The sequence below is a fragment of the Culex quinquefasciatus genome, chromosome 3, assembly GCF_015732765.1.
Source record: "Culex quinquefasciatus strain JHB chromosome 3, VPISU_Cqui_1.0_pri_paternal, whole genome shotgun sequence".
Lineage (NCBI taxonomy): Eukaryota > Metazoa > Arthropoda > Insecta > Diptera > Culicidae > Culex > Culex quinquefasciatus.
The window spans coordinates 26,675,487-26,926,043 of record NC_051863.1 but is presented as its reverse complement, the minus strand read 5'-3'; the positions used below and the strand labels follow the sequence as shown (position 1 = coordinate 26,926,043).

The window sequence follows — 250,557 nt, the reverse complement described above, 5'->3', positions numbered from 1 at the left end:
ACATCTACAAAGTATGAGGCTGTTCAAGCACAAGCCTGACTTTTTTCTTAATGGCAAATGAGCTGTTTTATAATCAGTAATATGTGTTTTATTTTGTCTAGTTTTTGACATTTTTTTTTTTGGAAGATTGTCGCGTTTCGATCGGTTAGAAGAGATTTTTCTTTTTTACGGGTGACGGAGAATTCCGGCGAGGGTGTCATTCTGCGATGACGCAGATAAATTCCCTGCCTGATTTTGGAATCCTGCAACTCTTCCTGGTCCAGCGGAAAAACATTGCTAATCCTAGTGAAGCTGATCCAACATTCAGAGAAGATTTTCACTAAACCAGGTTTTCAAACGGAATCAAACAACCGCATCAACTCCATAAAAAACTTCCATTCATAATTATAAAAAAAATGACGATCTAACCTGCACTTTCTTAAGATTTCTTGGCTTCAACTCTAGGTCCTCAAAAGCCACACATTTTTTCATTCTTGTAAAATAAATTGAAAAATTAATGATCAATAACAATACTCTCTACTTTTTGGCGAACAGTAAATTGGTTTCACTTTGACAGATCAAAATTGAGGCCGTTTTGCGAACCACTATTCAGCTCCCAGGTTATAATATGCTAACATCAGTTTAGACATGAAATCATTACTCTTAAAAAAAACAACGTTTGTATAAGGTATCAAATTTATTCTCATTCATTTTTTTCTTGGTACGATACAATTTGTAAAGACAATACAAATATATTCACTCTAAACCTACTTGCATAACCTGGAATATCTGTTTGATTGTGATTTTGCGTACATTTTTGTATTCCTTTGAAAGCTCTGCACCAAAAAGGCACAAAGATATTTTTAAAGGAAGTGGCTTCCCTGGTCCAACTACTACTGGTCGTGTGTGAGGTGGGTATTTGTTCTTTGTTTTGTTCTGGCACTTGGTTCTCGATTGATGTTTCCACTGCAGGAGCTTAGACGTTAGACTAACACTTAACAGGAAACGAGACTAAACGAGGAGAGTACATACAGAAAGTAACAAGGGACTGCTGATTTGAAGCTGCTTCTTAAACTTAAATCATTTCATTTGAGGAATCTAGGTTAGTCCCTGTAGTATTTTAATTTTAACTCGCTTTTTTTTAAGAATGTTTGCAATCAATTTCGCTTCGGCTCGGACTTGACACAGCTTAAAAAATGATTATGTTTCTGCTTCTTTGTTTAAAATAAACATTTCACAAAAACTGCACAGCTTAAAATCTACACGAACTTAGAGAACTTGGTGATGCGTGTGGGTGTATGTGTGGAACCTTCCACCGCTCAACGCAACGCGGATCAAGGCAAGTCTTTTTCTTTCTGGTAGCGGACAACTTCCGGTTATCACGATTTGGTGTTGTCACTGTCCGCTAGCCGGACCATTTTGCACTCGATCAACGGGTGCGCCTCGGCAATCGTCTTGCCCAGTTTGGGGTCCTTTTCCGGGGCGGACGCTACGAGGATGGCCGCCGTGAGGTTCTGCTGGAGCAGGGTCTTTTCCTGGTGGCCGGTGCCGGCGTTGTCCTTGACGGCGTCACGTCGCTTCTGGGCGAGTAATCGGCTGATGGGCGTCCAAGCGATCAGGATGGCGCCGACGATGAGCATTGCGATACCGCAGATGCGGGCCGTCGTCGGAATGCTCAGCGCTTGGGCGATCTCGCCGGAGAACTCCGGGGTCATTGTGACGTGCTGCTCGAACCAGAGCACTGGGAGGAACGTCCGCGGGACGTCTTCGTAGAGGCTGGAATGAGGGGTAACGTCAGCTGTTTAATTTCGAAAAGGCCATTTTGTAATACTCACGCAATATTGGGGTGTGATTCGAGCATAATGTTCAACTGGAACCGTGCGGCCACATCCAGTGGAATCCCCATAGTCTAAAAATAAAGCATAGAGAATAAACACTTCAATGCTGAAACCTCCAACCAAACTCCACTTACCGGTTCCATTGTCATGTACAGCTGATGCTTGCTCTTGTCCGGGTTGAGTCCCTCCACCTGGTTCAGGTAGTACTCATCGGCGCCGTAGAAATGCGGAAACGACATAAACACCGGCGTCCCGAAGCGGCACGACGAGATGTTCAGCACTCCCGACGGTACAATCTCCCCCGCGCTAAAGCAAGCCGTCTCCGGGAACTGCGTCCCATTGTCCACGGTCCGCGGACCTCCGGCGTACTTGTAGCCCCGGATGCCGGCCACCTCCTCCTCCTGCTCAAAGTCCAGCGGCAAGCTGCGGCACATGTCCGGCGTAAACAGCTGAATCGGCACGTCCTTGGTCAGCCCCGGTGGGTAAAACTCCCCCGCGGAACCGTTCAACATGCCACAGTGACCGGCGAAAAAGTCCGTCCGCGGTTTGTAGTTCCACTCGGCCATCGAGCCGATCTTGAAGATATCGTCGACGCCGGTGTGCACGTTGTAGTGCCCGATGAGGTCCGCTGAATTGTTGCGCTGTAATTTAATAAATACAGTTTTAGAACACAAAAATCATAATTTCCAAAAAAAAATCAAACCCACCGTGTAGAACCAGCCGACGCGGTCGAACGGCACCTCGCTGGCGTCGAACAGCTGCTTGCCCATCAGGACCATGTTGTCCTCGTACCCGTCGAACAGCAGCTCGCCCGCCGTTTTGACCACGTACACGTCCTGGTCGTACAGGCCCAGCCCCATCGAGACGCCCTTCTGCTTGACGTAGTTCCAGCTGCGGGCCCGGTTCGCCGCGGACTGTAACGAGAAAAAAAGACAATTAGTACTGTAACAGTACTTTATGCAACAAGTTGCAAAAAGAAAAACTTTTCTGCACCCACCCAAATTGTTTGTCAAAAACATCAAAATTGTCAAAATTGTCAAAATTGTCAAAATTGTCAAAATTGTCAAAATTGTCAAAATTGTCAAAATTGTCAAAATTGTCAAAATTGTCAAAATTGTCAAAATTGTCAAAATTGTCAAAATTGTCAAAATTGTCAAAATTGACAAAATTGACAAAATTGACAAAATTGACAAAATTGACAAAATTGACAAAATTGACAAAATTGACAAAATTGACAAAATTGTCAAAATTGTCAAAATTGTCAAAATTGTCAAAATTGTCAAAATTGTCAAAATTGTCAAAATTGTCAAAATTGTCAAAATTGTCAAAATTGTCAAAATTGACAAAATTGACAAAATTGACAAAATTGACAAAATTGACAAAATTGACAAAATTGACAAAATTGTCAAAATTGTCAAAATTGTCAAAATTGTCAAAATTGTCAAAATTGTCAAAATTGTCAAAATTGTCAAAATTGTCAAAATTGTCAAAATTGTCAAAATTGTCAAAATTGTCAAAATTGTCAAAATTGTCAAAATTGTCAAAATTGTCAAAATTGTCAAAATTGTCAAAATTGTCAAAATTGTCAAAATTGTCAAAATTGTCAAAATTGTCAAAATTGTCAAAATTGTTAAAATTGTCAAAATTGTCAAAATTGTCAAAATTGTCAAAATTGTCAAAATTGTCAAAATTGTCAAAATTGTCAAAATTGTCAAAATTGTCAAAATTGTCAAAATTGTCAAAATTGTCAAAATTGTCAAAATTGTCAAAATTGTCAAAATTGTCAAAATTGTCAAAATTGTCAAAATTGTCAAAATTGTCAAAATTGTAAAAATTGTAAAAATTGTAAAAATTGTAAAAATTGTAAAAATTGTAAAAATTGTAAAAATTGTAAAAATTGTCAAAATTGTCAAAATTGTCAAAATTGTCAAAATTGTAAAATTGTAAAATTGTAAAATTGTAAAAATTGTAAAATTGTAAAAATTGTAAAATTGTCAAAATTGTCAAAATTGTCAAAATTGTCAAAATTGTCAAAATTGTCAAAATTGTCAAAATTGTCAAAATTGTCAAAATTGTCAAAATTGTCAAAATTGTCAAAATTGTCAAAATTTTCAAAATTGTCAAAATTGTCAAAATTGTCAAAATTGTCAAAATTGTCAAAATTGTCAAAATTGTCAAAATTGTCAAAATTGTCAAAATTGTCAAAATTGTCAAAATTGTCAAAATTGTAAAAATTGTCAAAATTGTAAAAATTGTAAAAATAGTAAAAATTGTAAAAATTGTAAAAATTGTAAAAATTGTAAAAATTGTCAAAATTGTCAAAATTGTCAAAATTGTCAAAATTGTCAAAATTGTCAAAATTGTCAAAATTGTCAAAATTGTCAAAATTGTCAAAATTGTCAAAATTGTCAAAATTGTCAAAATTGTAAAAATTGTCAAAATTGTAAAAATTGTAAAAATAGTAAAAATTGTAAAAATTGTAAAAATTGTAAAAATTGTAAAAATTGTCAAAATTGTCAAAATTGTCAAAATTGTCAAAATTGTCAAAATTGTCAAAATTGTCAAAATTGTCAAAATTGTCAAAATTGTCAAAATTGTCAAAATTGTCAAAATTGTCAAAATTGTCAAAATTGTAAAATTGTAAAATTGTAAAATTGTAAAATTGTAAAATTGTAAAAATTGTAAAAAATTGTCAAAATTGTCAAAATTGTCAAAATTGTCAAAATTGTCAAAATTGTCAAAATTGTCAAAATTGTCAAAATTGTCAAAATTGTCAAAATTGTCAAAATTGTCAAAATTGTCAAAATTGTCAAAATTGTCAAAATTGTCAAAATTGTCAAAATTGTCAAAATTGTCAAAATTGTCAAAATTGTCAAAATTGTCAAAATTGACAAAATTGACAAAATTGACAAAATTGACAAAATTGACAAAATTGACAAAATTGACAAAATTGACAAAATTGACAAAATTGTCAAAATTGTCAAAATTGTCAAAATTGTCAAAATTGTCAAAATTGTCAAAATTGTCAAAATTGTCAAAATTGTCAAAATTGTCAAAATTGACAAAATTGACAAAATTGACAAAATTGACAAAATTGACAAAATTGACAAAATTGTCAAAATTGTCAAAATTGTCAAAATTGTCAAAATTGTCAAAATTGTCAAAATTGTCAAAATTGTCAAAATTGTCAAAATTGTCAAAATTGTCAAAATTGTCAAAATTGTCAAAATTGTCAAAATTGTCAAAATTGTCAAAATTGTCAAAATTGTCAAAATTGTCAAAATTGTCAAAATTGTCAAAATTGTCAAAATTGTCAAAATTGTCAAAATTGTTAAAATTGTCAAAATTGTCAAAATTGTCAAAATTGTCAAAATTGTCAAAATTGTCAAAATTGTCAAAATTGTCAAAATTGTCAAAATTGTCAAAATTGTCAAAATTGTCAAAATTGTCAAAATTGTCAAAATTGTCAAAATTGTCAAAATTGTCAAAATTGTCAAAATTGTCAAAATTGTCAAAATTGTCAAAATTGTCAAAATTGTCAAAATTGTAAAAATTGTAAAAATTGTAAAAATTGTAAAAATTGTAAAAATTGTAAAAATTGTCAAAATTGTCAAAATTGTCAAAATTGTCAAAATTGTCAAAATTGTAAAAATTGTAAAAATTGTAAAAATTGTAAAAATTGTAAAAATTGTAAAAATTGTAAAAATTGTCAAAATTGTCAAAATTGTCAAAATTGTCAAAATTGTCAAAATTGTCAAAATTGTCAAAATTGTCAAAATTGTCAAAATTGTCAAAATTGTCAAAATTGTCAAAATTGTCAAAATTGTCAAAATTTTCAAAATTGTCAAAATTGTCAAAATTGTCAAAAATGTCAAAATTGTCAAAATTGTCAAAATTGTCAAAATTGTCAAAATTGTCAAAATTGTCAAAATTGTCAAAATTGTCAAAATTGTCAAAATTGTAAAAATTGTCAAAATTGTAAAAATTGTAAAAATAGTAAAAATAGTAAAAATTGTAAAAATTGTAAAAATTGTAAAAATTGTCAAAATTGTCAAAATTGTCAAAATTGTCAAAATTGTCAAAATTGTCAAAATTGTCAAAATTGTCAAAATTGTCAAAATTGTCAAAATTGTCAAAATTGTAAAAATTGTCAAAATTGTAAAAATTGTAAAAATAGTAAAAATTGTAAAAATTGTAAAAATTGTAAAAATTGTAAAAATTGTCAAAATTGTCAAAATTGTCAAAATTGTCAAAATTGTCAAAATTGTCAAAATTGTCAAAATTGTCAAAATTGTCAAAATTGTCAAAATTGTCAAAATTGTCAAAATTGTCAAAATTGTAAAAATTGTAAAAATTGTAAAAATTGTAAAAATTGTAAAAATTGTAAAAATTGTCAAAATTGTCAAAATTGTCAAAATTGTCAAAATTGTCAAAATTGTCAAAATTGTCAAAATTGTCAAAATTGTCAAAATTGTCAAAATTGTCAAAATTGTAAAAATTGTAAAAATTGTAAAAATTGTAAAAATTGTAAAAATTGTAAAAATTGTCAAAATTGTCAAAATTGTCAAAATTGTCAAAATTGTCAAAATTGTCAAAATTGTCAAAATTGTAAAAATTGTCAAAATTGTAAAAATTGTAAAAATAGTAAAAATTGTAAAAATTGTAAAAATTGTAAAAATTGTAAAAATTGTAAAAATTGAAAAATTGTAAAAATTGTAAAAATTGTAAAAATTGTAAAAATTGTAAAAATTGTAAAAATTGTAAAAATTGTAAAAATTGTAAAAATTGTAAAAATTGTAAAAATTGTCAAAATTGTCAAAATTGTCAAAATTGTCAAAATTGTCAAAATTGTCAAAATTGTCAAAATTGTCAAAATTGTCAAAATTGTCAAAATTGTCAAAATTGTAAAAATTGTAAAAATTGTAAAAATTGTAAAAATTGTAAAAATTGTAAAAATTGTCAAAATTGTCAAAATTGTCAAAATTGTCAAAATTGTAAAAATTGTAAAAATTGTAAAAATTGTAAAAATTGTCAAAATTGTCAAAATTGTCAAAATTGTCAAAATTGTCAAAATTGTCAAAATTGTCAAAATTGTCAAAATTGTCAAAATTGTCAAAATTGTCAAAATTGTCAAAATTGTCAAAATTGTCAAAATTGTCAAAATTGTCAAAATTGTCAAAATTGTCAAAATTGTCAAAATTGTCAAAATTGTCAAAATTGTCAAAATTTTCAAAATTGTCAAAATTGTCAAAATTGTCAAAATTGTCAAAATTGTCAAAATTGTCAAAATTGTCAAAATTGTCAAAATTGTCAAAATTGTCAAAATTGTCAAAATTGTCAAAATTGTCAAAATTGTCAAAATTGTCAAAATTGTCAAAATTGTCAAAATTGTCAAAATTGTCAAAATTGTCAAAATTGTCAGAATTGTGAAAATTGACAAAATTGACAAAATTGACAAAATTGTCAAAATTGACAAAATTGACAAAATTGACAAAATTGACAAAATTGTCAAAATTGACAAAATTGACAAAATTTGTCAAAATTGTCAAAATTGTCAAAATTGTCAAAATTGTCAAAATTGTCAAAATTGTCAAAATAGTCAAAATAGTCAAAAGTGTCAAAATTGTCAAAATTGTAAAAATTGTAAAAATTGTAAAAATTGTAAAAATTGTCAAAATTGTCAAAATTGTCAAAATTGTCAAAATTGTCAAAATTGTCAAAATTGTCAAAATTGTCAAAATTGTCAAGATTGTCAAGATTGTCAAAATTGTCAAAATTTTCAAAATTGTCAAAATTGACAAAATTGTCAAAATTGTCAAAATTGTCAAAATTGTCAAAATTGTCAAAATTGTCAAAATTGTCAAAATTGTCAAAATTGTCAAAATTGTCAAAATTGTCAAAATTGTCAAAATTGTCAAAATTGTCAAAATTGTCAAAATTGTCAAAATTGTCAAAATTGTCAAAATTGTCAAAATTGTCAAAATTGTCAAAATTGTCAAAATTGTCAAAATTGTCAAAATTGTCAAAATTGTAAAATTGTAAAATTGTAAAATTGTAAAATTGTCAAAATTGTCAAAATTGTCAAAATTGTCAAAATTGTCAAAATTGTCAAAATTGCCAAAATTGTCAAAATTGTCAAAATTGTCAAAATTGTCAAGATTGTCAAGATTGTCAAAATTGTCAAGATTGTCAAGATTGTCAAAATTGTCAAAATTTTCAAAATTGTCAAAATTGTCTAAATTGTCAAAATTGTCAAAATTGTCAAAATTGTCAAAATTGTCAAAATTGTCAAAATTGTCAAAATTGTCAAAATTGTCAAAATTGTCAAAATTGTCAAAATTGTCAAAATTGTCAAAATTGTCAAAATTGTCAAAATTGTCAAAATTGTCAAAATTGTCAAAATTGTCAAAATTGTCAAAAGTGTCAAAATTGTCAAAATTGTCAAAATTGTCAAAATTGTCAAAATTGTCAAAATTGTCAAAATTGTCAAAATTGTCAAAATTGTCAAAATTGTCAAAATTGTCAAAATTGTCAAAATTGTCAAAATTGTCAAAATTGTCAAAATTGTCAAAATTGTCAAAATTGTCAAAATTGTCAAAATTGTCAAAATTGTCAAAATTGTCAAAATTGTCAAAATTGTCAAAATTGTCAAAATTGTAAAATTGTCAAAATTGTAAAAATTGTAAAAATTGTAAAATTGAAAAATTGTAAAATTGTAAAATTGTCAAAATTGTAAAATTGTAAAAATGTAAAAATTGTAAAAATTGTAAAATTGTAAAATTGTCAAAATTGTCAAAATTGTCAAAATTGTCAAAATTGTCAAATTGTCAAAATTGTCAAAATTGTCAAAATTGTCAAAATTGTCAAAATTGTCAAAATTGTCAAAATTGTCAAAATTGTCAAAATTGTCAAAATTGTCAAAATTGTCAAAATTGTCAAAATTGTCAAAATTGTCAAAATTGTCAAAATTGTCAAAATTGTCAAAATTGTCAAAATTGTAAAAATTGTAAAAATTGTAAAAATTGTAAAAATTGTCAAAATTGTCAAAATTGTCAAAATTGTCAAAATTGTCAAAATTGTCAAAATTGTCAAAATTGTCAAAATTGCCAAAATTGCCAAAATTGTCAAAATTGTCAAAATTGTCAAAATTGTCAAAATTGTCAAGATTGTCAAGATTGTCAAAATTGTCAAAATTTTCAAAATTGTCAAAATTGTCAAAATTGTCAAAATTGTCAAAATATTCAAAATTGTCAAAATTGTCAAAATTGTCAAAATTGTCAAAATTGTCAAAATTGTCAAAATTGTCAAAATTGTCAAAATTGTCAAAATTGTCAAAATTGTCAAAATTGTCAAAATTGTAAAAATTGTAAAAATTGTCAAAATTGTCAAAATTGTCAAAATTGTCAAAATTGCCAAAATTGCCAAAATTGTCAAAATTGTAAAAATTGTCAAAATTGTCAAAATTGTCAAAATTGTCAAGATTGTCAAGATTGTCAAGATTGTCAAAATTGTCAAAATTTTCAAAATTGTCAAAATTGTCAAAATTGTCAAAATTGTCAAAATTGTCAAAATTGTCAAAATTGTCAAAATTGTCAAAATTGTCAAAATTGTCAAAATTGTCAAAATTGTCAAAATTGTCAAAATTGTCAGAATTGTGAAAATTGACAAAATTGACAAAATTGACAAAATTGACAAAATTGTCAAAATTGACAAAATTGACAAAATTGACAAAATTGACAAAATTGTCAAAATTGACAAAATTGACAAAATTGTCAAAATTGTCAAAATTGTCAAAATTGTCAAAATTGTCAAAATTGTCAAAATTGTCAAAATTGTCAAAATAGTCAAAATAGTCAAAAGTGTCAAAATTGTCAAAATTGTCAAAATTGTCAAAATTGTAAAATTGTCAAAATTGTCAAAATTGTCAAAATTGTCAAATTGTCAAAATTGTCAAAAAATTGTCAAAATTGTCAAAATTGTCAAAATTGTCAAAATTGTCAAAATTGTCAAAATTGTCAAAATTGTCAAAATTGTCAAAATTGTCAAAATTGTCAAAATTGTCAAAATTGTCAAAATTGTCAAAATTGTCAAAATTGTCAAAATTGTCAAAATTGTCAAAATTGTCAAAATTGTCAAAATTGTCAAAATTGTCAAAATTGTCAAAATTGTCAAAATTGTCAAAATTGTCAAATTGTCAAAATTGTCAAATTGTCAAAATTGTCAAAATTGTCAAAATTGTCAAAATTGTCAAAATTGTCAAATTGTCAAAATTGTCAAAATTGTCAAAATTGTCAAAATTGTCAAAATTGTCAAAATTGTCAAAATTGTCAAAATTGTCAAAATTGTCAAAATTGTCAAAATTGTCAAAATTGTCAAAATTGTCAAAATTGTCAAAATTGTCAAAATTGTCAAAATTGTCAAAATTGTCAAAATTGTCAAAATTGTCAAAATTGTCAAATTGTCAAAATTGTCAAAATTGTCAAAATTGTCAAAATTGTCAAAATTGTCAAAATTGTCAAAATTGTCAAAATTGTCAAAATTGTCAAAATTGTCAAAATTGTGTAAATTGTCAAAATTGTCAAAATTGTCAAAATTGTCAAAATTGTCAAAATTGTCAAAATTGTCAAAATTGTCAAAATTGTCAAATTGTCAAATTGTCAAAATTGTCAAAATTGTCAAAATTGTCAAAATTCAAAATTGTCAAAATTGTCAAAATTGTCAAAATTGTCAAATTGTCAAAATTCAAAATTGTCAAAATTGTCAAAATTGTCAAATTGTCAAAATTGTCAAAATTGTCAAAATTGTCAAAATTGTCAAAATTGTCAAAATTGTCAAAATTGTCAAAATTGTCAAAATTGTCAAAATTGTCAAAATTGTCAAAATTGTCAAAATTGTCAAAATTGTCAAAATTGTCAAATTGTCAAAATTGTCAAAATTGTCAAAATTGTCAAAATTGTCAAAATTGTCAAAATTGTCAAAATTGTCAAAATTGTCAAAATTGTCAAAATTGTCAAAATTGTCAAAATTGTCAAAATTGTCAAAATTGTCAAAATTGTCAAATTGTCAAAATTGTCAAAATTGTCAAATTGTCAAAATTGTCAAAATTGTCAAAATTGTCAAAATTGTCAAAATTGTCAAAATTGTCAAAATTGTCAAAATTGTCAAAATTGTCAAAAAATTGTCAAAATTGTCAAAATTGTCAAAATTGTCAAAATTGTCAAAATTGTCAAAATTGTCAAATTGTCAAAATTGTCAAAATTGTCAAAATTGTCAAAATTGTCAAAATTGTCAAAATTGTCAAAATTGTCAAATTGTCAAAATTGTCAAAATTGTCAAAATTGTCAAAATTGTCAAAATTGTCAAAATTGTCAAAATTGTCAAAATTGTCAAAATTGTCAAAATTGTCAAATTGTCAAAATTGTCAAAATTGTCAAAATTGTCAAATTGTCAAAATTGTCAAAATTGTCAAAATTGTCAAAATTGTCAAAATTGTCAAAATTGTCAAAATTGTCAAAATTGTCAAAATTGTCAAAATTGTCAAAATTGTCAAAATTGTCAAAATTGTCAAAATTGTCAAAATTGTCAAGATTGTCAAAATTGTCAAAATTATCAAATTGTCAAAATTGTCAAAATTGACAAAATTGTCAAAATTGTAAAAATTGTAAAATTGTAAAATTGTAAAATTGTAAAATTGTAAAATTGTCAAAATTGTCAAAATTGTCAAAATTGTCAAAATTGTCAAAATTGTCAAAATTGTCAAAATTGTCAAAATTGTCAAAATTGTCAAAATTGTCAAAATTGTCAAAATTGTCAAAATTGTCAAAATTGTCAAAATTGTCAAAATTGTCAAAATTGTCAAATTGTCAAAATTGTCAAAATTGTCAAAATTGTCAAAATTGTCAAAATTGTCAAAATTGTCAAAATTGTCAAAATTGTAAAAATTGTAAAAATTGTAAAATTGTCAAAATTGTCAAAATTGTCAAAATTGTCAAAATTGTCAAAATTGTCAAAATTGTCAAAATTGTCAAAATTGTCAAAATTGTCAAAATTGTCAAAATTGTCAAAATTGTCAAAATTGTCAAAATTGTCAAGATTGTCAAGATTGTCAAAATTGTCAAAATTTTCAAAATTGTCAAAATTGTCAAAATTGTCAAAATTGTCAAAATATTCAAAATTGTCAAAATTGTCAAAATTGTCAAAATTGTCAAAATTGTCAAAATTGTCAAAATTGTCAAAATTGTCAAAATTGTCAAAATTGTCAAAATTGTAAAAATTGTAAAAATTGTCAAAATTGTCAAAATTGTCAAAATTGTCAAAATTGCCAAAATTGCCAAAATTGTCAAAATTGTAAAAATTGTCAAAATTGTCAAAATTGTCAAAATTGTCAAGATTGTCAAGATTGTCAAGATTGTCAAAATTGTCAAAATTTTCAAAATTGTCAAAATTGTCAAAATTGTCAAAATTGTCAAAATTGTCAAAATTGTCAAAATTGTCAAAATTGTCAAAATTGTCAAAATTGTCAAAATTGTCAAAATTGTCAAAATTGTCAAAATTGTCAGAATTGTGAAAATTGACAAAATTGACAAAATTGACAAAATTGACAAAATTGTCAAAATTGACAAAATTGACAAAATTGACAAAATTGACAAAATTGTCAAAATTGACAAAATTGACAAAATTGTCAAAATTGTCAAAATTGTCAAAATTGTCAAAATTGTCAAAATTGTCAAAATTGTCAAAATTGTCAAAATAGTCAAAATAGTCAAAAGTGTCAAAATAGTCAAAATAGTCAAAAGTGTCAAAATTGTAAAAATTGTAAAAATTGTAAAAATTGTAAAAATTGTCAAAATTGTCAAAATTGTCAAAATTGTCAAAATTGTCAAAATTGTCAAAATTGCCAAAATTGCCAAAATTGTCAAAATTGTCAAAATTGTCAAAATTGTCAAGATTGTCAAGATTGTCAAAATTGTCAAAATTGTCAAAATTGTCAAAATTGTCAAAATTGTCAAAATTGTCAAAATTGTCAAAATTGTCAAAATTGTCAAAATTGTCAAAATTGTCAAAATTGTCAAAATTGTCAAAATTGTCAAAATTGTCAAAATTGTCAAAATTGTCAAAATTGTCAAAATTGTCAAAATTGTCAAAATTGTCAAAATTGTCAAAATTGTCAAAATTGTCAAAATTGTCAAAATTGTCAAAATTGTCAAAATTGTCAAAATTGTCAAAATTGTCAAAATTGTCAAAATTGTCAAAATTGTCAAAATTGTCAAAATTGTCAAAATTGTCAAAATTGCCAAAATTGCCAAAATTGTCAAAATTGTCAAAATTGTCAAGATTGTCAAGATTGTCAAAATTATCAAGATTGTCAAGATTGTCAAAATTGTCAAAATTGTCAAAATTGTCAAAATTGTCAAAATTGTCAAAATTGTCAAAATTGTCAAAATTGTCAAAATTGTCAAAATTGTCAAAATTGTAAAAATTGTAAAAATTGTCAAAATTGTCAAAATTGTCAAAATTGTCAAAATTGCCAAAATTGCCAAAATTGTCAAAATTGTAAAAATTGTCAAAATTGTCAAAATTGTCAAAATTGTCAAGATTGTCAAGATTGTCAAGATTGTCAAAATTGTCAAAATTTTCAAAATTGTCAAAAAATTGTCAAAATTGTCAAAATTGTCAAATTGTCAAAATTGTCAAAATTGTCAAAATTGTCAAAATTGTCAAAATTGTCAAAATTGTCAAAATTGTCAAAATTGTCAAAATTGTCAGAATTGTGAAAATTGACAAAATTGACAAAATTGACAAAATTGACAAAATTGTCAAAATTGACAAAATTGACAAAATTGACAAAATTGACAAAATTGTCAAAATTGACAAAATTGACAAAATTGTCAAAATTGTCAAAATTGTCAAAATTGTCAAAATTGTCAAAATTGTCAAAATTGTCAAAATTGTCAAAATAGTCAAAATAGTCAAAAGTGTCAAAATAGTCAAAATAGTCAAAAGTGTCAAAATTGTAAAAATTGTAAAAATTGTAAAAATTGTAAAAATTGTCAAAATTGTCAAAATTGTCAAAATTGTCAAAATTGTCAAAATTGTCAAAATTGCCAAAATTGCCAAAATTGTCAAAATTGTCAAAATTGTCAAAATTGTCAAGATTGTCAAGATTGTCAAAATTGTCAAAATTGTCAAAATTGTCAAAATTGTCAAAATTGTCAAAATTGTCAAAATTGTCAAAATTGTCAAAATTGTCAAAATTGTCAAAATTGTCAAAATTGTCAAAATTGTCAAAATTGTCAAAATTGTCAAAATTGTCAAATTGTCAAAATTGTCAAAATTGTCAAAATTGTCAAAATTGTCAAAATTGTGTCAAAATTGTCAAAATTGTCAAAATTGTCAAATTGTCAAAATTGTCAAAATTGTCAAAATTGTCAAAATTGTCAAAATTGTCAAAATTGTCAAAATTGTCAAAATTGTCAAAATTGTCAAAATTGTCAAAATTGTCAAAATTGTCAAAATTGTCAAAATTGTCAAAATTGTCAAAATTGTCAAAATTGTCAAAATTGCCAAAATTGCCAAAATTGTCAAAATTGTCAAAATTGTCAAAATTGTCAAAATTGTCAACATTGTCAAGATTGTCAAAATTGTCAAGATTGTCAAGATTGTCAAAATTATCAAGATTGTCAAGATTGTCAAAATTGTCAAAATTGACAAAATTGACAAAATTGTCAAAATTGTCAAAATTGTCAAAATTGTCAAAATTGTCAAAATTGTCAAAATTGTCAAAATTGTCAAAATTGTCAAAATTGTCAAAATTGTCAAAATTGTCAAAATTGTCAAAATTGTCAAAATTGTCAAAATTGTCAAAATTGTCAAAATTGTCAAAATTGTCAAAATTGTCAAAATTGACAAAATTGTCAAAATTGTCAAAATTGTCAAAATTGTCAAAATTGTCAAAATTGTCAAAATTGTCAAAATTGTCAAAATTGTCAAAATTGTCAAAATTGTCAAAAGTGTCAAAATTGTCAAAATTGTCAAAATTGTCAAAATTGTCACAATTGTCACAATTGTCACAATTGTCAAAATTGTCAAAATTGTCAAAATTGTCAAAATTGTCAAAATTGTCAAAATTGTCAAAATTTTCAAAATTGTCAAAATTGACAAAATTGACAAAATTGACAAAATTGACAAAATTGACAAAATTGACAAAATTGACAAAATTGACAAAATTGACAAAATTGTCAAAATTGTCAAAATTGACAAAATTGACAAAATTGACAAGATTGTCAAGATTGTCAAAATTGTCAAGATTGTCAAGATTGTCAAAATTGTCAAAATTTTCAAAATTGTCAAAATTGTCAAAATTGTCAAAATTGTCAAAATTGTCAAAATTGTCAAAATTGTCAAAATTGTCAAAATTGTCAAAATTGTCAAAATTGTCAAAATTGTCAAAATTGTCAAAATTGTCAAAATTGTCAAAATTGTCAAAATTGTCAAAATTGTCAAAATTGTCAAAATTGTAAAAATTGTAAAAATTGTAAAAATTGTAAAAATTGTAAAAATTGTAAAAATTGTAAAAATTGTAAAATTGTCAAAATTGTCAAAATTGTCAAAATTGTCAAAATTGTCAAAATTGTCAAAATTGTCAAAATTGTCAAAATTGTCAAAATTGTCAAAATTGTCAAAATTGTCAAAATTGTCAAAATTGTCAAAATTGTCAAGATTGTCAAAATTGTCAAAATTTTCAAAATTGGCTAGTTTTTTGTTTTTAGTTTTTAGTTTTTAGTTTTTAGTTTTTAGTTTTTAGTTTTTAGTTTTTAGTTTTTAGTTTTTAGTTTTTAGTTTTTAGTTTTTAGTTTTTAGTTTTTAGTTTTTAGTTTTTAGTTTTTAGTTTTTAGTTTTTAGTTTTTAGTTTTAGTTTTTAGTTTTTAGTTTTTAGTTTTTAGTTTTTAGTTTTTAGTTTTTAGTTTTAGTTTTTAGTTTTTAGTTTTAGTTTTTAGTTTTTAGTTTTTAGTTTTAGTTTTTAGTTTTAGTTTTTAGTTTTTAGTTTTAGTTTTTAGTTTTTAGTGTTTAGTTTTTAGTTTTTAGTTTTTAGTTTTTAGTTTTTAGTTTTTAGTTTTTAGTTTTTAGTTTTAGTTTTAGTTTTAGTTTTTAGTTTTTAGTTTTTAGTTTTTAGTTTTTAGTTTTTAGTTTTTAGTTTTTAGTTTTAGTTTTTAGTTTTTAGTTTTTAGTTTTAGTTTTTAGTTTTTAGTTTTAGTTTTAGTTTTTAGTTTTTAGTTTTTAGTTTTTAGTTTTTAGTTTTTAGTTTTTAGTTTTAGTTTTTAGTTTTTAGTTTTTAGTTTTTAGTTTTTAGTTTTTAGTTTTAGTTTTTAGTTTTAGTTTTTAGTTTTTAGTTTTTAGTTTTAGTTTTTAGTTTTTAGTTTTTAGTTTTTAGTTTTAGTTTTTAGTTTTAGTTTTTAATTTTTAGTTTTTAGTTTTTAGTTTTTAGTTTTTAGTTTTTAGTTTTAGTTTTTAGTTTTAGTTTTTAGTTTTTAGTTTTTAGTTTTTAGTTTTTAGTTTTAGTTTTAGTTTTAGTTTTAGTTTTTAGTTTTTAGTTTTAGTTTTTAGTTTTAGTTTTAGTTTTTAGTTTTTAGTTTTAGTTTTTAGTTTTAGTTTTTAGTTTTTAGTTTTTAGTTTTAGTTTAGTTTTAGTTTTTAGTTTTTAGTTTTTAGTTTAGTTTTTAGTTTTAGTTTTTAGTTTTTAGTTTTAGTTTTAGTTTTTAGTTTTAGTTTTTAGTTTTTAGTTTTTAGTTTTTAGTTTTTAGTTTTTAGTTTTAGTTTTAGTTTTAGTTTTTAGTTTTTAGTTTTTAGTTTTTAGTTTTTAGTTTTTAGTTTTTAGTTTTAGTTTTTAGTTTTAGTTTTTAGTTTTTAGTTTTTAGTTTTTAGTTTTAGTTTTTAGTTTTTAGTTTTTAGTTTTAGTTTTAGTTTTAAGTTTTAAGTTTAAGTTTTTAGTTTTTAGATTTTAGTTTTTAGTTTTTAGTTTTAGTTTTTAGTTTTTAGTTTTAGTTTTTAGTTTTTAGTTTTTAGTTTTTAGTTTTTAGTTTTTAGTTTTTAGTTTTTAGTCTTTAGTTTTTAGTTTTTAGTTTTTAGTTTTAGTTTTTAGTTTTAGTTTTAGTTTTTAGTTTTAGTTTTTAGTTTTTAGTTTTAGTTTTTAGTTTTTAGTTTTTAGTTTTTAGTTTTAGTTTTTAGTTTTTAGTTTTTAGTTTTTAGTTTTAGTTTTTAGTTTTAGTTTTTAGTTTTTAGTTTTAGTTTTTAGTTTTTAGTTTTTAGTTTTTAGTTTTAGTTTTTAGTTTTTAGTTTTTAGTTTTTAGTTTTTAGTTTTTAGTTTTTAGTTTTTAGTTTTAGTTTTTAGTTTTTAGTTTTAGTTTTTAGTTTTTAGTTTTTAGTTTAGTTTTTAGTTTTTAGTTTTTAGTTTTTAGTTTTTAGTTTTAGTTTTTAGTTTTAGTTTTTAGTTTTTAGTTTTTAGTTTTTAGTTTTTAGTTTTTAGTTTTTAGTTTTTAGTTTTTAGTTTTTAGTTTTTAGTTTTTAGTTTTTAGTTTTTAGTTTTTAGTTTTTAATTTTTAGTTTTTAGTTTTTAGTTTTTAGTTTTTAGTTTTTAGTTTTTAGTTTTGGACGGGTAATGAAACTTGAGGGAAGACTACATTATATTTAAATATGTCTATGCCTCTTTGGATAAAAAAAACATTTGTGAACAGTTGGCTATTTAATAAAGTTTATGTAAAATTAAAACGTTTCATAAACTTTACATTTTTTTATTACACAAATTTATGTGAAACAAAAAAAATGTTTTTGGAAGAGCTTTGTTAGATAATTATTTAACTCGTTTGAAGAAAAATCATTACTTTTATTGCTGAAAGATTTTTTTAAATTTTGATATGAATTGAAAAATATTTACAAAATTTATTGAATTGGTATCAATAATACTCTTGTTGACGGTATTGATGAATAAAAAATAACTATAAAATAGATTCGACTTGTGGAACGCATCTGAAAATCCCAGATGATAAAAATGTAAATCAGCTATAAATTGAATAATCGCAGTGGTTCAAACACATTGGCATTTTTGAGTCCCACAAATAAAATGCCATTTGGTTTGATCTGACTGTGATCTTGAAATTATTTGTTAACATTGAAAATAAACTAATATTTAATCAGAGAAACTGAAAAAAAAAAAGATTTTTATTAACAAATCCAGTCCAGTCGATTATTTGAAAACATTTGAAAAATCTACTTCCAATATTCAAATCAAGAAAAGGAAAATAATATTATTTTGATTTGATTGATATTGAGAAAATGCAATTGGAAAAAAACTGTTCTAGGTAAAACACGATTAAAAGCAGAGAGCTATGCCAAGTAACAACAGATATTTGATATTTATTTAAAAAGAATCCCCCTGACGATGATTCTTGCAGAAAATCAATCTCAACCTTGAATTCTCAACCGCCCCAAATGATAAGACAAATTTATTTATTGCATAACACTGAAAGCGGAAGTATCTCCCAAGGGGAAGGAGGGGTTCGGCACAATCACGCCGATAAAACCACTCGATTATATCGCGTGACGTGGGGCATGAGTAACGCCAAACCGAAAAAAAACACATCAAAGAATGACAAAAAAAGTGAAGACTCGTGTTTAATCCAGAACCGTCGGTTGGTTTGCCGGTCATCATCACTGTTGACGACCTGTTGACGACGAAGAGGAACGGAAAAAACATAAGCGACAAACAAAAGTCACCGTTGAAAACATGGGTTTATGCCACTGTATGGGATAATGAAATTTTACACGAAGAGAGTGCAAGTTAAGTATTTACATGTTTATTCTTTTTAATGTTTTCCACTTGTAATCATTTAAAAGAAAATATCATCATTATGTTAGAAGGATAAATAATTTATTGCATTAGTTTTTTTTTCAAAAGCAAATAAAATAAACCCAGGATTAGATTCGGCCTACGTCAAGTAGATGTAAAAGATATTTGTGTTGTTATTAACAAACGATACCGTGAACAAGTTTAACGAGCGTTGCAAACAGGAACTCGTCAAAAATGTACCAGTCATGAATCCATCTACTGGGTTTTCCCAAACTAAAATTGTGTGATTCAGATTTTTTTGATTGTCTCCATTGGGTTGGGTGATTTTGAAATGTCGCTTTTATTTGAAAAATTATGACTTTATTTTCATAAAAAGTAGTTAAACACAATAGTTTACAATATAAGCAAAAAAACATAAAAAATAAAAATTCGAATGAAATAAGATTCGCTCAACAAAATTAGGTCAGTTAGTCTTTCCAAATGTTTATTTTATAACTTTGATCTGTTAATACTTTCAGTGCTGTTTGAATAAACAACACATTTAAATTGTCAATTTTTTCACGACAGCTTACATTTTTGTGCGGTTTTCAATTTGCATTTTTCGAAATAAAACTTTGTCAAAAGAAAATTCAGTCTAGACTCGATTATCCGAAGGATTGTATGGGACTTCGGATAATCGAATCATGAAGAAAAATTTTTTTTCGCGTTTTTTTTACTTTTTTACTTTTTACATCAAGCTCGAGTTCTGCAAACCCATTTTAGTCAAATTTGAACAGTTGATTGCCTATTAAATAAAAAAAATGGTTTTTAAAAATATTTCATCACCGCCATTTGTGATTCGATTATCCGAAGTTTTGATTATCCGAAGCAGCGATGGAATAATCATCATCAAAAGAAAATCATTGGATGTTCATCGAGAGAAAAAATCCGAAGGGAGCATGCTCTCCTCTCTCGCGCACGAAAGATCGCTAAAAAGAATCTAAAAAATCATCATCTTGATTATTCGGCGGAACATCTTTATCACTACTACACTTGCAAGTGTAACGTTACACGTCGAAAATTGATCTGTCACATTTTTGTAGATGGGCAATGTGTGTAAACAAAGTGAAATAAATAATTTTAAGTGGTGCTAACAAGGAAACTCCTAAAAAATCATCAGCAGATTGATTTTCTGGGAGAATTTCGCGAGCGATTTTCTTTTGCTTGATTTGCCTCCTCTCTCTTTCGAGGGTGAAAAAAGTTCGCAAGCGAAATTGATTGTTTAGCGATTATTCCATTCCTGATCCGAAGCGAAATTTTGCCAAGGTCTTCGGATAATCGAGTCTGTACTGTATTTTACATAATGTGTTATTTTTTTTTCAAACAAGTCTCCATACAATTTTTCGAGCTGGTGCCTTGGTCAGGATTTTTATGATCTCCTTTCTAAATTGGATGAACGCCCAAAATAAATATTTTAAAAATACCATATTTTTCATAAGTCTTGGAAGAGTGAAAATGTATCTTTTGTGTTAGATTTAAGGATGGTACAAAATTTGGTACCAAAGGTATGATTTTTTTAACTGTGATTTTTGGGAAAAATCTGGAATATAGGCAAAAAATGACTTTCGAAAAAAATGTTCTCACATTTTTTTTAAATATTGAAAATTATTTCCGAGATTTTCAAAGCAATTCATTTTTTCATATTGCAAAAAACTGAACAATTTTCGAAAGCTTCTCCTCAAAATGCCTAAAATGTTTTGAAAACGGTGCACTGTATCATAAAATGTATAAAGTCAATTTTGATTGTAAATTTGATTGTGCATCAAATTAAATATTTTTAAAATTTGGTTAACATTTGTTTTTTTTTTTTTCAAAGGTCACCAAATTTCGAAAATTTTATATTTGTATTTTGGGAATTCAACTTTTGAATAAAAGTTAATTTAAAACTGGTTTTCGCAGCGACAAATTGGGTACAATTATTTGGGTTTTGGCGAGCAGTCAAATCGAAAAAAAAAACATAATTTTTGCTGCTTTTACGGACGTTTCGGACTTCTTTTGCAGATTACCAACAAAGATGTAAGCTTTTTCAATGTGTGTGTCAAAGGTGTGTTTATGATTTTCTCACCAAAACTGTGTAATTATTTTTATTACAAAAGTCCTAAGGGCGGGTCCCCACCTTAAAAATCAATCCAAAAAATCAGGGGGTTATAAGTCTGTTTGTTTGGTTTTTTTATGTTATCAAAAAACTTTAAAATTACAATGAAAATTCAAGTGCAACCGACTGAAATCAATCGAAATTGAATTCCTCTGCTTTCTGGATCATTTTAGCATGTTTGGGTTTGTGCAAAGATCTTTAAAGTGTTGAAAATTTACTATGTACAGTACAACAAAAATATTTTTTTGCTAACATTTTTATTTTCGTCAAATCTAACATTTTTTTGCGAACTAATAATTGCAAAACAACTGAACTAGTGTAAAATGCAACACTTTTTCCATAAAAATGTTGAGACTTTGGTTTGTTTTTCAATTTTCATAAATATTATGAAATGTATTTTTGTAGTCTACGATCGATTCTACAAGTCATTTACAAGTTATTTCAATTCATAATTCACCTTTAAAATATTGCAGAAGAGCAGTTCTCTCAGATTTCGGTCATTCGATTTTTTTTGTATTTTTAATCCGACTGAAACTTTTTTGGTGCCTTCGGTATGCCCAAAGAAGCCATTTTGCATCATTAGTTTGTCCATATAATTTTCCATACAAAAAAAAAAAAAAATGATGTATGAAAATTCAAAAATCGGTATCCTTTGAAGAAATTTTTTGATCGATTTGGTGTCTTCGGCAAAGTTGTAGGTATGGATATGGACTACACTGGAAAAAATGATACACGGAAAAAATTGTGATTTTTTATTTAACTTTTTGTCACTAAAACTTGATTTGCAAAAAAAAAAAAAACACTATTTTTATTTTTTTAATTTTGATTTGTTTTAGAGGACATCAAATTCCAACTTTTCAGAAATTTCCAGGTTGTGCAAAAAATCTTTGAGCGAGTTATGAATTTTTGAATCAATACTGATTTTTTCAAAAAATCGAAAAATAGGTCGCAAAAATTTTTCAACTTCATTTTGTAAAATCAAATTTGCAATCAAAAAGTACTTTAGTGAAATTTTGATAAAGTGCACCGTTTTCAAGTGAAATCCATTTTTATGTGACTTTTTTGAAAATAGTCGCAGTTTTTATTTTTATTAAATTAGTGCACATGTTTGCCACTTTTGAAAAAAATTTTTTTTTTGAAAAGCTGAGAAAATTCTCTATATTTTGCACTTTTGAACTTTGTTGATACGACCCTTAGTTGCTGAGATATTGCCATGCAAAGGTTTAAAAACAGGAAAATTGATGTTTTCTAAGTCTCACCCAAACATCACACCATTTTGTAAAGTCGATATCTCAGCAACTAATGGTCCGATTTTCAATGTTAAAATATGAAACATTCGTGAAATTTTCCAATCTTTTCGAAAAAAATATTTTCAATTTTTTTAAACCAAGACTAACATTTCAAAAGGGCCAAACTTTCAATATTACGCCCTTTTAAAATGTTAGTCTTGGTTTAAAAATTTTGAAAACAGTTTTAGTTAAAACTGAACTGGCAAAAAGTTAAATAAAAAATTACCAAATTTTTTTTACCGTGTATCATTTTTTTCAGTGTAGTCCATAGTCATACCTACAACTTTGCCGATGACACCAAATCGATCAAAAAAATCCTTCAAAAGATACCGATTTTTGAATTTTCATTCATCATTTTTGTATGGCCAGCTGCCAAATTTGTATGGAAATTAAATGGACAAACTAATGATGCAAAATGGCTTCTTTGGGTATACCGAAGGCACCAAAAAAGTTTCAGTCGGATTAAAAAATACAAACATTAAAATTTAAGAAAAAAGACCGATTTCGTAGAGAACTGCTCAGAATACAACGCTTGGTTGCTTATATGCACACAAAAAGTGAATGGTTTGAAAACTTGCATAATCTGATGCCATTAAACGACCATTCCAGTTTCGCTGAAACATTTCAAATGGCGTCGCTCACTCACTATTTCGCAACATTCTGAAACTTAAAATTCTTACGCAGAACAAAACAAGACACAAAGAAGGGGGTTTGATTCGACAGCAAAAAAAACAGATCTTAATTGAAGGAAAAACCCACCGAGCGGCGTGGATCAGGTGTCCTCACGAAATGCAATAAATTAGATGCCGGTTACAATAGCGTACTCAAAAAATAAGGTGCCAACCGGTTTAGTCCAAAACAAATAGCTTCTCGGCTTCATTGAAAAATTCACTCAATGGTAAGTAAAAAAAAAGAGCAGCGATAAACTTTTCAAGGTCCGCATGCTGAAAGCACACGAGAATATGCTCGTTTTGATACAGTAGGTGTGGGATAGTTTGACAGTGAGTGAGTTACAATTTAGTTCGTCGGGATTGAATAGTTTGTTTTTCAAGTTACAGACAGCTTGATACTTTAAGAATTAATTATTTCAATTCGACAACCAATTTTGCTAATTGTCAAACCACCGTGCACTCACCAGCGCGACCACGTTGATGCTGCTGATGACGTCGTCCAGCGTCCCGTTGCTGCCCTCTTCGTCGAAGAAGTACACGCTCTTCTTCCGATAGCTGACGGTGTGGTTGTGGTTGTGCCACACAATGTCCACCTTTTCGGGCCGCTCGGTGAACCGATACGGCCCAAGCTCCTCCAGGATGGGCTTTGTGCTGGCGTTCTTCAGGTCTTCCGGGTTGGTCCAGTTGAAGAAGTACACGTCCATCGACAGCGGGAAGGGCGGAGTGACCCACGCGTCATGGCCGCGCGACGTCGGACGGAGTTTGAGTTCCTGAGAAGCGAGGGGTAAACATTAGTTAAAACTGCCGCGTAAGCACTTGATTAATTTCGGCACGTGGCGTGGAGCGAATCTCATCCCAACTCACCTCGTACAAAATGTCCCGAAATACGGCGTGGAAGCAAAAGGTGAGGAAGACTCCGAACGCCACCAGGATGAGCCCGCTGGAGGTCAGGATGCAGCGCCGGTTGCACACTTCTTTGAAATGCATTTTTGACGTGGTTTTGATTTTAATCTAAGGCTATGATGAACTGCTATCACACGTTCAGGGTTTTTTTTACCCCGACTTGAGGGTGGGGGAAGTGGAGATCGCACACTGGATGGTGATGGTGACGGATGAGATCTGGAAGGACAATTGCGAGTGAAATTAGTATTATTTTGGCTCATTTTGACGTCATAATGCAAATCATCGACTAATCTGTTAAGGAACACGGGTTGAAATAAAACAATACTCAATAACTGATACAGTTAACAGATGCAGATTAAGTAACGATTTACTCAATTACTGATAACGGTGTTTTGAAATTTGTTCTACATTTCACAAAGAGTACTGTGCACGAATTTCAAGTTCTGGTGTGATTGGATGCAAAAGGGCTTGATGCTGAAAAAATATTCCTAGAAGGTTTGGTCAAATACCAATGTCTCAGACAATACTTGAAAGGGACAATTCCGGTCGGTTGTTTTTCTGCCATGTTTGTTTCAGAAATTCATTTTAACCCTTTTAACCAGGGATCTGACACGCATGCAGTTTCCTGAAGTCTCTGCCGGAGGCGCTGTAAATATTGTTTACGTGTGGTTTCTGAAAAGGTCGTATGAAATAAATACATAAATTTTGTTCCCAGATTATTATTTTTTGCCAAAAAAATAAATAACTATCTTTTGCATATATATGCGAGAAAATTACAATTATTGCGTAAATTTTTCCACATTTTACATTAATTAGATCGATAAAACAAAGTTCTACTTTACGATACAATGCAACTAAACTCACTAAACTAAACTAAAAATCTTAATAGCTTCAGTTACATTGAAATAAAATTAAATTAGTTTGATTCTTCCTGACCGTTGATTTAAAATAAATTAATACTTATTAAATTTCAGTCAAAACAGCTTTAAACTAGCTATCACTGAACACCACAGTGCTGATATGCCAATATTAGGTGCTTGACGGAATTAAATGCTGTTCCCCTAGTTGTTTTCTGAGATTAAATGTAAAAAAGAAAAAAAAACATAAAAAAGTTTTTATTTTTGTTATTTATGTTCGATACGCATACGACATTTTCAAAAGCCACGCGCCAAAAACTTGGTTCGATTTTGACTTCACTCGCTTTATAAGTGGATGACAGTCGTGACGTAGCCGTGATTTTAACATGTTTTTACAATGGAGCACTCGCAGTCGAGCAGTTTTTGACAGTTCGCTCCATAAGAAATACATTGTAGAAAAAAGAAAAAAACTGCTCGAATTAGGTTTTACGCCGACTCGGTTTTTAGGTTAGAAATTTGACAGCTTGGCTGCACTGTTTACATTTTATGCACGTGTGTCTCAGTAAAAATGTGTGTGCGTGTGCGCTCGTGACGTCACGCTGTAAAACCTAATGGAAGTGCTCCATTCTACATGTTGTTTGTAGAAGAAGAGGCTGTCAGTGAACGCTCACGAAGTTGAAACGAATGAATGCCGAGCTCGACACTCAAGCAGCCGTGCGATTCAAAAGCACATGCTCTTTCTCTAGTTTCTTTTTTCACTCTTTCTAGCTTGTGCGGTGCTGCGTCATGACAACAATCATTTGAATGCAGCCGTGCGGAAGGCGATTGGAACATCGATATACTCTATAGAGCTTTACGCGAATGAGAGAGGTCAAATGACTATATGATTGACTTCGCTCATTCGTTCGTGTGTGAACGGACGAAAGTAGATGTCATTGTGAGAGCATTATCAACAGCATGCATGAAGTCACTGGCTCACTGGCCACAAACGGCGCCCACCATGTCAGTTTGTAGTTCTCGAGTTAAAGGGACAGGACTGTTAGTTAGCGCAGGTTGCTACTAGGGCAGCTGGTTTATCCAGTGCTTATACTCCACAAGCGATGGGAACCTGAAAAGTTGTTAGTAGGGTAGGGTATTTGGTTGATGTGATGTGACCCAAAAAACCGTCAGCGGAAAATAATTTAGTTAATGTTGAAAAAAATCTGCCATACGAACTCTTGTACACGACACAAAAGTACAATTAAAAATCTCCTACATTTAAATGTTACTAACCACAACATTAACGAAGCGTTACCACGCATAACATTTATTGTAATTGAAAGGAGATGTCATAGTAAGGCTGACAAGGTGAGCCATTTTGCATCATAACTTCCTTCATTCAAGTCTCCATACAAATTTGGCGGTGGGGGTGTACGTAATAGGGTGCTATGAAAACATTGAAAATCTGTACCTCAAGAAGCTGTCATCCTTCGACGAAGCTCACACACAAACTTGCATTTTTTTAAACTTTGTATCTCGATTTTGCCAAACTTTACACTGTCCGTGTGTCGGTATGTCTATTTTTGGAAAAATAGTGTTTTTTGGAAAATAATCAAAAATGCACACAACAAAACAAATAATTTTTGATATAACATTGAGTTATAAATGGAAAAATACTTTTGTAAAATTTGATGAACCAAAATCCGATGAAAATGTGGCCGGAAGACAGGCCACGGAAAGATCCGAATTTTGATATGTAATTTTCATTAGAATTATTCAAGCGTGTTCTTTAATTAGGAGTCCTCACTCTACAACTCGTCAAAACCGGATCCACCGACCTCCGGTGGCCACTTTTACGTAGATGGTGTCATTCACTCTTGGGGCAATTACTGTCAATTATGGTTCTGAATTCAGGATCCAAAAATAAAGCGATGAGGAACCCCTGGGGAGAATTTGGCCATTCTAAATATAAAATAAAAAAGTATTAAAATTTAAATTACGAGCCATGGTTTCAACATATTAATGGAAAAAGTGTTTTAAAATGCCTTATACACCTGTCCAGTAGTTTTGCCATCTTTAGTTTCCAAATTATTTAAGTTCTGTCGATTTTTTTTTTTTTGCGAAAAATATTTTTTTTTGCGGTGCTGTACATTGGAATTTTATAAAAATTCAAAACATTTTTAAACAAGCCCGAACGTGCTAAATATGATTTTAAATGCGGAAAAATGATTTTTAGATGGATTTCAGTTGATTAGACTTCTATTTTCATTGAAATTTTGAAGTTTTTTGGAAAACATTTTTTTTGACCGATTTTGAAGGGGCGACATAAACTTTGAAAAATATTTTCAACGGCCTAATTGGAAATTGAAAAAAAATATCAAATTTTATTCAAGATTTGAATTCTTCACATTTTTTAGAGTAATCTGTCTTCTGCCGCAGATAATTATAAATTTTATTTAATATTTGTACATATTTTATAATTGTTTTTTTATTGTAATTTAAACGAAAAGAAGCCTAGAAAGGTGGCTTTTCTTGTTCAAGAAAAATTAATTAAATAAACAAACAATCAATCAATATCAAACCTGAGTTTTTTTAAGTAAGTTTTTTTTTAAATTAAAATAAAACGTTTTTAAATACCTACTATAGTTTATTGCGTAATTTACACTTAAATTTGGCATGAAAATTGTAATCTTTTTGCAAACCTAAAAAAAAATAATTATTTTGACATTGATATCAGTAAATTAAAAATAAGGGGGAATAATGTTCTTGCAAATCAGTCAAGGGGAGAATGGATCGCAAAAGGTTGAGAAACACTGTCTTAGAATTATAAAAAAGATTATCCAAATATATTCCCAATTGTGACCATTGGAAAACTTAAGAAGTGATCCTGGGGGCAAAATTTTTCGTCTGGAATACTTCTATTTCAAAATCACGAGGCCATTTGACCAATATTTTTTTCTTAACAATTTTGTAATTTTTGGAAGAATTTGCCAAATTGAATGCTTCTAGAAAAAAATGCAAAAAGTTCAGATTTGTCAGTTGAGGAAAAAATGTGGTCCATTTTTAACCGAAGATCCGGATTCTGTTTCCACTTTTGATTGAACTGGTTCCAATCGGAAACGGTTCACCGAACTAATGCCGATTGGTGGCCAATTGTCATTTATTGATGCAGGATGATGTATTAGGATAATTATTCCATTCCACAAGGAGACACTTTGATTTCTCTTCAATAAACTATTCAAAATCTATGGAAATCTTCAGAAACGATAATTGAAACTGATGGTTAGCACATTCATTGAGTTTAAACTTCATTTAACAAAAGATATAAAGTTATTTGGTATAAATCTAAGGATTATATAAAATTTCAATACTGAATAGTAAAACTTTTATAATTCAAGTTTCAAGTTGCAAATTTGCTTTTAAATGTTTACCGCAAGTCACCTCCAATGAAACATTAACCCTCTACTGGCCAAATTTTTTTTTTCGAAATTTTTTAATTTTCCAGTGTTCAAGAGATCATTTTGAACAACTTTTGTTTAACGAAAAGCTTCACTTCTTCTTGTTTAATTTTAAGTATTTTAATTTGCATTTATCTTATTTTGTTTATGTCTATTTTTGGTAGTTTTTGACCTATTCTACCACCCGTTATCATTACATTTTGCTTATCATATTTTTTTTTATTTTTTTGCATGTTTTTCAGATTTTCTGTTATAAAATGGCACCATTATCATTTAAGTTGTAAAAAATTAGTAGAGGTATGAAGAGTATGAAGAGGTTTAAAAATTGAGGTAGAGGTCAGAAAATTGAGGTAGAGGTACAAGAAAAATTACTGCATACTTCTTTTTACCTAAAATGTAGGAAATGTTTGTAAAAACACAGCCAAAATTGACCCCTAAAAAAAGTACATTTTTTTAAATCAATGACAAAGTCACATAAAACAAGTAAAACTTCCAACCCATAAATTTTCTCAAATTTCAAGAGTTCTTCTTTCTATTGCTTTTTAAAGATCAAAAATTGGTAGAAAAATGGATTTTTGACGGTTTTTTAAATCGAAGCCCGTCTAAAGGCGGGGTTGGGTTGTAGAGCAGGGGTGCTCAATGCTTTTGAATGGCGGGCCAAGCTCACGTGAGCTTGCGGGCCATATGAGAAAAAAATGATTTTTCTTTAATTTAAATCTGTAAAACGAAAAACAAAATATTAGAAAGCAAAAAAAAAATAAACAGTTTTGTACAAAAAAGCCTCCAATCAATTGGTTTTTTTTTGCTTTTTTTTATTGTTAAAATCGTGATTTCACAAATGTAATGAAAATTTTAAAGTTTTATTTAAATTGATTTTTTATTTTTTAAATATATTTTAGAAGGGGTGACACAAACTTTGTAAAAGTGTGTAATTTAGTTTTTAAATTTTGTAAAATCTAAATTATAAATATTTGCTTAAGAATTTTTTGAAAATTATTCCTCCAATTGTAATAAAATTTCCATAAATATTTGATGAAAACAAATTTATTTTTTTACCTTTTTAGCCACATTTAAACCTATTATGAAACGTGGCATAAACTTAACCTTAATTTCCAGGAATTATAAAATCACTTAATGTGAAGACTTTCATCATTGCCATGATTTTTCGTTCAAATATATAAATTTTGCGTCCCTATTAATATTTTGACACAATTCCTTCTACAAGTTGTTTAGAGTAGTGCACATGCTGATTCCTTTTAGTAACGATTATCCTTGCAAAGTTATGGAAATCGTCGTCCTTCAGTGGCTTCAAGAAGGCAACCACCGGCACATGTTGATTCATTTTGGTGCAGAAATTCGTAAAATTTAATTCAATACAGAGCATTTTAGAGTGATGATCAATTTTCTTTGAAAATGATCAACGGCTTCACCTTAAAGATGCGTCAAAGGGCCATTTTACATCATCCAAAATGGGTTCGCGGGCCACAAAAAAATGACCTCGCGGGTCACGTTTGGCCCGCGGGCCTTACTTTGGTCACCCCTGTTGTAGAGGGTAAAAAAAAACATAATATTTTACTGGAAAATTGATTTTCGTAGAGTAAGTTTAGTTAGTTAGTTAGTTTTACTCTGGTTGTTGAGGTCGTTTCGATCTCATGTTTCGGTCAATGTTAAAGAAAATACAACAAAAAGTTCATAAAAAATGCCGTTTAATTTAATCGTTTAATGTGGACAGCAAAAGTGCCTCATTGATGATTACTCTACCCTACATGAGTTATTTACATTTCCGTGTTATATGAGGATTATAGATATTGATTCAGGAGTAAAATTAATGTTTCATGTAATTCCAAAAAAATCTTTAAAAATATTTTAAAAAATATGATTTGTCAACAGTCTACCTAACCCTACACATTCTCCTCCAGTCAAAAGCATCTACCGGCCAAAGCCAACCAACCCGCTAGTGGTGCGGCCTGAATTGAATTAGAACATTTATATCAATTGGTCAATTAACACTGAATATTACCATTTGCACGATCCACTCAATCAGCGAGACATGTACATCTGCTCTACAAAGAGACGACTCTACAGAGGTCTATATCCTCAGACTCTTTCTTCCTTCTTTCTTTTCTCGGCCAGACACAGTCTGTAGCAAATCAAACTGAGCAAAACCACTGCGAAAAATATTCTCACAACAATATTCTCGTTTAAATACACTTTTCAAACCGTTTTCCCCCGACAAAAGATGACGAATCAAACACATTCGACAGTCGAGCGACACAATAGAGCTGACCACGAGTGTCGCAAATTGGCGGCAATCATCACTTGAGCACACACACTGAACGGTACTACTGGATGTGTCCGAGATTCCGAGATCACACACCGGTTTGGTAATAAGCCAATTGAACTTTACACTGCGCCGCCACTAACCCAATTACTCTGCCAGAAGTGCAGCACAGTAAAAAGTGCATTTGTTGCAGATCCACACCGAACGCCGGTCTCCCACCAACTAACCGCGCACGGTTGATCGAATAGGGTTGACGGGGTTGAGTCAGGATTTTTTTGTCGCCGCTTATCTTATCACCTACCAACTCGACAGTCTTTCACTGATGTGTTTTTTTTTCTATCGCTTTGGTGGTTGAGAAAAAAAGCAGTGCGATAAGCACTCCCGAATTAATATAGACATCATGGGCAAAAAAATAGTTCGATAGGGTGACCCACCAATCTCCGGGACAATTTTGAACAAATTATACCATCCAGTAACACTAACCTCAAACGAGACAAATCGACCCGAGAGATAAGCCGCTAATCACTTTCCCTGATTTCCACGCCGGGCGAACCGGCGACAAGTTGCATCGACGCTGTCAACCTCCATGGCACGGCTTATCGGGTAAAACTTTTTTCCCGGCGAGGAAATTATAGGGAGCCCTTATCGGCAGGGGTCTTTATAGGAATGCCACACATTGAACGATAAGACACAGGATGAACGAGAGGGTTGGGACAGTTGACGATTTCGATGTCTGAAGAGGACAGATTACTGGGTGATTTCTTTGTGTTTACTTACTGAGAACGATTAAGTTGCGTTACTTGGATGCAGTCATTAATCAAGAAAGCTTAATCAATAGAAAAATATGAAAACAATTTTGAAAAAAGCATTTCTAAAGAAAACTCTGTCAGAGCAATATAATTTTTAATAGAAAAAAAAATAATTCAAAAACATTCCTTAACATCTAAATTCCCAAGCTTGCAAAATGTCACCGATTTTTCACGAGCTTGTATAATTGCCAAAAAAAAAATCATTTTATGTAGTATCAAGTACATAAAAATTAGCAATTATCTACAAAATCGCCCAATTTCGACCATTTTTTAGGTCCGCGGAAAAAAAATTGTCAATTTTTTAATTAGCTTTTTGCCTTCCTCACCTTACTGAGGAAAGGCTATAAAATCACTCGAAAAGTGAACTTTTTAATTTGACCTCGTAGACCCACCTTCACGTATACATATCGACACAGAATCATGTTCTGAGCAAATGTCTGTGCAGATGTGTGTCACTCGATTGTCTCCGGACTAAAAGAACGGATTTTGACCGTATTAGTCTCATTCGATCCGTCTTGGGGTCCCATAGGTCTCTATTTAAAATCAGCAAGTTTAGTTGAGTACTTCAAAAGTTATGCTAAAAAAATGATTTTTGCTCATGTCCGGAAGATTGTGAAAAGGGTGGCTTTTGCAAGCAAACCTATCATGTTATACATTTTAAGAAAGGTCCTTTCCAATGAGCCCAAAACATTGAAGATCTGACAACCCTATCAAAAGTTATTAGAACTTAAGTGATATTTATAAACATTTTGGAGGCCGGATTTTAGATATTGTGATAGAAATATTGTCTGAATCTTCCATGCGAACTATCGTTGGATAGGTTTTTTATCAGACCTTGCCGATGAGCCAGAAATATTGAAGGTCGGCGAACCCTATCAAAAGAAATGAGTAATAAAGTTGATTTGTTAAACATGTTAAGGGGGAATGTTGAAAATTTTACTGAATGTATTGACTTTATGAATGTGAGGAAGCCACCAACCACCTAAAGATGGATTAAGTAACTTTTTTTACAAAATTCAATTTCCAAAAATCCGTATTTTTGATTTTTCAGATTTTTAGATATGTTTCAGGGGACAAAAACTCACAACTTTTGAGCCAAAGATAAGTATGGTCACAAATTCTGCCGCTGAGTTATAATTTTTTGAAAAAATGTGATTTTTGAAATAAATTAAAATTTCATACATATTTTTTTACCCTTTTTTATGTTAAATTGAATTTTCAATTGGATAATACTTTACAGATTTGAAAAAGGGCCCCGTTTTCAGTATATAGCCACCAAAAGTTTGATTTCAGCTAAATATTTGCAGTTTTTCAAGTGACCATCTCTGAAAATATTTTTTGTCTAAGAGGCATTGAAGATTGAACCTCTGGTTGCTGTGATACAGCGCACAGTGGGAAAAAAGGGCCCAAAAAATTACCGCGACATGGTTTTGCGCACTCCGGCCACCAGTCCATGCAGTGCGAGTTTACATCGGGTTATTGTTCCTGGTGCAAAAATGAAACTTTTGATGTATAAACGTCGATGGTTTGCGCGAAACTATGTCGCGGTATTTTTTTTGGGCCCCTTTTCCCACTGTGCAGCAGCTCGAAGCAAAAGAAATATGAAAATTAAAGTATTCTAAGTCTAACCCAAACATCTCTCTACAGTCCAGAATCGATTTCCCGAAGCCTCGATTATCCCAAGTTTCGATTAACCGAAGTTCGATTAACCGAAGGATTGTATGGGAGTTCGGATAATCAAATCACGACAAAAAATAATGTTTTCCTCTTTTTTTAATTTCTTCACAGAAAAAAATCATGGTAATATTACATCTGGAAAGGGTACATCATATGAGTCAGAAAAAATGTGTAATTTTACCTCTGAAAATGTGTAATTTTACCACTTTTCTGTTGCAATGTCGCTTTTTCAGTCTAAATTGAGGTAAAATTGCATCATTAAAGACCTTTGAAAATTACACCTTCCAAATTTACACATTTTTTTACTGTGTTTCTTTTAATATCAAATTCGAATTCCTCAAAACCATTTATTTCAAATTTGAAACGCTGCCTTAAAAACTAATAAATGTATTTGTTTTTTTTTTATATTTCATTACCGCCATTTTAGCCGCAATCTTGGATTTTAAATCCTAAATCACTTTAAGGTAGTTTATGGTTCATACTTTGCTCAAAAATCAAAATAGGAAAAAAAATCTTCAGTAGAAAGGCCGAAAATAAATCGTTCCAAAAATGTATGGGTATTTCCGATAGATGTCAAATTTGTTTCAAATGCTTACTCATGGTCTGGACTATGAATGTAGAAAGACATTTCGGAAAAAATGGAAACGAAAAATGTTGGCGAAGGTCACCAGGTGGGCTTTTACCTTTTATTAGGGATTTTTTTCTTGTGGTAGGTTAATCATACGGCTCTAACTCCAGATCCAAATTATGAAGCCTGATGAAAATTTGGGAGGTTATACAGCTCGGAAAATAAATAAAAGATTTGAAAATGTCAAATTTCGACCTTATTTTCATTTAAAAACTCTGTAATTAGTTGAAAAGTCTTGCCACATCCGAAAACAGATATTTCTAAACTCGACCTCAAAAAGGGTCGGGTCCAGCACACCAGCTTTCAATTTCATTTGGAATAATCAAAGTCGAAAATAGGGGAGCCGAGGACTTCGCGACACAAAATTTTGCACACGGGCATCACTCGTACTCCACGGATTTTTTTTTTCTCAAAATTCGTGGGACGAGTTCTGTCTTTATGAATCGATTGCGCGTCAAAAATCGATACAGTGTGATTTTTGAGCGATGTTTCCGAAAAAAAAAATTATGATGAATTGTAATATTTACAAAGATGGAAATGACGTCCAGCAATAAATTAAAACTTAAACCTTTCTTTAGTAAGAAAGGCAAAAGTTGATTTCTGGAGTTTTTTTAAAAGGTCCAACAAACCAAATTTTCAGTTTTGCTTTTGGGTGTCTCAAGGCGATTTTAAAAACACCCAAAAAGCAAAAACTGGAAATTTGGTTTATTGCACCTTTTCAAAAAAAACTCCAGATTTTTTCGCGTTTTCGTCATTTTTCCGTTTTTGCTCGCGGTGTGTGAAAAAACACAGTTTTTATTTCCAAAAAAATCATAACTCGGAAAATTGAAAACGCAACATAACTATTTTTTATATATTATGTAAAATTTTCCGAGGAATCTGATAAACATATTTTCAGACATAGGCTTTTTGATCCCAAGACCTTCAAAACAGCATCCTAAGTTTCGACGAAAATGGCAATTTTTTGGACCACCCTAACACGGCGTTGGTCACCCTAACAGCCAAACAAAAAAAAAACGGGTATTATTATTCCGGCTAAGGAACCCAAAGGACAATCATGCTGTTTTCGTGAGAACTTGCTGTTTATAGAATTCATCAGGAATATGTTTTGTGGTTATTTTGAAAAGATTACACAGCTTAACATCGCATTTTTTTTTCGAAATACTATTTTTAATAGAACCAATGCATCTTTCAAATTTTATGTTCTTAGACTCTGGCCAAAAACAAGGGAAAATAGAATGCACTGCAATCATTAGTTTTCAAAAAATCTGACTTTGACGAAAAATATTTTTTTCGAAAAAGAAACTTTTTGACGTGCTGAACATTGACATTTTGATTTTTCTCAACATTTCTATTTCCATAGATATTTTGGATATTAAAGAAATGGTTTTTACGGCTTTATTTTAATAAATATATACAGCAATTCCATTTGAAAAGAGCCTAAACCAAAAAAAAAGTTCTCCGATCGGGCTCAAAATTTTTCTGGGGGTTCCTTGGCCAAAATAATTAGACCCGTATTTTTTTGTTTGGCCATTAGGGTGGCCTACATCGTGCTAGGGTGGTTCAAAAAATGACAATTTTCGTCATTTTCGCAAAAACCACTTTTTCTAAAATCATATCTCGCGCCATTTCATCCGATTTTAGCTGTCTTAGACGCAAAGAAAGGTGATGAGTTTGGCTATTTGGGAAAAATAGTAAAGTTCCAAAAATCTAGCTTAACTATTGAAAAGTCGTATGAAAACTTAAAATGGCGTTTTGACCGTGTCTGGACCAAAGAGCCTATGTCTGAAAATATTTTATCGGATTCCTCGGAAAATTTCACATAACATATCAAAATTGGCGATGTCGAGCCGTACGTTTCGAGATATGATTTTGAAAAAAACTGCGTTTTTCGACGCGCCACGCCCAAAAACGGGAAAATGACGAAATCGGCAAAAAATCAACTTTTTCCACTAAAACTGCGATAACTTTAAAATTTCAGCGATGACCTATAGATGTTATGGTACCAAAAGTTGCGTCTCTCAATTACGAAAATTTTGGTATCCAGACATGTATAGGTCATCGCTGAAATTTTAAAGTTATCGCAGTTTTAGTGAAAAAGTTGATTTTTGCCGATTTCGTCATTTTCCCGTTTTTGCGCGTGGCGCGTCGAAAACGCAGTTTTATTTTCAAAAATCGTATCTCCAAAACGTACGGTTCGACATCGCCAATTTTTGATATGTTATGTGAAATTTTCCGAGGAATCCGATAAAAATATTTTCAGACATAGGCTCTTTGGTCCAGACACGGTCAAAACGCCATTTTAGGTTTTCATACGACTTTTCAATAGTTAAGCTAGATTTTGGAACTTTTACTATTTTTCCCAAATAGCCAAACTCATCACCTTTCTTTGCGTCTAAGACAGCTAAAATCGGATGAAATGGCGCGGAGATATGATTTTTAGAAAAAGTGGTTTTTGCGAAAAATGACGAAAATTGCCATTTTTTGAACCACCCTAGCACGATGTAGGCCACCCTAATGGCCAAACAAAAAAATACGGGTCTAATTATTTTGGCCAAGGAACCCCCAGAAAAATTTTGAGCCCGATCGGAGAACTTTTTTTTTGGTTTAGGCTCTTTTCAAATGGAATTGCTGTATATACAGTCGACTCTCTGGCTGTCGATCTTCTCGATATCAATAATTCTCCATCTATCGATGAATTCTTCAGTCCCTTTAATCTGCATACTCCAATTCTCTTCATTCCTCGATATTTTCCCTTGCTTGAAGGATCTCTTCCTCGACGGTCCCTTGGATTCTGTTTGCTTTGAAAATCTCTTCCGGTTGTCAATAATTTCACTTTCTCATGGCTTGCATACACGCAGAAAAATAAGGCATATTTGAATCAACAAAACGTTTTGTTGAATTGAAAATCAAGATTTTTGTTGAATCAACACTAAACGTCAAAGCAACTTTTTCAAAACAACAGAAGATTTTTGTTGAATTGAGAAAATCAAGGATTGTTTCAACGCAAAATCGGCGTTGATTATATTCAACAAAAATTTTGTTGAATCAAACCTCGTACAGGCTGATTCTACAAAATATTTTTCTGCGTGTAGACATTTTTCTTGGCGAAACGAAGCTTTGAAGGGTGTTTGACATTAGATTGTTTTTGTTTGATGGACGTTGCCATGATTCTCTCCCATAGCTGGGTACCAAGAAAAACATATTTTCAATCTCTTCATTTTGCATCGTTCTGTAAACTGATGATTCTCTTCCTCGACGGTCCCTTGGATATTGACAACCAGAGAGTCGACTGAATACAAAAAAAAACATACATTTATCTTGCATTTAAAAAAAAGTATTTTATGAAAATTGGAGTATTTCACATCTAGGAAACTATTATAATATGAGAATCCATACAAAATTGCACTTCGTTTTATCTATAATGCATATTCTGTAAATTTTATTATTTGAAACTAAAATCTCTAATGCAGTAAACATCAATAGAAATTCTTCATCGTTTGATACTCATATTGCAAATTATGACAATTTGAGTATTTGAAAAATAAGTCATTTTTCTAAAATAAGACTACATAATTTACACAAAAAGTTCTTATGCACTGTCAATATCTAAATCATCAATTTTGTCATAACATTTTGGCAAACAAACTTTTGTTCATTTAATGGATTTTCGCCTCCATTTCGTCCTCCCTTTTAAACAATAAAAATGCATCGCAACGTTGTTCGAAGCTTCATGTGACCTATATTCAAATAAGTTTGATTTATGCAACATTTTTGGTATCGTTTTGAACTTTTGAAAGCAGCTTAACTCGGTTTGAGTAATTAGTTGTTGCTTCCATTTTTTTTAATTTGAACCACAGTTTAAAGTACCATCAACTGGAGCGACTCGGGATGACAGTCTTGAATTTGATTGAAAGTAGATGTATAAATTTTGTTAGTCGGAGTCTGTTCTAACCGACATCAACTTGAAAAATCATAATTGTGCTCCATCATGGTTAAAACAGCTGTCTCAAATCCCAATTCGCTCCGATTCAGATTTGATTCAGATGAAATGTTGTGGAAGGAATTTTAACGCATGCACAAACTCAAGTCACCTCAAACGTCTGCGGTATTCGAAATTGTTAGACCCTGTTAGAGTCAACAATCAAATTTAGACTTCCAGAACAATTTGCACCACAAAGCTAAAAGATTTTACTTCCTGATAAACATTGCACAATATTTGCTTAGCAGTAAATCCGTCACAATTTTACGAGCGGATCAGCATTTTTTGTTCCGTTCCCGTCAGCTATTATCAGTTTTGTAATTTGAGCGAAAAATAGTGTCGGGAGCTTTTGCAAGCAAGCAAGTATTCCACTACCGGGATAAGGTAGCTCGTGTGTAAATGCATGTGCAGCACCGTTATGGCAACACTGATAACGGGCAGCCTGATAGTGGTAGCGACTAACGTTATCAATTTTTACTCTTCTTCAAGCAAACGTATTTCAGCTGGAGATTCTTCAAGTGATTATGCAAAGATTTAAAACTCTCTTCATATGAATTAGACTATTCATACTCAAAATGCATCATTTAGGTTAGAATTCCGTTTGTTCTCGTTGAAAGTCCACACAATCATTTAGCATACGCATGATAATTTAAAAAGCAAATGTATGACAAAAGACACCTCCTACACACGAAGCGCAAACAATGACTCAAAAGGCGGGTAATCAACCTGATAAAACCACCGCATGAACACCTGACTCTTCAGCAACTTAACTTTCATGGCTTTTGCACGCCGAAAACCCCCCAAAAACAAATAATACAGATAAACATTACTGAAGTATTGCAAAAATTAAGCAACCCTTATCGTTTCTCAAAAGGAGTGTGATTTGCCTTATTGGAACATTCCAGCAAAGAGCACCATCGCCGATGCTCCCGTACGATGTTCTGGAATTACGAACTGTTGTTATCAAAATTAAAGCACACCCATTATGGCACGATATTGAGTGTGTGATAAGGCGCGAACACCTGGCCCCGGGCGAGGTTGAGAATTGTTTTTTTTTTTTGCGCGCCAATTGAGATAATGATGGTTATCTGCCCCTTTTACCCATTGATAAGTCGAGCGAAATGAGGCTCCTTTCGAGAGGGGTGGATAGCGCGGTTAAACTCGTTTAAATGGTATTATTCGAACTGTAGATTGATTCCAGATCATCCTTCATCAAATAATGAAATCCTTGAATCGAAACACAAAGATACGAAATGTTTTTCTGTATTATTTTTATCAGCTTCTTACTTACTCTGATTACTCCAGAAAAGGACTTATTTTACTAGCGAGTAATTTTTTGAATTTCGCACTTTTTGTTTTCAAGATTTTTTATTTTGATTATTAGAATTAGATGAAACTTTGTAGCTATGCTCTGTGTCAAAAGAAGCATTAACAGGATTCATTTTATTTTCCATACAAGGACATACAAAATTAGCATGTGAATATTCCAAAATTTGAGTTTTTATAAAGCTGTTTTGGAGTCTTCGGCAAAGTTGCAGGTTATGATTAGGACCTTATTTTCAAATAAAAAAACTGATTTTTGTTTGATGGCAACCTAGGGGTTGGACAGAATTAATGTTTTTATTGTTCGTTAATCTATTGACGAGGGTTTTGATATTTTATCAATAGACTGACAAATAGTTGAGCTAGCGTTCCCACCGTGTATTATAAATCTCGGTTCAATTTGACAGCTGATGAACAAAAACATGTGCTTGCCTGACCCGCGATTTTTCAGGTTTAAATACTGTAGCGGAAAATAAAGTTAAAAACGGATCTGATCCGGAATCAACGGAATCTGTGTGTCATTTTAGTCTGAGACTTCGGAGTAAAAACTTTCTTCACAAAAGACGTGGACGGGGCGGTGGCCGCCTGAAGGAGAAGATTTTTCTATCAAAAAACGAGGACGGAACCAAGAAAACTTGTGTTTATTTCGTATTTTATTTCATTCCCCCACAATATCTTCCGCTTTTCCAGCATCTCCGGTTGGACTTTTGCTGTGGCTTCTGAGGAACTGTCTTCAGAACCCCGGGCGCTCAGAACTACACTTCAATATGGCTCACAATCTGAAGAATACTACCAGGAAGAACGTATGAGAACAGGCCGTACAGGCAGACATGGCAAGTTCCTTCATCACGACTTCTGGTGTAGCTTTGGCTAATGAAATCAAGGCTATCATTATGAAAGTTGTAGTTTATTTTTCTCAAAATGTCCCATCATCGCTAGCGTTCTTGCCAAGGTGTACAAGGCCTGTTACAGGATGCACATGAAAACATACCCCTCCTCACCCCTTTTTTATTAGCTCATTAAAAAGCGAATACATTTCTTTATTTACGAAAAAACTGAAAAACTCAAAATTTAAAGCTGCCCGTATCTGTTCTTTTTCAATTTTTCGTTCTGGCTTTTTTCTTTGCCTGCTATTCGGTAGTGAACGTAGTGAACAATTTGATCGCCGCGGTCGTGATGGATGCTTCTTTGGAAAGTATCCCACTAACCGGTCGGTTTCGGTTCTGGTTGAAAAAGTGCAGCCTGAACGTTCCGTTGACACTCTGCTGCACCATCCGCGGGTCCTCCAGCAGTGCCGCCTTCTTCGAGGCCAAACTACTCGTACTCGATCAACCCCGCGACTGTCAGCGCCAGCAAAGAGGACGACGATGAGATAGTCGTCTCCGCGGACAGTTTGAGCTCTTCAATCATGAGACGTTCCTCCTCGTCGGTTGGAAGTTCTATTATTGTGATGATCATGTCGTTGATGGTTGGATTGATTAGCTTCAGTAGCAGGATTCTTCTCAATTGGTCCTGGTTGGTCACGTTGTGGTCGCACTTGCGGCACCGGAGGGATCACTTGATCGAGACCAGCTTGTGCTGCGGAGCTTGTTCATCGTGAACGGTTGCTTAGCCGGTTAAGCCAGCCTCTGCTGTCGAGTCGTAATGTTTTTCTGCTGAATCGGCTTCGTTAGCAAATCCACCGGAAGTTCATCAACGGCTTCACTCACGATGGATCGGTTGATCAGCGACGGCGTACCCTTAATCTGCTCGGTCCAACCCATCTGCCGACGGATCATCGACACCGTAAGCCCGGTTCGATCCGTCAAGCTCAGAAACTTGCTCGTTTTCTGGGTCTTCCGAGGCCACCTGCTCCTGCTTTTCTTGAAACACAACCTGGACTGCAGCAGCTGTCCAAACCGAGTCGGATACGTCCGGCTCCGGCCCCTGGTTGCCGGCCGTAGGCGGTTCCTCCTTCTTCCCCTCCTCACCAGCAGCACGTCGACATTCCACAGCACCACGGTGATTGGCCAGTTTCCGCCCACATTGCTTAGGGTGTTGAGCAGTGCCATGTACGTTCCGTCGATGGCCGGCCCGCTGATTCGCGCAAATAATGCCATAACCGCATCGGATCGGATAGAAGTAGTACGGAACGTGGTGGTCGTAGATCATGGCCGGGTGAACCAGACGACGGCCGCGGCGAGCAGCGTCAGGGCGATTTGGTAGGGGATGACTTTGACCTAAATTGCAACGCTTCAGCGCCCACTCGTCGACGGCAATGTTCTGCGTGGCGGCGAGGAAGTTCAGCGCGAAAAAGATCCCCGTCAGGATGGGAATGTTGGGCGCGATGTAGGACACCACTTCATCTCCCTCGGCCAGCGATTCACGTGCAGGCTGAGGATCAGCACAAACAACCCTATCAGGTACTGCGCCAGCTAAAGCGCGACCTGTACAGCGAGTCGACGATCGGCGCCCACAGCAGCCCACTGCTGAAGTCGGCCTGAAATGTTTAACAATTGTTATAGCGACGCGTATTGCCCGTGATGAACTCATCTCATATCAACCCCATTGAGATAAGACGCATCACCGGCCCAACCATCAAGTCACACCTGTTGTTTGTAGCTGGCGCCGCGATTCTGCAACATCATCGGGATGGCCGCCGCCGCCAGCCCGATTGGAATGCCCTGCAGCAGGTACAGAAAGAATAGGATGGCAATGTTGCCCCATTCGCAGCGCAGGTCGCTCTGATCGTGTTTGCCCTCTTCATGGACAACGCCGGCACTGGTTCGTTTGGCCACCAGAAGCTGCTCCTCCTCCGCGTGCCGCTTCCGAACACCCATCGGGTTCAGTTTCTTGTTGGTGCTGGTCCCGTTACAATCATTTGCAGGTTCGTTGATTCCCGGAATCTTCCAGCCGGCGCTGTCCGTGGCTAGGTTGAGATTGTCGAGGTGAGGTGTCCCTTAACCACTCCTACTTCGGGGCGCATCTTTGCCTAGAACACCGAGCGTAACATAACCTGAAAATGAAAGATATACATCAAATACAATTCCACCAGATCTCAGAAGACAAAATTTTAGTATCCAACTAGAAAAAAAAGCAATTCCCCTTCTTTTTATCGCAGCATTTTGCACGAAATAAAAATTGGATTGCGGTTGGTTCTGTTATGAGAATGGCAGCGATTCGCAGTGTTTTGACTGCATTTTCTTCCGGAGAGGCCGTTTCCGACGCCTACTGCTGTGAATATTATTTTTTTCCTTGCTGGCACACTTACCATTTCAGGGGATTCATCAACTAAATTTTTGAAGAAAAAAAACAACGAACACTTTTACAACCTTGTTTACAACACTTCCTTACCACCCGAGTGCAACAACAGCAATGAAAAAAATGGCGTCCCACACGCATCACACGCTCAAAGAATTAGGGTGGGAAACCAAGGCTTGTCAAAACGGTGAAAATGAAAAGGTGGGGTTGCGTCAATAAATTAACGAAATATCAATACTTTAACTATCTATTTTAATGTGTTAATGATCTATTAACCTATATGTCCACCCCCTAGATGGCAACCCTATTTCGACCAAAGCAAACTGATAACAGTCGACATTAGCACGGTTGTCAAATGAGAGCCCACAACAAAACCACTAGCTGTCAAATGGTAGCCCATAACAAATCATTGTTTGGGTTTTTGATTTTCAATTTTTTCGCAATTTAAACGATAAATTCCTGAAAAAAAACACGTGCTGATGGCAAATTCTAACATATTCTTGTAGATTCCATCCCAATATCGGCTGAAAATTCATATCGAAAAAAGTGATTTTTCTGTTTACCTTTTTTTTTTGCTTTTTTTCTTTTGGTCGACAAAACAGTGCGCCCGAACAGTGAGAATCGGCATAACACATTTTCCAGTTTGCTTTTACACATTTGCATGGGACTTTTGAGTTCAACCAGGATAACACACTTCGTGTAACCATAGTAATATGTATAATACTGATTGTCAGAGCTTGTTTTCTGAACATCCAAGATGAAAAATTAATTCCGATTTTTATCCTATCATTTAATCAAGTAAGGTATTTTTTTTAATAATCGGTTTTAAAAACATCGAAGCCCGTGTGTTCTCTTGTACAGTCATGCCACATATTCGGAACACCCACAAATTCGGAACACTTTTGTGGTAATTTGTCAATAGGATGCAAAATGCAACTTTTCTGTCGTCCCTGCTATTTTTAGGACCTTTATTTGGACATTCTCTTACTATTTCACTAGTCAAAATAGTACTTTTTGAACAAAAACCCTCATTTCAAGTCTATTTTATCCAGAGCAGCAAAATACTGCCTCCACATTGCCTGTTCCATAATTGTGGGATGTTATTGTGCCTCCCACAATTGTGGAACACCTGAATTTAATTGATATTTTCACAAAAAAAGTTATCAGACCATGTTTAAAACATCACTAAGCTTGAGTTTTATTTGTTTCAGAGTGTGAAGTCATTTTTTTTGTAAAAATATGTACTCCTGGAGAGAAAAAAAATTGTTTACATCGTAAAAAAAGTGTTCCGAATTTGTGGATTTCAAGGGTCAATGTTTTTCTTTAAAAACTTGATATAAAACGTAAAAATGTACATCAATCGAAAGATCGCAAGAAAAGCTTTCACATGAAGGAAAAAGCAAATCATTGTGTTCAATCATCGATTTTCTATGATTTGTTGAGCATTGGAAAATCTGTAAACTGTTCCGAATATGGGGGATGACTGTACTATCTACATAGGAATCCCAGCAAGCTCAGTACAAAAGCGAACACCGACATCGACTTATTAAAAGGGACTAAAAAGACATTTTTAGCACCAGAGTTTAGGATGGTGCAAAGTTTGGTGCCGAAGCTATAAATTTTGTGAAAACACGATTATTCGGACTAATTTTGTAGGGTGGAGTGGGGGGGATCTCCGACATAAGTATTGAAAAATATTTTCAACGGCCTTATTAGAGATCATCCATAAATCACGTGGACACTTTTTTGAAATCTAAATTTCAAAAAGAATGAGCACCAATTTGATATTTTTTTTTTGGTTTTTTTTCCTACAATAATTACAAAAAATATCCAGAATTTTATTTGAAAAGGTTCTATCAACATAGGGAATTCCAAGAAGCTTACAGGACCTTTGGAAAAAGATCCTTAAAAGTGCTTAACCATTTTCATTACCGTCATCTAAGGCGAATAAGGACACCTGGGGCGAATTGGGACAGCTATTTCAGCCTTGTTACTGCACAATATTTGGATATTTTTTATTGGTTTCGGATACAACAGTTACATAACATCAAAACTAGTAATTGTTCTTCAAATTGAAAACTTATAAAATTTATAAAAAAAAACTGCTGTCTCTATACAGTCATGCCTCGGTTTAGCACCGCATATGGGAAATGCAAACCCGAGGCGTGCATAACTGAATCACAGAGCTTATGGAATTTTGGCTATATGGGAGACATTGACTATAATCGTATGAAAAATGAATCTGGATAATGGCGGCTATCCATTGCAATTCCAATTAAATGAAAATTTTCTCAAAATTGCGTGTTTTTTCTGAATTTTCAAAATGCCATTTTTTTCTCTTTAAAAACCCTTAAAATAATTGTTATTTAAATATGGATATCAAATGATCAGGTTTGTCCATACATTTCGAATGTAATACAATTTTTTATTAAAAATATTCAACATACGTATTTTCAAAAAAAAAAATACCGTAAATTTCAGTTTTTTACAATAGGGGTATCAAATGATCGGGATTTTTTCTTACATTTCGAATGAAAGGCAATTTTTTGAAAATACTAAATTTTTGTACAAAACTACGTATTTTCGAAACATCTAATCTAATCTAATCTAATCAGACCCTAGCGCAGCCAATCTTTCGAAGGGATCCTGGAGAGTGCCTTAGGTTAGATGACGCCTAGCACTCTTCTTGTCATTTATTAACATTTGTAGTGCGCCATTGCATCGGAATGCATTGAAACATCACAAGCGTTAAAGCGGCCAGGCCTACTGCGTAAAGCCGTATCGCAGAGAGGACTCGTAATTGGGTTGAGTTTGAGCACGGAGTGTTCGAACAACAACACAATTCTGAATCGACAGGGGAGGAAGAAGCGTGGGGACACACCACCATACGCTCCGAGATTTTGGTTGTATTCGTTGGGAGCACCATGCTAAGAAGGTTTGGTACACCGGGACCCTCTGGGATGGGACATTGTATTTCCACGAATGCCCTGGACACTATTTGCCGTGGTTATAGCGCCACAGCTCGCTCTCTGTAACAGTATTCCTAATTCCAGTCCAAGTTCACCAAGTCGTCATGGCCTAGTGGTTAGCATTTTTGCTTACCAATTCAAAGGACGGGGGTTCGAACCCCGCCTCGAACGACTTTGATTTTTCGTTCATATTTATCATTTCTAATTTCTGTGTTCTAATCTTTCTCGTTGGGAGCAGATGGGCATCGAACCCAGAACCATTCGCTTATAAAGCGAACACCGTAACCAGTCAGCCACGGCCGCTCCTCAAAACTACGTATTTTCGAAACTTACTAAAAAAATTGCTTTTACAACAATCTTTGAAAATTCTCAATTTTTTTCACCAAACTACGTATTTTTGAAAGAAATACTCAAAAATTCAGTTTTTCACAAAATGGGTATCAAATGATTGGCATTTTTCATTCATTGCGAATGTAAAGACATTTTTTTTAATTCTAAAAAAATCACAAAACTATTTATTTTTGAAAAATACTCCAAACTTCAGTTTTTTATAATATGGGTAGTAATAACTGAAAATTTGAGTATTTTTTTCGAATTGAAAATTTTGAGTAATTTCAAAAAAAATACGTTATTGCATTCAAAATGTATGAAAAAATCCCGATCGTTTGACACTCATTAAAAAAAAAACTTATTGTTAAGGATGGTTTCGAAAAGCTTTGTAAAAATTTTGAGTATTTTCCTAAAATGTTGTTAAAACATTCGAATTGTATAAAAAAATCCCGATCATTTAATACCCATATTGTAAAAAAAACCTGAAATTTTGAGTTTTTTGTTCGAAAATAGGTAGTTTTGTGATTTTTTTCAATATTTTTAAAAAAAGAGATGCTATTACATTCAAAATGTATGAAAAAATTCTTATCGTTTGGTATCCATATTTAGGGCTAGTGATTTTACGCGGTCTCAGCAACCCGTTCCTCTTTTTGTTATGAGAGCTTGCTAGAGAGAGAAAGTTATGACAACAGAACGCCGCGTAAAATCACTAGCTCTATCCATGTTGTAAGAAATTAAATTAAATTTGACCGCTTGATATCTATATTGGAAAAAAAACAGAAATTTTGAGCATTTTTTTCGAAAATACGAAGTTTTGTGAAAATGTAGTATTTTCAACAAAGTGATTTTATTATATTCGAAATGTATGACAAAATTACAATCATTTGATACTCATATTGAAAAAAAAATCATTTTTAATTTTTTTCCAGAAACTTGGCATTTTCGTTTTTTTTTATTTTCTTACTTTAAATATCAAATTCGAGTTCCACAACCCCATTTTAGTCAAATTTGAATGTTGAATTAAAAAATGCAATTTTCAATATTTTATCACTTCCATTTTGGCCGCCATCTTGGATTTAAATTTTTTTAATCACTTTAGAGTAGTTCAGGGGTCATACTGAAGCTCAACAATCAAAAATAAGACATTGAAAAAAAATGTTTCGTGATTCCATTATCCGAAGTGATATTTTGTCAAGGCCTTTGGATAATCGAGTCTGGACTGTATTCCATTGTAAAGCTACTTTTTCAGTCTAAATTGAGGTAATATTACATCATAAAAGAAGTAATTTTTGACCTTCCAATGTTTCAATTTCCAAATTCACCAAACTTTTTACTGTTAACACATTTGGCAGCTATCCTTACGAAATTGCTATGAAATATTCAAAAAAGCAGTAACTCGAGAATGAATTTTCTGATCGATTTGGTGTCTTCGGCAAAGTTGTAGGTATAGGTTAGAACAATAAAACAAAAATGGCTAAACTTTTGAAAAAGTAACCCTTTTCAAAATAAACGATTTTTCACTAACATTTTATTTCCTAAAATTTCAATAACTACAACTTTGCCAATGAAACCAAATTGATCAGAAAATTCCTTCTAAGCTATTTCCGAATATTGACATAGAATTTGATCCAAGAAAGTTGAAGCTGCCAGAAATAAAACAATTAAAAAAATAATAACAACAACAGCTGCCAAAATTGTACGGAGACTTGTATGGGCAACCTAGTTATGCAAAATGGTTTCTCTAGTTTTGGTCTAATACCCAAAAAAAAACGAAACAAAAATGTCTTGAAATCAGCCTTTTCGTGGGGAAAAAAACACAAACTTTCCCAAGATTGGCAAACTCACCTTTCCCAGAAGCCTGCTACTGGAGGGGGCGGCAGCCGATATGACAAAAATCACGTGCGTACACCGTTACAATGACAACGCATTCTTCGATCCAGATCGGGGAGGTTTCAAATCTTCCAATCCGACAACGTCAGCCTACTTTGATGTATTGCGAGGTAATTAGAGTCACATGGACGGATATTCATTCGGAAAATTTTATACACGACAAATTGAATTCACCAATGCTAATCTCATTTTAGAACTAAAAACTAACGAACAAAAAAAGTCTTCTAAAAATTAGACAACGCAAAAACCACTGAACCATAACATTTATACGCACTTTGCTTTGTTCTGCAGTGTGTTCCCATATGTAAGAGTTACTGGATGACACGCAATTGGCAGCACTTTTGGCGTGCTGACAACTCAATTTTTGGCACTCTGCTCGGTTTACTGGTTAGATAACTGATTCACCCCGCTTTCAGACACCATCAAACACGTGTGTAGAATCGTATCACAGACAGAACTTGGACGCGTCGCGTCATCCACTATCGTTGGCTATTATCGTTTTCATTCAGTTTCGTTTAGTTTAGTCTGCAGGTCGCGTGTATCTTCATGACCATCTTGTCATCTTATAATTGCACTCTCATTACTCTTCTTTTTTTTTTAAAAAAATAAAACCCACGACAAAAAAATATCAACTCAACTAGGTTCTATTGTTAGAAGGTTCGTGAGCGTGCGCGAAATTTCTCAGCACATCTGGTCGCCGCGGTGGCCGTTCTCGTACTGGTCGAAAAGTCGTCGCGACGCACACCATTTACACGAGTGTGGTCGGGGTTCTATTAGAACTACCACCAAACGGACTGTAGCGTAACAAGGATGAGCAAGTGTATGGTTTGGACGTCGCCAAAAATCATGCAATACAAACTCAGTCTGAGACACACACACACACGTTTGACGGCAATTTTACACCAAGAATCGCGACTTGAAATCCACTTTGAGGGTTTGGTTTGGAGCAGGAATTCAAATTTGAAGGGGTTATGATTCGCGGTGTATGAGTACGAATGAGTAGGTTTTTGTTGTATTTGCTCTGCAAACTTTTGTTTTGATCGCATAAAAGCCGGCTCATGATGTACTGGGGGTGTACAAAAAATATAAAAAATTGTCTTATTTAAAAAAAAAACTGGTAAAAATGTTTTCAAATTGAATTAACTAGGCGTCATCCGTAAAGTATGTCATGCTAAAATCGGCCAAAATAAGCATATTAAATCAATTATCAAAAAGTCTGCTTCTTAAAACCTTGATCTTGTTTCATTTACAGTCATCCCACATATTCGGAACTTTTCTGTCGACCCTACTATTTTAGGACCTTTATTTGGACATTCTCTTGCTATTTCACTAGTAAAAGTAGTACTTTTCAAACAAAAATCTGCCTATTAAGTCTTTTTTATCCACAGCAGCAAAATACTGCCTCCAAATTGCCTGTTCCATGATTGTAGGATGTTATTGTGCCTCCCACAATTGTGGAACACCTAAATTCAATTGATATTTTCACAAAAAAAGTTATCAGACCATGTTTCAAACATCATTAAGCTTGAGTTTTATTGGTTTCAGAGTGTGAAGTCATTGTTTTATAAAAAATATGTACTTCTAGAGAGAAAAAAAAAGTTTGTTTACATCGTAAGAAAAAAGAGTTCCGAATTTGTGGATTTCAAGGGTCAATGTTTTTCTTTAAAAACTTGATATAAAACGTAAAAATGTACAGCCGGTCTATACATCAATCAAAAGATCGCAAGAAAAGCTTTCACATGAAGGTAAAAGCAAATCATTATGTTCAATCATCGATTTTCCATGATTTGTTGAAAAATGCCCGATCTGTAAACTGTTCCGAATATGAGGGATGATTGTATGAGTAAAGTTTATCAAACATTCAACAGTTTTAAAATATATTTTAAGACTGAATTTTCAGTATTCAAAAAATAGTCTTGCGTGACGTCACAGTCTCGCGGACCCCCCGTCCCTCCCCCTTTGTCCCATTTTGTCACGCTTGCGACAACCCCCTCCCCTAGAGTGTGGCGTACTTTATGGATGGCGCCCTATTTGATTTAAGAAAATGTGTTGCACCTTTCAAAAAGTAATTTCCAACAAAAACTAAAATTCAAGCATTGTTTTCTATTTCTCAAAACATATAAGAACAATTCTCTATAATTTCGCAAATCGACTTTTCAGTTTTTTACTTGTATGAAACCATCTGTTTGACGATGTCGTACTATCTTGTCGCATGCACTTTTGACGTTCCGAGAAAAACGCTTTTAATGGATGATCTTGAGTTAAACACAGACGCATTGTAAACAATAACAAACAAGTTTTGTTTTTTTTTTGACCATAACATGCATCGTCCGCAAGTTTGGTTCAATTTGGTTGCCGCAGTTCATAATCATAGTCAGGCATCTACGTGTGTCAAACGCGTTCTGACTTGAATCCCTTTAGCCAGTTTTCGCACTTACATCAATTTTCAGGGTGTTCTTTCAACAATGCAGGGAGTTTTTCTGGTTTTATTGAATATCTCAAAATTTATACCGAGTTTAGGGGATCTGGCGTTCTTAACTCAATTTGGCCCAAAATACACGTGTGACAAGATAGCTTGACAACGACGAGTTGCATCAATATTTCTTCATACAACTTTCTATACGAATTTGGACAGCCCCTCAGTAGGTCATGATACGGGAGCGAGCGTTCTTTTATCACGCAACGAAAAAAAATGTTTTTTGACAACTCTTGAGCTTTAGGACGTGACGGACGTTTTGTGTTTGAGCAAGTTATGATTTTTTTTTAAATATTGTTTTTATGAAAAGAATCGAAAATTCAAAACATAAGAATTTAAAAATCATTTTAAGATGTAACATTTAATTCTGAATCGAAAAGTATTTTTGTAAAATTTGGTTAAGTGCACCGTTTATGAGTTGTAGTCATTTTTGGGTAATATTACTCAACCAAATTGCCCATTTTTTATTTTTAAACTTGGTCCATCCTTGCTATCTTTGAAAAAATAAATTCGAAGAAAATTGTTAACAATTTTCACTTTGGAAATTGTTGAAATGTGAAAATTGTATAAAATTTTCTAAACGTTTTGAAATTTATTTTTTTTATTTTTTGAAATCTCCTAGTTTTTTCTTTAAGGACATTTTGCAATGATGCAAAACGCCGTGGAGGCAAAACGGAATATAAATTACCTTCATATAGTAAGTATATTTAAAATTTCGTCCGTAAATTGATCACAAGACTTTCCAGCATGCTTTCATTGCACTGGCTGCGTTTGTGTTGGATTAGATTTCGTTAAAAAAAAAACTTGAAACTTGTAAACAATAATTCTAGAGTACTTTTTTAAAACAACCAACGCACCACGGGTTTCGTACTCCCAGAACTGGGCATTGGCATACAAGAGGATAAAGAGCACGGTACGCTAGTAAAATGGTACTGTGAACGGACGGAGAGGATAAATCATGAAATTACTTATCGGTCACCATGGTTCGGTATCAAAGAGGTCATTTGTCCATGTAACCCACTCAATGGGTAAGCACTCGCGCCAAATAGTACATAGGAGATGGCGTCGCTATTTTTAAACCACGTTTTCCACTTTTTCTCCATCAAAACAGACTATTTTATCGACGTAATTTTGCTGGGCGAGATAAGACGCCGTTTTTTAGACGATGACTCAGCACTTTTCCACTCTTGCACTTTAAAAAACCAGATGGCAGCACGATGTAACGCCACGTCCCTATTCCTCTCGTTTCTTTTCCCGCTTGGTCTTCAACTTTGGGTGTAGGACCTTTTGAGAAAGTAGGTGAGAATTGAATCAAATCAAAATTATTAGGATCCACTTGAATACATCAAAAATAAAAAAAATATCTGGGTAATCATCCATGACGAAATCCAGTCTACAACCCGCTAAGAACACCATCTCCACGTGAATGCAAAAAATGGAGGGAAAAATGAAATGGTGTTTTTTTGCTGTCAAAATTGAGTAATTATATTGAATGTGTAAGCTTCAACTTTGACAGAGTCACAAAATTGATCAGAAATCCCTCAACAAAGGTTGAACCTTTCTCATCGCATTTTTATTATTAAATGTTTTTGGCTGTTACAAAATAATTAATGGCATAAATAAAAGTTAGCAAACAACTCTCCTTTGTTGATTTCTCTGAAAATTGTATTTCGTTATTGGAAAATTGGTCGGAGAATTTAGTGTGTTGAAATTATTATTATTTTTTTGTGTGTGAAACAAGTTTGGAGAAAAATCAACGATGCAAAATGGACTCGTCTACGGAGATTATTATTTTTTAGGAAAACTTATAAAAGTTGATCTAGATTTGAAGTGTGACATTGCGTGTTATAAGTATAGGGAAAGCGTGACAAAGGGGGGGAGGGGGGATAAATTTTGGCTGATTTTAGCGTGACGTACTTTATGGATGAAGCCTATGGAGAAAATCAAAAAAATTTATCCAGAAAAACATTGTTTCTGCCAGGTGGCGCGGATCTCGCCTAAAATTGTCCAAGTGTGAGATTCTTGTAGGAAATTTAATTTCCTACAACTTTGTCGAAGGGTGCTAGAAGATCCGAGTTGATCTTGATGAGTTATTAGCAAATGGGTAATTCTCTACCAACTCACACGAAATCGGGAAAAGTTGCCCCGACCCCTCTTCGATTTGCGTGAAACTTTGTCTTAAGGGGTAACTTTTGTCCCTGATCACGAATCCGAGGTCCGTTTTTTGATATCTCGTGACGGAGGGGCGGTACGACCTTCCATTTTGAACATGCGAAAAGAGGTGTTTTTCAACAATTTGCAGCCTGAAACGGTGATGAGATAGAAATTTGGTGTCAAAGGGATTTTTATGTAAAATTAGACGCCCGATTTGATGGCGTACTCAGAATTCCGAAAACGTATTTTCATCGAAAAACACTAAAAGTTTAAAAATTCTCCCATTTTCCGTTACTCGACTGTAAAAATTTTGGAACATGTCATTTTATGGGAAATTTAATGTACTTTTCGAATCTACATTGTCCCAGAAGGGTCATTTTTTCATTTAGAACAAAATTTTTCATTTTAAAATTTCGTGTTTTTTCTAACTTTGCAGGGTTATTTTTTAGAGTGTAACAATGTTCTACAAAGTTGTAGAGCAGACAATTACAAAAATTTTGATTTATAGACATAAGGGGTTTGCTTATAAACATCACGAGTTATCGCGATTTTACGAAAAAAAGTTTTGAAAAAGTTACTTTTTGCGTTTCTCTTTGTTTCGTCGTCCGTGTCTGTCGCGGGTGACCATGAATGGCCATGATCGATGACGACCAACTTTTTCAAAACTTTTTTTCGTAAAATCGCGATAACTCGTGATGTTTATAAGCAAACCCCTTATGTCTATATATCAAAATTTTTGTAATTGTCTGCTCTACAACTTTGTAGAACATTGTTACACTCTAAAAATAACCCTGCAAAGTTAGAAAAACACGAAATTTTAAAATGAAAAATTTTGTTCTAAATGAAAAATGACCCTTCTGGGACAATGTAGATTCGAAAAGTACATTAAATTTCCCATAAAATGACATGTTCCAAAAATTTTACAGTCGAGTAACGGAAAATGGGAGAATTTTAAAACTTTTTAGTGTTTTTTCGATGAAAATACGTTTATTTGAATTCTGAGTACGCCATCAAATCGGGCGTCTAATTTTACACAAAAGTCCCTTTGACACCAAATTTCTATCTCATCACCGTTTCAGGCTGCAAATTGTTGAAAAACACCTCTTTTTCACATGTTCAAAATGGAAGGGTCGTACCGCCCTCCGTCACGAGATATCAAAAAACGGACCTCGGATTCGTGATCAGGGACAAAAGTTACCCCTTAGGACATAGTTTCACGCAAATCGAAGAGGGGTCGGGGCAACTGCTGTGTGAGTTGGTAGAGAATTACCCAAATAAGGAAATATTTTAGCTAGGAATTCAATAAGTTAAACAACTACACAGCAAAAACTCTTCTGGAGACGCATGGTTTGTCAATAAATCATATGTTTCTAAATTCATTGATACTTTTTGCACATTTGTTCTTTCGCCATGCCTTCGGATAATCGATACTTGGGATAGTCGAGTCAGGACTGTAGTAGTTTTTTTTCTTAGAAATACTTTTTTGAAGATTTCCCGGTTTTGGCAACATAAAAAATAACGTCTTTTTGCCCAAAACGGGAACGCACTGTATATCAGTGGTCAAAACAAAAAAAAAATGTTTCTGAAAAAACATATTTCTTATATTCTATTTCAGTCTGAAGGACCCCTATCACTTCAAAGACAGAAATGGTACCAATATAAACTCAAAAATATGACTCACTCATCAGAAACAATTGCAAATAAAAAATCTAATTCAAACCAAACCACTCGCATTTTTGTCGCGTCTAATTATGATTGGAGTGTAGATAAATTAACGAGCTGTTCCACACTGTTATCAGACCAGAAGCTCAATAATTTAGAACGGTCCAACGTTTGACACGCTCGGCAAGTTCGATTATGACTTTTTAAATATTGTCTGATCAAAGGGTCACTCGGGAGGTTAATAACAAGGCGATTTGTCATTAGCCGTGACTAGCGCAACAGAAAGAACTTGAGGACAATTTATATGCAAAAAAAAAACGAAAAGGGTTGAGATATGTACAAATGGGAGGGGGGGGATTTCAATAGCTCTTTGTATGATTTCACATAGATTTCGCTCGTTGTTAGGGGAGAATGTGCTTCTTTTGATTTTAGAATTTGAGTACAACCTTGAAAGAACATTTAATTTTTCTGATATTAAAATTGTGTTATTCATCGGGCTACCTACGTTGGAGCCAGCCACAACACAATTTTAGTGCTCCGTTGAATTTTCGATTTTTTCACGCCGCGGGTGAAGTGTTTAATCGCGAACTTGCCGCCCGGAGATGCCCAAGCGTGGCGCTAGGCATGGCAACTCGAGTGCACCACCGGGGACCTCGCGGAACCCGTCTCCTGGCCGGATTACTAAAAACAATCTGGCCAATAGTCAAATCAAGCCTTCCACCGCGGCGACAGCGTTGGAAGGCATTGACAAAACAAAGCTGCATCCACACTATCGCAGCCCGTACCAGCTACGTGTGAAGACAGCTAAGGCAGGCCGGCAGGCCTCCGGCGTCCCTCCGTCACCCCCGTCCCCACACGCAACGAGTTCGAGCCGCTGAGTGGTGACGATGAGGACAATGAAGACGACTGCAGCACCAGCAGTAGCGACGACGACGACGACCCTGCACGCGGGTCGAAGAAAGCAGAAACCAGCAAAACTGCGGCGAAGGAAAGAAGACCTCCGCCGATATTTGTCGTCGACACACTAGCCGATCATGTGGACGAGCTACTGGAGGGTCAAACCTACTGTTTGAAGATCGGCAAGAAGAATGTGCAAGTGATCACGTTGTTAAGGGCGAATTACGATAAAGTGCTGATGGTCCTCAAAACAAACAACGTGAAATACTTCACTTTCGATCCGGCTGAAACGGTGCCGGTTAAAATAGTCCTGCAAGGGTACACGGACCGGCCAGTGGAGGACCTGGCTGGGCACCTTGCCGACGTAAACGTTCACCCCCGGGACATCAAGGTGCTCTCAAGAACGACTACGGTCACGGGTACTCACGTGCTGTACCTACTCTACTTCGATCGTGGTACCGTCAAGCTCCAGGATCTCCGACGGAAAAAAACGTTGGACGGTTTCTGGGTGACTTGGAGGTATTTCTCAAGGAATTCGACAGACGCAGCCCAATGCCACCGTTGCCAAAAATTCGGCCACGGCTCGAGAAATTACAACCTCCCGCCGCGCTGCGTCAAGTGCGGTGAAATGCATTTCACGGAGAAGTGCAAACTTCCCCAGAAAGCGAGGCTGAGTGAAAGCGACGCTCAGCAGCACCGGTCGCGTGTCAAGTGCGCGAACTGCGATGGCAACCATACAGCGAACTTCCGTGGCTGTGCCGCGCGTAAAGCATATCTCGAGGAGCAGGCTAAGAAGAAAAAGAAGCTTCCAGCGACCCAGCCGCCTCCAAGATTAAGCCCAACCGTTCCTGTAGCTGGACAAGGCGCGGCAGATCGGATTACTCCAGCGATTCCTCCCGGCTGGGGAGGTTCCTACGCAAGCGTGACCGCGGCGAGCGGTACAGTTCCGGAACAAGCAGCTGTGTCCGGAGATGACCTATTCACTCTGCCAGAGTTTTTCGCCCTCGCGGGAGAAATGTTAACTCGTTTTCGTGCCTGCCGGAACAAGGCAGAACAGTTCATGGCTCTGGGAGAGCTCATGATCAAATACGTTTACAACGGATAAGCTGCCTCGTGCAGCGCTGCTCTTCGGCGTCAACAGACACAATCATTCTGTGATCTAGCTTTAAGTTTTCCTCTAACTATCCCCTTTCTATAGCAATTTTGTAGGTTTTTTTTCTAGAACTTTTTCCTACTTGTGATTAGCCTTTAGAATAACCAATTGTGTCGAAAGACAAATTTATCAACACATAGCTGAAAGGACCTCCAAATCTCTATTAGGTTTAATTGCAAAGAAAATTGTGAAATGATTATTTACTTAATAAAAACTGAATTGAATTGAAAAAATTGTGTTATTTTAAATTTTCACCTTTTAAGAAATAAATCTTACGATCTGTATGTTTGAAGAATATACACCTAAAATGAGAACATTTGACTTCATTTTAAATATGACATATCGTGTTTTGGAAGATTTTTAACAACAAATAGAAATATCAATAAGTCATTTCTAAATCATTCTCAAGATACAACCAACTATGGTGACAATAAAGTTGCTGACAGCATCGACTTATCTAATTTGATTAAATTATTATTTGCTCTGTTCAAAGTTCTGCTCGTCACCGTCAATGGAGGGCAGCAAGTGTAGAAATGTAGGTTGCAGATTTAGCAGATTTAGCATCTTTTTTCGATTTACAGATACTAAAAACGGTTGTTTGCATGTTTGATTAGCAACAACAGTTGAAAACGTGAATTCTTTCTAATCCAGCAATCAAACCATCAGCAAACGTGATGTCATTCGACATTAAATTCAACTCTAATCGGATTTATTGACAATAATTAAACCAAATTTACAAAAATAAACACGTGACGTTCAGCATTTCCACAAGGCTTCCTTCCCAGCTTTGATTCAATGTTAATCCTGCCCACAGGCCACATCAAGCTGATGTAAATATTTGGCATGTTTTCAACACCTCAGGGAAAACACGACACGACCTTGGAAGAAAACCGTTATTTCCCGGTAAACTGTCTTATTCTTACGAGGTCCCTCCTCCGTTCCTCCCAGATGGGAGGGAAATGACCTGCTTTACATGGTGCGACGACGAAACCGGCCATGGACATTGCGTCACTCGATACGGCAACAGTCTGGGACATAAGCCGTTGCGTGCTGTCCACCGTGGTGCAATGTGCCCAAATCCTGTTAACATTCAGTACCTTTTATTTTGGGTAAGTTTAGTTGGGGTTTGGACATTTTGTTTAAATTTTGAATATGAAACAAATTGTAGATAAGTTGATTTTTTTTAATCATGTTAAAAATATACAAAAAAAAACTCTATCCACCTCAATTCCTAAAGAAAACTCACCTGTTTCACAGCAATCACCGGCAAAAAAACAATTGTCACGTGTATCTTCGACCTGTTGTCCGCAAGTCTGAGCCATGCGGAATGTCGAAAGAAATTGCCAAATCACCGGTGGCTTCTAACAGTAACACAACCCAAAAAAAACACACACACACACACTTTCCGCGAACCGAAGTCCCGCAAGTTTTCGGAAAAGTCTTCCTGACGCAACATTCCTGGGTGATGTGACGGTGTACACGAAGACACGCACTAAATCATTTGGGGACGATACTTTCAGGGCCAAAAATACGCGCCAGTTCCCTGATTTAAATGCTCACGTGAGCATAAGCCACGCAGGACTCGTGTGTCACGTGGTTGGGTGTTGGGTTGGAGTTGGAAAATTGAGGGGTTTTGGGATATTAATCGAACAAAATCGAATTAAATTCCTCCCTCTATAAAATGTTTCGACATTTTTTTTTAATTTCCCGTGATCTGTGGTCATTTTGAACAGCTGCTCTATTATATGGCTTTCCAGTCCTTATCAAATGTTTTTTGCGTCATTTTCTCATTTTTGTATTTCTTAAAATGCGTTATAACATACTTTGAGATATAAAAATAATAAGACGCTACCAGAGAGACGCTACTTTTGGTATACTTAAAAAAAAATTAAAGATCATCGTTAAAATTTTGAAGTTATCGCAGTTTCAGCGAAAACATAGCTTTTTATCTCGTTTGCGTCATATCAACAACATTTCAATGAAAAAAGTGTTTTAAAATGCATTAAAAGCAGTTCTCTCAGATTTTGGTCATTCGATTTTTTTGTATTTTATAATCCGACTGAAACTTTTTTGTTGCCTTCGGTATGCCCAAAGAAGCCATTTTGCATCATCAGTTTGTTCATGTAATTTTCCATACAAATTCGGCAGTTATCCATACAAAAATGATGTATGAAAATTCAAAAATCTGTATCTTTTGAATGATTTTTTTGACTAATTAAGAGTCTTCAGCAAAGTTGTAGGTATGGATACGGACTACACTGGAAAAAAATTGTTAAACGGTAATTTTTTTTTTTGGAAATTTTTTATTTAACATTTTGTCACTAAAACTTGATTTGCAAAAAAAAAACACTATTTTTATTTTATTTTTTTATATGTTTTAGAGGAAATCAAATGCCAACTTTCCAGAAATTTCCAGGTTGTGCAAAAAATCTTTGACCGAGTTATGAATTTTTTAATCAATGCTGATTTTTTCTTAAAATCAAAATATTAGTCGCAAAATTTTTTCAACTTCATTTTTCGATGTTAAATCAAATTTGCTATCAAAAAGTACTATTTTGAAATTTTGATAAAGTGCACCGTTTTCAAATTAAATCCATTTTTAGGTGACTTTTATGAAAATAGTCGCAGTTTTTAATTTTTTCAAATTACTGCACATGTTTGCTCACTTTTGAAAAAAATATGTTTAAAAAGCTGAGAAAATTCTCTATATTTCGCTTTTTTGAACTTTGTTGATATGACCCTAAGTTGCTGAGATATTGCCATGCAAGTGTTTAAAAACAGGAAAATTGGTGTTTTCTAAGTCTCACCCAAACAACCCACTATTTTCTAATGTCGATATGTCAGCAACTAATGGTCCGTTTTACAATGTTAAAATATGAAACATTCGTGAAATTTTCCAATCTTTTCGAAAATTTTTTTTTCAATTTTTGTAAATCAAGACTAGCATTCCAAAAGGGCCAAACATCCAATATTACGCCCTTTTAAAAAATTAGTCTTGGTTTAAAAAATTTTAAAATATTTTTTTTCGAAAAGATCTGAAAATTTTACGTTTGTTTCATATTTTAATTGCTGAGATATAACCTTTGCATGGCAATATCTCAGCAACTGAGGGTCGTATCAACAAGGTTCAAAAAAGTAAAATATAGAGAATTTTCTCAGCTTTTCAACAATATTTTTTTCAAAGGTGAGCAAACATGTGCAGTAATTTAAAAAAATGAAAAACTGCGACTATTTTCAAAAAAGTCATCCAAAAAAGGCCTTAATTTGAAAACGGTGCAGTTTATATAAATTTAACTTTAAGTACTTTTTAATTGCAAATTTGATTTTACATCTGAAAATGAAGTTGAAAAATTTTTGCGACCAATATTTCGATTTTTTGAAAAATCTGTATTGTCTAAAAAAATCATAAATCGGTCAATGATTTTTTGCACAATCTGGAAATTTCTGAAAAGTTGGCATTTGATGTCCTCTAAAACATATAAAAAAATGAAAAAAAATAAAAATAGGGTTTTTTTGCAATTCAAGTTTCAGTGACAAAAAAATAAATAAAAAATCACTAATTCTTTTTTTTACCGTGTAACATTTGTTTTCAGTGTAGTCCGTATCCATACCTACAACTTTGCCGAAGACACTGAATCGATAAAAGAATTCCTTCAAAAGATACAGATTTTTGAATTTTCATATATAATTTTTGTATCGACAGCTGCCAAATTTGTATGGAAAATTATATGGACAAACTAATGATGCAAAATGGCTTCTTTGGGCATACCGAACGCACCAAAAAAGTTTCAGACGGATTAAAAATACAAAAATTAAAATTCAACAAAAAAAGATCGATTTCGTAGAGAATTGCTCTTATACATCTAGGCGTCATCCATAAAGTACGTCACGCTCTTGGGAGGGAGGGGGGTGGTCGCAAGTGTGGGGTGGTATGTGAGACTGTGACGTCACGCTAGACTTTTTCTTTAATACTGAAAATTCATTCTTAAAATATAGATAAAAAAGTTTAATGTTCGATAAATATAGTCATAAATCAAACACGATTCAAGGCTTTAAGAAACAGAGTTTTTGATAATAGATTTCATATACTTAAAAAACTGTTATGGTGATTTCTGTCACTACAACATTGAAAAAAAATCCAAACGCAACCGGTAAAAATTAAAATCTATTTAGATTGACTTCCTAATATAAAAATAATCCTTTGTATTAATCATGCTAAAATTGTAAACAAAAAAACCAGCGGGGGTCCGACAAAACGTGACGTACTTTTCGAGGGGGGTCAGAGCCAGCGTGACAAAGTGTAACATAGGAAAGAAGGGGGTTTTTTTATGGATGACGCCCTATCCACTTGTTTTGCAATCATTAGTTTCCAGAATATCTAAGGCTGGTACAAATTTTATTTCGATTCCCATCTGCTGCAACCTTCCATCGGATGAGGAAGTAAAATGTCGGTCCCGGCCTTGGTTGTTAGGCCGTTAAGTCAAGCCAAAACATGCTAAATACGATTGCCAATACAAATAAAAAAAATTGATTACATAAACACATAAACATACATAAACTTTGAAAAATATTTGCAGTGGATTAAAATTTGGTAGCCATTCACTTATTTCACTAATATTCACTTATTTCAAAAGCACAAAAAGTTTTCACAAAACCATTTATGTTAGTAAAAAACTCAGTTTTTTACAAAGTTGTGATTTTTTCATACATTTAAATACCGTAAACCGGGGTGACTTTGATAGGATTTCAATTTGTTTTTTGAATATTTTTCCAACAGGTAAGGTTTTTATCAAGATTATTATTTTTAAAACATGTACTGGGGTAGGCCACACAAAGTCCATGCACTATTTCGGAAAAAAATGTTTGTTCAATAATGTTTAGAAAAATAGTTACGTTAAAAATTCTTGGTTTTTATTCCGGGGTGACTTTGATAGTCATAGTTTTTCTTGTTAAAATCATATTTAAGATGTTCAAACTTTATTTGTACGTTAAATGTACCATCACTAAAGTAGCTGATATAGTTTTTAAGAAAAAAAAATCAATGTTCATAATTAGTTAACTAAGTGTATAAGCTTTTTAGCAAAATACATATAAATTTTAGGTAAAATTGTTAAAAAGTCGGAATTTTGTCTGAAATTTGTTAAAACTAGTTTTGTTTATAATATTATCGATTTATATTGCATTTTATACTGAATTCAAAGCACGAATCACAAGTTTTCACATTTTGTATAAAATTTGTTCTACTGAAAATGCCTATAAATCTGAAGATTTTTTAAAATTGTTTTTCAAAAACACATATATTTGTTATTTACAAACTTATTTAACCTTCTCCTAGTGGAAAATTTTCCAAAGAATCCGAAAATGCATTCCGCTTTCCGATTCAAAATCATGTTCATTGAGAAAATTATGACACTTTTAGAAGTTTAAAATAATGACTTTCATCAACATTTTCTTAACTATAGTAAACTAACTTTTTAAACTTTTCAAAATTTTATGAAAAGTTCTTTTTGAGGTACTTTGAACATTCTCTACCACGGTCAGTATGATTCTAAACCATTCCGTACGTATTTAAATTGAACTCTTCATTTTGCGGAAAATTTGCAAACCTATCAAAGCCACCCCGGCTATCAAAGTCACCCCGTTTTACGGTAGCAAAATTTTTTTTTAAATACGTAGTTTTGTGATAGTTTTGAGTAAAAGTGTATGAAAAATTCCCGATCATTTGATTCCTCTTTTTTACATTTTTTTTAAAGATTTTGTAATTTTGTGACTCTTTTTTACTTATTTAAAAAAAAATGTCACAACTTTTGAAATGTTTGTAAAACTCCCGACCATTTGATACCCATATTATTTAAAACTAAAATTTTCGTTATTTTTCTACAATACGTTGTTTTGTGCTTATTTTTGAATTTTCAAAAATTTGTTTCATAACTGTTATTGCAATATTAACAGTTTTGATTTTTTTTCGAATGAAAAACATTGCAAAAATACGTATTTTGTGAAAATTTTGTGTAATTTTAATGGCAATGGATAGTAATCATATGCGGGGTAGTGCAAAACCGGGGCATGACTGTATCATTAGGTATGCAATAAATTAAACACAATTCTAAAGTTTTTTAACGGACCAATAAACCAAATATGAAAATTTTGCTTCTTGGGTGTTTTTAAAACCGCCTTGGGCCAAAAACACTTAAAAACCAAATAATAAAATTTGGTTTATTTATCCTTTTCAAAAAACTCAAGAATTGTTCATTGAACTACATTAGATTAAACATTATTTTAAGTACATTATTCTGATTGTATACAATAAAAGAAGCCTTGTAAATTTTTGGATTAGTTTAAACTTGGATTAAAAAAAATATTAATATGATGAATATTTTGCAACAAATTTGGCAAAATCAGCAAAGTATACATAACAGCAGCAGAAGTTTTGTGTTAAGTAAACCATACTTTACATTATGGGTTTGTGCCCTAATGAAATGTTTTGCTCGACATTTATTTGAAATTTCTCAAATTATTTTTTTTGTAAATTAAGCTATTCCATTCATTAGGTTTTCAAGAATAGAGATAAAACACTCTTGCAAGAGGATTAAAGTTTGGTATAAGTAGGTAACAAAAACAAGCATCAAAATTGTTTACCGTCAACTGGGGTGACATTGTGTCTGGGGGGTGAGATTGGGTCATACAAAAATGCTGAAATTTGTATGACCCAATCTCACCTACCAGATCCAAAGTCACCCCTGATGACGGTAGTAAAAAAATTACCAGATGTCAAAAAACTACATTTTGTATGATAGTTTTTGTTATAAAATTATTATATTATTCAACGGGTCAACTTGCAGCTCAATTTCAAAACGGTCTTGCGGGCCACAACATATCAGCCAACGAGACATTTGGCCGCAGGCCATATAATGGCCACACCTTTTTTTAAGTTTTGAGAATACATAGTTCAATGTTTAGCAACAATGTATTGTGGTGCCTTGTTTTTTCGGAAATAAGAGTTTTTTTTGTTTGATTAAGTTAACTAAGCTAATGAAAAAAAATTACATAGAAGGGGGAAATAACTGAAATCATGTAGATTGTTACAAAAAAGAAATCTAGAGTTTTTTTTTAAAAGAAAAGGTCCTATAAACTATTGTCTTCCATATGTTTATAGAATCTAGAAAATTACCGATTTTATTTATTAGGGATACATTCTCATACAAATAAAAAAGACACATTTTACTTTAAGATGTGGCTGTTCTACTGTTTTTATTTGAACTTTCAACTGCAAAATTGGTTTGCACTTGCTTACCATTTTTTTCTCGACAAGCCGCGCAAGTCTAAATACACTCGACGTTTGCCATCACGGCTTGATCCGATTGCCTCCTAACGCAAATCTACACTGCTGCTGCTGCTAATCGCACTACAAACTGGTCACAATCTTGTGTGTGTGTGTTTTTTTTTTTGTTTTGTAATAAATATGATGATTATTTTGCTTGCTGTTTTCTAAAGTTATACACTTTCAGATCGAACATTTGCTTCCGCAAGACCTGCCGCTAATACTTATTGTGCAAGTAGTGTGTGTGTTTGTTTGTGTTTTGTTCATTGTCTGACATTGTAGCATAATTAGCATGTGTAAAGCATATAAATTGGAGTAATTATTTGGCATTGAAGCAGCCTCCAACAAAGATTCTCTAGGGTTCGCTTTTTCATACCGTGTTTCGCGCTGACTTTTGTCCAAACTCGTGGAATGGCAGTGACCTATTCTAGCCAAGGATTCAACACATTACCTTGTGACGCTTTCTCTTAGTACGTTTCGATTTCGAGGACAAAATTATGAATTTTTTGTGTCATAAAAGAACAAAGCAGAGTTTAATTTAATTAAAAGCTTACGACACATTGAACAAAGTACAAAGTTCAAAAAATAAAATACATTTACATCAGTCATTGTTTTCACCACTCTGCTTTTTTCCTCAATCGCTTGTTTTCAAACGAACATTTACAATCAAAATTTCTACAATTTTCGCTCTTACTCTTCTCAAACCAGGTGAGATTCCATGCTAACACAAGGGTTTAACAAAAAAAAATCAAAACAAACTAACACTCGACTGCTTAAGCATTATAGATTGTACTCCTCCAAATGGGTCGCCGACTGGTTCGATTTCGTCTCGATCCACCACCGTGGAACTCGTTGCTCTGACTAGGGTACTGCTGGCTGTGGCCGCCACCACTTCTGGTCTGCTGGTGCAACTGCAGCTGGTCCTGGCTGGTGTGGTGGTAGTTCAGGCCCTGCTGCTGCCAGTTTTGCTGTTGCTGGTGGTGCTGCTGCTGTTGCTGTTTGCGTTTGCCCCACCTGAAAAGAAAGATAAAAAAATGAAGTTTTTTTTGATGAATTTTATATCACAAAAATAACTTACTTTATCTTCTTCTTTGGAGTGCCATTTGTGCGGGCATCAAAGTCGGAAAAGTGAACCGGAATGTTGCCACTGGCTGCTGAAAAATACGATATGATTTTGCTTACTTTCTTACTTACTTACTTTTACTATTTTAAGTCAAAATCTTGATATTTTTGAAATAGCAGTAAATTATAAATCATAAAAATTAAATGTTAGATTTTGAAGGAATTTTAATTCTTTTTAAGTCTTTTTTATGTTTTTTTATGTTTTTTTTTTGTCTTTTTTGTCTTTTTTGTCTTTTTTTGTCTTTTTTGTCTTTTTTGTCTTTTTTGCCTTTATTGTCTTTTTTGTCTTTTTTGTCTTTTTGTCTTTTTTGTCTTTTTGTCTTTTTGTTTTTTTGTCTTTTTGTCTTTTTGTCTTTTTGTCTTTTTGTCTTTTTGTCTTTTTGTCTTTTTGTCTTTTTGTCTTTTTGTCTTTTTGTCTTTTTGTCTTTTTGTCTTTTTGTCTTTTTGTCTTTTTGTCTTTTTGTCTTTTTGTCTTTTTGTCTTTTTGTCTTTTTGTCTTTTTGTCTTTTTGTCTTTTTGTCTTTTTGTCTTTTTGTCTTTTTGTCTTTTTGTCTTTTTGTCTTTTTGTCTTTTTGTCTTTTTTGTCTTTTTGTCTTTTTGTCTTTTTTGTCTTTTTTGTCTTTTTGTCTTTTTGTCTTTTTGTCTTTTTGTCTTTTTGTTTTTGTCTTTTTGTCTTTTTGTCTTTTTGTCTTTTTGTCTTTTTGTCTTTTTGTCTTTTTGTCTTTTTGTCTTTTTGTCTTTTTGTCTTTTTTGTCTTTTTTGTCTTTTTTGTCTTTTTTGTCTTTTTTGTCTTTTTTGTCTTTTTTGTCTTTTTTGTCTTTTTTGTCTTTTTTGTCTTTTTTGTCTTTTTTGTCTTTTTTGTCATTTAAAAATTAAAAGATTTTTTAATTAACCCAAACATGCTCAAAATGATTCTAAATGCAGGGGAATGCATTTTAAATTGATTTCAGCAGATTGCACTTAACCCTCTACTCCACAATTTTTTTCGAAATTATTTATTTTTCCGGTGTTGATGAGGTAATTTTGAGCATCTTTTGTTCTACAAAAAACTTTACTTCTCTTGTTTTATGTTTTTCTTGTTTCTTTTTTAGTATTTTAATTTACATTTATCTTGTCTAGTTTATGTTTGTTTTTGGTAGTATTTGGCCTACTCTACCACCTCCTATCATATAACATTTTGTTTTTCTATTTTTTCATGTTTTTACAGCCACTTTTTCCATTTTTTGTTTTTTGCTTGTTTTTTACAATTTCTGCTCTAGAATGGCAATATTAACATATAAATTGTAAAAAAATGCGTAGACGCATAGTCTGGTACACTAAAAAAATACTGCATACTTCTTTTTACCTAAATTATAGGAAATGTTTGCAAAAGCACAGCCATAGTTGAGCCAAAAAAAATGATGATTTTTTAAAACAAAGTCACTTAAAATAAGTCAAACTTTCAAACCTAATTTTTTTTTTAATTTTAAGAGTTCTTCTTTCCATTGCATTTTTAAGATCAAAAATATGTTGAAAAAATGATTTTTGGCGTTTTTTTTTTAGATCGAAGCCCGTTTAAAGGCGGGGTTGAGTGGTAGAGGGTTGAATTTTTAATGCATTCACTTGGAATATATTTTTTGAAAAATACTAAAATTTTCACAAAATACCGTATTCTTAATAATTTGAAATATGGGTATCAAACCATTCGAAATTTTGCATATATTTTAATTGTTTTAGAGTTTTTTAATGAAATACTCAAATTTTCACAAAATACCATATTTAACTCGCAATATGGGTATCAAATGATTCGAAATTTTGCATGTTTGTTAACTGTTTTAGAGATTTTTGAATTTTCACAAAATACCGTATTTTTTAAGTATTAAAATTTTCATGATTTGTAATATGGGTATCAAACAAAGTGAAATTTAACTGCTTTTTCACTGTTTTAGTGTTATTTTAATGAAATACTGATATTTTCACAAAATACCGTGGTTTTTTGAAAGTATGTACTCAAATTTCAATAATTTGCAATATGGGTATCAAACGAAGCGAAATTTTACCTGCTGGAAATGTTTTAGAGTTTTTTGAATGTAAAACTCAAATTTTCACAACAAAACCGTATTATCTCGAAAATACTCATTTTTTATTATTCGCAATATGGGTACCGTCAACTGGGGTGAATTGGGACACATGGGGCGAATTGGGACAGCAGTTTTAACCATGTTAGAGCACAATATTTTGATTTTTCTGATTGGTTTCGGATAAAACAGACTCAGACCAACATAATGTGTACATCCATTTCCAAATTTAAAACCTTTAAGTGCTCTAAACACTGCTGTCCCTATTCAGACTGTAGTCCCGATTCACCCCAGATGACGGTATTTGATTATTTTTTGGGTATTAAACCATTCAAAATTGTGCATGCATTTTTACTGTTTCAGAGTTTTCTGAATGAAAAAATAAAATTTTCACAAAATACCTTGTTTTTTTTTCAATTTCTTTATGAAAGATAAACTCCAAGGTTTCTTTGGAAATTCATTGGCATTCCAATTTTATTTTTTATCACGTCACAGTCCGTCAGCTTGTCCACGTCTCGCCCGATCCCTCCCCCCTCCACTCACCGATCGCCGGATCTCTGTGATGTTTACGCTTGCCACCGCCATTACCCCCAGCACTTCCTCCCCCGGTGGCCATCCGCCCAACGCCTCCGGCCACCACTCCTCCCGCTACGGCACCCCCAATCCCAACGGCCGGTAGCAACCCTCCAACGTTACCGGCAACGACGTCCACCGGAGCTGCCCCTGGAAGTCCTGCTCCTCCGTGGTGGTGCCTCGGCAGGGTACAACTCTTGCCGCGACAGTTCTTCATGTACTCGAGCGTTTCGTGCAGGACGACCTTTTCCTCCGCGGTGAGGGATGATTCGCGGTTCTGTGTTTCGAAGGGGTCTACAAAGAGGAAGATTGGTTGAAGTCTTTGGAATGGGGACTTTACTCAATTTTGTGATTCGTTACCGATTCTCAGATTGTAGTACGTGACCAGTCCCGTCGTAAACTCGCAGTACAAAAAGTTGTGCGTCTGGTTAATCGTCCTCAGGCACGAATAAGTATTGTTATTCGCATTCATGCAAAAGCAAAACGGCTTATCGTCCCACAGTGGTGCCGTCCGCCAGTGGTTTGCGTCGTGGCTAAAGCAGTTCATTCGCTCCGACAGGCACTCCTTCTCGAGCTTCGCCTTCCGATGTCGTTTGCGCTCTTTCTTGCGCTGCCGTTCCTCCTTCAGCCGGCGACGAGTTTCGCGCGCCAGTTCGCGTTCATCCGTGAGTGGTCTGAAAAGTGGGAGAGAGAGTGAGAGAGATTTCATTAGTGACTTCGACGAGCTGATTAGCGACGAACCCACGCTTGCTTACCCTTCGACTTCTGGCTCACAGTAGCACTCGGCGGCCGGCGGAAGTAGCGTGGCGTCGTTCTTCGCCACCGGAGGGATCTGGTTCTGGCTGATAGCGCTGAAGATTTCGTTGGCCACCGTGCTGGTTGATGGGATTGTGGTGGTGGTGGTGGTAGTGGTTGTTGAGGAACTTCCGTCCAATTTGGGCACGGCGTCTTCTTCGGGCGTTTCAGTTGAGCTAGGTTCGGGCAGCGTTGGGTCTGGAATTAATTAGTGGTGATTTTGAAATTTTAGAGCTTGATTTTGTTCAATATTTAGACTCATTAGAATCAATTTAATTGTGTACTAGAAGTTGTCCCCAACACTGGAATTTATAAATTGAGGGAATTTTTAAGTTTTATTTTGATTTTCTTTGAACATATATTATGAAAAGTATAGTTTATATATCATAAAGAGAGAAAACAAATTTTATTTCAATATATTCGTCAAGGACTTGGTAATAAATTTTAAGTTTGAAGCTATTTTATATTTCTGCAAGAGTTTTTCTAAAGTTTGTCAGTTTTCGTATCGAGGTGCTCAAATTTGGATGAAATTTTCAACATTCTAGTTTTTTTTAAAAAAAAAGGTCTTATATGCTATTGTATTTCAAAAGTTTACAGGACCTATTCAAAAGAAAACTCTAGATTTGTTTGTCAATACATTGAAATATGAATCCTCTACAAAAAATGGACATTGTAATTCGAAGTACGGAGTTAGCCGTTGCCTCGAATTTTGGGTCCTGACCATTTTTCGATGCCTCGTGTCGGTAGGGTGGTAAGACATGCATTTATTTTACTGGATATTTACAAAGCACGTATCCAATAAACCGTGAAGCGATAGAAAAAATCCACTAAAAATTCAGGAAAAATATTTTTTTTTAAATCGGTGTCATTACTCAACTATTAATAATAGAGAAACGTGCCATTTTATGAGAAAATTTTGTGTTATTTTAGAATCTGTTTTTTTTTTTTGCTTTTAAATTTTTTATTTGTAATTTACCTGTTATTTGTAACTTTAAGGAAAGTTCTGCAAGTTTTGCATAAAAATTACCCTATGAAAATAACATCAATTTAAAAATAATCGTAAAATTCAGATAACTCACTATTTTGGAAAAAATATTGAAAGGATTGACAAAACCTATAGATATTTACAAAATTTAACAAATTTTCAAGAAATTCAAAAATGTATAATTCAAATTCACTCAAAATTGCAAAGTGTGGAATGCAGACAGCTTGAATTGAATTAAATTGAAATTCCATAAGGCCGATGCAAATATTTATCAAAGGGGCCAAGGAAAGGAGGGGAGAGGGAGTTGGCAAAGCATTTCAAATAGAATTCAGCTAATTGCACTTGCATTTCCATTTATTTTTTTAGTTTTAGTTAAATATTTGTTTTGTCCCCTGATTTCGGGCTGAAGCGAGGAGGGGGGAAGAGGGGGGGGGGATAACACAAACATTAAATAAAATTTGTACCAGCCTAAACCACTGCGAAAATATTTTTTAGAGATTTTGTAAACACATCTTTGAAAACAATTCAGGTAGAAAAAATAGTATAACTTGATTATTTCATTCAAAAAATCTTACCTAACAATTTCAACCTTTTCAAAAATAAGTACCGTCATTTAGAGCGAAGCGGGACACATAGGGTGAATTGGGACAGCTGCTTTAGCCTTGTTATTGTACAATATTTGGATATTTTTTATTTGTTTCGGATAGAAAAGACTCAGAACTTCTAAAATAGTGTATCATTTTTCCAAATTTCAAGCGTGCTCTAAAAACTGCTGTCCCGATTCACCCCATTCACTGTAACTTTTTTCCGACCATTAAATAACTCTGAACTAATGATCGGAAAAAACAATCTGTGCCTTAGACATTTCGCATTTTTTTTACATTTCTATAACTTTTAAATAATGACAATGAAAATTTATTTCAAAGTTAATGTCTGACAACAAATACAAAAATACCAACAAAAAATTGTTTTCCTAGTTTTACGTCTTTATTCAGTCTGTGGTCCCAAAATTTTAAAATTTGAAAAAAATCTTAGGGTGTCTATTTGATTTAAAATATAAAAACTAACGATTAACTTCAAAATAGTAAACAATGAATTGCACGGATTTTTTCAATGAAAATTCACATTTCCAGTATATTTTTGTATTGCCCCCTTGATTTTTAAAGAAAGTAGGTAAGGGGGCGTGGACAACAAATTTAAATAAAATTTGTAATGGCAAACTAGAGTCCGGACTCGATTATCCGAAGGCCTCGGAAAAATTTCCTTTCGGATAATCGAATCTTTACAAAAAAAGATTTGTATTTGTCTTATTCTTGAAAAATATTTAGAATATTTAAATCCAAAATGGCGGTGATTACATATTGAAAAAATGTTTTTTTTTTAATTTTTTTATTTGACTTCGTCGCACTCGAATTTTTATTTTAAATCTTTTTTATTTCAAATTTGACTTATATCAGTTTGCCGTACTCGGACTTGATGTTAAGGGACCATCCACAAACCACGTGGACACTTTTTTGGAAATCTCAATCCCCCCCCCCTATCGTGGACAATTTCCATACAAATAAAATCTTTTTTGTATGGAGCATGGACAATCGCCATACCCCCACCAAGGTGTACACGTGGTTTATGAATGGTCCCTAAAAAAGAATTAAATTATACGAAAAACATGTTTTTTTTTACTCGTGATTATCCGAAGTCTCATACCAACCATCGGATAATCGAAACATCGGATAATCGAGGACTCGGATAATCTAGTCCATACTGTACAATAGAATCAATTTTATTATTTTATAAATTTAAACAACATTAGTTTATTTTTTGCTATCTGAATAAAAAAATAGTACTAAGAACATAAAATCAAAATAGCATTAAACCATCATGAAAAAAAATCCGTTTCTAAAAATAGAAAATTTAAACCACACCTGCAACGGCCTATATAAAAAACAAAAACAAATAATATTCTTTTTAATATTTTTTTTATATTCCCAATTTTTTAAGATAAGTTCATATTTTGCATTTGCTATTTTAAAATAGTTTTGCTTAACAACTTTATCAATTCTTATATTGATAGAAAAAAGTGTTTAAATTTCTTGTCTTCACAATGTAAACCTTAGTGTTAATAATTTAATAACGTAACTAACCTTGATCCAAATCGGTAGCATCCGTGTTGCTACCACTGGCCACCTCCGCAGCCGCAGACGAACTCTCCACCGGACTGTCGTACCCCAACGTAGTAGTGCTCGCAATAACCCTAAGCACTTCCTCCGTAATGTCCAGCACCGTCTGTTCCGTACTACCCACAACGATAACCTCTTCCTCACTTTCCACCTCCGTCTCCGTCGGCGCCACCGTACTCGTCGTAGTCGTCGACGTGGTGATCTCGCCCCGATTCCGACTGCGATGCTTGCCCCCGGCCGCCCACTGCCCATTGCTCCGGTGTCTACCGTGACTAGACGTTCGATTCGCGACCACCTCCGGCAGCAGCACCTCTCCCTCGGCCGCCGTATCGAAGAGGCTCATGTCGATGAGGGGGCCCTCGTCGTCCCCACCACCACCCCGGTACGGTTTCTGGCGCCGTCGGAATCCGTTGTGCTTGGGACGCTTCGAACCGACGTGGCCTGTTCGGTTGAGGTGGTCCCGCCGCGGGAGACCGTTGTCAACCAGGAAGGGAATGATTGTTGTGGTTGTTGAGGTGGTTGAGGTTGTTGACGGGGTGGAGCTGGTCATTCGTAGCTCGTAGTCTAGCTCAACGGACGCGCTTTGAGTGTCGTCGTCTTCGTCTTCCTCTTCGTCACCGTCTTCGGGGTGGAAGGTCGACGGTCGGTGCTCCTTCAGCTGCTTCTTGATCCCCTTCAGGTCGTTCAGTTTGTTCTTCAGCACCTTGATCAACATGTCGATCTGCGACCGGCTGCGCTTCCAGCTGTGTTCGTCCTCGTAGATTACGTTTGAACAGTTGACGCGGCCGATGGCCGTCACGAAGCACTTGGTACCGGCTTCTACCTCAACACCTTCCGACTGGTTCTGCCGTCGCAGCACCGCGCTCTGCTCGACGCTTTGCTCGATCTCCTTCAGCGAACTCTGCAGCTCGTGAATCACGTTCTCGATCTGACCACCTCCTCCGGAGGAGGTCTCCCGCTTGCTTCTGCTATGACTAGATTCCTCCAACTCTTCCAACTCCACGACGGATCGCGCGATCCGTATCAGCCCGGCCATATCGCGGTCGGCCTGCAGCAGCCGCTCCTCGTACGACGCCGGAACGTCCCTCCGCTGGCGGCGACTCCGGTGGTGACCGCGACCGCCGCCCAGCGCGTGATGTTTGTAGTCCCGTTTGGACTTGATCTTGGTGTAGATGAGCCCGTCCGGTGTGAAGCACGCACAGTTGCGCTTGTTTTGACTAGAAAGTTTGTTGATCTCCGCCAGGTGGTTCTGCAGCTGCAGGTGGAACTTGCACTTGTGACGCCGCCACCGGCCGTCCTCGCTGACGCAGCGCCACTTCTGGCCTGGGACGCAGTTTTGCTGCATGACCGGGTTCGAGCACTCGTTGTTCAGGCGCTCCATCTTGGACCGGTACGGGGACATGGGCAGGTGGTTGTCCAGCGGGTCGTGGTGGGCTGGAGGGATCGGAAGTCTTTTTTGTAGTCAGTTGAACTCCAGAGAAATTAACTTAATTACCTTCACTAACTCCGAAGTGTTGTGCTTCTTGGTGATCGATGACGTAGTCTTCGTGGTCCTGCCTAGCTTCCGCGTGATCTACATCGGAATCTTCCGCGTGGTGATCGTCATCTGGCAAAACAAGAGCAAACTCTACAATCAAACCCAATTCATTCTAAGAATTATCCAACTCACCATCATGCTCCCCATCGTGCTCATCGTCATCCTCGTCGTGCTCGTGCGACCCAAAGTCCATCGCCCCCTCATCTCGCTTCCCCGTGTCCCCTTCCGCCGTCACGACAGCTTCCTGCGGCAACATCACCGGTTCCACACTGAGCACCGTTGCATTCGCCGCCACCGCCATCGCATTCATCCGGGCACTGTACCGAGCTGCGGCGGCCTTCATCCGCTGTTCCTGCATCTGCTCGGGCGTTTCCCGCCGTCCGGAACTCTCAATCAGGAACGTATCGGGCCACTTGTCGACCGCGTTCCTGTGCCGGTTCAGAATCAACGGCAGAAACGATCGCCCATCCATGTGCGGCGGCGGGGCCACCCCACCAATGTCCAGGAAGGTCGGCGCCAGATCCACGTTCAGCACGATCTCGTCGACCCTAGAAAAAAATTAGACAAAAAAAAACCAAGTCAAGCATTGCGCACCACCCCCACAACTTCGCCTTTACGAACACACTGGCCGGTTCGATCCCAGGACCGCGAATCAGGAACGGCACGCGCACGTCAAACTCGAACGGGAAGCTCTTGCCCTTGATCAGTCCAAACTGGCCCAGGTGGTAGCCGTGGTCCGACGTGTAGATGATGTACGTGTTGTCCAGCTCGCCGAGCGCCTTCAGCTCCTGGTAGACCCGCTCCACCGCGACGTCCACCGACTGGAGCGTCTGCAGCCGTTTGGTCATCAGCAGATCGGTAAACTTCCGGTGGATCGGTTCCATCGGTTTGGTGACCCGCAGAATCCACTGCTTGTCCGGGTTGGGCGCGTGGTCGTACGCTGGGGTGCTGGAGGGAGGGGAGAGAGAGAGAGAGAGAGAGAGAGAGGTAGAGAAGTGTGAACCAATTCACGCTACTATTATTTGCTTATGAATAGCTAATGAGATTGTGGTTTATTGTAATGGCAATGGGGGTCATAAATCATGTCGAGCAGCGCGCAGTTATTGCGCGAGGGCACGACACAAAGGGAAATCGAGAGAAGGCAGAGCAAAGTTCTGAATGCGAGACGCAAATACAGCTTAGGACGTTAAAGGAGTTGAACGATTTAGGAATGGAATCTGATTTTGATCTCAAGTCAACAGAACGTTTGCATTGCAAGGTTTTCAAAAAGGTATTTTTTTTTATTTAGCGTGCATGATTAACTTTTTTTTAACTTTTTACCTTGGCTATGGACAAATTTTCACAATAACTTACATATAAAATTAAAAAAAAAAACCTAAAAACTGCGATGGCCGAATAAGCCATTTTCTTGTCACAATCAGACCTCAAAACCATCCCTAAAATTTACGAACAATCTGAGCCGCAAAGGATTTCAATATTGTATCGGAATTTGAATGGAAAGCACAACTCTTTTGTTTTTTTCTCAGCTAAAATGGTCTGATTGAATTGGACAGGTTTTAAAAGATTTCCTATACAAACCTAAAGCCTTCCTAATAAATATTTATTTCTCAACATTTCTAGTGACTGTGATGGCCAATTTGGGTGAACCAAATTTCAAAAAACTCCAGAAAGGTTTGTTTTTTTTTTTCATTTAGGAGGCAGACGTTTCTAACAAAACATAATAGCCACTGAAGGACTATACCTAGGGCTAGTTGTTTTTCACGGCAAAAAATCAAAATTTCACGGCATACCAATTACAAAACAACGTAAAAATGTATTTCTTTAGCAAAATTATGAACAGAAACGTTTTTAAAAAGCAAGCAGTAATTCAAGATATAAGATAAAACTTTCTGAAAGATTTTTTTTTAAATGTTCCATTGGATTGATTTTTGAACAATTTCTGTTATTTTTTATTTAGTTATTTTAATTTTATTGAGATTTTACAAATTTAACTTTCTAAAAGATCTTCAACACGAAGCTCATCCTTAACGTAATAGAATTGGGTTTATTTATTGAGCGAGATGAATATTTGAGAATTTTAATAAAGTTCAAGATTTTTTTAACTAAAAACAGTTCCTTTTTCAATTTATTGAATTCCAGAAAAATTGGGTCCTAAACTGCCGTTTTACGGTGATATGATGTATACGCCATTGAGGTGATTTTGCTGTAGACACGATTTTCTGTTTTTGTTCATTTTTTCAATTTAAAATGACTAATTCAAAGTCTGCTCTGTAGAAACTGTTAAAAAGTACCATAAAAATGTGGCCCCTACAAAATTTCTTGTTTTTTTCATTTTCATGTTTTTTATTTCAAAAGGGCATAATATTGAATTTTTGGCCCTTTTTAAATGTTAGTCTTGATTTAAAAAAAAAAAATTTCACGAATGTTTCATATTTTAACATTGAAAATCGGACCATTAGTTGCTGAGATATCAACATTAGAAAATAGTGGGCTGTTAGGGTGAGACTTAAAAAACATCAATTTTCCTGTTTTTTAAGCACTGGCATGGCTATATCTCAGCAACTAAGGGTCGTATCAACAAAGTTCAAAAAAGCAAAATATAGAGAATTTTCTTAGCTTTCCAAAAATATTTTTTTCAAATGTGAGCAAACATGTGCACTAATTTAAAAAATGAAAAACTGGGATAAATTTTAAAATGGGTCCCAGAGCAGTTTTTTGAAAAATTCTTTCGTCAGGAGGTAGCTTTTAAGATTATTTATCAGACTGTACAATAAAATTGAAATTGTCCAAAATGGCGTATACATCATATCGCCGAAAAACGGCAGAGTAGTTGTTCGGTAACTGGGCTGCTTTTTAAATAGGCGCTCGATAACTGGGCCGTAGCCCAGTTTAAAAGCAGACAAACGTCAAAAAACCAAAACAAACCAAAATGACCGAGGGGTTAATGGATGCAAAAATCATATTCAATGAAGAAAAAAACTTTTTTTGAACTTTTGTTTATTTTCAAGTTGCAATTAAAGAAATATGAAAAGTAAGCATTATAAATAAATTTGTGTAACTTTTATTTTTTAATTTCATCTGAAAAATATTGTGCATCGGTGGTCCCCTCGTAATTTTTTGTTCAGCCCAGTTACCGAACAACTACTGTACATTGCAAAATGCTTGGTCAATTTGATTTAAACATGTATCTTATTTTAAACAATTGAATAAAAAAACACATAATTTATTATCAAAATAATCAAATATTTTTTCTTACTTTCCTCACATTAAATGAAACTTGTTCATCGAAATTCTAATGTTAAGCACAAACTTTGTTGCGTTTTCATTCATTGAAATGTTGAACAATTTATCCACATGTCTGTGAAAGCCCTTGCATTTTATTTTTTTGATTTTGTTAAATAATTCTTTTTTTTGCAAATATTCCAAAGAATTTTTATTTGAAAACTGCTTGATAAAAATGCTGTGAAGTATTTGAATTATGAAATTAAAATTTAAAGGCACAGAGCAGCGAAATATCAATTCAATGTTTTAAATTGTGCGACATTTCACGGTATTTACAAAATTTTACGGCCAGAAACAATTTTTTTAGGGGAATAAAAAAGACATCTATGACAGTGCGTAATGTTAAAAAATTTGGTTTCTTATAAATGTTTGTTTCAAATCATGTTTTTTTTCGAACATAAAAAAAATTTGGATTAAAAAATATGAAATGCAATTTTTTTTAAAGCAAAATCAAATAAGCAATCGAAAAGCACTTTTCAATCGTTTTGATAAAATGTATCTTTTTAGAATAATGCTACTTTTGGGTAAAAATATTATTTTTAAAGGTTTTTTGAGATTAAAACATATTTAATAAAAAAGTAACAAAAAAATCTGAGAAATTTCCTATAATTGTCTCTCTAAATTTTGAAAAACGGACAATTAGTTGGTGAGATACAGCCTTATAAAGAATTTGAATCGATGAAAATGAGTGCTTCTAAGTAATTTTCAAACTGACGATCTCTTGGAAACTATTAGTTCTATTAGTTGTGAAATTGTCTAATTTTTCAATAAAAATAATTTCATGATTTTAAAATCAAGCTACAATTCTGAAAAGGTCTAAAAATAGATAATAATAATAGATAATAATCCTTATTTTCGATTTTTTCCATAAAAAACCCATATTTATTCAATTGCATTTCTCCTCAACCAGATTTTGCACCATTGCGCACTATGGCTCAAAATATACCTTTTTGAGTCCACCATCAAAAAAATCGAAAATAAAAAATACGTATTTTGAGAATTTTACATTCGGTCATAACAAGATAAATAAAAATGGGATTTTTTCCGTGTACCTATTTTTCTGAAAAGTCCTCAGCGTAACCTACAGCTTTGCCCAAGACACCAAATCGATAAGAAAATTCCTTCTTAAGATAAAGAATTTCATACATTTACATATTCATTTTGTATAATAAGCCCCTAAAATTGTATGGAGACTTGTATTAATTATTAATGATGCAAAATTGCTTCTTTGGACTTAGGGATTCAAATTTCATTAAATCTAGCTTAAAACTCGGTTGATTTTACAAATTTTCCAGCTGGGCAAATTCTGCCTGTTTACATACGAAAATACAGCTATGAGGTTTATAATTTAGTTTTATATCAAAACATGGAAAACATCAAACATTTGAAATATGCCTGAAAAATAAATGAAAAGAGAAAAAAAAACAAAAAAATCGCAAAAAATGATGTATTCAAAAACTAAAAATAAGACGAAGAAAAGTCTAAAGCAATAAAAAATATCTATATTTTTATGGAACAAAAAGTGCTCAAAACAACCTCAAACACGGTAAAGATAAAGATTAACGAACAGTGGATGGATGGATATGTAAATTATTTTTTAGTTGAGACAAACTATGTATTTTTGAAGTGTGTTTATTTGGTTTCTGGATCAGTCAAAATTGGTTATTTTAAAATCAACTGTACTCATAACTAATTCATGATCCCGAAACGAACCCGTAAACTATTTTTAACTTCATGTATTCGCGATTGTGGTCACTGGCCGTCCTTCGAAGTTGATACATTTGTGCTCACGTCCAATCAATGAATGGCAATCCAGCTGAATAATGAATACACAAAAGTTTGATTTCAATTTCAGCCCATCTGAATAAAATATACTCGCTGATTCCGATGCTGGTTTATTGTGGCACATCCCCAGCAAAATGTCCATCGAAATTGGACTCGTCACAAACTGTGTCCTCCAGGGTTGTCTCTATCAAACCCTTAAAGTTAAACAGACACTCTAAACAGTTTGACACATCGCGCACGTGAGAGGTTAAATCGAGAGGGCAGCAGCCGGGATTCCTCCCATTTTCGACCACCCCCCCCCCCCCGCTTTCGCCTGCCATTTGATTTGCAACGAAGAAACAATTTCCGTTGACGTCCGGTCTGGTTCCGGCTAATTAATTAATTATATCTCGGCCAGTGAGCGCGATTGCCTGCGGTGAACCGTGACCATCAGCCGGGAATGCTGGCGCTGGTGGCTGCACGGAAAATTGTTGGATTTTGAGAATTTAAATAAATTATTTTAAAAAATAAATTTAATGGGTGTAAAGAATTACACAACTCGACATTTTGAATGTTGATGACAGTAAACACTTCAGTTTTTTTTTCAAGGTATGATAGATTCAGGCTCCCTGGTTTCTCAAGTTGTTTCCATAGCGTTTATATCTAAATTTACAATTTTATTTATTGACAGAGAATTCACTAAAATTAAATTCTGTTCATTGTAACGTGTCTAGGGAACTCAAATCTATCGCACCTTGACAAAAATGAAGCGTTTACTGACATCAACTTCAAAATTGTCGAGTTTTGTTACACTTCAAAAAATAGTAGCGGCAAAAATTTTAATTAAGCGTTTTTATGTCCTTGACGTGTTCACGAAACAAAAAATGCACCCATTTTTGATGCAGGGAAAATATACCTATCTTCAGCCTATTAAGCGGCGACTCTTGATTTCTGTAAGAATTTCTCAGCAACTTTCAATTAAATTATCAAGTTTCTATGTTCATTGGAAGAGCAACTCTTCCTGAATATTTTAATATAAAAAAATATGAACTTCAGTTATTTCATATATTTTAAAAATCATTTTTAATTCACACCATCAAATTTGTATATTCAGCCTAATCAACCTATTATAATCACTCCCAGATACCTGTTCTAATCAACGCCTTTTTAAGCACCACTACCAAGAAAATCTGCATGAAAGCCATAATTTCGATTTGGAAAGGGCCTGTGAATGCTGAGACAGTTTTTAAATTGGTTTTCAAAATGACCGTTATTTTGGAAATAATAAACGCTATACTTTTTCAAAATCAAGCAGCGTAATTTAGCAGAACTGCAAACTGGGGTAAATAGGGACAAAAATTACTAGATTTCTTTGCAATTTAATACATAGTACTAAAAGGGCATGGAAATCTATTGAAAAGGTCCATATTTATGGGAGTCGAAGGAAAATACAATTGCAGCTGGTGATTTTGAATAATTTTTAAAGTGATCTTTCTAATTAAAAATAACATTTTCATGAAAAAATATATTTAAGTGTCAATGTGGAAATAATTTTCAAAAGATTAGCGTCGAAAAAAGTTGTGAAGTGTGTTAAAATTAGTGAGAAATAATGAAACCAAAATGATGTGATCCAAAAGACTATGCTTAAGCGATCAGAAGTTATTTTCAAACATGCCAATCGATGCTTTCCAGATGGATCAAAATTTGGTTTTTGCTCATTTTAGTTAAAATAGCATACTTTTGGCTCTAAAACATTTACCAGACTGAGTGCTTACTCATCTTTGATCGTTTGGTTGGTATATTACAATGAAAATCCAATTTTTGAAGCTTTAATAGAGCAACAAACTCTCCATATGCCAAAGATAGGTGTTTGATTAGAATACATAGATTTCCCCTAATCTAGCCATTTTCGATGAGCAATTTTGAAATTTTTACCGCACTACCACAAACAAACAAACAAATTCCACGGCTACGTCACGACTGTCATCCACATACCAGGCGAGTGAAATCAAAATCGAACCAAGCTCGAACCAAGTTTTTGGCGCGTAGCGTTTGAAAAGGTCGTATGCGCATCGGTCATTATTTACAAAAATTAAAACTGTTTTTAATATTTTTTTCTTTAAAAAGATTTACATTTAATCTCGGACTGGAACTTGGGGATCAGCATTTAATTCCATCGTTCAAACACTGGGGTGGAAGGTTCCTTGGAGTAAAAAGAGGTTTGGGTGCTCTCCCCATTCAAGCCTTTGGACTCCTAGGTTCGAGCAGAAACTTGCAATAGAGACCACAAAAGACCCGGGGGTCGTTAATGTGGATGGTTTGATTTTGATGAAGTGAAAAATCTGGCTAAACCTGTCAAAATCTGGCACTGAGAAGGATGATTCTTTAATCTGGCTGACACTTGAAAAATCTGGCATTCCCAGATTAATCTGGCAACCTGACAACCCTGATTATAATTGTTAAATGTGAAGAAATTTAAGTAATATTGGTAATTATCTCAAATATTTACGCAAAAGATAGTGAAAACTTACAAAAAAATAATTTGGAAAAATAATTATGTATGTTTTCATACGACCTTTTCAAAAACCACACGTAAACAATATTGACAGCGCCTCTGGCGGTGACTTCAGAATACTGCATTCGTGTCAGATCCTTGATAAATTCCAGGGGGGCGACATCTATATCTCACTACAGGCAGCTCGCCCGCAGCCAACACAAGTTGTCAACTTCGGCACCAGAACAAAAGGGAAATGTCAACTTCGGCTTCAGCACAAAAGAACAGCTGTTCGTTACGGAACCAAAACAAAGCAACTGCGCACTGTAAAAAAAAAGTACAAAAACTGCAGGCATAAAATAGAAATAAAGTAATTATTGTTTCTATGTAAAATTTTACCGCAATGTACGTTTAAGAGTTAGTGTATGTTTGTGAAGTGATTTTTATCATTTTTTTTTTGCAAAATAAACTACTAAAGTTGGGATTATAAAGCACACATCGGGCTGATGACCTCATTTAAAGTTGTACTTTTATCATATGAAACGTTTAACTTAACTACTGTGTAATTTGACTTTTACTAAAGTAATTCTTATAACAAAAATTGAATTATTAAAAAAAGAAATATTTTTGTTTTCACTGTGCGCAGTTTTCGCGCGTTATCAATCTCAATCACCCAAGATGGCTGCCGTTAGCATCCCCCCCAAATTCGCACTGCTTGACAGTTTGCCAAACTCGCAACCTTGTTTGCAGGTTGACGTTTGTACAAACAAATCCAGGCCATCTAGCAAACTGTCAAAAAGTGCGACAAAACCTATGTTTTCATTTTTTTTTTTGTCCAACACTTGACTTTCCGTTCGTCGAAAATCGTTCCACAAAACCGGTGGCACGTGTAAATTGCCCTGCCCTGTCCCACATCTGTCCAGTTTCGCTCTCTGCCAGCATATACCATTCACAAGTTTTGCACCTCTCCTCCACCTCCATCAGTAAATGTGTACACAGTCAGCAGAGGTGGAGTGATTAATTTTGAATAAACTAATTAGTAACGGCTGCCCTTCTGGCATCGGCTTCGGCGGGGAAAGGGACTTCCGTTCCGTTCATGACCCACGTGTTGGCTTAATTTCAATTGCATGCTCTCTTGCTTACAGTTTGCAGACAGGAGGGGGAGGGAGGTCGGTCGAAAAGGGGAGTTGAGAGTTCAATCAGGACATCTCACTTGGGACCGATGTTTGCTTAATGTATTCATAGCATTTGAAACCACTCCACACTCTGTGATTCTGCTGTTGTATCTTCCAGGAAGGGTTAAAATTTAGAAGTGCCGGTTAAATTTACACTTCCAGGAATCGCTCGAGTGGTCCGGAAATGAACGACGCTCCAACGACCTGCATCCAATTTGGACACTTTTGAAACAAAATGCATAATAAATTGTATCCTCCTGGTGGGAGAGATATTCGCTGCGCAGATTGGAATTAATCACCTCCGGAAAACCCCTTGGAATCCCCCTCCTCAGTAAATCATCGATTTTGAATTAAACTTTGGTGTTCGCGTCCGGCGGTGGATGGCGCCCGGTTTTATCTATGTCCGGTCTATGGATTTTTTTTTGTGTGAATAATTCCGTTGCACCAACGATCGACTCGCCGGATGGGAGCGGCCTGATCGACCCAGTTGGCCATTATGGCCATCACAACATAATCTATGGCGGTCTCATTTGTAGAGGGTGAAAAAAAAACGGAACGGATAGAGATATCATCGATGAGGTACAAATTGATGTAGATTAATACTTGGAAGTTTCATTAGTTCATCAGTAAGTAAAAAAACTAAATTCCAGATTACATGACCGATTTTCGAAATTTTGAATCAGAAAGATTCATAAAATGTTTTATACATCATTACAGTTATTCTATTATCAAAAATTTGCATAATATCAATAAATTTACGAAAATATTTTTTCCCCTGAAATTGAACGTTCAAAGATAAGCGTTTGACTTTGTATTCGCATTAGTTTACAACCATTTTTACAAATGTTTTCAATGAAAAATTGGTTTGGCATTTTGACATAAAACTTGCAATAGCCTAATTGAAAAATCTTGTAAATTTTTTTAAACAGGAACTTTCCAGATAAAACAAAATGTTTTTTTTTTTTGCGAAACAAAAAACAAAATTTTCATTAAATTGTTATGATTTCAGCAACTTGTTTAAATAATTTTCATTTTTTTCTGTGAATCAAGAAATTATTTCTTGAATCATTTGACCCTTTAACTACTTTTTTACCAAACATTTTCAATATAAAAAGCAGTCAAGCAAATTATATTAAAAAAGTGAGCTGAAATGTATATTTAAAAGTATTAAAACAATAGCTTTTCAAAAGTAATTTAACGGAAAGAAGTTTTTTAGAGAATATAGAATTTCAATTTTTAGTTCTCTTTAACCTAATTAAATGTTTTGGCATTTCAAACATATGTTTGAACATTTGCGAACTTTTGAAATATGCCTATGCTTTTAGTCCAATTATTACATTTTTGATAGTCAAAGTAAATAACAATTGCCAATTTTTTCTTGTTTTATTTGATGGGATCGGTTCTCAGAGAACTAGTGAACAAGGCTTGAAAAGGGATCTGTCACTGAATGGGACTGCACGATATTTCAATGAACTTTCTGTCAGCGAACATTTCCGAAAACGAAATTCGATCGCTCATACAGCGACGGTCGGTGAACGTAAACACAAAGACGAAACGAACGAAAAATGAACGAACGAGGCAACGTAATCTTTCTCTTTCTCTCGTTTTTCGTCTCTCTCTGCCTTGTGTTTGCTGCGTGGTGAAAAAATCATTTGAATTGCGATCACGGGAGAGATGATCGGAAACTCGGTACAATGTCAAACAGCTGTTCTCCGAGCGAATGTATTTCTAGAGGGAGATCAATGACTGAGTGAGTGACTTTTTGTAGCACTCATTCGTTTGTGTGTGAAACGAAAAAAAAGCAGAATGTCAAAATCAAGTTATCGTGGTGAAGACGATTGGAGTGTTCTGTTTTTCAATTAAAACTTACATAAAAACGACTTCCAAAAATATTTGTCCAATCTTTTGTGAAGGTTATGTTCACTGCTCATTTGGGAACCAATTCCATTAAATAAACCATGAAAAAATGGGCAATTGTTATTTTGACGCTCAAAAAATGTTAAATTGGGCCTTAAAGGTTGGGCAGGCCTGGTTTTACCCTTGAATATTTTTTTTTAAATCAGGATTTTTTTCGGATTTTTAATATTTTTGCAGTAAAAATTGTGTCTAAACTACTCAACAAATCTAGATTATTTTTTGAGGAGTTCCTATAAACATATAAAATACAATAGCTTATAGGATCTTTTCAAAAACAACTTAAGATATCTTCATTTGAAAACTACAATTTACATAGGACAGCTTTTAGAGAAACAAATGTTTCCTAGATTAAATTCTTGTAAATACCTTATTTTCAAGAACCAAAAGAACCATCCATAAACCACGTGGACACTTTTTTGGAAATTTCAACCCGCCTCCTCTCGTGGACATTTTTCACATGAACTTTTATTTGCTTAAAATTATAAATAAAAGCACCATAAAAAATGTTTCATTTCAATAGAATACTTTCAACCTAAAATTGCACACCGACCGATGCACTCTCAAGCTCCAAGCTCAAATTCCTGTAACACTTAAATTTTAATAATCATAAAAAAAAAAATTAACTGCTAGATTTTATATATTTTTGCGGATCGATCATTCAAAATGGGCACTTGAAAATTTTTAAATTTATATCTTAAGACGGAAATTTCTGTTTGAACATTTAATCTAACAATTTTTTTAGCTGTATAAAGAGCAAAGAGCAAATTGATGTTCCAACAATAAAAGTATTTTTTTATAATTTCTTTAAGAATTTGAAGCAGCACTTTTATGTGGAAGCTTGACGATCCAATAACGCAAAATTGCTTTGGTTGTCAAAAAATATAAAGGTTTTCTTTTTTACATAAAAAAATTTAGCTTTCCAAACAATCTTAAATTGTCTTGTTTGTTATGATGAAAAACAAATACTCACTGATGCGTGGTAACGTTGAAGAACAGATGACTGTACTGCGGCGCCGAGTCCTCCGGTCCGTGCGGCGCCGGGAAGCTCATCGTCAGCAGCACCGGCTTCCGGTGATTCTGGTGCTTGCTCTGGCGCAGGAACGCAATCGAATCGTTCGCAATCAGGTCCGGATAGTAATCCTTGCCGTAGTCGAAGCCGTGCTTGATCTTCTGCCCGTTCATGTTGATGCTGTAGTTGTAGTACTTGGAGTTCATGATGAGCCCGCCCCACTCCCGCCACCCGGGCGGGATGTACGAGCCGTTGTACTTGTTGAGGTACTTGCCAAAGTAGCCGGTCCGGTAGCCGGCGTTCGAAAGGTAGGTCGCGAACGAGCGCGTTTCGTGCGTGGTCTGCCACGTGGTGCTCGAGCAGTTGTCGTTGTTGGTGAACACGTTGTGGTTGTGCACGTACATCCCGGTCAGGATGGAGGACCGCGCCGGGCAGCACATCGGGGTCGTCGTGTACGCGTGCCGGAACTCGGCACCACCCTGTCGAAGCAGGCGCAGCGTTCGGGGCATGAAGTTGAGCGAACCCAGCTCGACGTCCTGATCATCGGTGAGAATGAGGATGATGTTGGGTTTGCGTTCGCGGGCCTGCCGGATGATGTCGTTGATGGGGGAGTCCTGCGCTAGGATGCCCTCGACGACACCACTCTTCTTGACCCGACCACGGCCATCGTGCGGCGCTCGAACCCGCCGATAGGACGACCGCCGGTGTTGACCCTCGCGGTAGTGATGCCGTCTTCGCTGGTAGTAGCCTCCACCGCCCGGTTGGAAGTCACCGTCCAAGGATCCCCCCTGGTCCCCGGAATCTCCCGCCACTGCGTAACTTACGCAGTAAAACAGCACAATAAAACCAACTAGCACTAATCTATACTTAAAACACAGCTCAAGCCAACGAAGCGCCATCGTCGTCGTCGTCGTTCTTCCTTCTTCGACGCACCTGTCTATTAATATCACAATCTTCTTGGGCGGGCACTGCACGCTCCCCGTCGGAACACACACACACACACAAACACTTTCCGCAAAAACCCGGACTAGGGTGAAGGGCTATTAAAATATTTCCCCTTCGTTTGCACACATTTTCCACTTAATTACATTCATAATAATAATCAACTTGATTAATGGCATGATGCGCCCCGAACCCCCCCAGCCAACCCGGGGACAGATCTTGGAAAGGATGACAACAGCGCCGGATGATGATCAGCCAACCGCGGCAGACCTGGCGACGGCGTGCGCGTCTCGGGTCGTTAAAATCTGCGGAAGAAAGAAAGAAACGAAAACAAGTTAGTGCTTTGATGGGTAAGTAGGCAAGAAGGCATCAAGTCAATGGGAAGAAAAAAAACAAAATCAGGACGCGATGAGATGGATGATTTGTGCGATTTAATGCGCGTGATTAGTTTTGGTTGATTAAACTGAGCTGGGTGCTGCCGATTTGACGTCAACATGTCGTCGGCGGCGACGACAAGGGCGATGGATCGGAGAGATCTGGGGGTAAAGTGACTCGGGGATATGTTGACGGATTAAATTCAGGCGTGGAGACCCTTGGTGGCTTTTGAACACAAGAAATTATACTATACTGTAGAATAAAAAAGGTAGAAGAGTACACGAAATTACACTGCATGGGATGTAGAGAGTTGAGTTGATTTCAATTTTTCTTAGCAATTGTCAAGAAATACAAAAACAATTTGTTAAGAATACTTTAAATTAAATTTAAAAATTACTACTAAAGGTACAGACAATACCACTCTTCTGATGTTTCCAATTGAAAAACAAATCTATTTATTTAATGATTATTTGTAATGTCAACAAATCGCCGCTGTCATTCTATCTTGTTGCACGTGCATTTTGGGTCAAATTGAGTTAAGAACACCATTTTGTGCAGCTCACAATGCTTGTGACCCTCACAGATCCCCAAAATTTGATTTCAATCCAGAGATATTCAATAAAAACCAAAAAAAAACTACTTGCATTGTTGTCACTTTTCATATGAAAGAAGCTTCAATCTGGTTGGGCTATCTTGACACATCCTGAAAATTTTATAAGTCGGCCACCAAATGTCAACTTCGGGACAATGCACAGAATGGTCAGCCAAACAAAACGTGTTTGTTATTGTTTGTATTGTATTTATGCTCTTGTTTTTGTTTGTTCAAGGTCAACAATAAAACGCGTTTTTCTCGAAACGTCAAAAGGGCCAAACATTCTTGATTGAAAAAAATGAAAATATTGCTTTCGATAAGCTCGAAAAATTTCACGAATCGATAAATTGCAAATATTGCGCTGAAGTCAAACTTTTGGAGGTAATATCTTCAAAATGGAGCCCTATTCCAAAAAATCTGTAAAGTTATTTTCGATTACAAGTTCAATTTTACCTAAAAAAATAAGTCAAGAAAATGTTGTATAAAAAACACTCTTTTTCAAAAATCATAACTCGGCGGCAGAATTTTCGACCAGTCTTCTCTATGGCTCAAAAGTTGAGGGTTTTGGTCCCTTAAAACCTAGGTGATCAATAGAGAAAATGCGTAACGTTATTAGCCGTGGTTGCCTCTCACCCAGTCGGCCTTGGTTTGATCCCAGAAGGTCCCGTTGGCATTTTTCGAGGCGAGATTTGTCTGATCACGCCTTCCATCGTACGGGAAGTAAATGTTGGCCCCGAACTAACCTAAAAACGTTAGGTCGTTAGCTCAGTCCAGGTGCAGGAGTCGTCTCCCTGGGTCCTGCCTCGGTGGTGTCAATCGGTGGTAACAATCCAAAGGTCATCAGTTCGAATCCCGGGGTGGATGGAAGCTAAGGTGTAAAAAGAGGTTTGCAATTGCCTCAACAATCAAGCCTTCGGACACCTAGTTGCGAGTAGGAATCTCGCAAACGCCAAGGCAATGCTGTAGAGCGAATAATTTGATTTTTTTGATTTTTTTTTTCGTAACGTTATTTTCGAATGATCCCACTTTGTTTACATCTACAAAGTAAGAGGCTGTTCAAGCACAAGCATGACTTTTTTGTTAATGGCAAATCAGTAATATGTGTTTTATTTTGTCTAGTTTTTGACTTTTTTTTTTTTTGAAAATTGTCGCGTTTCGATCGGTTAGAAGAGATTTTTCTTTTTCACGGGTGACGAATTGAGGCCGTTTTGCGAGCCACAATTCAGCACCCAGCTTAAAACATATCAAAAAATTTCGATAGTAAAAAAAATACGTATTTTGTAAAATTCAGTTTTTGTGGAAAAAAGTAAATAAAAAATCAGCGATTTTTTTCCGTGTACATATTTTTTCTGGATATGTATTCCTGAACAATATCTACAACTTTATCCAAGACACCAAAATGATCAGAAAATTCATCCAAAAGTTACAGATTTTTGAATATTTACATACCATTTTTGTATGAACAGCTGCCAAAATTGCATGGAGACTTGTATGGGTAAACCAATGACACAAAATAGCCCCCTCAAAGTTTAAGCCAAATAAAAAATACAAAAAATAAAAATGGTCGAATCCAGCCGATTTTGTAGAGAATTACTCTGGTGCAAAATAGGGTACCGGAGTAAAAACAACAAAAAACAGCGTATTGAACTAAAAAAATCGAAGATATCTAAAGATTGACAATCGAATTAAAAAAAAAAATTACGTGTAAAAACAAATTCGCATTTGAAAATTACTTTAAAGCTTAACACATTTTTTGATGACGTGCCTCGTTTTCATGTTTTCAAACCATATAAAGATATTTTTTTTTTTAAATGTTTAGTTTTTTGCAATTTAAAAATACTTAACGAGGAACAAAATTTGAAAAAAAAAATCGTGCAATATTCTTGTTTTGACTTTGTTTGGCTGGTTTCTGAGATACAACATCTTAAAGTTTAGTTGGTGAAAAATTATTTTTTTATTTTCAGTGTCATTCAACTAACCATCTTTTCAATTAAAGTTATTATTTATGAAATTTTAAAAAGAAAGTGTCAAAACAAATACATGACGCCCGTCAAACTGTCCAACAGATTCACAACACTCCCAATAAGGTTCAAGGTCACCCAGTTCTCCAAACTGCCTTCCACGTGTCCCACCGAAACCGAAACACACTTCAGAACTCCAAAGCAAACAACAACGGCCAAAAGGGGGTCCATTTATGCCCAAACCACGTCAAGCTCATGTGATCCAACACCGCAGCCTACTTTGGCAGGCCATGTGATGGAATCTGGAACGCGACTAAAAAAAAACAAGAACCTCCCCAAAATGAAAAGATCCCTGGGCTGCGGAAAGAATTCCACCCGAAATGTTGAATGACAAATCGTTTCGACCCGGACCAAATAAAGCGGCACGAAACCGGCTCATCTGGGACAGGCCGCACAGCAGCAGGTCGATCGAAATCAGCAGCCCCAGTTAAAGAACATAACCTCAAAAACAACACCTCTGAGCTCAACCTCAACGACGGAACGCTTGGGCAAGATCACGAGGCAAAGCGAAAGAGAAAGAAAGAAAGTCATGGCCATCGGTGATTGAGCTGGAGTACGGCAAGAATGAAAACAGAAGGAAAAAAAAACTCGAGCAAATCGGGAAGAAGCTCTATGGAGCGTCGAATATATCAACTTTATGGCCAAGTGTGTCGTCGGAATGTCTGGGTTTACGGCGAAAACTGACTGGAGGAATTTGCCCTCCGGGACGGGACAGAAGAACAGAAGGTTGATGAAATTTATGACAGTGATGTCAGCAAAGGTGGAGCTGTTGTAGTGGGATGGGGAGGGGGCAGGGAAAGAACATGGGTTAGGCAGTTACGCGGGTTGCTCCGATTATTGACCGTTTTGTTTTCGATTTGTTGTGATTTGCATAAATTTACTTAATGTGTTTTTGAGGAACAATCTTTAGGACATATTCAAAATAATCTTAATAAATTCAAAATTTGGTTAATTTGGTTGAAACACTTAAAAAACTGCAATGCAAAATAAATTGATAAGCCATGCAACTATTCAAATTTAACTAAAATGGGTTCACAGAATTGGAATTTGATGTAAAAAGTAAGAAAATGAAATAACACGAAAAACAAATGTTTTAGTCATGATTCGATTATCCGAAGTCTCATACAAACCTTCGGATAATCAAACTTCGCATGATCGAAACTTCGGATTATCGAGGCTTTGGATAATCGAGTCTGGACTGTATTATGATATGTTTTAGAGGGCCCAAAAAGTATTATAATTTTTTAAACTTATTCACATCAGTTTTTAATGTAAATTAATCGATTTGAAATCGAAAAGCATTTTGCAGCGTAATCGAGTTAAAATCTCCTTTTTCAAAATGCAGAGAAAATCGTAATATCAATTCGTATGAGAAAATTGGAAGATTTTTCTACTCGTTCCTGAAATACAGTCACTCAAATATGGAAAAAACAGCAAATTTGAGTTTTCCAAGTATCATCCAGACAGCACTCAATTTTCAAATGGTGATATTTCAGAAACTAATGGTCCAATTTTTAATGCCATGAAATGAACCATTCGTGAAATTTTGTGATCCCTATGAAAACAATATTTTGGAAATTTTGTAAATGAAGACTGGCATTTCCAAAAAGAATAATGTCTAGTTTTTTATCAAACGCAATTTTCTTTAGACGAGTACACAATTTTGAAGTTTTTGCCACTCTAATCTAATCTGATCTAATCCAATCTAATCTAATCTAATCTAATCTAATCTAATCTAATCTAATCTAATCTGATCTAATCTAATCTAATCTAATCTAATCTAATCTAATCTAATCTAATCTAATCTAATCTAATCTAATCTAATCTAATCTAATCTAATCTAATCTAATCTAATCTAATCTAATCTAATCTAATCTAATCTAATCTAATCTAATCTAATCTAATCTAATCTAATCTAATCTAATCTAATCTAATCTAATCTAATCTAATCTAATCTAATCTAATCTAATCTAATCTAATCTAATCTAATCTAATCTAATCTAATCTAATCTAATCTAATCTAATCTAATCTAATCTAATCTAATCTAATCTAATCTAATCTAATCTAATCTAATCTAATCTAATCTAATCTAATCTAATCTAATCTAATCTAATCTAATCTAATCTAATCTAATCTAATCTAATCTAATCTAATCTAATCTAATCTAATCTAATCTAATCTAATCTAATCTAATCTAATCTAATCTAATCTAATCTAATCTAATCTAATCTAATCTAATCTAATCTAATCTAATCTAATCTAATCTAATCTAATCTAATCTAATCTAATCTAATCTAATCCAATCTAATCTAATCTAATCTAATCTAATCTAATCTAATCTAATCTAATATAATATAATCTAATTTTGAAGGTATTGCCACCAGGGAAGGCAAATGGCAAAAAACCATCGCGAAGCCCTCGTTTGATTTATTACCTTCCAGTTACAGAATTCACTATAATGATGTATGAAGCAATTGTAGATTTTGAACAAACGGACAATTTTGTAGAACATTGTTTTGTTCCAAAGTGAATGCTGTTGACACTAGAGCGTAAACAATGTCTAAAAATGCCACCATCAGCGTCCCTCACTCGCGATGGTGAGGGGATTTTTGTTTACGCTCTAATGTCAACAGCATTCAGTTTAGAACAAAACAATGTTCTACAAAGTTGTTAATTAGTAAAATATCTACAAGTGCTCCATACATGATTATAGTAAATTCCTTAACTGGAAGAAAATAAATTTAAAAAGCTTTTTGGAGGCCCATCGGCAAATACCTTCCCTGATTGCCACTCGTGGGTTAAAATTTTGAAAATGATTTTTTGTAATTATGCCCTTAATTTTAAACTGTTTTCAATCCTATTGTAATTTTTTTAAATAAAGAGGTTTACATTTTTGCACATTTTAAGGTTTTTAACAATAAAAATATCATGTTGAATTTTAAATACTTTCTCCAAGAATATATTTTTGGATAATGTAGTAGGTTTCAAAGTGTTTCTAAAAATACGGTATTTTGAGAAAAATTTGCTAAATATTTTACACAAGAAAAACTCCACTAAAAGTGAAAAAGCATACAAAATTTCGCATTCTTTGATACTCATATTGCAAATTATGTAAATTTTTATTATTTCCGCATGGTAAAAAAATTTATAAAAAAAAAACTTTAATAAAAGTGAAAAAGTATACAAAAATTTCGCTTCGTTCCCATATTGCAAATTATGAAAACTTGGATATTTTCAAAGAATACTGTATTTCGTAAAAAAAAATACAAAAAAAGCTCTAATAAAAGTGAAAAAGCACACATAATTTTGCTTTGTTTAACACCCATATTGCAAATTATGAAAATTTTATTTTAGATTTGGAAATTTGATGACAAAGAGACAGTGCTTGATTTGGAAATTTGAGCATGAGCATGAGCATGAGCATGAGAGACCACCCATGGTTGTCCTTCTCCGTTGCTGAACAGGACCGTAATTTCCTATCAATTCAACGATCATACGCTTCAACGATCTAATGGTGTTTCCCTTATCAACAGCATGTAGGAATGCGCTGAAAAAATAAAACATCAAGATCATCAAAACTAGATCTGGAACAAATAGGTAACAGTCATTGGCCACCAACGGCGCCCGCCATGTCAGTTTGTAGATCTCGGGGGAATTGGGACGGGAATGTTAGTTAGCACAGGCTGCTACCAAGGGTGGGTTCTATACGATATCCACACCCCCGCGTGTGCCGGAAAACTACTTCTACTTGGGATTGTGTTAGTGGGAAAGGGTAATGGCCAGGATTCATCATAGAAGATGATGATGTGACCCAATAATCAATAAATTTTGTTTAATAGTCAGGACCCGGAGCCTGCAATCCCCGTTACAGTTTATATGGAATTCCAATAAGAATGTAACAGAAAAATCAGGCTTCGGGTCCAGACTGTTAATAGGGTGGTTATTATTCTCAAGGCAAACAATCGGATGCTGCGGATGAGACTATTCCCGTTTATTTGCTGTTGAGTTTAGCATAAATGATTCAATCTTAGACAGACGGCTGTGGAAAGAGAGAATCAAAATTATGTGTAATTAAAAAGTGAAATATTATACTCAGCGTAACATATTTACGTAGAGTTGACCTGAGACTAATTATACTTTTAAATTATTATAAGATGAGCGACAAATTAATTAATGATGAGTTATGATGTTATCTGAAGGACATGAACAATAGTGTTGAAACAAATTTGTCACCGTGCTTTAAGAGCTATAATGCTAAAAGGTATTTTCGCGGGAAACGAAAGGTCGAATATAATTTATATTTTGCTAACGCAATTAAGAACGAATCTTCCCATGAAACAATCGCGAATCATAGAACAAAGAAACTCGGCTGCGATGTGTATCAAGAAAGGCTCCGAGAAAAAAAAAATGTTGCAGAGTAACCGCGCGGTCCCGCAACTCACAAACGAATAAAAATAAAAATCAAAAACGCGCGCTACTCATCTATCCTAAACATCAGCGTGTCTTTCGATAAACGATTCTTTAGAAATGAGTTTTTCAACGTGAACCGCCGGTATTATTTGTATTTAGTGAATAAAGTTTAAATTATCTAAAACGTTCATTCTTAGACAGCCGGCTGTGGAAAGATTGAACCTGACTAACTGGAAATAGGTAAATAACAAAACCTAGACAGACGGACGACCTTGTACGCGTATTTTTCGAAAATCACAGTTATCTTATCCTGTAACAAAGTTATTAGTTAAGATTATACACAATCATTCATTGACTCACACAACCATTCACACAAAAAACTAACTAATTGTAATTAATGTTCAAGAGTCTTAAATTTTTGCCAAGTGTTAGGTTACAAATAAAGCGACATGAGTAAAAAAGCAAAAAAAAAAAAATAGTTTGAACTCCTTTTTTATCATTTGCTTTTCATATCTTTTCTTATTGAAAAGCCAATTCTAGAAATAAATTGAAAGTAACAAAAGAACATCCCTGTCCAATTCCATTCACACTTCACACACATACAAGAATATTCCAGTTGGAATTCGCTCACCCGGTTGCTTTGTAGTATTTTGGGGTAACCATCAGCACACAAGTAGCCCGTTTCTCACACAACCCAAACTGAAAACAGTGCCGACGCCGCTACAGTCGCTCTCTCACTCTTAAACACTGAAAGCACACTTTTACATCGCGTTCTCACGGCCAAATCTGTCGAAGCGGTCGAGTCATCGTCAGACCAACACTACTGCATCTCGTCGGTCACGCAAACACATTTCTGCTTCTCTTTCTGCTCCACAGCAAAACACACACAGAACTTGCATGCATGTTGTACTAATCGCCTCACTCCTTTCTTCCAAGAAAAAATCACCGCCGACCGCAAGAATTCAAATTGCGCTTTAAAAACTAAAACTAGGCCGCAATCCAGAACTGCATTTTTTCCTTTTCTTATTATTTTTTCGAAATGCACACTCAAAAACGCGCAAAAAGCACTGAAAACGCGAGAATGGAGCATGTCGCACATTCATCTGATTTTATTCGCATTTTTCACAATTTAACAAATTCTTGCAGATTATTCAACATCAACAAGATCTGCACCACTGCACAAAAGCTCCCACAGGGGAAGCGAGAGCAAGAGCTTTCAATCTTTCATCGACTCTTTCGTCGACTGTCAAATCGTCAGCTCAGAGGAACGACGAAAAAGCTCCGCGCACAGGAATCAAAACAAATCACGAATGTTACAACAAAAAAAAAATCCCGAAATGACCACAAGATTTACGCAAAACTATTTAAAAACACACAAATTTAGTACAGCGCGTCACAAATCTTCTATTTCATCACTTTTCTAACACTACTGATGTCAAAAAACACGATAGTTTACGAATATTTCGCAGAGCGACGTGACGACCGACCAGCTACAATCAGTGCTCAATCTGCCAGACAGTGCTTGATTTGGAAATTTGGTGACAAAGGGACAAGATATTTTAGCGTGTTTTCTTTGTAGCTTTGTCGTATAGCAAGCAATATAATTTATGTTAAAATTCACCAAACCTAAATTTCATGCAAGGTTAGCAAAGGCGCTGGCACTTACAGGACCTCTTCAAAAAGATAAAATCAAATAAGTCAAACCCCGATGGATTCTGTTCTCAAACGAACGGGATCACTTTTTAGTGTGAGACCCTTTTTACATGGAGTTCACACACATTACCAAACGTTTGTTTTGATAGGGTGCGTGAGCGCCGTGTAAAAAGTGACAGTTCGTCACTTTTTAGTTTGACTTTGTACCCCAACTAAGAAGTATCAAACGAACGAGTGACTAACCAGCGGGGGTTGAGTGTATATTAAATTATTCAAAAGTGCTCTCAAAGTGACTCTGCTCTGCCTTTTATCGCATCTTTGTTCTTGAAGGCACGAATAATGACTCTACTTTGAGTGCCAGCAAGCTGGTGAGCAGACAACTGGACTGCTGATGTGCAAGTGACAATCTAATTAAATATTTACCAAATGATATTACATTTTGCATTTTGAACTTTCAAATTTGGTAATCTAATTTCAACGGACGTCAGAAAAATGCATTCTATTCAGTAAACAAAGCTGAATGTAATTTGAAAATGTGGACTAACTCAAATACAATAACATACCGTCAGTTTGATTAATCTTATCGATCATTTGTCATTTTTTAAGGTAAAAAGAGGCAGTGTCTCTTTTAGGCTCAAAATAAAGTTATAAAATCATAAAAAAAATATCGATTGCGTAAAGCAAAACATTGTCACTTCCAAGACCCTTCCCAAATTAGTTTATGCATATTAATTGCATAATTGTATGGTTTTATGCTCCACACGCCAAGCCCGCCACTGCACTTGATGGCCCATAAAAAAGCAACCTTACACGGGGTGGCGGTGTCGACAATTATCGAGTGCTAATAACAAGATTGGCCCCTCCGAGATCGTGGGTCTCCCACGGATTCCGCTCCGAGGAGTGCGCGACAAGGTGGCAAAAAGCCGGTGGTCATAATTTATGTCATTTGTCCACCGGCTGTACATAAATATTATCCCAACCACACCGCGGCCAAACACCGCCCAGAACCGGTGTGAGTGAGTTTTAAAGTGCTGCAAGTCGTTGCGAAAAACAGTGGTCAAAATTTGATTTAATTTTGGTGATAATGTCACAAAACAAATCAAGCAAAACAATGTAAAAGGACCTAAGTCGAAAATCAAAACAAACGAGATTTTTCATGCAAATGATGCACTAAGTCTTCAACTATCGCTATATATCGAGAAAAGTTCAAAAAGTTGATTTTTTCATTAATAAATCCTAATCTTACTAAGGGCCAAAGTAATTAAGATTGGGTTTGTTTTCAACATCCACATAGCCCCTTTACTATAAAGGACCAATGTGAAAACTGGAGATGTTTTGTTTTGAAATCTTGTTAGCTCAAGGGACAAACAAGATGTTGTTTATAAACAAAATTGAAATCAATTTGGCCCTTTGCTTCAAATTATGTTTTTTATATCGATTTCTGCTTCAAATAAAAGAAAATCCCGGTCATTTTTACAAATCTCGTTAATTTACACGGTACGAATCAGCTCTGACGTGATGCGACTTGCAGCGATAAAGTGGCGGAGAGCGTTCGGCGGCGGTGAGAAGTCTGCTGTAGGAACGAGCTCATTGGTACCTGTGTCGGGAGTGTCCGCTCCAGGAAAGGGAGCGGCTTGGAGTAATGGCCATTCGCGGAAGAGACACTTCATACAACATAAGACGTGATAATAGTAATATTCGTCACAATTGAAATAAACGAAACCCAACAATGTTTGCTCCGCTTTTTTCGAACGGCCTAGCGATATTGTGGCCTGGTTCCAGCGACAATTTCAGCAGCTTGATTCACACAAGTTCGTCCACGATAAGTATATGAAAATCCAGAGAATGCTGGAAGCACCAGCCGAAGCGATCATCTGGATTATGAACACTAAGGGAATTTGTCTGTAAAATAGAAACTTATCTAAGTATTATCATTTTAAAAACCTTAAAAAGTTACTGACCTTGACAAATGCAGAAGTAACATAACACGGCAGCCACGGCAACTTCCCAACCTTATTGCAGAATAAACAACTTTTTCCACTGTAAAATTCTATTTTTCACATCACAATATCACGATTTGCCCTCATTTACTCAAAATTCTATCGAATTGGCCGCGAAAATAAAATAAAAAACCCCTTTCAAAATTAAAACAAAAGTTTGATTGAAAAGGCCCCAACACGAAAGCAGACTCTGTTTTGGTTTGGCCTGCCAGGCCAAAACAAAAGAACAACATAAACAAACCGTCATCGTGTTTGGCCTAGGGTCCAACTGGAAAACGAAACTGTCACTGTTTACAAAGGTGCTATCACACAAAGGGCCCAGCTCGATCCCGCACTGGTAAAACTTTCGCACGAGGCCTAATTATTTTTTTCATTGATTTTCTTGGAGAAAAAAACTTTTCCCGTGAATTTGAATTTAGCGAAGCTTAAGCACACTAGTTTTACGCTATTTGAGTGAATAATCATAGTAAATTGCTCATTTTTCTTAAAATAGGAATTGAATTACTAGTTGCAAATTTCATTCTCGTTTTTCTCAATGTTTTGAAAAATGACAATGGCCGTTTTACAATGTTTTGCTTGAAATGGCTTTCATACTTCCATACCATCAAATTAAAATTAGAAAAAAAATCGTTAAAACAAAATTTGTCCAATTTAGCACCCACTGTGCGCCTCAACCACCCTAGTATTACTCACAGTGAGGCGCAGATTTCTCCATTGATTTTTCCATTAACTGCTCGTGTTATTTGCACGATCCAACTCTAATCTGCATTCTTACCACTGGTCACGGTTGCAATCTATTAATAAAAGCTTGCTGCGACAAATGTGGCCAACTTTGAGCGACAAGGGGTCCATCAATAATTCCCCAGTGTTGGTTCAATGTTATTAATAAAAAAACTTGTTCAGCTCCGAAGTTGTAAAAGTCACTGATTTGCGATTTATTTTTACTGCAAGTTGGCACAGTTATTTATGCAAATCCGTCGCCGGTATCAGCAACTAAACCGAACACGAGAGTGTGTTAAAAAAAAATCTCACAGCCAATAAATCCTAATCCGGGCGATCGATCGGTTACAGACTCCTGGAGACAAGGCCGGGACAATTTATGCAAAGCGCCAGATTGAATTGCAACACGATTTTTTCATCCTTCACCGCGTTGAACCCTTTAGCCACCGGTCATCACTGGTCGTAAATGCATAGTTGTCCCATGTGCAAATTTGTGAATTTTGAACTATTTGGATCAAATTTCTTAATTTAATAGAGAGTTTCGAAACTAATGGCACGTGGGACAAACATGCATCAGTCAGCATTACAACAAACATTTATCAGCATTCGAGGAATGTGGCTGCAAAAGGGGCGCAAAAGTTGTGACCACTATAAATCACAATTTATCAAACCGGAGTGGCGACAAGTCCATCCCGGCTCATGTTTGCTCGCCCGGGCCGCACGCTTAAGCCGCAAACACTTGGCTTAGTAGGCTGGTAGGTACTAAAGCCAGCATCCAGTCGATCAAGTTGTTTTAAGGCTCTCGGGACATCAAGTGAGATTGTAAAGCGTGGTTTTTGTTGACCCTTTAAGTCTGGGATGTTTTTTTTTTCACAAAAGCGGTTTTCGAAAACCCGTAACTAGGAAAGGGATTTTCTGATCGATTTGGTGTCTTAGACAATGTTGTGGGTTATGTTTAATGCTTTTCAGAGTACAAGAAAAAACTGATCTTTTGAATTCTGTTTTTAATCACAAAAACTCAATGTTTACCAACTTACTCTTCTTAGTTTAGTTTTTTTATACATGTTTTCGTCGACCAAATTTAATAATAAATTATCAACGCTTCTTTTTCGGCCGAGGTATATATATTTTTTAAATGTAGTCTGAAGTTTTAAAAAATCGCCAGAAATCCGTGGAGGCAGTTTTATTAAAAAAAGGTGGAACGATGTTTTCGTTCGCAGAAATTACAGATTTGTTCAAATTAAGTTCTGCAAAGTTCATCTAGAATCATCTTGATTGGTTGAGTTAGGTCCGAGAACCAGCGAGTTGAAGTTACCATTCCACCTTTTTTGGGAGGCTTGGGCGTCCGTGTAAGTTGGACATGCGTTGGGCGTTCCAGTGTTAATAGTTACCCTTGTTAAACTTGGAAAAAATAGCTGAGCAAATAATCTTTAATTCTTTTATGGGTAATTCTCTACCAACTCACACGAAATCGGGAAAAGTTGCCCTGACCCCTCTTCGATTTGCGTGAAACTTTGTCCTAAGGGGTAACTTTTGTCCCTGATCACGAATCCGAGGTCCGTTTTTTGATATCTCGTGACGGAGGGGCGGTACGACCCCTTCAATTTTTGAACATGCGAAAAAAAGATATTTTTCAATAATTTGCAGTCTGAAACGGTGATGAGATAGAAATTTGGTGTCAAAGGGACTTTTATGTAAAATTAGACGCCCGATTTAATGGCGTACTCAGAATTCCGAAAAAAACGTATTTTTCATCAAAAAAAACACTAAAAAAGTTTTAAAAATTCTCCCATTTTCCGTTACTCGACTGAAAAATTTTTGGAACATGTCATTTTATGGGAAATTTAATGTACTTTTCGAATCTACATTGATCCAGAAGGGTAATTTTTTCATCTAGAACAAAATTTTTCATTTTAGAATTTCGTGTTTTTTCTAACTTTACAGGGTTATTTTTTAGAGTGTAACAATGTTCTACAAAGTTGTAGAGCAGATAATATCAAAAATTTTGATGTATAGACATAAGGGGTTTGCTTATAAACATCACGAGTTATCGTGATTTTACGAAAAAAAAAGTTTTGAAAAAGTTGGTCGTCATCGATCATGGCCGTTCATGGTCACCCGCGACAGACACGGACGACGAAACAAAGAGAAACGCAAAAAGTAACTTTTTCAAAACTTTTTTTTCTTAAAATCGCGATAACTCGTGATGTTTATAAGCAAACCCCTTATGTCTATATATCAATTTTTTTTTAATTGTCTGCTCTACACTTTTGTAGAACATTGTTACACTCTAAAAAATAATCCTGCAAAGTTAGAAAAAACACGAAATTTAAAATGAATAATTTTGTTCAAAATGAAAAAAATGACCCTTCTGGGTCAATGTTCTGGGTCGATGTGTGGATCAATCGGACCGCGCACTGGACTCACAATCCAGAGGTCGCCGGTTCGAATCCCGGGGCGGACGCAAAAAAATCTAAGTGTAAATATAGGTATTCGGTGCCCTCTCCCCGTGCCCATACCTTCACACTTAGGAAACCCGGGAGGCGAAGTCTTGTCGCAAAAAGAACGATACACGCCTGTGGATCCGTTGACGAAACCGCAAGGTTTAAGAGGGCCACATTATAAGGTGTTACGTCGATTCCGTTTCCGGGTCAATGTAGATTTGAAAAAAACATTAAATTTGCCATAAAATGACATGTTCCAAAAATTTTTACAGTCACACAAAAAAAAATCAATTCCCGTAATCGTGAATTAATTTCACGAATGTGAGATCCACGAAGGAATTTATTCATGAGTATGGTGCATTTGCACCATAAACGTGAATATATTCCTTCGTGGTTCTCATAATCGTGAACTGACTTCACGGTTGCGAGAATTGATTTTTTTCTGTGCAGCTAACGGAAAATGGGAGAATTTTTTAATCTTTTGTAGTGTTTTTTTTTTTCGATGAAAAATACGTTTATTCGGAATTCTGAGTACGCCATCAAATTGGGCGTCTAATTTTACATAAAAGTCCCTTTGACACCAAATTTCTATCTCATCACCGTTTCAGGCTGCAAATTGTTTAAAAACACCTCTTTTTTCGCATGTTCAAAAATGGAAGGGGTCGTACCGCCCCTCCGTCACGAGATATCAAAAACGGACCTCGGATTCGTGATCAGGGACAAAAGTTACCCCATAGGACAAAGTTTCACGCAAATCGAAGAGGGGTCAGGGCAACTTTTCCCGATTTCGTGTGAGTTGGTAGAGAATTACCCACATATAATTTCATTTTAATTTGATTTTGGAAAGCGTTTATTATTTTCGTATCAAGTACACATTTTTAAATCATTTTTGGAATCGATGAATGTGCTCATTATTTCAGTAATTGGATTAATATCAACAACAACGTAATTTCTACAAAGTATTCCATAGATTATATAACCACTTTTTAAAAATGTATTATTTTTTATTTAATTGTAAATTTAAAATAAACAATAAGTTAGCTTAATCATACGCGATAAAAATTGAACTTCGAAATCCATTACCATCTAAACATACGGGGACAATTTAGTAAGTTTTCAAACCGTCAGAAAAAAACATCCTCCGGAAACGCAAAACACATGAAACCGATAATTATAAAAACGGCACATCCTGACAAAAAATAGCAAACGACAAAAGCCACAAAACCACGTGGAATCGACTTTTCTTCGCATCGCAAAACGGAAAAAGACCTTCCCCCCCTCTTCCTACCCACTATTCCAACCCCTCCCCAGGCCATACTGTTTAAGTGAGTTTTAATTTATTCACTCTCGATTGCCACACACTTGCCGGAAACTGGTGAATTTCTGTGCTGCTGCCCAAAAGTGTCTTAAAAACACTGGTGGCCGTTTCGTTTGGTTTTTTTTGCCTTTCTCAGAGCTCGTAATATTGTCGCGTGATTATCCTCTTCCCCCGTCCATTACGGGGCTTGATGGCTGAAGTTTGACTGCTCCTTTTCTGTGGGTGGGAAGCTTTCAGCTCTCGGTTTCGGAAATGGAACTGTTATGTTATTTTTAGACTTTTATTCAGGTACAACGGCAGTGTATTGATTTTTAGCCACGGCTCTTGCTCTTTCGACGTGGTTAAGTACTCTGTGGCCAAATTTAAAGTATTTTTTTGTTTATTTTTGCCTTTCGTTGATGTGGACCCTTCGGATCTGGCATGACGACAAAATTGAGGAGGGAACAAATCACACGATACCCATTTCACACTTAACATGTTCCAGCAATAAACAGAAAGTTTATTGCATAAATATTATTGCCTTTCATTAGCCAAAGCAGGCATGGTTAGGGCGAGCCGTGTGAATGTAAATATAAATATTGCCAATCGAAACCAGATCGGTGAAACCAACCGGCTGCTGGACTCAATTCGTCTTCTAGTGTGGACCCCTCGCCCTAGTCGTCTGATCGTTGACGAGTTGACTGTTGTTAAATGTACCGTTCCATCGAAAGAAAAAAAACAAAATTTTTAAAATAATTCAACATTTGATATGGTCAAAAATAAGTGTTTTAGGACCTTTTCAAATTTACTGTTACTGAGCAATTTTCAACGAAATCGGTCTTTTTTCTTCAATTTTAATTTTTGTAGTTTTTAATCCGGCTGAAACTTTTTTCGGTGCCTTCGGTATGCCCAAAGAAGCCATTTTGCATTATAAATTTGTCCATATAAATTTCCATACAAATTTGGCAGTTGTCCATACAAAAATGATACATGAAAATTCAAAAATCTGTATCTTTTGAAGGAATTTTTTGATCGATTTGGTGTCTTTGGCAAAGTTGTAGGTATGGATAAGGACTACACTGAAAGAAAAATTATACACTGTAAAAAAAATTGGTGATTTTTAATTTAACATTTTATCACTAAAACTAGATTTGCAAAAAAACACTTTTTTATTTTTTTTTATTTTTTGATATGGGATCATCCACAAACAACCACGTACACACTTTTTTGGAAATGTCAACTCCCCCACTCAACTTTCGCCATACCCCCCCCCCCCCCCTCCCTAAAGTGTCCATGTGGTGTATGGATGGTCCCTATGTTTAAGGGGACATAAAATGCCAACTTTTCAGAAATTTCCAGGTTGTGCAAAAAATCTTTGACCGAGTTATGAATTTTTGAATCAATACTGATTTTTTCGAAGAGTCGAAATTGGTCGCAAAAATTGTTCAACTTCATTGTTCGATATAAAATCAAATTTTCAATCAAAAAGTACTTTAGTTAAATGTTCATAAAGTGCAACGTTTTCAAGTTAAAGCCATTTTTCGGTAACTTTTTAAAAAATAGTCACAGTTTTCAATTTTTTTTTAAATTAAAGGACATGTTTGCCTACGTTTGAAAAAAATGAAAAGCTGAGAAAATTCTCTATATTTTGCTTTTTAGAACTTTGTTGATACCAGGGCTGTGGAGTCGGAGTAGGAGTCGGAGTCGGAGTCGGTGGAGTCGGGTTTTTTTGGGAAGCCTGGAGTCGGAGTCGGAGTCGTAAAAACTCGAACAGCTGGAGTCGGAGTCAGAGCCGGAGTCGGCTAAATTTTAATAGCTGGAGTCGGAGTTGGAGCCGAAATTTTCTGATTACCCGGAGTTGGAGTCGGAGTTGGAGTTATCTTAAATTCAACAAAAAATATGTTTTTTTTTTATTTTTTAGTATTTGCTTTAAAACAGATTAATTTACAAAACTTCTTATATTTTTTATTTTGATCACTAAATGATAACCTGTTAATCAGCTCTTACCCAAGTATGTAGTATCATCATAACAAAAAAAATAAAAACAACATTGGTTTTTAAGTCAGAAATATTGAATTGATTTTTGACTGCATCTTTTTTCCAATATTTATGTACCCTTTAAACTCAAATTTGACCAAATTTAATCTAGTTCTTTCTGAAAAAAGTACACACACAGTAATCTTATACCCCGATAGTGAATGTCTTGGTAAATCAATGTTCAGGAAAAAAGTTACGAGGTACATCAAAAAATATAAATAAGAATCACTTTTTATGGAAATCGAAAACAAAAAAATCACTGACAGGATAACTCTTCCAACAAATATTCAACGATAATAACAATCTATTACTTGGCACTCAACATGCGCATTTTGTTTATAACTTTGTACAAAAAATTTAAAGTGTCTGAGAATGTTGATCCTTAGGCAAACTATTTTAATATTGTTGCAAATTATCGTTGGACAAATCTCAAGATTTCAGGATAGGACAGGATTTCAAGATAAAACAATATTCATGACCTAGAAAATATTTATCCTGTGGATTTTTGTTTTTTATCCAATTCTAAGTTTTTTTCATATATTTTCATGGAGGCACACGCCCATTCATAAAGCTTCGTTTTAGGTAAAGATGCAAGAAGTATCGCGTGCCTCCTTTTAAATATATAAAAAAATAAAAATTCAAATAAATCCAAAATTCTGCGGTATAATATTTTCTAGGTCACGGATATTTGAAAAGGACCCCTTAAGCGTTCTTATCACGAAGATTTTTTTTAGATACATTGATTTGTAAAAATAAACTTCAACAGCCTTGGCGTGATTTCCATGTACGTCTTAAAAATTTCAATGGAGCTTTAAAAAATAGTTTCGTTTAAAATTGTTATTTAAAAATACAAGATGACTATGATAGTCACTAAGCTTCTTATAAATGTCAACTTAACGGTGAGCAAATTGAATTTATATGTTAAATCAATCATTAAGGCCAGCTTTCTTTTAATGATCATTAAAACAATAACAATTTAATATTTTAGGTTTTAATCAATTTAATGAAAATTTGAGGTTAAGTAAATAAATCCTTTATTTACCAAACTGTTCTCCTGAAAATGCCTTCAAAACTGGCGTTTTTTTTTATTTTTGTTTCAATAACGTCTAAAACTTGTAAAACTAAAAAAAATCCGGTTTTTTCACTTAAAGAGTTTTGCCTTCCTCACCTTACTGAGTAAAGGCTATAAAATCACTCGAAAAATGAACTTCTTAATTTGACCTCGTAGACCCACCTTCACGTATACCTATCGACTCAGAATCAAATTCTGAGCAAATGTCTGTGTGTGTGTGTGTGTGTGTGTAGGGATGTGGGTCTGTGCACCAAAAAATATGCACTCGATTATCTCAGCACTGGCTTAACCGATTTGGACCGTTTTGGTCTCATTCGATTCGTCTTGGGGTCCCATAAGTCCCTATTGAAAATTATGAAGTTTAGTAAAGTACTTCAAAAGTTATGCTAAAAAAACGATTTTGGCGTATGTCCGGAAGATTGTAAAAAGGGTGGTTTTTGTAAGAAACCCTGTCATGTTATACATTTTCAGAAAGGTATTAAAAAGACCTTTCCAATGAGCCTAAAACATCAAGGATCTGACAATCCTATCAAAAGTAGTTATTAGCACTTAAGTGTTATTTATACACTTTTTGGAGGCCGGATCTCAGATATTTCAATGACAATGATGTCCGGGTCCATCATGCGACCCATCGTTAGTTAGATAATCGAAAGACCTTTCAAATGAGCCTAAAACATCAAGGATCTGACAATCCTATCAAAAGTTATTGACACTTAAGTGTTATTTATACACTTTTGGAGGCCGGATCTCAGATATTTCAGTAAAATGATGTCCGGGTCCATCATGCGACCCATCGTTAGTTAGATAATCGAAAGACCTTTCAAATGAGTCTAAAACATCAAGGATCTGACAATCCTATCAAAAGTTATTGGCACTTAAGTGTTATTTATACACTTTTGGAGGCCGGATCTCAGATATTTCAGTAAAATGATGTCCGGGTCTATCATGCGACCCATCGTTAGTTAGATAATCGAAATACCTTTCAAATGAGCCTAAAACATCAAGGATCTGACAACCCTATTAAAAGTTATTGGCACTTAAGTGTTATTTATACACTTTTGGAGGCCGGATCTCAGATATTTCAGTAAAATGATGTCCGGGTCTATCATGCGACCCATCGTTAGTTAGATAATCGAAAGACCTTTCAAATGAGCCTAAACATCAAGGATCTGACAATCCTATCAAAAGTTATTAGCACTTAAGTGTTATTTATACACTTTTGGAGGCCGGATCTCAGATATTTCAGTAAAATGATGTCCGGGTCTATCATGCGACCCATCGTTAGTTAGATAATCGAAAGACCTTTCAAATGAGCCTAAAACATCAAGGATCTGACAATCCTATCAAAAGTTATTGGCACTTAAGTGTTATTTATACACTTTTTGGAGGCCAGATCTCAGATATTTCAGTAAAAATGATGTCCGGGTCTATCATGCGACCCATCGTTAGTTAGATAATCGAAAGACCTTTCAAATGAGCCTAAAACATCAAGGATCTGACAATCCTATCAAAAGTTATTGGCACTTAAGTGTTATTTATACACTTTTTGGAGGCCGGATCTCAGATATTTCAGTAAAAATGATGTCCGGGTCTATCATGCGACCCATCGTTAGTTAGATAATCGAAAGACCTTTCAAATGAGCCTAAAACATCAAGGATCTGACAACCCTATTAAAAGTTATTGGCACTTAAGTGTTATTTATACACTTTTTGGAGGCCGGATCTCAGATATTTCAATGACAATGATGTCCGGGTCCATCATGCGACCCATCGTTAGTTAGATAATCGAAAGACCTTTCAAATGAGCCTAAAACATCAAGGATCTGACAATCCTATCAAAAGTTATTGACACTTAAGTGTTATTTATACACTTTTGGAGGCCGGATCTCAGATATTTCAGTAAAAATGATGTCCGGGTCCATCATGCGACCCATCGTTAGTTAGATAATCGAAAGACCTTTCAAATGAGTCTAAAACATCAAGGATCTGACAATCCTATCAAAAGTTATTGGCACTTAAGTGTTATTTATACACTTTTGGAGGCCGGATCTCAGATATTTCAGTAAAATGATGTCCGGGTCTATCATGCGACCCATCGTTAGTTAGATAATCGAAATACCTTTCAAATGAGCCTAAAATATCAAGGATCTGACAATCCTATCAAAAGTTATTAGCACTTAAGTGTTATTTATACACTTTTTGGAGGCCGGATCTCAGATATTTCAGTAAAAATGATGTCCGGGTCTATCATGCGACCCATCGTTAGTTAGATAATCGAAAGACCTTTCAAATGAGCCTAAAACATCAAGGATCTGACAATCCTATCAAAAGTTATTGGCACTTAAGTGTTATTTATACACTTTTTGGAGGCCAGATCTCAGATATTTCAGTAAAAATGATGTCCGGGTCCATCATGCGATCCATCGTTAGTTAGATAATCGAAAGACCTTTCAAATGAGCCTAAAACATCAAGGATCTGACAATCCTATCAAAAGTTATTGACACTTAAGTGTTATTTATACACTTTTGGAGGCCGGATCTCAGATATTTCAGTAAAATGATGTCCGGGTCCATCATGCGACCCATCGTTAGTTAGATAATCGAAAGACCTTCAAATGAGTCTAAACATCAAGGATCTGACAATCCTATCAAAAGTTATTGGCACTTAAGTGTTATTTATACACTTTTGGAGGCCGGATCTCAGATATTTCAGTAAAATGATGTCCGGGTCTATCATGCGACCCATCGTTAGTTAGATAATCGAAAGACCTTTCAAATGAGCCTAAAACATCAAGGATCTGACAACCCTATTAAAAGTTATTGGCACTTAAGTGTTATTTATACACTTTTGGAGGCCGGATCTCAGATATTTCAGTAAAATGATGTCCGGGTCTATCATGCGACCCATCGTTAGTTAGATAATCGAAAGACCTTTCAAATGAGCCTAAACATCAAGGATCTGACAATCCTATCAAAAGTTATTAGCACTTAAGTGTTATTTATACACTTTTGGAGGCCGGATCTCAGATATTTCAGTAAAATGATGTCCGGGTCTATCATGCGACCCATCGTTAGTTAGATAATCGAAAGACCTTTCAAATGAGCCTAAAACATCAAGGATCTGACAATCCTATCAAAAGTTATTGGCACTTAAGTGTTATTTATACACTTTTGGAGGCCGGATCTCAGATATTTCAGTAAAATGATGTCCGGGTCCATCATGCGACCCATCGTTAGTTAGATAATCGAAAGACCTTTCAAATGAGCCTAAAACATCAAGGATCTGACAATCCTATCAAAAGTTATTGGCACTTAAATGTTATTTATACACTTTTTGGAGGCCGGATCTCAGATATTTCAGTAAAAATGATGTCCGGGTCTATCATGCGACCCATCGTTAGTTAGATAATCAAAAGACCTTTCAAATGAGCCTAAAACATCAAGGATCTGACAACCCTATTAAAAGTTATTGGCACTTAAGTGTTATTTATACACTTTTGGAGGCCGGATCTCAGATATTTCAGTAAAATGATGTCCGGGTCTATCATGCGACCCATCGTTAGTTAGATAATCGAAAGACCTTTCAAATGAGCCTAAAACATCAAGGATCTGACAATCCTATCAAAAGTTATTAGCACTTAAGTGTTATTTATACACTTTTGGAGGCCGGATCTCAGATATTTCAATAAAATGATGTCCGGGTCCATCATGCGACCCATCGTTAGTTAGATAATCGAAAGACCTTTCAAATGAGCCTAAAACATCAAGGATCTGACAATCCTATCAAAAGTTATTGGCACTTAAGTGTTATTTATACACTTTTGGAGGCCGGATCTCAGATATTTCAGTAAAATGATGTCCGGGTCTATCATGCGACCCATCGTTAGTTAGATAATCGAAAGACCTTTCAAATGAGCCTAAACATCAAGGATCTGACAACCCTATTAAAAGTTATTGGCACTTAAGTGTTATTTATACACTTTTAGAGGTTTGATTTCAGATATTGTGATAAAAATATTGTCTGAATCTTCCATGCGAACTATCGTTGGATAGGTTTTTTTTTATCAGACCTTGCCGATGAGCCAGAAATATTGATGGTCTGCGAACCATATCAAAAGAAATGAGTAATAAAGTTGATTTGTTAAACATGTTAAGGGGGAATGTTGCTATTTTTACTGAATGTATTGACTTTATGAATATGAGGAAGGCACCAACCACCTAAAGGTGGATTAAGTAACGTTTTTAAATAATCCTATTCATCAATGTTTTCGAAATAATAGTAAACTAACTTTTGAAATATTTAAAAATATGTGGAGTCGGAGTCGGAGCCAATCATTTTTTGAAAGCTGCAGTCGGAGTCGGCTAGAGTTGGTGGGCCGGAATCGGAGTCGGAGTCGGAGTCGGTTGGATCTGAAAGCCGGAGCCGGAGTCGGAGTCGGAGTCGGAGCCGCTTCTTTTCGAAAACAAAATTTTCAAAATTTTCAAATCAAGACTAACATTTCAAAAGGGCGTTATATTGAAAGTTTGGCCCCACCGAAGGCACCAAAAAAGTTTAAGCCAGATTAAAAATACAAAAAAAATTGAATGACCGAAATCTAAGCGAACTGCTCCCCAATTCAATATTTTGTGTGGAAATTCATGTTAATAAATGGATATTTTTTGTGTTTATCTATTTTTTCTGAAAAATCCAGAGCAATATTTACAACTTTGCCGAAGACAACGAGTTGATCAGAAAATCCGTTCCCAAGATCTGTCTGAGACTGAGAACGCAAACACTGTAAAGAAGACTCGTAAAAAAAAGAAGAAGCTACTCAATGTGGCCTGACCAGACTCGCTGGCATCACAAATGTGAGCTTCCGCGGATAATGCGCGATGTGATTGCTGCGGCGACGAGATAACCGGAAAAGCGTGGGAGTGTCACGCGTGCGTCAGTGTCAGTTGGGTGTTGCAACTGCCGGCTGTGGTCCGACGACGACAGCGATTTGATGGTGCAGTGACCCACTTTCGGGATGAGATTACAAGTTTGTGCAACTTAGCAGAGTTTTTTTCAAGTTGAGAAAATAACACTTGTCCCTGAATTAATGCGTCAACTTTTGTCGCGACTGGATCAACAATTCTGACATCTGTCATTCCAGCTGGGCTCAATTACCACTAATTCCGTTGGTCCCTCAACCCGTGCTGAACTTGTTGATTTCCGCTCGACTATTTAAAGTTTTCTGGTTGACCTAGTTCCGTCAGACCTTATAGCGTGGCATTCTTTTCTGTTTTTCCTTTCTGTTGTTGTTGTTTTTGTTGTTGTTGTTGTTGTCGTGAAGATTTCCATCTTTCTGGTGACCAGAACAGACCAAAACAGCGCCCAACAGACTGTTTTCATTCCCATGATCTCGGCGTGACAATCGGCAGCCCGCAGTGCTACTTTCCCTGCCCCACTTCGCTCCGAACCTCTTACTCGGGGGGAAGGTTCAAGTTTGGTGGGAAAAACGAGAACGAATTAGCAGCTGTACTAAATTAAGCAACGGCTGAATAAATAGATAAAGCGAGCAAAAGAGAAACAAATTCCGGGCCCCGGCGATCGTGGACGGCTGGCCGGTCGTCATCGTAAAAAGAGAAAAACTATCACCAGCATGGTCCAAACGTCATCATCTGCAGACCATTGGGTAAACGTTTCTATCCCAATGGACACGGAAAAAATAAACAACATTCTAGCTTGATGTGATGTTTTTACCCACAATTCAACGTAATTTTAATGTACAATGAAAAAAATACGCTTAAAAACTATTTCTAATCACCTTTTTTCCAAATATTCTGGTAGTCCATAAAAAAATATCAAAATTTTCGGTGGATTCTCGATGTAAGAGCATCAACTGTCTACGCCGTAATAAAAAAAAAAGAACAAACGAAACATAAAAGCTGCTATTCATGCGGCTTTTTGTGCCGTTCAAGGCACAGCATAAATATACTATTGAATTTAAAGTGGCAAATAAAACAGCGCCAAACGAATCGCGCCAAAAGCAAAACACCAACCCGTAAGCCGTAAAATGTCGTCCGCAAATGTTTACCCAAAACTTGAGGGCCCTGCCAAAAGCAAAACAAATGGGTTGGTATAGACTAAGTGGAGTGGGTGGAGATATTCATCTCAATATATTTTAAAAAAAGCATGTGCTCGCAATCAGCATCGTCCGATATGGTCGAACCATCGAAGCTTCCATCCCAGTTGGCCATGTGTCATTGATTCCGAGAATTGTTTACTATGAGTTTGCCTTAATTGAACTTCAACTTCAACACTTCAACGCGCATTTATATAGTTTAAAAGCTTGTTATGATTACTCTATGAACTCCATAAAATAGAATTGTTTATTATAGTAACGAAATACAAACATCTTATCCCCTTCAAAACTCGGCTGTAGACAAAACGAGCATCAACTGTAAAATAAAGTACAAACAACCCTCGATAAGTATGATTGAACAGAAAAATTGTGTGATTTACGATTTTTTTTAATTCTTTAATTTATTGTTTAGAATCTTTTTCCATTCTTTCATGAAATTCCAAAGTTTGACAGTACTAAATGTGCGATCTAATATTTATGTAACGCCAACACTGGCCCCGTCTCAGATGACAGCTCCACAATATTATTATTGACAGCCTACTATAACTACTATCTGCCAGCTGCCAGCAGACTGTGTGACGACGAGAAGCGCTCTTTTATGAGCTGTATGTAACACAAATGTTTGGCCAAGCTTAACGACTTCTATAGTGTCATGTGTGATCCACATTGGACACACTGACTTCCTGGATATGATCATGGCATGGCAATTGTACAATCGAGAACACGCTATCTAGTCTCGATACTGGAGCAAGCAACGAAAACAATAACAAATACGTTTTGTTCGTATACGCACGAGAGCAAGCAGCAGTCAAGTGCTCTGTGCTCTACCGTTTTTTCGAAATTTTTCGCCGTAGTTGATTGTGATTACCCGCGAGTTTGCTTCTCCAGCATGCCAAAGGCCGGCCGTGGCCGTGGCAGTTCGAGTGCGGCCTCGAAAAACCCGCGAAGTTCGTCTAGCGGCCGTGTGCAAAAAGGTAAACAAACAAACGCCGTGTCGGCCGCCATCGCGCAGGGGAGCGTGAGCGCAGATGGAATCGACAAAAAGTTTCTACATCCCGGATACGTTCCGAGATCACCAGTGCGAACCCGTTCCGGTACTTCCGGTGCCACGACCAGTGGCACATCATCATCCACCAACATCCCCATCAGGAACGAGTTCCAGATGCTGAGCGACGACGAAGAAAACAACAACAACAACACCGACGGTAGCAGCACTACCGACGACGACGACGATGACGGGCGTGCACGGAAGAAAGTGTCGACGCCAAAAAAAGAACAATTCTCCAAAGGAACGTAGACCACCTCCAATTTTTGTTTTGGACACGTTGGCGGACGATGTTGACGAGTTGCTGGAAGGCCTCGGATATTGTCTGAAAATCGGTAAGTCGTCAGTGCAAGTTTACACATTTGACGAAAAGAACTTCGACCTGGTTGTGGAGAAATTGAAGCGTCAAAACTTCAAGTTTTACACATTCGACCCCGTGCAGAAGAATGCCGTTAAGGTCGTTTTGCAGGGGTACCAAGACCGCCCGATCTCCGACCTCAAGAAGGACCTCTCGGGTGCTGGCATAACGCCGCGGGACATAAAAGTGCTCTCGCGGAAGACTACAGTCACAGGTACACACACACTGTACCTGTTGTACTTCGACCGCGGCACCGTCAAAATTCAAGACCTGCGGCGAACTAAGGCGTTGGACGGGTTTTGGGTAAACTGGCGGTTCTACTCAAAGAACCCGTCGGACGCAGCACAATGCCACCGTTGCCAGAAATTCGGCCACGGCTCGCGGAACTGCAACCTACCGCCCCGCTGTGTGAAGTGCGGTGAATCACACCTCTCTGAGGCGTGTGCACTGCCGTGCAAAGCGGACTTGGGGGACAAGGCAGAGCAAACGAAGGCGCGCATCAAGTGCGCCAACTGTGGAGGTAACCATACCAGCAACTACCGTGGATGCAGTGCACGGAAAAATTACCTCGAGGAGCAGGAAAAGAGGAAGAAGAAAGCAGCAGCGTCCTACCCTCCTCAGCGAAGTACGAGCGAAACCGTGCCGGCAGCTGGTCATCGTACGGTTCCAGCGGACAACTCAGCGTTCCCTCCTGGATGGGGGCGATCGTTCGCCAGCGTGGTCGCTGCCGGCAGTGGCAATACGGCCCAGCAAGAAGTTACCGGAGAAGATCTCTTTACCCTGCCAGAGTTCTTTGCTCTCGCAGGGGAGATGTTGACGCGGTTTCGGACCTGCCGTAACAAGGCGGAGCAATTCCTGGCCCTTGGGGAGTTGATGATCAAGCACATCTATAAAGGATAAAAAACTGTGATCTAGTTTTAAGCTTTTCTATTTCTATCCCCTTTCCCTTGCAATTTTAGTAAGTTTTATTTTTATTTTTTTCTTACTCTTGGTGACACCTTTATTTACAAGCAATAACTGTTCCAAAATAGATTATGATGTAACACACAGCTGTAAGGAACTCCAAAACTCTGTTATGTACCTCAAAAGAACTTATTGTATCTTGATTATTCACGAATAAAACCGAATTGAATTGAAAAAAAATACGTTTTGTTAACCCTCTACAACCTAACCCCGCCTTTAGACGGGCTTCGATCTAAAAAATCGCCAAAAATCAATTTTCCAACCGATTTTTGATCTTTTAAAAGCATTGGAAAGAAGAACTCTTAAAATTTTAGAAAATTTATGGGTTGGAAGTTTAACTTGTTTTATGTGACTTTGCCAATGTTTTTAAAAATGTCATTTTTTTAGGGGTGAACTTTGGCTGAGTTTTTTACTAACATTTTCTATATTTTCAGTAAACAGAAGAATGCAGTAATTTTTGTAGTGTCCCAGACTAGGCCTCTACGCATTGTTTTGCAATTTAAATGATGATGGTGCCATTCTATAGCAGAAAATGTGAAAAACATACAAAAAATTGAAAAAGTGACTGTAAAAACGTGAAAAAATTAGATAGGCAAAATGTAATTAAATGTGAAAAACATACAAAAAATTGAAAAAGTGACTGTAAAAACGTGAAAAAATTAGATAGGCAAAATGTAATTATATTAGGTTATAGAATAGGCCAAATACTACCAAAAACAAACATAAACTAAACAAGATAAATGCAAATTAAAATACTTAAAATAAAACAAGAAAAACATAAAACAAGAGAAGTAAAGTTTTTCGTAGAACAAAACTTGCTCAAAATGACCTTCTAAACACGGGAAAAATAAATATTTTCGAAAAAAATTTTGAGCCGTAGAGGGTTAAATTAACCAAAAAACTATTAGGGATCAGTAGTGCGATGCCTGTGGGGACGGGCAGTCTTGTTTTTTCGTGTTATTTTCCGTCTCTTTTGTGTCGCTGTTCGAGTGCATGGGGTGATTGGTCATTATAATTAAATAATAGCATCATTAGTGTGGTGCTTTTCGGGACGCGCAGTTCTGTTTTTTTACCTTCTTCTTATTTCATTGTTTTTTTTTACTCGCGTTCGTTGGTCGATGAGTTTTTTTTTTGTGTTGTTCTCTTTTTATAGTTTCTATAAAAACGTACCTATTTTTTGAGACTAGCAAGTTTTGCTGGATTAAGTCCTTTCCATATCATCGATAATCGGAAGGCACGCCGTCGAATATGTTTTAAGGCTTATGATATAAAATCATTTTATTAAATGAAGCCCTTCCTACATCACCGTTGTTTCCGAGATATCGTCAGTTTAAAAGTGATGGCTAATTAGGTGACACGGGGAAATATAACTTGTTTTTTAAATTTTAGACCTAAAGAGACTATGTCTAAGCAACCAGCAGTCCGATCAACAAAGTCTAAAATAGTAGTGTATGCAACAAGATGCAAGCCTTACATTTTAAAATATTTTCAAACACTTATTGGGGACATTTACAAATGCTTAAGATTTGGTCGTCTAAAAATAAAACCTTTTTTCTAAAATTGTGTTTCACATAAAGTTTAAAAACAAAAAAAAAATGTGTTAATTTAAGAACATTTTGAAACTTTTTCAATCATTTTTCCGGTACTGGCAAAAACATGCAATAAGAAATTTAATGCTCTACAACTTTCTCTACGGATTAAAGCGCTACGACTTGATAGCATAGCATAGCATTGGTGTCCACCCGTAGCTGCTTCTTCGTTATTGACCAGGACCCCCAAACATTGCTCCGTGGACCACAGATGAAAAGTAGGAACCAATCATAACCCCTCCGCAATTTTCAAAGGTCCCTATCGTGCTGATCAATACCGACGCCGGCCACGACCAGTGGTAAGACACGGGTAAGTGGATGGGAATGTTAGTCCGATACTTGAGAGATGGTACCGCTAAATCGGCTGCGTCTCCAACAAGGTATCACATTAGTTTTGAGTTGTTAGTAAGATGGGTATGAGGTCAGGATTCACTTTGATAGGTGATGCGACCATAAGCAATTTGTTTATCGGTTGAAATTTTAAAAATCTTAGGCAGCCGGCTGCGGAAAGATAGCTATCTAGAGATTTAAATATAGTATTAATTCGATCGCGATTCTCTAGAAATTCTGCGTCGGCGTGCCTTCCGATCATCGATGATATAGAAAGGACTTAATCCAGCAATACGACTTGCTTGTCTCAAAAAAAGAATTCCGATCGTTTCTGTCAAAAACTATATAAAGAGATAAAAAAAAACTCATCGGCCAACGAACGCGCGAACCAAAAAAATGAAAAGAAAAGAAGAAGAAGACCAATCACCCATGCACACAAACAGCGACACAAAAGAGACGAAAAATAACACGAAAAAACAGGACTGCGCGTCCCCACAGGCACTGCACTAATCGATTAAAGCGCTACGACTTGATCCTTAAATTTTTTTAATCAATTTTTAAATGTGTTTGAAAATAATTGATATCACCAATTTCAACCTTGAGAATCAATGCCAATGGGTCAATCTTTATCGAATTCACCAGAATTCAACACGGGAAAATAAAGAACTCAGGTATCAATGGGTTAATCTCATCCAATTTTGCTCAATGTTTACACAGATGCTTAAAATAACCCAACAAACCGTTTCTCGCTTGTGGAGCAGGGGGTCATTTTTTCTGGGCACCCTACTGAACACACTTACAGACAGGGTGACCAGGTTGCTAGATAAATCTGGGAATTCCAACCAGAATAATAATTCATAATTCTATGTGCCAGATATTGACAGATTTTTCACTTTGTGCCCATTTGATTAAATTTTTTGATAAAAATGAACGTATTTAATTGAAAATAAAAAAAAATTAATTTGTTTAACAAAAAGAAAGTGTTGATTACAACATTTGGAGAATTATAACCAGTTAAACAATCTGAATTTTTCAAACCTTTCAATTAATTCATATCCTCCCTTCCCTTCACCATTCAGAATTGTTAAATTTTCGTGTGTCAGATTTTTACAGATTTGTAATCGGTACTTCGCCAGGTTTTTTTCAAATTTTGACCTGATATTTCTCTATGATTTTAAGAATGTTTAACGTAACACATTCAAAATTGGTAATATACATTAACATGATTTGAGATATTATTTTTTGAAACAAAAAAATATCGGATTTCGATGGATCAATTGAACACAACATACCATGCTTCTCCATCGAAATGAGTTCACAGTACATTTGGCCGGAGACACATCATGCTTTATGTTCAATTAATGTACCGAATCCCACTAGTTTTTCTCAACAATACCTTATTCAAGCGTGGCGATCTAAAATTGATTAGGTTTTGGAGAGGAGCAATTCTCTACAAAATCGGTCTTTTTATAAAATTTTATTATTTTCATTTTTTAATCCGGCTGAAACTTTTGTAGTGCTTTCGGTATGCCCAAAGAAGCCATTTTGCATCATTAGTTTGTCCATATAATGTTCCTTACAAATTTGGCAACTGGCCATACAAAAGTGATGTATGAAAATTCAAAAATCTGTATCTTTTGAAGGAATTTTTTGATCGATTTGGTGTCTTCGGCAAAGTTGTAGGTATGGATATGAACTACACTGGAAAAAAATTATACACGGTAAAAAAAATTGGTGATTTTTTATTTAACTTTTTGTCACTAAAACTTGATTTGCCAAAAAAAAACACTATTTTTATTTATTTTTTTTTTATATGTTTTAGAGGACATCAAAAGAAAACTTTTCAGAAATTTCCAGGTTGTGCAAAAAATCTATGAGCGAGTTATGAATTTTTGAATCAATACTGATTTTTTTCAAAAAATCGAAAAATTGGTCGCAAAAAATTTTCAACTGCATTTTTCGATGTAAAATAGAATTTGCAATTAAGTGCACCGTTTTCAAGATAAATCCATTTTTAGGTGACTTTTTTGAAAATAGTCGCAGTTTGCCCATGTTTGCCCACCTTTGAAAAAAATATTTTTGAAAAGCTGAGAAAATTCTCTATATTTTGCACTTTTGAACTTTGTTGATACGACCCTTTGTTGCTGAGATATTGCCATGCAAAGGTTTAAAAACAGGAAAATTGATGTTTTCTTAGTCCCACCCAAACAACACATCATTTTCTAATGTCGATATCTCAGCAACTAATGGTCCGATTTTCAATGTTAAAATATGAAACATTCGTGAAATTTTCCGATCTTTTCGAAAAAAAAATATTTTCAAAGGTTTTAAACCAAGACTAACATTTTAAAAGTGCGTAATATTGAATGTTTGGCCCTTTTGAAATGTTAGTCATGTAAAAGCTTTTCTTGCAATGTTTCGATAGATGTATAGAAAATTTGTGGTCCATATCCATACCTACAACTTTGCCGAAGACACCAAATCGATCAAAAAATTCCTTCAAAAGATACAGATTTTTAAATTTTCATACATCATTTTTGTATGGCCAGCTGCCAAATTTCTATGGAAAATTATAAGGACAAACTAACGATGCAAAATGGCTTCTTTGGGCATACCGAAGGCACCAAAAAAGTTTCAGTCAGATTAAAAAATACGAAAATTAAAATTTAAGAAAAAATACCGATTTCGTAGAGAACTGCTCAGCTGTCCATACAAAAATGATGTATGAAAATTTAAAAATCTGTATCTTTTGAAGGAATTTTTTGATCGATTTGGTGTCTTCGGCAAAGTTGTAGGTATGGATATGGACCACACTGAAAAAATTTTTTTTGGTGATTTTTCATTTAACTTTTTTGTCTAAAACTTGATTTGCAAAAAACAATATTTTTATTTTTTTATTTTTTGATATGTTTTAGAGGACATCAAATGCCAACTTTTCAGAAATTTCTAGGATGTGCAAAAAAACTTTGACCGAGCTATGAATTTTTTTAATCAATAATGATTTAAAAAAAATCGACATGTTGGTCGCAAAATTTCTTTAACTTTATTTTTCGATGTAAAATCAAATTAGCAAGCAAAAGGTACTTTAGTGAAATTTTGATTAACTGCACCGTTTTCAAGTTAAAGCCATTTTTAGGTGACTTTTTTGAAAATAGTCGCAGTTTTTAATTTTTTTTTTAAATAAGTGCACATGTTTGCCCACCTTTGAAAAAAATATTTTTGAAAAGCTGAAATTCTCTATATTTTGCTTTTTTGAACTTTATTGATACGACCCTTAGTTGCTGCGATATTGCCATGCAAGTGTTTAAAAACAGGAAAATTGATGTATACTAAGTCTCACCCAAACAACCCACCATTTTCTAATGTCGATATTTCAGCAACTAATGGTCCGATTTTCAATGTTAAAATATGAAACAGTCGTGAAATTTTTCGATCTTTTCGAAAACTATATTTTCAAAATTTTTAAATCAAGACTAACTTTTCAAAAGAGCCAAACATTAAAAAAATCGATTCTAAACATTCTGACCAAGGAACTCCCATGCCAAATTTGAAACACTTTTGATCTGGACCATGCTGGTTTGACGTGTAATCGCTATATAGGGGAATCGAAGGCAGATATTGCCTACATAAAAATATAATTGTATGGATTAGTTTTGTTCTGCAAATACTTACAATGCAGTAATTTGATACTTTATATTGTTTGTAGAATATGTACCCGTAAAGAAACAAAAAAATATGTGTTAGTTTTTTGCATTACAAATATTAAGAAAGTAAAAGTATCTGAATAGAATTAATGAACACATTTACACATACATTTTACGCTGAACCAAGTTAAATCAATAAATCAACGCAAACGCTTCAATAAATCCTTTTAAAATTTCAATTATAACTCAATCACTGCCAAGCGGGTCCATCAATTAGCGTTGAAAAATTATCGGAATCCTCTTAGTCAGTGTCAACATTTGCCGCTGCTGCCGTCAGCCAGCCATCTATCAGCCCTCGGTGAATTCAACACTTGTCCAGCGAAACCAGCAGTCGTCCTCTCTACAAACCATCAATCATTTAAGCCCGCTATACCTTTGGACGATTCATTCACAGTCCCAAGTGCTGCACGACGATGCTCGCATATATTTAGCACACATTCAGCAGCATTATCATCGTCATCTCCGTCGCTAATACCGTCTAAATGAGTCATCTCACTCTTCTCTTATTGCGCTGGAGATGCGCTTCCACAGGGTGGTTTATGAGTTGAGCCATTCTTCATGGGCCGCATGAATGAAACTAATTTCAACCATTCGAGTGTACGTTTTCCACCTGTGGTGACTCTTTCAATGGGTGTCGTTTTCCGTCCTTCCTCCTCCCATATTGATACTTGAAAGCATTTTCTTTCATAACCCGACACCCCACTCTCGGAAGGGGTTACGTCCCGCATGCACAGTATTAACTGTCGAGATCTGCAAATCTGCCATTGGTCTCTCCTTCCGGAGAGGTGATCACCCCTTAAAGGTTGAAACTGGTTTTTTCCTTACAACGTGAGCCCCTTCTAATCCGGCCCTTTATGCCGTACTTGTCTGGGTCCCCCCCCAAAACGGGTTGTCGGACCGGTCCACGGCGACTTTCCCACAAGTTGTGTGTCGTGTCCACCGCCGTCGTCATTTTCATTCATATCCGACGACGGACAACTCATTCATTCATGCTGCATCGAGCCTGGTTTGCCCAAAAGTGGGGCCGATTTCCACTGTTATGGCACCGCGGTTGAGCGACGTATTCAGGTTGTTGTGAGACGATCGGATCGAAATGGGCATGACATTCCGGGACCGGTGGCCAGTTTGGTCACCGCTCAAAGTGTTTGTGTAATGACTAAACAGGTAAGTGTTGTCCTAAACCAAGAATCAGTACAACCCAAAATCTCAAAGTACCAAGATTCGTTCCCGAGTAGCAACACAAATCAAGTCCCTGCTGAACTCTCAACCCACACTCCTTCTACAGTGTCCCGTGGATGAGCACCGCGTGCGCCATTAAGTGATCATTTATCTGAATTATTCCTCCCCAGAAGACGGCAGAGCACGGTCCAGCTGGGCACCTCCCAAGTCGCGTTTAGCACCTCATTACGAGCCGAGTCATTTTTGTCCGTCCCTTTTTTGGCACGTAAACAAAACGACCTTCTGCCGGTTCTTGGCTCCCTCTCCCTCTCCACGCGGGTATGATTACACCTTATTTTGCGGGTCTTACAGTGACTTATGTGCGCTGTGTACGCCAAATTATCCGGAAGACCGTCGTCGTCGTCGGTTCCATCCTGTGTGACTTGCGGAAAGAAGGCAGAAAAAAACGAGAGAGAGAGTGAGCAAGAAATTCAATAATTTAACGCCTTTATTCTATTATCTGTGTCACTTTAACAGCGCGAATAACTGTCACTTGCTAACGACTTTATAAGACGACCATAAATTATTCAATCTGTGACCGCGCGGCGGCGACGTGGAGCTTCTGGGCCCGTTTAGAATTCGTTCCGAACTCGCGAACTCTCTGATAAACATGCGGCCGCCCGGTGCAATACAAGAGTGGTTTGATGTCTCAGCTCAAATGATCTTGTTTGGTCAGAGACTGTCAGTCATGCGAATAAATTGAATTCCTCTTTGGTTCTAGATGAATATCAGAGTGAGCGGCTGATCACTGACCAAGGATTATATACGCCAATTTCCATGCATTCCCTATCAGCAATTCTCTACGAAATCAGTTTTCAATTCAATTTTAGTATTAATTTGGTGTCTTCGGCAATGCTGTAGATATGGTTTAGGACTATACCGAAACAAAAAGATACACTAAAAATTGATTAAAAAAATGTATTTATTTTTGAATATGTTTTCTGCACTTTTCAATAAAAAATATTTCAAATTCATAAAAAAACTAACTTAATCCACCTATGTGGTTGATGCCTTCCTCTCTTTTTACCAACAATGGGTAATATGAGTGGTTTGGACACATATTTTAGCAATTTTTTTTAGATCCAGAAAAATAAGTACACAGATATAACTTAAGTGGTCATAAACCAAGACAGGGTTGCCAGATTATCAATGTTGTGAACTCGTTGGAAAGGGGTTTCGATTACCTAACCAACGATGGGCCGGACATTAATTGCATACATTTAATTGAGATCCGGCTTCAAAAAAAGTACATAAATATTACTTAAGTGGTCATAACTCGAGACAGGGTTGCCAGATCTTCAACGTTGTAGACTCGTTGGAAAGGTCTCTCGATTACCTAACCAACGTTGAGTCGGATGATGGATCCGGACATCGTTTACATGCATATAAATGAGATCCGGATATATGTGAAAACACATTTTTATACATAACTTTTAAACTAGTTATCGAAACTTCAAACAATTCAATAGCGATGTATGGGACCCTACACCAAGTCGATTGCAACTAGTTTGACCAAAATCTGTTCAGCCAGTGCTGAGAAAACTCAGTGAGAATTTTGGTCACATACATACATACACACACACATACACACGCAGAAACTTGTTCAGTTTTCGATTTTGAGTCGATATGCACACATAAAGATGGGTCTTCGAGCCTTACCTCAGTGAGGAAGGCAAAAAAATTGGAAGGCGGGTGTAGGGACACTTCGCATAGACGCCCTTGCTCCCATCACGTCACTGAGGGTATAAAGCGACGAGAAATTAATAAGCATGCCCCCTCAGTCGAACCTTCATTAGAGAAGCAGGCAATCCACAACTCACAGCGAACGACCAAGGGAACACCCTACCGCGTTTATAGTAAAGTGGCGTAGTTGTCTTCATTGAAATGTATGAATGTTAGAATAGCTGAAAGAGTTATTTGAAAATAATAATGGAAAGCTCTCACCAAAAACACGAAATCTTCAAAAACAACTCCAATCGTCTCGGGTGAACACTCGCAAGACATATCCCGTGTTACACTTGAATCTTCACTTTACTTGAGTTCTTGTCTTGAATCGGTCTTGATCAGCAGAACTTTCAACAGTACTGGTACCGCACGATATACAGCAAGCACGACTTTAGAGTGGCAGGACGAAGATCACCACCCAAACCTTCTTAAGTAATTCTTGATTGACGCTGTTGTCGGCAAGGATCAGCCATCAAATACATCCCCGATGCCGTCCTGGCAGGAACTGGACTCACAGGAACGCTTGAATGGATGGCCACATCGCGAATGTTATCTTGGTTTTCTTGTTCTCTTGTCGTGGAATCGAATTTATCATGTTCCATGAAAATAGCTTCCAATTCACTCCCACTGTAAATGTCTTGCACCCGAATAGTAACGAGAACTTTGTATTTCAACTTATTAAACACACATTTTGAAGAAAGTTTTAAATTTATCGGAAGGATGAAAATGACAGCAAACAAAAAACGCGTCCGACCACAGGCACAGATTGCTTCGATCCTCCACCAGCACATGCTGATTCCTTTTGGTGCTGAAATTCGTTAAATTGAATTTAATAAAGAATATTTTATAGGGATGATCAATTTTCTTCGAAAATGATCAACGGCTTCACCTTAAAGGGTCAATAAACAAAATTTTGATTTTTTTTTTGGTTGTTTTGGAAACAACCAAAAGCGTTTATTGGACTTTAAAAAATAACTCTAGATTTTGAAAAAAGCAAAAATAATGTTTGTTTTTTTCGAAAAAATTAAAGGTGCGCAAAAAAAGCGATCTTTTTAAAGACCAGGTTCACTAAAAATAGCGAATTCCTTTTGTATCTCCGGTCTTTTGAAATAACTATTTAAAGATGGAATGATTTTCAAACTTGTGTCATTAAATTTCCAACTATTTGCATTTGCATCGGCCTTTAAAACATTTTAATAAAATTAAATCTTGACATACAGACAAGCCAATTTCACGCGAATCTTCTTATATATAGTTTTTATTAAATGATTTTTATAAGTCCAATAAAGAATCACACAATTCTTAACAATAACTTTTTAATTAACATTTATAAAAAGAGCGAAAGATCCGTTCAAAAGAGCCGCTCATTCAAATGAGCGAGCAAAACTGAGTGGCTCCTAAAAAAGAGCGGTTTCGCCCACCTCTAGAAACATGACTACAAGGTCAAAGATTTATTGCCCTATCTGGATTTTTTGAAAAAAAAAATGCATTTTGCCGAAGATACCAAATAAAAAAATAATCATTCGAAAGATACAGCTTTTTGAATTTTCACATACCATTTTTGTATGGACAGCATCCAAATTTGTATGGATATTATATGGACAAACCAAACATGCAAAATGGTTTACTTTGGGCATAGGAAAGGCTTCTACAAAGTTTGAGCCAAATAAAAAAAATGTATTTAGATTTGTTAGAGTTAAGCATATTTAGAAAGGACCTAAAAAATTATTTCGGACATTTTCAAAAAATGCACGAGATTTTTTATTTTAAAATCATGTTTATAAAAAGAGCAGACAATTTTTCAAATGTTTAATTTTCAACATTAGATATCATGAGTTGAAAAATAAGGGTGAACTTGACGAACTGAGAAAACCCCATTTTATAATAAATTTGAGAGGCTGCATTTCAACAACTAGCAGTCCGAAGGAATTGAAATAATTTTTCTCAGCTTTTCGAAAATAATTTATGCAGGGTTGTTTATCCTTGAACAATTAAAAAAAATCTTAAAGTGATTTTTGAAATTTTATTTAAAAATATTTTAGATTTAATTAAAAGGTTACATACATGTAAATCGGCAAAATGTCAGAGGTTGGTTTGAGCACAAACTCAAACTTTTTTAAAATCTATTTTCAGGACATTAAAATATACATTTTCAACTAATAACAAAATAAATTTGAAGACATTTGATTGTATCATTGCGGAGATTAGTTAGGCATGAGGAAGACCGATTTTCAAAAAGATTATTTCATAAAAAGTTCAGAATATGTTCATGTTTTTCATATATTTTTGTATTTTTTGAAAATGCAAAATTTCAAAATCGGGCTTCGTCATGCAGGTGATTGGGCATAATAATTGAATAATGCCATCAGAAGTGCAGTGCTTCTTGGGACGCGCAGTCCTGTTTTTTCGTGATAATTTTCGTCTCTTTTGTGTCGCTCTTTGTGTGCATGGGGTGATTGGTTTTATGTGAGTAGGTTTTTCTATGTTATTTTTTTTCTCTCCATTTCCTCAGTTTGATTTGCGATGCCTTTCCGTCGGGTCGTGTTTTTTTTCGCGATCGTCATCGGTATGTTTTTCGTTTTTTTTTTCGCGTGCGTGTAAAGGTGCGGCTGGCTCTGGTTGTCATCGATGACAATTGAGTCAGTCTGATTTGCGATGCCTTTCGGTCGGGTCGTAGGGTTTTTTCGCATTCGTCGTCGGTGTGCAATAACAACAAAACCTTATCATACCATTTCAGCTCGATAAACATCGTAACTCGTCGTTCGCTTCGTTAATCAGTACCCCACTAAACATGAATCATGTAAAACTCGTAAAAACATCTCAATTAAAAAGTCAGACTGTTAAATTCTTCATCATTAATTACAAATAATTTTGGTTCTATCTTTCCACAGCCGGCTGTCTAAGATAAATCCATTTCAATTAAAAGTTAACAGCCGATAAACGGGAAATGACTCATCCGCAGCATCCGATTGCTTGCCTTGAGATTAAAACATAATACCTTTCAATAAACACTATGATTTTGGGTCGCATCATCATCTTCTATGATGAATCCTGACCAAACACCCTATCCTACTAACAAATTTTCAGGTTCCTGGCGCTTGTGGGGTGTAAGCACAGAGTAAATCAGCTGCCCTAGTAGCAACCTGCGCTAACTAACATTCCCGTCCCTTAAAATCGAGATCTACAAACTGACATGGCGGGCGCCGTTGGTGGCCAATGACTGTTACCTATTCGCAACTGATCTAGCTTTAGCAATCATGGTGTTTTATCTTTTCAGCGCATTCATACATGCTGTTGATAAGAGAATCACCACTAGATCGTCGAAGCATATAATCAGTAGTGCTGAAAGGATATTACGGTTCTGTTCAGCAACGGAGGGGCAACCATGGGTGATCTCTCATGCTCATGCTCATGCTCAATTTCAAAATCGGGCTTCGTCATGCACACGGGATATGTCTAGCGAGTCTTCACCCAAAATTTCCGCCAATTTGGTCAATCCCATCTCGAGATATCGTGGCACCCGTAAATCAACTCGGTGTTCAGAGAAAAACGCTCGCAAAGTATGACAGTTCGCTTTGCGCATGGCAAAATTTTCAGCCTAAATCGTCTGTAAGTTAATTTGATCATAAAATATTTTCACGAAATTTTCAGGAGTGATTGAAAATCATCTTTTAAGTAGAGTTAATAAATTTCCGTTATATGAAATTTTGTGATTTTCTACACATATGTAACCACTTAAATGTTTATGTTTCAAATATATCCTGATTTTCCTGATTCCTGACCTGATTTTCGAAACAAACATATTTTTTTCAAACACTTCTACGTCTTTTACCAATTTGCGGTTCCAAAATTCTAAATTTGTAAAAATATTAAAAAGTGTTTTTTTTATAAAAAAAATGCGGCTTAAAATCTATTTTGAATAATTACAATCATTTTTTTTTTTTTTTAGGTGAAAATTCAAATTTTAGTTAATTTGTGGTGCTTTCGGTATGCCCAAAGGAGCCATTTGGTAAGAAGAAGTTCTGAATTTTCATACATAATTTTTGTATGGACAGCTGCCAAATTTGTAAGGAAAATGATAAGGACAAACTACACACCAATTTCTGATTACTGTATTCAGTTAAATTTACAGAAATCTGCACTGCTGAAATTTTCAGTAAATGAAAACTTGCTGAAATTTCAGCAAACTTTGACAGATTCGTAGAAATTTTTAACTGAAGTTCAGCGATAAACTAACTGAAAATTTCAGTAGTGCAGTTTTCAGTAAATATTAACTGAAAACGAACATTAGAATTTGCTGTGTAATGATGCAAAATGGCTTCTTTGGGCATATCGAAGACACCAAAAAAGTTTCAGTCGGATTAAAAAATACAAAAAAATCGAATAACCGAAATCTGAGAGAACTGCTCATGTAGGGTAGAGTAGTCATCAATGAGACACGGGGAACAATGATAAAATGGCTCTCACAAGTCGTAGTTTCAACCAATCAGGCTCATATTTGGGGGAAAGGTGTGTCTACTGGATACACGTCTGCCATTATAGTGGCTTTGGTTATGGACGTTCCCTTGAAAAGTTATTCATAAATGTTTGATTCTGGGGTGTAAAAGTAAATTTTGGACAAAAAATACTTTTTCGCTCGTAGGCTGCCATTTACACCAAAACTAATATTTCTTCAAATTTCTTTCGACGTTCCATAGGGATTGAGTTGGGCTACAATGTCCTTTCATTAGGTTTGGCCAAAATTTAGAATATACCCAGTCTCCAGGACTGTCTCATTGTTCCCCACTCATTTCAGCTCATGGGTAACAATGAGACACTTTGATTTTTCTTCATTAAACTTTTCAAAATCTATGGAAATCTTTCAAAACATGAATTAAAAGTGATTTTTGGCATAATTATAGAGTTTTAACTTCATTTAACCAAAAATACAAAGTTATTTGGTATAAATATACGAATTTTACAAAATTTAAATGCTTTTCAGTATAACTTTTGTTAATTAAAGTTTCATGTTGGCAAAATTGCTCTAAAATGTTCAAGACAAGTTACCTGCAATGGAACAATACAAAAATGATGATGTTTTACTAGAAAAATCTTGATTTTCGTAGTGTGTCTCATTGTTCCCCAGCTGTCTCATTGTTCCTGCCAAGTGCGTCTACAATGAGACAGTTGAATAACTCTGGCTGTAGATGTCGGATCGATCTCATATTTTGGCCAATGTTAGAACACATTAAAAGAAAGAAAATGCAACAAAAAGCTCATTAAAACATGCTGATGAAAAAATGAGAAAAATCTTTGAAAGTTGAAAACCAAAAGTGTCTCATTGATGACTACCCTACCCTAATACATTTTTTTTGCCAAAAACCTAAAATTAAATTTGCAATTGTCTGAAATAAAACAAAAAATACATGGTTTTGGAATTCAACTTAAAGTGCTTAAAGTCAAATAAAACAAATCACAAAAATTAAACAAATCTATACAAGCTCATTTTGTATGACCAGTAGGGTGGTTCAACATGATAAACCACAAACCCGAAAAGTGGGTTACATCGCCCATTCAAATTTCGGCAATCGCTTCAATCTTTCATGTCTTGTTATTGCACGCGCCCACTTCTGTTCCATCTTCCTCCAACGAGGAGTGACGCCCACAAATTGCATAGTTACAGGCGAACATTTATTACTCGCGCCTCCTATCGTCCGCAAATTCCGCCAGCCGCAGGTTCTGAAAAGTGAAAAGGCCATTTTTCGAATTGCATGTTTCTAAATAATACATTCTGCTCGAACCGTGGAACACGGGGGTTGGAATGTGTGCCAAAGACAAGCGGATTTTAGTATGAGCGCACCAAGCGTTGCATACCCACAGGCGTTAAACCAAACTGCAGGTGGAAGGGTCTCTGCTTGTCTGTGGGCTTGCCTGTTGGTGGCGAGTGCCAACGCGTTTGAACTTTGTGAAGCGTGCCCGCGCTCAAATCGCGATTGCATACAATTTTCATTGCTTGTTACTGGGCTCTCCTCCACGATGGTTTTGATGCACCGGTTAGCGATATGTATAAATTGCACAATATCACGGAGGAATAAATCAATGACCAACCGTGAACCCTGTGCCATAGATATCCCAGAACCTGGGGTTGGAGTTGGGAAATTCCACTGGAAATTGGGATGGTTTGAAAAATGGGGTTGGAAAATTATTTGGGGCACGAAGCGTCCTGGACAACGAGGCGGAGGGTGGCTCCAGAGAGGACGTAATTTTCACCCACTTAACCTCGTTTTCCACCGGCCGGGGGGGAAATTGATGAGTGGTCGTCGAGTACGGGAGCCGCTCAAGAGAGCAGTTAGCTTGCCAATTTTGCCTACTGCTAGGTTGGCCTACTGAGTTATGTCGAGAGGCAGAAAAAGTGGTGTAAAGTGCCAAAACTCGGCATTTTGGGAGATGACAGGGAAAATCTACGTCGAAAGTGACAGTTGGTGAGATTCGGTTTAGAAAAGGAGGAATTTTAGGCGTTTTTTTTTTGTGGAGCATTGGTGGAGCATACAGAAGTTCCGACAGTTGGAATGACACGTGTCGGAGGAAAGTTTTCTGGGTCTGTTACCTACACGTGTGCAAAAGAAGGGGATGTTGTGGTAGTATACGAAGTAAACTTCTGCAGGCGGTTTAAAGTTGAATGATTGTTTAATTAGTTTTCAAAGTTGTGGCTAGAATCAACTAAGAGCCAAAAGTTGGGCTTCCAATTCGTAAAAGTACTAGTTGGAGTTAAATAACCATAGAAAAGTAGAAAAGTCAGTTTTTCAGGCAAATTTAATTTTTTTCAACTCATTTTATCACATAAACTGCATTATTTTGAAAGTAATGATGGATCCCTGCGGCAAACTCGCTCATCTCTGGAATCGCTATTTTCCTCCGCAGAAGAAAAGGTGTTCGATTTTCCCACTTTTCCGCCAACGCCACCACAAAAGCCGAGCCTGAAAGCAGTTTTCAGCAATGGTTAGCTGTTCTTTTCCAGGAATCCATACAAGACAAACTGGCGATGATGGGGGTAAAATAGTTTCCCCGAAAAGGAGCCAAGATAATTGATGGAATCCGTACGACGACGACGACGACCACGACCAAGACTTTGTCGGTTTTCCCGACTTATTGTGCTGACTGTTGGGGAAATCCCGTGGAAGTGATTGCTCGTTTTGGAGCCCCTTTGTTGGACACAAAAGTTTTCTCGTAATTTGTTGGTCGCAAACTTTTTTGGTAGAAAATTAATTTTCTTTCATTTTGACCTTGATTGCCGTTTTGTTATACAATTTCTCTACTAGTTTACTTCAAGTTAAAAAAAAGAATCGTCCAATTTATCTCAATACCATTGTCTTTCTACAACAGCTAATAACAATTTATGGCTGGAATTATTTTTCTCCTTTCAGTCACTTTTTCTCCGGACAAAGGATCACAAAGGAGAAGAGGAAAGAAAAATCACTCAATCCAAACCAGCAATAATCCTCCAAGGTCTAATTCCACCAGAAACATAAAAAGGAAGCATAACTTATGCGCCACATATATAGGTAAGGCCGAAATCGCCCGCTCAATTTAAGCTATACCGCGCGTAGAGACCAACATAATCATCATCGCCATATCCTCGAAGTCTTACCTTTCAGTCTCCTTAGTTCTCATTAATCAAGTTAATGCGTTCCGATAAGTAGAGCCAGTGCACTATGGGGTTTCAGGCGGCCATAAATCGAAAAACCGACATACTCTAATTATTTTTTTTGGTATTTTTTTTCGAAAATAAACATTCTAACTAAGAAAAATCCGGAGTTTGAAAGTTGTAGGTTCAAAATTCACTGAATTGCAGACCTTCAAAGGCAAAATGGTAAGAAAAACATGTTTTTTGACAAAAAAATGATTATTTTTCATAGTTGTACTGTGTAGCTGTTATTGTATTTTTTCCTGCATCATTATATATATTCAGAAAGGTAATTGATTCAACTTTTCAATAACATTTTACAAAACACACTTTTACAGGCTAAAAAAAATAATAAAAATCAAAAAAGTTGGATTTTTATTCAAAATTTAGTTTTTTTCAACTTTGTTAATGGAGTACTTTTTTTGTGTGCATTTGTGCGATCTGAAAATTTTGCAGCTTAAAATTTGAACCATGTCCTAACTTGTCTCCAAATTTTAAAGTGCACTTATGTGCACTTTTTGAGTTATGCCATCTTGAACATTTTGATTCTTGCAAGAAAAGTAATGATTTCGCGTATACGCTTGGTTAAAATCGCATTATTTACCTGCGGAGGCAGAAATGACGTACCTGCTATGTATGTTTTGAAATTGATTTGATATTCATGACTTTGTTGGTACTTAGGTACGTTTAATAACATTAGAAATTTCTATTCAAAGTATTTTACAGTAACGATTCGTCGAATATTCATATCAGTTCGTTGTTGAAAGTATGGATAATAATACCGTAGTGTCCCTATACGATATAACGAAGCACTATTCTGAAAACGTGAGAACTGCTTTCGAGTATATTTGTAAGAATTACAACATTGCAGAAGTTCATATTTTAAGTAATCTAACGACAATCGCTTACGTAGTGATTTTGATTCAGAAGAATTTATCGTGAAAAACGTGAATTTTGCAAGTGGATCAACCAAAAACGTGGACGAGAATCCATACAATGTTCCATAAAATAAACCGTCTAAAATTCTAAAATACCGCAAAAATCAAATTTTAATTAGAGAGGAAGGAGGGGGGGGGGAGGGTCTTCAAAGAGAGGTGGATTTTAACTCAAGAAAAAGGGGAGGGAGATTGAACGTAAATCAGAAACTTTAACACCGCCATTCCGTGCATTAAATAGACAGAGCAAGAATATTAAAATTCACCACTTTAATGCATGTGGCCTCAAATATATGAAAAAAATCGAAAATTAAACTTTTTTTTTGGAAAAATATCAAAATTCATTTGTTTTCATTATACTAAGTACAAACAACACAAAAAGTCACAAAAAAGCAAAAAAATATTTTTGGCCGCTCGTTTATATGGAAATACCCCATAGTGCAGTGCCGCTTCTGCATCCAGATTTGGTTGGGAATTAATACACACCTTGCCCCCCCTATACTAGGAGGCACTGTGAGAAAAAAAATATTTGACTTATTTAAGAAATTCATTTTTCAATTCATAAAACCCAACGAACATTTCCCTCCGTGCACTCCCCCGGATGCTGTGAGTTCTTTTCGGCCTGCTGCTTAAGGTCAGCGTTACAGACAGGTCTGTTCTCCCTTGACCATATAATCTTTACATCTAGCCTTAACGATATCAAAAAGCTCACATTCGGGTAAAACCACACACACGCACAAAAACCGTGGAGTTCCTAAATGAAACATTTTCTTTGTTCTTGCGCTGTAATTAAGCTAATTACCCCGCCGAGCCTGATTCGAGCCTTTTTAACTTCACTCTAGCTCGGTTTCTATGGCGCTTTGCGCCTTAGAATGCACTTTCATTTTTATTTTATTAAAAAAATTATCGTTGAAAAAAAACTACAGTTTCAAAAAAATATTTAGAATACAGGTAATAAAATGGCAAATTTCCATAGAGAGCATAGAGCTAAAAACTCCTCACTAATTTCCTTTGTTTGAAAAATAAAAAAATATTTAGAATACAGGTAATAAAATGGCAAATTTCCATAGAGAGCATTTAGAGCTAAAAACTCTTCACTGCTTTCCTTTGTTTGAAAAATAAAAAATATTTAGAATACAGGCAATAAAATGGCAACTCTTCACTGATTTCCTGGCTTGAGAAATAAAGAAAAAATGGTTTTTGCTATTTAATTTCATTTTCTTATTTTATTTAAAAAAGGTGACAAAATGTAAAAAAATGTCATAGAGATTATTTAGAGCTTAAAACTTTCTTATGGTTATCTTGCTTGAAAAATATAGTTTTTTCTGTTGAATTAAATAAAATAGAAAAGTTTCCTGAAATCTTTATAAGGTTAAACTTATGTTAACTGATTTTCTTTTTATAAAATTAAAATAATTGATAGAAGATTTAGTTTTTATTTTTTAACTTGCGTATTTGAAATTGTTTTTTATCTTAATTTGTTGTACAAAACTTGTAATTTTGTTAAACATTTGTTTTGTCAAGACAAACATAAAAATAGCTGTGCAATAATTTTGTTGTTTCTAATCTTAATTACTTACTAGTACAATAAAAAGAATATAATTTTATAAATTTGTATAATTTTATCTGAAATTTCTTTCAACCATCCAGACCAGAGCATTTAACATAAAAACTTTCTATGAACACTCTGCTATACTAGTTTTCACTTCAGACGATCTCTACCAAACATGCCTCATATTACCTGTGCCTACGACGCGGTCGCTTTGTGTTTGTCGCAAGCAGTATTTATTATAAAAATAGTTTTTATTTTTTATTTCGGTATCTATTGAAGATAGAGCTTTGGTGTCTTCGAGAGAGTTGTTCATTTTTGGTAGCTGAGCAACTTTGTCGAAATATTCTAATATTATTCTATACCTTGTATCTTAGAAAATAAATAGTTTTTTCTTGTTTTGCACAACTAAAATCAACCAAATTGTAATGACGTCTGAGACAATAATATAGAACCTTTTGGTACCAGCAACTTTCTAGAACATGTCAACTTTCTAAAACTTATCGTTTTTGAGATATATGCAAATCAATATTATTTTTCCCCATACAGAGCTGGCTCTGTTCGCTGCATACAAAGCTTAGCTCTGTTCTACCATACAGAGCAGGTAAGGAGTTTTTATTGAGCCTGTAGAGCTCGATGCGTCTCTGGCTCTGCCTCGGTGGAGTCGCTGGTAGGCAGTTGGACTAACAATCCAAAGGTCGTCAGTTTGAATCCCGGGGTGGATGGAAGCTAAGGTGTGAAAAGAGGTTTGCAATTGCCTCAACAATCAAGCCTTCGGACACCTAGTATCGAGTAGGAATCTCGCAATCACTGCTTGTGGAATTTCTGATGATAGCTGACAGAACACTCCAATCGTTTTCACCACGACAACAGATTTTTACATTCTACCTTCGTTCGTTTCACACACAAAGGAATGAGTGCTACGCAAAGTCACTCACACAATCATTGACTTCCCTCGAGGAAAAAAAAACGATTAGAGGGCGGTCGTTTGACATTCTACCGAGATTTCGATCATGTCTCCAATGAATGATATCAATCATATGACTTCTGTCACCACGCAGCATACACAAGGAAGAGAGAGACAAAAAACGAGAGAACGAGAGCGGCTGCTTGAGTGGTGCTCATTTTCGTTCGTTTCGTCATCGTGTTTACGTTCACCGACCGAGTACCGAGCACCGAAAAAAAACGAAACTATTGGCACTACGCCCCCCGGGGCATGGCCTTCCTCTAACGTGGGATTTCTGCTCCAGCGCCTCTGACGAGACAGGAGAAACCGGGACTGACGTTTTACCGAGCACCCTGCACAGTAAAAAATAATGTAAATTGGGAAGGTGTTACTTTGGAAGGTTGAATGCTACCTCTTTTACGATGCATCATTAGTTTGTAAATCAGACCATTAGTTGCTGGGATATCGACATTAGAAAACGGCGGATTGTTTGAGTGGGACTTAGAAAACATCAATTTTCCTGTTTTTAAACACTTGCATGGCAATATCTCAGCAACTAAGGGTCGTATCAACAAAGTTTAAAAAAGCAAAATATAGAGAATTTTCTCAGCTTTTCAAAAAAAAATTTTAAAGGTGCGACTTTTTACAAAAAAAAAACCTAAAAATGACTTTATCTTGAAAACGGTGCACTTTATCAAAATTTCAATAAAGTAATTTTTGATTGCAAATTTGATTTTACATCGAAAAATGGAGTTGAAAATTTTATGCGACCAATATTTAGATTTTTTGAAAAAATCAGTATTGATTCAAAAAATTATAAATCGGTCAAAGATTTTTTGAGCAACCCCTTTCTAAAAAGTTGGCATTTTATGTCCCCTAAAACATATCAAAAAATAAAAAAAAGTGTTTTAGTGACAAAAAGTTAAAAATAACATTTTTTTTCAGTGTAGTCCATATCCATACCTACAACTTTGCCGAAGACACCAAATTGATCAAAAAATTCCTTCAAAAGATACAGATTTTTGAATTTTCATACATCATTTTTGTATGGACAGCTGTCAAATTTGTAGAGAAATTATATGGACAAACTAATGATGCAAAATGGCTTCTTTGGGCATACCGAAGGCACCAAAAAAGTTTCAGTCGGATTAAAAAATACAAAAAAATCGAATGACCGAAATCTGTGAGCAGTTACATAAAAGATGTACCCCTTTCCAGATGTAATATGACCATGATTTTTTTTCTGTGTGGTCGAAAGTGTGACGATAGACTAAATGTCAAATGGACAAAAGGTCGAAAGACAAATGGTTGAATAGACAAAAAGGTCGAAATTGTGTTTTTTTTTGTTATTAAAAATATTTATTATGTCTCAGTTCATCATGTGTCTAATCAAACAGCAGTAGGATCATTTTTAGACTTTTTTATTAGGTCCTAGGTATAAAAAATATAAGCATTTAGTGCATCCCTCTCACACCTTATGTCAATGTTTATCGAGTGTAACTTTTGACCCTTCAGTCCGAAGTTATTTTTTTGAAAACGAAAATGATTATTCGTCAGAGCTCTAAAAGTACTCAGCACTTCACTTTTCTTTAAAACTAAACCGTATATTAACAATTAAAAAACGGATTTTGAGGGTTTGCTCTCATGCTATTGACAAAATTAGTCGTGGAAGGCGTAGATTGTGAGATAATATTTTGGTGTCTTCAACAAAGTTTCTTGGATAGGCATGCCAAACAACTGTCTAGAAAAGAAAGAAAAAATGCCAAAAATATTCCTGATAAGTTTGATTTTTAAAAACACCCTTATCGTGAACCACCCTTATTTTCAACGTCAAAGTGGCCACATTTCCATTTGCAACAGCTCCTCTTAACCAAACCTCATAAATTCAACACAAAATCTCATCAATTTCACCATTTATCAGAAAATCTAATTTTCACTTAATTTTGAGATCTGGACCACTGAGCATTGGACTCTTGTCCACTATCTTTCGACTTTTTAGCTTTCGACGTTTTGTCTATTTAACTTTTTTGTGTTTTCAGAAAAGTTGTAAGTGTTGAGACTATTGAAAAAAAAAGTTTTTTGTTCAATTTAAAAAAATATTGAAATAACAAGCTAGAGTTTCAGCATTTGCATGGAAAAAGTGTTTTAAAATGCATTTTACACTAGTTCAGTTGTTTTGCAATCATAAATTAAAAATTTTCAAAAAAAAATGAAAGATCAGACAAAAAAAAATAAGCGAGAAAAAAATTAAACATTCTAAATTTTCAAAAATTCTAAGCATTTTTCAATCAACCCAAACATGCTAAAAATGATTCTCAATGCAGGGAAATGCATTTTAAATTGATTTCAGCTGATTGTACTTAAAATTTCATTTTTGATTTTTCCACAATAACAGCTTAATGCTGACAAGTTGTCAAATAAGGCCCCAGCCACAAATGACGTAGCATTTTAAGGGGAAGGGGATGAGGGGGTCTGAGGGTGTGTGACGATCCGATTGATGTTGGATTTTTTATAGGCGAAATGCTACGAGAGGAAGGGGGTGGGGTCTAAAGTTCTCGAAAAAAATGCTACGTCATCTGTGAATGGCGCCTTATTTGACAACCTTACAGATTTTGTCATGTTTGTGGCGCATCAAATAAACCCTCAATTTATAGATATTATTTTTAAATATCTATATTTTGAGTCGGACTAATCTGCAGGGATGCCAGAATAGCATTGATTCTGTCAATTTGAACAATATTGACAGATTCAGTGTTATTCTAATATAACTAAACAAATAGAAATTGAAAAAAAACAAGAATCTAACTATGGCCCAAATTAGATCCAGGCCATAGTTTTCGAAAAAAAAAGAAAATATTTCGAGCATGTTAAGTGTTCAGTAACTTCAAGAATGAGTTTGGCTGAAAGAGCCAACAACACCGCCACCACATGTTTAAAAGGGAATTAGAGCAAGAAGCACTTGAGTGCCACACCATAACAATCCTTTTCGCCCTGATGAATGTAAAGGACCACACAACTCTCTTCCCCGTCGTTGTGGTACCATTTTGAATCCCGAAAGCTTTTTCTTTTCCAGAGCTTGCTTTGTTCAACCTCCTTTCGAGGGGACGTGAGGGGGGTGTGCTTGATGAAAATCGGTGTCCTGACCCGTAGCTGATTGGTGTCGGGTAGAAGTTGGGATTGTTGGGATTGGAAGCATTATGGGTAATTAGTGCAGAATTGGGTGTAAATTAGGCGTCAATTACAAGAGTGGTAATGAGGATCACCTCATTTGGTAGCTGCCTAATTGTTTTGGGGTATAATGGGCAGACAAATTCAATTGTGGGGAAAAAATTGAAACAATTAAAATCAACAATGATAGTAAATTGCATAATCGAAATAATCACATTTGAGTCGATTTTATCGCTCAAAAAGAGGCAACTGCCACTCAGGCTGTTGTGCCATCCCGAAGACACTTACGTGGAGTGATATTTTTAGCACTCAATCACGTTTCGCACGTGCAATTTCCTGAAGGGCAATGCAGGCAAAAATTGAAAGGTCAATCTAGTAAAGTGAGTTGCCTTCCATCTGGCGTCAACTATGCTATCATTTATTTTCCATAATAGAGATGAAGCCATAATAAACGCAAGAGTGTCCTATGTGAAATTACTTGAAATATTTTTTTCTTTTCATAAAAAATGTTCTGATTCTTAAATATTAAAAAAAAACAACAAAGTTTAAATCAGTCAACTATGCAATTTAAAACAAGCGCCGCCCTACCAGCCTATCATGATTACAGGAAACAGGAAGTAACTCGATTCGAAGAGTGAAAAAGTGGAAAACGATGGATGGACTACGGTGCAACGCCATCATCCGAGTGTCATCAATCTTCCGGTGCAGTTACCTTTACCTGGTGCTTGTCTGCCGTGTCGAGTCCGGAACTGCTGGCTCTAGCAGAACGTTCACCACCGGAAAGTTGATTGAAAAGCGTGCAAAGCTCAACCCGTTTTCCACAGTTTGGGGTGACCTTTAGTTTTATTTTATTTTTAAAATTATGTTTTGAACTTATTTTGACTGCACAACATTTAATACTCTTTTTTGAAAATTTCTATTAAATTTTTCTTCTTTTTTCTTCTTTTGCTCGCCAAGGGTTAATCCAGTCGCCACCACCTCGGAGTTCAGCGTCTGAAGGTTTGCTGCACCTGTTTGTTTTTTGCCCTACGTCCAAAAATTCATCCCAAAAAACGGCACCCTTGGGAAGCACAGAGCGAACGTTCGTTGGCTCTTCCGATACAGCACTTTACAGAGGTTGTGATGAAAGTGGCGTTTGGTTTTTAAATTTTAAATGAAATGTGCATCCCTCGCAGTGTTCGTTGGCCTCATCCAGTTGGAGTAGTTTTTTTTTTTTTTTTATTTTGGGTTGCCAGACACTCAGAGCGGTCAATCAGCAAAAATAACAAAACCAAAAATTGCAAAAATTTAAAAAATTGCAACAATTGCAAAAATTACAAAAATTGCAAAAGTTTGAAAAATTGAAAAAAATTAAAAAATTGCAAAAAATTACAAAATTTACAAAAATTGCAAAAATTAGAAAAATTGAAAAAAAATTAAAAAATTGTAAAAATTGCAAAAATTAAAAAAATTGCAAAAATTAAAAAAATTGAAATAAAATTAAAAAATTGCAAAAATTGTAAAAATTGCAAAAAATACAAAAATTACAAAAATTGCAAAAATTGCAAAAATTGCAAAAAATTGCAAAAATTGAAAAAGTTGCAAAAATTGTTAAGTTTAAAACAAAAATTGCAAAAATTGCAAAAAATGCAAAAATTGCTAAAATTGAAAAAAATGAAAAAAAAAACAAAAAATGCAATAATTGCAAAAATTGCATAAATTGCAAAAATTGCAAAAATTGCATAAATTGCATAAATTGCATAAATTGCAAAAATTGCAAAAATTGCAAAAATTGCAAAAATTGCAAAAATTGCAAAAATTGCAAAAATTGCAAAAATTGCTAAAATTGCAAAAATTGCAAAAATTGCAAAAATTGCAAAAATTGCAAAAATTGCAAAAATTGCAAAAAATGCAAAAATTGCAAAAATTGCAAAAATTGCAAAAATTGCAAAAATTGCAAAAATTGCAAAAATTGCAAAAATTGCAAAAATTGCAAAAAATGCTAAAATTGCTAAAATTGCAAAAATTGCTAAAATTGCTAAAATTGCAAAAATTGCTAAAATTGCTAAAATTGCAAAAAATGCAAAAAATGCAAAAATTGCAAAAATTGCAAAAATTGCAAAAAATGCAAAAATTGCAAAAATTGCAAAAATTGTAAAAATTGCAAAAATTGCAAAATTTGCAAAATTTGCGAAATTTGCAAAAATTGCAAAAATTGCAAAAATTGCAAAAATTGCAAAAATTGCAAAAATTGCAAAAATTGCAAAAATTGCAAAAATTGCAAAAATTGCAAAATTGCAAAATTGCAAAAATGCAAAATTGCAAAATTGCAAAAATTGCAAAAATGCAAAAATGCAAAATTGCAAAAATGCAAAATTGCAAAAATTGCAAAATTGCAAAATTGCAAAAATTGCAAAATTGCAAAATTGCAAAATTGCAAAATTGCAAAATTGCAAAATTGCAAAATTGCAAAATTGCAAAATTGCAAAATTGCAAAATTGCAAAAATTGCAAAATTGCAAAAATTGCAAAATTGCAAAATTGCAAAAATTGCAAAATGGCAAAATTGCAAAATTGCAAAATTGCAAAATTGCAAAAATTGCAAAATTGCAAAATTTAAAAATTGCACAAATTGCAAAATTGTAAAATTGCAAAATTGCAAAAATTGCAAAAATTGCAAAAATTGCAAAAATTGCAAAAATTGCAAAAATTGCAAAAATTGCAAAAATTGCAAAAATTGCAAAAATTGCAAAAATTGCAAAAATTGCAAAAATTGCAAAAATTGCAAAAATTGCAAAAATTGCAAAAATTGCAAAAATTGCAAAAATTGCAAAAATTGCAAAATTAAAATTGCAAAATTGCAAAATTGCAAAATTGCAAAATTGCAAAATTGCAAAAATTGCAAAATTGCAAAATTGCAAAATTGCAAAAATTGCAAAATTGCAAAAATTGCAAAATTGCAAAATTGCAAAATTGCAAAATTGCCAAAATTGCCAAAATTGCAAAATTGCAAAATTGCAAAATTGCCAAAATTGCAAAATTGCAAAATTGCAAAATTGCAAAATTGCAAAATTGCAAAAATTGCAAAATTGCAAAAATGCAAAAATTGCAAAAATTGCAAAATTGCAAAATTGCAAAATTGCAAAATTGCAAAATTGCAAAATTGCATAAATTGCAAAATTGCAAAATTGCAAAATTGCAAAAATTGCAAAATTGCAAAATTGCAAAAATGCAAAAATGCAAAAATGCAAAAATGCAAAAATGCAAAAATGCAAAAATGCAAAAATGCAAAAATGCAAAAATGCAAAAATGCAAAAATGCAAAAATGCAAAAATGCAAAAATGCAAAAATGCAAAAATGCAAAAAATGCAAAAAAATGCAAAAAATGCAAAAAATGCAAAAATGCAAAAAATGCTAAAATTGCAAAAAATGCAAAAAATGCTAAAAATGCTAAAATTGTTGTAATTGCCAAAATGGCTAAAATTGCTAAAATTTCTAAAATTGCTTAGTTTGGCAAAATTGCAAAAAATGCAAAAATAACAAAAACAGCAAAAGTAGCAAAAAATAGCGACAATTGCAAAAAATAAAAAATTGCAAAAAAAACAGCAAAACTTGCAACAAATAATTAAAAAAATAGCACAGATAGCAAAAATAGGAAAAATAGCAGAAATAGCTTAAATAGAAAAATTGCAAAACTTGTAACAATTGCAAAAATTGCAAAAACTGCAAAAATGCAAAATTTGCACAAAATGCAAAAATTGCAACAATAACAAAACTAAAAAATATCAAAAATACAAAAATAGGGGACTTTCATAAACCTTTTTTTAAAATTTAAAAAGTTTTGAAAGCGAGACGAAATCTTGTCAGACATTAATATCACTTAAATTTACCTCAAGGACAACCAATACAAAAAAAATGAGTCAAAAAATCCGGAAATGGAACGCTTCCCCACCCTTCACCTTTCAGTTTGCCATCCTTCCCTCATAAAGTGTTACCGGAAAGGTGGACCAAAAAAAAACGAAGGCAACGATCGATTTTTATGAGTTTCTATATTTTTAGCAAACCCCATTCCCAAGTGTGTACATTTCGTGATTTCGAATCCTTCTTTTTTGCCACTAATTTCGTGGCCGAGAGGGGCTCTAGTACCTGTACTGCAACTGTTGGGATGTAACGAATGTTCTTCGAAATGGCCAAGTCAGGCATCTATGGCGTCCCGTTGAGTCGAGTTGAGAGGGCGGGTGGACTAACGTCGAAGATTTACGACCACTAATGTGCGATATATGGCGGTTACAATAAAAAAGAGCCTCCAACGAGTATACCAGCAAGAGTCCTTCGCCGACATTTTCTGACAGTGACGCGCGGTTTATGTCGATGTGTCCTTTTTTATCCCTCCTGTACGGTGCTGTTTGCGCTGTGGTTGTGCGGGCTTGATTTACCACTCATTATACGGGCGATTTGTGTCGGTCGGATTGGAATGGTTGTGATTGTGCTAACTTGTCACTCGTGTATTTTGGATTGAATTGGGTACTAAAGCCCTATGTTAGTTTTTATGTACAACGGTAAAAATACGATTCAAAACCATTTCTGATCACTTTTTTCATTTTAATGCAAAACAAAAATTGACAAGACAACTTTTCTTCGATGGATCAACTATGGTCCCCTTGGAACGAGCTGTTAAGTAGGAGCTTTTCTGTCAAGAAGGACCGCGAGGATAATTTTTCAAAATTGATTTAAACATCCATTTTAAATTCCTTGTGGCCGTACAAAGGGTCATTGTACTCAGAAACATAAGCTTTATCGCTGTAAACCATAATATCAGCAATCTAAGCTGCATTTTAGGACCCAATTGAGTTAAGGATGTCATTTTGAATATTATTTTCTACGTTAGACTTAGTACCTAATGTCGGTCATCCAGATCAACAATACTCGATTCCAAGTTTGAAAGGTACAACTCCGTGCAATGTTGCCACTTGTCATACAAAATTTTCACATTACAACGCGCTGAAACCATTTTGTTACAGTGCATGCTCCAGTTTTTTGCATTGCAACAAGTTGCTGGAACCGTCAAAATTCGACATGAGGTTAGATAGCACTTTACGCCACGACGAATTAAGAACAACTTCGACTGGTGTTTTGGTTTACGATTGCGAAACATGAGGGCTATTTGGAAAAGAGCAAAATTTGAAGCAAGTGCTGGAATTCATCTACAAAATTTTTCCAGTATCAGAAATTGGCTGAAAAAAGTTATCCTTACTTTTTTATATAAAAAAATTGTATTGGCAAGGCAATTTCTGATCGAATCAGTGTCCTCTTGTGAGGAAAAATGTAAAAGCTGATGGACGTTTTGTCGCATTTCGTCAAAATGATTCATTGAAAATTTTAACTTATTCTCTAGAACTTCACAAAACAAATAATTTTGTTTATTACCTTGTCGACGCATTTCCTATTTTAAAGTAAATTCTGCACTATTCGTTTTTCCATACAAGTATCCATACAATAGAAAAAGGCATATTCGATCTCCACACAGCAAAAAAAAGTTGAATTTTGGAAGATAGAAAATTTGGTAGGTTGAATATTACCTCTTTTTTTGAGTAATATTACAAAAAAATGTGTAAAAATGTGAACCTTATGAATATTGAGCATGAGCATGAGCATGGTTGACTGCCAATGAGCTGCTACTCCGTTATTGACAGATCAGCTAAAGTTAATCAATCAAAATTATCAGTGGGAGCCAACCATCCGTTCACTGTTTAACCTCTGAAGATCCCTACTTTATTAGTCAATACCGGCGCCCTCCCAAGAAGCCTGCAGTTCTACGAAAGGGAGGAATGTTAGTTCGATAGTTGAAGTTGCAGACTCATCAAGCACATAGTTTTTCGCTATATACTTGTTGATACCGCTTGAGACTGTTGAATCCACAGCATCTCCTTCAAGCATCACGTGATTATTTTTTTTTTTTTTTTTTTGGGTTAGTAGGATAAGGTATTGGCTTTTCGATGCCTCCCGAGCTACGACGCTATGGAGAGGACTTTCATAATAGACCCGTCGGCGAGCCTTCCGAGCAACGATGCTATGGGAAGGTCTTTCTGGTTAACACACAAAATCACTCACACACAGTTTTTTGCTCCACTATTAACTCAACGATCCAAATTGCCAGTACGTCTTTCGATCATTATATAGAAATGCTATTTCACCGCAAAAAATAAAACCTTAATCGATAAATTTAAACACAATCCACCCGACGCCGTGCCTTCCGATCAACAATGATATAGGAAGGGCTTTGATATTCACAAAAAATCACTTTTCACTCCGAATATTTTTTACGACCACGCGCTCCCTTTGCCAATTATGCACTCTAAAAATGTGGACCTGATGAATATTCATCAAAAACTGATGAATATTCATCAATTTCTGACGTAATATTACACATTTTTTTCGACACATAATCTGTCACCATTTCCTGATGAATATTACCATCATTTTTTTTCTGTGTATCTTTCTGATTGATTTGGTGTCTTCGGCTATGTAGTCGATTATGATTGAGTGAGACTATGCAGATTTTTTTTTTAATTTTAGGAATAAAATAGGAATTTTTTGCGCTTGAGGATGGTACAAAATCAAGACATGGTTTTTTGATTAAAACAATTTGAGAGCGGTGCGAAATAATATTGTAAATTTGATTTTTTTATTTTGATTCTTACCAGAAACTTTCGAAAATTAGAAAATACATTTTTTAAGAATTCAATTTTCAGGTCCAAAAAATCAAATACAAAAATGATTTTTTCCATGTTCTTAATTAATTCTGAAAAGTCCTAATCGTAACCTACAAATTTGTCGAAGACAACAAAACAATCAGAACATCCCTCAAGGTACAGATTTTCGAATATTTACATGCCCACTTTGTATGGGAAAACGAATGATGCAAAATAGACCAAATCAAAAGAATAAAAAAACGTTACTTAACAGTCTGGACCCGAAGCCTAATTTTTCTGTTACATTCTTATTGGAATTCCTTATAAACTGTAACGGGGATTGCAGGCACCGGGTCCTGACTATTAATTAACCTTAAGGTTATGGATCAAAAAATCTATCTACAGACTTTTTGTATAGAAAATACAGACACCGCCTTTGAAGAAAATGGCATCCCTCTAAACGTCTTTTTCGTGGCGATCAGACCCGGCCATTTGAGGTTATGTTGAAAATCACCCTTTCTGTAGTCGTCGCAATAGCTTTTTTATCATAAATTTAAACGAATAAATGAAACTGTACAATTTTCAATACCAAACTTTAGGACCTGAAAGTGAACCGAGTGGACCACATTCGGAAAAAATTCATTCAGCCAGAGCCGAGAAAATCAAATGCATATTTTTGATCAACTTTCCCACACACGCACAGATATTTGTTCAGAATTTGATTCTCGATAAGTATAAATGAGGTGGGTCTAGGAGGTCAAATTAAAAAGTTAATTTCCGAGTGTTTTTATAGCCTTTCCTTAGTGAGGAATAGTGCGTACATCCCGGGAATTCCCGGGACAAAAATCCCGGATTTTTTCCAAAACCGGGAATTCTCAAAATCCGGGATTTTTTTTCTAATTTGTCCCTGGAATTCCCGAAATTGAAAAAATATCAAATTTTGGCCTGTATTTTTTTTTGTTGTGGAAATATATTCATAGTTGAATACATAGTAATCGATAAGAATTTAAAAGCATTAAAATTTGTATTCGGCATTTATCAGCAATAATTTGGCTTATTAGGGAAAAATGTTGAAATTTGAAAGATGATCACTCCTGAAAGTTTCATGACGATATTTCATTATGAAACTGAGTAAGAGACGATTTGAGCACAAAATTTTGCCATGCGCAAAGCAAACTGTCAAACTTTGTGAACATGTTTTTCTCAAGATAGGATGGACCAAATTGGCTGAAATTTGGGGAGAAGAATCACAAAACCTCCCGTGTGCATGACGATGCCCGATTTTTAAATTTTGCATGTTTTAAAAATGTAAAATCAAAAGCTCTCTAGCTTTTAAATGAAAAACATAAAAATATTTTTATCTTATTTGGGTAATTCTCTACCAACTCACACGAAATCGGGAAAAGTTGCCCCGACCCCTCTTCGATTTGCGTGAAACGTTGTCCTAAGGGGTAACTTTTGTCCCTGATCACGAATCCGAGGTCCGTTTTTTGATATCTCGTGACGGAGGGGCGGTACGACCCCTTCCGGGTGACCATGAATGGCCATAATCGATGACGACCAACTTTTTCAAAACTTTTTTTCGTAAAATCGCGATAACTCGTGATGTTTATAAGCAAACCCCTTATGTCTGTATATCAAAATTTTTGTAATTGTCTGCTCTACAACTTTGTAGAACATTGTTACACTCTAAAAAATAACCCTGCAAAGTTAGAAAAAACACGAAATTTTAAAATGAAACATTTTGTTCTAAATGAAAAAAATGACCCTTCTGGGACAATGTAGATTCGAAAAGTACATTAAATTTCCCATAAAATGACATGTTCCAAAAATTTTTACAGTCGAGCAACGGAAAATGGGAGAATTTTTGAAACTTTTTTAGAGTTTTTTTCGATGAAAAATACGTTTATTCGGAATTCTGAGTACGCCATCAAATCGGGCGTCTAATTTTACACAAAAGTCCCTTTGACACCAAATGTCTATCTCATCACCGTTTCAGGCTGAAAATTATTGAAAAATACCTTTTTTTCACATGTTCAAAAATGGAAGGGGTCGTACCGCCCCTCCGTCACGAGATATCAAAAAACGGACCTCGGATTTGTGATCAGGGACAAAAGTTACCCCTTAGGAAAAAGTTTCACGCAAATCGAAGAGGGGTCGGGGCAACTGCTGTGTGAGTTGGCGGAGAATTACCCATTTACAAATAAACTTTTTGAAAATCGACCTTCGTTAGGCATACGGAACCAGTTTAACGAGAGTTCACCAAAATTTTGAGCCGATTTGGTCAAAACAGTGTTGAGATATCGTGGCACCCTTTTTTTGAAACCGCCAACTTCAAATATTTATATCTCGGAAATGGTACAACCAAAAGTTTTCAAATTTATTTAGTGAAAGATTGAAATATATATTTTAATGTCTTGAAAATAGAGCAATTCTCTACGAAATCGGTCTTTTTTCTTCAATTTTAATTTTTGTATTTTTTAATCCGGCTGAAACTTTTTTGGTGCCTTCGGTATGCCCAAAGAAGCCATTTTGCATCATTAGTTTGTCCATATAATTTTCCATACAAATTCGGCAGCTGTCCATACAAAAATGATGTATGAAAATTCAAAATCTGTATCTTTTGAAGGAATTTTTGATCGATTTGGTGTCTTCGGCAAAGTTGTAGGTATGGATACGGACTACACTGGAAAAATAATACACGGTAAAAAAATTGGTGATTTTTATTTAACTTTATCACTAAAACTTGATTTACAAAAAACACTATTTTTATTTTTTTATTTTTGATATGTTTTAGAAGACATAAAATGCCAACTTTTCAGAAATTTCCAGGTTGTGCAAAAATCACTGACCGAGTTATGAATTTTTAATCAATACTGATTTTTCAAAAATCGAAATTTTGGTCGTAAAAATTTTTCAACTTCATTTTTCGATGTAAAATCAAATTTGCAATCAAAAGTACTTTACTAAAATTTTGATAAAGTGCACCGTTTTCAAGTTATAGCCATATTTAAGTGACTTTTTTGAAAATAGTCGCAGTTTTCATTTTTAAATTAGTGCACATGTTTGCCCAGTTTTGAAAAAAATATTTTTGAAAAGCTGAGAAAATTCTCTATATTTTGCTTATTCGGACTATGTTGATACGACCTTTAGTTGCTGAGATATTGCAATGCAAAGGTTTAAAAACAGGAAAATTGATGTTTTCTAAGTTTCACCCAAACAACCCACCATTTTCTATCGTCAATATCTCAGCAACTAATGGTCCGATTTTCAATGTTAATATATGAAACAATTGTGAAATTTTCCGATCTTTTCGAAAAAAATATTTTTGGAATTTTCAAATCAAGACAAACATTTTAAAAGGGCGTAATATTGAATGTTTGGCCTTTGTGAAATGTTAGTCTTGATTTGAAAATTCCAAAATATTTTTTCGAAGAGATCGGAAAATTTCACAAATGTTTCATATATTAACATTGAAAATCGGACCATTAGTTGCTGAGATATTGACGATAGAAAATGGTGGGTTGTTTGGGTGAAACTTAGAAAACATCAATTTTCCTGTTTTTAAACCTTTGCATTGCAATATCTCAGCAACTAAAGGTCGTATCAACAAAGTCCAAATAAGCAAAATATAGAGAATTTTCTCAGCTTTTCAAAAATATTTTTTCAAAACTGGGCAAACATGTGCACTAATTTAAAAATGAAAACTGCGACTATTTTCAAAAAGTCACTTAAATATGGCTATAACTTGAAAACGGTGCACTTTATCAAAATTTCAGTAAAGTACTTTTTGATTGCAAATTTGATTTTACATCGAAAAATGAAGTTGAAAAATTTACGACCAAAATTTCGATTTTTGAAAAATCAGTATTGATTAAAAATTCATAACTCGGTCAGTGATTTTTGCACAACCTGAAATTTCTGAAAAGTTGGCATTTTATGCCTTCTAAAAAATAAAAAAAAAAAATAGTGTTTTTTGTAAATCAAGTTTTAGTGATAAAAGTTAAAAAAAAAATCACCAAATTTTTTTACCGTGTATTATTTTTTCCAGTGTAGTCCGTATCCATACCTACAACTTTGCCGAAGACACCAAATCGATCAAAAAATTCCTTCAAAAGATACAGATTTTTGAATTTTCATACATCATTTTTGTATGGACAGCTGCCAAATTTGTATGGAAAATTATATGGACAAACTAATGATGCAAAATGGCTTCTTTGGGCATACCGAAGGCACCAAAAAAGTTTCAGTCGGATTAAAAAATACAAAAAAAATCGAATGACCGAAATCCTAGAGAACTGCTCAATAGATTTACAAAAGTTTTAATGTGTTCTCATACCAACCTCTGACATTTATGCCGATTTTTATTTATGTAACCTCTTAAGCTATTTAAAAACTGTCGTCTATTTTTAGATTGAAGTGTAGATATCACCAATTAATATAAATGAGCTGATTCAATGATTTTAAGCTTGAAAACATAACAAATATAATGAAAAGATGACTGTTTGTGATGACTTTGTTCTTTCATGCATCAAATTGACCCATTTTTACATCCAAATGATTATGAGTATATTCGAAAATCTGTATCTTGAGAAAAGATTTTCAAATCAATTTGGGATCTTCGCAAAATACGTAGGCTGGGACTGTTAACAAAACAAAAAAAGGAACACGGAAAAAAAATTATCATTTTATATTTGATTTTTTATCACTGGAAATATAAATCTCAAAATACGTATCTCTAATTCACAATTTTATTTGATATGTTTTAAGGGTACTCACAAAATCATCTTTTGTGCTAAGTTTAGGATGGTATAAAATCCGGTACCGGAGATATAAATTATTAAAAAAGTAAATTTTGGAAAAAAAATTAAAGTCGTCAATCTAAATTTCTAACGTCATTTTAAGATGCAAAATCAAATTTGCAATCTAAATCATCTCAACCGTTTGTTTTGAGTTATATGGATTTTTTTAAGAGTGCACCTCCGCAAAAAATAATTTGAAAAGGCGAGAAACTTCCCATTTTTTTTTCAATTTGTTTGTCGATCAGCTGGTTTATGAAATACAATCTTTAAAAATTTAAATTAAGTGGAAACATTTTTTTCTCGGATTTTCAGTGATAAAAATAGAGCTTTTGTAAAATTTTCTGTCTTTAATATTGAAAGTTTGTTTAGAAAAACTTAAAATTAATTTAAAATGCAAAATTTGTAATTTGTAATTTGTTGATGTATTGGGTACGATCACTTGTTAGTTAACACTTTTGATCAGGTCAAGGAAGAAATAAAACTTGTAATCAAAAAGGGCTTCACACAAATGTTGAAATTATTCACCGTTTCAAAGGAACCATCCATAAACCACGTGGTCACCATAGGGGAGGGGCGGGGTGTTGGCGGTTGTCCAGTGGACAACACAATGTCCACGCTCCATACAAAAAAGATTTTATTTGTATGGAAAATGGGTTCAGATTTCCAAAAACGGGCCACGTGGTTTGTGGATGGTCCCAAAGTAAGATTCCCAATCAACTCATCATGTTTGAACAATGTTTGATTTTTCTCATTTAAAAAAATATTGGGAATTCTTCTCTGAAAAAATAAGAAGATATCAAGAATATTTGCAGACAATGTAACATTCAAAATCCAAACAAAGTCGAAAGTTGCTAACACATTCGCCAAATTGTAGAATCGTCCAAATTGACACAACCCGCGACGTACTGTTTACACACTCTCGAGACGAAAGAATGGCGGCCCGGTCCACGAACCGTTTGAAATTCAATTTCGATCCGGTCTATTTGCGCACGAACCGGCTGAGATTCCGTCGCCGCCGTCATCGTCGCACCGGGTCATCGTTTACCTTTTCGCAGGGGAAGCTAAGCCGGGGAATATACACGGGGAACAGAGTAAACTATTTGCAATTTTTTGAGCTCATCGTCACAAAAATAGTACCTGGTGCACACTAATTGTGCTACCTTTTCGTGTGATATTTGGGTGGGGAAGGGGGAGCTTGTTTCACAGAATGTCAGAGGGAAGTTCTAGTCATAATTGGCAGTAATTCCAACATCGAATGACAGAAACAACTCTGACAGTATTAAACTGGGTGCTGAATAGTGGTTCGCAAAACGGCCTCAATTTTGAACTGTCAAAGTGGAACCAATTTACTGTTCGCCAAAAGTACACTCAAAGTAAAAAGTATCCTTTTTTCAAGTCCACCCGTCGTCACCCTTTAAAAGGGTATCGAAAATGTACTGAATTTGACATACCCTTTTAAAAGGGTGACGCCGGGTGGAACTTTAAAAAAGGATAAAAAGTATCCTTTTTGAGGATTGAAAGTACCCTTTTGAGGGATACTTCTGACTTTGAGTGTAGAGAGTATTGTTATCGATCATTAAAATGTTTTTTTTTTGCAGGAATAAAAAATGTGTGGCTTTTGAGGACCTGGAGTTGAAGTCATTTACCATTAAGAAAAAAGTCATGCTTGTGCTCGAACAGCCTCTTGCTTTGAAGATGTAAACAAAGTGGCATCATTCAAAAATCACGTTACGCATTCTCTCTATTCATCACTCAGGTATTAAATATTACCAAGAATCGAACCAAAGCTCATTGGTTGATAACTTCCTCTTTACAACAGTGCTATGACGACTTGATATCAACTAAGTGACAGAATGCAAGCCTGCTTTGTCTATTGTGTTTCCTATATAACACTGTTTGTCATATTTTTTTCGTTTGGGTGTAACTCCACAAGATCTACCTTCACTTGTCTGTGACGCTTGGACAAAGACCGTCGCGCGTCCCAAAATGAATCCAAAATATGAAGAAAGTACACCTTCACATCCCGGGGAGTGGCATCTGCTGTGCACGTGCAAATCTCCCCCGCCCTTTCTGTGCCAACTGGACCGTCCTACACTACGGTTAGATGAAGTCATGGCCGCCTCCACTATTTTGAGACACTTTGGCCATCCCGGTCCCAAGGTCCAAGGGGCTGCCTCTTTCTTTCTTTATTTTTTTGGAAACGGTTTATTTGACGAGCGGAGCTTCCCGCAAGGTTTACCGATTAGTTGATGAAAGAAAAGATGTCGAGTTGTGGAGTGCCGATGCCCCCCGGGGAAGGACAAGCGGTGCCGGCCGGCAACCTGGGAGGCTGGGATCCGGTGGTGGACCAATAACGACAAGATGACGCCAGTTGCTGGAGACACTGAGTGAGACTTTGTAAAGTGGCGTATAATAGGGTAAAGTTGTAAATTTTCCAACAATCGAGTATAACTTGGGATTCAACCAACAATAGGTGCAGTTACCCTAAGGAAGGGGACGGAAAAGGAGCACATTTTATGGACGGAACAGAGATGCACGTACAAAGCGACGTTCGGACGGCACAAGCAGAGCAGTACGGAGATGGTATTGATTTAGTATATACGCCACTGGATGCTGTGAGATGGACTCAAATCTGGCGGAAAATGAAAGTAATGAAGGTGGAACGGAATGACTTCATATCCCCGGCAGTGGCCGTAACTATCCAATTTGGTGAGTGAGTGGGCACTGGGATGATATTGAAAATAAGGATTGACTTGTTATAGAGATCAGGAAGTAGTCCTTCAAATGGAGGTCAATTTTGTATTTTCATACACCCAAAATTCAGAATCGAGATAATCGTTCTCTCAAAATTTATTGAGGGCTCAGTGCCAAAATCGATAGAATAATGGTACCAACTCACACCATCATAACAAATGAGTTCATTCGTTAGTTGAATCAATAAATCTCCAACAAGTGTCATACATCGACTTCTGACTTCTCCATGGCCACCAAGCTGTGGTGGCCGAGGCAGCTAAGTCATTGGATTGGTTTGTCAAAGGTCTCTGGTTCGATTCCCGTTGTCGACACTTTTGGTTTTTTGTTTGACGGATGAACTTTTTTTGCAAATGAACCTCGAGAGAATAGTTCTATCGCCCATCTCGAGCTGTGTTCTCTGCGTCCGTGAATGGTACCACTATTCTCTCGACTCGAGACCATCATTCTCTCGGACTAGCGCTGCCAGTTTTGGGTGTATTTATCTAATATTTTATGGTTGCCGTCCTATAATCAAATCAGCCATATTGCAACATCGATCCATCCGTTGAATGCTGACTGAGCGCACCTGTCATGATCGTCATTACGAAGCAACCGTCAGTGAACGCACACGAAGTTGAAACAAACGAATGCCGAGCTCGGCACTCAAGCCGCCGCGCGACACGACACGACACTTGCTCTTTCCTTTTTCTCTCTTTCTTGCTAGCGCGGTGCTGCGTGGTGACAGCAATCTTTTGAATGCAGTCTTGTGGAAGGTGATCGGAATTTCGCTCTGCGCAAATGAGAGCGGTAGTGAGAGTCAAATGACTTTGTTATTGACGCAATAGCACAGACAACAGACGTTTGGGCTCGATTCTTCCCTTGTGTAAATCATTGCTACAGTTTTTTTAGTTGTGGCAATCCGTTTGTGGCGCTGCAGTCGCTTTGTCCTGACACATTGCCCGCTGTCAAAATATCGCTTTCCGCCTACTGTCATTTTCCATGTTGTTTGTTTTCAACGTTTATAATCGTTTGTTCTGGATGAAAAGTTGATTTCGGTCGATTTCAACCAAATCTCTCGCGCTTGCAGCTGCTTGACAAATGTTAGGCAACCAAAGTGGCCAACCTGGTTCCTGAACCGATTTTAGCCCCGACAGATTGCCGATTGTGTTCCTTGTCAGCATGATTCGCAAAATGACCACTATGACGGGGCTACGCTTCTTGAACCTGGTGCCACTCACGGAAGAGGATGGGAAGGGGAAGGTGTGGGGGTGTTTGAGGATCGCTTGCACTGGAAATCCGATGGGGGAAACTGACGCGCCGGGGAGAACATTCAAGATTTAGGCCTTTGGTATGGCGATTAGGGTTCGCCGGAAGTGGCGGCACTTGAAGGTGGGGTGGGTTTCGAGGGCGTTGAAGAGGTTGGTGTCTTGGAGGTGAGGGTTGAAGTGATCGTGGTAGCTGGTTTGTCGGTTCCGGAGATAATCTTCGGAATGCGGTCGTTTGGGGTCAAAACGTTTACGGTAATAGCTCTTGCTGACGGCGCCGATGGCTTCCAGAATTTATCGGAACCAGTTCCGGATTGTTTCGTTTCTGGTTCCGGATCTTTTCTCCTCCAAGAAACGCTTGCCCATCCTCCCGATTTCCACCGGGTCTCCTCCTCCTTTTTGCTCTCCTCTGTTGGTTTTGTTTATAAACACAACCAGCAAGAATTTGACAGCCTCAAGCGCGGCCTTGGTTGCTGTGTTTATAAAAGCATCAAACTAGACTATTTTTTTTATATCGATAATTACATGAAAAAAAAAAACATCTATGTGCTCGTAAATCGTGTTAATTAACAATTAAGTAGATTTACTATAGCATAAAAACATAATCTTTACCTGTTTACATTTATTTCGAAAAATTGAAATAATATATTTTTTAAATATTTCTGGGTGATGCATTTTCAAACACACCTTCTCAGAAAACCATCATGGCTGCTTTAGAGAGTGGCAATAGGCCAGGGGGATGCTAACGGCAGCCATCTTGGGTGATTGAGATTGATAACGCGCGCAAACTGCGCACAGTGAAAACAAAAATATTTCTTTTTTTTTAATAATTCAATTTTTGTTATAAGAATTACTTTAGTAAAAGTCAAATTACACAGTAGTTAAGTTAAACGTTTCATGTGATAAAAGTACAACTTTAAATGAGGTCATCGGCCCGATGTGTGCTTAATAATCCCAACTTTAGTAGTTTATTTTGCAAAAAAAAAAAAATGATAAAAATCACCTCACATACATACACTAACTCTTAAACGTACATTGCGGTAACATTTTACATAGAAACAATAATTACTTTATTTCCATTTTATGCCTGCAGTTTTTGCATTTTTTTTACAGTGCGCAGTTGCTTTGTTTTGGTTCCGTAACGAACAGCTGTTCTTTTGTGCTGGAGCCGAAGTTGACATTTCCCTTTTGTTCTGGTGCCGAAGTTGACAACTTGTGTTGGCTGCGGGCGAGCTGCCTGTAGTGAGATATAGATGTCGCCCCCCTGCAATAGGCTAACAGATGGCGCTAGTAGATTAGCAGGATGCGGCTGCCATGTTTTTACACACGAATTTCAAATTATTTTGTTTTAGTCGCTACGTCTGTTGTCTGTGGCAATAGTTATGGTTTACAAACACTTTTTTCAATGTAGATAAAATAATTTGGAATTAATTTTAATGCTTATTTTTTGTAGAAATTTTGAGAACACGAACACTAGAGACTTCTATGATTCGGCAGGAGAATTTGTTTTCAGAATTTTTATGTTTTTTGAGAGACAAATTAGCGAACTAATTTCAATAAATCTTTTCTCTTTTCTTTCAGTGTTTTCACTTCTGATAGTGTCAGCAAAAACAAAAAAAAAACGCCTTTTTGCAGACCCTGCATTTGTTCGTAGAGGCCATCAGATGATTTGTCAGCAATTTTGCCGCGAATTGGCAAAACGTGTGTACAACGACACCCGCGACACGCGTCTGTTTGGGTGACTAATTAGCGCTGGAAGGCGGTATTGACCATGAATTTTTATTAGCTGGATAAGTATTGCAACAAATGTGGGTTGCATTTTTTCGGTTGCCAATTTCTAATTTTGAGGATCATTTTTAATGATTCTTTTATAACTGATATTTTTTTTTAATAATTAAACCCATTATTTAAAAGTTTCCTCTTGACAAAAACATGGACCAAACGTTGAAAAAGAAGATTTTATCGCTTCAATCCGACCAGCGAATAACATGAACAGCTCTATTTTTAGTCCGAAGGACTGTGCGCTCTGACTGCGGTGGCTACAGTTTTAAAAGGATTCCTTACAGCCGGCAAGCTCACCGCCCAAACTTGTCAGTAGTCGTCGGAAGCATTAGCCATCGACAAGGTGGCGCCATTATGCCACGTATGTTTTACTTACCCTTTGAGGAACTTTTTTTCATTTTTTTTTCTTTTGATAAATGAAAAGTATTCAAAAATCTACTTTATCCTCGTGTTATCTTGTCGCAACCGCCATTTCGCCGTTCCGAGAAAAACGCGTTCTAATGTTTGACCTTGAATAAACAAAAACGAAAGCACGCAATGTAAACAATAACAAACACGTTTTGTTTGGCTGAGCAATATGTGCATTGTCCCGAAGTTTGGTTGAACTTGTACGTGCGTCAAACGCGTTCTGACATGAAATCCCTTTGGCCAGTTGTCGCACTTACATCAATTTTCAGGGAGTGACAAGATAGCACGACAAGATTGAAATTACTTTCATATGAAAAGTAACAAAAATGCACGGAGTTTTTTCGGATTTCGTTGAATATCTCAGGATTGAAACCGAATTTTGGGAATCTGCGAAGGTCAAAAGGTCACTATTGTGAGCTGCACAAAATGGCGTTCTTAACTCAATTTGGCCCAAAATGCACGTACGGCAAGTTAGCACGACGGCGACGATTTAAGGGTTTGCCAACAGTAGCGCCCATCAGTTGGCGGTGGCCCACCGTGGTCACACGAGGGATTGCAACGAAACTGGTTTTTCTGGGCCATTTATTCGATCTCCAGTTTTGGCCAGCAAGTTTGATCGGTTCGCGAAATACAGGGAGGAAACACTAAATGAATTTTGTATGTCTTTTCAAACACACACACTCACCATTAATGGATGCGATGTTTTTTGAAGTTGAATAAAAAGTAGTTTATTTGTGAAGGCGATGGCGCCGCACCATCAAAAGGAAGGCTTCGGAAGAGAGGACCCGGTGGGGCTGTTTTATTTGAGTAGGCCGGGACAAAACGTTTTTCAGGGAGTAGGCTGTGAGAAAATGCGTTAACAAATTTCAAATGAAAAAAAAAAACAAGTTTTGCATGATATACGGGTCATTCCATCTGAAGCGGAACAGCATTTGAAAATTACCATCTCCGATTCTGCACAAATTTGGCAGAGCTGTTGAGTGAGACAATCAAAACATGAAAAAATCTCGAATTTCATCCAAATCGGACCACCCCCTCCATTTTTGTACCCTCCCAAAAAATCGTCATTTTGGCGATTTTTGAGCGAAACCCCTATCTTCAAACGACGATAACTCAGGAACCACAAATCTTAGAGGGTCGGTCTTAGACTCAATTTTGAAGGAAATTGGACGTAGAATCCATTTCCGTGATCAAAATTTGGATTAAAATATTTTTTCCACCTGTATTGCGCAATTGAAAACTTTAAATGGCCGTATCTCAAAACAGCCCTATTATTTTTTTAAATTTGACCTCACCATCGTATTCCCCGTCTAATTTTACAAAAGAATCACTTATCGATAGAAAGGAATATGTTTCGTTCCAGAGATATCGAATTTTAAAGTTTTGAGTATTTGAAATTGCCTAAATTAGCTACACTCGCTAGAAGCACACATATTATCTTCCAAGAGAGCGAAAATCGGATCTTTTAAACGAAAGTTGTAGCCAAAATACGACGAAAAAGACGCCATTTTAAAATCTGAATAACTCGAAAAGGTGGTGGAGTTTGACCTCGCTCTTAGAAGCATCTGAAAGTACACATTCTAGAGTACATTTGCTGAAAATATCTCGGAGGTCTTTTTTGTTTAACTTATTTAATCTCAATTTGAAAATGAGCATTTTGAAACCATTTTTTGCCCATAACTTTTGATAGAATTGACCAAAATTCATTTTTCAAGAATAAAAATGTTCAGTTTGACAAGCTCTACAATTGTCTAGAAGGGCCCAAAAATGTACAAAATGATCTAGTGGTTGTAAAAGAAGAAACAAGTTTTGGCTGAATTATTTCAGGAATTAACAAAATAATTAAATATTTCAGCCAACACTTGTTTCTTTTTTTACAACCACTAGATAAATTTGTACATTTTTGGGCCCTTCTAGACAATTGTAGAGCTTAACATTTTTATTCTTGAAAAATGAATTTTGATCAATTCTATCAAAAGTTATGGGCAAAAAAACGATTTAAAAATGCTCATTTTCAAATTGAGATAAAATGAGTTAAACATTAAAGACCTTCGAGATATTTTCAGCAAATGTACTCTAGAATGTGTACTTTCGGATGCTTCTAAGGGCGAGGTCAAACTCCACCACCTTTTCGAGTTATTCAGATTTCAAAATGGCGTCTTTTTCGTCGTATTTTGGCTACAACTTTCGTTTAAAAGATCCGATTTTCGCTCTCTTGGAAGATAATATGTGGGATGACTGTATTGGTTAGATTTTCAATGTCAAAAAAAATAAAACTTTTGTAAAATTATCAGCTATTTTCAATAACATTTATTGCGGAACTCCATAATCAAGAATAACACTTTAAAACGGCTAAGTACTTCTATTTCTGGCACTTTTCTTTCATTAATTATTTTCAAACTGCAAAAAAAATAACACTCTTCAAAAATTTCGGTTTAAAATGCCTAATTAATGAAAACGGTGAATTTTAACAAAAAATATCAATTTGAGATTCTTATTACCGGTCTTACTCTGAATATTTCTTATTGCAAATTGCTAATAATTGGTTTTCCAAAAATCATTTTTTTTTTGGTTTGTAACTCCGGTACTAGAGTTTGGACTATCCTAAAATCTATCGCAAATGGTAACTTTTTTAGCCAACATATAAAAAAAATCGAGAATTTCAAAATACATATTTCGGGAATGCATCTTTTATTAAAAAAAAGATTAATAGAAAAAGAGTGATTCTCTATCAACTCACACGAAATCGGAAAAAGTTGCCCCGACCCCTCTTCGATTAGCGTGAAACTTTGTCCTAAGAGGTAACTTTTGTCCCTGATCACGAATCCGAGGTCCGTTTTTAGATATCTCGTGACGGAGGGGCGGTACGACCCCTTCCATTTTTGAGCATGCGAAAAATGAGGTGTTTTTCAATAATTTTCAGCCTGAAACGGTGATGAGATAGAAATTTGGTGTCAAAAAGACTTTTATGTAAAATTAGACGCCCGATTTGATGGCGTACTCAGAATTCCGGAAAAAACGTATTTTCATCGAAAAAAACACTAAAAAAGTTTTTAAAATTCTCCCATTTTCCGTTACTTGACTGTAAAAAAATTTGAAACGTGTCATTTTATGGGAAATTTAATGTACTTTTCGAATCTACATTGACCCAGAAGGGTCATTTTTTCATTTAAAACAATTTTTTTCATTTTAAAATTTCGTGTTTTTTCTAATTTTGCAGGGTTATTTTTTGGAGTGTAACAATTTTCTACAAAGTTGTAGAGCAGACAATTACAAAAATTTTAATATAAAGACATAAGAGGTTTGCTTATAAACATCACGAGTTATCGCGATTTTACGAAAAAAAAAGTTTTGAAAATGTTGGTCGTCGTTGATCATGGCCGTTCATCGTCCCCCGCGACAGACACGAACGACGAAACAAAAAGAAACGCAAAAAGTAACTTTTTCAAAACGTTTTTTTCGTAAAATCGCAATAACAAAAGTTACCCCTTAGGACAAAGTTTCACGCAAATCGAAGAGGGGTCGGGGCAACTGCTGTGTGAGTTGGCGGAGAATTACCTAAAATCGTTTTTTTTTTTTTCAGAGTACCCATTTTTCTGAAAAGTTTAAATCATAACTCATTTTGTTTGATTTTTAAAAATAATATGTAATAATAAAAATGTCGAGAAAATAACATATATTATATACTCATATTCGAAACTGTTTGAAGAAACAAACAATACGATTTAACAAGGGGATGCGTTGCCAACATTTAAAATATCACTATTTTTTAAAACATAGACAAATAATGTTTATTTTTTTATGTAAATTAGGATAAAATTTAAAATCATTAACAAATACAGAAAATATCATACCTTTAAATACCTTCACTACCTTAGCTATGAATTTTGTGAAAATTTTGCAATTTTTCAACCATGGCTGCCTATGTCTGAAATATGTTTTCTACGAAATGTTTACATTTTTTCCTGTACCTAATTTTCTTTTTTTTTTAGTTTGGACCCAAGGTTGCTATAGGTATAGTCAGGAAAAGAAAAAAAGAAACATAAACCAATAATTGTTTTGGTACCTGAGCAACTATTTTACTGTGCTTAACATTTTTAAGAACTATTTTTTGTTATTTTTAATTGGGTTTGTAAAATATGTTTGCTAACATTTTCCCAATATTTAACTGAAAACCAATTTAAATGTCTTACAATGAAAACAAATGAAAACAAAAATGTTCAAAACCCCAATCCTGAGTCAGTCATTTTTTTCCGGAACGCCTTTCTGACACTATTCCACCAAGTCTGCATTTCGTGCTCGTGCGTTAATGTCTCGGAAAGTTGGAGATAACCTCTGTTTCCATATAAATTAGTGAGATTTTTATTATATTTTTATTTCCATTTGTGAGTTTCAACCAGGGTTGAGTCGAACTTTATATGAGAATTTGAATAGCTGGAGTTAAAGTAGAAAAGGCAGCTTTCTTTAAACCATGTTTTTTCAAAAAAAATAGTTGCATTAAAAAAAACCAGATAGTCTTGCAAGAAAGGTATTCGCCCTCAGTCCGTCTGGTTCGTGCCGCCGATAATGTCGTGCAGACGGTTAAACGATTTCGCAAAGACCGTTTTTTTCCTGGTCCTGGTCTCCTTTTTCCGTTCTTTGAGTATATATTCTTTCAAAAACGATAAATACGGCAAGTATCCAAGCATAGAGAAAGGAAGAGCACGAGAGAGAAAAATTGCACACGTTCCGTTGCAGACCGACTGCTGCAGCTATCCCGCGGTAAAGTGCTTTTTTTTTTCTTTTCGGGAAAATGTTGCTCCCTTTTGGGCGACCATGGCGGCGGCAACGAGACCGGCCCGCCAGATAAAACTGCCATCATTGCGGTGAGTCCTCGTGGTCCCGACATCAGACAACGACCGCGGCAGGTGCACCTGTCTCACGCGTTCGCCGAACCCTTGGCTCGTCAGTTTGAATCCCAAATCAAAAACAATTGAAACTTGGTATTTTGAAGACGTTTAAAAAAAAATTGAACATTGAAACTCAGCCCATTTCAATCAATCATCGTTGCGGTTAACGTATCACAGTAGGCCTGACCATGGAAAAGAAAAATAATGCAAGTGATCGTTTGAATGCTTGTAATGTCAAAAATTGACAGCTGAGTTTTTTTTTAACTTTTACACTCTAATTCAAACACCCACGAAGCTAAGGGACGTCCTCGGCAGTGTTCTGGCTGTCGTCGTTCAGGGAAAGGTTCTGGGGGTTCTGTGGGAGTTCCGCGGGGGCAATTTTCAGACTGCACACACACACCAAAAAGTGAGCATCGAGTACCTGGGCGCTGCCGGTAATCTCGTGACGTCGTGAAGCATGCTGCAATTTGAAAATTGTGCACGATACGCACCGTCACAGGGGGGTGACTTTGGTTTTTGGTAAATTTAGTGAGAAAATCTTGAAATGCAATTTAAACAAATTGAAAGTAATATTTCAATCGCATTAAAATTTATTAAGAAAATCAAACAAAATAAATGCTGTTCATAATGTACAAACTCTACAGTACATACTTTTCGCAGTTGTGGTTAAGTGTTTTGCCTGTTTTTTTGTGTTGTTTTGTTTTGTTTTTTTTTTATGCGATGTCAGTTTTGTTGGCTTGTTGTTATTATCGTTTTACCGGTACTCTGGCGGGTGCGTTCGTCGTCGTGAGGGCATATCTTCCTCTCTCCACAACGGCAGACAACAAAGCATGATCCAGTTTATGAAACGCCTCAAGAGCTCACAACAATAACACCTTCAACAATGATTTAGTGGCTGTCATACGCCACCAGGAAGGATGTGTGTGTGTTTGTAGTGAGGAAAAGTCGCCTTGTTCTTTTCTTCCTCGGATGGAGGGACTTTCGTGACCGATGAAATTGTTTTTTTTTTACAATTTGTGTGTACAACTTCTGATCACTCTTTTTATCATTTTAATGCAAAAAAAATGACAAGACAACATTTAACGATGGATCAGCTAGGGTCCTCTTGGAAAGAACTGTCAAGTAGGACCTTTACTGTCAACAAGTCAACATTTTGAATCCTTTGCGGTCGCACAAAAGGGTCATTGTGCTCAGAAAAATAAGCTTTATTGATGTGAACAATAATATCCCAAATTAGGACTTAATGTTAGGACCCAATTGGTCAGCAAAAAAAAATTTTACGTAAATAAAATAATGCAACAGATATCTTATGAATCCACAAGTACAAAATCCGTTTTAAATATAAATTTTTAGGGTTATTTGGACATATGAAATTTGCATCTTATCCATTAGCCATCAATCTAGCTCTAGGTTAAACGATGTATGGAGCAAATTGGGATACTTAGTTATCAGGTCTAAACACGCAAAAATATAAAATAAATCTGTAATTAATGGAAATTTTGATAAAATTTCTTGATTCAAAAATTACCTGAACGATTCAAAAAATATACAACTATTTTTTAAGCTATTGAGGTTTTGCAGCGCGACTGTGTTTCAAATGTAGGTGGCGCCAAAATGAGGTTACTTGCCAAAAAATCGTATTCCTTTCTGCTGGATTGAAGAACAAAATCGCTTATTGAGGTTTTGCAGCGCGACTGTGTTTCAAATGTAGGTGGCGCCAAATGAGGTTACTTGCAAAAAATCGCATTCCTTTCTGCTGGATTGAAGAACAAAATCGCTTATTTCTCATGATTTCCTGCATCAATCATAATGAAACTGGTTGCAAAAGACGAGAAAAATTTTTTGCTTTAAAATAATGAACATCAATTTTTGGGCGCGCAAAAATTTGTGACCTTTTTCTTTAAAAAACATGTTTTGGAACAAGAAAAAATTAGTTTTCCCGTATATATCAATGAAATATACAGTTTTATAGTTGATAACAGATGTGTTTACGTATATTCAACAATTTTTATTGATTTCTGACAGACTTTCTTGCCTAATAATCCAATTTACCATCTTTTTATAAATTTACAGTTTTCTCATAGAAATATCAAACAAATTTTGGAAAGTTGTACACCAAATTGTTGGAAATAATTTTTCTCGTCCGAATCCGGCATAAGTTTTGTAAAAATGTTGATTATGGAGGAAAAACATATTTTTTCAAAAAATCATAGGTTTAAGCTATTTGTTCATAGGTGACGACATGTCTCTTTTAGCTTTGCTGCAAATCCTCTATTTCTCATGATTCCCGGCATCAATCTCAATGAAACTGGTTGCAAAAGACGAGAATTTTTTTTTAATTTTTTGAATAATGAACATCAATCTTTGGGCGCGCAAAAATTTGTGAACTTTTTCTTTAAAAAACATGGTTCAGAACACGAAAAAATTAGTTTCCCAATATATATCAATGAAATAAACAGTGATATAGTTGATAACAGATGTGTTAACGTATATTTAACAATTTTTATTGATTTTTGACAGACTATCTTTTACTATCTTCTACTAAATTTACTATTTTCTTATAGAAAAATCAAACAAATATTGGAAAGTTGTACACCAAATTGTTGGAAATAATTTTTCTCATCCGAATCCGGCATAAGTTTAATAAAAATGTTGATTTTGAAGGTAAAAACAAATTTTTTCGAAAAATCCTAGGTTTACGCTATTTGTTCATAGGTGGCGACATGTGTCTTTTTGCTTTGCTGCAAATTCTCTATAGAGTTATCTAAGCCCGCTCTCACGCACACTAGCACACCATTTGATTTGCTGGTCGGTACAAAATTTAACCTCACTTTTTTCGTGTACGTACACGCAATACATGCGCACGTAGATAACTCTATTTTGTTGCATTGAGTCACCCATACAAGTCTCTATAGGCCCCTAAAACCAAAGCTAAGTACTCGATTCTCCACCTACAATCGAGTAGGAGAACTTTGATGCAAGGTTACGTTTATTTTTGAGCATGAGCATGAGCATGAGAGATCACCCATGGTTGCCCCTCCGTTGCTGAACAGAACCGTAATATTTTTTCAGCACTACTGATTATAGGCTTCGACGATCTAGTGGTGTTTCCCTTATCAACAGCATGTATGAATGCGCTGAAAAGATAAAACACCATGATTGCTAAAGCTAGATCAGTTGCGAATAGGTAACAGTCATTGGCCACCAACGGCGCCCGCCATGTCAGTTTGTAGACCTCGATTTTAAGGGACGGGAATGTTAGTTAGCGCAGGTTGCTACTAGGGCAGCTGATTTACTCTGTGCTTACACCCCACGAGCGCCAGGAACCTGAAAACTTGTTAGTAGGATAGGGTGTTTGGTCAGGATTCATCATAGAAGATGATGATGCGACCCAAAATCATAGTGTTTGTTGAACGGTATTTTGTATTATTCTCAAGGCAAGCAATCGGAGGCTGCGGATGAGACATTTCCCGTTTATCTGTTGTTAAATTTTAAATGAAATGGTCTAGTCTTAGACAGCCGGCTGTGGAAAGATAGAACCAAAATCATTTGTAATTAAAACTTAAGGGTTAAACAGTGTAATTTTTAACTTGAGATGATTTCACGAGTTTTGAATGATTGATGTTTAATGAGGTACTGATTAACTTTGCGAACGACGAGTTACGATGTATCGAGATGAAATGGTATGATAGGGTTTTGTTGTTGTTGCACATCGACAACGGACGCGAAAAATTTACCGACCCGACGAAAAGGCATCGCAAGTCGAACTGACTGTCATCGGGACAGTCAAAGCCAGCCGCACCTTCACACGCACACACGTACGCGAAGAAAAAAACGAAAAACACACTGCGACGGACGCGAAAAATTTTGCGACCCAACGAAAAGGCATCGCAAATCGAACTCGATGCAAGGTTACGTTTATTTTTTTTGCGCGATAAATGCAAAGTGGAGTGAAAACTATTTTAAGGTTTTTTAAAATTAAATGATCTTTTGGAATAAAATAAAGTTAACAGGAGGTAAGAAATAAAAAGTTCTATCGGCTGACTTTTTAATTTCTTTGTTAAGTTGTCTTTTTCATTGAAAATTCTGAGATCCGGATTGAAAACGCGAGAATGAGGTTAGATTGCTAATTTTGAAAATCATTCCTATTATCATTTTTCAAGCAGAGCTTATGGTTGAAGTGACTTTAAAAAATATATGTCCACTTGGACAATCTTCATTCTCAATTGATTAGTTAGGTTTTGGTTGATTCAAACATTCCCTTATTTTGAATCAGATAATGAACAGGTTAAATCGGCCGTCACAAAAATATTTTTGTTGATATCAATTTTGCTATTTATTTCTTACCTGGAAATGGTATAATTTGCTACTAATGTCGATTTTATGATGAAATAAAACGATTTCAAATTTCAAACCAATTTACTCGCTGTAGGTTATAATGAAAACATCACCCCAAGTTTCAGCGCCCTCTAGTGGGGGGTAATTTTGACGTTTGATTGCCTATACAATTTTTGCGGTTACCTTAGTATGCTAGAATGGTGAGCAACTCTCTACAAAATCGGCCGATTTCAACCATTTTTTTTTTGTATTTTTTGAATTGGAAAAGTTGTAGGTATTGTTGAGTAGAGACCCTTAATAGGGAGACTGGTCTAAGTTTGCTAAATCGATTTGGCAACGTATGTTTTGAGGTTGGCAACACTGATAAGTTTTGCTGGGCGTAAAGGCAAATGCTCGTTTGGATACGTCAAACTCGTGTCTGTTTGGGTACGTCAAATTCACTTCGACCAGTCTCCCTATTAAGGATCTCTATTGTTGAGGACTATTGAGAAAAAAAAGGTACACGGAAAAAAAATTGCAGAATTTTTTCTCAACTTTTTTTTTCACAAAAACTCAATTTCCCAAAATATGCACTTTTTGATTTTCGAGATTTTTTTACATGTTTTAGAGGACAAAAACCCGCAACTTTTGAGCGTTAGAGAAACATGGTCAAAAAATCTGTCGCCGAGTTATAATTTTTTGAAAAAATAGTGATTTTTGGAAAAAAATTAAATTTTATGCAAAAACAAATTTGACGTAATTTTTTAATGTAAAATTGAATTTCCAATCGAAAAGTACCTTAAACATTTTTGATAAAGGGCTCTGTTTTCAAGATATAGCCACTGAAAGTTGGATTTTTGCGAAATATTTGCAGTTATTCGTTTTTTTTAAATAGTGACCATGAGTGAGCATTTCTAAAAATATTTTTTGAAAAGTTCAGAAAAATTTCCATGAAATTATCTAAGAGATATTGAAGTTTAGACCAAACAATGAACATTACACCCAGTTTAAGTGCCAGTCTTGATTTATTTTTTTCAAAATATTTTTTTTTTTTTCAAAAAGATCGGAAAATTTCACGAATGTTTCATGCATTAACATTGAAAATCGGACCATTAGTTCCGAAGATATCGTCATTAGAAAATGGTGGGTTGTTTTGGTGAGGCTTAGAAAACTTCAATTTTCATGTTTCTTTTTTTAAGCCGCTATAGGGTAGGGTAGTCATCAATGAGACACTTTTGGTTTTCAACTTTCAAAGATTTTTCTATTTTTTCCATCAGCATGTTATAATGAGCTTTTTGTGGCATTTTCTTTCTTTTAATGTGTTCTAACATTGACCAAAATATGAGATCGATCCGACATCTACAGCCAGAGTTATTCAACTGTCTCATTGTAGACGCACTTGGCAGGAACAATGAGACAGCTGGGGAACAATGAGACACACAACGAAAATCAAGATTTTTCTAGTAAAACATCATGTTTTTGTATTGTTCCATTGCAGGTAACTTGCCTTGAACATTTTAGAGCAATTTTGCCAACATGAAACTTTAATTAACAAAAGTTATACTAAAAAGTATTTAAATTTTGTAAAATCCGTATATTTATACCAAATAACTTTGTATTTTTGGTTAAATGAAGTTAAAACTCATTAAATATGCCAAAAATCACTTTTAATTCATGTTTTGAAAGATTTCCATAGATTTTGAAAAGTTTAATGAAGAAAAATCAAAGTGTCTCATTGTTACCCATGAGCTGAAATGAGTGGGGAACAATGAGACAGTCCTGGATACTGGGTATATTCTGAATTTTGGCCAAACCTGATGAAAGGACATTGTAGCCCAACTCAATCCCTATGGAACGTCGAAAGAAATTTGAAGAAATATTAGTTTTGGTGTTAATGGCAGCCTACGAGCGAAAAAGTAATTTTTGTCAATAATTTACTTTTACATCCCAGAATCAAACATTTATGAATAACTTTTCCAGGGAGCGTCCATAACCAAAGCCACTATAACGGCAGACGTGTATCCAGTAGACACAACTTTCCCCCAAATATGAGCCTGATTGGTTGAAACTACGACTTGTGAGAGCCATTTTATCATTGTTCCCCGTGTCTCATTGATGACTACTCTACCCTACCTCAGAAATCAGAGGTCCAATCTTCAATGTCTTTTAGACAATTTCATAGAAAATTTTCTGAACTTTCCAAAAAAATATTTTTAAAAATGGTCACTAATGGTCACTATTTTTAAATATAAAAAAACGCAAATATTTCGCTAAAATCAAACTTTCGGTGGCTATATCTTGAAAACAAAGCCCTTTATCAAAAAATCTGTAAAGTACTTGTCGATTGAAAATTCAATTTTGCTCTGGTACGTAAATATTCGAAAATCTGAATCTTTTGAAGAAATATTCTGATCGATTTGGTGTATTTAGCAAAGTTTTAGGGATTGATGAGGACTATTCAGAAAAAAAGTAATTTTTTCCAATTTTTATAATTGTTTTTAAACAGAACCCGCGTTTTCAAATTATTGATTGTTTAAATATTTTTGGGGACAAAAACACGCAATTTTTGTGCCAAAAAGAATTGAGGGTACCGTCATCAGGGGTGACATTGGGTCAAAGAGTATTGAGTATTTCCCTTCTCTCTGATTGAGTCTTGGGGGGAGATTGGGTCATAAAAAATTTCAGCATTTTTGTATGACCTACTGTCTCACCTGATGACAGTAGACATTTTGCCGAAAAAAATCCCCTCGTTTTTTTCTACAGTTTTTGATGTAAAATCGAATTCACCATAGAAAAGTACTTAACAGAAATTTGATAAAGTGATCGCTTTCGAGGTATGTTGAAAAAGTTTAATATTTGGCCGGTTTGAAATGTAGTTTTTGATTAAAATATTTTCAATATTTATTTATTCAAAATTCACATGTTTTATAAATGTTTCAATTTTGGACCATTAGTTTCTGAGATTTGGATTCAAAAAATATAAAAAGACGAAATTCTAAGAATTCACGTTTTTTTTTTCTTCTAAAACATATTTTAAAAAAATCTAAAATACGAATATTGGGTAATTGAATTATGTCTTAAAAAAATATTTAAAAATTGTCAAAAACAAATTTTGCTTTCCTATTTTTGTCTGAACAGTCCTCCTACAACTACAACTTTACCTAAGATACCAAATCGATCACAAAATTCCTCTAAAAATTCAGCTTTTTGTATGAACAGCTGAGCAGTTCTCTAGAATTTCGGTCATTCGATTTTTTTTGTATTTTTTAATCCGACTGAAACTTTTTTGGTGCCTTCGGTATGTCCAAAGAAGCCATTTTGCATCATTAGTTTGTCCATATAATTTTCCATACAAATTTGGCAGCTGTCCATACAAAAATGATGCATGAAAATTCGAAAATCTGTATCTTTTGAAGGAATTTTTTGATCGATTTGATGTCTTCCGCAAAGTTGTAGGTATGGATACGGACTACACTGGAAAAAAATAATAAACGGTAAAAAAAATTTGGTGATTTTTTTATTTAACTTTTTATCACTAAAACTTGATTTGCAAAAAAACACTATTTTTAATTTTTTTTTATTTTTTGATATGTTTTAGAGGACATAAAATGCCAACTTTTCAGAAATTTCCAGGTTGTGCAAAAAATCATTGACCGAGTTATGAATTTTTTAATCAATACTGATTTTTTCAAAAAATCGAAATTTTGGTCGTAAAAATTTTTCAACTTCATTTTTCGATGTAAAATTAAATTTGCAATCAAAAAGTACTTTAGTGAAATTTTGATAAAGTGCACCGTTTTCAAGTTATAGCCATATTTAAGTGACTTTTTTGAAAATAGTCGCAGTTTTTCATTTTTTAAAATTAGTGCTCATGTTTGCCCAGTTTTGAAAAAAATATTTTTGAAAAGCTGAGAAAATTCTCTATATTTTGCTTCTTCGGACTTTGTTGATACGACCTTAGGTTGCTGAGATATTGCAGGAAAATTGATGTTCTCGAAAAAATAAAAAAAATGTTTTTTTTTGCAAATCAAGTTTTAGTGATAAAAAGTCAAATAAAAAAAATCACCAATTTTTTTTACCGTGTATTATTTTTTTCCAGTGTAGTTCATATCCATACCTACAACTTTGCCCATGACACCAAATCGATCAAAAGATTCCTTCAAAAGATACAGATTTTTGAATTTTCATACATCATTTTTGTATGGACAGCTGCCAAATTTGTATGGAAAATTTTATGGACAAACTAATGATGCAAAATGGCTTCTTTGGGCATACCGAAGGCACCAAAAAAGTTTCAGTCGGATTAAAAAATACAAAAATTAAAATTGAAGAAAAAAGACCGATTTCGTAGAGAATTGCTCAGCTGGCAAAATTGTATAGAGATTAGTATGGGTGAACCAATGACACAAAATGGCTTCTATGTTCATACGAATGGCCCCCAAAATGTTTGAACCAAATAAAAAATTACAAATAATACCCATTTCGGAATTCCGGCAGATTCTGCAGGATTTGCGCGAGTAAAAAAATCACCCAAAATTCCGCGGAGGCAACGCGGAACGATGTTTTTGATCGCAAAAATTTACAGATTTGATCAAATCGAGTTCTGCAAAGTTTCAGTATCAGAAGTTACCGTTCCAACTTGTTTTTGGAGACTTGGGCTTCCGCGCAAGTTTGACGTGCGTTGGGCGTTCCAGTGTTAACAAAGCTTTTTGTCATGTCTCCAACCAGAATCCAAATTGTGCTATGTCTCACCCAAAGACAATGTAAATGCGACGCTTTGAAATGTAAGCGTCGACAGTTAATTACACAGTGAAAAAAATCATGGTCGTATTACATCTGGGATTGGTTTCTTCTATTTTTGTTAAAAAAAAGTTTAATTTTAATTCTAAAAATGTATACAACAAAATCCAAAATTACACATTTTTTACTGTGTAAAACATACAACTTATGGTCCACATTTAAAAAAAATGTTCATGGGTAGTATTTTTTGTGTGTTTCTGTTTGTTTACCACTTTTGTTTATTGTGTACTCATATTACTACCAACAGTTTTGTAGACCATCGGGCCTTACGATATAGCATGAGGGAAGCAAAAACAGGGGAAATTTGGTTTCTGTTGTTAATTTGTTGATTCCAAACAGCACGTTTAACGACCTTAACCAATCGTGAGGCAATAGTTGATAGAATCGGCGATAGACATACATATTTGACATAGTTCAAGGCGCATAATTGTTGTTCAATCACTCACCTTGGGTTAGAACCAGCGAACTGCAACAAATCACAGCATTCCCAGCATCAACTTTCCAACTTCTTCCAAGACTGGAAGTTCCAAATCAAAACTGGTTCTTTGCTCACACTGCTGGCCAACAAGACTCCAACTGGTTTTACACGATAAAATGATCAACTTAGCACCACCCCAAAGAGTAACACAACTAACTCACTTTACTCACTTCTCCCTTTTTTTCAGAATTCGCGCACCACAAAAGATGAGCCAGTGATCTTTACGCTACTACTTTCTCGGCAGACAGGCCACTTCCCCGTTTGGAGGGTGCGTGGGCGTACGCAGCGCCAGCGGCGGCAATATGGTGCCAATGCATTTCTGAAAATTACTCGTTCTTTCTTCTCACTCCCTTTTTTCACACTTTAACCAACAGCTGTTCCAAATGATGAGGCTTCTTCTTCTTCGTCTGCTTTTACGCGTTTCTTCTTGATAATTTTGCAAACTTTCACATCTCTTTTGCCAGTTGTTCACAGTTTACTGAAAGTTTTTTTTTATTTTTTTGTCAGTGATGCTTACGAGTCACTTAAGGTTCTTCGGCTGGAATTATGGAACGAAATTAGCAAATTATTCAACGCTCTCTTTATAAACATATTTAAAACATTGTTGGAGTTGTTTTGCAAATCTACCTAATTCGTGACATTGTCTTTCTAAAATCTTTGTTGCGGCATTTTTTACCAAATTTGTACTAACAAAACTAACAAATCGACGCTGTCGTGCTATCTTGTCGCACGTCGCTTTTTGACGTTCCGAGACTTTGAATTGAAAAAAAAACGAGATCACGCCATGTAAACAACAACAAACACGTTTTTTTTGTTGACCATTCTGTGCATTATCCTGAAGTTTGGTTGAATTTGGTTGCTGAAGTCCAAAGTAATAATTAAAAAAGTTTACGGTAGTCGAGCTTCTACGTGTGTCAAACGCGTTCTGACCTGAAATCCCTTTGGTCAGCTGTCGCATTTACATCACTTTTCAGGCTGTGTCAAGACAGCACGACAAAATTGAAAATTCTTTAATATGAAGAGTTACAACTATGCACGGACTTTGCTGCGTTTCAAATCATATTAAGCATGTCTGGGATCGATCAAAAATATTTTCATTTTTTGTGGAATAACAATGTACAGCACCGCAAGAAGTTTTTTTTTTCGACGAAAAAAAAATATCTTCAATAATTGGATATTTTGAAAACTAATGATTGCAAAACAGCTGGGCAGATGAAAATGCACTTTAAAACATTTTTTTTTTTCATTTAAATGTTGAGAAAATAGCTTGTTATTTCATTTTTTATATTTTTTTATTTTCAAAGTAGGTGAAAGTATTTTAATGGTTAAAAATGTTATGTTAAATATGTTTTAGCATCAAACTGTCTGAACGGCTTTCACGGGGTGCCATAGAAGTTGGTTTGTTTTCATCAGAAATCTGCTTTCTCATTCACGCAAAAGTTGTTTTCCATGCGATTTCTAGCTGTTTTTTTTTAACTGACCGTCTTCTTTTTTTTTTATTCAGGACGCTCTGGCGGTGATTTATTTATTCTTGAGTAAAATCATAGTTTTTGCACTGGGCCTGGCCTTTCAGCCTTATAACTTAAAAGCGATGCAAAATTTTAGGTTGCAAATTTAATTTTGCAATACCGAATTTTCAATATTTTACAGAAAAATATTTTTCTCATTTCATTCGGATGCCGTGTACGCTCCTACCAATTTCTTTAAAATTTGGAAATTTAGTTACAAGGAGGGGAGGGGATTTTAATTTTAAATTTTTGCTCTACGTAAACAATCTTTTTGACAGCTTGATCGTTTGTCGCAATACCTGTTTCTTCTGTAAAATATCACAATGTGTCGAGCTGTGGATTTTTATTTTTTATTTTTTAGTTGCAATCAGCTGAAATCAATTTAAAGTGCAATTTTTGCGTTTGAAATCATTTTTAGCATGTTTGAATTTATTTAAAAATCACTTGCATTTTTGAAAATTTGCAAAAAGTTTTTTATCGCTAAAATGTTTGTTTTCATCAAATCCTTATTTTTTTTATTTTTTTTTTTTTTGAAAACTAATGATTGCAAAATAACTGAACTAGTGTAAAATGCATTTTAAAACACTTTTTGCATTCAAATGTTGAAACTATAGCTTGTTATTTCATTTTTTAAAACTTGCCAACCTAGAGCAGTATTCGCTTCAAAAGAAAAATCCCAAATCACACTGCTTCATCAAAGAACACCTGTCAATTCAGTGAACCCTCTGTTTAGTTCGGTAGCCTTCTCTCTTCGCGCTGACCGGGTCTTGATCAAGTTTCTCGCGACAAGCTCGCAGTAGGCCGCCGGTGGTTGGCAGGCTGTTGACAGAAGACGGCGGCCGTAGAAGAAACCGAAAAAGAACTTCTCTCTCCTTCAAAGTCGGACTCGTCGATACAAACGAGCAAGCCTAATCGTAAGTACAAACATTTCAAAGCTAATACGGAAAGCCGCGACCAAGATCGTCCTCCCGACGAACGCGCGGGGAAGAACTTGACGAAAGGTCTCCGAGATACTTTGTGTACAGTTTGTGTATATTTACACACACGCATACAAGCGGCAGCGCGTGGAGGAACGAAAAAAAAGAGATCCGAAATGCCAAAACCGGCCGGCGGCGGTCGGAGCGCACTCCGTCGTCGTCGGAGGATTCGCTGCGCACCGGACTGAACCACGACACGAAGATTAATCCCCCGTTTCTACCGGCAGGCGTGCACTTTATCTTCCCTCTTCTCCGCCTGGACTCCTCCCGGAATCATAAGACTGGAAGCATCGACGGTAAGCATTTACCTATTTGCACTCACAAGACGACGAACAGAAGAACACAACATTCCACCACTTTCTACTAATAATTGTTTTTGTTTTGCCTCTAAATTTTCACTTTGGCAGTTCTACAGTTGACTTGCATCACCACAAAACAACACCAGCCGGGAGGAGAGCATGTTGAACTACCGCATGTCAACCCGTCCACGACCTATCATCTCCAGCACTCTCTGTACAAGTTAAAGGCAGGCCAAGCTGCTGCCACGAGGAAAACCGACCTGACTCGACCGCTGCCACACTACGACTGACGGAGACCACCACAGTAAGTACGACCGCGGTCAAGGAAGAAGAACCGGTAAACCGAAGGAAACTAGTTTCGGCTTCGGCTCGCGGCTCATCGAGTTTGCTGCAGTGATGCCAGGTCTCAACGTCGTCTCTCTGAGGAAGAAAAGAGAAATAGCCGGTCCAACAACCAAATTGTTCGAAAAGAAGAAGGTTTGAGTCTTCGCTGGACCTAATCTTAAAAGTAATTTCGAAATTCTAGGTGAATTATGGGTAGTGTGAGTGTCGACGCAGTCTGTATTTTACAAAAACGAGTTTCTAAAATATTTCCGAAACAGCTTTTTCGAAATGGAATTGTTAGCTTAAATTCACTCTGGCTTTACATAGATGGCGTTGGCAAAATAAATCATGAAAGACTGAGATTCTTTGTAACAAATCCGTCAAAAGGAGGTTCTGGAAGAATTATAGTCCTTTTGGAAGCCATCCGAACTTTTCCGTACACTCAGAGTGCGTTAAACCAGTAAAATTTTCTGCTGATTTTTTTCCGGAAAAAAAATTGAGCAGTAAGTTTGTACTGGTTTGACGTTTGCCAAGTGTGCCGAAAAATTTGGTTACGTCACGATTTGCAAACGTCGCAAAGTTAGATGGAATATTTTGGATGCCTAATGCTTTGGGAATAATTTCAGGGATTTTTCTCAATAATTGTACCATTGAAAGTTTTTATATTTTTTTCTCAGTGTTTATTGTTTATTTGGCTTTACAATAATATCGTTCATGTTATTCCCCGTCAGACTATCTTAAATAGGATAAACTATAGAATTTCTTCGAAACTTCAGTGATTGGTTGAGTTTAAATCTTAAATAGGATAAACTATAGAATTTCTTCGAAACTCCAGTAATTGGTTGAGTTTTTAGACGCAAACTAGGATAAACTATAGAATTTCTTCGAAACTTCAGTGATTGGTTGAGTTTTTAGACGCAAACTAGGATAAACTATAGAATTTCTTCGAAACTTCAGTGATTGGTTGTTCTTTTAAAGACGCAAACTAGGATAAACTATAGAATTTCTTCGAAATTCCAGCAGTTGGTTTTTCTTGTAAGACGTAAACTAGGATAAACTATAGAATTTCTTCGAAACTTCAGTGGTTGTTATTTTTTCAAGTCTCAAACTAGGATAAACTATAGAATTTCTTCGAAATTTCAGTAGTTGAATCATCTTTAGAATCTTAGATGTAGAAGTTATTGAAATTATTGAAATTACAATTTGGTTGACGTCTTTCATTCCTGAACACTGCAGTTGTTCTGTTTGGAATTTTTATTTCTTCTTTATTTCGCAGATGTAGAAGTTATTGAAATTATTGAAACTAAAGTGGTTAAGTCTGTTGAATATTCTAAAACGACCTAGTTTTGAAGAGACACAAAAGCTCACATGATCGTGTTTTTTTTTTTTTTTTAAGCTAAAAACATATCCGACACAAACAGAATCTATGTCCGTTTTCATTTCGCAGATGTAGAAGTTATTGAAATTATTGAAACTATAGTGGTTGAATCAAATTTTGTTAAATATTCTAAAACGACCTAGTTTTGAAGAGACACAAAAGCTCAGTTTGAGGCTTGTATGTTCGTAAAAAACGAATTTCTAAAACATATCCGAAATAAAAGTGGTTGTATCTTGAGTTCAATTCGTAAATATTCTAAAACGACCTAGTTTTGAAGAGACACAAAAGATCATTGCATGTTGTGTTTGTTTTCGTAAATATTCTAAAACGACCTAGTTTTGAAGAGACACAAAAGCTCAGTTCCATGTTTGTTGTTCGTAAAAAACGAATTTCTAAAACATATCCGAAATAAAAGTGGTTGTATCTTGAGTTCAATTCGTAAATATTCTAAAACGACCTAGTTTTGAAGAGACACAAAAGATCATTGCATGTTGTGTTTGTTTTCGTAAATATTCTAAAACGACCTAGTTTTGAAGAGACACAAAAGCTCAGTTCCATGTTTGTTGTTCGTAAAAAACGAATTTCTAAAACATATCCGAAATAAAAGTGGTTGTATCTTGAGTTCAATTCGTAAATATTCTAAAACGACCTAGTTTTGAAGAGACACAAAAGCTCAGTTCCATGTTTGTTGTTCGTAAAAAACGAATTTCTAAAACATATCCGAAATAAAAGTGGTTGTATCTTGAGTTCAATTCGTAAATATTCTAAAACGACCTAGTTTTGAAGAGACACAAAAGATCATTGCATGTTGTGTTTGTTTTCGTAAATATTCTAAAACGACCTAGTTTTGAAGAGACACAAAAGCTCAGTTCCATGTTTGTTGTTCGTAAAAAACGAATTTCTAAAACATATCCGAAATAAAAGTGGTTGTATCTTGAGTTCAATTCGTAAATATTCTAAAACGACCTAGTTTTGAAGAGACACAAAAGATCATTGCATGTTGTGTTTGTTTTCGTAAATATTCTAAAACGACCTAGTTTTGAAGAGACACAAAAGCTCAGTTCCTTGTTTGTTGTTCGTAAAAAACGAATTTCTAAAACATATCCGAAATAAAAGTGGTTGTATCTTGAGTTCAATTCGTAAATATTCTAAAACGACCTAGTTTTGAAGAGACACAAAAGATCACTTCTTGTTGTGTTTGTTTACTTAAATATTCTAAAACGACCTAGTTTTGAAGAGACACAAAAGCTCAGTTCTATGTTTATTTGTTCGTAAAAAACGAATTTCTAAAACATATCCGAAATAATAGTGGTTCTATCTTAATTTCAATTCGTAAATATTCTAAAACGACCTAGTTTTGAAGAGACACAAAAGATCATATCATGATGTGTTTGTTTTCGTAAATATTCTAAAACGACCTAGTTTTGAAGAGACACAAAAAGCTCAGTTGCATGTTTGTTGTTCGTAAAAAACGAATTTCTAAAACATATCCGAAATCAAAGTGGTTGTATCATGAGTTCAATTCGTAAATATTCTAAAACGACCTAGTTTTGAAGAGACACACAAGATCATATCATGATGTGTTTGTTTTCGTAAATATTCTAAAACGACCTAGTTTTGAAGAGACACAAAAAGCTCAGTAACATATTTGTTGTTCGTAAAAAACGAATTTCTAAAACATATCCGAAATCAAAGTGGTTGCATCTTGATTTGAATTAGTAAATATTCTAAAACGACCTAGTTTTGAAGAGACACAAAAGATCACTTCTTGATGTGTTTGTTTCCGTAAATATTCTAAAACGACCTAGTTTTGAAGAGACACAAAAGCTCAGTTCATGGCTTGTTTGTTCGTAAAAAACGAATTTCTAAAACATATCCGAAATAATAGTGATTGTATCTTAATTTCAATTCGTAAATATTCTAAAACGACCTAGTTTTGAAGAGACACAAAAGCTCAGTTCCATGTTTGTTGTTCGTAAAAAACGAATTTCTAAAACATATCCGAAATCATAGTGGTTGTATCTTGAGTTCAATTCGTAAATATTCTAAAACGACCTAGTTTTGAAGAGACACAAAAGATCACTTCTTGTTGTGTTTGTTTTCGTAAATATTCTAAAACGACCTAGTTTTGAAGAGACACAAAAGATCACTTCTTGTTGTGTTTGTTTTCGTAAATATTCTAAAACGACCTAGTTTTGAAGAGACACAAAAAGCTCAGTTTAATATTTATGAATTCGTAAAAAACGAATTTCTAAAACATATCCGAAATCAAAGTGGTTGTATCATGAGTTCAAGACACTTGTAAAGCCGTAGATGATATCGTAAAAAACGAATTTCTAAAACATATCCGAAATAAAAGTGGTTGGTTTATAAAACAAAGAGTTAAATAGGATAAACTATAGAATTTCTTCGAAATTTAAGTGGTTGCTCGATCTTTTTACTTAAATATTCTAAAACGACCTAGTTTTGAAGAGGCACGTAAAACCATGCGTTCAGACCTAAATATTCTAAAACGACCTAGTTTTGAAGAGGCACACAAAATCACCACAACATGTGTTCGTCATTATTTTGAATGTAAACTAGGATAAACTATAGAATTTCTTCGAAATTCCAGTGGCTGGCCTGATTTTAGTCTAGTTGGCTTGTCAAAAAACGAATTTCTAAAACATATCCGAAATTTCAGTGGTTTGTCTTGGTATCGCAAATATTCTAAAACGACCTAGTTTTGAAGAGACACGCCTACACATTTGTTTAGACTGCTAGACATTTGCAAAAAACGAATTTCTAAAACATATCCGAAATTTCAGTGGTTTGTCTTGCTATCGCAAATATTCTAAAACGACCTAGTTTTGAAGAGACACGCCTACACATTTGTTTAGACTGCTAGACATTTGCAAAAAACGAATTTCTAAAACATATCCGAAATTTCAGTGGTTTGTCTTGCTATCGCAAATATTCTAAAACGACCTAGTTTTGAAGAGACACACCAACACATTTGTTTAGACTGCTAGACATTTGCAAAAAACGAATTTCTAAAACATATCCGAAATTTCAGTGGTTTGTCTTGCTAACTCAAATATTCTAAAACGACCTAGTTTTGAAGAGACACGTAGAGTCATTTGTCGAGACTGTTTAACTGTTGCAAAAAACGAATTTCTAAAACATATCCGAAATTTCAGTGGTTTGTCTTGCTAACGCAAATATTCTAAAACGACCTAGTTTTGAAGAGACACAAAAAGTCATTTCCGAAAGACAACTCTAGAAGACGATTAAGACGCAGACTTGGGCGGCTTGCTCGGCAAATCTGTCTAGCCGGCAACTCACCACTTACACCCAGTGTATCGGTGTCGTATTTTACCGGCATCTGCTGACTGCTCCGTTGGTATTTGTGAGGTTAAACTCCGATACTATGCAGGCTCGTTATCCGTCACCGGCTCTTTCGAGCGTAAATTTGCCATCCGGAAGAAATCTGTTTAGCCGGCTGCTGCAGACACTATCAAAGCTGTACGAAGAGAGGAAAAATGGAGAATGAAAGGTTAGAAATGGGTGGATGACTTTTGGAAAATGTTTGAGGTTATTTTTTTCAAAATGGCTGACGAACTGTTGGGCTGATAGTTTTTTGTACACCTTTTCTGGAAAACAGCTAGCCTTGAGATGTGTATTTACCTATTCTTCGAATTGTCGAAATGTTTCTTCGTTTGGCACATGAACTTTCTGCGAAGAGGCAATGGCGTACGGCAGCCATCTTTGCCGTGTTCAAAAACAGCGTGGCATGGAACTTTCAAGACGTTTCCTGTTTGATTTTGCAAGTTTTTGTACGGTTTTCAATCGATTTACTGATTCTGATGACGTTAATTTGCCAAACTTTGATAGTTGCTGGCTGCTGTTCACAGTGTTTAGTGATTGGCAGACATTTTTCAGCATGCACGATTGTATTCACTTTTTCTTCTTCACAGGAGTTTAATGAATCTTGCTAGTTTTTACTAGTAATTTCAAGGATTACATAATCTGACAATCTTTTCTCCACTTTTGCACTGTTAAACTGAACAAGAATTTTGGAGCCACCGCCTATAGCACGAACTAACCGAGGTTGGAATTTGCTTCTACTGAGGTGCTGCGATGCTTACTGAGTCACTGTGCTTGATTGAATGATGCTGAATACGAAAGCGAGTGAGGTTTATATTGGTGACTCGGCATTCAGCAAACCCGCACACAACACCAATACAAGCTACCTATCGTAGGACTGCGCACGACTGCCTGTCAGGGAAAATTATGTTCGGTTCACCAAGGGGTAGTTATTTTTTGCCGTTACAGAAGTCCGCTGTACCTGGTTGAATTGTTCTACCTTTTAAAATGAAATAATTATTTCTAAAACCTTTTTGAAAGGCCACATTTTCCATCCTTGCTTGTTAAAAAGACCCTGTTTGAACATAAAAACGGTCAATAAACCAAACATATTCTGCCTGCACTTGTATTGGTAAACACCGCGTCAATTCAGCAAATTTTAACGAAACTTCAGACTGCCGGCTAATTCCTCTTTCTTTGACATCCTCGTTAAACTGGAAGATAGCGCATTTTTGGCGGGAGTTTTATTTATGCATTTCTTTCCGTTTTCTTTTCCTCCTGATGCAAATCACCGCGTGGTTTTGATTTTTGTTTTGCCCAGATACAACTATCGTTACCTGGATCACTGTCAGCCATTTTGAAATAGTGCACATTTTTTTCTAGCCCGATACAACTGTTTTTTTTTTAGATTTTTTAGATTGACTTGAGTTTCACATAACCGTTTGACGACATTCCGTGTTGTCCATTAAAACATTCCCATTTCTACAAAGTATCACTTGCCAGCTTGCCGATAAAATGTAAGGAAATAGTTACCTTTTGTGTATCACTTTACTAAACTCTTTCGAACATTCCGGTTGTTAGCAAATTATCGTGTGATGTGTGATCCGTTTTATTGATTATGCTGCAATTGAAAGATACACAAAATAGCCACATCGACTGAGATAAATAGTGTTGATGCATTTTTACTGCATTTGTATTTCAGTAACCTTTCTTACCTATATTAGTGTAGCACAGTTTTGTTTTCTTTTTTTTATAGGAGAATTGTCATCGACAGATTGTTTTGGAGATAATAACCAAAATTTGTGCAAATGCAGGCTAATAAAAGTTTCATAAATAATGGTATCGTCATTGTACAGTATTATTTTGCTTCTGGCAACTTGACTGACTATTATTTTATTCCTTAAAAATCATTGTGTTGGCTTAACTGAATTGGTTGCACAGAAGCTCAGTAGTATTTTTTCTTCTAACGATTACTAACATCATATTTATTTTTGTAATAGCAAGGAAATTAAAAATAAATTTATGTTGCCAAAAACGGAATTGCACGGAACTATTCATCAGATAATTCGAATGCCATAGATAACCGCCATTTTGCTTTGTTAAGAACACGTGTTTTGTCAGCCACTACAAATAAATCAGAAAATTACTAGCAGGGTTGTGGAAGCAGAGAAGAAATTGATGCCGGTTCTTTCTTCACTTTTATGAATTATAATCACTTTTCGACTCAACAGCTACAGACACTGTAACGGTGTCATTAGGATTATTTTGGAAATGTTGATTTTAGATTATAAATATATATTTTAAATAACAAGCAATACGAGTAGTCAATTGCTGACGTTACAATATTCTGATATCATTTGTAAAACGTTTATAATGCATATAAAGTATTCGAAATCCAATTTGAACTTTTCTTCTTCCTGTTCCAGAAATGTTCTTGAAAATTAACGATGTAGTAGGATTTTCATTTATGATTATTGTTTTGTGTAGAAGTTTAATTTTTATTGATGATTAATTTCAAATCAATATCGGCAAGTTTAAATAAACTTCAGTTATTTTATCAATTTCCATTTTTAGATAAAACAAAATCCAAATCGTGTGTTACGTAATACCTGAAGGAACCCTTTGTTATATTAACCAGTTGATTACCTGTTCTTATTCTCAGCTCTTCTACCTTTTAACGTAGCTTTTTTTCTACCAATGATTTGCAACTGATTTGCTTCCACTGAAGTCTAATCGGAAATAAAATTTTATAGTCGTTTGAAATTGCCTTCGATGATTTTTTTTTGACTGTCAAACAAATAAACGAAGATACAGTTAAACCTCGGATAGTACGCAGGCGTAACGCTTTGTATTTCTTCGATTTCTCTAAAACGAAATAATATTGGAACAAGACGAACAAATTGCTTCAAAAATATTGCAAAAATGTTATGTCATTTTAGAGTACAGTGAAACCTCTTTTCACGCGGTGAGTTACGTTTTTTTTTTTAAAATTGTAGAAGTCTCTGGAACGATGTAACATTTTTCCAATCTTTTAAAAGCAATTTGTAACTTTTGTTCAGATCTACAAAACGCTTTTTGAAGCTTGCAAAAATATTGGATGGTTTTAGAGTAATCGACGAAATAAAAAACGTAACGCCACCGCGTAAAAAGAGGTTTCTCTGTAATCGAAGGAATACAAAGCGTACACCCAAAATTCAGAGTCGAGATAATCGTTCTCTCAAAATTTATTGAGGACTCAGTGCCAAAATCGATAGAATAATGGTACCAACTCACACCATCATAACAAATGAGTTCATTCGTTAGTTGAATCAATAAATCTCCAACAAGTGTCATACATCGACTTCTGACTTCTCCTTGGTCACCAAACTGTGGTGGCCGAGGCAGCTAAGTCATTGGATTGGTTTGTCAAAGGTCTCTGGTTCGATTCCCGTTGTCGACACTTTTGGTTTTTTGTTTGACGGATGAACTTTTTTGCAAATGAACCTCGAGAGAATAGTTCTATCGCCCATCTCGAGCTGTGTTCTCTGCGTCCGTGAATGGTACCACTATTCTCTCGACTCGAGACCATCATTCTCTCGGACTAGCGCTGCCAGTTTTGGGTGTAACTTTATTGATTACGTACCGTTGCGGAAGAATAATTTTTTGCCGTTTTAAATTGTTGATGTTTAAATACTTTTGAGAAAGGCACTAATTGCTATAAAAAATTTGATTCACTAAAAATCGTTTTTCACAGCATTTATTCTTTTTTTTTTCATATGAATTATTTCTCTAATCTGTTTTTGTTTCTATGCTTGAATTCCGAGAAATGTTTATTCAAAAGTATATGTTATTTCCAGTACTTTCTACTTTCATTAGTCTCTGTTATTTACCGTATGGTTTAACCTTAGTTTGACAGTTTGCATTCCACGTACAATAAATTTACACGAAAATCGTTTGTTGATCGTAATTTTTGTTTTTGGAAATTTTTAATTTGTGGTCAATCTTTTTAAGGTTAGAACAGGAAAGGTTAGATCCCAATAAATTACTTAAATTGTTCACTGTAAAATTATTTAGGTTAATTTGTAGGGTATTTAACGAAATCTAGAGTAAATTTTCAGTAGATTAAACCTTGGTTGTTAATAATCAGGCTATTCTCATACTCATCGTGAACTGTCACTAGAGGAAGTGGCTGTTTGTTTCCATCCAAGGTTACGACTTTTTGAAAAGTTATTACTGAAATTTAACATTTCCGGAAGCTTCTCTGCTGTTCGTAATGGCATTACTTGAAACCTTCTCATTCTTGGGCGTATTCTACTAAAGTTAATGTCGAACTGATTAAAAAATAATTTGAGGCCTTCACATATTTTGAACACCCCAGACTGCTGGTAAGCTTGTCAAAAATCACATATTTGACGTATTTTTTTGTTAGTTGTTATTTGTCGCGGGTGACCTTGCAAGCGTTATCGATCACGACTAATATTTGCAATACAGTACTTGTTCGCTAACTGGGCTGAACGAAAAATAAGGAGGGGACCACCTTTGCAAAATATTTTTCTGATGAAATATAAATATAACAAAGTCTCAAATTTATTTACAATGCTTACTTTTCATATTTCTTTAATTTTGACTTGAAATTAAATAAAAGTTATTTTTAATTATTGAACATGATTTTTGCATCCATTAACCCCTCGGTCATTTCGGTTTGTTTAAGTTTTTTGACGTTTGTCTGCTTTTTAACTGGGCTTCGGCCCAGTTATCTAGCGCCCAGTTCAACAACGCCTAGTTACCGAACAACTACGTGAGCGTTCTTTTATTACTTATCAATTAAAATGGGGAGGGGGTGGCTGCGTCTCGGGTGTGATCAAAAATTATGTAACGCAAAATTTTTATATAAACAATTATAAAAATTTGCAAAAAGACCCTGTGTTACGCGTTACAGTGGGGGTAGGGTGTATCGCTCATCTGTTACGATTTGTTACAAAGGGGTCAGAAATCCCAAATTTTGCGTTACGTAATAAAAGAACGCTCCCTACTGTACCTTGTTTCGTTAAATCGCGCTAATTTGTGATGGTTACCCTAATAAAATCGGTGTACCTAACAACTAATTTCCCGTATAGTGCAAACTATTTGTGGTATAGTTCACTATACGCTGATTTATTAGGGTACATGCAACTATATATCCAATCAACTAAATTATCACTGTAGCGCTTGAAATCTACTTTTTGTGAGAGGTATTCACAAACACTTTAAAAAACAAAAAGTGGTTTATTGAACCATTGTAAAAACCTCTATTTTTAAACTGTTGATTTTTTTTTGTCTTGAAGAAAAAAGCGAACGAAAACCAACCCGAAAACTTAAAAAAAAATAGTTTCAAACTTTTTTAAAAGTGATTTATTTTTACATTTTATGGCATTCCAACTTTAGGGATACAACATTCAGCATCGCATGCAGGGAAGAATGAACTCCTAATAACAAAAAGCAAGTTTTTTTAAGATTGATATCTAAATCACATAAAAATATACTTAGAATATCAAGAAAATTACAAGTTTTGACATTGAAATAGCAAATGGTTAGCAGGTATGATATTGATGTTTGATGATGATTGATGTTATTGTTATTTCTTTGTTATTTTCAGTCCATTTGTCTGTTATTGGGCATAACAAAACCGATAGTCACAATAACAAAAATTGGTATTGATGTTATTACCGACCGCCACATCATGAAATCATGTCACACGCGAAAAATTCAGTTGATATTTTACCGCTGGGAACGAAAACACCCATGGTCCAATCAGATAGAACCCTCTGTAATCGATTTTTACATCCTAATTCAAGATGTTTTGACGTTATATAACGTTGAAAAAATCAATACCAAATGCGCGTTTCTCTAACACGGAGGGTAACTTCAAGTACCTAAAGTGCCATACATTTTCCATCGAAACTGCACTTCCCAAACACAGATGTGAACTTCAAGTACCTAGAAGTCAAGGTCTGGCAACGATTACTTAAACTTCGCAGCTTTGCCAAGTTTTGATGGGCGTAAAGGCGAATGTTCGTTAAGTTAAATTCACATCGACCGGACTCCCTATTAAGAGTTACTTAACGCCGCTCTGATTCTGTCTACGGCATAACTATTTTGACTTTTTTTTGTTTCATCCACAAGTAGGTTTTAGGGTTTTTTTTTCTTATACTCTCTTGGCTTTTAAATATCGCTGAAGTTTAGCGTTAGTTTTAACTATGTTTATATTATTTCACATCCTTTCATTCGAGAGTCTCGGATCGAGACACAGTTTGCATCGGTCTCGGCAATTACAAGTATTCTTTTTTTTTAGAAATATTTTCTAGGAATCGTAATCTTTTGTTTTAAATTTCAGTCGTAGGAATTTTTCTCAATGCAATTAGAAGACAGTACAGCTGCATGTGGTTTTTCGTTTCAGTTATCATTACTGGTTTGCTTTAAAAAAAATTAACTAAAGAGCTAATCAAACAATAAACCCGACAGTGCACAACCCCATACGAGAGAGAACCTTGAGCCGGCTAGATTTGTCTGTTGATAAGACGTAGTAAAGCATGATTTTTTTTTGTATTTTCATTAGAGTCGAATAAGATAGAAATGAAAAAAAACCGGAGTAATTGGAAGATTTTTACGGGAGTTAAATTAAATGTAAAAAATAAACTAAAATGTTGACACGACGCTCTGTGTGTTGTGGATTGTGTTTGTTTCTTTTTTGTTGGGATTTTCTTTTTCTTTTCTGAATGGCAATGAACTGCGGCGGAAGCGGGAATTGTAGTACACAGATTCAATTGTAGTTGGATGTTTATTTCTGGGCTTGTTTTTTTATTATTTTTTTTTTGTTTTTTGATGGGAATATAGTAATATTGAATAAGAATATTGGTCAGCTACACACTTCTGCAGACACCTATGTTTACACTACGCCTAGAACTTTATTTCACTGCATTTTACTTGCTTGGTTTTTATTTGTTTATTTTACCACTTTTATTTGCTCCATAATTCTGTCTTGCTATGGTACAATTCTATAAAAAAAACAAGTTTAAAGTTGTTGCAATATTGTATGCAAAGATTACTACCAAGATTTTCAATTCAGTTAATAGTTAAAAAAAAAGAAAATTTGACGTTTATCACTAAGAGCTAAGACTTTTGCTTTGAAAACGAACTTTTTTTTCAATTTAAAAAAAACGCGTCTTCCCTAGAACCCTAAATCTGCACGTGCTGACGACACTCTCTGTGTGTGTAGAAGTTGCGTTTCTTCCGCTGTCGGGATCGCTGCGCTGCGTTTTCCGCGTCATTTTCGCCCCCCTTCATCAAAAACTGGTGCCATTTTGTTTTTGTTTTTTTTTTTCTGATTTGTTTGGTATTTTCTTTCCGTTGCCGTTGAGATGCTCAGTTGTCTCAGATTTTTTTTTTTTGCGCTTATCGTAAGTTGCTGCGTTTTCGCGCTTAGTCGCATTCCACACACAATCACACACTTTTGCGTTTGCTCTCTCTTTTTGTTTGTTTTCTTTACCTTTTGTCTCTCAATCATTGTGATTTGTATTTATTTGGAGAGTTCTCATTCTCTTGCTTTAGTAATAACCACCATGAGCGTACTGATCGGTCTTTGCATAGCCCTGCGAGTAGGCTTGCGTGTCTATAAGGATATTCGAAATGGGAATAGGTTATCAAGAGTGTTTAGGCCGCTGTGGGCGTTGCTGGGTGCAATCTGTGGATTAGCTTATTCTCTATGGATAGTCGGTTTAAATAATAGTTTAAACAATAAAAATAATACGCTAATAACGGAAGGAACTTTGAGGTTTCGTTTTTTCTTTTTTTTTTTTAGTCTGATTTGCAGATCTTTGCTGGTAACAGTTTGACCTCTTTTATAGTTTTGCATAATTGGAACAGAAAATGTCAAGAATAGCATAGAAGAAAAACAAAATACTGTTCAAAAAGAAAGAACTCAATGGTACTCACCGTAGCCGGAATACGCCGACCGTTCGTCATACTGTTGGCTGGGGTAGGTTTCCGCTGGGACTGCACTGTACTCGGTGGTCGCGCCGTAAGACTGGCTGTAGTCTTGCGAGTATCCGGCCTGATACCGGGTGTCGTACGTTCCGGCACTAAGATAGAAGAGGTCGAATAGTGGAAGAGTTAGAAACGCCTTCAAAGGTCGTCGGTCAAAGCGCGCTCATTACCTGTAGTCGTAGTGACTGGCATCGTACTCCGTACCGGTGGCGTAACCTGTGGCCGGAACAGCGGCACTTCCGTACCCGCTTTGGCTGTACCCGTTGGCGCCGTAACCTCCCTGAGGCGCACCAGCACCGGCTCCGTAGCTACCACCGGCTGGGGCCGCTCCGTGCGATCCGTACTGGTCCATGCTGGCCGGAGGATGACTATGTTCCGGGTAGCCTCCGTGGGGGGCCATCGCGGGTGGTGCATTGTACGAGGACACCGGAGCCGGAGCACCGTGATGTGGCGGCATGCTCTTCGGTGGCAACGCTCGGCTCGGCGGACCCGAGTCGTAGCGACCCCGCTTGGGCCCGGGTGGACCACCGGGCATTCCTCCGCGCTTGATCGGTGTCACCGTGGTTGTGTTGGACGGTTGTCGTGTGTCAAACTGCTGCCGAGGAGGCGGTCCTTGGTTGTAGCCGCCACCGCCCTGGTAACCGCCCATCTGATGATACGAGGGAGGCGGTCCGTTGTTGTATCCGCCACTGTTGTAGCTTGATCCACCGCCATACCCTCCCGGTCCACCGCCGTAACCTCCTGGTCCACCTCCGCCGTAGCTTCCGCGGCCACCACCTCGGGAACCTCCGCGGAACGGACGAGGCGCGTCGTACGAATTTTCCCCACGATAGCCACCGCCGCCGCCGCCTCGATATCCACCACGTCCTCGTCCCATGCCCCGTGGCATGTATCCTCCACGGTCTCCACGGGGACCTCCGTAGCCACGTGACGACGACGAATGGTAGGAACTGCCACCGCCGGACGGTTCGTGCGAATCACGCGAGTGTGACAAGCTGCTAGAATCAGCCGTTTTAATTGGTTGCGGTGGAGAACCCCGACCCGACTCCGAGCTAGGGACCTGTGACGAAGTGGTGGCCGGTTTTGGTGCCCCGGGCGGTGCCGACGAAGTCGGAGTACTATCCCCGGTCGTCGCAGCGACCGGTTTGGCCGCCGAAGTGGTATCGGCCGTTTTGAGATCATTACCGTTTTCAGTGGTGGACGACGGAGGGGGCGGAGCAGACCCGTTGGAACCGTTCGAAACAGACGGCGGATAGCTGCTGCGGGGACCTAGCGGCGGGCGGCTTCCGTACGGCCGGGACATTGACGGTCCACTGCGCATCGGACCCCCACCTCCCATGCCACGGGGCGGTCCGGACCGCATCATGCCACCGCCCCCGCGACCACGCATCATTGGCGGGCCACCCATCATCCGACCCATGCCGGGACCTCCACGACCACCGCGACCGCTATTCGGTGTGACACATAAATCGACGCGAAAATAGGAAAAGGGAAAAATGGGAACGAACGTTAGTATAAGCTTCACACTACTCTGCTACAATTACTGTGGTGTAATCATTTGCCAATAAACAATACGCCACCTCAAACTAAAGATAGATAAAAGAATACAATTGCAAGAATAAAAAACTGACTCGATGAATCGTCTCAGCGGTAAACTGCACGTGGTGGGCCTGGCCATTCGTCAAATTTCGCCTAAATTAACCCAAAGTTTGAGTAGAATTTAGGCAGGAATAACTTCGTGCAAAGCTTGATATCGTCTTTGTTTGGTAATTAAGGATTTTACAGAATCTTTATTTTAATTCGCGGCATGCATCACTAATATCAAGATTTTCAGATCTAAAAAGTTTCGAAATAAATTAAATACTAGATATAATTCACTTAATCGCAAAGTTATTCGCTAGAAAACTACCGAAATCGAAATATGTTTGTTCTAAAACAAAGTTTGATGTAATGTGATACCTTCTTGAGCACTCACTGACAGCGAAAATCGGACGAGACCAAATCTCTCTACTTTCGAGAGTTTTCGAAATTATGTCCATAAATTTTAGAAACTTAACTCATATTTGAGTAAATACAATGAAATCTGAGCGAAAACACATTTGGCAAATTACAATCAAAATTGATTAAATATCAAACTGGAATTATGAAATTCATTCAAGAAGACACAAGTAAAGGGAAATAAAAGAAGAATACGGTTACTGACCGATGCACGAAGTCATTTGTTTACCTTTTTTTGGTACCCTCCGCAACCGTCATATCATACAAAATTGCTGCCGGATCTTTTCCGGGAGCGATCCGAAAAAAAAGATCCGGCAGCAATTTGTAATGATATGACGTTTGCTGAGGGTGCCGAATAGTTTGGTTATGTTCTGCTTGCAAAAGACAATAAACGTCATGATCGAGAAATTTGTCCCTGACAGCAAGTTAGTGTTAAGGAGGTTATAGACTATGGCAAACAAACTCGCCGTTTTTTCTATTGATAGTTTTCCAAACTCGTAAACTTATTTGCGGCAAACTCGCAAACAAAGCCAAATGTATGCAAGCTGACGTTTCTGCAGAATAAACGAAGACAAACTGCCAAACTGTCAAAAAGTTAGTATGCGAGTTTGTTTGTCATAGTCTGATACATCCTTTAAGAGTGAGCAGCATACTCGTATTGTTAACAAATTCACATTGGCCCATTTACATTGTTTTACACATTAGAGAGCGTTCTTTCATTAGGTAAAGATTTAAAAAATCGATCCAGACTCGATTTCTCGAAGGCCTTAGAAATTTTTACTTCGGATAGTCAAATCTTGCAATAAAAATGTGTTTCAAATGTAGGCGGCGCCACTAGTGACGTTACTTGCCAAAAATCATATGCCTTTTTGCCGGGTTCAAGAACAAAATCGATTATTTTTTATGATTCCCTGCATCAATCTTAATGAAACTGATTGCAAAAGATGGTTATTTATTTTTGCTTTAAAATAATGAGCATCAAATTTTGGGCGCGCAAGAATTTGTGAACTTTTTTGAATAAAAAAAAAACATGTTTTGGAACACTACAAATTTAACTCCCCGTTTATATCTATGTTCACGTATTTTCAACCATTTTTATTAATATCGTTTTTTAATTTGCAGTTTTCTCACAGGAAATCAAAAAAAAAAATTGGGAAGTTGTACACGAAAATTTTGGAATTTTTTTTAGTGGTATACGCACTTCGGAAGGAACCGGTCAAGAAAAAAATCAAATGGGCAGCAGCGGTAGCGCAAGCAAGTCAGAGAGGGTGGAGAAAAGCCCCAAGAAATCGCTCCCTCTCCTTTGTTCTGCTGTTCGTAAAGCTGTTTCTTGACCCCTTTCCTTCCGATCTGCATACTAGCCTTTTATCCGAATCCAGCAAAAGTTTTGGAAAAATGTTGATTTTGAAGGTTAAAAAAATATTTTTCAAAAAATCATAAGTTTACGCTACTTGTTCATAACCGGCGACGTGTGACCTTTAGCTTTGCTGCAAAACTTCTATCAAGAAATTAAAAGTGAGAGCGTGTGCGTGCAACATGGAGTTAAACTTTTCGAAGTAACATGGAAACCTTCACAGCAATTGCACAGAAAGTTAAACTCCATGTTGCACACACTCTCACTTTTAATTTCTCGATTGAATCACGAAATAAAAATTCATTGTCTTAGTTTTGGTTGTCGAGGTTAAGGACCCCTTAACTGCTCTGAAGTGATTTGGATTTTTTAAATCGAAGATGGCAACCAAAATGGCGGAAAAATTAAAAGAAGTTTTAACTCTATTGTTTGACGATTTCCGAGCACGTGGTTTCAAGCTTTTGACAGCTGTCAGTAATTTCAATTAGCGAGTTCGGAGATGGTAATACTAATGCAGTTCCATTCCAAGTAGCGAATCCGCTCTGTATTTCAAATACATAATATTATTAAAATTCATGTCTGACATCGCACGGCGCAGAACTCTAACCACGAGATGTCAACAATAACATCACCCTCCCAAAAAACCTTCACGAATCACCCCTCGGCCCCTTCTTCGTTCAGCAACCGCCGCGGCAACGCAACCAAAACTGACCACCACTACTTCACCACTTGCTCTCTTTCTCTCTCTGTCTCGCTCTCGCTCTTTTACACACTACAGACGACACACACACACACAAAACAGTTATAACAAAAAACTTACCGTCCCCGGTCGCCGAATCCGCCGCTTCGGGGTGGACCACCCCGTCCTCCCCGGAACCCCCCACGTGGTGGACCAGACATATCCATTTTGTGTAGCTTCTTTTAGTTCTTCACTTCCGGTTTAATCAAAATTCACCACCCAATTGTGCTTCCTGTAATGAGAACAAAAGAGAAATGGACGTCAACCTCATAACCTCAAAAAATGCATCAGCTCTCACACACACTTGAGGAACAAAAACACCGCTTGCGCTAGAGCGAGACAACAGACTTGCGTGTTCTCTCCCTCATCGCGCGCGCGCTCGTTCGCCTACATTGTGTGCGTGTGTGTGAGCGCTCCCGAAACCAACGCCGCGCAGCCATCTTCCCGGCGAGGCTACTTCGATCGTCGACAGCAGGGGACACTTTTCACGAAACACGAACTTTTTGAAATTCATAAAATCCACCCCACCGCAACGCAAACCGCCCCAATTCGACTCACCTCGTGCACAGCAAAGCTCGCCCAGCAAACTGACACCACTTTGGTCACTCGCGGTCACTTTTCTAGGGTGGAAATTTCACCAAATTCACGCACCGACACGAAGATGGACGACTTTTTCTTGGTAAGACTTTTTCACTTTTGAGCTGCCTAATCGAAACCCAGGCAGGCCACAGGCAGAGGTGGGCTGCCTCAAAAGTATGAGCAAGCGAGACGGAGGTATACGAAGCGTGAAGGAAGGAGCGGGATGGAGAGCAGCGCCAGGCAGCAGAAGCAAAATGGCTGGATTGCGATTGGTAACCGTTGCCGAAAATAGGTACGCGAAAGGTGAGTAACAAATGCTTGTGGGGTAGTATTGGTAGATAATAATATTAAGTGGGCGGGATAGATAGCGGATTCCGTCGTCTTGCCTAAAAAAGGTCTGCGCAAGTCGTGACCATCGTGGGAGGCATTCATCGAGCTAAGAAAAATATCGAGACAAGGAGGGCATCGAAGGAACTGATGAAACCTCGATTACCTTTTCAATCCAACCAGCATTGCGCCATGGGTTTCCTATCCAGATTTTTAAGCAAAAATGGCGTTCGAATGGCGAACGCTCGAAATGTCGAAATCACGCAGCGATACCAACATTACGAAAAAGTGTGCCATAGCATGACAGCTGCATTTTTTTCTAATGTTGGTGCTACTGCGCGATTTTGACATTTCGGACGTTCAACATTCGAACGTCATCTTCGCTTAAAAACCTGGATATACATTAGACTGGCTCGACGTTATCGAGAAATTAAAAGTGCAACATGGAGTTAAACTTTCTGTCAAGCTGCTGTGAAGTTTTCCATAACACTTGCGAAAGTTTCACTCCATGTTACCGGCTCACATCTCTCTTTTTAATTTCTCGATAAAGCAGAAATGATCGAATCAAAACATTTTTTTACATTTTTATTTTCCAATAAATTTTTCAAAACAGCTCAATACAATCAAACTGAGAAAATTCTCTAAAACTTTCCCAAATAAAGTATTGTTCTATCTTGCTTCTTTAGAATAATTAGAATGACATTTTTATTTAGAAAAAAAAACATAGTAATCCGAGGGGCGGGACAGTAGTAAAAAATTAAATAATTTAATTAATTAAGAGCGAGTCCACGAGCAAAGCATACCCATCTCGCATCGACCTCACCAATCTGCCTGAAATTTTCAGGGGATGTTTGTATATATAAAACTAGCATCTGGCCAAAATATGAGCACTCTAGGTCAACGGGAAGTGGGGCAAATCGGGACACAAAGTTTAAAGGTTCAAAAACGTCAAAAATCTTAAAAAGGCTATAACTTAGGCAAAATTCAATTAAATTTCAAAATTCAAAATGCATCTGAAAGGGCTCAAAAAATGCAACAAAATGCAGGGTAGAGCATCCCAGTTGGTTAAATCTAAAGGGAGTTATTGGCATTTTAGTGAAAAAAATAGCATAATTTTCAAACTCAAATAAAAAAGTGTTCCATCCAGATATCAACTCGGTTCGACCTGCAGCTTGTAGGGGACATCTGAGACTACCATCTGAGACTGAGAACACTTTGGGTAAGGCAGTTTAACATATTAAATAGACACTTTTACCTTTAGTGATTTTTTTAGTTGTAAATTTTTGCTCGGGGGACCCCTTAGATCCCATTTTCTGGTGATAATTTTTTCATATTCGTGTTCCTGAGACAATTTCACATTAGAAACATGCATAAAAATGTTTGTTTTCATCCATTTTAACCCTTTTAAAAAATGAAAGTTTAAAAAAACTTTGATTCGCATTTATTGAAAATCAAGCTTGTTTCCAAAGATACTAAATGACATCAGAAAAAAGCAGGTTAATATTTTTTTTTCAACTTTTATTTTTTAAACGGTTAAAATTAATCATAATATACATTTTTATGCATGTTTCTGATGTGAAATTGTCTCAGGAACACGAATATGATAAAATTATCACCAGAAAATGGGATCTAAGGGATCCCCCGAGCAAAAATTTAAAACTAAAAAAATCACTAAAAGTAAAAGTGTCTATTTAATATACCCAAAGTGTTCTCAGTCTCAGATGGTAGTCTCAGATGTCCCCTACAAGCTGCAGGTCGAACCGAGTTGATATCTGGATGGAACACTTTTTTATTTGAGTTTGAAAATTATGCTATTTTTCACTAAAATGCCAATAACTCCCTTTAGATTTAACCAACTGGGATGCTCTACCCTGCTTTCAGAGGCATTTTGAATTTTGAAATTTAATTGAATTTTGCCTAAGTTATAGCCTTTTTTAAGATTTTTGACGTTTTTGAACTTTTAAACTTTGTGTCCCGATTTGCCCCACTTCCCGTTGACCTAGAGTGCTCATATTTTGGCCAGATGCTAGTTTTATATGTACAAACAGCCCCTGAAAATTTCAGGCAGATTGGTGAGGTCCAAACGACGTCCCATACAAAGGGGTATGCCCTGTTCGTGGACTCGCTCTTAAATCAAACTTTCGGTGGCTATATCTTGAAAACAGAGCCCTTTATCAAAAAATCTGCAAAGTACTTTTCGATTGTAAATTCAATTTTACATAAAAAAGTTATGTCAAATTTGTTTTTGCATGAAATTTCTTTTTTTTCCAAAAATCACTATTTTTACAAAAATTTATAACTCGGCGGCAGATTTTTTTACCATACTTCTCTATAGCTCAAAAGTTGCGAATTTTTGTCCCCTAAAACATATCAAAAAACCTCGAAAATCAAAAAATACGTATTTTGGGAAATTGAGCTTCAGTAAAAAAAAAAGTTGATTAAAAAATCTGCAATTTTTTTCCGATTGCCTATTTTTTCTCAATAGCCCTCAACAATACCTACAACTTTGTCGAAGACACCAAATTGATCAGAAAATTCACTCAAAAGTTACAGCTGTTTGATTATGTACGTACCAATTTTGTATGGACAGCTGCCAAAATTGTATGGAGACTTGTTTGGGTGAACCAATGACACAAAATAGCTTATTTGGTCATAGGGAAAGCCCCCACAAAGTATGAGACAAATAAAAAAATACAAATAAAATCCATTTCCGGTTTTGGTAGAGAATTGCTCAATGTTATAACTATAGTCTTCATTTGATTTTTTTGAAAATATTGTTTTCAAAATGATCGGAAAATTTCACTAATGTTTCAAATTTTAATACTTAATATTAAATCGGACCATTAGTTGTTGAGATATCGACGTTAGAAAATTGTGGGTTGTTTGGGTGAGACTTAGAAAACATCAATTTTCCTGTTTTTAACCATTAAATGGCAATATCTAAGCAACTAAGGGTCAATCAAAGTTCAAAAAAGCAAAATATAGAAAATTTTCTCAGCTTTTCAAACATATTTTTTTCAAAGGTATGCAAACATGTGCACTAATTAAAAAAAACTGCGGATGTTTTTAAAAAAGTTACCTTAAAATGGCTTTAACTTGAAAACTGCGTACTTTTTGACTGTAAATTCGAATTTACATCGAAAATCGACAGCTGCCAAACTTGTATAGAAAATTATATGAATAGACTAATTATGCAAAATGGCTTCTTTGGGCATACCGAAGGCACCAAAAAAGTTTCAGCCGGATTAAAAAATACAAAAAATCGAATGACCGAAATCTGAGAAAATTGGGTACTAAAGCCCTATGTAAATTTTTATGTACAACGGTTAAAAATACGATTAAAAACCATTTCAAGACGAAAAAAATGCGATTAAAAACCATTGACAAGACAACATTTTTTCGATGGATTAACTATGGTCCCCTTGGAACGAGCTGTCAAGTAGGACCTCTTCTGTCAAGAAGGGCCGTGAAGTTAATTTTTCAAAATTGAATTAGAAATCCATTTTAAATCCTTTGTGATTGTTCAAAGGGTCATTGTACTCAGAAAAAATAAGCTTTATCGTTGTGAGCAATGATATCCCAAATTTAAGCTTGATTTATGGACCCAATTGCTCAGGTAGAGCGTGCAATTTTTTTGTGATTGCCACAGCGTGCTGTGTCTTTTTTGACAAAAAGACTACAATTTGCTGTTGTTAAGCCTTGGTGACAAATGTGTAGCATTGCTTAAGCTTAATTTTCTTTGGGTGTACACTCAACCCCCGGTGGTTGGTCACTTTTTCGTTGGACACTTTTTTAGTTTGCAAAGTCAAACGAAAAAGTGACGAACTGTCACTTTTACACAGCGCTCACGCACACTATCAAAACAAACGTTTGGTAGTGTGTGTGAACTCTGTGTAAAAGGGGTGTCAAACTAAAACGTGACACCGTTCGTTTGACAACAGTTGGTGTCAAACCATCGGGGTTTGTGTGTACCAACTATCGCAAAAAAACTGAAATTAGAAAGTTACGGGATTTCTTTCGGATTGGAATGTAAAATGCTCCCCTGTTTGACATAAAAAATATTTATTTTCTACCAAGACGAGGCCTTTCCATCGTTTTTCTTGCACTTTCAAAAGGGGGCGGCCCAGCAGGGAAAAGTTGACTATAAATTTGAGTTTGCCCCTCCTTACCGGTTCCCCCTAATAGAAAGCTCAAGCTGAACATTTCTTATTGCACTACAATGACTTTAGTGTTTTTTTTTCACTATCTCTCTCTAGCGTGTAGTTTTACATAAACACTGTACACAATAGTTGATTCAGACAAAACAATTGTATAGGTGAAAACAACTTTTTGATTTTTATACTTGTATAATAGTAGTAAAGTCTTCGATCGTCAACAAGTGATATAGCTGCCATCCAAGTGTAATACAATTACACTCTAGAGTAGTGTTTGGTTCTGTAAATTGAGATTTCCAGTGTGTTTAAGGAACACAAAATGCTAACTTGGCACCAATTTTTTTTTTCTAAGCAAAAAAATCTCTATAAACAATTTTTAATGTGTAGTAAAGCTTTAAAAATTGAATTATTTTTATTTTTGAAATCCTTTTTTTCAATTACATAAACTTAATGAAATATAAATTTACAAATGGCGTAACCTGTTGATAAAGACTACAACACTTTTTAATGATTTATAAATTTAAAATGGCGATAGCACAAATTTCTCCTGATACTGATACGGATAACACCATACGAGAGAGTTTAAAATATTTTTACAACAACTACATTTGTGTGACTTCTATTCTTTGGTGCTGTGTTTAGCCTTATCGTACTCAGTAATGCGTGTGTTGGTTAATTGTTATCAAATGTGTGTATACATTCATGTTGTGCTCATTGTTGTTTTGTTGTGTATTGTTGTTACCATTTTTGTTGTTGTTTTGTTTATCATAGTTTTGCTTTCATTTAAATATTGTGTGTTGGGCTATCAACGAATCGATGCTTTGTACTACGTGCTTTGCTGCAGGAAGCTCTGCGCAGTGAACTTACGCTACCGCTAAAGCCGTCGTGATCTAGGGATTCTGACGAGAAGGCTACGTGTTAGTTGTTTGTTTAGCAAACATAGTTTATTAAAAGTTCAAAGTAGAAGTCATACAGTTGAACAGATTTTAAGTTAATTAGGACACGAGATTGGAGATGAAGGTTGAGAATTGGAGGAGAAAGAGAGAGAGAGAATAAAGAAAATTAGAAGCAATTTTGATAACATCAACTAAGATATTCGTTAAAACAACAAGATAATTTGTCATGCTTTTAAAAACAAAAATACACTGAATATAGCCAATTGTATAACTCAACAACAATTATAAAAAGGCAATAGAAAGAGATGCAGATAAACTTTCTTAAATTAAAGCAATACTTTTTGAAAGATAAAATCGTCTCAACCGTGGTCTTGACTCTCTGGCTGACTATATCAACGGGACAATAAGTACTCAGGCTTATAAATACATGAAATACACAATGTTAAATTAAGTTTGGAGTTACTGAAGAACCTATTCACATTTAAATACTTCTTTAAAAGAAACACACAACTTGTTAAGAATGAAATCAACTATACAAAAATCGATGTCTAGAAAATTTCTGTGTCGTTCTTAAATAGTCAAAATACTTGTTTTATCCTGACATCACAAAAAGGCTTAAATCATAACCAATGAGAGAACATGTAACACAACTCAGCAAAAAGAACTTCTTCAAGTTGTAACAGAGAGGCGTAACTGCAGGCAACACGGATACCGACGGCGATTTATATACGTAACAACAGTACAGAGAGGGAGAGAGAGATTACAACAACACAACATGATGCCGGTTTAGTTGGAAGAAGAACCTTTGTCCGTCGGCGATCCCAGCGTCAGGCTGCTCAGGCTCGAGCTCAGGTTGTAGGGCCGCGGTGACGGCGGCATCGGAGCGGTTTCCTCCACCGGCAGACACGTCTCGACCATCGCCTCCAGACAGTTGACAAAAAGTTCGGAGGATTCGACCATCATGTTGTACTGAGAGGGGAAAAATCGGTTAGGAAATGTAAAAACAATCCCTTTAGGCCCGTTTTCAACACAAAATGACAGTTTGCCTACCTTGCCGCATTTACCTTGAGCTTCCAAGGAAACACCAGCTAAAGGTAAGCAACTGTCAGCTGCGTCTAGCTTACCTTGGTGAACGGTCCAGCGAATCGCCACAGTCCGCCGAAACCGCAGCTCTGCAGGAAGTGAAGCGGCTGCTGCGAGGCGTCCTCGCTGGCCAGCATGTTCTGGATGATGCTTTGCACCGAAGCGAGCACGATCTGATCGTTGGACACCGACAGCACGTTGTTTACCTTCTGGTCGAGCAGCGAGTGGCTGTGGCGGTAAGGAAGAGGACAAATATTTTACGTTGTTTTTAGATTGTCAAAGTGTACATTGCAGTATTCAGTAAGCTTTGTTAACAGTGTATGACTAGAAGATGCGTTTATCTGTCAAAATTGGGTAATTTCTGTGTATCTTCTTGCAAAAAAAAAATGACAGATCAGTGTTGCTGCGACGGAGCTTGCCCCTCGTTCTACGTCAGTTCCTAAGTGTTTGTTTTGGGTAGTGCTTGTGCTGTCGCTTGGCAATCAATCAGAAGTTGAAAACAATTTGAGCAGATGGAATGACAGGTCAATGCAATGGCAGTACCTAACGTGGAAGTGACAGGTCATACTTACATCACCGGAAACACCTTCGGGAACACAACGGAACCCTCGGCCAGGTACTGGTACAGCACGCGCGTTTCCGTCTCGTCGGTGGTGTACTTGACCAGCGTTGCCAGCACCGTCAGCACCAGTGCTTGCGTGGACGAATCCGGCAGCACCTCCGGATCGAGCAGCACGTTCGACTCGTTGGACACGGACGAGCGGGAGCCGCGTTCCTGTTTTAGGAAGCGAGAAGAGAGTGACGAGCGTGAGAATCATCCGGAATTGTTTGCCCAAAGTTTGCTTGAAAAGTGATTTGCAGAGTTTAGCGAACTACGGTCGACAGGTTCGACAGGAACTTCCGCCGGCAGAGTGGAAGCACTGTCTACGCGCGTCGACTGTGCCTATACACGTCTACTTTGAGATTTGGGAAGCTGTTGAGACTTGCAGAATCTTTTACGTTTTGGTTTTTGGCCAAAATTGGTCGAATTGTTTACATACACAGTTGTACAAACGCACACTCACGCACCAATTAGAACTACAAAAAGCAGGTGCCTCACAGATACTGTCAAACTTGTGTAAACAAAAGGGTTCAAGCGGTGTATACACACACACAAACATCAGTGACTTAGCAAAAATATTAGTTGGAACAGAAGGTTACTCGTAGCAGAGATCGTAGTAGAATGTGTTGAGAAAAATATTTGCAAAAAATACACACGTACACAAAAAGAAAAGGACGTGATTCAATAGCTTCAGAGAGTGTGTGTAAAAGAGAGAGAGAAAGAAACTATTGGAAGAAAAACAATGGATGATACCTTCTGCCGATCACTTATTCCAGCGGACTTGCCCTGGCCTTGCTTCGGCGTCGGCACGGAGAACGAGCGCTGCGTCTTGAACAGTAGGCGGCCCGTTTTTGAACACTGATTTGTGTGAGTGTGTTGACGTTTGTTGATTGGTATATCGGCCAAATAATGGTAGCGTGTGTTCGAGTTTGTACGTGTTGAGAGTTGAAAACAATGAACGGAAACACAAACGAATAACACACGAGAAAAACACATAATGATTTGTCAACGATACAGAGAACAATAGAGAGAAAGACGAAAAGTTTCCGGATGTTTCGTTCAACGAATAAGAGATAAAAGTGGACGATCGTCATATTGAAGACAAAAGTTGTAACGTGTTTGAAAGAACAATAATCGGAAACAACACATGCAGGAATCGAAACGGAACCAAACGAAAGTGACAAAAACAGGAAACAATAACAAGAAGCAATGAAAACCATATTGTTGAATGTGGCGTGGAGGTGGAAAATTTCGAGATGGTTTCGGAGTGACAGGTTCGGTTGCAAAAACGGACATGTTGGAATAGTTGATGATTGGCGGTTTTTTTATTGTTGATGGGCGGGTTTTGGATTATCCAAACACAAGCATCATGTGTCATGGTCAGGCGCAATAACAGGAGAGAAAAGGGGTAAAAAGAGAGAAAGTAAGACAGAGATAAGGTTGACAACGGGTACAGGTTGGGAGCTGGCCGTTGCTGTAACTGGAAACCCACATTTTGCAAGAACCTCCTTCGAAACAGGAAGTTCATTAAACGGACGTGCAAAAAATCGAGGAATAAACCCACAGCGATATTAATCAATGGAGTGCAGTATCGTCAATTGACGGTAACAAATCGATAGAGATAAAAAGGGGGACTTGTGGAGAGAGACGACAAACTGTGTAGTAGTGCGTGAGAGAGTTTAGTTAGGAAGGAGAAACCTGGAATAACCCGGATGCAGTTCTAAATTAAACGCACAAACCTTTTGGCGAAGAGGTAACGCAGAGTTGGCGACTTTCTGGGAGAAGACTAGAGGCACTCACACACGCACACGCAAATCAACAACACGAGATAGAGTAGGTGAAGATAGGAGCAGGAGTTGTTAGAGAAGGAGTTTCGCGAAAAACTCGAAATTCGGACAGATAAAGAAATGGGAAATGAGAGTGTAAGAAAATTTTGAGGTTAAAACTTGACAAGAATTTGACAGCGATAGATGTGGGATCGAATGAAGAGTGAACGAGTTAAAAGAAAGAGGGAGTTTAAAAAGGACAGATAAACTGAGAGAGCAAGAGAAGACACTGGACTGAGATTCTAGCAAGATGCGTTAGAGCAGAGAGAAATGAGGGTGGGATTGGTTGCTTGCGCTATTGTTCTTACTTTGATCGATGAAATGTCTTGCAAGCAGTCGACGATAAAGTTATTCGCGTCATCGTCGTTCTCAACATCTTCGATAGATTGGGCCGGGCTAGTGCTGTTAGTAGCACTACTGTGGGCAGTACTGATCGTCAGCGTACTGGTATTCGTGGTGGTGGTGGTTGTTGTACAGTATGTGGTGAGTAAGTTTGTTGTAATTGTTGATGTTGTTGTAGAGGTACAAATAGCAGAAGGAGGAGCAGAAGAAGCACTGGTACCGGAGTAAATGTGGGCCTGTTTGAGGGCCAGCAACTTGGCAATGTTGGGATTGTTCAGAACCATCTGATTGTTAACCGGTTCTGACGAAGAACGCCGGTTGCGGAAGTCACTCCGATGGTAGGCACCACCACCAGCGACCGGACCACCCGTATTGATACTGTTTACATTCGTGTTGTTACTGTTGTTGCTGTTACTATTATTCGGGATGTTGGTGTTGGTATTGTTACTATACGCAGAAGGTGTGACTGTAGTCGTGTTGGTATTAGTACAAGCATGTGACACAAACGAGGAATGACTGATCATTCCCAGATTCGGATTATGGGTTAAGTCAAGACTTCGCCAGGATTTTCCTTTGATAGCTGGGTCCTAGATAAAGGGAAACGGTGGGATGCATACAAAATGGGTGTTTAAATACATTGTAATCGGAAGGTTGAAGTTATATAGGAAACTGAAACTGTTATACAAAGTTAGAGCACGAGTCGACCGGGTGGTTTTACAAACAAGGTGAAGAAACCATAGCTACAACCAGTCCAATTGCGTTCGATAAACACACAAGGTTCAACTCGTCGAAAGGCAACCCCTACGATACGATACGAGATTCCAGAAATTGGATAGAATCGGGAATACTTCTTTTGTACAAGGGGATTATAAGATGGAAATGCATGGAATGAGACCAGAGTGTGAGTACAAACATCAACCAAATATCGATAAACCAAATACGACTCCCAGTGAGTGAAACAACAAACACGAGAAAACAAGATCGAACCAAAAAAACAATAAACCAAAGCCTGTTAACGTAACACATCGTATGAGACAGCGAGCGGTGACGAATAACTGAGCTGATGAGCGATCATTATGTGAGTGATACACTAGGAGAATAAACAGTCGCCAATATAAAACCAAGTAACATACTCTACTGGGACTGAGGAGGTTATCGGGAAAGAATCATAAACTAAATACCGAACGTCCAATTTCCAACGATAATAAATCTACACAAAAAGAAGTACGAAACAGTTTTGACAACGTTTTCCTTCAGAACTGAATCAAGGCACTACCAATGTTGTTTGAAAAAGAAACTTAGAGTGATCGATCGCCCGTACCCGTACCATTCCCGGCCCCCAGACCCTCGGAAACAAACCCCTCCTGAATTCCCCTTCACGCAATATCAAGTGCCAACCTTCCAAACATTACGTTTACCTGATGCTGCTGCACCTTGTGCGACTGCCGCGCGTACTGAATCGCCGACTGGTCCAACATGTCCCACGATTTTTGACGCCTAACGTTCCCACCGTTTCCGCCAGCGCTTCCGGGCTGCGCTCCACCTGTGGCTGCACCCGCTGCCGTCGGATCTCCGCCGGCCACGTCCACCCGCGGTAGCGTGTGCTTCACGTGACACCGCGATCGTACCTCCTCCGAGAGACAGACGAGTGCTGCGAAAAAACGCGTCAGAATTGAAACGATCGATCATACCGGTGCCCACTCACCCGTCAGGTACGCCACACTCTCCGGCGTCACCTCGAACTTGTCCCGGCGCTGGGGCTTGGCGATGATGCCCAGCAGCATGGTGAGGATGCGCGACGTGCGCGACACGGTCGTCGGCGTCGGGTGGCGGAACCCCTTCAGCAGGTGGCCCACCAGCGCAAAGTGGAAGTTGGACTTGAACGAGAGGCCGACGGCGTGGTCGAGCTGTTTGAAGTGCCACTCGAGGGGTTCCCGCGTTGCCATCATGACGTCGGCGATGTTCTGCTTGTCGAACAGTTGCTGCGAGTTGAGCGTGTGGAGGTTCTGCTCGAGCAGCGCCAGCCCGGCCGCGTACAGCGTTGATTCGTCCAGCTGGAGCACGCTGATCGCTATCCAGAACAGGGCCTTGTGGATCGGGGACTCTGGACGGAGCAGCGGTTGCAGGCGTGTTAGACACATGACTAGAGCCTCCAGCAGAATTATATCGTTGAAGGACTCCAGGGCCTTCACCAAGATCCGCAGCAATTGTTTGACGTCCTGGTCGGTAATACTCTTGGAGATGCACCCGAAAACGATCAACGCCCTCGGTTGCAGCGCAGGATTGTAGCAGAAGGCGAAGCTCTTCGCCAGCGATGTCCACGTCTGCAACCAGTCGCACTCGGGGATGTCTCGCATGCAGGCCTCCATGATTTCCAGCAGCGCATCGGTGATGACCTCCAGCGAGGGTAGCGCTAGCCGTTCACGATCGGCGGGAGGAGCCTGCGAGACTCGTTCATTTCCCAGCCAGCGATCGTTCGGATGACGACACGACGAACGGAACGCAGTCACGGCTGCGGATTTGACCTTGCTGATACCGAACAGCAGATAGAACTTTGGCAACGAGAACTCGTCCAACGACAGGCGAAGGACGCGCTGGGTTTCCTCCGAAAAGGAGGGCTTTGTACACGTACACAGTGAGTGTATGATGTTGATGACTAGACCGTGGGTTGAGGCGCGCATCGACAGAGATCCGCTGCACACCAGGAACGTTACCGAATGAAACAGGTACGGCAGATGACGGGCGACGTCCAAGCAGTTGTTGAACGACAACATGAGCAAGTAGCGGGCCAGAATCGCGATGTCGTCCCACATCATGTGCTGCTCGAGATACTGCGTTGGTGAATGACACGTTTTGTCCATAACTCGACACAGTCGCCCAATCACCTTCTTCGCCACTAGTTGTACATTTGCGGAAGCCAACGCCACCGCTGTATCAGCCATGATCTCCACCTGTGGCGATCCCAACCCGGAGCTCACCGATTTATGAATAAAATTATCCAGAACCATATCAATCAGCTCGGGGATTTGACCAATCGACCCCCAGATCTTCGCCTGTATCGAGGGGTACATCTCCTTCTGGTCAATGGTGAGATTGATCAGCTTCTCCAAAATCAGCGCAACCTGCTTCTGGCGTTTACCTTCGTCGGATGGTTTACAAAACCGCACCAAATTAGCCAACCACGGTGTCATGTACTCCAAACACAAATGCTTCAGCTCAATCGTACTCCGTTGAAAGCCTTGAATACACTCTTCCAGGAACTCGAGCGTCAAATGTGGCTCGTTCGTGGCAAGCGTCTCGCTAACCGACTTGATGAAGATGGTGTTGTTCGACGGAATGCACAATCCCTGCGTTTCCAGCAGTTGGCCCTCGATTTTGAGATCGAACGTCGCCGTCAACGCGCACAGCTGATTGTAGGCAGCCGTTCTCAGGTTGGGATCGGACGAACCCAAATTCAGCAGCGCCATGTTCAGTAGCGTACCAGGAACATCCTTCGGACGTATCTTCTGATGAACCGTCACCGAGTCCGGTTGACTCAGCTCCCACCGGTTGCGGATGTGGATTATTGCTTGGACGATGTTGTCGCAGTCGTTGTGTATGAAACTCAGCTGGGAACTCTCGTTGGCAATGGACAACGTAAACTGGTTATCGTCTACCAGACAAACTTCTTCAATTTCAGACGCATAGTACACATCGTTCAGCAGCACCGAATGTGCTAGCACTTTTGTCTTCTCAGCGGATGTAATCTGCAGTGCCGTTGGTCCAACCTTAATAGCAACCTTGGTGTCTTTGTGACTCAGTTTGAGTGCGTTGTTGAACACCTTCAAATCTTCGTCCAGCGAAAGTGTCGCACCGGGAAGTTTTTGCTGTTCGGGATCGATGACATCGTTAAGTTTAGCTGGCGAATCTAGGAAGATCAGCTTACGACAACCTTTCAGCGGTACCAGTATGCGATCGTGAAACTTGGTATACTCTCGAACCCATGAATTGCAATTGTAAATGTAAACTGCGTGCAGATTCTCATACGCAACCTCCGGAAGAACGTAGAACCACTTTTGAAGGAACTCCGTCCGGAAGCGGTTATCCGAACAGGTGTGCGTAAAGTCGATCACAACTTCAAACGGCGAGTGGCAGAACGGTTTCAGCGACAGTATCACGTGGTAAATCAGCAAGTCTCCATTCGTCTCTCCGATCTTGTACCGTCGAGCAATGTAGTAAAACACCGGATTACCCGCTTTGCTCGTGCCAGCCTGATAGAAAATGTTCATCGACTTGAGCGTCTTGAACTCCTCCTTCTCGTGCATCTGATGCTTGACCATTATCTCCTCAAAGTTTGTCGACGACATATCGATCGAACTCCAGCGCGCATAGCTTGAAAACAACAGGTGCGAATCCACAGGTTTGTGCTCCGGCGGCCCAAGATACGCCAACAGCGTTGCCATCTTATCAAACGGACGTCTTCCGACGGCTTTGTGATCTCGACTGCTCGACAGATAGTCTCCGATGCGTTCCTGGTGAGACCACAACAAGCGATGCAGTGCCAGCACGTTCGCATCCGATATGAAGCTCATACTGTGCGACGTTTGATCAACAGTTTCACAATCGGAAGCGATTTGAATGAAGAATCTCCGACCGCCCTCGAAGTGCGATCGCAGGAAGTCGTTGAAACAGAGCATGTGCTGCTCTTTGGAGAATTCCACGTGGTTCGCAATGTTTTGCAGAATTTTGGACATTAGCATGAGACCACGCTTGATTTGAGTGGGGACTTGCTTTCCAACGATGCCCAACTCTTGTGGGGACACGATCGCTGGATTGATGAATCGTAGAAAGATAACCGTTCCTACCGCTCCAATGTTGTTCTGTAGTAAATTCGGGAATCGTTTGCTCAGCACCTGGTACAAGCAGTGACACATTGAGCGAAGTTGTGGCGGAAACCGGTCCGCGGAGTTGACAATGGCGTCAAACACTTTCTGCGTAAGGGCAATCAGATTCTTTCTGTTCACTTCGATGTCCTCTGTGGCCTCCAAGCGAGCAGGATCTACCTCGAAGCTTGTGACTGGATCGTCAAGCAGTGGACGAATCAGCGGTTCCAGCAGTCCCTGTAGATAGCTTGCACCGTAGATCTTGAAGCAGAAGGCCATTATTTTGCTTCCCAAAGAGTTTCCACGGAACAGCGTCTGCATGCAATCGGAAACCTCCACCTCACGGTAAAACATGTTCCACAGCAGAGGGGACAGCAAGTGTTTGGCATCAAACAGGGTTACCAAAACGCGCGCAAGCTCATCCATTTGAGAAGTTGTGACCACCGATGCCAAAGCCATCGCGATAGGTAATTCACCCTTGTCACTTATCATTGTCACAAGCTGAACCAGCTGTTCAAATCGATCGGCCATCACGGATTCTGCTAGTGTGTCAAACTCGGTTCCTTGTTGCAGGATTTGTGTAAGCACTTCCATAAAAGCTGCTCTGGTTTGTAAATCGGGATTATAGCCCAAATCAATCGAGTGCATTAGGCCGGAATCAATGTTTGCGCTAAGTAGATTGGACATTGCCTGAATTGTAGCGTTCCGTAGTGCTGTCAACTTCCCGGCTGCTACACGAGGTCTTGGAGGTAACAGCGGCGGATTGTTGGCATCCTTGTCTGCTTCAGATCCATCTACGCAGTCATTCAGGAGATTCATAAAGAGAGTGAAATACTTTAGGAACAATGCACTCTTTGCATCCATCAGATCGCCACGATCCGATTCTTCCGGTTGGAGCGGTAGCCCACGAAGAAGGGCAGCAACCGCTTCCATACAGGCCTGGTCCAAATCACGAGTGATGATTGTAACGTCTCCGGAACTCGGCGGCGCGATCTGATGGGACGTTCCCATGACCCAATCGGTAAGGTATTCAACCAGCTTGTTGCGGAACTTCATCTCCTGTCGAAAAGCGAGATCGTCTCGACGTTTCATCATCACCTCCACCAATTGGCACAGCTTTGTTTTGATGTGGATTGCATGCACTGTCATATCAAGGTGGCGAACGTAACGTACAATGGCCAACATAAGATTCTCGATGCTAGTTACGCCCAGATGTTCCGAGTTGGACGGTTGATCGTTCTGATCCTTGCTTTGCCGTCCATCCAACACCGATTTCATGATGTAAATGGTATGCTCGATAAACTGCGTGTTGATGTCGGTAACCACGACCTGGCCTTGCTGGTCGAAGAACTTTTCCACGATTGCTCGAATCTGATCAAACAGTATTGGATAAAGTTGGGCTGACATTTCCTGTCCGACAAGCTCTTTCACGTGCTTTTGAATTTGGGGCCCAAACTTTTCGTTGTTGCAAACCAGCAGACGCAGCAACTGGCCGATGAACTGCGTAACGGGACAATACTGAACATCTTGACTACCGCCTCCCATTGATGACACCAGCGAGCCCATAATCGGATGCATCGAGCCACGACCAGAGCTGGAACTGGACAGTGACGTGGTAGACTGCATCAACGAAGGGCCACTAGCACCGATGGGTAGCGCCTGGGTGTGGGTCGTTCGTTGGTTACGAGGTTTCTGCAAGCAAACGCCACCAAGCGCCAACAGGAACCATGTCATGTTTGCCCATTCGGTGATCTGCTCTTCGAGATCGTGCTCCGTACTTTGGTGACTAGCTCTTCGCTTACCCATGCTTCTATGAAGGACCTCCGCTTGTCCATCTTCCAGCTTTCCCTTGGGATAGTTCTGCAACAGTTTTGAGGTGACCTCCCAGTTTCGGAACGTTTCTTCCCATGCGGGCTGCACGCCGTTCACACAATGCTCGATTTTCCTCAACAGCGACATGATGTTTTTTTGCAGAGCCGCTCGTCCTTGTGTGTGCTCGTAAAAGTTGTATCGCGATTCGGTGTTTTGCGTTGTCAGCGTGCTGGACACGTGTGACAGTTCCTGGTAGAGATGATAGTTTGGCAAAATGAGTCCCACACTGAGCTCGTCCGAACCCGAGCGAATTTCAGCCTCTTCGCATAGCAATCCGAAGCAAGACAGCGAAACCATAACCGCGTCCAAATCCACAGACCATAAATACATGAAGAATACAACTTCTAGCTTGATGTGTGCCTGCCGGCAGATCGCGATGTGACATCCTACGGTGGCGTAATCCTTGTGTCTCTGGAGGAAGGTATTCCGGCAGATCAATATTTCTCGCAACCATTTCAGTACGTCGGTGTAGTTGGCAATTTGATGCTGAATTAGTTTCTGGGATATTGAGAACAAAACTTGTGAGCTGACGTCCCAGAACGTGTTGATTGGTGCTTCAGGATTCCAAACCTCAATTTTGTCAGGCGAATGAAGGGCTAGTAATGCTTCCATAGCTTCTTGTGCAACGTCGGGCATGGTGGGTTGATGAACCAGTGAGACTAACCCGTTGATCAACTCCAGCGTTGAACTCTGCACTTCGTGGCCGGCTTTGCCGAGACTGTTCAGCAATAGCATTGGATCGGCATGAATCAGTCTTACCATCAGCAGAAGTAGCGCTTTGTGGGCCGGACCTTCGTCGGGTCGTGTCAGTCTACTCTGAGCGTCTTTTGACTTGAGCGTAAGCGATGTGATCATCCTGAGTGGAGTGTGCGCTATGTAGCCTTGGGTGGCTTTGTTCAGAGTGTCCGTGAAGAGGGCGCGTAGTTCTGCCGATCTGGCGTACACCAGATCAATCTTAGGCCACCAAGGCAACCGAGCATGGGTCACGATCTTCAGCAGCGAGCTGACAATGACGTAATGATATGCTGGCGGTGAGTTAAGACTGAGACAGACCTTAAGTGCTTCGTTGTTGTGCGGTTTGATCCGAAAGCAGGACACCCAACAGTCGATCATAAGGTCGGTATCCTGGGTGTTGTAAATCTGCGATCGGGAGAATGGTTTGGCTGGGTTGAACAGCAGTGCCTTCAGATCATTGATGACGCTCTGCACCAGTTGAAACGTTACGTTGTTGGAGTCGTTGATGTTGATGTACGTTGATGCCTTGCATAGCTTGACACACGCGATAGCTGCTGATTCGGTGGACTGTTTCGAAGATGCGTGTGCTCCTAGGCCCTTTTTGATGCCTTCCATGAAATGTTTTTTCTTCACGTGCCTCGGCGAGCAAGGAGCTCCAGAGTCTGCGTTTACGATTTCTTCCAGCACCTTGGGACTTAGCACCAGCAACATTATTTGCAGTGGCCACAACAGTGTTCTGGCCTTTTTGTTTTCTGCGTACGAATCCAAAATATCGAAAAATGTCTCGCAGCACTTTGATAGCTCGTCATTCGGGCTGCGCTGCAAGTCTTCAAACTCTTTTGGGTGGAACTCTATCCAATTCCAGAGGGCCTTTTCCAGGGAATTCAGCAGTATAAAGTGGGCTGACTTTTTCAACGATTTGAACTTTTGTATGGTTTCTGCCAACAGCTTAGTCAGGCGATTCACGTCCAAATCGATATGTTGTATGAGCTCGATGTCGCTGTAATCTGGGTTTTCCTCCGAGCAGGTGCTGAGTTCCTGCAGTCGTGCCGAAATGCGATTGAAAACAGCTCCGAAATGATTCTGAGATAGAGCGTACAGGACTTTGGAAGCTAACGCTTTCAGTGAGGCTGCGTTCTGATTGTTTTCGTTTTGAATATCTGAAATTAATTGTTTTTAGAATCTGCTTCAATCGAGTGATGCAATCCGAAACTCACCTATAAACTGACATATTTCTCTCAGTAGCAGCTTCACGTTCATGGCTTCCTCGAACCGTGCCGTATCCTTGGACTGTCCGGACAGGCATCGCTCGAGCGTCTCCAGAATTACTATCAGCGAATCGTAGCAGCAGCGTTCGGGCTCGTGACCGCGGCAGGCCGGCGGCTGAAACTGCAAAATAATAAACTAGACTCAACTGTTGGAGGCCGTAGGCTGCAGCAATTTCCTGTGACCACTTACAATCTCGTTGACCCGCTGGAGCATCTTGGTTAGGCCGGAAATGACCAGCGAGAACCGGTACCGGGAGATCTGAATTAAACAGGTCATCGTCTGGTCGATACTGAGACGAGCTTGCGTTCCATGAGGACCGGTGCGGTATGGCAGCTGGAGGTAGAAGAAAGAAGAAACATTAATTAAAAACTATAAAAATTCTTCACGCAAACCGAAGTCCATTGATAAACTCATTCATACTAGCACGGTCATTCACAAATCCATTCAACTCCCCACGGCTACTACTATGTTGACAAACAACTGCGCAATGAATGAATGAGCCGGCAAAAATGAAACGTAAACAAAAACAAACCCCACATCACACGTGCACCCACCGACACAACCAAACATCGCGCACGCACACCAGCCCACGTGTTCGCCCACGCACTCCGACAAGGCCAGCCAGTATCGATCGATCGAGTTGGCTGGGGGCCCCCTCTGCCGTCCGGATGGCAGAATCCCACGTCCCGGGCTAGCGCTACGCATCGCAAGCTGGAACGTCCGAGGGCCGGAAATGACCTACCTGTTCCTCGAACCGGGCCAAAAGCGAGTTGGCCCACTCGCCGGGCTTCTGGGTGGCCATTTCGTGCTAGTTTCGGTCCGTTTCGGGCACTTTTCACATGATTTTTGCCGTCCGAAAACGGAGCACAGAACGGGGCTGAAGCTGCGAGAGCGAAAATTTTCACCGTTTGACAGATGGGCGTGCGCGAGCGAAGGCAACGATGGCCGAGAGGTTGGCTCACCGCAGCCGCTGTCGGAGTGTGCGAGTGGCTGCGTACTGTCGGTCAGCTGTTTTTTGTTTTGGTTTCTGTCCGGCATTTCGCCTCGGTTCGCCGCTGGGAAGAACGTCGTGATGGTGCTATCTTGCCAGTCGCTTGCGTGGATTGTTAAGAGGTGCGGCAAGATAGCACCATTGCGACGAAATGCTGGAATTTGCAATGCTAGAAGCAAATCGTGCAACAGGTCAGTTTGGATGGATCCAAACCTAGTTCGACGCTTTAAGATTTAATCTTCCTGTTGTTTAGGTGGTTCTCAAAGGCTTGGCCGTAGAAACGGTGGAGACGGAGTTGGCACTTTTCGAGGACCTGGAGTCGGTGTCGGAGTTTAAGTCGACAAATTCGGGCAACTGGGAGTCGGTGTCGAGAAACTTTGAAAGCTCATATAGTCAGATTAGGACAATTAAAAACAGCAATAGAAATAGAAGTTGTTTTTGGAATTAGAGAAGGGGTCGAGTATTTTTGGAAAGCTGAAGTAGAAATCGATGTCTCTGTATCTTGAGAAGCCAAGGAGTTTATCATGTATACTAAATTATGGAAATAGCATTTTGAAAAGCAATTAACCAACCATTTCTGAAAAAGATGCCTTTTAACTGGGTTAACATTTAACGAATTTGTAAATATTTTTCTTATGTATTGTAAATCCTGCATTTTATGTGGATGGCTTCGTTTATTCAATATTATTCTTGAGATTCAAGTCAACAAAACAAAATAAAAACAAACGGAATTTGCAAAACAGAAATGATTACATCCCAAACCTCTGATAAGCCGATTCAGTTGAATTTGTAGACTCGATTTGCTCCATATAAAAACCATACATTACGATTAACCGTTAAATGTGGTAATAAACACGTACTCATCGCCCTTCTAAAGTGTAGCAAAAACAGCCTTTGATCAATCAAACATCAACCCCCAATCAGATGGCGTTTTAATTAATGTGAACGCCCATTGAGGAAGTTCGTGCACGGAGCGATTCAACCTCTGATGCCGAGAAAAACCGCGCGTAAATCCCCTCACCGGAACCGAAACAAAAACCTCTCACACAAACCGCAGCTGTGCCTCCTCTCCCACGGTTACCAGTCTCAGTCAGAGTAGCCTATATTTGCTTCGGCAATATTTCGCGAGAAAGTGCCACTCATAAACGGGGTTTAGCTTAGTTAATTTAAAAAGAACTGATTTTGATTTTTGTTATTTTTACGCTTTATTAGAGTTCCCCAGTAACAAATGCGAATCCTCCATCTTCCAACAATGTTCTTCTGTTTGAAGAACTAAACTCCTCAAGCACTTCTTCACGAGACTCGTAAATATCTCTGTGTATATTCAGAAGCGCTAAGCCGACTAGTCGCGTTTCGAAGATCGGAGAATGACCCCTCGGCTGATGCCGTTGTTATAGATGAAAACAATAAATATTTTCAAAATCTTATTCTACATTTCACTAGAGGTGTCCTCATGACAAAAAAAAATATTCTAAATAATTTTGAGTTTTTTTTAAAGGTCCAATAAACCAAATTCACAGTTTTTGCTTTTTGGGTGTTTATGAAACCGCCTTAGGTCAGGGGTATTGAAAAATACCCAAAAAGCAAAAACTGAAAATTTGGACCTTTTCAAAAAAACTCCAGATACAGACTATTAGGTCACCAGCCAACCCTGCAGGTTGTGGCCAATACCAGGGTTGTTACGGAAAAGTCGAAAAAAAATCCGCGCCGACCCCAAAACCCAATCCGCGCGAAATACGCGCCAAATAAAAAAATTCGTGACAAACATAGAAGAGAGTAATATAATGAATGAAATTTCAAACGAAAAAAGAATAATACAGAAAGCATTTGGATCAGTACCGTTGATCAGATGTGGATTCATATCCCACCTGCACCAAGTTGAACCTTTTTTGGCATTTCTGAAACAATATTAGCATTTTTGTAGCATTTAAAATATCGTTGCCTTGAAAACAAATTCAAGAAAAAAAAATTCAAAAATCTAAAACGATAAAATAAATCACCAAATTATAAAATCTAGCAATTTTTTACTTGATAATTCTCGCCAAAATTTTAATCTGGAAAAATGAAACACAAAATTACTATTATTTTCTTCTCTAAATTTCTCCAAACTAAAATATGACTCTGAAAATAATCCGAACTAAGAAAATGGCAAAAAAATAAAATTCAATCATTTTATAATTGATTGAATTTATAATTTAATAATTTAACAATTTAATAATTAAATAATGTAATAATTTATTTAATAATAAAATAATGCAATAATTGAATAATTAAATCATTACATCATTAATAAATTAAATAATTTAATAATTAAATAATTAAATAATTTAATAATTAAATATTTTAATAATTTAATAATTTAATAATTTAATATTTGAATAACTTAATAATTAAATAATTAAATAATTTAATAATTAAATAATTAAATAATTAAATAATTAAATAATTAAATAATTAAATAATTAAATAATTAAATAATTAAATAATTAAATAATTAAATAATTAAATAATTAAATAATTAAATAATTAAATAATTCAATAATTAAATAATTCAATAATTCAATAATTAAATAATTCAATAATTAAATAATTAAATAATTAAATAATTAAATAATTAAAAAATTTAATAATTTAATAATTTAATAATTTAATAATTTAATAATTTAATAATTTAATAATTTAATTATTTAATAATTTAATAATTTAATAATTTAATAATCTAATAATTTAATAGTTCAATAATTTAATAATTTAATAATTTAATAATTTAATAATTTAATAATTTAATAATTTAATAATTTAATAATTAAATAATTTAATAATTTAATAATTTAATAATTAAATAATTAAATAATTTAATAATTTAATAATTTAATAATTTAATAATTTAATAATTTAATAATTTAATAATTTAATAATTTAATAATTTAATAATTTAATAATTTAATAATTTAATAATTTAATAATTTAATAATTTAATAATTTAATAATTTAATAATTTAATAATTTTATAATTTTATAATTTTATAACTTTAAAACTTTATAATTTTATAATTTAATAATTTAATAATTTAACAATTTAATAATTTAATAATTTAAAGACACCGTCTTTGCAGACTGAACACTAATATTAAACGAGACAAACATTGAACGAAAAGCTCCAGAAGGATAAGGCGAGAATCGAACCCGCAGCCCCATAGCAACTTAGGGATCGGCAGCCGAAGCAGCTAACCACCGCGCCACGAGGCCCTACTTTTCGTAATTTTTCAATTTTATAATTCGTACTTTTTACGTTTTTTTTCAAATTATGAATTCTTTTTTTTTTATTCTTGAATATGTAAATTCTGAAATTTCAAATTGTTGAATTCCAGATTTCTTTTTTTTTTGTTGACGATACATTTCGCTTCTTGACGGAGATTTTATCAGATTGCTAAGTGAATTTCGTCATGTTGTGATAATTGGGAGAAGAATAAATTCTACCTGAATCAGGGTGGCAACAGAATTTTTCATTTTTTCAATAAACCAAAAATTTTAAATTTTAAATTTTTTTCAGTTTTTTCAATATAAAACTTAGAAAATCTAAAAAGTTTCATAGCTTCAAATTTTTGAAATTCTGTATTTTTCGAATTTTGTTATTTGCTGTTATTGTTATTGCTTTTAATAAAATTGTTATTAATATGAATTGTTCAGCAGATGTTTTAAAAATAATGAGTTGTAATGTTATGTTAAATTTATAAAACAAATCTCAATACATTAAAAAAAATCGCTCCTTGAAGATTATTTCGATGTTTCGTATTAACAAATAAAATCAATAATTTTCAGAAGAAAATCTTCTTCATTAAAAACTTTTTAGAAATTGATGTTTTTGCACACAACAAAAAAAATTGAAATTATTTGATTCCTTATAATATTTTCCTTTGTGAATTGAAAGAAATTCTATCCGCGCGAAATCCGCGCCTGAGCAAAATTAGCCAGCAAATCCGCGCCAGATCCGCGCGATTCGCGCCATCCGCGCCATCCGCGCCGTCCGTAACAACCCTGCAATACTGTCAAATTGACAGTTTTCAAACCCAGCATAAAACTTCATAAAGTTTGGTACCCCATTACCAAAGCATGTGTGATTCCACAAATATCCCCCTATCGATATATTACCTGAGGACTACGGCAACTCCACCAGACCTGATCCTGACTTGGATCGTGAGATTCAAGTACCAAAATTTGGAATTAGAACACTAAGGGTAAAGTACTTAGTCAACATTATGGGATATAACAATTTAACAAAATAGGACTTTTTATGTACGCTAGCTAGGCACATCAAGAGTTCCAAACTTTTCCCGTGTGGTAGGCGCAGAAACCATGTCAGTTTTGTCACACAAAACTTCGGTTTCGGTGCCTGGATCAAGTTACCGAGTTGGGTCGGGTTTGATTCGTAACGAGAAATGGGTGCGTAAAGAAAACCCGGTATCATAGCAAACCGTTGTCACTCCCGTCAAAAGTGAAGCCTGATCAGGAGTACAGTGTTCAAGAACCCGACCCTGGTATGGAGTTTGACAAACAGCCCAAGAAGCGTCACTACGAGAAGACACAGGAGGATGTATCTCAAGTTATTGGGTAAACTTGGGCGTCTGCGAGAGAAGAAAAACATATTCAAGTGTTTTAAAATCCTTAGGTTGAAGACGTGGCAACGGAGTGACATTAACCAGTACATCTGTACTAACAGCTACTAACAAGGCGTTTTGGTTGGGAACTTCCAGCTTCAACAGCCTGATTCTGGTTGGAAATACCGCAAAAAGCTAACTTGCAATGATGAAACCGACTGCACAAACAGATATTAGTGCTTTTTCAGCTATAGAACTTTGCCTACAAAAAGGACGCCTTGTGAATCAGTGATCCATTGGATCACCCTCTGTAGTAAAATGTCTTATCACAGGAGAAACTATACACTTCAGTAAATATTTTAACCATGATTTTAACACATTCTGGGTGCTTGACATTCACGTCGGTGTTTGAGAAGCGCACATTTTGTTTGAATGTTTTATTTGTCTGTACGGAGATATCAGCGTTTTTGTTGTGACGCACTATTCTCTGGCCTGCAGACAAAGTTTTTGAAATTGAGTCCCAGTACCCAGTTCAACGTCAAAAAGTTTGTAATTTTTAAACGTATAAAACACGATGTTTGAAGTTTTGTAACGTTGGACACTCAAGAGACAACCCAATCCGACCGTCCAAGTATGTCTCCAAGTACACTTTCTTAGACACACTCCATTACTGTGAACGCGGGAACAACAACAGCTAAAGCGCTTCGTGTGCATCGAATCCCAAAGCCACACAATAAACAATTCTCAGGTACTTGTGGAAAACCAGTTCTGCAGTGCATCAAGGAGTCGCCCCTAAACTACTCCCACTCTCAAAACGGCGAACCCAACTAATCTCACACCGAACCAACACTCACTCTCTCGCGCTCGCCTACTCCGTCCGGAGAGGGTCATAAGCACGCGTTCGGGCCGGATTCCGACTCAGTTCGCCAGAGCAGCTCGTACGCGTTAGGTCAGTTCAGGTCGTCGTCGTCGCGGCCAAACTTTAGTTTCGCAGTGCACCTCGTGGTAATCGGACCGGTTTCTGGGGTTTCAACTCGCGATCGTCGTATTGTGTCTGTGCCGTGTTTAGTTTGATTTTGTGGAGGTGGTGAAGTGTGAGGCAAGCGGCGACTTTGCACAAGCCTCGTAGCTGATCGGAATACCAACAACAACAAAAGTACGTGGTTTGAATATGGCCGTTACGGCGCGCAGGGGGGGAGTGGGTTCCTCCGAGAATATCTTTGTGGTGTGACTCAATTGAGTTTGGGGTTGGAATTCCCCACCCGAGAAGTGTTCAGTTCTGCCGGAAACTGCGTGATTAGCATTTCTCTCCATCTGCAGTGAGATGCTGGGGGAGGTTGATGATCATGGCGATCGCGAACAATGCACAAGTCGAAGATCATTGTTTGGGCCAGATTGCCGTGTCTTCTTCCTCCTGGAGTTTACCGAGTCGAGTCGAGTGTTGTAACGCCGCAGATCTTCACAAGGCTCACAGACCCCTCTCGGGGTGATCGCGGTACACTGAAAGAAAAGAGATGTTGAGTAACTGTTGGAATTGAATCACAACGTTCCATGACTCGCGTTCGCGTGCCCCTTCTGTCGTTTTACGTAATGCAACAGCAGCTCAGGCCCCGCCGAAGCAGCAAAACCAGGTGACGAACCTAGTTACGGAGGGGGCCACAAAAGGTGATACGACGACGACGAGGTCCACCCTCTCCACCTCCCCCAACTTGATCTGAAGATGGTGGATGACCTCCAAGTCCGCGTGCGCACGCGGATTTGCACGACGACGACAGGCAGGGGCTATCAAAAAGCAACGACTCTACGGGGACGTCAACGCGATGACCTTCCGCGCTGAGATCAGCAATCGCTATACCTACGCCGGGAAGATTTTGCGACGACTTCCCGGCTGTTTATGTTTTTGTTCACGAGCTTCAGAAACAAAAACAATGCAACATGTGAGCAGTTTGATAGCAATTAAATTTGTTATTAATACATCAGAAATCTTTGATATTTTGATTAACTTTGACTGCAAGTTAAAAACAAAATATTTACATTTGTAAACAAATTCTACAAAAAACTATACATTAGAGTCGTAAAAAATGAAATTCAAAATTAATTTCAAATTTATCCATAAATATGACAATGGAAATGCTGCAATTTTTTTTTTAAATGTCCAACTAGCCTTTTTTGCTCTTTGGGCCATTTTGAATATTTTTTGAAGTGTTTGTTCCTCAACTCTGAGGCCGTTGCAAATATTTTTTTAAGTTTAAGCCCCCCCCCCCCCTTCCTCTTAAAAATTGGTCCAAAAAATAAAAAAAAAATATTTTTTTCAAAAAACTTCAAAATTTTGATGAATATAGAAGTTATATCAAATAAAAATAATCTAAAATGCCTTTTCTGCATTGATAACACTGACCTACAAAAATTGACAAAATGACTGCATTTTTTTCTTGGTCGGTGTAATCATATTTGGCATATTTGGGCTCGTTTGAAAATGTTTTACATTTTTAGAAAATTCCGAAAAAAAAATCGCGAAAAATTAAATTTTCGTCAATACTGTGATATTTTGGAAACTTATGATTGCAAAACAACTGCACAGGTGTATAATTCATTGTTAAAACACTTTTGTCAGTGAAATATTGAAACCATGGCTCGTGATTTCAATTTATATACTTTTTTTTATTTTTCTATGAAATTAAAACAGTAACAATAGAATTTTCTCAACATTGCCCGTTCAAATCAAAATATGCAAAGAAAAGTCGATTTGCGAAAACATAGAGAATAGTGTAGTTTAATAATCAAACAATGGTCTGACCTTGTTAAATTTTGTCATGGTTTTGGGTTTGATTTTTTCAAAATTGCTCTGTTTGAGTTAGTTAGAGAATTTTTACTCACTTGCTTCTTTTTCAAATTTGAAAACATCAGCTTTTTCCAAATTAAAAAAGAGCAGAACAAATGAGTAAAAATTCTCAATCTATAAACATTGAAAATACAAGCTAAGATTCATAAGAATGTCGTTAATCAGCAAAAAAATATGCTCTAATAATCTCTATCAGCTTATAAAGGTTTTGTTTAGCTTATTTAGTTTTTTTTTTATCAGGCATATTCGGGAATTTCCCTCGAAACCAGCATTGTTGCGTCTTTAAATTAAAAAAAATAATACCCTAAAATTATAAATCATATCGAAACTGCTTAAATTATTGCAGTTTTAGTGAATTTTAGTTTTCGTCAGTTTTCGTCGGTTTTGCGCGCGACGCGTCGAAAAACAAACCAGTTTTTATTTATTTTTTTAAATCGTATCTCGGAATCCTAAGATTGGAACTTCTCCATATTTCATATGTTATGTAAAAAAGAAAAAATATTTTCAGACCTTCAGCATTTCAAGTTTTTATATGATCTTATCTTATCCCCGGGAATACATGATCCCTAGCCTGTTCCTCTTCAGCATGCTCATACAAAATTAGCTTTTTTCTATAAAGTTGTGCGAAATTGACTCAAATTCATTGTGGAAAACAAAGAATTTTTTTTTAAATCGTGCTTGTCATTTCATTAGGGCCCAAAACTTTTGTAAACAACATTTTATCCCTCTCACACCTTATGCAAATTGTCATTTGAGTGAAAGAGATGCACTATTGTTTACAAAAGTTGTGTGCCCTTTTGAAACGTTAGGCTCCAAATGTTCGCATCGAGTTACACACATTTTTTTGAAAAGGGTTACAACAAACCTCCAAGAAATCTTTTTTCTTTGTTTTGATATGTAAAGAAAACCTTAAAATTTATTTTTAAAAATATTATTTATACATGAATTGTTAGACGTTTAATTTATCGTCGTACTATTTTTACAACCAATTGAAGTGTAATTGTGGAGACTTGATCCGTTTTTTAACAGTCACCGGAATCAGCCTCAAGTTTAATTAAGTAGTTTGGTATTTCGTACATGGCTTCCTTACTGCAGTTTGAACCATTTTACAAACATTTGGTTAAAAATACCAGCTTTTGTAAACATGTTTAATTTAGTTCTAGAGCAATTCCAGCTCAAATCAGATTTTTTTCTGGTACTTTTGTACCCGACCCTCTCCGATTTTAATGAAATTTTGTAGACATGTTATCCTAGGCCTATATAAACCATTTTTGTGTATATGGAGCCAATAGTACTCGAAAATAACATTTGAGAAGGGTGTAAGGTATTTAAAAAAATGTATTTTGCAATTTAAAAATTACTACAACTCGAAGCTGTTGCGTCGTATCAGAAAGTGGTCAAAGACAAACTTGTAGAAAATTGAACGGGCTTTCTGAAAAAAAATACACTGAGACAAAAATACACGCCACTTCTATGAGATTTTTTGATTTTTAAGTCTAAAACTTAATTATAAAGGTGATGTCACGATTTTTTTTCGTTCAAAATTTTTGAGGAAATAGCCTAAGATGTTACCAAAAGACTGACAAAATGCAGGATGGTATGTCTCTCCTAAAAAAATACAAAAATCATTTACTAAAACTGTTTTTGTTTAAAGTGGTCTAAATGTTGAAATTTTGATAAACCGGTAGTGGGAATCGATTCCCCAGGCAATTTAACATAAAAGTCTCCATATTGACCATTGTCCTATGTCCAATCCTTGGGAAGATTCAGCGGTTTTAAAAATAAAAATGTTGAAAAACCTTTTTTTTTTGGTAGTTTTTGGCAATTTCTATACGACAAACTTGGTTTTTCAGTCTCGTAAATATTTTTACCGGAAAGCTCGTCAAATTTCCCATAAGTTTGCCTGTGACAGCTTTTTGATTTGACTCGTTTTGATATTTACGTAAGCGAATTCACTATCCAGGTGTCTACCACACTTAACAAAATTCTATTTTCAGTTGTTAGCAATTTAATTAACCCTCTACCGCCCAATTTTTTTTCGAAAATTTTTAGTTTTCCTTGTTCAGGAGTTCATTTTGAGCAACTTTTTTTCTACGAAAAACTTTACTTCTCTTGTTTTATTTTTTTCTTGTTTCTTTTTTAGTTTTTCAATTTGCATTTATCTTGTTTAATTTATGTTTGTTTTTGGTAGTATTTGGCCTATTCTATCACTTCCTATCATTACATTTTGCCTATCTAATTTTTTCATGTTTTTATAGCCACTTTTTCAATTTTTTGCTTGTTTTTCACATTTTTGGTTATGAAATGGCACCATTATTATTTAATAGTAAATAAATGCGTAGAGGCATAGTCTGGGACACTAGAAAAATTACTACATACTTCTTTTTACTAATAATATAGGAAATGTTAGTAAAAAACACAGCCAAAGTTGACCCCTAAAAAATGACATTTTTAAAAACATTGGCAAAGTGACATAAAGCAAGTAAAACTTCCAACCCATAAATTTTCTAAAATTTTAAGAGTTTTTTTTCCAATGCCTTTTAAAGACCAAAGATTGGTTGAAAATTTGATTTTTGGCGATTTTTTAAATCGAAGCCTGTTTAAAGGCGGGGTTGGGTTGTAGAGGGTTAAGCTTATATCTGTAAGCCCTTACATCCAATTGAAATTTCTAAAAAGTTTCATTAAAATCGGAGAGGGTCGGGTACAAAAGCACCAGAAAAATCCTGATTTGAGCTGGAATTGCTCTCTAAAAAAGAATATTTTAAGTTTTTAAATATTTTACATACTAAACTTGTTCAGGCTCTATGTGAAATTGCTGTAGCTTATAGAAAATCAATAGTTTGGATGAATAAGAAACATTTTGCTCAAGATTTCTTCAAAATGTTAAAAGGGGGATCAAGTTACCCCTCAAATTTTGAAAATGCCGCTTTAAAATATATGTTTTTTAAAACGCTTGAAATTTTATCTGATTAAGCTTTGAATTCATGCAAAAAGTTCAAAGTTCTGTGAGAAATGAGGAGTGCTATGTGCGATATAAAAAGGGGATCAATCGATTAGCCATTAGATTTAATTTGCTGTATTTTTTTCATATTTATTATTTAGTTTCATTGAATGGAACAGTTCAATCAAAAATAAATATCAAATCAATTCTTCTAGTGATCATATCTAACGTTGAGAGTTTGCTAAGTCCTAAATACATACCACGATAAAATGCTAAACTTATCAAACAGTAATTTCACATAATCAGTGAGGCAAGCAAATAGCGATAAAACGAACATATTTAAAATTGGACTTGTTACCAGTTCAGTGACTAAGCATCAAACGTCAAATTAATTTCAATCCAGCAAAACTAATGTACCGATAACAGAAAGAAGCAAGCAAAAAAAAACCTTAAACCAAACCACACTCATGAGTGCAATGTTTGTTATAAAAATAGCACCTAACGAGCGGATGGTAGTAATTTATTTCCAGTCAATTTGTGCATCGAAAAACCGAAGGCAGAAGAGCTTATAAAATAAGCAAGAAAGAAAAAAAGGTAGCTAAATTTGTTGTTCTTTCCCACAGAGCGCACATCCATTCCGACAACTCATTTCCACATTAGTTGTTGGATAATGTTTTGTTATTATGGCATAGTGCCGGTTTTTGCGTACACGGCGCGGAAAAATAATTCACTTTTCAGTGGATGGGCCGAGGCCGAGCCCGGGGGCTGGATTTATGTCAGGTGAAAATTAACATATGTTCGGCGGCTAAAGTGGGTAGGAAAACCGGGCCCCGGAAAGCACGAAAGCAGTCCGTCAGTGTTTCAACTTGAGTTTGACCGAAAAAGACTTTCTGGAAGACGATTCACTATGATTGGGATTTTTTTGGGAGCTTAATGAGTTTTTTTTTTTAAATTAAATTTGATGGAACTCATTTCAATTTTTAAGTTTTTCTATGAACTATAATTTGGAAACATTCATCTCTGAAGTTTAAACAGCATCACATCAAACTTCCCGCTGTTCTGTGTTGAACAATGCACAAACAACCTGGACGTAAAACCCCAATATTAAGATTGATCACCTTCGTTCAAGTTCTGTTCCGATGAATCATCCCCTAGTTAGGTTGTTCTTAACAGTTGGACGTACTAAACTCTACCGTTACATTATTACTACGATGCCGTTCAACAGCGATATGTCCAGTGGGACTTAAGGTGGTATTAGACTATGGCACATAAACAAACAAACTCGCACTTTTTCGCGTTTGACAGTTTGCCAAACTCGCAAACGAGACAAAGTGTGCGAGTTTGATTGTTTGCCGTAGTCTAATACCTCCTTTAGGGAAATTTGCAAACATACGTCATTTCGCTGTACAACGGCCGAATAATCAACGACTAGCGCAACTACCGCAACTAATAGAAACAACTGCGGCTTATCCAGCGCAGTCTAGTCTCAAGCTATGCAGGGTGTACTCCGCGCACTGCTAATTGTAATTGTAAATTGTCATCGCGCGTCTGGGGGTTTTCCAGTCACCTTGGTCGTTGTCGTCTCACCGTCGTGGTCACCCGCAAGAACGTGACTCCCCGCCGTTGTTGCATTGTGCATTCCAACCTACCACAAACAATAATCGATTTCTGTTTGAGGCATTATTGTTGAACAAACATATGATTGGGCGGTTAAGTTGACCACTTAGCCCGAGCAGTGCTGCCAGAACCGGAGTTTCCCGCGCGATTATCCCCGTAATGACGGCCGGCCGTGATGAATAATGCAACGCGAGGTGACCGGTTCTTCAACTATATAATATCGCACAAATTACGCGAACCTCTGATCGATTGACGTGACCATGGCGATTATGGTGACCAATTTCAGTAAAAGTTGAAGAAGGTTCCGGGGTCGCTTTTTAGTCAATCCGGATCATTCCACTACTACTGCCGGCATCCGTCAACCATATGTGGCAATAAAAAGCGACGTCGTCGCGACGCCGTAAAAAAAACATCAGCTCGAGCAAAGTACAAACAAACAACACAAAAGTTGCGTAGGTTGAGCCGGAATTTAAAGAACACTCATCATTAGCAAACACCGCATTTATGGAACTGTCAAAAGATGAGTCATTAAGCGTATAGTTGTCTCAACAGACTGCAGGTCGGAGAATGTAAGAAAATCGCAGCAGTCGAGAGATAAATTTACAATTATAATTCTGTTAGACTATCTGACAGCTTTTTGAATCAATTGATCTAGGTACTTGATTACAACGTTGTTGACACACGTGTTCATTGCCCTCGTATGTGGAAACTTAAAACAATCTTTTTTTTTTTCAAGGCTTTTTAGTGCCTTCTAACAAAATATCTTAGAATCAGAACTATAGGCATTGTTGTTTTAACATTCGTGCTCAAACTCAATCAAATTCAACGAATCATCTTTGCGGTTAACTTTACACAGTTGGCCTGGCCGTTCAAAAAAAAAGGATGTTGGAAGCAGTGCTTACAAAATTTCAACTTTGTTTGGGATAGATGACAGAATACTCCAATCGTCTTCACCGCGACAGTCTGATTTTGACATTCTGCTTTCGTTCGTTTCACACACAAACCAATGAGTGCTAGGCAAAGTCACTCACACAGGCATTGACCTCCCTCTAGAAATGCATTCGCTCAGAGAACGGTCGTTTGACATTCTACCTGTAGGGATTATCGGTTGCAGGATTGAATATCTAATAAATTATTAAATGAGTATTTATTAGGTCTATTCCCGTACTGCAGAATTCTGCAATTCTGCACGAAATCGGCAGCAGAGCGTTCCCGTAATTTTTATGCAACAAAAGTAACTTTTCTCTCAGGCAGAACTTCTGCAATGAGAGAGGCTGAAGTTGCAGCAATACCGTTCCCGTACTTTTCTGCAAGCTCTCTCTTCTCTTTCGTGTTGAAAAGTAACTGCAAGTTGGTGTGAGTACACGCTTACATAAAATTTGCAAGTTGGGTGAAGTCAAGCATATTATTATAAGTTGTAATAAATTTGATGTTTTATTATTGCTAAATTCAAGCAATCTTCTGGAAGGGACGTTTGTATATTTTTTGAATTGATAGATTTTGGTGTAGTTTTTTTTCAATTTCTAGTTTTATAAAAACGATATTTTTGAATAATAAATTTCAAATAAATATTTGTTTATGGAAAAATTTTTGATCTCCAATTGTTTTTGAATAAACTATAAATATGTGTGTTTAAAAAATAGGTAAATTAAATAGGAAAATGATTGATTGTACCTGTAACGGTGCTACCAATTTGTATTCTGATATGAACCAAATAATAAGCTAATTTTGTCAAACTTTCAATTAAGGAGCTATCAGACTATATCAAACAAACAAACAGGCTGACTTTTCCGCAAACAAATCAGGCAAACTGTCAAAAAGTGCGAGTTTGTTTGTTTATTATAGTCTTATACCTCCTTAGTTTATATAATTGACAAACATAACATTGTTGTTGAAACACAAGTTTCGTTGTTTACCACCCTATTTTTTATTCTTTAAAATTGAAATAAATCGTTTTAAAAAGACTTTCGATACACTCCAATTCAAAAATTCTTAAATTCTGAAATACTTAAATTCTTAATTTCCTAAATTCTTAAATTCTTTAATTCTAAAATTACTCTTAAATTCTTAAATGCCGCCATCTTGAATCATAAAAAATACACATATTTGGAGTAATATTTTAGGTAAGAAACGCGAATTAAGAGGATTTAGAGATAAGAAATTTTGACGAGGTCTTCGGATAATAGAGTACAAACTGTTTCTTTTTTTATATTTGAGTTCTTTAATTTTTTATTTACTTTTTTTTCAAATTTTACTTTTTTCAAATTATTATTTTCTTTGATTTTTTAGCTGTAGGTTTTGAATTTTTGATGTTCTGAACTCTTAAATATTAAAAATTTTGATTTTTATTTGTTTCGAATTTAAAATATTTGAATTTTTGAAGTTATAAACTTTTATCTTTTTCAACCTTAATTTTTTTATTTTGAACTTTTAAAATTATTTTTTTTTTATTTTGAACATTTTAAATGACTTAATTTTGAATTATTTGAATTTTTTAGCTTTGAATTTGTGATTTTTTTTTTGTGATAGAAATATTTGCATTTAATTTGTTTTCAAATACCTGATTTTTTTTAAGTTTCTCAATTTAAAAATGTCATTTTTTAAATATTGATATTTATGAATTTCTTCATTTCATTTTTTATGTGTTTCCAAATTTTTAAATTTTTGCAGCGTCCCCGTGCTTCTTCCATGTGACATCCATAATCCTGCTGTCTAATCATGTATTTATGATCCCTTCTTTATTAAACCTTTGTTTGTCATTTTTGACCAAATTTGAGTAAATCTACTCAACTGTGTACAATATTGCAGAAAAAGTATCGGAACGCACTACCCAGGCAAAAGTTTAGCGGCTTCTCTCCTTGCAGAACTTCTGCAAAAGGGAGAGATGAAGAGAGCGAGCTGAAAAGTACGGGAACGTGCTGCAAAAAAGTGACTTATGCTGGCTGCAAAATTCTGCAGAAGATGCAGAAATTCTGCAATTGGGTCCTAAAATGAAGCTTAGATTGCTGATATTATTGTTTACAGCGATAACGCTTATTTTTCTGAGTACAATGACCCTTTGTACGACCACAAAGAGTTTAAAATGGATTTTAAATCAATTTTGAAAAATTAACCTCGCGGTCCTTCTTCACAGAAAAGTTCCTACTTGACAGCTCGTTCCAAGGGGACCATAGTTGATCCATCGAAAAAATGTTGTCTTGTCAAAAAAAAAATTGCATTAAAATGAAAAAAAGTGATCAGAAATTGTTTTTAATCGTGTTTTTTATCGTTGTAGGGGAAAGTGGGGCAAGTGTAACAAGCTAAGGAAATCCTCGTTAAAACCCATTAAAACGTTAAAACATCTGTCGGATTTTTTCATAATCACCTTATTTCAGGTCTTGACTAAGACTTTGACAGAACAAATTTTGAAAAAATCCTGTTTTTCAATGTTAAAAATTGATTTTAAAATTTCTGATTTTCCGTACGTTCTACTCAACTAGTGGGGCAAGACGAACAACCCGTTGGGGCAAGAGGAACGATGCATGAAACAACATGTTAATTTGCTAACAAGTGAACTGCTATCACTTTGAAACATCAGATTAGAATGTATTTAAAACGTTTCTTTCACTTTTAGGTTTAATAATAATATTTTACTAAAAATTTGATCGTTTTTACGAAAACAAATTATTGCTTAGATGATAAATAGTAAATTTTCATAGTATCACTTTATTTTGTAGGAACTTTTTTTTAAACAATTGTTTATCAGTTTTTAAGAACTTTTTTGTATTTATTTCCCAATAAAATATGTTGTTGCAGAAATACGTATTTTTTCCATACTAAAAATCCATATGGTACACTTGCCCCACCTGAACAAGATTTCTAAAAGCTCTCAACAAAAAAAAAACCAAAAGTTAAATCATACTTTCTAATAGGTGCAAATCATTGGTTGGAACACTACTGATGTAGGAAAAAAAGGATTTTGATAAAATGAGCCTTAAAACGAACCGTAAGCCTTATTTTGTACTTTCCAAATATTATTAGAAAACAAGGGTTTTTCAAAAACTTCATTAAATCTTATGCTCCGTGGCGTTTACGTCGTTTTGGCGGTTACGTGGTAGTAGAATTAGTTAAATGCACTGCTAGCAACAATTCCTCATACTGGAAATAATCAAAATTGTAAAAATTACGGCCGTACGAGCGATTGTTCCTCTTGCCCCATATGGTCGTCTTGCCCCACCTTCCCCTACATAAAAATTGACATAGGGCTTTAGTACCCAATTCTGCAACTACGGGAATAGACCTATTATAAGATTGATATAATTCATAAATAAGAGTTTAGAGCGCAACAAAAAGTGCGCACCTTCATGAACATTGCCTTGTTAGCTGACGGATTGCAGATGAGTGCGAGAGCGCGCTAGCGAGCTGCGAGAGAGAACAACGAACAAATAAACAGCGAGATGCGCGCGGCCGGCAAAAGAGAAAATGAAGATTGTCAAATCAGTTTTGGGGTTAATTTGTGTGGAATAAGACGTGTGGAACGGTGCGTGTCGCGGTTATCACGCAGGATTTTCGTTGCCGTTTCCGTCTTTGTTTTCCCCCCGATTGTGTGTGTATTTCGACCCGGGTGATTTCGCGATTGTTTGACAGTTGCTTTGGAGGATTTGAACGGTGCGCGTCGCGGTCATCACACAGGATTTTCGTTGCCGTTTTCGATTGTGTGTGTTTTTCGGTCCGGGCGGTTTCGCGTTTTCGCTTTTTATTTGGTTTTATCTTTCCACAGCCGGCTGTCTAAGATTGAATCATTTATGCTAAACTCAACACCAAATAACCGGGAATAATCTCATCCGCAAACTCCGACTGTTTGCCTTGAGAATGCATAATACATCACACTATTAAACCAAATTTATTGATTATTGGGTCGCATCATCATCCTCTATGTTGAATCCTGGCCATTACCCTTACCCACTAACAAAATCCCAAGTAGAAGTAGTTTTCCGGCACACGTGGGGGTGTGGATATCGTATAGAACCCACCCTTGGTAGCAACCTGTGCTAACTAACATTCCCGTCCCAATCCCCCGAGATCTACAAACTGACATGGCGGGCGCCGTTGGTGGCCAATGACTGTTACCTATTTGCTTCAGATCTAGTTTTAATGATCTTGATGTTTTATCTTTTCAACGCATGCTGTTGATAAGGGAAACACCATTAGATTGTTCAAGCATATGGTCGGTTGTATTGATAGGATATTACGGTCCTGTTCAGCAACGGAGAAGGACAACCATGGGTGGTCTCTCATGCTCATGCTCATGCTCAATTTGTGTGGAATAAGACGTGTTGTTTGTTAATTGCCAAATATCTGTGTTTTTATTATAAAAGCAAGTCACCGATCACGACACTACCGAGACTCCGATCATCTCTCCAATGATCGCATTCAAATGACTGGTGACGCACGCAGCAAACACAAGGAAGAGCGAGACAAAAAACGAGACAAAGAGAAAGAGCACGTTGTGTCGTTCGGGCGGCTGCTTCAGTGGTGCTCATTTGTCGTTCGTTTCGTCTTTGTGTTTACGTTTACCGACCGTCGCCAAGCAATGACGGTCATGGTAGGCGCTGTGTGTGAGCGTTTTCGGAAATGATCGCTGACAGAGGGTTCTTTCAAATACCGAGCAGTTCCATTCAGATCCCTTTTCAAGCATTATTGTTTGAAAGTAATTGCCCCAACATTGTCCAAGATGCTTTGGAAAGGATGTCTGCGCTATTTCTTGAAATTTTCTTGACTGATATGCCCGTTTTACCCCACTTCCCTTTGTCGTAGAGGGCTCACATTTGGCATGAGTTCATCTTATGTATAGACAAACAAACGCTGAAAGTTTCATCCAAATCGGAGCACCTCGATACGACCTCTAGAACAAACCGAGCAGAATCTACAAATACTGCCTCTTAAGGTAGATCATATTGGGAGGTTCGATAGCATGTTGTCCAAAGTAAACGAAAAAAATTGACATCTAGATCTAATTTCGTAAATAACTTCTTAAATCATTTTTGAATTCATCGACCATTTTTTTATATTTGAAAAAAAAAAAATACCATGGAATAAAGTGTGACGTTTATTTCTCCCCCTCCTTTCACAGATGAAGTTCTTCGCGTCCATCGTGGCGCTACTGCTGTCCGCGGCCGTCGCCGCCAACGCCCAATGCCTGGCCGAGGACGACAACGTGCAGCACACCAAAACGGACAACCCGCTGGCCCGAACCCGGCTCTACAAGGGCGAGTCCATCTTCACGCTGAAGCTGCTGGAGGCCATCAACGCGGCCACGCCGTCGGAGAATGTGTTCTTCTCGCCGTACAGCCTGTACCACGTGCTGCTGCTGATGTACTTTGGCGCCAAGTCCGACACCGAGCAGACGCTGAGGAAGGGCCTGGAACTGCACTGGACCGAGGACAAACCGGTGGTGTGGCAGGCTTACAACGTGGGGAAGAAGGCGCTGGCGATGCGGTTCGGGCAGAACAAGACGGACGAGATTCAGTTTGTGTCCGTTGATAAGCTGTTCTTCGGCAAGCAGATTCCGGTCGAGGAGTGCATGGAGGACAAGTTCTTCGAGGAGATTGAAAAGCTGGACTTTGAGAAGGACCCGGAATCGCAGCGACTGTACATTAACAACTGGGTGGAGAACACGACGCACGGAGAGATCACGGACCTGCTGATTCCGGGCTCGATCACGAAGAACACCAAGCTGGCGATCGCCAATGCTGCCTACTTCAAGGTGAGTTTGAATAACTTTGATTGAGTTGCAGTAGCTAATTGAAAGGATCGTTTGTAGGGAACCTGGCAGAGCAAATTCAAGCCCGAGGAGACCAAGAAGGAGATTTTTTACGTTTCGAACGAGCGTCAGGAGTTTGTCGATATGATGCACGTCGAGGGAACCTTCAACCATGGTGAGTAATCTACAATCAACAACTGTGCTGTCAAATATCTAACCGGTTCGTCTCTCCACCAGCCGCCAACGAGAAGCTCGGCTGTCACATCCTGGAGCTGCCGTACACCGGCCAGGACGAAGCGTCCCGCGTTTCGATGTTCGTGTTCCTACCCCCCACCGAATCCAACGCACTGGACAAACTCCTAGCCCGCCTGACCTCGTCCCCAGACATCCTCTCCGAGGTCGTCAACGAGGGCATTTCGCGCCGCGTCGACGTCAAGCTGCCCAAGTTCAGCATCGAAAAGACCGTCGACATGAAGACCGTCCTCGGCCGACTAGGCATGGGCAAGCTGTTTGAAAATTCGGCCAACTTCTCCGGCTTCTCGAAGAAAGCCCAGATCGGCTTCGACGAGGTGCTGCAAAAGTCCAAGATCACCGTCAACGAGGAGGGCGCGACGGCGGCGTCCGCGACGGTCGCGTTCAGCTTCCGATCGTCGCGACCCGCCGATCCGGCCATGTTCCACTGCAACCATCCATTCATCTTCGTCATCTACGACTACGCCACGCAGGCCGTGCTGTTCAACGGAGTGTACCGCCAGCCGGAGTGATTTTTTCCGTTTCTTTTGCCTGTGCTAGCTTGTAAGAGTGCTTGATATGTTTTTTTAAATGTCGAAATCTCCCTTTCCTTACTTAAAACAAACTGAACCAAATCCAGATCTATTTATTGATTGATTGATTGATTGTAAGGGTGAAAAGGCATTTCAGAAGCGAACTAGAATTAATTGTGATTTTTAAGTTTCCCTAAGACACGAACAAATAAAATTTTAACGAGACTAAAACCAACGTCAACTTGTTATTTCTTTCCCTATCATTCTTTCTACACCATAGTTATTTCATGCGTCCGACATCGAACTCCGTTATTGACCAGGACCTCCAAAAATTGCCCCATGAGCCACAGATGAAAAGAAGGAACCAATCATCACCACTTCGCAACCCTCAAAAGCCCCTATCATGCTGATCAATACCGGCGCGGGCTACGACCAGTGGCTGCGTCTCCGACAAAGTATCACATGAGTTTTGAGGGGCTATAGTAACACAATTACTTCGACGAACGCAACAGGCGACGTACCTTCCGATCAACGATGACAAAGGAAAGACTGATATTGTCATTGCAAGCCAGCGAGAAAACGGAACGTCGAAAAACACGATCGGTCTTGCGAAGCAACCGCGTGGTCCCACTGCCCACAATCGACTCCACGAACAGCGACTTTAATTAGTACAATGATCACCAAAAGCGTGCAAAACAAAACATATCTTACACGCACAACGGACATTAGGTATAAATTCCTAATTTTTAGGTATAATCGAACCTGACTGCAATAAGGCATTTTATTACTAATCGGCTATTAGTAATAAAATTACTAATAGCGTTTTAGTACGAGAAATCCTATATTTTAGGTAGAACCGAAATACCTTAATTTTAGGTATTTTCTGGAAAAGTGAGGGAACCAAAATTACTAATATTTAGGTATAATCCAAGATGGCGAACCATGATTATTACTGAATTCTAGATATAAAAACCTTAAATTTAGGTATTTTCTGGAAAAGCGTGGAATCTAAAATTACTAATATTTAGGTGTAATCCAAGATGGCGGACCATGATTATTCTTTATTTCTAGGAATAAATACCTAAATTTTAGGTATTTTCTGGAAAAGTGAGGGATCCAAAATTACTGATATTCAGGTATAATCCAAGATGGTGGACTATTATTATTCCTAATTTTTAGGAATAAATACCTAAATTTGAGGTATTTTCAGAAAAAAGTGAGGGATCCATAATTACTAATATTTAGGTATAATCCAAGATGGCGGACCCTTGAGCGGACCATGATTATTCCTTATTTCTAGGTATAAATACCTAAATTTGAGGTATTTTCTAGAAAAGTGAGGGATCGAAAATTACTTATACTCAAGAATAATCAAAGATCAAATTAGGTACTATCCAAGAAATAGGCAGGTAAGGAAAACAATCGTTTATATGATATTAATATTTTTATTTACATCAAACACAACTATTTCATAAATGTTCTCACCTAAAAATAAATATTAAAATTTAAATTATATTTAAATTTTTTAATGTATTAATATTGTGGTACTTTAAAATTTTAATATTGTAATATTTTAATATTTTAATATTTTAATATTTTAATATTTTAATATTTCAATATTTTAATACTTTAATATTTTAATATTTTAATATTTTAATATTTTAATATTTTAATATTTTAATATTTAGTATTTTAATATTTTAATATTTTAATATTTTAATATTTTAATATTTTAATATTTTAATATTTAAATATTTTAATATATAAATATTTTAATATTTTAATATTTTAATATATAAATATTTTAATATTTTAATATTTTAATATTTAAATATTTTAATATTTTAATATTTTAATATTTTATTATTTTAATATTTTAATATTTTAATATTTTAATATTTTACTATTTTAAAATATTTTAATATTTTAATATTTTAATATTTCAATATTTTACTTTTTTAATATTTTAATGTTTTAATATTTTGATATTTTAATATTTTAATATTTTAATATTTTAATATTTTAATATTTTAATATTTTAATATTTTAATATTTTAATATTTTAATATTTTAATATTTCAATATTTTAATATTTTAATATTTTAATATTTTAATATTTTAATATTTTAATATTTAATATTTTAATATTTTAATATTTTAATATTTTAATATTTTAATATTTTAATATTTTAATATTTTAATATTTTAATATTTTAATATTTTAATATTTTAATATTTTAATATTTTAATATTTTAATATTTTAATATTTTAATATTTTAATATTTTAATATTTTAATATTTTAATATTTTAATATTTTAATGTTTTAATATTTTAATATTTTAAAATTTTAATATTTTAATATTTTAATATTTTAATATTTTAATATTTTAAAATTTTAATATTATAATATTTTAATTTTTTTAATATTTTAATATTTTAATGTTTTGGTTTTTAAATATTTTAATATTTTAATTTTTTAATATTTGAATATTTGAATATTTGAATATTTGAATATTTGAATATTTTAATATTTTAATATTTTAATATTTTAATATTTTAATATTTTAATATTTTAATATTTTAATATTTTAATATTTTAATATTTTAATATTTTAATATTTTCATATTTTAATATTTTCATATTTTAATATTTTAATATTTTAATATTTTAATATTTTAATATTTTAATTTTTAAATATTTTAATATTTTAATTTTTTAATATTTTAATATTTTAATATTTTAATATTTTAATATTTTAATATTTTAATATTTTAATATTTTAATATTTGAATTTTTTTATTTTTTTAATATTTTAATATTTTAACATTTTTTCGATTGATCAACTATGGTCCCCTTACAACAAGCTGTCAAGTAGGAGCTTTTCTGTCAAGAAGGACCGCGAAGCTCAGTGTACTCAGAAAAATAAGCTTTATCGCTGTAAACAATAATATCACAATCTAAGCTTCATTTTGGACCCAATTCATTTACTTAATTATTTACGCTGCAAACTTTTAAAAAATATTTCTTCAAATTTCAAGGCCTACTGTGCTCTAACGCAATATATGGTCAGGGTTGTCTGGTTGCCAGATAAATCTGGGAATGCCAGATTTTTCAAGTGTCAGCCAGAATAAAGATTCATCCTTTTCAGTGCCAGATTTTAACAGATTTTTTACTCTATACCAATTTTGAACAACTTTTTGAGTAAAATTAACGAATTTAATTGAAAATTAAACAAAACAGAATGAGTTTTTCATACGAGGAATGTTATTAAAACATTGTTGAGGTCATAAAATCAATTCTGGAGTTTTTTTTTTTTTGAAAGGTCCAATAAACCAAATTTCCAGTTTTTGCGTTTTGGATGTTTCTGAAACCGCCTTGAGCCAGGGGTATTAAAAAATACACAACAAGCGAAAACTAAAAATTTGGTTTATTGGACCTTTTCAAACAAAAAAAACTACAGAATTAAACCATCTGAATTCTACTTTTTTAATAATCTATACCGTCCCTCCATTTCACCATTGAGAATGGTTAGATTTTCGTCTGCCAGATTTTTCCAGATTTTTTATCGATACTTTGCCAGATTTTTCCAATTTTGTCCTGGTAACCCTGTTTATGGTAGAAAATGGAAAGATTAGTAAAACATTTACTAAGCAAATTAGAACTTTCCAAACTCAAAAGGTAATATTTCAAGCACTTTTCAATTTGCCCTGAGGTTTTAATTGAATTTTGTTTAACAAAAAATCTCAGCAATCTAATGCAATTCTTAATTTTCGTAAGTGCCGGTGCAAAGGATTTAAAACATTTTAAATATTCAAACGCAAAATTTTTATATCTGGCAACAATCAGATAAAAATTAAGTGAAAAATTGATTTTCCAAAAAAAGTGAAATTGGAGGTGTCTTCAGAAGAGCAGTTGCAAATGGGGCAACTCAAGTTGGGCTTAACTTCTGGCTTCATAATTCTCAGTGGGTTTTGATTTGGTTGAAAATTAGGGTCGTTCACGGTTAGGGTGATTCAGAAAATCCAACTTTTCAGATTATTTGGGGAATTTTTTTTTGTTTTCTAGAAAAATTTTGTGCTTACCAATTCAAGCAACGACCAAATTTGGAGAAAGCATCTGAGCAACCTTTCAAAAATGAGTTTTTTTTTTAACGTAGCAATTCTGGGTTAAGTTTTAGAGAAAAGTAGTGCGTCCATCCCGGGAATTCCCGGGACGAAAATCCCGGGATTATTCGAAAGCCGGGAATTCCCGAATCGCAGGATTTTTGAGATTTTGTCCCGGGAATTCCCGAAATTGAAAAAGAATAATCAAATTTTGATCTGGATATTCAGATTTGGTAGATGAACATGAACATGAACTTAGTAATTGATAAGATTGTTAAGGAACCATCCATAAACTACGTGGACACTTTAGGAAAGGGAGGGAGGTGGGGGGCGTTTGGCGATTGTCCACGCTTTGTATTCGTCATTTATCAACGTTAATTTGCCTTATTAGGTAAAATTGTTAAAATTAGTTTACAGGTCCCTAAAATGCCTAGCGCTTTAAATATTTTCTATTTAATTTTTATTTTAATTATTTTCAAAAAGACTTGGATTTTAAACTAAAAAGAATGTCATTTTTTTTCATCAAACACTACCATTTGAAACCACAACAAAATTGACGAATTAAGCCATTTTTTTTGCACAATGTTTTATTTTTTAATTGATTTGGTTAAAACACGAACAGAAAAAAAATAATTATTTAACAAATTATTGCTCTAAAATCTCCTGTATCTATTCAGCATGTAGTTCCGATTTTTTCCAGTTAGCGGTAGCGACTTGAAGATAATTTGTAAAATTTGTTTAATTTTTATAAACCTGAAATCCTAAACTCACCAAAAGAATTACATTTGCTGGTATCATTTTGGGCGTTATTTTTTTATACACAGTTTCAATGAAATTTTTTGAGGTTTTGTGGTCATGTCATATTAAAAAAATAAAAGAAAAATATTAATGAGAATCTTATTTACTTTGAATCACATTGAATTAAAAATTGAGGTTCACCTAACATTCAGAGCACAACAAAGAACAAAAAACTATTTTTAAAGTATTTTAAGCTATCTAAAAACTGCTGTCCAATCACCAATTAACAGTATTGAGCTAATTCTATGATTTTAAGCTTGAAGAACGTAACCAATATAATGAAAACAGAATTTTATGACTGTTTGAAATTTTTCCCGGGAATTCCCGGGATTCCAATAATATTTTTCCCGGTTTCCCGGGAAATTCAAAACCCTGGGAAATTGGACGCTCTAGGGAAAAGTGATGTTTGGGGCTCTTTTAGAGCATCTAAAAAAACAAACATTTTTATTTTTTGACGAATCAACTTCTTCTGTGCGTGCTTCTGTGTCAAAAGATAAAAAAGATGAAAATTCAAAACTTAAAAATATCAAAAAGACGCAAGCTAAATTTAGACATTTTCCTGATTTTGCAAATTTTCAAGCAAAAAGTGTATCGAGCTCCCCTAACGAAATTCGAAAATTGCCAAAGTGTGATAGTATCGATTTTTGGTCATTTTTCGGGATTGCATGATAATTTTATAAAGATTGTTTTTTTATTCGCAATTCTGGAAAACAACCTTCGAGTTGAATTTGATCAGTGCAATATTTGTCTAACTCCAACTTTAGCAAAGTTGTAGGTGGATGAGGACTATTCTAATTTATTGTTTTATTCTATTCTATGTTAGAACCCAATAATATATATATTTAAGCAATTGTCAAATAATTTTACTCTGGTATAAGAGAAAACATTCCTTGGAATCTCCATTTTGTATCATTTTCTTTTGGCCTTCTCGACACCGACAATTTACAAAACAAAAAAAAGTTTTTTTTTAATTCAAAATATTTATTTTGATCGTTCAAAAATTATTAATGATTTTATTTATTTAAAAATGTATCCATTTTTAATTTTAAATCATTTCTATGGTTTAATTTTTTTTTAATTTTAATAAATGTTTTTTTAAATATTTCCATAAGCCAAACAATGTTTTGGACAATAAACATAATTTAACTATTTTAAAACCACAACTACAAGACATAACAGCAATGCTCAAAAGCGGAACTGTCACTTACAGTGATTGCTCTTACTTTGAAAGAGCTTGTCCGTCAACTTTCAAAATCGACTCGAACGTTGAATGTGTCAGTGAACGCACACGAAGCTTAAACGAATGAATGCCGAGCACGACACTCCACCAGCCGCGCGGCACGAAGGCATGCGCTCTTCTTTTTTCTCTCTTTCTTGTTTGTGCGTGTATCGTAGTGACAGCAATCATTTGAACGCAGTCATAGTGGAAGGTGATCGGAATTTCGGTAGAATTCAAACGAATGAGAGCGCTGGTGAGAGGCACTGTGCGAGTGACTTTGCGAAAGCAGAAAATATCTTTCATTGAATTATATGAATCTAGCGTACTTTTCAAATAAAAAAAAGTTTGCACTTACCTTCTTTGCCTTCTGTACGAGTTGTGGGCTACTTGTAGTCAAAAGCTTCAAACAGGTATTTTTTCTCTACAATTCCACTGACAGCGTTTTCTTGTCATCTAGAAGAAAATAAAAATGATAAAGGATGAAGGCATTTCGGATTAACAAAAAAGAAAGTTAGCATTTCAGCGTATATAGATGGTGTTGTTTGTGCACAATAAATATATTACTTCACTCTGTTGTTGCTTCTTCTTTTTTTATATGATTCTCTACATTACTACGAGTACGAGTTCACGCTCTTCAGCATCGAAGCCCAGCTTGCGTTTATTTTTTATTTTGTGTGGTGTCACATTTCTCCACCTTATAGAAAAGCTTTGATTTAAAGAAATTACTCAACAGCAAATATTGTTTTTTTTTTCGTTTATAAACTTTAATTTTCAAAACTTTTCCTCTCTGTGTTGCATCATTTTAACAAAATAAAATGCTAAAACCGTCAGGTAAAAATAACAAACAAACATTCCGTTGGTGCTACTGAAAATGATTGATTTCAATTGCTTTCATTACGCTACTAATATTAATGATATTACATGCCGCTGCCTTTCTCTAACTAATGTTCACGCGCGTGTGAAAACGATTAAATGTGTGAGTGAGTTTTGTGACACGTTTGTGATGAGACTTAGGGGCTATCGAAACAAAATCTACGAAGAAAGAAAAGGAAAACGAATGGAAACACACAGTAACTTATTGCCAAAAATTGCTCTTTTTCTTCTTCCTCCTTGAATATGTATAAGTATTCTTCGCAATACTACTGCTGGTGCCCACTGACGTAGTAGGTACCTACTTCCGGATGACTTGGCGCAATTGTGAAAAACACGATTCGTAAAATTAGTGACTCTTGTTTCGCGGGGGATTCTTCCCTAGACAGGTTTGTTTGTAGTAGTAGTAGTAGTAGTACACACGCATACACGCACACACAGACTGAATAAAAGAAGCGCGTTTCGTTTCGTTTAATCGGAAACAATCCAGCAACATCGACATTAACGGCGGAACTTGCTCTAAATACGTTTCGAGAGGGGGTAAAGCTGCGGTCCGAGAAATTGAAGGAGGCGAGGTAGAGGTGGGAGGAGGAGAAGGAGGAGGAGGACACTCACAGGTGGTTCTGGAGAAAGGACAGAAGCTTGGTTTCGTAGTGCTTGCTCGCCTCCAGGTTGCGCAGCGAGTGGCGCTCGTTCGGGTAGACCTGCAGCTGGTACGGCTTGTTGGCCTTGATCAGCCCGTTCACGAGCTGTGATGTGTGGAAGAAGTGGACGTTCTCGTCGATCAGTCCGTGGATGATGAGCAACCGGTTGTCCCTGGAACGAGTGGAACGGAAAAGACATGAGAAATTCCATTAGAAAAATTCGAGAAAGTCCAAATTTTAACTTTACCATTTTCATTTTCAATGTTTATAAATTGTAACTTAGAAATTGACTAAATTTATTATTTTAATTTAAGAATTTGAAATTAAGCAAATATAAGAATTAAAAAATTTAGCAATTCAAATTTTGCATTAAATTTTTAAATCTTAGAATCTTTAATTTTCATAAAATTTTTGGAAGAATTGAGGAATCTTTAATTTTTAGAATTTATAGAATTTGGTACTTTTTTTTTAATTTATGTTTTTAGAATTTAAAAAAATAGTTATGAAGCTTTTAAAATTTATAATTTTTTTAACGTTTTCTAGAGTTTGTAGAATTTTAAGATTTTATAAAAAATCAAATAAAAAAAAATGATTTTTTTAGGATAAAACATTTTTTTTAGAAATAAAAAAATCTGTTTTTTAAAACCTTTACAATTTTTCGGACTCAAAAATGTTGTGAGAATAAAAAAAATATAATTAATTTTTATTAGTTGCAGAATTTTAATTTTTTTTTTAATTTTAAGAATTTTTATTTGTAATAGGATTTTAAAATTTAATTTTTTTTTGAATCTTAAAAATTTTGCTGTTATTTGGTTTTTATTTTTTTAAGTTTTTTAATCTTGTAGAGTTTTTAGAATTTTTAGATTTTATAAAAATCAAATTAAAAAAGTACGAATTTAAAAAATATTTTCAGAATTTATTTGATTTTTTCATAAATTACAGAATTTTTGCATAAAAAAATCAGATTTTGAAAATTTAACAAAATTACAATTTAATTTTTAATATTTTTGTTATAACGTTCCAGACTCGATTATCCAATTTTCGATTATCCGAAGTTCGATTATCCGAAGGTTTGTATAGGACTTTGGATAATCGAATAACGAACAAAAAAAATTTCGTATGCAATTTTTCAATATTGCATCACCGCCATTTTGGCCGCCGTCTTGGATTTAAAAATTCTAAATAATTTTAGCGTAGTTTAGGGGTCATACGTAAGCACAACAATCTGAATTTGAGAATAATTCTGTTGTGTGCTTAATTATTAAACAAAATTGCGATTTTTTTTAAAGAATTCTTGGAATTTTTAGAAATATAATTTTTTTCAAATTTTAAAATTTATCAATACCTAATTTTTTTTGAAATATTAAGATTTTTTTGTTTTTTTTTTTGAATGTTTAGAATTTAAAGAATTTTCAATTTTGTTGGCTCTTTAGAATTTTTATGTTTTTATCTTGTAGCTTTTAGAATTTTTTGTTTTTATCAAAAATATAAATAAAAAAAAGATTGCGATTTATTTTTTTTGAATCCTTGGATTTTCTAGAAATATAATTTTTAGTTTTTTTTAATTTTAAAATTTATCAATATTTAATTTTTTTTTGAAATTTTAAGATTTTTTTTTTAATTTTTGAATGTTTAGAATTTAAAGAATTTTTAATTTTGTTGGCTCTTTAGATTTTTTTGTTTTTATAAAAAAATAAAAATAAAAAAAAAAAGTTTTTTTTAGAACCTTCAGATTTTTTTTGGATAAAAAAACAGAATTTTGAAAATTAAAAAAATACACCTTATTTTTTAGAATTTTTGGAAAAAATCATTTTTTTTTAATTTTAAATAACTCAATACTTAAATTATTTAAGTATTAAATTATTAAAAATTTAACAAAAAAAAAAATGATTTTTTAGAATTTTGCAGTTTTAAGTTTTTTTTTTTAAGAATTTATAGAGTTTCTAGAATTTTGTATTTTTTTAGAATTTATAGAATTTTCAGTTTTTTTTTAATTTTAATATTTAGAATTATTAAAAAAAATAATTAGAACATTTAGAACTATTTTTCCAAAATATAAAAATCTTCAGAATTTTTTTTTATTATAATAAAGAACTTAGAACTTTCAGATTCTTTGGAATTTTTCAGAACTTTAAAAAAATCTTTCAAGATTTTTTAGAATTATCAAAACTTTTAGAATCTTTTTATTTTTTTTTAAATTTTAGGAAGTTTATACTTTTTAAAAAATTTAAAAACTTTTAGAATTTTTAGCATTTTTAAAATGTTGCAAATTTTATTAGAGTTTTTAAAATTTATAGAATTTTCAGTTTTTTTACAATTTTTAAAACATTTTTCAGAGCGGCCCCAGTTGGCCAGAGCTCGCTCCCAGTCGACCCCGCTGGTAATTTGGGCCTTTTTCAATTATAGAAATTTAAAACTTTAAAATTTGATAATTTTAGAAATTGAACAATTTCTGAATCCTAGGATTTTTAGAATGTTTTGAGTTTCAAAATCATATTTTTTTTAATTTTAAAATTTTTGGAACATGCATTTGAGTTGGCAAATCAAATCCGCTATTTGGGTTCAAATACGAAGTAAAAATACATTTGAAAAAATTTAGAACTATTAGAATTTTAAGATTTTTTTTTGAAAATTAAAAATTCTTGGAATTAAAATAATTCAGAACTTTTTGATTTTTGAATTTTTTTCGGAACTTTCAGAATTTTAAAAAATGTTCAGAATTTAAAGAAATTTTAGTTTTATTTTAAAATTCAACAATTTTTAATCTTGTTTCAAAACATTTAGAAGTTAAGATTTTTTTTAATTTTTAGAATGCCTAAAATGTCTAGATGGTTAAATCCTTAAATTTTTTAAAGTTTTAAAATTTTTAGAGCTTTTAGAATTTTTTTAAATTATTTAATTTAGTAAAATTTTTAGTTTTCTAAGAATTTTTTAATTTTTTTTAAACTTTTAGATTTTTTTTGAATTTTTAGATAATTTTTTTATTTTTGTTATGATTTTAAAACTTTTTTTTAACTCTGCCGGTGGTGTAGTGGTTAGCGTGGTTGCCTCGGACCCAAATTGGCCTAAGATCGCTTCCAGTCGACCACGGTGGCGTTTTTGACATTTTTTAGTTTTAAAATTTTTATAATTTTAGAAATTGAACAATTTAAGAATCCTAGGATTTGGAGAATGCTTATATTTTTTTATATTCAAAATCATATTTTTTAATTTTAGAATTTTTGGAAAATGCATTTAAGTTGGCGAATTTCATCCGCAATTTGGGCCCAAAAACGAAGTAAAAATAATTTTTGAATTATCAAAAAAGTATAATATAAATCTTCAAATTAATTTTAAAGGTTCAGAATTTCACAAATTTTGACATCTTCAGTTATGTATTCTTAGATTTTTATAAAAAAAATTATTTGCATCCTATTTAATAAAAAAATAAAAGTTTTTCTATATGAGACAGATCACCGTAAATATGATAAATTCACAAAAATCTTTTCTGATCGATAAAGTGTCCTTAGCAAAGATGTTGATTATGATGTAGACTGTAGACTCTACCCAGGAAAAAAATATCAGATTTAAAATATCAATCAACTAAGTTTCACTGTTGCCGATTTTCTGCTTTCGCCTTCACTTGGTGCCAGTCTAATGACACGTCAACAGCAGTGATTTCTTGGTGGAGACATCTCCGCCTCTTGGTCTGACTCGACCGGAATGTTTTTGTGGGATCCAGTCCAGCCTGCTGAGTTAGGCTAAAGGATTTCGGTCAGCCCTGAGATGGTCAGCTTAAGCCGAGCTGCGTTCCATGTTTCAATTTGTGTCAGTGCTTTCGTGCTAAGGCTCGTTCCATTTCTCTGCTTTCGGAGATTGCAGTTCGTGGCCTAACGGACTAGCTTCACCCTACAAAGAAATACAACGCCACTCTATTCTATACTCACTCGTCCGGAAACTTGTGGATGTAGTTGAGCACCGATCCGGCCGTGTAGCCGGACCGATTATTGTCGGGAAGATCCATGTACCGCTCGGTGTACCCCGTGTCGTAATACTCCCAGCTCGTGACCGGCGCGCCCGCAATCGACAGCTTGAAGATGTCCGGATGCTGCACCAGGCCCATCAGACTGAGGTAGCCTCCTGGAAATTCGGGAATGTCTATGAAGAGTTGAACTAGCAGGGTTGAGTTGTGGAAACGTACCGTACGACCACCCGTGAATCGCCACCCGCTCCATATCGATGTAGCCCAGCTGGTCCGCCAGCTTGCGCAGCACCTCGACCTGATCCGCCAGCTCGACCGTTCCCATCCGGCAGCGGATGTGACTCTCGAACTGGACGCCCCGATGGCGCGAGCCACGCGAATCCACGCACACCACGCAGTAGCCCTGGGCGGCCAGCATGTGCATCCGCAGCTGGCGCATGCCCTGGAGAAAACAGAACGCTGAAGTTGAGAAACTTCCAAAGAGTGGCGGCTGCAGTAGCTTACCTTGAACGTATTGCTGACCGTCTGGACCTCCGGGCCGCCGTACACGTTCAGCACCGTCGGGTACTTGACGCCGAGCGTAAAGTTGTGCGGCTTGAACACCATCGCGTAGATCGTCTCGCCGGACGCCAGCTGCGGGCTGTAGATGGTCGGGTTGTATTGAGTATTTTCCGAGGGGCCACCCTCGAACAGGTACCCCATCGAGATCAGTTCCAGCCCCGACACGCTACCGCTCGGGCAGGTCTGCTTCAGCCGCACCAGCTCCCAGGACGGCGTCGTCTGGATGTTGCAGTACGTCTGCAGGAACATCGTGCAATCCTGGACGGGGGGGACGCGTTCGTAAAAGTGCGAATACATTTCTCTACATCATACTCACATCGTTGAACTCGATGGTGAACGAATAGCCGGGCACGGTCAGCAGCCGCAGCCAGTTGGGCTTGAGCAGACTGACCGCGTACAGGTGCTTCTCGAGCGGCGTCTGGCGCAGCCCCATGAAGTAGACCAGCTGGCGCTTCTTGTCGACCCAGACGTTACGGCCGAGCACCTCCCACTCGCCGGATGTTAGGGCGACCTGTGGACAGTAAGGTCAGTAGCCTTCTTACTAACAGAAGTTCCACGCACTCACCTTGTTGACGATCCGCGGCACGAGCGTCCCGCACGCCCCGTCCAAGCTGTGACTGTGGTGATGATGGTGATAGTGATGATTGCTGGTGTCCATCGCGGACGAGTGATTGCTACTATTGTCGACAGTATTGTTGCTGTGGTTATGATGATGATTGTGGTTCCTACTGCTACCGCCGTTCGACGCAGCGGCCGCTAGACTAGACGTGACCAAGTACAGATGCCGGAAGCCGGTTTCCTCCGAGGCCCAGAGGAACGTCACTCCGTTGTCGGTGAGTTCGAGAAAGTGCAGGATGTCGTTCACGTTGACCCAGTTCGGGGACGTCTCGCTGTAGATGACCTGCATCGGGCGGCAGGTCACCGACGTCGACGACTTCCAGTACTCGTTGGATGATTCGGGTTTGCTGTTGTTGTGGGTGCTTGAGCTTGTCGTGCCGGTGCTGCCAGCTCCGGCATTACCGGGTGACGGCGATGAGCTGCTGTACAACTCGCAAAAGTTGTCCAGCGGGATCAGGACCAGGTCGAGGCGTTGCTGGATGCGGTTCACCAGTTGGGCCCAAACGCTGAAATAAAAAAAAAATACACAAATTAAAAAAAAAGTCGTCAAGAGATCCCTGGCTAAATTCTTAAGGTAAAAATAAGAGAATGTGCCTATTTTGAGCCAAGTCTCTATAGACCGTTTAACGGAAGAATATTTTCATGCAGAAATGTCTTCTTTAAATCGCTAGGGTTAACTCGGATCGTTTTGCGGACTTCGACAAAGTTGTTTGTCATAAAATTTTGCATTAGAATCTCATACATGACAACTACAATGGTATCGTTCCATAGCAGAAAATGTGAAAAAAATGCCAAAAAGATTTGAAAAGTAAAAAATATGACAAAATATGATGATAGATAGTGGTAGAAAAAGCCATATATTATCAAAAAAATAAACATAGACTAGACAAGATAAATGCAAATAAAAATGCTAAAAATGAAACAATAAAACATAAAATAAGAGAAATAAAGTATTACGTAAAACAAAAGCTGCCCAAAATTACTCCCTAAACAAAAAAAAAAACGAAAAAATAAAAAATATATAAATATTGAAATAACAAGCCATGGTTTCAACATTTGAATGGAAAAAGTGTTTCAAAAAGCATTTTACACTAGTTCAGTTGTTTTGCCGTCATAACTTTTCAAAAAATGTAAGATTTAACGAAAACAAAAATTTTAGCGAAAAAAAAGGATTTTATTGAAATTTTGAACTTTTTTGAAAACAAATTTTTGTCCCCTGATTTTTCGGACCAACTTTGGAGGGGGGGGGACTTTAGATAAAATTTGTAGTAGCCTAATGATTTTTAATATAAGGTCTGAGATTTAGAGAAACAAGTGTCTACATGGTTTATGGAAGGCCACACAGCGGATTCGCTAATACGAATGGAAATTGTGACCTGTACATATATAGGCAATACTGAAAATTTAAAAATTCAAGCTGTATAAAATTAAAAATATAAACATTTGAAAAAATAAAAGCCAAAAATTCAAATATTTCAATTTTAAAAAATAATTTAATAAATTTTAAATTAAAAATGGATGAATGTAATATTTTAAAAATCGAGATTAAATTTTCAAAACCACTTATCTGACATGAGTTTCCAATAGGGGAGAGTGGGGAGACTTGATCCCCTTTTTTTGTATCGCACATAATTCTGTCAATTTCTCAAAAAATTATGAACTTTTTGCATGAATTGAAAGCTTAGACATTCAACTATGTTTGGCTGATAAGAGTATTTCATCAGATAAACTCTTCGAATTATGCCAAGCGTTTTGAAAAAATATTTTAAACCGGCATTTTCAAAATGTTGGGGGTAATTTGATCCCCCTTTCAACATTTTGAAGAAATCTTAAGCAAAATGTTTCTTATTCATCCAAACTTTTAATTTTCTATAAGTTACAGCAATTTCACATTAAACCTGTACGTTTGTGTTCAAAATATAACAAGTTTAGCATGAAAAATATTTAAAAACTTAAAATTTTCTTTTTTAGACCAAAATTGAGCATGTTTACAAAAGCTGGAAATTTTTGTTTACAAAACTTTTGAAAAATGGTTCAAACTGCAATAAGTTATGTACAACTATACTAAAGGAAACTATGTACGAAAACCCAGCCCAACTATTTAATCTTGAGGCTGATTCGAGTGACTGTAAAAATGCAGGGATCAAGTCTCCCTAAACGCACTTTTTAAACAATTGATTGTAAAAATAGTATGACGATAAATTTAACGTCAAATGCGTAAGGGGTTTGGAGTTGATATGTTTATCAAACAATTCATGTATAAAAAATATTTTTTTGAATAATTTTTGAGTGTTTTCTATACTTATCAAAACAAAGAAAAAAGATATCTTGGAAGTCTTTTGCAGCACTTTTTAGAAAAATGTGTGTAACTCAATTTAATTTTTTTTCAATTTTTTTCTTTGTTTTCTACAATGAGTTTTACTCAATTTCGCACAACTTTCTAGAACAAAGCTAATTGTTTTACCCACATGCTGACGAGATACAGGCTTGGGATCAAGTGTCCCCGGGGATCAAGTCTCCCCACTCTCCCCTACAGATAGAAACCTTTTAAAAATTTAATATAGAAATAAAAAAATAAAAACAACAGAATTCTAAAATTTAAATTTAAAAATAATAAGATTAAAAAACTCTACAATTTAAAAATTGTAAAATTTAAAAAATTATAAACCTTCAAAATTTTAAAATTAAAAAGTTCTAAAAAATTAAAATTCAAAAATACAAAAAAAAATCTGAAATTTAAAAATTCTAAAAGTTAAAAATTGTTAAATTTAAAATTCTAACATTTAAAAATTCTAAAATTCTAAAATTTCAAAATTATAAAATTTCAAACTTCAAAAATAAAATAATTATTTAATTTAAAAATTAAAAAAGTTTAAAATTTTATATTTCTTAATTTTTAATCTTCTAAAATTTAAAAGTTCTAAGGTTTAAAATTCATACATTTCAAAATTCTAATAAATTCTAACAAATATCTAATTTTAGAACTTTAATAAAATTTAATAATTTAAAGAGTTCGAGCATTCTTAAATTTAAAAATTCTAAAATTTCATTTAAATAATTCTTAAATTAAAAAAATGACAGCTGGTTTCGACGGTTGATTGCTTTTTTATTTGAAAATGTTCAAGTAAGCTAACATTCGAATTAGCGAAAATTCAAAGAAGCGAAATTCTAATTCTCAAATACGCCCGAGTTGCCCAAGTCGCAATACAAATTCAAAATTCTAAAAATCTAGAATTTCAAAATTAAAACAATTCTAAAATTGAAATATAAATAAATATTTTCAAAATAATAAATTTTAAATTAAAAATTGATGAATGTGAAATTTTACAAATCTAGATTAAATTTTCAAAACAACTTATCTGACATGGGTTTCCTATGCAGATAGAACCTTTTGAATATTTAACCCTCTACAACCTAACCCCGCCTTTAGACGGGCTTCGATCTAAAAAATCGCAAAAAATAAATTTTCCAACCGATTTTGGAACTTTAAAAAGCATTGGAAAGAAGAACCCTTAAATTTTTATAAAATTTATGGGTTGGAAGTTTTATTTGTTTTATGTGACTTTGTCAATAATTTAAAAAATGTCATTTTTTTATGGGTCAACTTTGGTTGTGTTTTTTACTAACATTTCCTATATTTTCAGTAAAAAGAAGTATGCCGTAATTTTTGTAGTGTCCCAGACTATGCTTCTACGTTTTTTTTGCAATTTAAATGATGATGGTGCCATTCTGTAGCAGAAAATGTGAAAAACATGCACAAAATTGAAAAAGAGACTGTAAAAACATGAAAAAATAGATAGGCAAAATGTAATTATATTAGGTGGTAGAATAGGCCAAATACTACCAAAAAATATATATATATATATACATATATATATATATATATATATATATATATATATATATATATATATATATATATATATATATATATATATTTTTTTTTTTTTTGGGAGGGTGATCCAGCCGCACATCGTTGATGTCGAAACCTCTAAACTGGGCCCTCGTCCTGTCACGTCCGTCAGTAGTCTTGTCGTACATTACAACTAGAATCAGATCTGCCAATGAATTAGTACACTTCGACCAAATAAACACTGACGCTGTATGGATCTGACTCAAGAATAAATGCACAGTTGTGTGTTATTCATAAGTCCAAAATGTTCAATTATTCCTATTCAGTCCAAATATTCATTTGCGGATAACTACCTAACTTGAATTGAATACAAGATTTAAAGTAACCTATCCGAAAGCTACTCTTATCTCAAATCCCCGACATTTTAATTAATAGACAAAAAATCTAGAACGTTTCTTTTAAAACTTGTCTGGCTTCTTTAAAAAAACAAAAACAAAAAAATAGATTAACAGTTCATATTTTACAAGTCGTGAATTGAAAAAGAGACGACCATTTGATCGTCAGAATTCCAGTAGATCCTCGATTCGCAACAATGATCGATACAATCATAATCCGACAACCGTTAGTTCAACAGATCAACGAATTTGGTCCGATATCATTTCACTATTGATTGATCGAGACTCTATGGAAATTTTGACAAATCAGAATGGTTTTTATGCTACTTGAATGAAAATCACCGATTCTGATAGAATTACTAAATTCACTGTTACTAATTTTGTCACTAAATAACTTAAGGCAAAATATAAAAAGTTGATATTTATAGTTAAAATCCTAAATTCTACAAAAACTAAATTTTTAAAAACCCGCATCCTAACCTGACACCCACATTAAGATAGGGAAAATCACATATGTAGCGTTTCATTGTACAAATGTGATATTTCCACTATCGGAGAACCTCCTGGTCTCGATGACAGCTTACCGGCCATCGATTAAGCCCTGAGACTACGTCAAAGTGGGTTCTCGTAGCATGAAGTGGTGTCCATGTGTAAAAATGGAAGCTTCAGCAATATACTGAAAACTTCGATTTTAATTCCACATCGGATCAAATCATACTCTTTGCCAAACAAGCATCAAACCTATGATACTCATTATGACAAAGCCCAGGGACTACCAAAAACAAAAAAAAATATATTTTAAAAATAAATCAAGAAAAACATAAAACAAGAGGAATAAAGTTTTTCGTAGAACAAAAGTTGCTTAACCTTTTCGAGCCTGATGGGTCATATATGACCCAAATATCAAAATTTTCAAAACTAGCCTATAATTTTCGTATGGTCATAAGAATCATTTCCCCATCATTGACTAAAAAAATACTTTTTCGAAAATTCAGGCTTGAAAGGGTTAAATAGACCTCCTGAACACGGGAAAAACGAGTATTTTTGAAAAAAATTGGGCAGTAGAGGGTTAATCTAGAAATATAATAAATAAAATTCTAGAATTTAAATTTAAAAATTCTAAGATTTAAAAACTCTAGAATTTAAGAATTGTAAAAATTTTAAAAAATCAAGAATTTAAAAATTTTTGAAATTTAATAATTTTAAAATTGAAATGTTCCACAAAAATTTAAATTCTAAAATACAAAACATCTGAAATTTAAAAATTCTAAAATTGAAAAATTCAAAAATTTAAAAATTTAAAAATTCTATGATTTTAAAATTTTAAAATTATAAAATTTTAAAAGTCCAAAATTGAAAATTATCAAATTTAAAAATTCAAAAAGTTGGAAAATTTTGAATTCTCAATTTTTAATGCTCTAAAATTTAATAGTTTTGAAGTTCAAAAATTCTAAAATTTTAAAGTTCTAAAATATAAAAATTCTAAAATTTAAAAATTCTAAAATTTAAAAATTCTAAAATTTAAAAATTCTAAAATTTAAAAATTCTGAAATTTAAAAATTCTGAAATTTAAAAATTCAAAAGAATTTAAATTTCAAAATTCCAAATTAAAAAAAATATAAAAGTTAAAATTCAAAGAGTTAAAAATGTTAGAATTCCTAATTTTGTAGTGTTCTTAAATTTAATAGTTCTAAAGTTTCAAATTCTTAGATTTAAAAATCCTAACATTTTAAATTTTTTAAGTTCTTAAATTTAAAAATTCTAAATTTTTAAAATGTTTAAAAAAAATAAAATTTAAAAATACTGAAATTTAAAAATTTAAAAACACTAAAATTTAAAAATTCTTGAATTTCAAATAATTAATTCTTAAATTTAACAACTCTTAAACTAAAAAAAAAATTTGAATATATTTTTTTTCAAATTCAAGAATTAAAAAGTTCTAAAATTTAGAAAAAAATCGAATTTCTAAAATGAAAAAATACATTTTTAAAGTTTTATTGCCTTCTTCGCCTCATTGAGAAACAGCTATAAAATCACTCAGAAAATGAAAATGTATGAAGAGGTATTTCAAAGACCTTTCCAACGCGTCCAAAAGGTTGAAGATATGACAACCCCTACATTTTGTTTGCATGCATTCAGGCGCAATAATTGAATACAAACAGAAAGCTTTTATAATAGGGACGTGGCGTCTGGTTTTTTTTAAGTACAAGGCGTCCTATCTCGCCCAGCAAAATGAAGTCGATAAAGTAGTCGGTTTCGATGGAGAAAAAGTGGAAATCGTGGTCTTAAAATAGCGACGCCATCCTCCTATTGTTGTTAGCAGGAAAGCACCAATCACTGAGGAGGTTTAAGTAACGTTTTTTAAAATCACATTACATCGTAAGATTTCCACATTTTTTATTTCTTTTTTGTTTAATAAAAGAGACTGATATAAAAATATTAGTATGCGTGGTTGCCTCTCGCCCAGTCGGCCTGGGTTCGATCCCAGACGGTCCCGGCGGCATTTTTCGAGACGAGATTTGTCTGACCACGCCTTCCGTCGGACGGGGAAGTAAATGTTGGCCCCGGTCTAAACTAGAGGGTTAGGTCTTTTGGCTCAGTCCAAGTGTAAGAGTCATCTCCCTGGGTCCTGTCTCGGTGGAATCGCTGGCAAGCAGTTGGATTCACAATCCAAAGGTCGTCAGTTTGAATCCCGGGGTGGATAGAAAGCTAAGGTGTAGTAGTTTGCTAAGGTAGTTTCGAGTAGGAATGTCACAATCGAGAACGCCAAAGCAATGCTGTAGAGCGAAAAATTTGATTTTGATTTTTGAATTTTGTAAAATACATATGCCAATTTTATAATCTAAATAATTATTTCTGCATTCCTGTTAAAAATATATTCTATCACGAATGAGAAGTATAAATATTCCGTCATAGAATCCCCACATTACTTCCGAACCGTCCAGTTCGGGATACTATAATTTTTTAGCGGAAAAAATAAAATAAAATAAAAGTCAAAATAATAAAAATAACAGTTGTAGATAAGGCCTAAGCGAAAGAGAAAGTAAAGAAGCAAATAAAAAAGACATAAAAAAAAACAAATAAAAGAAACAAACAAAAACAAAAAAGAAGTCATCTTCTTCGCGCAACCATGTTTAGCAATCACACCTCCTAAACACAAGAAAAAAAATGAAAAAACATAAGAATATGTGCAAAATGAAGGAATTAAACAAGACAAATTTGAAAAACGAAACAACTTACTACTTCGAGTCCGGCGTCCACCCGACGCGCACCACGTACTCGGCCCACGGGAACGCGTACGTCAGCGGACACTGCAGCTCCCGGATGCACGCGTCGGTGATCTTGAGCGACTCCGACAGCCGGAACTGAACGAGCTTGAGCTTGGACTTGGCGTTGGCGGAACCAGCGCGCGGGAACCGGTACTCCTCGTAGTCCCCACCGACGGACTGCGACGACGGGAAGGTGTACAGACTGACGTCGCTTTCGTCCACCTCTTCGTACACTATCCGGTAGATTTCGTCGGCGCTGGCCGGTTGCCACCAGAAGCCCTGGTAGCGGCTGAACTCTTCCTGCATGACGTACGAGGGGACGCCGGCTGTGAGGGGGTCCTCGGAGAACGAGCGCCGTCCGTCGTGGGCGTACGTGAGTCGTTCGCTGTGGCCGCTGAGCGTGTGGATGACCCAGATGTCGCCGTTGCAGACGTACGCGACGAGGTCCGAGTTTTGGGGGCAGATTTGCGGATCGATGGCAGCCGAGCGTTGGAAGATGCGGAGTTCGGTGGCGAAGAGCGTTCCCTCGCCGTACCCGGTGTCGAGGCATTGGTAGAGCGTGTTGCATGCGGGGAACACGATCTTGCCGCTGGATTTGTGTAGTTCGTACGAGGTGATGCCCCAGATGGAGAGGCGTTTGCGCTCGAGCAGGAGCTGGACCTCGCGCGAGTTGCTGATGGAGAGGGGGGACACGATCGGTTCCAGCACGGGGTGCCACTCGAGCCGGTTCGGGGCTCGGTTGTCGGTGTCACTGGCGGGAACGTCGGCGTAGAACAGGACCGTGTCCCACCCGTTGGCAGGAGGTGGACTAAGGAAGTAGACCCGCGTACGTCCATCGGACAGCGTGCGGAAATTTACGTTCATCGGGAACATGCTGGACAGCGAGGACATCTGGCGGCGCATCTCGTTGACGATCGTCTTCAGCTCGGACCAACTCTTCTTGCGTCCTCCGGCCGGCGACATCAGTGTCATTGTTCGCTGCTGCTGCCCGTTGGAACCGTGGGCGGCATTGTCATCGCTGTTGCTGTCGTCGCTGTCCCGAAGCGAAATGCCGCGGCCACTGCCGGAAGCGCCCGCCGTCGACCCGTTGTCACTCGTTCCGGCGCCACCTCCACCGCCCCCACTCCCAATACTACTGCCGTCCATCCTCTTCCGGATCTTGGCCCAAATTCTGCTAGCTTCCTCCAAGTTGGCAAACAGCGCTAACAAAACTGGCAGCAGCTGACCTAGATTTATCTCACCCAGCTCGGAAGCCTGCGCGCAACTGCGTCTCAACCCTCAAGTTATCCGCCTTCTCGTCGTCGTCGTCGTCGTCTTCGCCGTTCCCAAATCCAGATCTTCCGACACTTAGGTCGAACCTTCACGCATTATCGCGGTCTTATCAGTGTGTGACCCCTCTCTATCTCTCTCACTCCCAGCGGGGGGGGAAGTTCCACGCCTTACTCCTCCTTCTCCCTCCCAGCACCGATCGATCGGGTCCAATGACTTGGACAAATTTTGAGCGTGACAGACGTCGACGGAACAAGGAACCCGTCACACAACACACACCACGCAGTGGCCAACTCACCACCACCCTCGGAACACGCACAGGTTTTGCAACATTCACTTTTTTTATTTTATTTTGCGTTGGCAAAAACCAGAAAATCTCTTCGTTTTTTTTCTTTCTCGCCTTCAGATTTTCCTCCTCCTCCCACAATGTCGCCTGACCAGGAGAGGACACCACGGGTGTGCGTGCGTGCGTTTCTGGCCACTTTCTCTTTTCGCGCTGAGGGTCCGCCGCGGAGGAGACACAAAAGCAGGCGACTGGCGAATGCTGCTGCTGGTGACTTTTGGCAAGAGTGTGTCTTTCTTTTATTTTCGCGTTGACTTTTCTCTGCTGCTCTCTCCTCGCTGTTTTGACGTTTTGCCCTTTTTCGCGGGTCTGCGAGTTGTTTTTGTTTTGGGCGGCGTGGCGTGGAAAGGCGGCGGCGGCGGCGCCAGGGTTGACGTCTTGAACAACAAGCATTTTGGCGGCTGGAATTAGTTTGGAAATTTTCAGACAACCCTGATAGACTGCAGTCCCGCGGTCGTGCGATTCGAAGCGTCCCTGTTAGACTGAAGTCCCGCGGTCGTGCGATTTGAAGCGTTATCTGCTCGAAATCGATTGAGTCCTGCCATTTTCGAGCGTTTGTCGTGCGTTTTGATGGTTTTGATCGAATGTCAGAGAAGCGACATCTAGTGCGTGCAAAATTCTCAGCAGGCATTGAAAAAAAAAATATGACAGATACTTTTCCATTGCGGTTTCCAAGTTTCTCAATCCAGTGAAAAAAAGTTTATAATCAAAAAAAAAGTTAATTATTGTGAAAATTATGTTCCAGATTCAGGAGCATGGCGGGCTTTACCAGACATACAAATGAAAGAGGTACATTCAGATTATGCTTCTTATAACACTTCAGTAAAACAAGCCATTATTTCAGATAGAAATGAAAAATGCTGGCTTCGGCACATGGGACAATGGCAATGGCAACAATGCCGCTAAGAACAAACCAAAGATGAGTTCCAACTTCAGCAAGAACACCAAGAAACTCAAAAACCACCCTTGCAAAAGTGTGAAATACAATTGTTTGTACCTATTACACTCACCCCGTTTGACAAGAATAATAAAAAGTACAAGTTTGCTAATGAATTCTCTTTTATTTGCATCAAAATAACCCAAAAATCCGAAACGAGAGCGCACGACAGTGGCAGGACAACCTAAATAACAAAGGCGCCCGAAAACGGCCCGACAACGGCCCGTCAAAGTCGATTTTCTCAAACGTCGATTTCGACGAGCGTCGGACAAAGTGTTGCATATACGCACGAAAAGGGCCCGAATTCCGTCGGACAAACCGTCGGAATTCTGGCCGTTTTGTCGAGCCGTCGGACGGTTTTCGGGCCGTTGCCGGCCCCGTCCGTCAGTCAGGGGTTATCTGCTCGATGTCGATTGAGTCCTGCCATTTTCGAGCGTTTGTCGTGCGTTTTGATCGAATGTCAAAATGGCGACATCTAGTGTGTGTAAAAATCTTGGCAGGCGTTGATAAAAATTATTGACAGATAAATTTTCGTGGGTTTCCAACGTGATAAGTTTTTTTTTCGTAGTGAAATTATATTTTGTGAAAAAAGCAGATTCTGGGCAGGATGGAACCTAGACCTACCAATAAACTAATGAGGTAATGAATATTTAAATTATGGTTTGTTCAGACTTTTTGTTAAACCAGATTTTTATTTTAGATGGAGTTGAAAAAAAAAACAAACGGCCACCGAGGATAAGACCAAGGATGTACCCAACCCGAGTTCCGAGCTTGGCATCTGTGCTATACGAGACACAAAAGGCCACCCCTGCACAAATATATTAGAATTTGTTCAATAAAATCTTTAAGTGGAAAAATTAAATGTGACATATTACCCTTACCTTCATTTGACAACTATAATAAAAAAAAATAGTTTGCAAATAAAAGTTCTTTATTTTTCATCAAATCAACCCAGAAAATCCGAAACGAGATCACCCGACAATGGCAGGACAATCTAAATAACAAAGGCGCCCGAAAACGGCCCGACAACGGCCCGTCAACGTCGATTTTCTCAAACGTCGATTTCGACGATCGTCGGACAAAGTGTTGCATATACGCACGAAAAGGGCCCGAATTCCGTCGGACAAACCGTCGGAATTTGGGCCGTTTTGTCGAGCCGTCGGACGGATTTCGGGCCGTTGTCGGCCCCGTCCGTCAGTCAGGGAATGCGTAATGGCCTACAGAGCGGATTCGTTTATTCGAATGAAACTGAATTCGAATATGCAAATCCAAATTCGCTATTTGGAATGCTGTCAAAAGGTGAAAACCTCGTGTTCGGAAATTGGGTCCTAAAATTATGCTTGAATTTGTGAATATTATTGTTCACAATGATAAAGCTTATTTTTCTGAGTACAATGACACTTTAAACGACCGCAAAGGATTTAAAATGAATTTTTAATTCCATTTTTAAAAATAAACATCACGGCCATTCTTGACAGAAAAAGTCCTACTTGACAGCTTGTTCCAAAGGGACCATAGTTGATCCATCAAAAAAAAAATGTTGTTTTGTCAAAAAAAAAAATTTGCATTAAAATGAAAACAAGTGATCAGAAATGGTTTTCAATGGTGTTTTTTACCGTTGTACATAAAAATTGACATAGGGCTTTAGAAGGGGAACAGCATCTAATTCCAGCGTGCCTCTAATGTTGGCAGGTCGGAACATTGACATTCAATTAAAGCTAATTAAAAGCGTTTTCAACTGAAATCGAGTGATAAATAGCTCAGTAAGAAGTGAGCAAGCAAGTTTCTATCAAAAGTTTTGCAAAATTAGTTGCTTAAATAGTGAAAATTAGCAAATTGGATAGAGTTAGAAGCGAGAGCTTAACCTGCCAAACATATGAAAATTTCCCCTATCCAATAGTCGAACAATTTTGCTAAAATGTCAACATCAGTTTGACGCCTAGTTTTGACGGTTGAGTGCTTTTTAATTCGAATACGTTCAAATTAGCAAGCATTTGAATTAGAGAACATTCGTAGTAGCGAAATTCGAATTAACGAATCTGCTCTGTATTACAATCACTTTACTTAAAAAATTGTAATGAAAGTAGAAACTTGACGTATGGTTTGGAAAAAAAAA

The 250,557-nt window shown here is 35.8% G+C and overlaps 8 protein-coding genes and 1 long non-coding RNA gene across 21 annotated transcripts; 3 read left to right on the top strand and 6 right to left on the bottom strand.

The window, feature by feature from the left end:
- Window positions 1–663: 663 nt before the first annotated feature.
- Window positions 664–47,810, bottom strand: LOC6051493 (protein peste). 3 transcript variants are annotated; one of them, XM_038262071.1, is made up of 7 exons: window positions 47,035–47,810; window positions 23,618–23,872; window positions 23,218–23,523; window positions 2,525–2,731; window positions 1,952–2,458; window positions 1,815–1,888; window positions 664–1,755 (listed from the first exon to the last, which is right to left on the bottom strand). In XM_038262071.1, the coding sequence occupies exons 2-7, from the start codon at window positions 23,738–23,740 to the stop codon at window positions 1,359–1,361; spliced, it is 1,614 nt and encodes a 537-aa protein (XP_038117999.1). In that variant the 5' UTR covers window positions 23,741–23,872; window positions 47,035–47,810; the 3' UTR covers window positions 664–1,358. The 3 variants fall into 3 exon arrangements, with proteins under 3 accessions (XP_038117999.1, XP_038118001.1, XP_038118000.1); XM_038262073.1 differs by having other exon boundaries at window positions 47,354–47,810; XM_038262072.1 differs by lacking the exon at window positions 47,035–47,810 and adding an exon at window positions 29,971–30,446.
- Window positions 41,049–42,032, bottom strand: LOC6053349 (acetyl-coenzyme A transporter 1). The gene is made up of 3 exons (XM_038260706.1): window positions 41,901–42,032; window positions 41,239–41,645; window positions 41,049–41,129 (listed from the first exon to the last, which is right to left on the bottom strand). The coding sequence occupies exons 2-3, from the start codon at window positions 41,467–41,469 to the stop codon at window positions 41,049–41,051; spliced, it is 312 nt and encodes a 103-aa protein (XP_038116634.1). The 5' UTR covers window positions 41,470–41,645; window positions 41,901–42,032.
- A 6,163-nt stretch (window positions 47,811–53,973) lies between the features above and the next one.
- Window positions 53,974–55,373, top strand: LOC119768913. Its single transcript, XM_038260705.1, has 2 exons — window positions 53,974–54,165; window positions 54,237–55,373. The coding sequence occupies exons 1-2, from the start codon at window positions 53,974–53,976 to the stop codon at window positions 55,371–55,373; spliced, it is 1,329 nt and encodes a 442-aa protein (XP_038116633.1).
- Window positions 55,374–62,640: 7,267 nt separating this feature from the next.
- Window positions 62,641–169,765, bottom strand: LOC6051495 (extracellular sulfatase SULF-1 homolog). Of its 4 annotated transcripts, none has more exons than XM_038259758.1 (12): window positions 169,682–169,765; window positions 166,606–167,175; window positions 83,591–84,876; window positions 72,610–72,936; window positions 72,121–72,536; window positions 71,947–72,057; window positions 70,416–71,885; window positions 67,250–67,487; window positions 66,855–67,168; window positions 66,465–66,788; window positions 63,821–63,896; window positions 62,641–63,756 (listed from the first exon to the last, which is right to left on the bottom strand). In XM_038259758.1, exons 3-12 carry the CDS (start codon window positions 84,526–84,528, stop codon window positions 63,516–63,518), a joined length of 4,455 nt encoding a protein of 1,484 aa, XP_038115686.1. In that variant the 5' UTR covers window positions 84,529–84,876; window positions 166,606–167,175; window positions 169,682–169,765; the 3' UTR covers window positions 62,641–63,515. The 4 variants fall into 4 exon arrangements, with proteins under 4 accessions (XP_038115686.1, XP_038115684.1, XP_038115687.1 ...); XM_038259756.1 differs by having other exon boundaries at window positions 169,431–169,726; XM_038259759.1 differs by having other exon boundaries at window positions 63,821–63,893; window positions 169,431–169,726.
- A 1,419-nt stretch (window positions 169,766–171,184) lies between these two features.
- LOC6045136 (spidroin-2) lies at window positions 171,185–187,277 on the bottom strand. 2 transcript variants are annotated; one of them, XM_038265555.1, is made up of 5 exons: window positions 187,116–187,277; window positions 186,639–186,789; window positions 182,640–183,917; window positions 182,419–182,564; window positions 171,185–174,625 (listed from the first exon to the last, which is right to left on the bottom strand). In XM_038265555.1, the coding sequence occupies exons 2-5, from the start codon at window positions 186,722–186,724 to the stop codon at window positions 174,597–174,599; spliced, it is 1,539 nt and encodes a 512-aa protein (XP_038121483.1). In that variant the 5' UTR covers window positions 186,725–186,789; window positions 187,116–187,277; the 3' UTR covers window positions 171,185–174,596. The 2 variants fall into 2 exon arrangements, with proteins under 2 accessions (XP_038121483.1, XP_001862516.2); XM_001862481.2 differs by lacking the exon at window positions 171,185–174,625 and adding an exon at window positions 181,189–182,095.
- A 4,229-nt stretch (window positions 187,278–191,506) lies between these two features.
- On the bottom strand, window positions 191,507–206,018 carry LOC6045114 (neurofibromin). Of its 7 annotated transcripts, none has more exons than XM_038266260.1 (11): window positions 205,846–206,018; window positions 205,293–205,436; window positions 205,052–205,238; window positions 198,071–204,994; window positions 197,784–198,016; window positions 196,332–196,952; window positions 194,951–195,055; window positions 194,169–194,371; window positions 193,638–193,824; window positions 193,317–193,482; window positions 191,507–192,528 (listed from the first exon to the last, which is right to left on the bottom strand). In XM_038266260.1, exons 1-11 carry the CDS (start codon window positions 205,903–205,905, stop codon window positions 192,401–192,403), a joined length of 8,958 nt encoding a protein of 2,985 aa, XP_038122188.1. In that variant the 5' UTR covers window positions 205,906–206,018; the 3' UTR covers window positions 191,507–192,400. The 7 variants fall into 7 exon arrangements, with proteins under 7 accessions (XP_038122188.1, XP_038122189.1, XP_038122190.1 ...); XM_038266261.1 differs by having other exon boundaries at window positions 191,507–192,516; XM_038266262.1 differs by having other exon boundaries at window positions 205,052–205,223.
- A 5,581-nt stretch (window positions 206,019–211,599) lies between these two features.
- Window positions 211,600–225,833, top strand: LOC6045113 (serine protease inhibitor 88Ea). Its single transcript, XM_038263714.1, has 4 exons — window positions 211,600–211,848; window positions 224,205–224,837; window positions 224,895–225,009; window positions 225,072–225,833. The coding sequence occupies exons 2-4, from the start codon at window positions 224,205–224,207 to the stop codon at window positions 225,596–225,598; spliced, it is 1,275 nt and encodes a 424-aa protein (XP_038119642.1). The 5' UTR covers window positions 211,600–211,848; the 3' UTR covers window positions 225,599–225,833.
- Window positions 225,834–232,238: 6,405 nt separating this feature from the next.
- On the bottom strand, window positions 232,239–247,718 carry LOC6045115 (dipeptidyl peptidase 9). Its single transcript, XM_001862484.2, has 7 exons — window positions 245,864–247,718; window positions 238,323–238,881; window positions 238,074–238,268; window positions 237,701–238,015; window positions 237,416–237,638; window positions 237,162–237,354; window positions 232,239–233,407 (listed from the first exon to the last, which is right to left on the bottom strand). The coding sequence occupies exons 1-7, from the start codon at window positions 247,036–247,038 to the stop codon at window positions 233,203–233,205; spliced, it is 2,865 nt and encodes a 954-aa protein (XP_001862519.2). The 5' UTR covers window positions 247,039–247,718; the 3' UTR covers window positions 232,239–233,202.
- Window positions 247,719–247,822: 104 nt separating this feature from the next.
- Window positions 247,823–249,160, top strand: LOC6050699. Its single transcript, XR_005278177.1, has 3 exons — window positions 247,823–248,293; window positions 248,349–249,080; window positions 249,142–249,160. It is a non-coding gene; the product is annotated as an uncharacterized LOC6050699 (long non-coding RNA).
- The last annotated feature ends 1,397 nt before the right edge of the window (window positions 249,161–250,557 follow it).

Excerpts from the sequence above, each read along its gene's own strand:
- LOC6051493 (XM_038262071.1), bottom strand. The coding sequence starts at position 23,740 with ATGCATTTCAAAGAAGTGTGCAACCGGCGCTGCATCCTGACCTCCAGC. Across the intron at positions 2,732-23,217 it reads GCATCAACGTGGTCGCGCTG|TCCGCGGCGAACCGGGCCCG; the intron begins GTGAGTGCACGG and ends TTCTCGTTACAG. Across the intron at positions 1,889-1,951 it reads TGTACATGACAATGGAACCG|ACTATGGGGATTCCACTGGA; the intron begins GTAAGTGGAGTT and ends CTTTATTTTTAG.
- LOC6053349 (XM_038260706.1), bottom strand. The coding sequence starts at position 41,469 with ATGGGTGTTCGGAAGCGGCACGCGGAGGAGGAGCAGCTTCTGGTGGCC. Across the intron at positions 41,130-41,238 it reads GCGCCAGCTACAAACAACAG|GCCGACTTCAGCAGTGGGCT; the intron begins GTGTGACTTGAT and ends TAAACATTTCAG.
- LOC119768913 (XM_038260705.1), top strand. The coding sequence starts at position 53,974 with ATGCCCAAGCGTGGCGCTAGGCATGGCAACTCGAGTGCACCACCGGGG. Across the intron at positions 54,166-54,236 it reads GCAGCCCGTACCAGCTACGT|TTCGAGCCGCTGAGTGGTGA; the intron begins GTGAAGACAGCT and ends ACACGCAACGAG.
- LOC6051495 (XM_038259758.1), bottom strand. The coding sequence starts at position 84,528 with ATGGCGCTTCGTTGGCTTGAGCTGTGTTTTAAGTATAGATTAGTGCTA. Across the intron at positions 66,789-66,854 it reads GTACTACAATCTGAGAATCG|ACCCCTTCGAAACACAGAAC; the intron begins GTAACGAATCAC and ends TCCTCTTTGTAG. Across the intron at positions 63,757-63,820 it reads ACTCCAAAGAAGAAGATAAA|GTGGGGCAAACGCAAACAGC; the intron begins GTAAGTTATTTT and ends CTTTCTTTTCAG.
- LOC6045136 (XM_001862481.2), bottom strand. The coding sequence starts at position 186,724 with ATGGATATGTCTGGTCCACCACGTGGGGGGTTCCGGGGAGGACGGGGT. Across the intron at positions 183,918-186,638 it reads GGATTCGGCGACCGGGGACG|CGGTCGCGGTGGTCGTGGAG; the intron begins GTAAGTTTTTTG and ends CACACCGAATAG. Across the intron at positions 182,565-182,639 it reads GCCAGTCACTACGACTACAG|TGCCGGAACGTACGACACCC; the intron begins GTAATGAGCGCG and ends CTTCTATCTTAG.
- LOC6045114 (XM_038266260.1), bottom strand. The coding sequence starts at position 205,905 with ATGGCCACCCAGAAGCCCGGCGAGTGGGCCAACTCGCTTTTGGCCCGG. Across the intron at positions 205,239-205,292 it reads TCCAGCGGGTCAACGAGATT|TTTATTATTTTGCAGTTTCA; the intron begins GTAAGTGGTCAC and ends AGTTGAGTCTAG. Across the intron at positions 195,056-196,331 it reads AAGACATTTCATCGATCAAA|TGTTCAAAAACGGGCCGCCT; the intron begins GTAAGAACAATA and ends CACACAAATCAG.
- LOC6045113 (XM_038263714.1), top strand. The coding sequence starts at position 224,205 with ATGAAGTTCTTCGCGTCCATCGTGGCGCTACTGCTGTCCGCGGCCGTC. Across the intron at positions 224,838-224,894 it reads CCAATGCTGCCTACTTCAAG|GGAACCTGGCAGAGCAAATT; the intron begins GTGAGTTTGAAT and ends GATCGTTTGTAG. Across the intron at positions 225,010-225,071 it reads CGAGGGAACCTTCAACCATG|CCGCCAACGAGAAGCTCGGC; the intron begins GTGAGTAATCTA and ends TCTCTCCACCAG.
- LOC6045115 (XM_001862484.2), bottom strand. The coding sequence starts at position 247,038 with ATGGACGGCAGTAGTATTGGGAGTGGGGGCGGTGGAGGTGGCGCCGGA. Across the intron at positions 238,269-238,322 it reads TGCCGCGGATCGTCAACAAG|GTCGCCCTAACATCCGGCGA; the intron begins GTGAGTGCGTGG and ends TACTGTCCACAG. Across the intron at positions 237,355-237,415 it reads GATTCACGGGTGGTCGTACG|GAGGCTACCTCAGTCTGATG; the intron begins GTACGTTTCCAC and ends CCGAATTTCCAG.